A 288,358-nucleotide genomic window follows, 5' to 3' on the forward strand; every position below is an offset into this window, starting at 1 on the left:
CCTTTTTTTTTTTTTGTGTGTCGGTGTTGGGATGGGTTTTTTTTGTTTTTGGTTGTGTATGTGTGGGGGGTGGTGGTGTGGGTGGGGGGGGGTGGTGGTGTGGGTGGGGGGATGGGGGAAACCTTTCTCTTTTAGGTCTCTTCCTCACGGCGCGGGGTGCGGCTCGGCCGCGGGACCTAACATCGCCCGGTGCGGCTCGGCCGCTGGACTTAACAGTGCCTGATGCGGCTTGGCCGCGGGGCCTTCCATCGCCCGGTGCGGCTCGGCCGCGGGGCCTTCCATCGCCCGGTGCGGCTCGGCCGTGGGACCTAACATTGCCCGGTGCGGCTCGGCCGCTGGACTTAACAGTACCCGGTGCGGCTCGGCCGCGGGACTTTTCATCGCTGGTGCGGCTCGGCCGCGGGACTTTTCATCGCTGGTGCGGCTCGGCCGCTGGACTTAACATCGCCCGGTGTGGCTCGGCCGCGGGGCCTTCCATCGCCCGGTGCGGCTCGGCCGCGGGCCATCCCCTTGCGGGGACTGTGCGGGTCGGTCGGGGACGAGCTGTCTGTCCGTGGGTGTGGGGAAGAGAGTGGAAGTTTTGTTGCCTCCATCACAGTGAGGGGGTGTTTGGAGTCACTGTGATGGATGTTTGTGTTGGGGTCATGTGTCTTGTGTTCTTTTTCTTTTTTGTGTGACTGCTATGTAGTTTCGTTCGGTACCTTGGTACCGAATGACAAATAAAGCTCTGTTGACTGTTGACTGGTCCGATCACTCCCTACCTATGTCCAAGACACTTCACATGCTCTCCGTCTCCTCAATAACTTCAGTTTTCCAGGCCCCCACTCCCTCATCTTTACTATGGATATCCAGTCACTCTACACCTCCATCCCCCACCAGGATGGTCTTGAAGCCCTCCGTTTCTTCCTCGAGCATAGAACCAGCCAATTTCCATCTACTAGTACTCTCCTCCGCCGAGCAGAGCTGGTCCTTACCCTGAACAAATTCTCCTTTGACCTCTCCCACTTCCTCCAAATCCAAGGCGTAGCTATGGGCACTCGCATGGGCCCTAGCTATGCCTGCCTCTTTATAGGGTACGTCGAACAATCCCTGTTCCAGGCATACACTGGCCCTATCCTCGAACTCTACCTCCACTACATTGACGACTGCATTGGTGCTACCTCTTGTACCCATGCAGAACTAACTGACTTCATCAATTTCACCACTAATTTCCATCCTGCTCTTAAATATACTTGGACCATCTCCGACATCTCCCTACCGTTTCTGGATTTCACCATCTCCATCACAGGAGATGGAGACAGACTAGTGACCGACATCTACTACAAATCCAGACTCCCATAGCTATCTTGACTACACTTCTTCCCACTGTGTTTCCCATAAAAACTCTATCCCCTACTTCCACTTCCTCCGTCTACGCCGCATCTGCACCCAGGATGAGGAGTTCCATACTAGGGCATCGGAGATGTCCTCATTCTTTAGGAAACGGAGGTTCCCCTCTTCCATTATAGATGAGGCTCTCACTAGGGTCTCCTCTATATCCCGCATTCCCCCTCCCCCCATTCGTAACAAGGATAGAGTCCCCCTTGTTCTGACCTTCCACCCCATCAGCCAGCGTATCCAACAAATCATCCTCCCACATTTCCGCCACCTCCAACGGGATCCCACTACTGGCCACAACTTCCCACCTCCACCCCTTTCTGCTTTCCGCAGAGACCATTCCCTCCGTAACACCCTGGTCCACTCGTCCCTTCCCACCCAAACCACCCCCTCCCCAGGTACTTTCACCTGCAACCGCAGGAGATGCAACACCTGTCCCTTTGCCTTCCCCCTCGACTCCATCCAAGGACCCAAATAGTCTTTCCAGGTGAGGCAGAGGTTCACCTGCACCTTCTCCAACCTCATCTATTGTATCCGCTGTTCCAGATGTCAACTTCTCTACATCGGCGAGACCAAGTGCACGCTCGGCGATCATTTCGCTGAACACCCGACTCAACCAACTTGATCTCCCGGTGGCTCAGCACTTCAACTCCCCCTCCCATTCCCAATCTGACCTTTCTGTCCTGGGCCTCCTCCATTGTCAGAGTGAGGCCCAGCGCAAATTGGAGGAACAGCACCTCATATTTCGCTTGGGCAATTTACACCCCAGCGGTATGAACTTAGACTTCTCCCACTTCAGGTAGTCCCTGCTTCCCCTCTCTATCCTCTCCCCCTTCCCAGTTCTCCCACCATTTTTCCTGCCTCCGACTACATCCTATCTTTGTCCCGCCCCTCCCCTGACATCAGTCTGAAGAAGGGTCTCGACCTGAAACATCACCCATTCCTTGTCTCCCGAGATGCTGCCTGACCCGCTGAGTTACTCCAGCATTTCGTGTCTACATTGGAGTACTGTTTGCTGGTTCTACAGCTATAGGAAGGATGTCCTCAATTTGGAAAGGATCCAGAGAAGATTCATCAGAATGTTACCTGAGCTTGCGGGCTTGAATTCTAGGGAGAGGCCAGATAGGCTGGGACTGTAGGAAGCTGAGGGATGGCCTTACTGAAGTGTACAAAATCCTAAGGAGCATGGTTAAGGTGAATTATCACAGATTTTTCCCCAGAGTATAGACTTAAACCGAGAGGGGAGAGATTTAAGAGGGACTTCAGGGCCAACCTCATCACTCAAAGGGTAGCCTGTAACTGAAATGAGGTGATACAGGATGCTGTAGAAGTGGATACAATTATGATTTTTGAAAGATATTTGGATAGATATATGGAAAGAAAGGTTGAAAGGGCTATGGCGAAATACTAGCCCAGAATAATAATGTGGTTGGCATGGTCAAGATGGGCCTAAAGGTCTGCTTCCATTCTGTAGTTCCTTGATTCTATCTCCATTTTTGCTATGATTAGAGTGATATTATATGCAGCCGTTGCAACCATTATCAAATGTGGAAGAGTTGTAATATTTCAAGAGTAAGTTCAAAAACTTGCCATATCATTTTTGCCATTTTTCCCAATGCCTGAATGTTGACCCATCCAGCATGGGTCTTCAGTTATACTGCTGAGATATTGGCTGGCCCCATAGCCTTTGCGATAACTCATGCCACTTGCAATGTGCAGAGCACAAAAACATTGAAAGGTACTGGAGATGTTAGGGACTTCCCTGGGTGGTCGAGTTTTCAGAGACTCTGCTTCAACACTGCTGCAGGATGATATATAATGATCTGTGCATTTCCCTCCTGTGTCAATCACATCAATATGATGGAGATGAATGACTCATTTTATAACATGTTAAGATAGAGCACCTACTTACATTTCTGTGGCACACATCCCAGGTTTTACCAAATGGAAATGGATAGTTGGGAGAGTAGAAATTTCCTTTTAATGATATTTATTTCAGGCAACTTACATTTTTAAAGATATGGCAATATGAGCTACTGAGTGATAGTGTTTCATGGACTGTTGGCAAAGTAGATGAAGGAGTGGCTACCGCTGCTGGAACCAGAACAGCGAAGTAGGAATGGAGAGTATTCAAAGATGTAAGCCTTAAGGAGAGAATGGAGATAGAAGTGGCTTGAAGCTGTGGAAGGCTTTGAAGTTGAGGTTGAAAATTCTGTGGAAGATTGGAAACCAGTGGAGCCTTTCAAAGACAATGGCGATGGGAAAGAAAGACTTGGAGTGGCAAAGTAGTTGGTGTATAGGATCCTGGATGACTCTCCAGTCATGGATGAGGGATGGACAGTTTGGAATCTAATCTCAAGGTAATAAAACAGGAATTAGATTGTGGCTTCAGATCATGATATATAGGGACAAAGGTGCAAGACGTTGAGGTAAAAGAGTGCACTATTGATGAAGGTGGGGGAACTAGAGATTGAGATTGAAATTGAGATTGAGATTGAACAATAAACCAAGAATTACATTTAAATGGGAAAAAGATAAATGGATGGTTTTTCTCATAACTTACTAGATAAGACCTTTTGATTATGGCAATGTGGGATCAATGAAGGGGATCGTAAGTTCGATGTGAGCGTTAGCAGCATCTTTGTGAACAATGAGCCATAACAAGACAAAATCTCAGCAAGAAACTTTATAGAGTGTTTTGGTAAGTTAATTAAAATTGGAGAATTCAATGTTCATGCCATTGGGTTGTAAGAGGTGTTGTGCTTCCAGGAGACAGAAACGTCAGTGTGGGAGTGGGTAGGGGACTTAAAAAGGTCAGCAATCGAGCAATACAGTAGGCCATGGAGAGCTGATAGCAAGTATTTGGCAAAACGGTCACCAAGTCTATGCTTAGTCTTGCTGATGTAAAGGAGGCCACTTCAGGAACCCCGAATGCAGTAGATAAGGTTAGGGGAGTGGCATGTGAACCTCTGTCTCACCTAGAAAGACTGCTGGGGTCCCTGGACGGATGTGAGGGAGGAGGTTTTGGCACAGATGATACATCTCCTGCAACTGCAGAGGAAAGTAATAATTGTTTATTTACTTCAATCTGATTGAAAAAGTTGAAAATGTTCAATACCTGGTTTGTGATCCTGCCAACAAATTTAGATTCATATATTCATAGTTTTAAATCTCAGAAACAGGCTCTTTGGCCCCGATTTATCCATGCCAACCAAGAGGTCTATCAATCTAATCATATTTACCTATGTTTGGCCCAGGCTAATCTCTCTCAGCCTTCCTTATCCATGTACTTGTCCAAATGTTTTTTTTATCGTATTTGGCTCCATCACCTCTTCTGGCAGCATTCAACCACCATCCTCTAAGTGAAAAAACCTTTTCATCGATTCTCTTTGAATCCTTCTTCTCTTACCATAAATCTATGCCCTCTAGTTCTAGAACTCCTTCCCAGGAAAAAAGGCTGCAATCTATGTTCCTTGTGATTTTATAAACCTCTGTAAAGTTACACCTCATTCTACTTCACTCCAGGAAAAACAGTCTAAGTTTATCCAATCTTTCCTGAAAACTCGGGCCCTCTGGTCCAGGCAACATTTCTGTGTTTGGCATCAAAAGAAACCATCTTGTTAATATTACACATTTGTTTATATGAGCAGCCAACTCAACATTAAGAGAATTGTGGGCATGGTAGTTTGCAAAGGCAGTATTTTGGAACAGCTAAGCAACTTATAATTACAGGTTTGGAGTCGCCAGCTTCTCTAAACGTTGAGAAATGTCTGCAAAGCCTGCGGCAATAAAAACACCCTCTTATTGTGGAATGGTTTTGAAGATTTCAAACATCAATCTGCCTGGAGGTAAAATAAAGCATCTTTGGTTCCAATTATATTATTATTGAATTAATATTGCCTTTGGAAGCATGATTCAAAACCACCTTTGGTGGTTTCAAAACGGCACAGACAATGCCTTGTTAACCACAGAGACAGAAGAGACTCCCGATGGTGGAATCCTGAGCACAAAAAAAACTGCTTGAAGAACTCAGCTGATCAGGCAGCATCTGATGAAATGTGGTCTGTCCATTTCCCTCCACAGTTGCTGTTTGATCTGCTGACTTTGTGCAACAGTTTATTTTTTGCCTTGTTTACCTTGAGAGGTTGGCATCGATTCAGACTAGAGTGTGCTGCCCTGTGCTTATGCACCCACTTCACAGCAGGTCTGTCCCCGGCATTAAGCTGTGATAACAAGAGGCTGCAGATGATAACGATGGATAACGCAGCAATCATTTGCAAGAAGACAAGTGGACGATTTTCAGTCTCAGTCATGTTTGGCCTGCAGATTAAATGATTAGAATGAGTTAGGATAGCAGATTGGCAGGGATTGCTTTGTGTATTTGTGCAAAGGGCTGACATTTTATTTTTGTCTAGTTAGTTCTGAGATGCTCTTGGTTGATGAATTATTACTGAACTTTTTAAACAAAAAAGCAGAAAATTCTTCATAGGGTTTAGTCATTAGGCTGGAATAGCAGCTAATGATAACAATAATAATAGAATTTTGGTGTCACACAGGGTGTAGTGGAGCCTGAAATGAATATTTGGGATCACTAAGCTTCAATAACAGCAGGCAACTCATCAACAGAAATATGCCTTACCTTTGAAATAAAAATCAGTGTGTCTAAGATATGCCAGTGGGAATTCAATGATACGTCTCTGTAGGGTTCAGTGAATTATAATTTTTTTAAGTTAATTGCAAACTTAGATTCAATTAGATAGCATTTTACTTTAGACTTTAGAGATACAGTGTGGAAACAGGGCCTTCAGCCCACTGAGTCCACACCGACCAGCTATCACCCCATACACCAGCACTATCCTACACACCTGGGAGCAATTTACAATTTCACTGAAGCCAATTAACCTGCAAACCTGTACGTCTTTGGAGTGTGAGGGAAAACCGGAGCACCGGGAGAAAACACTTGCAGCACAGAGAGAATGTATAAACTCCGTACAGACAGCATCCATAGTCAGGATCGAACCTGGGTCACTGGTGTTGTAAGGCAGCAACTCTACCGCTGCACCATTGTGTTGTCCACTGCGTCACTATGCCACCCAAAATTTGTATGGTTTCTGGAATTATCTATAAACGTTGTGGTGTTGTGGTGAGATTCTAATATTTGGAAGCAGCACAACTAATGAACGATGGCACTGCAAGGTCCCAAAGTTTCTTGCACACTTCTCCAATGTTGCCATGGTGTTTCTTTCCCTGTATTTCAGCCTTGATTCGGTCTGGATAGGCTGCAGGAATGATGATATAGTGGGGGTGGGGGTTGTCCAAATTGACAATCGGGTAATAGCCTCTGTTTTCACACCCCAACCCCAACTTCATCCAGTTTTTGAATCTGCTCTTTATAAGTGGGTGGAGCCTCATTAATACAAATGCGTTGCATCCAATAATGATGGCCACCATGGATAAGTTTCAACAGAGAATTATTAACACTAGAAGGTGTTATTATGGATATGTTCACCTTCATTAGTCGGGGCATTGAGTATCAGAGTCAGGAAGTCGCGATGCAGCTCTATAAGACTTTGGTTGGGCTGTATTTGTAGTATCGCGTGCAGTTCTAGTTGCTCCATTAAAGGAAAGATGTGGAGGCATTGGAGAGGGTGCAGAAGAGATTTATCAGAGTGTGGCCTGGATCAGGTGGTATTTTCCAAAGGGAGAGGTAGGACATATTGGACTGTATTTTCTAGAACAGCAGAGGTTGAGGGGAAAACTGATTGAGGTATCTAAAATTATGAAAGGCATAGATAGGGTAGACCATCTGAATCTTTATCCCAGGGTAGCAAAGTCAAAGACTAGAGGGTACAGCTTTCAGGTGAGAGAGACAAAGTTTAAAAGAAAATTGCAGCGTAAGTTTTTTACCCAGAGGGTGGCGAGTGCCTGGAGTGATGATGAAGGCAGATATGACAGAGGCATTTAAGGGACTTTTAGATAGGCACATGGATCGGCAGGGAATGAAGGGATATGGATCATGTACAGGCAGATGAAATGATTTTATCTTTGCAGCATGTTCGGAACAGACCTTGTTGGCCACAGGGTCTGTTTGTGTTTTGTACTGTTCTTTGTTCTATATCATATCATATCATATATATACAGCCGGAAACAGGCCTTTTCGGCCCTCCAAGTCCGTGCCGCCCAGCGATCCCCATACATTAACACTATCCTACACACACTAGGGACAATTTTTACATTTACCCAGCCAATTAACCTACATACCTGTACGTCTTTGGAGTGTGGGAGGAAACCGAAGATCTCGGAGAAAACCCACGCAGGTCACGGGGAGAACGTACAAACTCCTTACAGTACAGCACCCGTAGTCAGGATCGAACCTGAGTCTCCGGCGCTGCATTCGCTGCATTCGCTGTAAAGCAGCAACTCTACCGCTGCGCTACCGTGCCGTATATGTTAGTGTTGCAGGCAGACAGACAGAATCTCTGCCAGGAAAGAATGAGCTAAGCGTGTTTTGAAGATGCCCTTATGCAGCAGAAGGAATAGGGTTGTTTTATGAGGCTCCAAATAATTCCTTATCCTTCCCTGTATCAGGCTTTCCTCTCTTCGCTCATTGCCAAGTCTTTAGAACTTGAAGACTAACTGGAGGTTCTTACTCCAAGGATCTTGTGTCTGGCTAGGTTGTCAAATTAGGACTCAGTATTCTAACTGTAGATGAATGAATGATGAGCATAAGTTTGATTTTTCACTCTGGTTGTCAATACAACTGATCATTTAATTTTTACCAAAGATAGACACAAAATGCTGAAGTAACTCAATGGGACAGGCAGCATCTCTGGAGAGAAGGAATGGGTGACGTTTCGGGTTGAGACCCTTCTTTAGTTAGGGATAAGGGAAACGAGAGATATAGATGGTGATGTGGAGAAATAAAGAACAATGAATGAAAGATATGCAAAAGTCAGAGAGCAGGACGAATCACAGAGAGAGAGGATGTTGCAGAACTCTCATCGGAGAGAGGAGGAGAATTTCTTCAAAGTAGAAATACCTTGAGGAGATTTTGCAGTGGAGCAGACGAAATGTGTAAGAAGGAACTGCAGATGCTGTTTTACCCACAGTTTCATCAATTTTTCCTGCCACTTTACTGTCGACAGCTTTACCTATCTGGGTAGTACACTCTCGCGAGTGGTGAACATTGACGCTGAGGCCATCAACAGGATTGCCAAGGCCAGCGCTGCCTTTGGGCGACTCCGTGAGAATGTTTGGGAGCGGAGAGGACTCAACCTTACCACCAAGCTGAAGGTCTACCATGCAGTGGTACTCACCACTCTTCTCTATGCCTGTGAGACCTGGACTGTCTACAGCAGACATGCCAAACAGCTCAACCACTTTCACTTGAGCTGCCTACGCAGACTCCTTCACATCAGGTGGCAGGACAAAATTCCCGAGACAGAGGTCTTGGAACGGGCCGGAATCTCCAGTGTCCACACCTTCCTATGGAAAGCCCAAGCCAGATGGGCAGGCCATGTCGTTAGAATGCCCGAGAGTCGACTGCCAAAACAGCTTCTGTATGGAGAACTGTGTCAGGGCAAGCGCTCAGTAGGAGGACAGAAGAAACAGTTTAAGGACTGCCTCAAAGTGTCCCTCAAAGACTTGGACATCAACCTCAGCACTTGGGAGTCTCTTGCTCTGGCCCATCCAACCTGGCATAGCAAGCTCACCACAGGAGCCTGTGCAGCAGAGAACAGACGCACTGCAGAGGCCCAGAGGAAACGCACCGCGCGCAAGGCCCGGGCTACCTCCACTTCCACTGCAGCACCCATCCACTTGTGTCCTACGTGTGGGCATGCCTTCCGGGCCCGGATTGGCCTCACCAGTCACTTCCGGACCCACAGTCACCAATCCTCCAACTGAAAGTGAAGTCATGGTCATCTTCGAACCCGAAGGATGAACAACAACAACACCAACTCCACTAAAGATTCGAGCATTAAATGAGACTGGGTTTGGAAATAAAGGCTCAATTTTTGTGAAAAGTGGAGATTGGCATCGATGTAATCATCCTTCATGCCTGTTTGACGAGTCAGACCTGTTTCTGGATTGCCCATTTGCATTGCACCACTGAAATAATGGCAGGGAACCGGAAGTGACATTGCCCATAATAAATACATTGATCTTATCAATTGACAATATGTTGTGTGTTGCAAACATTAAACTCTGGAATATGTAATACGGTCAATGTGGCTACAATATATTCAACACTAGCTTGGTTTTTGAGGACTGCGCTGGGTTTCAGGAGAGACAATGATGGACGGTGCATCGAGGTAACAGAAACAATGGGGTTGAACGACAAACAAATGAGACTCACTGTTGCAAAGGGTCTCGACCCGAAACGTCACCCATTCCTTCTCCCCAGAGATGCTGCCTGCCCCGCTGAGTTACTCCAGCATTGTGTGTCTACCTTCGAGACTTACTGTTGTTGTACCAATATCACGAGACACCAATCTCCAGCAGGAATGCGGGCAGCTCTGGGACATTGCTCACTGTTATCTGTGATTATCGTGTCAATGCCAAACATACCAATTTATGGCAGTAATTTTGACACATCCAGTTGAATGCACCTTTCAGGAAACTGCCTCGTGGCCATAAAACCAGAAACATGTCCTTTTTGTTGTTAATCTCGTCTGTTTTTGGCAGAGTGGTGCACAAAGGCATGGCAATTTTGTGGCGACTTAAAAGCAAGTACAACTCACTCTCAAGCTGATTTCCTTGCGCTTCAATGCAGCAATGATGGGTGAGAAATCAGTGGCAATCTACATCGTGAGGATAGAGACATCACCAAGGATTCGACTCAGGAAGCATTTGTTTCCTGAAAAGCAACGGTAACCAGGGAAGCGCAGTTTGTCCCAATGGCTGACAGACAGAAGCCCATCTGGCACCAGCCGGTGGCTGAGAAATTAATTGGAGCGCAGATGCTGGGTAGGTCACCTTGAAATACAGCAGCACAGCAGGCTTCACCTTTGCAATAGTAACTAATAATTGCTGACGGAAGCCACTCACTGTTGGAAAGCCTATTTTCAGTGTGTTTTTTTTCAAACATCTCTGCTGCGCTAATGAGAACGGGGGATTTTAAAATGTGTCCGTGCTACACATCGAAAGGCATAATAGGACATTTAAAATTTGTCTTAGATGGGTGCCCAGGTTGTTAACCTGTGGAGACTCTCTGCCCATTATCCTGTCAATACTCCCTATATGGGAACACTGACAACGTAAGCTGTGAGTATTTAATGAGACTTAACCCTAATAATTGAATAGCAAACTGTTTTTCCCACCCTGTAGGATGGTGCATCAAGAACATTGCTTAATCTAAACAATATATTAAATTGTTGGGACTAAGTTCCAGGCTGCCGGCATGCCTTCAGCAGAATAATTTACTTCAGTGATTCCAATGCGGGTGAATGACATGTCTGAGTTAAAATATGCACTCTGGCTCCTAAATTGATTGAGAAGTTTAGCAATTGAAGTGATTGTCAGTATAAACTATAACAAATCGCAGTTCAGAAACAGGTACTGGAAGCACCACCAATGGAATGATTAGCAAATATAATAGGGCATCTTTCACAAAAAAATAGCAGCAGACAAGAAAATATCCCAGCTTCCATTGTGCATGCTGGTAAAGTGCTTTTTTGCCTTCTCTCTGTTGTATGAGTATGGAACAGTAATTATTTGAAGTATTTTGATGAATTTAAGGGTGGTTCCCTGTAGTATTAGGAGCTGATTTTGACGCACTCTCAACTTTGCCACAATAATTGAATTAATATCTGGTTCACTAGTAACAGTCTGCAAATCAAGGGGAATCCGTGGACTCCAAGGATTGGTATAAGGCTTTGATTTGGAAATAGCATTAAAAAGGTCTGCAGCTTTGTAGGTCTCTCGCTACTGACTCCACAGCCATTATTAGGTGACAAGGAGGCAACATTTATGGATCTGAGTTGACTATTGTAGGTCGTAGCAGAGCCCACTCGCAGCAATTCCGTCACTGTTAATTTCATTTTGATACAACAAACTCCCTCATTCTGAAATTAATCTCCCTAATTCCCATCTGTTGTTCCAGCTTCTAGTGTTCTGGATGTCTTGCTAGATGTTCTCCCACTAAGAAACCTTCACCTGTTGATAGTGAGGAGAGGAATCCCTAACTTTAGGGAGGTGACAGATGTAATGTGTGCAACCCTAAACCCAAAGAGGGATCATATATCCAGCAGATCTCTTCCGGTGAAGCAAGGCCAACCAAAGTAACCTGCTGCAATGAGTTCTGAATCTGGTGCAGCCTGAATGAGGCCCACCACTGACATACATTCATACCCATAGGTTCTCATGCAGGACAAGAAGGTATCACACATTCAAATAATCAGATACTTGAAATACTCTCATGCATATGATGCAGAGCCGAATAATGAGTGAACAAAAGAAGCTACTAATGCTGAATTCAGGGGAAACTCTTTACTCTCTGTCATCCATTGGCTTCTAAGGCCAAATGTTCAGTGAACTCTTTAAATCTTTCCATGGGCTACCTTTACTGTCCCATTGTTGCTTCTTGTTGTGGTATAAATTTGAAGATTGTGGTCAGTTCTGGGCACCATTTTATAGGAAAGATGTTGTCAAGCTGGAAAGGGTACAGAGAAGATTTATGAGGATGTTGCCAGGACTAGAGGATCTGAGCTAGAGGGAGAGGTTGACTAGGCTGGAACTCTAGCCCTTGGAGTGCAGGAGGATGAGTGGTGATCTTATAGTGGAGTATAAAATCATGAGAGAAATAGACCGGGTAGATGTATAGAGTCTCTTGCCCAGAGTAGGTGAACTGAGGACCAGAGGACATAGGTTTAAGGTGAAGGGGAAAATATTTCATAGGAATCTGAGTGGTAACTTTTTCACATAAAGGTGGTGGGTGTATGGAACAAGCTGCCAGAGGAGGTAGTTGAGGCTGGGACTATCCCAACATTAAAGAAATAATTTGACGGATACATGGATAGGACAGGTTTGGAGGGATATGGACCAAATACAGGCAGATGGGACTTGTGTTGCTGGGACATGTTGGCATGCTGTATGACTCTATGACTCCATGTTGAAGGTTGAGGACAGACATCTCAATGACCACTGTCATCCAAACTCATGTGAGTCTAGTCAGAATCTTACAGCGTGGAAACAGGCCATTTGGCCCAACTTGCCCACTCCAGCCAATATGTCCCAGCTACACTAATCCCACCTGCCTGCATTCGGTCCGTGGGAATCAATGCAAATATATAAAGGAGGCACTTCAGTTGGAAGCTCATTTGATTGGAACATCTCAAACCCTAGTACTGCTCTGTATTTATTTCCATGGTGGATACAAAGCTTCCTCTGTACAATATGGGTATGGATGTACATCTGTCCGTGATGGAGCAAGTTTTGGTTTGACTCAGGTTGCACCTGACCAAGAACTCATGATGCACTTTTTATGAGCAAAGATCCATTTTTCAGGAGGCTAGAAAATATTTCACCCACTTGCTCAGAAGTGCTCTTTCACATTCGATTATGTGCAAGATGCCATTGATCATTTTTGCTATGATCTCCCACTTCAAAACCAATTTAAATACTAAATCTGCTTTCCTCTATCAGCAGACCGATGGCTCTGAAATGGTAGCAAAAAACATCAAAAACTCTTTAAATAACAATTACAGCCATTCAGCAATGGTTGTTGTCCAGGGTAACTCAGCACTAGATTTATATACTCCAGTTGCAAAAGGAACTCCTTTCTGCATCTGGATGGGAAGATCAGCTCCAATATTTTATGCCTATATATAACACAGAATAAATTCCAAGGTCAAATAATAATACTTAAAGTAAATAAATACTGCTTATGGAAAAGACAGCATCTGTGGAGGCAGAGGGGCAGTTAATGTTTTAGGTCGCGATCCTGCCACAGGACTGAAGTGTAGATGTAAGTCAGCCGGGATAAAAAGGTGAGGGAAGTTTCCTCCAATCAATTTATGTTTGCTCCAGATTCCAGGATCAGCAGTCTCTTGTGTCTCCGACTAACATTTAAAACTGTGTTTAAAAGTCCCATTTGGGTTTTTGTGATATGGTTTATACAACTTACGGAAGTATAGATTCCTATGTTATTTGCTGATTTGACAAATAATTTCAGTGTGAACACGAGCTCACTGTACTGAGTGAGCCCTTTCATTCGAAAATTGAATCTGTAAACATTCAGTATCTTTGCTTCCTCTTCCCTCAATACCAAGGGGTATTGTCCAATCTCCAGTATTATTTGATCGTGCACCCTATACGTTGCTTCTACTGCAGGTGACCGTCACCTGTTTGATTTTCATGAATCTCACCAGGACCGTGCTGTTCTGCTTGATTTCACTGGACTCCAGCCAGTGCCACTCAACATAAATTTCCAAGTTGCAGTCAATGGCTGCCAAACAGTGTGCTTGCCAATCCTCCCACTGTTCAGCCCTTGGCCCAGATGATGGGGGGGGGACTTTCATTCCACCCACCTACTGCACTGCTTTGTTGTGGCAATTCAGCTGCTCAGCTTGACTTCATAAAAGTCCAGCAGGTTTGACTCTGCTCTGTGAATGCACTGACCATCTGCTTCTAAAATGTAACCTTAAAACAGAAGTTGGAGTTGCATTCTGAATGATTGTGACTGTGACGTGCTGCTGCCGACTCTGACGCATCTGTGGGTTTAATGGTTACAGGATCCTAATTTAAATGGCAAGAGCCCTTTTCTTCCTCACCAGAGCATCCTTGCACCACAATATATTAAAGGTCTTCAGACTGAAAGTAGGGGGTGGGGGGGAGGGGATGGTGAAGAGCTGCAGGCGAGAAAAGACCAAGATCAATCAGGGACGGCCACCATTGACCTCAGGTAGGTGCCTGGTAGGCCTGTTGTTGGCTGGGGAAGGTGTGATCTCAAGAGGGAGACAATGTGGTGAACTAAGGAACTGGTTAAACGAATAGGGTGGAGGAAGGGGTAAAAGAGGGAGGGGGGAAGGGGAGGCAATTGGAGGTAGAAGCTACTTAAAAGTTACAAAATTAGAAAATTCAACATTCATATCACTGCCTATGACTGGAGATTTGTTCACTTTCTTTAATGGATACACTCGTCAGTTTAAATGGATGAATTCTTTTAAAGGACAGAAAAAAATCAATCTACAAAAACAAATTGGAACTATAATTTTTAAAATAATTTCTTCACTCTAATAATGTCTTTAGATTAATTTGGTGTTTATTTTTAATCAACGAACTGCAATTAACCTTTTGACATGAATATCTGTGTTCAAATTGCAAGTTGAGTAAATCTGGTTAAATAGAGTTGAAGGAAAATAGTGAAAGGATTCACCTCACTATTCCACATGGACATGTGTTAACAACTTCTGATTGCATGATATTTTACCTTTGCAATCTAATTATCTAAGGAGAAAAAATGTTAGTTGTATGACTCTTGATACTGATCTAAATGCTAACTTCCATGCATTGAATGGAAGGATACAGTACAGTACAGAAATACTGCTTTAAAAATTATAATGGCTTCAATTTTACATGTTCAGCTGGTAACATATCTGAAGGTCTGCATGAACTTTACCTCGGTGATTTCTTCTAAAATGTTTATGAAATGACTCTGAGCTTCAAGAACAACCAATAGTGTTCATTTGATATTTTTATTTCCACACTTATTATATCTTACAGAAAGAGACGCAATTGAAACAGATTGTCTTTAGGTGGAGAAACCTTACGGACACAGCGAGGACGATAACAATAGTGCAAGAACAAATTTCTCGTCAGAAAGCCATTAATATATACTTTAAATAGATTATGTACAAATATTTTTGTTACTATATACAATTGTGCACTACTGTTAATGAGCTTGGTAATGAGGATTACATCAATACACATTACAGTACATTTGATTTCTAGCCTATGTTTTTGTCAGAATTTTGAAATTATGCATGTCACATCCCATTTTTCGTAATCAATATTTGAATATTAACTCAAGTTGCATTGGTTACTGCAAAGCCAATGTGCAGAGCTTTCATAATTAATATTAGGGAAGATTACAGTGTGCCAAGACAGAATCAAAGGGGTTATGAATTTTTGAGAAAATACATTGCAAGACAATTTGTCAGGCAAGTAAACAGAGAGAGTGCACATGTTGCTGAAATATTTGTGAAAAAAAACAAAAATGCTAAAGTTGGGTTGTAGCAGATGCAAACTTTCCTATGGTTAAATAAAATCAGGTAGGTAACAAGTGTGAAAAGGGGGTTTCATACTATGTTGTTTTTGGCATTGCTAGGAACTCTGGCCTGTTTGTAAAACTTCCCAATGAGGTAAATATACACTTGTGACAAAAAAGCATAAAACACAACACAATCAGCAATTGAGAAAACGACAAATTAATGTTTAGATTGGAGACCCTTTATTAATATTGATGGAGATCATCCACTTGTAACATGAACCTGTCTTTTCAGATGCTGCATATTTTATTTCAGCATTTGCAGATTGTTCTTTATCATTGTTAAAGGAGAAATCTTCCTTCAATATGACTAGATTTAAACAGAAAAATAAAATCTGAAGACTAAAGATTAGCAATAATCTCCAGGCATATTGGCATATATTCACTGATGTATTGACTATTTGAGAACAGACAGTTACCATTAAAATATTGCAGTCAAATATTGCTTTGCTTCTGATATAGGAGAAGCAAAATTGAAATATTTTTCAATGATTCACAGCACTGATGAGTTTTCCCAATGAAACATTATAATGTGTTAATTCCCCAAACTGATGTAGGCATCATTAAAAAGACATGCACATTTCAGCCCAACTTATCTTTTTACATAAGTGCTCTACAGTGCTTAATAAAGGTTATTTATGTGCCTCTATAAGTATTAATTAGCTTTAAAACACATTTGTAAGGTCTTCCACCAGACATTGGATCACAGCATTTTCAAATCTCTATCCATTTATTATATTTCAAAACAGATTTAAAGTGGTGATGACTGTCCCGAGGGTCTGTTGCTTACCTGTCTTATACCTAGCAGCCACGCAGAATGCAAATTCTAATGACTGTTCTTTTACAGCATGGCAATATCTGACATATTTCTACCTACTGAATTTGGAACTGATCTTCTACAACTCAGACTGTACCCACTGATGCCCTGGAGAGTATAATAAATCCAGACATTATATATTTAACCGTTTGTTAGATGAAATTTGCATCGCATATTCTTTGCTTAGAAACATTCTGTGCAGAAATGGTTTTGTTAAAAGTCACCATTTAATTTTCATGCAGTACATTCAGAAATACAAGTGAGTGGTCACGGGGAGAGGCTGATCTATCCGGAATCATTAACAAGTAGCTTATATAATTACTGCTCTGCCCAAACTCACTATGGGATGGTGTAAGTGATTTGAAGTAATTACTATGTCATTACTATGTTTATTCTTGTTCTGTTAATTTACTGCTGTCAATAAAAAAATAAATTGAATATTGTCAACCCAAGAAATGCAATTTTTAAAAGAATCGGTAATTTACTGAAACAAGGCCAAGCTCATCTTTAACATAGTAGTTTCTATTATTTGCTGATGCAAAGGAGGAAATTATCACAACGTTGCAATTAGCTCAGACCGAGTGCATCTTGTTTATAACTAATGAGGGCATCTGCAAACAATAGTTGCAATAATATTATTGGAGATTGTCCTCAACTGTAGTGGTATTAAAATATTGACCTAATTTAAGTTTGACCAAGAGTACGTCGTTTCTTATTCATGTATTGTGACTTTCAGTAATTGATTTTTGTGCGTACAAGTTTCTGAAGTAATTACTAATTTTAAAAAAGGACCGTGCAGTTGAACTACATAGAGTCAGAAGCACGTTTGCTCCCATGATCCTTATACTGATGAGCTTCCAACCTTGGGCTTATTAGACAGTAGCCTGGTGCATGGAACAATAGTTGAGCCATTTCTCCAGTCTCGTACTAACTAATTTCATACTGCATTTAAATGGTAGTTACATCAACACTTCTGCCTATTCCTATGGTCACAGATTTTCATGGAGACTGAAATAAATAATGACTGGATTGGAGGATTTAAATGTGGAGGTGGGATAGCGTCAGTGATGTTCAGTGAGGAAGAGATATATTAGAAAAAAATTATGCATGCACCATATAATTTGATCCAAACTTCCTTTAGCGTATTATTCAGATAATCATTCATCTTTTGAATAATTTAAAATCCTTTAAAAATTTAATTACACGTTAAAACTCTAAGTAATGAAAGGCTCCAGCGATAAAGTGCAAGCAGCGCACATGCATTATCTTAAGGGAGAGGTTGGCCTGCAATGCAGCAATTTTAAGAGGTATAACATTTGTCACAGTGCCACAGTGTCAATTTGAGGGACATTTAGACAGGACTTTGTTTTTCAGCACCCACCTATCACACACATTATTCCTTAATATGCAAATAAAGAGAGCTGTTCCCCATTTACTGATGATGGTGATAAGCCAGACCAGTTGTAACTAGGATTTTTCTTTTATTGATAGCAAATGTTTCTGATATAAACATTTAAATATTGGAATTTCTTGTCTGAGGGCAGACATAAGATTGTCTTCTGCCCATTCCCACTCTTCTGAACCTTGGAATTTACCATTGCTTATTAGACAAGTGAATAATATTCTTTCTTGTTTTAAAAGTAGATTAGCTGCCTTTACAGGACTGAGATTCAAATCTAATTGAGCTTGGTTGAAATGCACACACTATGACCCCCAACAAGTCTGAAGAAATTGCTGCCCTTGCTTTCTTACAGCACAAACTTAAAAGCTCTTTCCACTACAGTGCAACTAAAGAGGAACTACTAGAAAGTGTAATCTAGATTTAACAGTATGGGATTGTAATCACTGGTGTGATGCTGAGATGTCTTCACGATAAGAAAATTCAGGTTGAGCACCACAATATTTTGTATGCATTACAACACCCAAAGATGAACTCAGCAAAGTTCATTAGAACATTGTGGAAGGACAAGTACATAAAAAAAATAAGGACAAAAGTTGTAGAACTGGTATTCATGTCCAAAATACATGCTCCCAATCACATCAGATAATTTTAAGAACATTATTCTATCAAATTAGATTGATTCATTTGATCCCATTTTGCATCTTGTGGTGAAAATATTGAAGTGCTTTACTCAACAATAAATTTTAGTGAAATTACCATGTGAAAATGTTTTTTAAATGATTTTTAATAGCAAAGATATTGAAAAATAGTGCCATAGCTGAATCCTATTTTTGTCATATTGCTGGCAGTTAATACCAATGACAGGACAAAAGAGAGCACGAGTCACTGTAATTTGAAATAGGTATCAGAAGCTATTGCATTAAGAGTTAAAGTTAGAGATTGAAAAATATAATCAATGGGAAGGTGAGTGCATATTTGTTTTGTCTCTTACGTTTCAGATCCTACGTTCATCATGTAAAAACAATCACTGACTTGATAAATGTTTTTGATAAGTACACACAGCTTCTTTTGCACTTCAAACACACAATGCTTGCAAGAACATCACACAAACATCACATTGCACATGTTGTCCCGAGATTGACAATAATCCTAAGTCATTTCATTACGTACATTATGGCCATCATCAGCCCAAAATGGACTTCAAGGTGAGGTTATTGCTGTTTTAATTTTTATTGACAGCTGTAAATGAACCCATTGAATCCTAACTATTTGAATATCTGCTGAACATTAACATTATAAAGCCCTAGTTTATGTATTATATATATATATATTTGTATGTATTTATATTTATATATTTATTTAATTAAAAACACACTTTTATAATATCTCCCAATTTACTGAATCTGGTGTGTTGACCAAATAACATAAAGCTCGTAACAGTAGCATGAAGAGTAAAGACCTATATTCGAAGTAATGTCAAGAGAGCACAATGTGGACTTGCATGCCACACCTTATGCCAGTGTTAGAATTTCCCTGGAAATACTGCACAAAGCTTATCTTGTGAGAGGAAAATTAATGTGGTTTGTGCAAAAGTGTTATACATTCTTAATTCGTTTTCAATGGATTAGCAATTGCATTTTGAGGGTGCATATGTAATCTAATCAAAAGTACAGAGGAATGTAGACTTTAAAAAATATAGTTACATTCAAGAATTAAGTTAACAGTATCTTCAACTGGAAATCAACAAAATACTATTTTAACCTATTACAGATCAGGTTTACTTTGAAAATATATTATGGTCTTAAAAAAAGTGTAAAAAGAAAACATACAACAATGTTCATCTGTAATTGACTAAGTAAAGTGCAGAAATAATCTATAGGCCCTAAGGTGTTGATTCCACAATGTGGCAGAATGTCAGCGACAGATTTTGTTCTGTGCTAGGCAGCGAAGCAATAATGTTATATACAATAGATAAATAGCTACGACCTCAGCAAATGATTAATAGCTCTGTAATCTTAATCTTGCCACTCTCACCTGTTTCTGGTACTTTCAATCTATAGCAGCTTAATTGTTTTATTCATGAATTGTACTGGTGATTAAAATTGCTGCGCTAAGCAGAAAAAAATTATGTTAATAATTAAAACATAAAATTGTATAATGATTTAATAGATGTGCAAAAAAATACAATCTAATACTTATAGATATAACTGTACCAAACATTACAACTCCAGCACTAATCTGATTTGCGGTACCTGAAGAACAGGCAAGTTTTGGCTAACTGTCTAGTAGAACCCAAAAATGTTAATACCCCATTCCCAAACCCAGAAGATGCCCTCAAAATCGGTTTAATGCACCGTTTTATCTTCAAAAATAAATTACCACACCAGCCATTTTGAAATATAATGTGATATTATTTCAATATCTGAAAATCTGGCAGAAAAAGTCTGCCACTGAAGTATCATCTAGCAACAAAAAAGAACATTGAAATGAACCTTCTTAAGGGGTCTTTAACCAACTTGGGCAGTGCTCTTTCCACAGATATCGGAATAATCCCGTGAAATCCCAGAAAGAGTACATCTCTCCAAGACACAAACACCAACTTTATTAATTTGCTTGAAATGAGATCAGAAAGTCAACCAATCAAGCAAAACAAAAAAAAACAGTTGTTATTGTTTAGTATTACTTTCTCATTCACCATTAAATTGCATGTGCTGGCTGAGTCAATTCGGGGAAAAAAAACAAAGCTGCAGCAAGCAGGATGAGTTCTTATTTTCCCATCTTTACCTCAAAGTGAGAAAAAGCGTGCAGTCGCAAAGCTCACACTGTAATAGGGCATTGAATGACTTTCTCTTCCAACAGAACACTGGTAATCAGAAACACTATATAGAGTATAAACATTATCAAACCGAGAATTTTGTTCATTTTCCATCTGCAGGCTCCAATTGAAAGGATGACGAAGATGAGCATAATGAACAGCAGGACAATAGCGCAGAACAGGCCATTACTGCTGACTTTGATAGGGCTAAAGTTGTTGGAAAAAGCTTTCAGGAGCCATGGCAGAGGCAACCTGTGAAAAGATGAAGGAAAACAGATTTCTGAAGCAGCATGTCAAACCCTCACTTCTTCTGTCAATAAATCAGAGTTACATTCTTAGTACTAAAGTTTAGTTTGGTTTAGTTTAGAGATACAGCATGGAAGCAAGCCCTTCAGCCCACCGAGTCTGCACTGACCAGTGATCCCCGCACATTAACATTAGTGGTTTGTAAGTCTAAGTTTGCAGCACAGAACACCGCAGGCGATCCTTTTTCCCCGTGTCTCTCAAACTGTACAACTCTTCCCCTTTCTGTCATGGGGTAGAATTATTCCCCTCCTCCCCCCCCCCCGCCCCCCGCCCCCCTAATCTTTGCACATCCCAATCCTGGACTTTCCACTCGTCACTTTAATTTTATGTTTCATGTATCTTGTTGTGTTTTATGACTGTTGGCAGACCAAATTCCTACCTGGGATAAAGTTCTATCGTATCGTATCATGCCGTGTCATGTCGTATCGTGTTATAATGGACAAGATAGACATGAGTTGATCTGGCACAAGAGGGAAAATTACAGGGGTGGTAGCTCAGGGGATGGGATGGTGTCATAGAGAATTGTTTTTGGAAAAGTTGATGTTCGTTGAGAACAAGTATAGAAGTCAGCTTTCGTGCCTCTGTTAATGAATATCATTTTTTCTTCATTCAGTGAATGGTGTCGGTCGGTGTCAATGGCTGAGCTATCATTTTTGGTGCATCACTAATAACCTCTGAAGGTGGTGGTGGTAAATCACCTCCTTTTATTGCTGCGGAACACTCACTTTGCATTTGTTATTTGGGCTCATAAATATAATAGCTACCTAAGTAGGATGGAGAGGGGAGAACTTAAATCGAAATGTGCTTAAGTATATCCAAGTGAGTAGAGGATTCATAGAGTTGATTCAGCTGGAACCTATGGAGGCGATGGAAAAGGCAGAGATGCACCAATTGACAGAAAATTACATATAATTAGGAAAACTCCCTATACAGAAATCAAAGAAGCCATAAATATAAAGGTCAAAATTATTTTTCATGAACTTACCCAACCGTAATGTCAAATATATTGCTTCCAACTGAGCTGGACACTGCCATATCACCAAGCCCCTTCCGTGCAACGATTACACTTGTGATTAGGTCAGGAATTGAAGTGCCTGCTGCTAAGATTGTCAATCCCATAATCTCTTCGGTGATCCCAATAGTCTCCCCAACCTGCAGAATGAAAAGAGAACGTATTATTTTGCGTGACACCAATAAGAAGAAAAGCTTGCAGCTACATCAGAATTCAAACACAAAGGTCACCACTTGAAAGCATCATTCCATTTATTCTACTTAAACAATTCCTGGAGAAAAGGATTTGCTCAGTGGATGAGAGATATTAAGAGGGATGAATCATCATCAGGGTACAATATTGTACAGAGATTCAATGATAAGCAGAGAATAAGAAGTCTGTTGATGATGAAACAATCATAGTTTGAGAAAATTACTTTTGAAGACAAAGGATCATGGTTTGCCTTGGTCATTAGATTTTTTTTTCATATGTACAACTTGTAACAAAGCAACGCCAAATATTTTGCAACTTAATTCTCTGATATTTGAAATCAAATAGTGATGATTTGAAGGAAGAGAAGAAAATTGGATGAATGTTTGTTATCAGAGGTTTTCTTTGGGGAGTGACTCACCTGTGCCTTTCCCCGAGGTATCAAAGAGTTATACTGGATGGAAACAGGCCCTTTGACCCACTGAGTTTACACACGCAATCAAGCAGCTATTTACACTAATCATTTGGTTCTCCTCCCATTAACAACAAATTCTCTTCAAATTCAATTACTTATCTGTACACCAGTATACCAATAGATTCATATATAAATAATAAACTTGCCAGCATAGACCTGTGGAAGGAGGTAACTAACACACTCAGTGGAAACCAATATGGTCACAGGGAGAACATGTAAACTCCACACAGGCAGCACCTGAGATCAGGATTGAACACGGGTTGCTGGAGCTGTGAGACTGCAGTTCTACTAACTATGCCACTGTGTTGTGGATTACTGTCAATATGCTTGGGTGGGTGTGGCGATTTGGGACAGTGTAACTCCTTAACGGGCATCCCATCAATCATGTAAAGCATTCAGTTACTCCCCAAAAGTAGAAGTGTGGTTGTACTGTGGTCAATCTACAAGATGCATTGCAGCAACTCATCAAGGTTTGTAAGGCCAGAGTTACCAAACCTGCAAAGGCTATCATAGGCAATAGACAATAGGTGCAGGAGTAGGCCATTCGGCCCTTTGAGCCAGCACCACCATTCAATGTTATCATGGCTGATCATTCTCAATCAGTACCCCGTTCCTGCCCTCTCCCCATACCCCCTGACTCCACTATCCTTAAGGGCTTTATCTAGCTCTCTTTTGAATGCATTCAGAGAATTGGCCTTCTGAGGCAGAGAATTCCACAGATTTACAACTCTCTGACTGAAAAAGTTTTTCCTCATCTCCGTTCTAAATGACCTACCCCTTATTCTTAAACTGTGGCCCCTGGTTCTGGACTCCCCCAACATTTGGAACATGTTTCCTGCCTCTAACGTGTCCAACCCCTTAATAATCTTATATGTTTCGATAAGATCCCCTCTCATCCTAAATTCCAGTGTATACAAGCTTAGTCACTCCAGTCGTTCAACATACGACAGTCCCGCCATTCCGGGAATTAACCTAGTAAACCTACGCTGCACGCCCTCAATAGCAAGAATATCATTCCTCAAATTTGGAGACCAAAACGGCACACAGTACTCCAGGTGCGGTCTCACTAGAGCTCTGTACAACTGCAGAAGGACCTCTTTGCTCCTATACTAAACTCCTCTTGTAAAGAAGGCCAACGTTCCATTGGCTTTCTTCATTGCCTGCTGTACCTGCATGCTTCCTTTCAGTGACTGATGCACTAGGACACCCAGATCTCGTTGTACGTCCCCTTTTCCTAACTTGACACCATTCAGATAATAATCTGCCTTACTATTCTTACCACCAAAGTGGATAACCTCACACTTATCCACATTAAACTGCATCTGCCATGCATCCGCCCACTCACACAACCTGTCTAAGTCACCCTGCAACCTCATAGCATCTTCCTCACAGTTCACACTGCCACCTAGCTTTGTATCATCTGCAAATTTGCTAATCATCTGGCAGAATACGAGCAGCAGGTTCATTGGAAACCCACTACCACAATGTTTCCATTCTTGCTGCATACCATTCTGGCTTGGTAATATAATTTCAGTTCCATCATTGTCACTGGGTCAACTTCTTTGAACTCCCTGCCTGGCTGTGCTGTGTCGACATCTGTGCAAGGATTGCAGCAATTCAAGGACTATATAGCCACCTCCTTGAAGGTTGGTAGGGATGGGAAATAAAAACTGAACTTGTCTGCAGTGCTATGACCTTTAAATTGGACTTTAGATTGCACAAAATAGTCTGAACACATAAAAATTATAGTTTACAATATTTCTCTGGACCAGTTTCTGTGGTCCAGAGTCGAGAGAACATTGGAAAATGATCACCAATGCCACCTCCTTGAGTACTCTGGGATACAGACCATCAGGTCCTGGGGATTTATCTGCCTTCAGTTCCAACAATTTACCTAACACCATTTCCTGACTTATGTGGATTCCCTTCAGTTCCTCCCTCTCACTAGATCCTTCCTTAGTTAAGACAGAACCAAAGTACTCGGTTAACTGTTCTGCCATTTCTTTGTTTCCCATTATAAATTCACATGTCTCTGATTGTAAAGGACCTACATTTGTCTTCAGTCATCTTTTCCTTTTTACATATCTAAAGAAGCTTTTAGAGTCCGTTTTTATATTCCCCACATACTTTATTTTGTGCACTTTTATCCCCCTCTCAATTAACCCCTTTGTCCTCCTCTGTTGAGTTCTAAATTTCTCTCAGTCCTCCGGTTTGCTGCTTCCTCTGGCCAATTGATATGCCTCTTCCTTGGATTTAATACTATCCTTGATTTCCCTCGTTAGCCACTGTTGAGCCGCCTTCCCATTTTATTATGTTTCTTCATTATGCATTTAATGCTTATAACAGGGAAGTGACCTTTATCCTTTTCTCTTTAGGTTAATGATGTTGATGCTCGATGTCAGATCACCACTTAATAAAACAAGGAATAGTAACTGCAAAACAAAAATCTTCCAGTTTCTGGTTGAAACTTACAGGAGATCAAAGTGCTTACCTGGTGAGCCCACCAGACCATCAAGTAGGAAAATCCACCAATCCAGCCTATTGATCCCAAGAAAGAAAAGACAAAATATTTCTGCATCCTCTGCAAAAAAAAAAAGTGTGAGTCAATTTTGAGTGTGTTTGTCGAAACGAGAACATCACGAGAATATATTTGGGCATCAACTTATATGATTAACTGTAATCTTTAAAGTTCGAGGATCTTTCCATAATAGTAAACAATTTCCTGTAAACAAAATCCAGCAAAGTATTCCTGTGTTAGATGGTGCTTGTGAGCTCCCTCCACACCTGGCTAAATCCCATGACAGATTCCAGTGGGAGGTGGGATGACAATGAACACCCAGGCATACCTGCATTGCCAATCATTCTTGGGTACAGCAGTCAAATATAACAGCTCACATTTTGAGTGTTATTTATACCTCTGGAGTGGAAACAGACTTTTTAAAATGTAGTTCCCACTTTCCTTTGATCACTTCATGTGGCCATTATCTTAACTGACCATACAGTCTTCAGTAGGATCAAGTTAAGTATACTGCAAATTCTCTTTGATTTGTCACACATACCCTAAGAATCCTATTTTATAGCCTTCAATCCTAATTTCTCCCTTAAACTCTTCTAATACTGAGGTAACTACATTGGTTCCTTTTGTTTTAACACATGTCGAATTCCCCCCCTCCCCCCCCCCCACTTAGAGATCATAGGCAATGAGGACCAATATGTACTCATATTTGGACCATTATGCAAGTTAATAAATAATCAGTTTTACAATGAATGACAGAATCACATTTTCCCTCATAAGGAGTCGTAGAATCAAACATCATGGAAAAAGGCCCTTCAGCCCAACAAGCTGGTGAAGCTGCACTTGGAGCACTGTGTTCAGTTTTGGTCATCCTGCATTTGGAAGGATGTCACTGAGCGGCAAAGTGTGCAGAGAAGATTTACGAGGATGTTGCCAGAGCTTGAGGAACTACGCTATAGGGAGAGGTTGGGCAGGCGAGGACTTTATTATTTGGAGCACAGGAGGCTAAGGGGTGATCTTATAGATGTGTATAAAATCATGAGGGAATAGGTAGAATCATTTACCCAGAGTAGAGAAATAATAAACAAGAGGACATATGTTAAAGTGAGAGGGACAAGATTGAATACAAACCCAAAGGGCAACTTTTTCACTCAGAGGTGGTGGGTATGTGGAACAAGTTCCCAGAGGAGATAGTTGAGGAAGATACTATAATAGCATTTAAAAGACACTTGGACAAGTACAGAGACAAAAAAGGTTTAGAGGAACATGGGCCAAACATGGACACATGGGACTAGTTTATATAAGGCATCGTGGTCGGTATGGAAGAGTTGGGTCAAAGGGTCTGTTTCCAGGCTCTATGACTAAGTCCATGTGACCAAGTACCCATATAAAGTGGTCTCATTTTCATACGTTTGACCCAATATACTTTTCCTACCCATTTAAAAATGAATTTCAGGATTTTCAATTTTATCTATTTGTCCCATGAGGTCAATAATCGTGCACACGATAAAACTTCCTACCAATTATTTCTGAAGCCATCTTTGGGGTAGAAATTCATTTTATGTACCGAAATAATTCATGCACCTGAGCTTCTATTCCATCGATGTGTTTAAAATAAATGAAATTAGTTCTATTGCACCAATGCTAGGTATTGGTGATTTATTCACTTTTTCTTTTCCTGCGTTTCATTCTTGGTCTCCACGATTTCATTTGTTTCTCCAAGGTAGATGCAGTTGCCCAATGCCATGCACATGTTAAAACATTGAGAAAATAAAATCTGCACGCATGCTTACCTTCTTCCTGACATCAGGCAAGCAAATCCACAATGGGAGAATAATAGGAAGTATTACTAGATAGATCATCCGTTTGCGTGCTGTATCTGGCCAGGCCAAGCTAAGTGGCTGGTCCTCATCGTCATTCTGTGTGGTGACTTCAGCCTAACAAAAAGGGAGGGAAACACAGTTAGGAATTGCATTCAATATTTACCACCGGTGTAATGCACTACATGTTCTGGCAAAATTGATTTTTGTTGTCATTATTCACCAAAATGGAGCAATTGTTCTGCTGGCAAGACAACAATGGCTGTGCATTTGTGTGGAAAAGCAAAGGTTACAGGTTAAAATAGTAAGCACTGACTGAGGAATGGAAATAAAAATCTGTTCTCTTGTGATTAATCTGGAATGTCAATTCATTTTGATAGAGCACTCAGATATTTCTGATGTTGAAATGCTCACAGAGTCCTGGGTTTTTTTATGAAAAATTCAAACCTAGTGTGTAAGTCCAATGTATTTGAAATAATGAGTACTCCAGCAGTCCATATTCACAAGGACAATCTGATTAATTCAAATATTGATTCTAATTTGAATTATCAGTAATTTTGCTTATTCCAATGATGGTCTATGTATGGTTCAATCATTTATTTTCCTACTTTCAAGCCCATGTATAATTAATTATGAATTATGAAAAGTCTTAAAACCCTCTTATGGAAAGTTATAGTATTGCAGTAGTTTATTGCATTTGTTTAACTTTAGAGCTTGTCGCTCATCATTGTCAGGGATTGTGTAGGAAGGAACTGCAGATGCTGGTTTAAACCGAAGATAGACACAAAAAGCTGGAGTAACTCAGTGGGACAGGCAGCATCTCTGGAGAGAAGGAATGGGTGATGTTTCGGGTCGAGACCCTTCTTCAGACTGGTTAGTGATAAGGGAAATGAGAGATATAGACGACGATGTAGAGCGATAAAGAACAACGATTGAAAGATATGCAAAAAAGAAACGATGATCAAGGGATCAGGCCATTGTTAGCTGTTTGTTGGGTGAAAATTAGAAGTTAGTGCAACTTGGGTGGGGGAGAGATAGAGCGCGAGGGAACCAAAGGGATTCTATGTTCAAGGTTTCATTGACAAAATGGAGTGAAACCTCTGATGTGATACAGCAGCTTTTTTTTCTACATTGTTTTGAGTAGCTCCAGGTTTTCCAAAGTAATTAATCCAAGATGTCCATTTCAATTACGTGAAACTAAGACACCCTTGGGCTGATTTTCCAATTTCAGAGAGTGCTGTTATTAAAATAGCAGGGTGAAATTACTACTTGTGCCAGACTCACCAGCACTCACTTTCTTTAAGTGAGTGTTTTTCAGTGAAAGGAACGGATTTCAGTGAAGGGGACTGCTGAAGAACCAGGTGAGGCTAATAATGGCAGAGCACTAAGAAAAAGTCAATTTGGTTGGCTCTCGTCACATTAGCTTCAGTGGTAGTGGCAAGCCCAGTCAATGGGAGGATGACTCAATCCTCTGGCAGATGTGCCAGACACAGAGGATCATGGTGGTCAACTCTTGATAGGTGAGGAGCAGCCATAATGCTTTCATCTTGCAGCAAGTCTTCATCTTTGAGGAACCATATTAGACCAAAGGGAGCCAGAAGTCAAGGCAAGCAGAATGCTCTGAAGTCTATGCAATGGAGAACATTGCTGACATTGCCACCTGCAACCTGATGGCAGCAGGGTGGTGTTCTGGCAAACCTCTGCTGCTACTGCCTAGGCTATTTTGCAGATACTGTTCAGTTTGCTCTCCAAACAGTCACAGCCACAAACATTTTTCCTTTAAGAGGTGCAGGATAGTTAGTTTAATTCATGTAACCAAGCACTCTAGTGATGTGCTAAGGTCACTGAATCATTTGGTGAACTCTTGGCATGTATTTTGTATTTAACTCCCATGAGTGAGTTGGACAAAGGTTAACATACTTGTTTACCAGGAATGTCCAACATAGTCTTGCAGGTGGCTTCAGGTAGCAAGTCCGCACTGGTTGTGCGCTAGGCGGAAATGATAGACCAGGTGCAAACCAGTGGTAAGGGGACAGGAATGAGTTAATAAGATGTTGGTCACCTTCTTATGCTTTTGGAGCAATTCACACGACAGTAGGTCGGCTTATAACTGTGGAATTAATCCTGGAATGAATCCCCGGGTCGCAGAGAACTCCATGTTCAGGAGTCACTCATATTTCCGAAAGAATAATGAGGCCAAGAAATTAACATCAGAATCTGAGTTTCTTAACAATGCCAAACATGATGACCTTAGAGTTGTTCAGTAGAGTTGAGGGGGTCACGGCCCTGTTTCCACCAATCTTTCCACCACTACACACAAGAAGCACAAGACGCCATTGTATGCAGATGCTGGGAAGAGTTTTCAGCTCCGGCTGAACAATTTCTAATCTTCTGATGTGGACTCAATAAGAAGAAGAGAAGAGTTGAGAGGAATAATTTAATGTATTTAATGAACCAGAGAATTGCACAGTTATGTTTTACTTTGGAAGTTATTGCAGTAACTTTAATTTACTTTTAAATTTGTTATTGCTCTACGATACCAGTACCACATTTGTACGGCCAAAATATTATTAGGATAAATCTTGTGCAACATTAGAGGGTGACTTATTCCTCTGCGCTCGCCACCCATTTCATTGCTCAGATCCAGAATTAAAAGTAGTATTTGCAGCTACCAACATCGTGATTGGCATATTAATCTGACATACAAAAGTTATAGCACTATTTTGGCAGGTCCCTTATTGTTCAGAGTACAAATGTACATTTCTGCACAGATTCTTTAAACTTTGTGATTCTTCCATTGATGTCGATCTTGCTCCCCTGTTGTGGGGGAAGCTCCAGGTTTCAGACCAAACAATGCTGATGGTGCAACAACATGCTTCCAATTCATAATAGTGTATAAATTGGAGGGGACATGCAGGGGATGTTGTCATGCGTCTATTGCCCTCTTCCTTCTGGGCGGTGGAGGCCATTGATGTGGGAGACACAGACTGAATAGTCCTGGAGAGCAACTGCAATTTCCATAGTAGATGACATACACTGCAACTGCTGTGTGAAGCTGGTGAAGCAAATTCATGAGTAGGGATGTGGATGAGGTAATAATCGTGCTGGCTGCTTTTTTTTGGATTGTCTTCGCTTCTTAGGTGTTGTTGAATATTTAGCAACGATCAATGAACATCCCCATATCTGACCTTAAATCATTGATGAAGCAATGAGTAGGCCTAGGGCACTCTCCAGAGAAGTTCCCACAGTGAACCTGGATTTGAAAGACTAACCTCCAACAATCACAATGTCTGCAAAGTCTGATTGCAAGCACTATCTCTCACTACTGTTGTTTTCAGTTTTACTAGGCTTGTTGATGCCACACCTATCCCAATATTACCTTTTCTGGGACATAGCTCTGGTCTGCATCTTGAGCAAGTCTGGTAGCTAAGTCTGGTGATGAAACAAACTACAGAGCGGAGGTGCAGAACCTGGCGGACTGGTGCTCTGATAACAACCTGTCCCTAAATACCACCAAGACCAAGGAGCTGATCATCAACATCCATAGGTCACACAACGGGGAATACGCCCTGATCTTTATCAATGGGGACAGTGTGGAGAGAGTGTCCAGCTTCAAGTTTCTGGGCACTCACATTTCGGAGGACCTAACATGGTCCACTAATACTGCTGCGCTAGTCAAGAAGGCACAGCAATGACTGTTCTACCTAAGACACTGCAAAAGTCTGGTCTACCCCAACAGCTGCTGACGACCTTCTACTGCTGCACCATAGAGGGCATCCTAACACATGGCATCCCTGTGTGGTATCTCAGCTGCACGGACGCAGAGAGGAAAGCTCTTCAGTGGGTAGTCCATAGAGCTCAGAGGACCATCGGAACACAGCTACTAGCCTTGGAGAGCATTTACAACACATGATGCCTCAGAAAAGCCACCAGCATCCACAAAGACTCTTCATACCCCTTCAACAGTCTGTTCGAACTTCTACCATTGGGCAGATGATACAAGGCCACCTACGCCCGCACCTCCAGACTCAGGAACAACTTCATCCCCAGGGCCATAGCAGCTATGAACTGGTCCTGCTGAGTCGGATGGTCACATCGCACAGTGAACCGGCACAGATCTACTTGCACTTTATTCTGTTTTAAAACTGTTCTAATTTGTTTAAATTAATACTGACTAGCTAATTAATTTATTGCATCATATGGGAGGCGCATTCCCAATCTCGTTGTACCCCTGTACAATGACAATAAAGATATATTGTTTTGTATTGTAATGCTTCTGTTGAATAAGGGACTTGCTGGGCCATGAGGTTACAGACCATGGTGATGTACTATTCTGCTGCAGCTGATGGTTCACGGCACCTGAAGGATGTCCAGTTTTGAGCTGTCAGATATGTTCGGATTTACATCCATTTAGCATGATTGTACATGATGCAGGGTGCCCTTGGGGTATAGTAGAACTTTGGGTTAACAGTGATTGTGTGGTTTTCAGTTTTATCACTGCTCTCACAGAGAGATGCATCCACGACTCGTGGATCAGAGAGGACAATGTGCAGGTCACTTTCTACCTGTCACACACTGGATCTGGCAGCAATGTCCTTCAGGACTCATCTAGTCTTGGCAGTGGACATTGAAGTCACCCCACTCAGAGTACATTCTTGCTACTTTCAGTACTTCTTAAAAGTATTGATTAACATGGATGAGCACTGATTCATCAGCTTCGACAGAAAGAAAGGTGACAATCAGGAGGAGAGTTCAGCTGATACCGTGAGAAGTCAAGAAGCAAAAATCAATGTGAAGGACTTCCAGGGCCTTGTCCACCTTCCTACTGCCATATCACCACAGTGGAGGGTGAACACGAGGCTCACAGAAATACAGGAGGTTGCAGAGACAGAGAGGGACATTGAAGAATTCTTTTTATCCAAGTATGAAAATTTTAAATTGGAGAGATTGGTGGACTGGAAGCCAATGTAAGCCGGCAAGTACACAGCTGAAGGGGTATCACTTACAACATAAACAAAGACCAATGTTTTGTTTCACCATTGGATGGATAACTCATCTACAAATATGCAACATAATTAGTCCAGCTTAATGAAACAGGGTCCTTAGGATATTTCAAAATTGGATGTTCGATCAAGGTGGGGAATAAAGCTAGAAAATCCAACGCAGCAGTAATTGTGGCATATCTTGGATTACCGCCAGTGTGAAGTTGGCACAGTTAGAGGCAACTACGTAAACATGTGTCGTCATGGCAGCAATAAAGAACTTTCAAGTGTACACCATAATTACAAATCAGCAGATCTGGAACTGAATAGCACTTGAATACTATGACTACTGCTGCAAATACATTAACCTGCAGTTCTACATGCAAATTGAGCAATTGCTTGGAGATAATATAAAAGGGCATTACACTGCAGACAAAATTATTTCTATGAAGCTTAGAAAGCTGAACAGAATCATCCAAAGCTATTTTTTCCTCAAATTTTAGTTAAAGTGATCTTTTGTAATCTTTAACAGAGCCTTTAGAGTTGTTGGGCTGAAGCTCACCTTAAGTGGTGATAACAAGCTCACAAGATGCTCTTGTATGTCAGCATGTTCTTTCAGACTCCAGCGTGTGCAAGGAGTCCATTTCCAGTGCCGTTGCTCACCCTCCACTAGTGGGCTAAGTATAGATATCCTGAGCTGAGGGGCTGGATATAACATTGTATCGAGCCTTTCAGCTTTAAGCCACCATCCAGTGCAGCCCCAGTCATTTGAATGGGGGCTACCAAGGTAACTGGCTTGTTTGTTTCTTTATTTTATTTTATTTTATTTTACAATACTGTTCTTCAGTTTGAGATGGAATGAGTTGTGCTAACGAGGCCAAAGTAAATTTCATCTGCGTGGAGGTATAAGAATACTTGATGCTAATGTTTGGTGAAGAAGTGGTAAGGACTTTCAGTCCTACAATCCCATTGCAGCTTGCCAAACCAGTACTTTTCCTGTAGACATATAGGTCTTGGCACAGACCTTTAATAAATGTACATGTCACGTGGCCGGAAAATAAAATAATGACGTTTAACCTTTTGGAGGTGCTGGTATGCTGTACTGCTGTGTACAGTCACAAAAAAAGCCCAAGGTCAAGCTGTTCTAGTGCAACTGCAACTGCAGCATTGTGGAAAATTGCACAGACCTTGCCCTGTCTGTGAAAGGTGATACATATTCCACCCAAACCAGCCTTCTATCAATCATCAGCACATCGCTATCAAGCTATCACTTAAAAATAGCTAGCTTATGATACTCAGAGTATGACCTTCACTGGAACGACTTGACTCTAGATCTCATCCTGGACAAAGCCGTTGAATTCCTGAGATGATGCAAGTGTGAGTGCCCATGGTCTCAGGCGACATCCAAATGAGTGTAGTCCCAAGAACCCAAGTGAAAATGGAGTAGGAAGCAAGAGGAAAACTCTTGCACAAAGGAAAGTAGTCAACAATCTCAGCCCCAGAATATTGCTTCAGGAGTTCCTTCAGGGAAGGGGGAGGGGAAGGGTGTTTTTGGCTCAGCCATCTTCAACTGATTTATAACGTGGAACTATCAGTCCAAATACAAGTAGATAAAGAGAGAAATAAAAGTTAGATAAAAGTTCTCAATGTATGTAAAATGTTGAAAATTGCTGGACAAGAAACTTGGTTTGTTTTGGTGCTGTGCGGTATCAAGAACAGTAATTTCGGACTGAAGTCCACGATGCCTAATAGAAGAATAGACTAAAAATCTTTAGACCCATAAATTTAGCAAAGTTGAGGCTTTTCACATTAGAGCCAACAACCTGGGGTGAAGTGACGAGAAAACAGCAAAGAAAAATAGTGCAGAAGATATATCCAGTAATTAATGTATCAGTACCGCATAGCCTAGGTGTCCGTTCAGGAACCAATGCTGCAACTGATCACATGCCCACAGCTGTGGACAACAAGGATAAAGAACAGGAAGTATGAATGTCAGTATGGCCACGGCTCGTGGGAAAAAGAGTTATTGTTGATATGGACAGTCAATTGGAGAAATATGTGTCCCAGATAGATGATCTGAGAAAATCATGGAGTCAGTACTATCAGTCAACATTGGGGGTGGGGGGTAGAAAAATCTCAGTGGATTAGTTTAAGTGATTCTAATAGCTTAAATGAGTTGAATGATGAGTAATGTAAAATAATGCAAATTAGTTTTGATCTTCTGAATATTTGTAGTTGATCAGTGTGCCACATTGATAAAGCTGAATGGTTACAGGAGTTCAGTGTCTGTTTTGCCGTAAATGGTCAAATAAAACTTCTTTAAAAGGCATAAGAATTGCTGTTTTTTTTGTAATGACAATAGTAAGGTTATAAGAAGGTCAAAAGTTTGCTGATTACAGGATTGTTTGGTTCCATTCACAATCCACATGTCTGCACTTGGCAGCATTTGAACTGAAAAATCAAAAAATAGCATTTGCATCAGCATGACCATCTGGCAGTGTGGAGAGAGAAGCTGCCTCCCCCTGACAATCAGCAGTATTAATTACTCTTGCTGATATCTCCTTCATCAACACCCTGGCAATCTTTCTAACTGGAAGATCATTTGGACCAGCACAAAAATATAATTTCAACCCATGGTGCTCTTAAATCTGGGTATTCTGTAGGTAGTGATTTATCTCTTCACAGTCTCTCTGTTATCTATAAAGTCACCAATCATGATAAAAACTCTCCATCCAGCTGCATCAACAACAGCATAGGTTTCTCAGGATATATGAAATCAACCTGATCGACAGCCCATTCATCTATCACCGTAAACACCTGCTCCACTGGCAGCTGTTTACACATCTACCGGGTGCACTGTCAAAAGTTTAGACAGCACTTCTCATAGGCATGACGTCTACTACCAAAGGCAAGGCAGCCAAGGACAGGACCAGATGGCATAAGTGAACAGCATCACTTCTAAGCTTTTTTCCAAATTGTCTACCATTGTCTTTGGATATCTATCACTGTTCCTATCACGGGCCAAAACCTGCAACTGTAGTGATCGATGGGGATGGGTCACTTGTGAAGGACAGCTAACTCTGAGGGGCAAATGCTAATCTTACCTGAGATATCATAATCCTAAGAATTCATCAAACATAATTTCCACTTTCAGTACAATGCTAAGGGTACATTTCAGCACTTTTATTATGGTGTGACCCACATTCACCTGTTCTCTGAATGTGAAGATCCCACATTATTTAGTGGCTAGTCTTGTCCCAATGCCTTTGAAACAGATGACCCAACTATTCATGCAGCTGGCTGTTTGAGAAGCTTTGCCCTCTGAAATCTGCCTGCCAAACCTGCTCAGTGAACAATGACTACACCCATTCAAACTCACTGTTCTCAGGACATCAAAACTGTTGCTGTTAAAAGAGTCATTTGAAAGGAAAAATTAAGATAGCATGCATTTAAAGCAGAGCAAGATTTGATTCTTCACCAAGTGGCAGTTTCTGAATTAACAAAAACTGTTAAATAACACCAAATGATAAGACTTCAATAAATTATAATTTAACAAGCAACAAGATGACACAAAATGATGAGAGATTCTTCATAACAGAATTGAACAAATGTTGGTCAATTCAACCAGTTAAAATGTGGTTTATTATTGTCCCCAACTGGATGGTTGGGATACAAGAACTTTATTTGTAACTCCATGTTTAGCATGCGTGAGGTGTTGTGGACATCAATATAGGCTTTGTCTTATGTGGACGCATAGTCAAAGTCTTGATTTTCTAAATCCAAAACATATTTTAGACAAATATTTGGGCTTTTTTCAGGATAATACAGAATTTGTCTACATTTATTTAATGTCAACAGAATTTGACATTAAGAATAAGTTTGAATATCGGACTGGAAAGCTGGTTATTTCCTATTAGCATAAAATATTTATTCCGCATCACCAAGGGATTAGATTCCGGAAAATATTTTAATCCCCAGAGAATCTAAACTAAAGAGAAATATTTTTATGACATCAAGCTGGCATATTTATGCAGTGCAACTAAGATGGATGTATTAACCCTTTCACTGGCCAGTGTCCGTCATACATTTGCTTCATTATTGTATGGTAATATCATTTTACAAACTATTAGCTTGCTAAATATTGGCAACATTTAAAAAAAAATCTTTTCTTAATAAACAATCAAGCAAAGGTATCAATTCAATCATAACTTTGGGATTATTCTACCAACAGTTCTAATCTCTGATGGTGGATGGACTAACATAACATTTGTCTTTCCGCCAGTAGCTTTTATTTCTGCGTGGACACACATACACAAACCTGGCTGATTGCAACCTCTGCTCCATTGGGCAAGCTTCCGTTCTGCACTGGTGGGAGAGGATCCTTTGGTGATGTTACTTCAACTTCCACGTTTGCTGTATTTGGCAGCTCTACTTTGTCTGGAATACACGACACATTAGAAAATGACATTGGCAAACCCCAACTATGGAATAGAAGCAAGCTTATCAAAACAATAACAATGCATTTTCTGTTGCAAAATACATTATTGGAAACAATAAAATGAGTTCTAATTTAATAATAACTTAATTTCACATAATACAACTTTCAAGTAGTGTTTATGGTAGACAAAGAATCGGCCAGAAATCACTTATTTTCATATGCCAGCTGCAACAGTGATTCAGTAATTCAGTATTCGCCTTTCCCCCAAAAGTGGGTAGGCTGCATTTGTAGGTTAAAACGGTGCCTTTGTGGAAATTGGCGAGACAAGCATTGGGGATGGGTGAGTGGGATCCAAGCAAAGATAAACTGTTCGCATTAAATATATTCAAATAGTTCTTGATTAAAATAGTTCTTGATTATGTTAAGATGTGTCTCTGTAACAATAGCAGCAAGAATACAGGTGACAGTCTGAGGAGAAACATTCAATATGTCAGATGTCTTAAAAGACATACAGTAAGTGAAGCAGATGGACTTTTATGTCAATCAATTTGCTTCTCATCACCGTTGCTGATACTAGCGCTTTCCAGATTTTTATTTAATCAACTAAACTTAAAAATCCAGATGTTACAGTGGGATATGTAATTGCATCTCTAGAAGGTAATTCAATCCTCTGCATTGCTAACCCAATAATATATTTTACCATATCCATCTGTAACAGATAACACCTTCACTGCATAATGCCCATCACAAATAATAATTCCTCTGCACATTTAGAAGGAAGAAAGTTAATGTCAATGGAAGAGGATGTAGGTTGGTAATGAAACAAAAGTATTTCATTCACTCAAAGTATTTTAGTGGGACTTTCCCACCAACATTTTTTTTTGAGGGGAAAAGACCTCATCTTTAGCTGATACTCTGTATTTAGAACCTAGCTATTTAATATGTCAATGTACCTTTGGATGCATGCCTCAAAACAAATTGCACCTCTTCGTCAATATATGTAGAAATTTAATATTACATTGATTTGTAGCATTTAAACATAATTTGTTGATTTCCAAGAATTAATTATTTATTTCCATAAAAATAACCCACTGATGACTAGGGTGGCACAGTGGTGCAGCGGTAGAGTTGCTGCCTTACAGCGCTTGCAGTACCAGAGGCCCAGGTTTGATCCTGACTACAGGTGCTGTCTGTATGGAGTTTGTACGGTCTCCCCGTGATCGCGTGGGTTTTCTCCGGGATCTTCGGTTTCCTCCCACACTCAAAAGGCGTACAGGTTTGTACAGGTTTGTAGGTTAATTGGCTTGGTATAAGTGTAAATTGTCCCTAGTGTGTGTAGGATAGTGTTAGCGTGCTGGTCGGTGTAGACTCTGTGGGCCGAAGGACCCTTTCCACGCTGTATTTCTAAAACAAAAAAAACCTTAAAAGACCAGTTTGTGTCTATTGCTACCGTTATGAAATGTAACTGATTTCTACCCTGCTTCTTGTCAAGATTTGAATCATAAATTCCTACACTAATCTATTCACCCCTCTCGAAGAGGCATCATAAAACTCAAAAACATATCCTTTGTCTCACCAGGCACAAGCTAATCTTCAAGCATTCATCTACACTATTTTTCCCACATTCCCAACAACTCCCCTAGATTCTACGACTCACCTACACACTTGGGGCAATTTACAGTGGCTACTGTAATTAACATCAATCTGTACATCTTTAGGATATGGAACAAGATCAAGGTACCCATTGTCAACCATAGACACAAGAAGAAAGACTGGAGCGACTAGGCTTGTATACACTGGAATTTAGAAGGATGAGAGGGGATCTTATCGAAACGTATAAGATTATTAAGGGGTTGGACACATTAGAGGCAGGAAACATGTTCCCAATGATGGGGGAGTCCAGAACCAGGAGCCACAGTTTGAGAATAAGGGGTAGGCCATTTAGAACAGAGATGAGGAAAATCTTTTTCAGTCAGAGAGTTGTGAATCTGTGGAATTCTCTGCCTCAGAGGGCAGTGGAGGCCAATTCTCTGAATACATTCAAGAGAGAGCTAGATAGAGCTCTTAAGGATAGCGGAGTCAGGGGGTATGGGGAGAAAGCGGGAACGGGATACTGATTGAGAATGATCAGCCATGATCACATTGAATGGCGGTGCTGGCTCGAAGGGCTGAATGGCCTACTCCTGCACCTATTGTCTATTGTCTATAAGAACGTGCACATCCTGGACAAAACAGCACTGGGGGGGGGGGGGGGGGGGGGGGTGAGGATTGAACCGGGGTAACTAGATCGTGAGGTAGCAGTTCTACCAGATGCACCACTGTGACTCCCCACTGAGACTCCCCAGTCTATTCTTTCCTCATAATCCATTTTTCTGTTTCAAGTATATGTCCAGATCCCTTTTTGTTAGTTGTAAAAGAATAACAATTACTGAAAAAGAATAGCAATGATGGGAAGCAACCGATTAATGATATACTTAAAATCTGTTTAAACATGCTACAAGTGAGCATGCAGTAAACATTTCCTCTCCTCCACTAAAAATTAATGAAAGATTTTAGGTTCTCAGACTTTATACCCAAGGAAAGTGATTTATAAAAATTAAAGAATTCATTTGACAGGAACCATATTAGTTTTTAAGTTGTTAAGTAAGCAATTATAAGCAATTAAATGATAAACAAACAATGGATTCAATCTGCATTAAATTAGAAAACCAAATTGCCTTGATGTTTTACTAATCCTGTAATTTTATATTATTTCATTAAAATGTTCTCGCATTTGAGCTGAATGAAATAGAAAATAATTTGGCTATCTTAATCATAATATTGGGTAGCCATTGAGTACAGTAGTTGACTGTAGCACAACTTCACAACTTATACAGAGTTTTCTGTCAATTTTTATTTATGGTATTTAGAGCAGAGCCAAGACCTGAATTTAATTATACTATTAATAAAATTCTTCCCCATTGATGTCAGGGTACCGAATGGTCCTCCCATAACCTAGGATCTTCCAATCTACCTCATTGCGGACCTTGGACATTTTCTCTGCAATTGTAATACTATAATTCGGTGACACTATATTCTGCACTCTTGTATTTTTCTCTCTGCATTCTCAGTTGTACTTATGAATGGCCTGATTGTTTTCTGTACGGTATGATTTGGGCTGGATGGCACCCAGACCTTTTCACTGTGTCCCAGTACACGTGACAATAATAAACCAATACCAGTAAAATACCGATGTGATCTGACCCATTGTTGAATCTACAATGGAATAGTTGACATGGGAGATAATACGTTCCTCATTGTCTCTGACTCTTACCCTTAACCTTCTTCAGGCATTGATTATAACGAGGCTGAAATTTCTGACTGTGTTTACTTGCAGTAAATGGAATGTCTTTCAGTATCCTTTCAGGCTGAGTAACCACTTTTAACAAATGGATGCGTCAGGATCTTAAGAATGGGAATTATATCAGACTTGAAAAGGAATATTACACCATTCCTATGCTTCATGTCTCTCTTGACAGCTTCCAAAACAGACACAGCAAAGAGCAGGGAGCAGAGTGGCTGCCTGTCAATAGACAATAGACAATAGGTGCAGGAGGAGGCCATTCAGCCCTTTGAGCCAGCACCACCATTCAATGTGATCATGGCTGATCATTCACAATCAGTACCCCGTTCCTGCCTTCGCCCCATACCCCCTGATGCCGCTATCATTACGAGCTCTATCTAACTCTCTCTTGAAAGCATCCAGAGAATTGGCCTCCACTGCCTTCCGAGGCAGAGAATTCCACAGATTTACAACTCTCTGACTGAAAAAGTTTTTCCTCATCTCCGTTCTAAATGGCCTACCCTTTATTCTTAAACTGTGGCCCCTGGTTCTGGACTCCCCCAATATTGGGAACATGTTTCCTGCCTCTAGCATGTCCAATCCCGTAATAATCTTATATGTTTCAATAAGATCCCCTCTCATCCTTCTAATTTCCTGTGTACAAGCCTAGTCGCTCCAGTCTTTCAACATACGACAGTCCCGCCATTCCGGGAATTTACCTAGTGAACCTACGCTGCACTCCCTCAATGGCAAGAATGTCCTTCCTCAAATTTGGAGACCAAAACTGCACACAGTACTCCAGGTGCAGTCTCACTAGGACCCTGTACAACTGCAGAAGGACCTCTTTGCTCCTATACTCAACTCCTCTTGTCATAAAGGCCAACATGTCATTAGCTTTCTTCACTGCCTGCTGTACCTGCATGCTAACTTTAAGTGCCTGATGAACAAGGACACCCCGATCTCTTTGTACTTCCCCATTTCCTACCTTAACACCATTCAGATAATCTGCCTTCCTTTTCTAACCACCAAAGTGTATAACCTCACATTTATCCACATTAAACTGCATCTGCCATGCATCTGCCCACTCACACAACCTGTCCAAGTCACCCTGCATCCTCATAGCATCCTCCTCAGAGTTCACACTGCCACCCAGCTTTGTGTCATCCGCAAATTTGTTAATGTTACTTTCAATCCCTTCATCTAAGTCATTAATGTATATTGTAAATAGCTGTGGTCCCAGCACCGAACCTTGCGGTACCCCACTAGTCACTGCCTGCCATTCTGAAAGGGACCCGTTAATCCCTACTGTTTGTTTCCTGTCTGCCAACCAATTTTCTATCCATGTCAGCACCTTACCCCCAATACCATGTGCTCTAATCTTGCCCACTAATCTCCTATGTGGGACCATATCAAAGGCTTTCTGAAAGTCAAGGTACACTACATCCACCGGCTCACCCCTGTCCATTTTCCTAGTTACATCCTCAAAAAATTCCAGAAGATTAGTCAGACATGATTTCCCTTTCGTAAATCCATGCTGACTCGGAACGATCCTGTTACTGCTATCCAAATGTTCCGCAATTACTTGTTTTATAATTGACTGCAGCATCTTCCCCTCCACTGATGTCAGGCTAACTGGTCTATAATTTCCCGTTTTCTCTCTCCCTCCTTTCTTAAAAAGTGGGATAACATTAACTACCCTTCAATCCATGGGAACTGATCCTGAATCTATAGAACATTGGAAAATGATCACCAATGCGTCCACGATTTCTAGAGCCACTTCCTTAAGTACCCTGGCACGCAGACCATCAGGCCCTGGGGATTTATGAGCCTTCAGGACCATCAGTCTACCCAACACCATTTCCCCGCCTAATGTGAATTTCCTTCAGTTCCTCCGTTACCCTAGGACTTCTGTGCACTAGTACATCTGGGGGATTGTTTGTGTCTTCCTTAGTGAAGACAGATCCAAAGTACCTGTTCAACTTGTCTGCCATTTCCTTGTTCCCCATAATAAATTCACCTGCTTCTGTCTTCTAGGGACCCACATTTGTCTTAACTATTTTCATCCTCTTCACGTACCTAAAGAAGCTTTTACTATCCTCCTTTATATTCTTGGCTAGCTTACCTTCGTACCTCACCTTTTCTCCCCGTATTGCCTTTTTAGTTATCTTCTGTTGCTCTTTAAAAGAGTCCCAATCCTCTGGCTTCCTGCTCATCTTTGCTATGTTATACTTATTCTCTTTTATTTTTATACTGTCCTTGACCTACCTTGTCAGCCACGGTCGCCTCTTACTCCCCTAAGAATCTTTCTTCCTCTTTGGAATGAACTGATCCTGCACCTTCTGTATTATTCCCAGAAATATCTGCCATTGTTGTTTCACCATCTTCCCTGCTAGGGTCTCTTTCCAGTCAACTCTGGCCAGCTCCTCTCTCATGCCTCCATAGTCCCCCTTGTTCAACTGCAATACTGACACTTCCTATTTCCCCTTCTCCCAGTCAATTTGTTGATTAAAACTTATCATATTATGATCACTACCTCCTAATGGCTCTTTTACCTTGAGTTCCCTTATCAAATCCAGTTCATTACACAACACTAAATCCAGAATGGCCTTCTCCCTGGTAGGCTCCAGTCCAAGCTGCTCGAAGTATCCATCGTGGAGGCACTCCACAAACTCCCTTTCTTGGGGTCCATTACCAAGCTGCTTTTCCCAGTCTACCTGCATGTTGAAATCTCCCATAACCACTGTAACATTACCTTTGCGACATGCCAATTATTACTCTTGATTCAACTTGAACCCTTTATCCAGGCTGCTGTTTGGGGGCCTGTAGGTAACTCCCATCTCTGAATACATTCAAGAAAGAGCTAGATAGAGCTCTTAAGGATAGCGGAGTCAGGGGGTATGGGAAGAAAGCAGGAACGGGGTACTGATTGAGAATGATCAGCCATGATCACATTGAATGGCGGTGCTGGCTCGAAGGGCCGAATGGCCTACTCCTGCACCTATTGTCTATTGTCTATTGTCTATTGGGTCTTTTTACCCTTACAATTCCTCAGTTCTGCCTATACTGATTCTACATCTCTGATTCTATGTCACCCCTTGCAAGGGACTGAATATCATTCCTTACCAACAGAGCGACCCCACCCCCTCTGCCCACCTGTCTATCTTTTCAATAGGTCGTACACCTCTGAATATTCAGCTCCCAGCCCTGGTCCTCTTGTAGCCATGTCTCTGTAATTCCCACAACATCATACTTGCCAATATCTAACTGAGCCTCAAGCTCATCCACTTTATTTTTTATACTTCGCGCATTCAAATACAACACTTTAACCTCGGTATTCACCTCCCCTCTCACACCGGTCACTATTGACCCTGACCTTATCCCTTCTCGAACTTTCCTTCCCCTTAATTTGGGAGTATTTTGCAACTTTTCCTGTAATCACTTCCCCTTTAACTCCATCTTTATATTCCCAATTTGTCAACCCCTCCCCCCCACTATTTAATTTAAACTCCACACGTGTAGCATTAGCAAACCTGCCTGCCAGAATGCTGGTCCCCCTCCAGTTAAGGTGTAACCCGTCCCTTTTGTACAGGTCACCCCAACCCCAGAAGAGATCCCAATGGTCTATAAATCTAAATCCCTGCTCCCTGCACCAGCCTCTCAGCCATACATTCATATCCCCTATCTCCATGTTCCTGCCCTCACCAGCACAAGGTACAGGAAGCGGTACAGAGATAATCACCCTGGAAGTCCTTCTCTTCAGTCTTCTTCCTAACTCAAACATGCGATGCAGAACCTCCTTCCTCTTCCTCCCGACGTTGTATGTCCCACATGCACAACTACTTCTGGCTGTTCACCTTCCCTCTCAAGGATGTTCTGAAGTCGGTCCATGACATCTTTAACCCTGGCACCAGGGAGGCAACAGACCATCCTCGAGTCTCGCCTGCCACCACAGAATCTCCTGTTCGCACCTCGGACAATGGAGTCACCCACCACAGTGGCTCTTGCCTGACGTCGGTCTCACCGATCGAGTCTCATCGTTGGTATTGGAGCCACTAACCTGTCCTCCGTTCGGACTGGAAGCATCTTCTGCCCCGACAGCTCACAAGAGGGTGTACCTGTATTCATTCGGCACAGCCACCAGGGTCTCCTACACTCCACATGTGCTGCCCTTTTTCACAGTCAACCACCTTTGCACTTCCTGTATCCTTGGCGTGACAACCTCACTGTAGGTCCTGTCCAGGAATCTCTTGTCTTCCCAGATGGCTCTGAGGCCAACCAACTGCTTCTCCAGTTCCTCAACACGTTCACTCAGGAGCTGCACCTGGACACAATTCCTGCAGGTGTAGTTCCCAGAAGCTCCAGCGGTGTCCCTGCCTTCCCACATCCTACAGGAAGCACACTGCACCAACATGCCTGCCAGTTGTTCAGTGACAAAAATCACAAGTCAAAGTCCAAACAAGCAGAGCCTCTTTGGTCTCAGGTTTCTCGCCGAAGACTCTCGAGCCAAAGACTCACACTTTACCTCCCAAGGCACTTCACCTCCAAGGCCGCTCCCAACCTCAAATGGCTTACACTGCAGGCTTACAGTATGATCTTTCATTGGAACCTTCTTGACTAGAACCAGAGTTCAAGAAAGTGTCAGGTAAAATGCCTGCAACTTTCAGCTTGAATTTATTTTGTGTCATAGATAGTTTGAAAGTAGGGCTGATAATGGAGCAATGTACTATCAGGACGTTGATGAGCAATGGGACCATCTTCTTCTTAACTCGTGAGATTAAAGGGCTTTGAAAGCAAAAATAAAGTCTGAAATTTGCATTCAGGTGTCCAATGCATGAATGCATAATAGAAACCGGAAAGGTGGAGTGGGCAACTTACACCTGGATGCCATATCTGGGATTTTCATTCTCACTGGTGTGGTTTGCACCTTTCATCTGCTACAGAACACACTGCCTTTGTCCCCTACTTCTGTGTGGCTAAAGGAAGTCTCTGCAAACAGGCACCAGACTCGTGCTGGGAACAATTTCTAATCCAGCAATGTTTTAAATCCAGTTTCAAATAAATACCCTTTGAAGATACTGACAAAGCCTAGCTTTAAGGAAAATCAGAGAATGAATTGGGAAAAAAAGGATAGAAAATAACTGCAGTTCCACTATGTGAAAATACTGGTGCATTATTTTTCATACTAATCAGAGGGATTAACAGATTAAGGCACTTAAAGTGGAAGTTACCTCGAGTGCTGGTTTAAAAAAAATCAATTTTTCAAGAGAAGTCTCCATCTTGCCAGTATATTTTGCTCATTCCTATTTCCCCTTGAGATTGCAGTGGTGAACTACCTTTTTGAACTGCTGCAGTCTGCATAAACTCCCCAAATACTGCTGGTAGCGGGATACAGAATAACTCAGCTACAATGAAAGACCAACAGTAGGCTTCCTGCTCACTAAAACTATAGGGGGGGGGGGGGGGGTGTGTGCGTGTGCGTGTGCGCGTGCGTGTAAAACATTCAAACAAAGCTTTATGATCACACTGATTCAAAGGCTCCAGATAGAAGATCAATTGAAAACTTTAAAAGGGAAACAGATCCTTGGGAAACATGGATGTTAACAACAATGAAGAAATTAATATGTATTTTAATTTTTTTAAATAGTGAGCTTCCAAATCTAACAGAATGTAGGAGCAGGTTGGATTAGTATAATTATCTCTCTGCTTCATCAGCAAGTAAAATAAATTGTTGATGCTGGAAACCTGAAATAAAAACATTAACTTCCAGAATACTAAACAAATCAGTGAGCAAAGGTAGAAAGAGGGAGGAAAGGCTTACATTTCAGGCAAACCATATTGCTAAGACAAAATACATTACTGCACAAAATAAAATTCTGGAGTTAAATTCAAATCACGTGGCAGTAAAATCTGTACTTCACATTGGGCCATATTGCAGCACTTTGAAGGGCATTACAGTGCAAATGACAATTGTGGATTTATAAAACAACATTTACTTTACATTTGCATTCTGCTTTAGTAGAGCTGGTTAAGTAAAAGACTGGAAATAAAAGTTGTATTAAAATCAGTTTTTGTCACACATTGTGGAACAGAATTGCAACAGCACTTGGTTTGGAAAGCCTTACCCATGTGATTAGGAGTGCTATTGGGTTTCTCACCGTCATCTACATTACATTTGTTTTTGGCCAGTTTGTGAAGTATTGAAGCTCTGTGACGGAATTTACCTGCAACAAAGAGAGGGATGAGTGTTACTTGCTTCATGTTTGAAAAATCACCGCAATTAAGTGAGCCATGAATACCTCAATTTCTAATAATCTCTCCACATTTTGTACAACTGGAGAAATTTTACGAGACATTTTAACTTATACCCACAGAGACAGGAACAGAGAGTAGTTAAAACAGGACAGCTCCAATTTCCAATCCTAATTTTCCAATTGAACACAGTAGATTTCTTTGCATGCTGTCAGGACTTGGTAATAAATGCAAAATTGGGTCATATTCATACAAAGGATCTTGATTTCCCTACTTACTCACTCTGAAATGTATAGCCTCCACACTCCCCATTTCTCTAATCACAAGACCCTTACAAAAGCCTCTCCCAGCCAACTCCCAAGCAAGGGCTTGCAATTTACAGATACCACAGGTAGAATCTGTTGCTCTGAAGTCACATCCCTGCTGTCTACTGCAGTTCTCACTATATCTGCCCAAAATGGCCACACAGATGTTTGCCAAATAGGGCCAGCACTTAAAATATGCCAGTTCAGTCCTGTTAGTTTCCTGCCAGATGCAAGAATATTGTTAATTGTTCAAAACAATTATATCCCTGGAACCATACTGATTTTAATGAATAATCCAAAGAACTGATAACATTGTAATGCATTAGAAATAAATCAAAATAATCGGCCTTAATTATTTAAAAAACCCATTTTGGATTGCAGATATAATTTCCAAATCACTTGTAATATTTTAAATATTTACGCATTACTGTGGAATTGACGCATACAAATGATGAGTTTGATGGCATGAATGATGAAAGACAATTTACTTGATTTACATGGGTGAAATCTCATCACCTAGAAATTACCATTATTTCCATATTTGTTATTGAGTTTTCAAAGGTTAAATCATGATGAACGAACAATGTTTACAAAATATTATGTTCCCCTCCACCCTGTGCTGAGGGGATTCTAACAACTTGATGTCAAAGGGCTAAAATCAGTTGCAGTCGTAAAATAAACTCACCAGTTTCCCACTGCCATTCAAGAATAAATGCCAGGGGGTTAACATAGAAACTTAGAAAATAGGTGCAGGAGGAGGCTATTCGGCCCTTCGAGCCAGCACCGCCATTCATCGTGATCATGGCTGATCATCTACAATCAGTAACCCGTGCCTGCCTTCTCCCCATATCCCTTGATTCCACTAGCCCCAAGAGCTCCATCTAATTCTCTTTTAAATTCATCCAGTGAATTGGCCTCCACTGCCTTCCGTGGTGGAGAATTCCACAAATTCACAACTCTCTGGGTGAAAAAGTTTTTTCTCATCTCAGTTTTAAATGGCCTCCCCTTTATTCTTAGACTGTGGCCCCTGGTACTGGACTCCCCCTACATTGGGAACATTTTTCCTGCATCTAGTTAAGTTTTTAAGGTCTACTTAACCTCTTAAACAATTGAGCAACTGGGCTGCAGCCATTTGTAATTCTGTCTTGCTAGCTGATAAGTTTGAGGAAAGGACAAATCATTCTTGAGATCGAAGGATAATAAGTTCCACAAGACTTGGGACAGGCTTGAATCACCTGCAGCAGTCTTACCCGAGGGTTGTCGGCCTTATTTTCAAACCTCATTCCAAGACTTGAGCATATCACATGGGCCTTCGTACATGCTGAAAGAGTGCTTTGATATTTTAAGAGCCATCATTGATATTAAACTAGAATGTAATTTCCAGCTTCATTAAATGCACAAGATTACATAGAACCTTTTGAAGGAAGAAATTATCTTAATATGTTAAGAAACAGTCATGCTTCAAGAAAATTTGATGTCATGTATCTTTTGTCTGCAATGTGGCCTTGCAGTGTATTTTCCTTCATAATACAGAGTGTAAAATCAATTCTCCTTAAATTTAAGCTCCGCTCTTCCTGCAGTTGTAAAAGGTACCAAAGACACGGGGACATTTATGGATGCCCATTAATATTCCTGTAGGATGTACACAGAAACAATGCAACACAGGGAATGATATTAACATGAACAAACCTCCAAACAGAAACCATGTAGTGGTTAGATATAGAGCTCCAGGTGCTGCTCTGTGCCATTTCTGCTTTGATCCTTTTGTTCACAATAAAACCCTGACCACCATTGTGGAAGGAGGTTCAATGCCATTGGAGATACAAGGAACTGTATATGCTGGTTTACAAAACAAGGCACAAAGTGCTGGAGTAACTCAGCAGGTCAGGCAGCATCTCTGGAAAGCATGGATAGGTGACATTTCAGGTCAGGACTCATCTACAGAAAGGGTCCTGACCCAAAACATCACCTATCCATGCTCTCCAGAGATGCTGCCTGACTTGTTGAGTTAACATATAACATATAACAACTACAGCATGGAAACAGGCCTGTCCGGCCCTACCAGTCCACGCCGACCATTCTCCCTGACCTAGTCTCATCTACCTGCACTCAGACCATAACCCTCCAATCCCCTCCTATCCATATACCTATCCAATTTACTCTTAAATAATAAAATCGAGCCAGCCTCCACCACTTCCACCGGAAGCCCATTAAATACAGCCACAACCCTCTGAGTAAAGAAGTTCCCCCTCATGTTACCCCTAAACCTTTGTCCCTCAATTCTGAAGCTATGTCCCCTTGTTGGAATCTTCCCCACTCTCAAAGGGAAAAGCCTACCCACGTCAACTCTGTCCGTCCCTCTCAAAATTTAAAAAACCTCTATCAAGTCCCCCCTCAACCTTCTACGCTCCAAAGAATAAAGACCCAACCTGTTCAACCTCTCTCTGTAGCCTAAGTGCTGAAACCCAGGCAACATTCTAGTAAATCTCCTTTGTACCCTCTCCATTTTGTCGACATCCTTCCTATAATTTGGCGACCAGAACTGCACACCATACTCCAGATTCGGCCTCACCAATGCCCTATACAATTTCAACATTACATCCCAACTTCTATACTCGATGCTCTGATTTATAAAGGCAAGCATACCAAACGCCTTCTTCACCACCCTATCCACATGAGATTCCACCTTCAGGGAACAATGCACAGTTATTCCCAGATCCCTCTGTTCCACTGCATTCCTCAATTCCCTACCATTTACCCTGTACGTCCTATTTTGATTTGTCCTACCAAAATGCAGCACCTCACACTTATCAGCATTAAACTCCATCTGCCATCTTTCAGCCCACCCTTCCAAAAGGCCCAAGTCTCTCTGTAGACTTTGAAAATCTACCTCACTATCAACTACTCCACCTATCTTAGTATCATCTGCATATTTACTAATCCAATTTGCCACACCATCATCCAGATCATTAATGTAAATGACAAACAACAGTGGACCCAACACAGATCCTTGGGGCACTCCACTAGACACTCGCCTCCAACCTGACATACAATTGTCAACCGTTACCCTCTGGTATCTCCCATTCAGCCATTGTTGAATCCATCTTGCAACCTCACTATTAATACCCAACGATTTAACCTTCTTAATCAACCTTCCATGTGGAACCTTGTCAAATGCCTTACTGAAGTCCATATAGACAACATCCACAGCCTTGCCCTTATCAATTTCCCTGGTAACCTCTTCAAAAAATTCAAGAAGATTAGTCAAACATGACCTTCCAGGCACAAATCCATGTTGACTGTTTCTAATCAGGCCTTGATTATCCAAATAATTATATATATTGTCCCTAAGTATCTTTTCCATTAATTTTCCCACCACAGACGTCAAACTAATAGGTCTATAATTGCTAGGTTTACTTTTAGAACCTTTTTTAAACAAAGGCACAACATGCGCAATGTGCCAATCTTCCGGCACCATCCCTGTTTCTAATGACGTTTGAAATATTTCCGTCATAGCCCCTGCTATTTCTGCACTAACTTCCCTCAATGTCCTAGGGAATATCCTATCAGGACCTGGAGACTTATCCACTTTTATATTCTTCAAAAGTGTCCGTACCTCCTCTTCTTTAATCCTCCTAATTTCCATCACTACTCTACTTGTTTCGCTTACCTCACATAATTCAATATCCTTCTCCTCGGTAAATACCGAAGAAAAGAAATTGTTTAATATCTCCCCCATTTCTTCCGGCTCAGCACATAGCTGTCCACTCTGACTCTCTAATGGACCAATTTTATCCCTCACTATCCTTTTGCTATTGACATATCTGTAGAACCCCTTGGGGTTTACTTTTACATTACTTGCCAAAGCAGCCTCATATCTTTTTTTCGCTTTTCTAATTTCCTTTTTAAGATTCCTTTTACATTCTTTATATTCCTCAAGAACCTCATTTACTCCCTGCCGCTTATATTTATTGTATATCTCCCTCTTTTTCCGAACCAAGTGTCCAATTTCCCTGGAAAGCCACGGCTCTTTCAAATTATTATTCTTTCCTTTCCACCGAACAGGGACATAAAGACTCTGTACTCTCAAAATTTCACCTTTAAATATCCTCCATTTCTCTATTATATCCTTTTCATAAAACAACAATTTCCATCTCACTCCTTTTAAATCCTTTCTCATCTCCTCAAAATTAGCCTTTCTCCAATCCAAAATCTCAACCCTTGGTCCAGATTTGACCTTCTCCATAATGATATTGAAACTAATGGCATTATGATCACTAGACCCAAAGTGCTCCTCAACACATACCTCCATCACCTGACCCATCTCATTTCCTAACAGGAGGTCCAACACTGCCCCTTCTCTGGTAGGCACCTCTACGTATTGCTGCAAAAAACTATCCTGCACACATTTTACAAACTCCAAACCATCCAGCCCTTTAACAGAATGTGATTCCCAGTCTATATACGGAAAATTGAAATCACCCACAATCACCACTCTGTGCTTACTACTAATATCTGCTATCTCCTTACATATTTGCTCTTCCAATTCTCGTTCCCTATTTGGCGGTCTATAATAGACAATAGACAATAGACAATAGACAATAGGTGCAGGAGTAGGCCATTCAGCCCTTCGAGCCAGCACCGCCATTCAATGCGATCATGGCTGATCACTATCAATCAGTACCCCGTTCCTGCTTTCTCCCCATACCCCCTCACTCCGCTATCCTTAAGAGCTCTATCCAGCTCTCTCTTGAAAGCATCCAACGAACTGGCCTCCACTGCCTTCTGAGGCAGAGAATTCCACACCTTCACCACCCTCTGACTGAAAAAGTTCTTCCTCATCTCCGTTCTAAATGGCCTACCCCTTATTCTCAAACTGTGGCCCCTTGTTCTGGACTCCCCCAACATTGGGAACATGTTATCTGCCTCTAATGTGTCCAATCCCCTAATTATCTTATATGTTTCAATAAGATCCCCCCTCATCCTTCTAAATTCCAGTGTATACAAGCCCAATCGCTCCAGCCTTTCAACATACGACAGTCCCGCCATTCCGGGAATTAATCTAGTGAACCTACGCTGCACGCCCTCCATAGCAAGAATATCCTTCCTCAAATTTGGAGACCAAAACTGCACACAGTACTCCAGGTGCGGTCTCACCAGGGCCCGGTACAACTGTAGAAGGACCTCTTTGCTCCTATACTCAACTCCTCTTGTTACGAAGGCCAACATTCCATTGGCTTTCTTCACTGCCTGCTGAACCTGCATGCTTCCTTTCATTGACTGATGCACTAGGACACCCAGATCTCGTTGAACTCCCCCTCCTCCTAACTTGACACCATTCAGATAATAATCTGCCTTTCTATTCTTACTTCCAAAGTGAATAACCTCACACTTATCTACATTAAACTGCATCTGCCATGTATCCGCCCACTCACACAACCTGTCCAGGTCACCCTGCAGCCTTATTGCATCTTCCTCACAATTCACACTACCCCCCAACTTAGTATCATCTGCAAATTTGCTAATGGTACTTTTAATCCCTTCGTCTAAGTCATTAATGTATATCGTAAATAGCTGGGGTCCCAGCACCGAACCTTGCGGTACCCCACTGGTCACTGCCTGCCATTCCGAAAGGGACCCATTTATCCCCACTCTTTGCTTTCTGTCTGTTAACCAATTTTCTATCCATGTCAGTACCCTACCCCCAATACCATGTGCCCTAATTTTGCCCACTAATCTCCTATGTGGGACCTTGTCGAAGGCTTTCTGAAAGTCGAGGTACACCACATCCACTGACTCTCCCTTGTCAATTTTCCTAGTTACATCCTCAAAAAATTCCAGTAGATTTGTCAAGCATGATTTCCCCTTCGTAAATCCATGCTGACTCGGAACGATCCCGTTACTGCTATCCAAATGCTCAGCAATTTCGTCTTTTATAATTGACTCCAGCATTTTCCCCACCACTGATGTCAGACTAACTGGTCTATAATTACCCGTTTTCTCTCTCCCTCCTTTCTTAAAAAGTGGGATAACATTTGCTATTCTCCAATCCACAGGAACTGATCCTGAATCTATAGAACATTGAAAAATGATCTCCAATGCTTCCACTATTTCTAGAGCCACCTCCTTAAGTACTCTGGGATGCAGACCATCAGGCCCTGGGGATTTATCAGCCTTCAGTCCCATCAGTCTACCCAAAACCATTTCCTGCCTAATGTGGATTTCCTTCAGTTCCTCCATCACCCTAGGTTCTCCAGCCCCTAGAACATTTGGGAGATTGTGTGTATCTTCCTCAGTGAAGACAGATCCAAAGTAACGGTTTAACTCTTCTGCCATTTCTTTGTTCCCCATAATAAATTCCCCTGCTTCTGTCTTCAAGGGACCCACATTTGCCTTGACTATTTTTTTCCTCTTCACGTACCTAAAAAAACTTTTGCTATCCTCCTTTATATTATTGGCTAGTTTACCCTCGTACCTCATCTTTTCTCCCCGTATTGCCTTTTTAGTTAACTTTTGTTGCTCTTTAAAAGAGTCCCAATCCTCTGTCTTCCCACTCTTCTTTGCTATGTTATACTTCCTCTCCTTAATTTTTATGCTGTCCCTGACTTCCCTTGTCAGCCACAGGTGTCTCTTACTCCCCTTAGAGTCTTTCCACCTCTTTGGAATAAATTGATCCTGCAACCTCTGCATTATTCCCAGGAATACCTGCCATTGCTGTTCTACCGTCTTCCCTGCTAGGGCCTCCTTCCAATCAATTTTGGCCAGCTCCCGCCTCATGCCTCTGTAATCCCCTTTGCTATACTGCAATACCGACACTTCCGATTTTCCCTTCTGCCTTTCCATTTGCAGAGTAAAACTTATCATGTTGTGATCACTGCCTCCTAATGGCTCTTTTACCTCTAGTCCCCTTACCAGATCAGGATCATTACACAACACTAAATCCAGAATTGCCTTCTCCCTGGTAGGCTCCAGTACAAGCTGTTCTAAGAATCCATCTCGAAGGCACTCTACAAGCTCTCTTTCCTGGGGTCCATTTCCAACCTGATTTTCCCAGTCTACCTGCATGTTGAAATCTCCCATAACCACCGTAGCATTACATTTTTGACACGCCAATTTTATCTCCTGATTTAACTTGCACCCTAAGTCGAGGCTACTGTTTGGGGGCCTATAGATAACTCCCATTAGGGTCTTTTTACCCTTACAATTTCTCATTTCTATCCATACTGATTCAACATCTCCTGATTCTATGTCACCCCTTGCAAGGGAATGAATATCATTCCTTACCATCAGAGCAACCCCACCCCCTCTGCCCACCTGTCTGTCTTTTCTATACGTTGTGTACCCCTGAATATTCAGTTCCCAGCCCTGGTCCTATATACACCCCTATAAGTGTTGCTAAACCTTTCTCATTTCTGAGTTCCACCCAAACAGCCTCCTTAATCGAGCCTTCTAGTCTGTCCTGCCAAAGCACTGCTGTGATATCCTCCCTGACAAGCAATGCAACACCCCCACCTCTTGCCCCTCCGATTCTATCACATCTGAAACAATGAAATCTTGGAATATTTAATTGCCAATCGCAACCCTCCTGCAACCATGTTTCACTGATCGCCACAACATCATACTTCCAGATGTCAATCCAGGCTCTAAGCTCATCCACCTTTCTTACAATGCTCCTAGCATTAAAATATACACATTTAAGGGACCCATCATTTCTTATTCTCAGTTTATTTCTTTTCCCTTCTTTCTCTCCTACATATTGGGTCTGAGTGTTTCCCTTTTCTGCCTCCTGCCTCACACACTGCCTATTAGCTATCTGTGTTTGAGTCCCTCCCCCCAACCGTACTCTTGCACATTGTGTATATTATTCAGTGCCATTGCACCTCAATGCACTTGAAAGAGGAAAGACAGTGACAAGTCAGGCAATGTGATGACTCTTATACTAATACTTGTCCTAAAGGTAGCAGAGGCCACAAATTAACCTTCTCAGAGACCAATAACCATTTCAGGGCCTACTCATGTTATGCATTAACTATACATCACCAAGGATGACCCTGAAGTACTGCAATCAATGAAAAAAATGTGTGCCATTGCAATTATACATTCAATAACCACAGATAAATTCATTACAAGTGAACTTCAAAACCACTTCAGCCTCAACAACTCTGTTATATTGTTCCTTTCTGAATTGCAACTCAAAATTTATCTTTTATGCCTTTTCACTGCTGCTTAGGTTTCCTTCTAGTGTTTTTACCTTAGTCTTTGAGTATGAATAAATATTTATTTCCCACAAACTAGTGCCAACTACTGGCATTCATAATGCCAAACTATCTTTTCTTTTCAGCAGAGCAGTTCAATTAAACCTGTACCATCGATTTCTCTGTCAGCTGGTAATTAAAACCAGCCACAATTGGACCAATTACATATTGCAGCCAGTAACACATTTTGCTCGTTTTGCCACTGTGTACTGATTTAATTGCTGTTTTCACTTCTTTGCTGGCAAGAGTCCATTGAGGAGCTGGGCAAGAAGTGAACAAATATGAGAACTGACTTGTGCCAAATGTCATACATTTATAGCTTCACCAAGCAGCACTGGATTGTTCAGTATTGAAATCATGGGGATATAACTTTAGTAAACAATAAATCTAATTTTAACTCGTTATTTATAATAAATACTTTCCTATGTTGCTGTTACATATCATGTAATACGTCATGAAGTATTCCATAATTATATTGTAATCAATTAGAATGACATCAATTCATACTGCATTGGCTATGTTATTACTACCATAAAAATCCAATAAAATCAAATTTAATCAGATGAAGCCATTTTTGTACTCAGATTCCTGACACCCCCAACCTTTAAATTTTGTTTACTCAGATTTACTGCTTCACCAGATTTTTCTTTTCAGCCATCTATTCAGCCTAACTTTCCATTAGGAAAGGATATTTTGTGTTATTTTGTGTTATTTTGCCGAGAATCACCGTTCCTCAAGAATACGTGAAAATGTACACCACGGAGCAGACAAAGATTATGGTTAAGAAAGATGAGAGAGAAACTTTCCTTGTTTCAGATGTTTTTAAATGACCAAAGAAACATCACTAATGTGCAGGAAGAAACTGCAGATGCTGGTTTAAACTGAAGATAGGCACAAAATGCAGGAGTAACTCAGCGGGTCAGGCAGCATCTCTGGAGAGAAGGAATGGGTGGCGTTTCGGGTCAAGTCCCTTCTTCAGACTCCAGTCTATCTGTTTAAACATCACTAGTTTTTTGGCCAAGTGCTCTGGAAGACTTTGCTGCATTGCACTGGCATGCAAAGATAATAGAGGAGCAAGGTAGGCCACTCAACCCTAAAAACTGTAGTAGGTCATGGGTAAATTTCAGCGCCATTTTAGTAAGCAGATTCTGTGTGCTAGACTGGGTAGTGTTTACAACTCTAGAAACATAGAAACATAGAAACTCTCTGCGATTTCTTCGTATATAAAATGTTTGCAAACAATTATTTTTGTTCAACTTCTTGGATAAGTTGACAGTTGACATTTATAACTATTTCTTGAAGAGTTGCTGCTTCGTGATCTTTAAACTTTGGATGTTACTGATTGAATATTTGCACTAGAGATCCACTCAATCAGGCCAATTGATCATATTTAATGAACTGTTCTTCTTTGCTTTCTCTGTTAATTTTAATTTCACTCCCACGAGCTGTATCTCTTTTTGTTTCATTTTAAAAAGTCATGGAATTTAGAGATTAGGCATTTGCAAACAATAGAACTCTTACTGTATCCACAATATAATTGAAAACACATTTAACTTTATACTCAGAGCCAAGAAAATTTGAATTGGTGAATAGATTAGTTAAAAACCCTTGACAGCCACTAAAATGACCAATGCTGCCTGACGTGGTACAGAAGCATGAATCCAATTCAAATAGACACAGTGGTGGAGTAAATCACCGGGTCAGGCAGCATCTCTGCAGAAAAAGGATGGGTGACGTTTCAGGTTAGGACCCTTCTTCAGACAAGGGGGGGGGGGGGGAGGTGAAGAGCTGGAAAAATCAGGACCTGATCTTTTCATTGGTTAGCTGATATGTGAAACAGTGCAACCCTGTATATCTCGCACACAAAATGATGTAAATCTTACCATGAATGACAGAAATAAAAAGTGCTATCCTTGTTTATGAAGTTCATTTTTGAATGATTTAAAATTGAAGGGGGTTGGTGCAATATATTGCTAACCCACAAATGTGTCGTTATGAGATATTCACATTTGAAAAATCAATAAATCACAAAAAAAACAAGAAGGTGTTATTTGTTATTTGACCAACTTATCGGTTGAATATAAATATGAAATTTTTACACGTTGTAGAGTAGTGGATTAGGATCGTGTTAATGCATTTAACTAATTTTTCACAAAAGTGAGGGTTAGCACTATATTGCACCGACCCCCTCAATTATATGTTAAATTCAAAACTAAACAATGGCAGCAATGTACATTATTCATGTCTAAAGCTGGCACTTCTGTATCAGTGTAGGTATGTATGCATCACATTTTATTACACTGATATAGAATGAAAAGAATGAAAAAATATCTTGACATGTGTTCATAGTTATTTTATTCACAATATTAGGATTTCTGGAAATAAGTTTGATGTCACTGATTGCAAATGTGCATGGGTAGGCCCTAATGAAATGTATGTGAGAGAACAGTGATCATGATAGGGAGAACCATGTGCTGAGAAGTGTGTGCATGACTGATATATATATATATATATCACTGTGAGAGGCATAACGAACGGCGGGTTTTGCCTACTAAAATGGCAGACGTTCCGCTCCATTGTGTACTACATTTCAGTATACGCGATTTCGACGGAGTGGTCCAGCTCCGCTCTAAAATCTATTATCTATACCAGCATGGTCCTGTGGTCTGCCATTGTCGTTTACCCATACACCCCTGGTCTGATACGAGGGCACATTAGTGGTGGCACTGAGTGGTGGCAGGGTCTCAAACATAGTCATGGCATTATGCGGGATTGGTTGGAACAAGCCCAACCCTCAAAACTCTTTTCAAGGTATTTAAAGGCTGGCAAAGCTCCACCCCTTACTGCTGAAGCTATTGGGGTTTTCAAATGTCAAGCATTTTTAAACTATTTAAAATAAAACAAAATGGACATTACTTAAAATATAATAATCTAATATCATCAGCAAATACAAATTAGAAACATTGATTAAAGCATTAAACAAATCACCAACCATTAAACGGGAACTTCTCCAAACTAAACTAAACTAAATATCTAAACTAAACCAACCTAAACTAAATTTTTCATCAAACTTCCAAACCACATAAAAATCAACGAGGTTGCAGTTTCTGCACCAGTTCTAACCCAGGGTTGTAAATGCGAGGGAGTTTCAGCCAGTTTCACTGCTGGATTCTATGGGGGGGGGGGGGGGGGAGTGCAGTGGTGAAGGTGCTCAAATCTAACAGGTACCTACTCCAAGAAATGATAATAGTTTGATGAAGAATTGCCACCGTTTTTCAGCAAAATCCTCAGCCTCAATTTTGTTTTGCAGTGACATTAATCTTTCATGGAAACATAGAAAAATAGGTGCAGGAGTAGGCCATTCGGCCCTTTGAGCCAGCACCACCATTCAATATGATCATGGCTGATCATCTAAAATCAGTACCCCGTTCCTGCTTTCTTCCCATATCCCTTGATTCCTTTAGCCCGAAGAGCTAAATCTAGCTCTCTCTTGAAAACCCAGTGAATTGGCCTCCACTGCCTTCTGTGGCAGAGAATTCCACAGATTCATAACACTCTGGGTGAAAATGTTTTTCTTCATCTCAGTCCTAAATGGCCTGCCCCTTATTCTTAAACTGTGACCCATGGTTCTGGACTCCCCCAACATTGCGAACATTTTTGCTGCATCCAGCCTGTCCAATCCTTTAAGAATTTTATATGTTTCCATGAGATCTCCTCTCATCCTTCTAAATTCCAGTGAATACAAGCCCAGCCGACCCATTCTTTCATCATATGCCAGTCCCGCCATCCCGTTAATTCCTACTCTTTGCTTCTTGTCTGCCAACCAATTCTCTATCCATGTCAATACCCTACCCCCAATACCATGTGCTCTAATTTTGCACACTAATCTCTTGTGTGGGATCTTATCAAAGAAACATAGAAAATAGGTGCAGGAGGAGGCCTTTTGAAAGTCCAGATACACCACATCCACTGGCTCTCCTTTATCCGTTCTACTCATTACATCCTCAAAAAATTCTATAAGGTTAGTCAAGCATGATTTCCTCTTCATAAATCCATGCTGACTTTGACCTCTCCTGTCACTGCTTTCCAAATGCGCTGCTATAACATCTTTAATAATTAACTCAAGCATCTCCCCCACTACCGATGTTAGGCTAACTGGTCTACAGTTCCCCGTTTTCTCTCTCACTCCTTTCTTAAAAAGTGGAGTTACATTGGATCAGTTCCTATGGATTGGAAGACAATAGACAATATACAATAGGTGCAGGAGTAGACCATTTGGCCCTTCGAGCCAGCATCGCCATTCAATGTGATCATGGCTGATCATTCACCATCAGTACCCCTGCCCTCTCTCCATACCCCCTGACTCCGCTATCATTAAGAGCTCTATCTAACTCTCTCTTGAAAGCATCCAGAGAATTGGCCTCCACTGCCTTCTGAGGCAGAGAATTCCACAGATTTACAACTCTCTGACTGAATTTTTTTTCCTCATCTCCGTTCTAAATGGCTTACCCCTTATTCTTAAACTGTGGCCCCTGGTTCTAGACTCCCCCAACATTGGGAACATGTTTTCTGCCTCTGGCGTGTCCAATCCCTTAATAATCTTATTTGTTTTAATAAGATCCACTCTCATCCTTCTAAATTCCAGTGTATACAAGCCTAGTCGCACCAGTCCTTCAACATATGACAGTCCCGCCATTCCGGGTGGGAGGGTGGGGGAGGAGGGGTAAGGGAGGAGGAGGGGAGGAGGGGGGTGGGAGGGAGGTGGAGGGCGGAGGGAGGGGGGGGTGGGATGGGGAGGGAGGGAAGGGGGGGAGGAGGGGAGGGGAGGAGGGGAGGGGAGGAGGGGAGGGGAGGAGGGGAGGGGGGGAAGGCGAGGGTGCTGCACCAATGCAGGAGAGGCTTGGACCCGATGGGTCCACTTGGTCTAGCAGTTTATCAAGTTTTCAATTGGTGATCATTTTTAAACAGATGTTCCAGGAATATCTTTAGAGCCAAAGCAGAAACCATCACTCAACTATTCATTTTGTGGACAATCTATGGCTGCTGTGGAACACTCATAACTAAAGATGGAAAATATAAATCACAAACTGAAGGCTGTGGAAAATACTTGAAAGAAACTAAAGGAATTGCAAACGTTACTACAATAAATCAACCACAATCTGGTGGAAAAAAATTACAACATTTGAAAGGTTCAGGGAATACGTTGAAATAACTCAAGAAAATCCAAGTTCTATTTACACTCTGGGTCTGAAGAAGGGTCTCGACCCGAAACATCACCCACTCCTTCTCTCTAGAGATGCTACCTGAGTTACTCCAGCATTTTGTGTCTATCTTCTATTTGCACTCAGCAATTAACAAGTCATGGAACAGACTGCCACCATCAAAGTGAGTGCTGAACGACTGAAGGATTTAAATAAAAACCTGTAGGAGTGATGTCTGATTCACCCATGATTAAAAAGGTTCAGGCTTGAAATAAAAAACAATAGGAGAAAACTGACATCTGTAAAGCTCAGTGGGATGATTATCCTATTATTCTTAATGCAGTGATATTAAGTAATAAATGATCCCCTTTCATGCCCTTTCACTGCAAAAATATTCTTAAACATATATATATATATTAGTCACATCAGAGAGGATTAATGGAAAGATCCATTCCTAAGAACAACCAAATTAATTTTTATATTTTTCTGCATGATGAACATTGAGTGGTAAATTACCAGCGTCTAAAATTTGTTATTCCTTGGGGTGCAAAATAGATGGCAAAATGACCATCAATCACAAAATCATGCACTGTTGCCTTAAAAACCCTCTTGTTTTGGAGACACAGCACGTTAACTTCACTTCACCGTACGTAGTTGTTCTTTCTCCGAGTTGTTCTTCCTCAACAGACACTTAATTCCTTTTGCAACAAGTGGATTCAGCCCAGAAATGCCAGCAAGACATTGGCTTCCCATTCCTTAAACACCTTTCAATACTGGAAAAAGTGAGAAGGACAATTATTTTTCTTCCTGCAGTGTGATCAAGGTGCTTCCTGGGTCATCCATTGTGATTGACTATGTCTTATTTTGCTCTGGTTTCATGGATTCTGAAGCGACTGTGCAAACATTTCCACACAGGAGGTTTCTTTAGGGTGGCGGGATGGTTGGGTAGTTTGTTAGATTGTGCGCTCCATTAGATTGTGCGTTTCCATTTATGTATGGCTTCTGTATGCTCCCAAGCATGGATTTGGGAATTTCAATACTATCCAGAATGCTCCTTCACTACTTTGAGTGGTCCTGAGCCATGGATTCCAAAAAACAGTGGGGATGTTACATTTTTGCTCCAAGGAAGCTTTGAGCACATCCTTGAATCTTGTCCTCCTCATAATTGGTAATCTTTTCCCGTGACAGAACTTGAAACAGGGTGTTCATCTATGGAGCCTGGCATTGGGCGTGCAAATGTTGTAGATGCCAACGTGGTAGACTGAATGGAAGAGGTGGGCCTTTGGGCTGGAAAGAACTTTGATATTGGCTCATTTATCCTTTCAGTGAAGCGGAGGATTTTGTAGTAACAAAGTTGTTGCTATCTTACAAGGGTCTAGATGCACCTTCCATAGGTCATGAAGGTGCCAGAAGCATTTTAAGGAGCATGGATCACTGTAGCCTGGTACACCATGAGATTTGTACCACATCTGTGGTCTTGACCTTCAAATATATTTTTCCTCAGTACACCAAAAACTGTGCCAGTGCTTTTAAAATGCAGACAAATTTCTTTGTCTGCAGGAAACTTAATAGACTAAAAAGAAGCACTACCTGCAGCAGGAGTAACTCACTTCAATCCATTCCCTTGTTAAATCCAATGCCAGTGACTGGTTCATCAATACCACTGCACATCCCAAAGATGACAGGAGCAGACTCTTCTAATTTATTCACATTGAATTTAATTTCTAACTGTGTTTCTCTTATCTATCACTCTACAATACAATACGGTCCACTTTAGATTTCATGCTTTCAGAAATTGCATTGTCAGCAAAAGCAGCCAGCATTGTTTTTAAACATTCATTCATCGGATGTGGATGCCACAGGCAATGTTGGCCTTTATTGCCCACCACCAAATGCCCCTGAACTGAGGCAACAGTTAAGAGTAAACCATGTTGATGGGTCTGGATTTGCATGATGTTCACACACACAGAGTCATGCAGCCCAAAAACAGGCCATTCAGCCCACCAAACCCACACTGAACAAGCACTCATCCACACAGCTCCTACACAAATCCCATTTTGTTGGCACTTGACACTCCGATCTCGACCCTCTCATCAACCCCCTTTAGATTCCATTCAACTGGCCAGATTTGGTACGATCAGAAGATTTCAGAACGGTCCTGACCTGAAATGTCACTTAACCATGTTCTCCAGTGATGCTGCCTGATCCGGTGAGATACTTCAGCACTTTGCGTCTTTTTCAGAAGATTTCTTGCCTTGAAGGATGTTAGTGAACTGAAAGTATTCATACGATACACCAGTGATTTTAAGGCCACTGTCATTGGGACTAGCTTTTTTCTTCTAAATTCCACTGTTAATTACTTAAATTTAAACTCTGTTGTGCCATGGTGGAATTTGAAATTACATTTCTGAAACAATCGTTCAGAATTCTGACAGCTGGTTCAGCAGTGTAGCCACTATGTTCCTGCATTGTACCAGGCCACTGTTTCATGTCTTGATGGACTGGGTGCTGGAACCATTGTCGAATGCAGAGACTGGGGAGATTCTGCTGCATTTCTCTGGCCTTGGCAGAAACAAGAAAGCTGGAAGTTTCAAGCATGTGAATAACTGCCGAGCTGCAGGACGTTCTCTCCAAACCATCCTTCAGTTTTTCCTCTGCAGTGCACCATGGAAGAACTGGACGGATGCCACAAACAAAAGCACTGACCTCTGAACAACTATGCTGCAAAATGCAAAGGCACTATTGATGTGAAATGAGGCAGATGGCCATTCGGTGGATTATATCCAACAGATGATTTTCTACTCCTGGATAGAACCAGAGTACTTGACAGGAAGGACATAAATGCACGTCAGATTTGGTTTGTGATCAAAACATTTGAAGTCCATGGCTCAGTTCGGAAACTGATAGATCATGGTCAGGCTGCTGTTATATTTACACCGAGCTGATCTATCTAGCCAGCAGGCTAAAGTCTCCTTCATGAATTGTAACAACCCTCAACACTCCAGACTGCAAATAGAAAGAAGAGTGTGTAACTTATGAGGTTTCAATTCCGCAAGTCCACTCACAGCATCCACCATGTTCAGAGTACCAGCAGCAACATTTCCCAACAGGGAGAGCACAGTGAGTGAGTCCGAGAGGCAACCATGAATATTTTGCAGAGAATGAGATAAAGCATATACCATGTAAAAGGTTGAACTACAAAAGGAATCCTGGAGCCTTATTGGATTTAAATGCTCAAAATATCAAAGCATTGCACACCAGGCGTTAGAAAAGCCAAAGGAACATCAGTCTCCATTAACAAACTAAAAGACAGCACCTCTAGTACAGTACCCATTTTTGATAGCTATGAAACAACAGCCATTTAGTGCCAGTTGCAATACAAAGAAAAGCTACAGTGCTAGTACTCAGTTTTGCAGTCCGGATTATGCGGAATAACTTGGGAAAACTAAGCAGGATTAGGAAGCAGGAGAAATTGGTGAGCATTTGCCCTTTAACTGAATGTTAAAACATACTAATTAAATAGAGGAAAACGTCCACCCAAACCGTGCCAGCTTTAGTTCTCCTCTAAATTTATAAGGCTGAATGTTTAAGCAACATATTGAATGTATTAATTAAGGAGTTAACATCCACTGGAGAGCCCTTCCTGAAATTGGGATGACCTAACCAAGTTGTCATGGGGCAGGAAGTGTTGCGAATTGGCTCCATGGCAGGTCTGAAGACCATTAAATGTCTGCAGTGCTCACAGCAAATTACTTCTCTCCCCGAGGTCCACCAGGGAACTATTGCCAGCTGCAGATCTTCATAATGTGATGTTGATAGGCATCAGCGAGATGGGTATTAAGGGGCTACTGGGGCTCAGCATGAGTAAAGGATAGTTTCTACTCAGCAGGGCATAAGAGAGCCCGTGAAAGCAACACATGTCCTCTTTCACCTTTTTGATAACTGTGGGCTATCAATTCAGCAGATGGATTTGATTGTGGTTCTAACATCAAAATTAATTGTTAAAGTTTAATTTCTAATAGGTTTTCCATTTTGGTTGCGAATGGAAATTAATTTCAATTTTGTTGTAGTATGACGGGAGAAAAACTGTACACCTGAAAAGTCTCGATGCTTTGAAAAATGATCTCTGTGCACAAGTAAACTCAGCTGCAGTTACAGAATAACTGTAACACCAATGGGAGAGAAACCGCACTGATGCAAACCCAGGGTTTCTGCAGTGGCAATAGAGTCATAGAGTCATAAAGTGATACAGTGTGGAAACAGGCCCTTCGGCCCAACTTGCCGACACCGGCCAACATGTCCCAGCTACACTAGTCCCACCTGCCTGCGCTTGATCCATATCCTTCCAAACCTATCCTATCCATGTATCCGTCTAACTGTTTCTTAAACGTTGGAATAGTCCCAGCCTCAACTACCTCACAGTTTGTTCCATACACCCACCAACCTTTGTGTGAAAAAGTTACCCCTCAGAATCCTATTAAATCTTCTCCCCTTCATCTTGAACCTATGCCCTCTGGTCCTCGATTCCCCTACTCTGGGCAAGAGACTATCTGCATCTACCCGATCTATTCCTATCATGATTTTATACACCTATAAGATCACCCCCATCTTCCTGCACTGCAAAGAATAGAGACCCAGCCTACTCAACCTCTCTCTGTAGCTCACACCCTCTAGTCCTGGCAACATCCTCGTATAGTTGTGAAAGTAAAGAAATAAAGATATGAAAAGCACAAACACCAAAGAGAAGAAAATCTCTGCTTTAAGTATTTTTAAACGTTTCTACATTATATTAAATATGTTACTTAAAATTAATAGGATTAAGATCATAAGACATAGTGGCAGAATTAGGCCGTTCAGCCCATCAAGTCTGCTTCAGCTTAGAGATACAGCGTGAAAACAGGCCTTTCAGCCCACTGAGTGTGCACAGAGCAGTGTTCACCTGTATACTAGTTCTATCCTACACCCTAGAATTTCCCCCTCATCCTTCTAAACTCCAGCAAATACAGGCCCACGGGTATGAAAAGCTCCTCATACATTAACTCAATCATCCCCAGGATTATTCTTATAAATCCTCTCTGGACCCTCTCCAACACCAGCATATCCATCCCCAGATATGGATCCCAAAACTGCTCACAACATTCCAAATGTGGTCTGACCAGCACCTTAGCATTACTGACCAGCACCTTAGCCTCAGCATTACATCTTTGCTTCTATATTCCAGTCCTCTTGAAATGAATGCCAGCTCATTAAACCATCCTTTGTATTGGTTTTCTTTCCTGAGTTAGATTGTTCACTTTCCTTACTTGCAAATGGTCTTGAATTTTTTTTGGGGCTTCTCTAATGGACAGTAATAATGTTAATAATTGAGGATTTTTAAATTGTAAATTTAATCCAAAAGTATGAGACTCCATGCAAAGCAATCTTTCAGTACCTGAGAGGTTATGTGGTAATAATTAAGATTTGTTGTGTCATTAAAAATTCACTTATAATGCATCAGAACTGGGTAGTTAAAAAAAAAAGAGAACTGTTTCTCTCTCCACAAATGCTGCCCATCTGCCATATTTCCTGTATTTGGTTTTAGGTTTAGCTTTCATCCGATGTCGCATTTTGTTTTCAGAAATTGTTATGGTTGGTGCACTTATAGTTAATAGTCAATTTATGAAAAATCTTAGATATTTGCCAAGCAACTTTTGTGGTACTGAAATTGGTTGGTTGGCAAGGGAAGATATTGTTTTGTAATTGAATTATTGTTCCGACTTAATAAAAAAGAAAATATTTCTTCAATTCCTATCTTCAACCACACACCTCTCAATTCCTTTTTAAAAACTTTCTGCATGTGATTTTGCAATGAATGAAGTATTCCTTTGAAGGTAGCAAACCTAATTTGAAAGCAGAACATAAGGCGCATATACCTCCAGGTATATTGTGTCTGTGGCAGAGAACAAATTTCCAACTGTGCCTCAGTGAGGATTCTTCGATCTGACTGTTTGAGTTGCCTTGCTGTTGATTACCCCAGGTACATTCTCCAGCAATTGCCTGTACACCCGCTGTGCCCCGAAGGATCTCTAAATATTTCAAGCTGCAACTCAAATTCCTACAAATAATCTGTGGGATGCTGCAAATGTGACAGAAGGCAAGAAACAAAGTCCATTTACACAAAGTCCAGCACACCACTTACCCATCAGCAAATTTGTCCAGTCTCTAAGGATATGACTGAAAGTGTATGCTACAGAATCATTCCCCAAAATAATTCAGGCAAGGTTTCTAAATGTATGACTTCAACCCCAACAACTCAGTTGGCTCCACTACCATTGTGACTCAGTAATGTCTCCAGTTGCTTGACATTTGTACCTGTTTTTTAGTTACTGTGTATACTCAAATGTCAAAGCACCTATATCTCAGCAATACCTATTCTGTACTCTGAGAGGTGGATGCAGAAACCAAACTTTGATATTTTAGTAGTTCAGTTACCACCATCAGCAGTTTATATTCATACAATTATATCCAAATAACGTGGCAAATATCACAATGGACAATAGGTGCAGGAGTAGGCCATTCGGCCCTTCGAGCCAGCACCACCATTCAATTGATCATGGCTGATCATTCTCAGTCAGTACCCCATTCCTGCCTTCTCCCCATACCCCCTGACTCCGCTATCCTTAAGAGCTCTATCTAGCTCTCTCTTGAATGTATTCGGTGAAATGGCCCCCACTGCCTTCTGAGGCAGAGAATTCCACAGATTTACAACTCCCTGACTGAAAAAGTTTTTCCTCATCTCCGTTCTAAATGGCCTACCCCTTATTCTTAAACTATGGCCATGGTTCTGGACTCCCCCAACATTGGGAACATATTTTCTGCCTCTAACGTGTCCAAACCCTTAATAATCTTATATGTTTCGATAAGATCCCCTCTCATCCTTCGAAATTCCAGTGTATACAAGCCTAGTCGCTCCAGTCTTTCAACATATGGCAGTCCCGCCATTCCGGGAATTAACCTAGTAAACCTACGCTGCACGCCCTCAATGGCAAGAATATCCTTCCTCAAATTTGGAGACCAAAATTGCACACAGTACTCCAGGTGCCGTCTCACTAAGGCCCTGTACAACTGCAGAAGGACCTATTTGCTCCTATACTCAATTCCTCTTGTTATGAAGGCCAATATTCCATTGGCTTTCTTCACTGCCTGCTGTACCTGCATGCTTCCTTTCAGTGACTGATGCACTAGGACACCCAGATCTCGTTGTACGTCCCCTTTTCCTAACTTGACACCATTCAGATAATAATCTGCCTTCCTATTCTTACCACCAAAGTGGATAACCTCACACTTATCCACATTAAACTGCATCTGCCATGCATCCGCCCACTCACACAACCTGTCCAAGTCACCCTGAAACCTCATAGCATCTTCCTCACAGTTCACACTACCACCCAGCTTTGTATCATCTGCAAATTTACTAATCACAGACTAAATCATTTTCTATATTATAACAGGCCTTGCATAGGTGCTACAAGAAAGCTGGACCGGACAAAATTGAACGTTTACTGTTCCACAATCCTTATCTATGCACAAGGAATGAACTTACAATGTGGAAAATCAATTAGTTTGTGAGATTTAACAAGTAATCAGGATATAACTCCTTTTCTACCATTACCAGCAAGGCTGACTATGCAATTAAATTGTTAGTATCCAGGTAGTCAATTTAGCAGTTGTAATAAACTTGGTGAAAAGCAATGAACATTTGGTTTTATTAGGTATTGCATTTCCTAGTCTTGTTGCTTATTTCTCCACAAATTGACTGTATATTAGTGGAGTGAATAAAAGGCAACTTGCGTGACATCAAGGGAATTACTCAAAGTATCCTTTATTTCAATAAAACTAATAAAGTAAGTATTAAATTATCTGCAGTGTACATTAAATATTACTAAGCATATGGCAAGAAACAATATTTGAATGTATTTACACTTGTGCAGTCACTTAGGATTCATACAATAAATTTGCCTCAAGTGTTTTCAGAGCAGCTTGCTTGTACAAAAGAGGTTATTTTGGAACCACATCTTCCAAATGCTTAAGTTTCAGAACAGGAAACTAGATGAACTGAAAACCAGCATGAAATGGGCAGCACATTGCAATGTACACCTGAGGATAAAAGTCTCCTGTAAATTGGGTCTTCCCACAGCAGTTTTGGTAAAGTCAATGGATTAATGTAGAAATTGTTGTTGCCGAGCACCAAAAGTCGCAAAACACATTGCTATGGAATGGATATGAATAACACAATTGCCAATTTTGAATCAAACTGTGGAAGATTTTACTGTAAGAGCACTAAACAGAAAGACCAACTGACAATTAAATAGAAAAATGTTAATGTTTGTCATCACAGTTAAACAGGAAATCTAGGCAAAAAGCATGATATACTCATTAAAATTAGAATGCACAAATAATGTAATTGTATACATAGAATGCAATCTATTCTTTTCCTATCCTGGAAGTACCAAATTTGTCATATTAATGCTTATGAAAATAGATTCTCTATATTTGTATAACATACATTCATAATATACTACACCCCTCAAGGTAGTGTAATGTATCCCTTGAGTAAACATTAATATATTAATTTCTGGCTATGGCTCATCACTAATGGTTTCCATTTACCATGCAGAAGCTTCATTATGTCCCAAACCTTCAGTTTTCAATCCCTATGAGCAAAGACTGCTAATTTGAAGTCAGCTAGTACCAAATTAGGAGCAAATGTTTCTTAGAATTGGATTAAGCTCTCTGTGGATTGGACCTTGATAGCCAGTTAATACAGAACACTTTCATCTTACTGAAGAATGCAATATGTAACACATAGATGTGGCAGATCTCTTCATAGAAGGGGATCAAATGGAATCAAACCAAACTGCAATCGAACCTAATCAGTTAATGAGATACAAATGGCAAATCAGCATTATCAAAAAGCCAAACGTTGTTTCTAGTTTATCCACAATTAATTTGGTTACAGGTGAGAAATATGACATTGTAGAGCCCAACCTCACAAACACATATACACGCACGGATGAATATACGCCGGGGTATGCCCTTATGCCCACATAGACACATTCGCACTCACACCCGCATATACACATAACACTCACACTCTCACATTCACTTTCATACCCACTCTTGCTGTAAAATTACCTAATCAGAGGTAGAAAGGTATAGGTTATCTTTTTTATTGAAAAATGGAGTTCACTTGAAAACACAGAAGTGAGGCAAACAAAGTGATTGAAATACTTTTAAACAAGAACAACAGTTCAATATTGTATAAAAATATTTTTTAGCGATATTGCATTCACAATTTCTATATCAGTACAATGTTCAACAGCACAAAAACAAACAAAACAACGTGTACAGAAAGATGTAGTGACGATCTGGAAAAATGTTAGATGAAATAATGAGACAAAACATTATTATAATGATTTTTTTTATTGTAATAAAGAATGTGTATGATCATGACTATACAGATAATGTAACAGAGAGATGAAGTTCTTACCTTCTTCAGTCATTGAGTCATAATATTTTAGTTTTCCATATGCTCCAAGTTCTACAACATCACAGTAAAAAAAAGACAAATGAGCAAAATGCAAAAAAAGAGATTAAAAAATCAGGAAGCAGCAGAATGCAATTTAAGGTGGCACACACATGTGCTTTAAATATCAGGCCACCAGGGGATTGAGATTCAGCGGTGAATGGTAAAATATGAAATTTAGAATATTGTTGCAGCAGATTCATCAATATTCAAATTAGGAAAGCAGATGATCATCTTAAACAAAAGCAAATTTCACACTGTTGAAAGGGCACAGTTTTATCATTGTGCATAAACTTCTGTAGCAGGCAGAAAATGATATCCAATGATTCCCTATAATATGCCGATTTTTGTCTTTTCTCAGTGGTAATTCCCCAGGGCCAGCCTTCCAAAAGAACAAGTTACTTTAGTTTGTTCATTTCACAGAATGATTTTAAAGTACCTGATATTTGGAGGCTTTTATGCTAATCAAATTATATTTTATAAAATTCTGTAGACTTTGTTACAATTAAGTTATATAAAAAAGTTAAATCAAACCTCTCTGAAGTCAAGCCCCCTATGTAATAAATGAACTGTTTACATTCATCACATAGAGCTCCCAGATTAGGCGGTGAACCAAGCATTAATGAAAAATCAGCCGCAGAAAAAAAATGATGTTGGAAGTCCTGTCTTTCTTATAGTGTATGAACCCTCCATAGCCTTGTTATTTCTATCGTGGAAAACAGGTCTCACCATTTCCAGTTGTTTTCTACAATTAATAGCTTGGAATTTTATGTCTTGCCATTAACAACGAGGATAATAATTTTTATTTTACACAAGGCGGTACAAAGTACCAGGACACACATTCAAAACATTGCATAACAATCTCAATTAAATAAAATTGTCTACATTTTATGTTTATGTAATTGCCTGAAGTTTTTTTTTCACTGTTAAAGCCAATACCTTGCAAAAATGCATTTGAAACAAATATGACCTATTCATATTATGTACAAAAAAGCCAATCCATTTCCAAGATTTATGGTTTTAACTTGTTTTAGTTGGTATATACTTCACTCCAAATTGGATTATTCTAAGATTAAAAGCAGTCCATGATAAAAGCATTAATTACTTTAAGTTTGAAAAAATAATTTGTGAAATGTTCAAAAATCATACCACTGGAGCAGAATTGGCTTAGCAAAATAACTTAAAAATTCTGAATGCACTTTGGTTTTTTTGAGGCTTTTTGTCAACATATGATAGTAAGTTAGTTTCACTCATGAATTTAGCTTCTTTATTTTGTAGTTATTACATAGAAAAAAGACTGTCAAACCAGACTAGATAGACAATAGACAATTGTAGGCCATTCGGCCCTTCGAGCCAGCACCGCCATTCAATGTGATCATGGCTGATCATTCTCAATCAGTACCCCGTTCCTGCCTTCTCCCCATACCCCCTGACTCCGCTATCCTTAAGAGCTCTATCTAGCTCTCTCTTGAATGCATTCAGAGAATCGGCCTACTGCCTTCCGAGGCAGAGAATTCCACAGATTCACAACTCTCTGACTGAAAATGTTTTTCCTCATCTCCGTTCTAAATGGCCTACCACTTATTCTTAAACTGTGGCCCCTGGTTCTGGACTCCCCCAACATTGGGAACATGTTTCCTGCCTCTAACGTGTCCAACCCCTTAATAATCATATGTTTCGATAAGATCCCCTCTCATCCTTCTAAATTCCAGTGTATACAAGCCTAGTCACTCCAGTTGTATACAAGCCTAGTTGCTACATAAAATAAAAAGGTGTTTAGAATCTACATTTTGCTTTTAAATTGTGCAGGGCCGGAATAGAAAATGGAACAGCTTCTTCTAAGACTCACGCTTTGCAACAATTTGAGAGAGTTTCATAAGTAATCAATCATTAAAATGGCATTTAACGAGACACAAGGATTAAACACCATGATTGAAGTTCATGAAAATGTTAGCATTCCATTTGATTTAACACTACATTGTGATATATTGCCCAGTGTTTAGAAAACAATGAATCCTAATATGGATTGCCTTTGGGAGGAAGAAATGCAATGCCCACAAGGAACTGGGAGTCTTATGGAATTTAATAGTGTTAAATAATGCACTGTGGTGGAATATTTACATAAGCCAAAATAGATTGACTGGGGAGGAGGACTGTGACTGACTAAAGCTTTTGAAGTGAAAAGGTGTACTAACTGATGAATTTAATGATGCGTTCATTCTTTCTGGTCTACACACTTCAGCAAGAATTCCTAATTAACCTTTCAGTGATATCTGTTACCAGGGCCCATGAAGTTGTCCCTTTTCAATGCCGTTTAGTGGCTTCCTTGTTACCCCTGCACTAGACAATGATGCTTTAAATGTTGGTTCACATCTGGAACAGCCTTCTAACCTGAGTTTAATATATTTTGGTCAGAGCTACATGTGTTAAAAATGATGCTGCAAAAGATTTCTATTTGGAAATGGAAAACATATCCTAACTTAATTGTTAATGTTTTCAAAATAATTTGATGCCTTCATCTTGGCTTAATAAAGTTCAAAATTTGTGCTTTGTTTAGAGTAAAATCTGTCCAAGTTAGTCACTATAACATAAAGAATAAGGCATTAGCTTCATATTCTAATCAATGCTAATCAGCAGATTAGTGAAACTAATTTGTACACAAAGTAAAAAAGCAGTTACAACCATTCAAGAACATCATCTAAATGAGATAACTCTCGTAAATGTCAATATAATGGAGTACAAAGCAATGATTGGTATTGAATCCTGATAATGCATTATGCATGTTAAATATTACGTTTGAAATAGAATTTCAATAAAATTGGAGGAAATGGGATTGGCACCTTTGCTTATTTTAAAATTTCCTTTTTTTTTTCTGAAAATGCTTATTCACTGTAGCATTTGCCAAAACATATTGAATGCTCTACCTCATTTAGGTGTCAATTCAGCTGGTGCAATACTCAAATATTCGTAATGGGTTTATTATTGGTTTATTATTGTCACATTAATTGAAAAAGAGAAACGAAAGAGTAAATGCTGATTTTTAAAAAAGTTTAAGAGCCAAAACGAGATTGATTGGGAGATCAGGAATTAATCTTTAGAATATGAGAGGCCCATTCAAGATTCTGACAATAGTGGGTAAGATGCTGTTTTTGAATCTGATAATTCTGGATTTGAATCTAGTTTCATGTTTTTTTTAAGCTTCTGCTCAATGGGTGAGGGTAGAAGAGGGAATGATGTGGATGAGTCTGGTCCTTGATTATGTTGGCTACTTTCCCATGACAGTGTGAAGTATAGGTGAAGTTAATGGGTTGGGAGAAGCAAGTTTGTGTGGCGGATTGGGTTGCGTTCACAAATCTCTGCAATTTTTTGAGATCTTGGTCAAAGCAGTTGCCACAACCTGTGGTGCATCCAGATAGGATGTTTTTTATGGAGCATCAGAGAATGAGAGGGTACTTTAAGAGACAACTTTCAGAGGGGAAACCTGAAGGTATGGGTTGCCTGCACTGACCTCCAGTTTCAATAGTAGATGTATTTTAATTTGTTCATGATTTTCCCTCCCGATAGCCAGTCAGTATTACAGTCTGTTTTTTCTAAAATAGTCCCTGATTAAAAAGGCTGGGAGTTTTTGATGTGAATCCAAAGTGCAAAAATGATGTGAATCAAAGGTGCAAAAGTGATGTGAACCCTGATCCATATAAGAACCAAAATGTGCTGAAAAACTAATATTATTCCTGTGCTAAGATCAGATAAATCTGCACAAACCAGAAGTGGCAGCTAGAACCAGGCTTCTTCACATTCTAAATTACTGGATCAGGCATTTTACTTCAATCAAATGTGCATCAATTAATATTTCATGTTACAGCATTTTTAGCACTTAAATGTAAAAGCAAAACCGAGTAATTTTCAATCCATGCATGGGGAATGCATTTAGATTATTCAGAGATACAGCTGCGTAGATTACACAGGTTAAACATCAGGTTTGGAATTCCCGCTTGTCAATATATAATGCAAAAATTGACCTTTTTTTCTTCAGTTGTTTTTTAAAAATCCTCAATTATCCATGGTATGGAAAAATACTCCAAAACATATCCACTAATACAGTCAGTTTAGACATGGTTTAGACCACTGTTCAGAATACTGAGTAAACATACCACATATTTACGGCATGTTGTGTTGTATAGAACACAGGTATTCATTAAATAATGATAGAATTTTTTGTGGCGTCAGTTAGTTACTTTCAGGAAAATTGACTCGGAAACAAATAGAACGTAACCATCTGAGAGTGAGATAACTCAGGGATAAATTAATTCAATAGCCCATAACTATAAGTGCTTAATTATACTGGAGCAATTAATGTCTTGCATTTATGAGTCACATTCACAACTTTGGCTCAATGTTATAATTAAGTCACTGCTTGCAATTGTTTACAAATAGTAGCTTTCATCGAAATTCATTTTTGTGTTACAAATACACGTGCATGTAGGGTATAGGAGCCATTTTGCATATTTTTATATTACTTTGTATCCTGCTGTATTTTTGGACACTAAGAGGTTAATGCTATGCTTACGTATGGGCTGGGCGGGGCCAGAGAGCCTCCAGCTTCGACATTGGTAGGCAGTTCAAGTCAAGAAGCGGATGATAGAATTTTAGCCAAAGTAAGTAGCTGATGTAAATCGGCTAAACAGCCTACTGACAAGAGATCAGTAAGAAATCTGAGCAGAAGATAAGATCTGGCAGTTTGTGTAAGTTACGTGGATTATGGTAGGATAATAGATTTTTACCAAGCTAATCGATAACAAGTCGATGACAAAAGATGACAAAAGATATGACAATATGTTATATTGCAACTTCAAATAAACGACTAACTGATTTAAACGCCGTGGAGATCTCTGTTGTTGTGTTGCTTGCGTCAAGAAAATATCGTTCCAACTAACCTACGTCAAAACGGCAGCTTGGAGCTAGATAAGATAGACGGGAAGCTGGCTGTAATGTAGGGTGAAAGTTACTTAAGTTTCTTTGTGTACAGTTGTATTGTTAACGTTGCTGATTTAACCCACTTGTACTGATTATGACGGCCACCATTTCACCTGTACACTGTGTTGGACAGCAAAGGCCTACTTTCACATAGAAACGTAGATAGAAACATAGAAAATAGGTGCAGGAGGAGGCCATTTGGGCCTTCGAGCCAGCACCACCATTCATTGTGATCATGGCTGATCATCTACATTCAGTAATCTGTGCCTGCCTTTGCCCCATATCCCTTGATTCCACTAGCCATCTCCCCATATTTACATAGCATCTTTCACTTTTCCTTCAGAACTTCCATAAAGACCTGAAAGCCAATCAACTGCAGAATCCATTTTTCACACATCAGGTTCATGTCATAATGATCTCTTTTTTTAATGATATGATGTTGGAAAAGGAATAGATGTTAGCCAGGACACTATGGATATCTCTTTTGCACTTCCAGATATACCCACAGTTCTTTCATGTTCACTTGAGAGGCCAAACAGGACAGTTCAGTTTCCTCTTTCAATGGGGTTTTGAAGTCATTTGTATTCCGATGTAGGGACATTGGATTGTCTGTCATCGATGTCACAAATCATATGTCTTGAGTCCAAAAGTATTGATAAAATGTTCACAATAATCTCCAACCAGCTACTCTTTTATTTCTTCCTCTGGCAAGCATTTTTCTTTTGAGTGTAAGCTTGGCAACACTTGCCAATCACTGTTCGAAACAGAAGGATGTTTTTCATTAAAACTCATGAAATTTGCAAAAGACATTGAAACAAGTCATTTCTTCATATTCTCTGGATCTGTATTTTCTTGAAGCTGCTCACACTTTGCTGTTGTAACTCGCCTAGTGTATCAATAGTCTTGAATATATTGTGGAGATGACGTTTCTGCCACAGTTTGGGTAAAGTGAGAGGAGATGCAAGGGATTTTCTGGCTGGGCTTTTTTGCTGTGATTACAAATATCCATGCTACAGAACTGACTTACCTCCCCAGAGTCTTTTGAGGCCTTTGAGTGAAGAAGATGAGAGGCTTCTGCTATTAGAAACTAGGATCCTCCATACTATTTATTTGTGTGACACCATTATTTATTAATGGTGCTGGAAATGGTTACAAGAATGGTTACAAGAATCCCCACCCTGGTTTACTTTAATTGTTGATCACCTTTAAGTCTTATAAATGTGTTCACAGCTCACCAAATTCAATGAACCCATGAATTTTCTTATTAAAATTTGGTACATTCAATCACTTCTTGATGATTTTCTGAATGATTTTCTGGTTTTTTTCCATTTCAAATAGCTATTTGGAAGGATGTCAGCCTTCGAATTCATGACGTTCCTCTTTGGGTCAATCAAGTTGGGGTGTTTTAAAGATAGCTTAGTTAATAGTTAATTGCTTAGTTAGTGTTTTTTACATCAAAACAGTGAATTCTCACACTGTAGGAAAATTTGTTCCCTGGTATCTGGATTTTAAAAAGGAAAGCATTAGAAGCGGTGAAGGTTCCCATTTTGTGATGGGGATAACTCTCTAAAACTGATCGCCAATGATCCTAGATATCCTCATGAGGCTGAAACTGTTGTTCCCAACAATGATCCTGGTTTGCCAGTGAAGAGACATATCCCATGCCTGATGGATACAAGCCTGCATGGAAAGGATTTTACGGTGTCAAAAATTTCAGCTTATATATTGGACACAGAACATCAAATCAATTAAACCAAGGTACTGTATTTATAATATTTTTGTTATTAAATTGTTGGCTAACTATGATGCACTTTACTGGATAAAACAAGTGTTATTAATTTGTTTAGATAAAGTGTGTTAAATGTCAAATAATATATGCAAGATATTTCAGATAAAACCCACAATTTTGCACTTACCTATTTCCAATTAATATCCTCCAACTTCATCTGTAACTGTGATAAATTCAGATGAAACCAGCTGAGGTGTAGCTTAAGCAGGTGTGAGGATCATCTTCTGAACTGATTCTTCTTCTGTGGTATAGTTGGCCTTCCCGATTGCAACAAATTGTTCTTCACAATTTTTTTAATAGCATTAAAATGGTTCTGCAAATTCATTTCATGCCCTTCAGTCAGCAGGACTGCCACTTTTGCAGACAACAAGCGACCTTGTCTGAAGAATCATTCTGATATTCCATTGTATTGCATTAATCCATCTGTGTACCCCTTCTCAGAAGTTTGAAAATACTAATTTAGGTAGCTTGTATCATTGGCATATAGTCTACAAGATATGCCATCTCGCTTTCATTTGCTTTGAATAGTTGTATTGCTTTTTCATGAAAGCAACAAATGGAAACAAATGTTATATCATCAACATTCAGTATTTCAAGGAACATAGAAAAACTAAGATATTTTTGGTGTACATTATTTCCAAGTGTCTGTTAAATGTTCTCCATAAATATCATCTTACATTTCATATAGTATCTATAAAAGTTTCTTAATAATGCATATGGGAGATTCATTCACAAATTAATTCTCCCAAGACATTTTCAATGCAGAGTATATCTATGTATTACATTTCCTTGAAGGATGAAAACATTACACATATGATTGATATATTGGAGCTTCTAATATAGCTAGGTTAGATATGATTTAGGGTTGGCCACCTATTTTGGACCCTTGGGGCTTTATTTTGTATTAAAGTCAGTGAAGAATAAAATTAAGTTGAGTGTAAAATGGGAAGTCAACTCAAATTTGCCACTATCTTGCTCAGTGAGAACTGAAAAAAATTACCCCTCGCCCTTAAAGAAACATTCAAATTTATCCCACGCGTAATTATCTTTCTTGTGACTGGCTATCAGCTAGAAACTTATAACTACTTTTCTTTCAAAAAAATTGTTATAAACTACATTTTTCAGGTTTGAGTAAACTAGGGAAGTTAATTATTGTTTTTCCTCTTAACTGTTCATAATTCAATTAAATCAATTAGGAATTTACTTGGTACTGATCCAAGTCACCTCTAACAATAGTTTTATCCTGGAACTTTTACAACCTCAATTAATTATCCTGTTAGGAAGCAGAATTAGTTAGCACAATTATTTATACCACTAACTGGTAAAAACTGGGTTCTAGTTCAAGTTAATGGAGTGAGTGAAACCTTTTGCTCCTTCAAGCCAGCTAAACTTTTAAACTATTCACTGGAATCTATTTTCAGATGGGCTCATGACGGTAGCACAAATTTACCTCACGATTTTCTTCTACTAAGTAGTATCATTTGGTAAAAACATGAGGGCCCTTGTAAGAAATATAAAATACTACAATGGTATAATACAAATACTTTCATACTGCTGGGATTAATGAACATGTTTGGATTGGTACAGAGACACTGACCACAATAAAGGCTATTCTAACCAATAATTGCTCAGTACTGAGCACAAATAAAGTCAAAATACCATCATCACCATTTGCCTCCAGGACAATAACCTTCACAATAATGACCTGAAAGCACACTTGGCCAATTAAAGCGACATTTTTGGAAACGCTCTTAATTGCATTGTTTTTATAAAGACAATTCAAGAAATTGCAACAAGACATTACAGAGGCATTGAGTAACTTCCCCAAACTTACCCATCAAATTTGAATAGTTTTTGTATTTCTTAATGAGATTTAATGTTATAGAGAAAATCTAAAGTAGCTGGCTGCCATAAAAACAAGGTCTAATTGAGATTGCAGGAAGCTCTTGAATAAAAAACAGATTTAAACCTTTTAAACATTGGATCTTACAATTGCAACAAAGAAACATTACCCTACCCCTACCAACTTGTTGTTCAAAGCAACCATAAACTGTGGGAAAATCTTCATCACTGAAGAATTCAACTAATCCTTCTTGAAAGTAACATTGTAGAGAATGCAAGTTGGTCTATTATTGGGACATATATAATATTAGCCATTTAAGAAGACCAATCGTTATACAGGAGAAAATTCAATATGCATTTCTTTACTTTGGTCATTTGCCCAAAAGTGCACAAAACAGTTAAAATACAAAAGAAAATGGGTTAAGGCTAGGACACTTCCAAATGGGTTGCAAGTCATTCACATTCATTTTGTAAAGCTGTCCTGGAAGTATTAATATCCTAAAATGCTTTGAAACATCAATACCTACAATTTTTCCATCAAATAATATTTTGGGCAAGGTGAAGATATCACAGCATTTACTCCATAATTCATGCTCATTAATGCTTTAGTATAATTTCACATCATGCAGGAATAGATTAAGAAAAGTGAGTGCATACAAGCTAACTGTTGAAAACAGTTTGTAAGAATCCAAACTCTAGTAGGGATAATTCTTTATGTACACTTTCACATCCCCGTGTAGTGGATTACCTTCAGCCAGTGGATCCAGGGTGTTGATCATTAGCTGAAAGATGCTGTTTCTCATGAGGGTGTTGTGCAGGGAAGCTGAGCTCCCTCCCCGCTGCATACGTGGCTTGGGCTGAAAAATAACAAAGATTAATAAGCACCATCTCTCTTTATTCTTTGGTATTTTGGAAGTACTTGGTACTTGTAAATGTTAAATATAACGAAATAAAAATGTTGAGTGCCCTAGTACCCTAGTCAGTATATTTTAGGGTCAGTATGTCTTAATCATTTAATTCCTAGTTTATATACTTATTTATGGAACTTCGCACATTATCGACAATTTGCTGCAAAAATGCCATTAAAATCTGCTAGCACGGTTCGAAAACACACACCCTCGGAGAAGGCAGCAGTGAAATTAGTGAGTTTACATTTTTTTGTTTCTAAAGCAGGTAGATTTAAATATCATGTGAACTAGGCTAGAATGTGTCCTGTGAACAGATTAAAGTGGCCAGTTATCCTACTTCGATTGGATCCTACTACTTTACAACATGACTTAATTCAATACAATATCATATTCCTAGAAGCTGTATTATTTAACGTATGAGCTTGAATGAAGATTTCATTCCAAGTAAGTTCCTGTAAAATATCAGCTGTAAGGAAAGTGTTAAGGAAATATTAGCAAGCAATTGCTACAAGCATGTTTAAAAAAAGGGTCAACAATCTCCTAATTGACAGTGTTTTCCACATTCTACCTTGATTTTCGTCCATCTTTTAAAGGGAGGTAACATTGAGGGGTCTTTGATCTCAATGATAGTTGAAGACTCGATGTGTATATATATAATTAGCACACTTCAGAAACTGTGTGCAGATTTGTGAAAGGGCATCTTCTTCAGACACACACAGATTTATCCTTCCTACCAATTTGTTCACTGGTGATGTTTGGCCAAAAATTTACAAACAAATCATTATAAATTAGGACTATTATCCATTCTGAAATATATTAACAATTTCTACCTGGGCAGAATATTCTAGAAATCTGCAGTGACAGAATGGATAAATGTAGACAGAACATAAAATTCATTCTATGAAGAATGAGCTGAGGTGATGTAAGGTGTGTGTGGACTATTACTCTATTTGCATGTAATGTCAGGAAAATTGTGAACCATTGATAGACATTATAAAGTCCCAAAATACCTGCATCCTCTTTATTCTACTTTCTTCAACTACACTGAGAACATGTGTGTATTTGTCATCCACTGATACAACTTTATATTCATGACACTGCCTTGCCTTGTTTATGCACACACAAACATACACATTAGGAGCAGAGTCATAGAGTGATACAGTGCGGAAACAGGCCCTTCGGCCCACCTTGCCCACACCGGCCAACATGTCCCAGCTACACTAGTCCCACCTGCCTGTGTTTGGTCCATATCCCTCCAAACCTGTTCTATCCATGTATGGGTGCTCCTGACTTACGACGCTTTGACTTACAATATTCCGACTTTGCAATGACAGCAGCGACCCCTAGCGAGCCGCAACTCGCTTCCGGCCACGTGATCAGGTGTATTAAATGCATTTCGACTTACGATATTTTCGGTTTGCGATGGGTTTCTCGGAATGTAACCCCATCGTAAGTTGAGGAGCACCTATACCTGTCTAATTGTTTCTTAAACATTGGGATAGTCCCAGCCTCAACTATCTCATCTGGCAGCTTGTTCCATACATTCACCACCCTTTGTGTGACAAAGTTACCCCTATTAAATAATTTCCCCTTCACCTTAAACCTATGTCCTCTGGTCCTCAATTACCCCACTCTGGGCAAGGGACTCTGCGCAGAGGTAGGCTGCTCAGTCCCTGGAGCTTACTCCACCGTTCAACAAGATCATGACTGATCTGGCTGTAACCTCAACAGGGCACAAATCTCCCCAGTAATCTTTCACTTCAAAGAAAGTTATTCACTTATTATTGCAGAGTTAGAGCCTCGCCAGGTTTTCTAACTATCTTTGTTCTGCATAAAAGATATTTGTGACATTGACTTCTCATTTCTTCTCATTTCTTCCATGCTCTATTGAAGAGAATATCACTTCAATATTCTCTATTATATCTTGGAGAAGTTAAGCAATTTACATGTACTTGTTGATTCATCTACAACTTGCATAAGCTCTTGATACTACATACTGTACTTCCACTATAATGCCAATATTCAAATATCATCAGATTTGTCAAATGTGTGAAGGCCGAAAGTCTACATTGTTTAAACTGCCTCTTCCCAAGGCTTGAATCATAATAGTTTTTGTTTCGGTTTTGTCTCTCCCACTCTCCCTGCTGGCTGAGATGCACTCATCTATGTTCCATATCTTCTACTTGGAGCTCAGCAGGAGTATAATCAGTTGTGGAATCTTCTATTGCTGGGTGACTAGTTTGCTCACAATGTTGTCATTGTGAAACCTCAGAATCCTTGCAGTACTAATTTATTCAGTGTTTTTTGTCAATTCTCCCTAATCTCTCTGCGAACTATTTGATGCCAGTGAAACAACAACATGTGCTTAATATCATCCTGTTTCATAAAGGAGTCATAGGAATGAATGAAATGGAGGACCATTATCCCTTTCTAGATCTTCTGGCAAGCCTTAAAATGAGAAAGTGGATATCAATTCTTCGACAATATCCCAAACATATTTTACTTTGAACTATTTTGAATGGCCATCTACTAGTGCTAAACTATCAATCCTTTTCTCGCAGTGTTCAACATACAATCTTTGAAAAGATATCAGCAGCCATTTCCAACTCTACAATAGTGCCTTGGTGAGTAACTTCCAACAAATGTAACTCAGTAAATGCTCACACCACCAGAATATTAACGGAGAAGTTCTTCCTTAACTTGTCATCTTAAAACCGTTGGAATGGCAGGTTGTTATCTGCTCATAACATCAGTAAATGATTTAACTGATTCAGGCAGCCTCATGTTTTCATCTGGACATTTGCCTGGTTCATACCAGCTGCTCATTTTTTTTTAATAGTATACTTCAGAACAGCATGTTTGTTTGCCATTTCTAATGGTATAACTGGAAAAATAATCTGCAATTTTCAGTGTGAACATCATGATTTCACAGTGCCTGAATTTGCGTGTGGCAAACTTGAAAGCGTGTCTTCAATTCCATGCTGCCTTGAAGTTCTCCGTTTGATCATATAGTCGTGCAGGGGTGGATGGTCTAGTTTGGAATCTTGATGTTTCCACGGTGAGTATTGTCAACTCTGAACCAGGAATTGCTATGGTCTGAGACCCAAGTTAAATACAGTACTTGCCCCATAGGAATTGATGAAATACTTGCATGCTTTTGTCTTGGCTTAAGCAAGGCTTTTCATTTTCTTTATAAATGTATCCTGCAGCTGTTTTTCTCCCTGACCATAATTGACTGATTCCAAATCCTTCTCTGAAATGTGAAACATCACTTACAAATTTTGCGGTATGTGCTTTGCGAGAATGAACAAGTAAAGTTCACCTTTAATATTATTCTCGTGCAAGTCATATACTTTGTTTGCTTTTCTCTGTCCCATTTTTCCAGATGTCATAATTTTGCACACGTTAAAATGGAAGATCCTCCGTGGTTAATAACTTTGCTCGAATTCACATTGATTAAATCACAAATTCGATATACAGTGTATGGCCTCAGAAAGTTCCTGGGTTACAGTGCTTCATCAAAATGACATATTCACTAATAGTCTTGCCTGTTTTCTGATTGCAAGTTCCCCATTTTGCAGCTCTCCACAACTTGGGAGGTTTGGAGTAAAGTGATTCCATATCTTTTGCACTTTCTCACTCAGTGAAACATTTTTTGCTGTTCATGATCTTGGGAGAATTGTTAACATATTTGTTAACATATTGTACATCTCAAAGCTCAGTTCTTAAGATTTGCTTCCTGGCATTGGGGGCTTAGCATCATCTTACTCAGCAGCATTCCTACCTTCAATTTCTGCTATGTTGGTTTGAATTTCCCTATGTCTTATGTGTGTCTGAAGGTTCATGCTCCTAATGATATATAAAAAGTGCCAATATTATTTGCTTGAATCTGAGTAAACATAATCTATTTGATACTGCACTCGTCAATGGCAGCACCCTCTGACTCATTAATTGAATCACTGTCATTAATGCAATTTCTATACTGTTGGATTCATTGAGCAGTTTCTAATCTCAAGAGCGTAGCTGCACTGCGTCTGTAACTCTTCTCCGCAACAATCATGCTGATCCTTGGAGGAAGTGCTTGCCCCACAGTATCAGAAGCAGCGCCATTCCCACATCTCATGCAGACGTTCACTTTGTTAGTTGATATCAGGCTCCGTGGCCTCAATCTGAGCCTGTGGTCACCAATGCTATCAAATCATTGGTGGGATTTTTAGTCTATTCCCCTCTATGTGAGGTCCATCCTTTATATCCTTGTTGACAATTTGTAATGGATGTGTAGTTTCTTCTTCTAACTGCATTTAAAGCGTGGAATATAAATTACTAGGCAAACTGGATAAGACCTCAAACACAAGCAAACTATTTACTTCCACTTTCTTCAACTGTACTGTGCATACATCCATGTCATGCTTACTTCAAGCCTACGTCCTTCAGCTACATATAAAAGCCCATACAAACTAAATTGTGGGTTTTGAAAGAGGATGCAGGAATAGTTGTCAAGTCTATGAACAAAGCATATGGAATTATTGGCATTGTTAACATTTGCATTGAGAAAAATGCAAGTGGCGGCAGCAGGTAAATTGTGTTTATTTCTACACAAACTTTAGCGAGGATAAAAATGTCCAGAACAGTTTAGAAGAACAATATCAGGGAGAAGGACCTAATCTGGGGAGACTGGAGAAAATGGAATTTGGTTAAGAAATGATTCCCTGGAGAACTGGTACATGATCGAAATTGTAAAGGGTTCTTGACAAATAAACATCTTTAATGGGGGAAAAAAGGTTAGTCAATCAGAGATAATGGTAATGAAGCTGAAGCAATGTGAGAAAATATTTCATTTTTGGGTGAGTTATTTCAATATAGGGATAAAGTGCTTGACTGACTTAATTGTAAACTTTTGAAAAGGGAATTGGTTAAATATTACAAAGAGGGCAAGATTATAAAGCTATATGGGACGGGGTGAAGATTTAATTGGAGAAAAGACTCTCATAGCTGACCAAATTACTTCTTCTCTGCTCTAAGATCTTAATGTCAGGTTTAAAATATATAACATTCTCACGAGTTAGCTGTACTGACAATCATAGAAATGAATTGAAAAAAGACCCAATCTGTCCAGTCTTAAATATGGCTTGCACTCTGAAGCAACATTCGCCAAATTTGAAAGAGATCTGCAGTGTCCATTAAGCGATAGTGTGGTTCCAACCAGATTCAAATCAGGAACTAGGATCTTGAGCTGATTCAGATATTAACTACTCATTTTTAATTAGTTCCGTGACCACTGCTCATTCTATGCAGTTGGAAGCTGCACCATCAGTCAATGCACTCAGTCATTCTCAGCACATAACAATACACGTTTATCAACAAATTTCATGCAAGCGTGTGTTCAATATTCAGATTTCTTGCAACCAGCAAAAATTTAAGACAATTGGAACAATTACACCACATGACACAGGGTGGACAGCCAAGACACATGAATGACTAGAAACCACCACAACATCACCACGAATAACTAGTTACAATTGCTCCTACCGTGAGCATGTTGGGATTCTTCTGATGAGCAATAGCTTTCCGTTGCTTACCCACCTTTATATGTAGTGAAGGGCGGGGGCAAGTGAATAAAACAATAAATCATAAATTAAAGGAAAGGAACATAAAATTTAGACAATCAGCAAAGCAATCTTAAAATAACTCATTTCAGAGAAGAGGAACAAAAGCTATATTCTACAAAAAAATGTGAAAACATTTCAAAGAAAATGTCAGCATTAAAGAGTTTGGAAATGCTCCAGAGGTGATATAGCAAGCAGCCCAAGAAATACACAAGGATTTCAGTGAGAAACATGTCTGTCTGTATCAGAAATTTATGCAGGTTTAAGAAGTTGTTCAGATGTAGGGCAGTTGAAATATTTATTCATTTGATATTTACAGGGTTGACAGAAACTGACAGAAACTGATAGTCAATTTCACCTTGCTCAGCCACTAACACTACTTAAATTGTAGTTTTATTAACTTTATCATTACAGCTATTACATGATGCAACCTTTTTGGAAAATTTATGATTTGATTTCAGGGCACTGTCACACAATGAAATACTTATCTGTCAGCCTCAGTCTGCTCAGTCCTGATTATGAAACCTTTGTAAATTGCAAATGGGATCTTATGAAAATTAGTTGCTGATAGAAAGGTTCCAAGTGACAGACATATCATGGAAACAATTCCACCATTCCTGCAGCAACAGGCCAAAGTTAAATAAACGACATCAAGACTGACTTATTTCCTTGTAATCAGTGGTGGAATATGATTGCAATAACTTGAAATTACCATTAATGATCATTAATACTTCACAAACATCAATCATCAGCAACTCAAAGCTGTCAGTTGCAATTTTGCTGCTCGTCTCCGATCCTGAAAACATTACCAAACAGTGAAGGAGATATGCCCACTGAATTCTTTGACACCAGGCCTCCTGTTTGTTATGTTCAATTTTGTCTTATTAGGAATAGTTACTGATTTATTTTACCTTTGGTGAAAGATTAAAGATAAAACATTACTGAATTTCATACGGATGAACTAAATATCCTTGCAAATCTCAACAATAGCAACCTAAACAATTAAGCGATGAATGCTTCTTCCCCAAACACTCTCATGGTCCCTTTAGCAAGGTCGCAGTGGGCTCCCGCATGTTTGATCATCCATATTTGTACATGGTTTTGGTATTTAGTTTTGATTAAACCCAATTCCTTCCTCAAAACCTCACAAAAACCTCCCTATCCCGTTTCTTTAAAATTATATGTGCTACCATAAATTATTTTAATGGGATTTTGTTTCCAGGATCTCATTAAATTCTTCTAAAAAAAATTCTGTGCCTAACCATCAAAAAAACCCGAGAAAAGATGAGGCAGCCCAATTGCCATAAAACAGAACTGAACATAGGCTGGACATGTAAGGGGGCTTGCAATTACGATGCAATGCATGTCTGGGTGTGGTTATCCGACCTGAATTGAGCAAAATACAGAAGAATAACTTGTGGCAGCAATGGATGTTAAGGTTAATGATGGTAAGTGGTAAGGGTAGAAGGGTAAGGATCTCCTTCTTCTGAACGAGAAAAGAGTCAAAATGTTGCTCCCCACTATTTATGTTTGATTTTTATTCTGATGTAACCATTAAACTCAACATTATTTTCTCCCGGAAGTGACAGAAATGCATTGCAATTGGAAACACAAGGAAGTGGTGGGAGTTGTATTTTTATCTTCGCTACTTATGTTTTGGTACAGAGAAATGCCTCTTCATTGTGCAACATGCCAGAATTTTCTTTCATGAAAGACAATAATCAGTTGAATTTTAAAATCAAATTTCTCTTTCTAATAGTCTGTCACCAAAGAGGAACTCATCACCCTTCCCCATTATTTATTTCCCTTTGAGTATGCAGCGATTCCCAAAAACTTTCCATACTAATCCATCCCAGAGTCAATGGGGTAAATCCGAAATACAAGTTTGATTGAAGAAACTCCATAATCTTTATGCAATAGATCCATGGATGATCTTACCACATTAATGCAAATTCTTTCTTATGCACAGTTTAAAATTTTAGGAAACAAAAGTTGAATTTGTGTCAATTACAGTCCTCTCTAAGGGTATTTCTTCAGCCCACTGCCAGAGTTCCACACCATCATTTTGTCTCTTGTGAATAGTTTTTAGCTAGGTTGCCTAAGTAAAATTTTCTAAATACTGTTTGAGAAGCAATCTGAACTAATATCACCTTGTGCCTTTTTATTGAGGACAGACACAACTTCAAAGTTATCAAGTATAAAATAACAACTTCTTGTCAGGAAAAAAATAAAAGGTCATCAGTACCAGATGCATCTTAATTTGAATGTAATCCCACTCAATTAATGACTCAGGCACAATAATCCCCACGTTTAGATCCCATTTGTCTATTGTCATTTCTATTGGGAAGAAATTAAATTCCCTGTTTTCATGAAGTTCATAGAGTATACGGTAATGATAGATACAAAAATAAATATAGATAATGAAGGCAAATCAGTAGAATGGTACAAAGATTGTTGTGCAAACTGAAATGTGAAAATAAATGCTATACTGTAATAACAGAATAACCAAAGGATTAGTATCACCTGATAGGTAGATTGTTTGCATATACGTAGATAAGAAACTATTTGAGACAATTGATGAAATGTTTTAGATATACTGAATATTCTGGTCAGTGTTTCTGATGTATTTGCTAAAATATTGTCCGTAGGTTTGTACCCTAACCACTCACATCTGTACCCTGAACATCCACTGCTGTTACAGGCTACACTTCTGCCTTTTGCTTAATTCAGATTCACACTGCAGGAAGGAACAGTCATACCCCACAGAAACAAGCTCTGCAGCCCACAACATCCATTCCGACCATCAATTTACCATATATAGTATTTCCATTTATCATCACATACTCCCTAGCCTTCTACGCTTTGTCTAGATATTTCTTAAAAGCTATGAGTTTCCCTGTTTCCACCACCCAATCAGGCTTTGCATTTCAGTTTTCAATCGCCCTGTGACTGAAAAACCTCCAACTCAGAACCTCTTACTGTTTACCTGAAACATAAACCCTCTAGTTTTAGACATGATTGCCATGGGGCAAAGTTTCCCATTATATATCCTAGAATGAATCTAAATTGCGTAGAAGTGTGCTCCTAAGACATAATAATCTCAACATCATGATTCTAATCAAACTCATCTCCAATCCCCTGGACCTAGGCATCACCCCCTTGTGACTGGATCCTTGGCTTTTTGCCTCATAGACCACAACCAGTGAGGAAGGGCAACAAAACAAGATCCTTCACAATAATCCGCAAAGATGTGTTCTTAGCCCTTTACCATTCTCCCGATACACTCATGCCTGTTCAGCTAAATTCTGCTCTAGCTCCATTTACAAGTTTGCAGATGATACCATTGTATTGGGCTGGATCTCGAACAACAATAAGATGAAGCACAAAAAAAATCGAGCAAAGTGGCATGGTGACAAGGCAACAACCTCTCCCTCAATGTCAGCATGACGACAGAGCTAGTTATTGATTTCAGGAAACAAATGAATGGATACGCCTCTGTCAACAACTAAAGAGCTGAAGAGGAGATGGATGGGAGCTTCAAGTTCCTTGGTGTAAATATCACCAAAAATGTGTCCTGGACCAACCACACTGAAGCTATAGCGGAGAAAGCACTCCAATGCCTCTACTTCCTCAGAGGACTAAGAAACCTTGGCATGTCTCCAATGATTCTTACCAGTTTCTACAGATTCACCATACAGTATGTGGACACCTCTGCCTCAGACTGCAAGAAATTGCAGACAGTTGTGGATGATGCTCAGCCCACCAAACCAGCCTCCCCCTATCAACTCCGTCCACACCACATTTCCTTGGGAAAGCAGCCAATCTAATCAACGACAATTTTCACCCCAGTCATTCCCTCTTCTCCTCCATTGGGCAGAAGATACAAAATCTTGAAACCATGTACCACCTGATACCGGACCAGCATCATTCTCAGACTACTAAATTGTCCTCTCATAAACTAAGGGTGTAGTCCCTATCTTGTCCCTCAATGTGGATTTTGTACTTTTTAAATTTGCACTTTCTCTGTAACTGTAATGCTATAATACTAACAGAATATTCCGCATGCTGGTATTTTTCACATTGCACCATCTGTTGTATTTGTAGATGGTTTGAGTGTACTCAATGTATACTACAATTTGATTGAATTGCGCACAAAGTTTTTCCACTGTATCTCAGTACATGTGCCAATAATAAACCAACAGAAATAAGACAAACACATGGAGGCAGCCATCATAGAAATGGAAAATGTTCTCAATTTATAAAAAAAATTACAGCAAAGTAAACAATCTAGTAAGTCTGTTCTATCCATTTAAACATATCAATGGGAAAGCATTTTTAGAATCAAACTACTGCTTATTGGACATACATAGTTCCAATTAGATTCTAAAAAAAAAACCCAAACGCATCAAAAATTGAAAAGATTCAATCTCTCTTTTGGTTTGAAGCCAAGAACAAATTTAAAATTCTATTTGGAGATAATTGTGGTACATGGTTATTGACTTTACAAATACTTCAAAGAAATGTACTTAATCATTGTCTTCTGCAGTGATTTAGGCCTCTTGGGCACATTTAAACTGTTTCTTTGGAAGGGGACTGGAGAATGAGAGCAATATTTTAACGTGTCTTTATCATGTCAGTGATATGGGCTGGGAGATTCACCAGTGGGCTGGGCATTGGTCTAAATGAAGAAATAAAACAGAACGGTGATTTTGTGCGCCATTAATTTGATCATGTCATAAATTTAAAAGTGCTCCCTTTACATCATTGTTTTACGCAGACATTTGGTCTCAAATGGAGAAACAAGAGATTGCAAAGACTGGGATTTGGAGCTAAAAAACAAACTGCTGGAAGAACTCAGCAGGGTAGACAGTATTGGTAAAGAAAAGGGAATATCTTAACAATATCTTAATTAGGAATATCCTTAATTAAGGATGTTCTTTTAGGAAGGAGACGAGGGGAAACTTCTTTAGTCAGAGGGTGGTGAATCTGTGGCATTCTTTGCCACAGAAGGCTGTGGAGGCTAAGTCAGTGGATATTTTTAAGGCAGAGATAGATAGATTCTTGATTAGTACAGGTGTCAGAGCTTATGGGGACAAGGCAGAAGAATGGGATTGGGAAGGAAAGATAGATCAGTCATGATTGAATAATGGAGTAGACTTGATGGGCCAAATGGCCTAATTCTATTCCTATCACTTTTGAACTTAATAGTCAGTATTTTTGGCCAAGACCCTGCAAGAGGACCGAGTGTATAAAGGGGAGATAGCCAGTAGGAGGCAGGGCTGGCAAGTGATGTGGACGAGGTGAGGAGTAGTTGAAAGACTAATGGAACCAGGTGGAGGAGGGAGGTGTGAAGACAGCGACAGAGGCTGGGACGTGATTAGTGAAGAAAGGATTGCAGATAATGGAATCAGAGGGAGACATCAACGTTGTGTAGAAGGGAAAAGGGAAAGAACCTCAGGAAAAGGGAAAGAACCTCAGGAAAAGGAGCCAAATAGGTTTTCAGGATTTCAGAGGGACGCAGATTTGAAAGTTCAACATATGTGAATCTTTAACAGGCTGAAGTCTGTGATCAAGAGAGGGAGATAGTAGAAAATTACAAAAAGGTTTTCTTGTTTTAAGATCGGTTGGGGTACTTTCTCTCTTTACCCAAGATGGAAGGTTTACCAGGAGTACCCACATGCATAAACCCACATGCATAAGAAATGATTGATTTGATGGGTTAAGATGTCAAAGGCTACTTTAAGTAAATCACCACACCATAAATTAGCTTCTGCTACTGAAATTAAAAACAGCTGAGGAAAACTCAGTTTTATGCAAATCAGGTTGGTTTTAACAACTAATCTTGCACTTTCTGATCGTCCTTCAGTAGAAGGAAGATGGTGGGATGAGAAAAGACAAGGGGAAAATCTCTGCAGCTCACCATTACTGCAGCATAATGATGAGGCAGATTCTGACTGGTGTTTGCTGCCTGACTCATGGCAATGGAACATTTCCACATTGTGGAGTCTGACACCTAGTGGTCTATTTGGGAACCAACTAAATGAAGAATGGAGTTCAACTTTGGTGATGAATCAAATACTAATTAATAATATCTCACCTCAAATTAAAAGTCAGATTGTTCTGCATCCTAAAACAAATCAGTGCAGCAGAAGAGCCAAAAAAATTGGCCTTAAATACTGATTTCAGGTTCAGGTAATTATGACCACAATGGCCTGCCGTGTCCCAACCTGCTCGGTGTTGACAATGTTTTGAATCCTGAATCTATTATAAAATCACTGGGTACATGCAGCAGTAACCTGGGCAAGAGGGTTTGAAATAATTAAAAATGACAGACACACTAGCCTGATTCGGGAAGGAAGGAAGTTGCAGAAAGTTATGAATGGTCCATCATGAGTACTGACCTCCTTACTATTGAAGGGATCTACAAGAAACATTTTCTCACGAAAGCAGTTAATGTCATGCAAGACCCACACCCTGGCCATGTTCTCTGCTATCAGTTGGAGGAAGGTACAGGAACCTGAGAATGATTACCTGTCGGTTCAAGATAAGAAGGAAGCCGCCAAGCCAGCAGACCGTGACTGAACGTAACATCGTTGGACATGGCGGCAAGGGGTAGCTGCCAAGCTGGCTCATGCTTGACTATTCGTGACCTGAGAGTGGAGCCCGCTGAGCTGCCATCACACATCCCCCGAAGACTAGAGACCAGGAGGATGGAGCCGACGATAACGACGGAGGGGACAGGAGAGGAATGAGGCCGGTAGGAGAGCAGAGGGAACCAGGGTCTGGCCTATCATGCCTTCAAGGTCGGCTGCGGGAGGAACCCTGGAGAACAAAGGTGGACAGGCAAGGAGAGGACATCTGTTGCAAAGCGACCAAGGACGGTGATGGCTGAAGGTCCGCAGCAGCCTGGGGCTAGCCTGAATAACAACTGGAGCATGGACTGGACTTGGAAAATGGCGTCAAAACATGGCACCTCTTGCACATGGGCTCAGTAGGCTATTTCTGCATAATTGCTAATCGAAGATGAGCTAAGGTATGGCAATACTCTACAGGACTGTTTGTAAGAAAATAATTTCACTGTGAGTGTGCACATCACACATGTGACAATAAAGCACCATTGAATGATTGAGCTTCTTCTCATCAACCATCAGGTTCTTGAACCGCCCTGCACAACCCTAACTGCAACCACACCATACTACGACTTTGCACTACTAAGATTGATTTAAGTACTTTAGTATTTGCGCAGTCTAGTTTACTTAGAATAACTGATAATTTATTCTATATTTGTTGTTGTTGCATCTAATTGCCTTTAAAGCTGCAACATTAAGAATTTAATTGTTCCGGTTCATTTCTGGTGCATATAACAAATGAACATTCTCAAATCTCTTGATACTCTTAAAGAATGTCTTGTATAAATTCTTCATAAGCTCTTTCTGGTAAAATAATTCTGAAGTGACTTCTCCTGGACTGCAACCTGGACGTGGTGGAGAGGCTTGCGTACTCCAGTGATCCTTTGAGCTATGTCGGGTGGGGTTTTATATCCCTGACAGGTTCAACCAAACCGGACAGGTCATGGGTGAGGAGACAGACAAAGCAGTCCCAGGTCCTCCAGGTTGGGGGTTGGGCGTGGGGTTAACTACCCCACCCTGGAAAAAAGTGGGAGTTACAGAAACATTGACGAATGAAAACCAAATTACACACTTGGCTGAAGAAGGTGCCCCAGTGACGGGAAACATGACGCTTCCCAGCCAAACCCGCAAGGGCGCTGGGAAACTGACACACCTTCTGACGCCAAAGAAATCCATCCTTGTGGGGACATGGAACATCCGAACCATGTTCCAGGTTGGCAAGGCTGCCACTGTTGGCAACAAAATGGTGCGCTACAATCTCTCAGTCCTGGGCTTGGCAGAAACAAGATGGGCACAGTCAGGGGAGATCAAATTGGCCAGTGGGCAGTCCATTATCTACTCCGGAAAGGAAGAGAGAGCGAAACATACAGAGGGAGTGGACTAAACATCTGGAGGAGAGGCAAAGTAAGCAATGTGGACCTGTGGAAAAGAATAAGCCAGGATCCCATTGACTTACAAATTTGAAAGAGAAAATGGAGTTGGATTGGACACACTCTCAGAAAACCTGCCACAACAGATAATATGTTGCAGGGAAATAGGTGAAGAATGGGATTGATGGGATTGCTTTGAGAGCCAATATAGACTTGATGGGCTGAATATGCCACATAAGGGAGGCGGCAAATTTGATAACATCTCGGATACCTACTCTTCTTAGTGATGCAAGATTCATTGCGTAACCTGATATCCTATTTAAAATAACCCGACAGGACCTCTATTGAATCTCTTGTCCAAAATGAAGAACAATGTAATTTTCCTTCAAAATTGGACTGGAATGTCAGAGCAGCACAGCACAGAAACAGGCCCTTTGGCCCAACGATTCTGTGCCAACTGATAACCATCCATTTGCACTAGACCTACATTAATCCCATTTTTTTTCATTCACCTTACAATTCAATTAATTTCCCTGGAGATTCTATCACTCGCCCACATGCTAGCAACCAATTAACCTACCGACCCACACACCGTTGGGACGTAGCAGTAAACTGGAGCACCCGAAGGAAACCCTTGCGGTCACAGGGAAAATGTGCAAATTCCACAAAGACCTGAGGTTAGGATTGAACCCAGGTATTTGAAACTGCGAGGCAGCGGTTCTGCCGCTGTACCACTGTCATCCCACCAAAATAAGAGAGAAAATTCAAAATCCTCAAAGTGACAATCCAACTTAAAAGCCGTTAATTCTAGAAAAAAAAGTGCTGGTGAATCATAGGAATCTTGGGATCAACAACAATTCAGATTCATTGAAGGCTCCCACTTGATGCTTTTTTTTGTTGTCTCTTAGTAACTGACTATGGATTTTGGTGTTTTGTCTAAATTGTGACTGAAGGAAGCTGTTAGGAACACAATAAAATAATGTATTTAAAGCACCACCCCAAGTCAGGTTTTATTAACTGGTGGAATTATCCCTAATTATAAAAAGACAAATAATGTGGAATCTTTTCAGGAATATTTGGAAAGTACCGATTGTTTTTCAATATCAAAATGACAAAGTATGCTGTGTATTTCATTGATAACCCAGAAAATTCCTACGTGAGTGATTCATATTTTCAAAGAAAAGATCAATTCCATGAACAATTATATGTAGATGTCTATCTCGGGTTTTATAGTCATCTCGTGACATTCAGCTTGAATTTATTCTGCAAGATCAGCATGATGCCTTGGCAGCATTGTAGGCAAGACAGTCAAGAAACTATTCTGTATCCCTTGCGTCCATTGCTGCCAACCGGCCTCAAAGCAACTGATTACATTACGGAAACCAGCCCATGTTTTTGAAAAGGAGCCTTGCCTTTCATAATTGATTTTCTAAGATCTTAGAGTGAATGAAGATTCAACATACAATTGAGGACTGAGGTTCCTGACGCAAACTAAAGGCCAGGACTCTGCTGCAAATGGAAGCAATGCTCACGTTAAATCTTCCAACCTTGGGAATTGAGATGGGGGTTGAGGAACAAATCTGGGAAACCAGCTTTCTTTTGGTGCCCAAGGAAATTCATGGGAAGAATTCACACAATGCTGCCACTTTAGATACTAAAATTAAAGCAGAAACATAGACCAATATTCTACTGCGGTAACTTATAGATTTTAATCCTTTGCTTTAGCTTTGGCAGTAGCAGGCTCTTTAAATTAGATAAAGGGCACATTTAAGCAACTTGTGCGAAGAAAAGTAGGCCACTTAAGACCCAGGGTCAGTCAGTCAAGGTGACCAGAATTACAAGTTTCATTGTACAGCAGGACCCAAATTTAGCTGCATCAAGCATTAGCCAATAAGTGTCATGCTTGCATTTCCAAACAGAGGTCACCGACTGTACTGCAATGGCGCATAAAGGAAACGTGCACTTATTGTTTAAGGGTGAACTCAGAATGCATTCTTGATTCAAATCCCATGAAAACACTGACAAATATCACTCTTGGGTTGCAGTTCTGGGCCAGCATTGACCTGGTGAGCCCTTGGGGGTTGGTGCCACAGCAGTTATTACATTGAAAGTTACATTTCCACTCCCACATTGCAGCAAGACCACTCTGCGTAATGCATATCTCTTACCATGTGTTCAAACCTCTACTCCTTTTAGATTTATTATTGTCACGTTTACCTAGGTTCAGTGAAAAACTTTTGTTTGTGTGCTATCAAATCAAATCAGATAATATTATACATGAATACAATCAAGCTACACACAAGTATAAAGGGCAGAGCAAAGAAAAAGACACGAGAGTACAGAATATAGTTCTCATCATGTAGTGTAATAGTTTCACAGAAAAAGGTCTTATGTCCATAATGAGGTAGGTTGGAGAAAGGGGACTGCACCCTGCCTTATGGAAGGACCATTCAGAAGTATGCATTCAAAGGAGAAGAAAGTGTTTCTGATATTGGTGGTATGCACTTTCAAACTTTTGTATCTTCTGCCCAATGGTAGCGGGGAGTAAAATAAAAGACCGGGTGAGAAAGCTCCTTCATTATGTTGGCTACTTATGTCCTTGATTATAGACACAAAATGTTGGAGTAACTCAGCGGGTCAGGCAGCATCTCTGGAGAAAAGGAATATGTGACGTTTCGGGGCAAGACCCTTCAGACTGAGAGTCAGGGGAGAGGGAAACTAGAGACACGAAAAGGTATAAAGAACAAATGAATGAGAGCAGGAGGAATCACAGAGGGGGAGCAGTGAGAGAGGGTGTTGCAGAACTCTCGTTGGAGAGAGGAGAACTTCTTCAAAGTAGGCATACATTGAGGAGATTTAACAGTGGAGCAGCCAAATGTGTTGGAAGGAACTGCAGATGCTGGTTTACACTGAAGATAGACATAAAATATGTTCTTATGTTGGCTAATGTTTGGATGTTTCTTTAGCCAGAAAGAAGCATTCTTGCTGATTACACAAAGCATTGCAAAGTTATTTTCAAATTTGATGAACAGATTTCCTCTTCTTATGTGCAAATAGATGAGAATCCAGGCATGCCCTGGCATTGTTGGCACTGGACTCAATCATGTTTTTCCAACCAGTGAACTTTCCATCAATGCTAGAAGCAAATTCATTGTAAGTCTATCCCACATGGATGTCTGTTTACTAATGTCATGCAACCTAATTAAGTGCAACACATTTCCCATCATTAGCAACCTAGCATCGCTGGGAAGAAGGAACAGCTGTGTGTTTTGGGCAAGTAGCTTTACCTTAGCTCTCATAAAGGGCTTAAATTTTTAATCCATTGTTGTAACTACCAAGGTTGGCAGGGTAAAATAATGTTCAATATTGCCCCAAGGCCATCTAATTTCCCTCGCACATTGGCACCCAGCAACAGCAATTAAACTCTTACCCTTCCACTATCCATGTAAAGCAGGTGCTCCAAAAGCACAGCAAGTTAACGATGAAGAAAGTTTAAAGCTTCCTTCACTGGAGCAGAGATAGTGAAGGTAATCTCAGGTTCCCAACATTTCTTTAAGATATTAACTGCACAAGAAACTAAAGATTGTTTTCAAAAGTTGGTAAATTGACACAAATATACATCCTGATATTATATGAAAAAGGGAAGGAAATCTTTACAGCAAATGTTGTAAGTTTGTGGAAAGCTTTGGTATCGTAGCTTTTGAGTCAAATAACAAAATTTAAATGGAAATGGAATTGTACTTCTATCTGGAAAAAGATAGAGGTAATATGAAAGAGGACAGAGAAAGGATGTGTAAATCCTGTAACCCTAGCATTATGGCCAAATTCACAGGCCTGACGTAAAGAAATGAGGACAAGCCCAAATCCTAGCAAAGCAGGGTCATGAAATTGAGTTTATTAAATAATTTGAAACAATGAAAAGAAAATTAATATGAATTAACAGTAATCAAAATCAAATGTGTAAATGCCAGTCAAGCAGCACCCGGGAGAAGAAAAAAACGTATTAATGGTTTAAGTCAAGGACCCTTCATCAAAACCCTACATCGCACAGATTCAGATTTGGATTCTGATTAGTTTATTCTCATATACACCAGGGTGCAATGAAATTCCTTGGTCACATGAAGCTCATAGAGTAAACAGGATATGCTATGCGGTAATGATAGATACCAAAATAGAAAGAACAACAAATGCTCAACAACAGAATGGTGCAAAGATTGTGGTGCATTCTGAAGTAGAGCAAAATAACTGTAGTGCAATAACAATGAGGTAGAGTTAAGAATAAGAATACATGGCAGCACTTCTGAGAAGAGCATATGAAGGGGGTCACAAAATGCTGGAGTAACTCAGCAGGTCAGGCAGCATCCAGGAGAGAGGAAATGGGTGATTGGTTCAGGAGTCCAATAGCTCTGAGAAGAAGTTGTCCTTAAGTCTAAATGTCCAGGCTTCCAAGCTCCTGTAGCTTGTTCCAGAAAAGGGAATGGCCAGGGGAGAAGACATCCTTAACAATACTTCCAGCCTACCTAATGTGAAGATAGACAAGATGGAAGGAAGTGATGGACTGGGTTGTTTTCACCACTCTCTGTGGATTCAGATGGTCAAGAGCAGAGCAGTTGCCAAACCAGACTGAGATGCACCCCATCAGAATGGTTTCTATAGCGCATCGGTAGGAGTTCTAATGAATCCTCATGGACATGCCAAATCTTCTCAGACATCAAGGAAGTAAATTCACTAATGCCCTTTCCTGATCACCACAGTGTGAAGGATCCAAGTTAGATTGTTGGTAATATGGATGCCTAAGTACCTGAAGCTGTCACCCATCTGTACAGCAGCTTCATTGTTCAGGACAGGTTTGTATTCACCCACTCGCTTCCTTGGGTCAGCAACCAACTCTTTCATCCTGCTAGCATTAAGGGTTAGGTTGTTGCTCTGATGCCATGGCACAAGGTTTTCGATCTCTTTTCTCTTTTCTGTACTTTGTTTCACTGTTGTTGTAGATTTGGCCAACAGCAGTGGTATTGGTAAAGAAACATATAAAATGCTGAAAGGATTGGACAGGCTCGATGCAGGAAACATGTTCCTGATGTTGAGGGAGTCCAGAACCAGGGGTCAAGTTCAAGAATAAGGGGTAGGCCATTTAGGACTGAGGTGAGGAAAAACTTTTTCACCCAGAGAGTTGTGGATCTGTGGAATTCTCTGCCACAGAAGGCAGTGGAGGCCAATTCATTGGATGTATTCAAGAGAGAGTTAGATATAGCTCTTCGGGCTAACGGAATTAAGGAAGTAGTCTCTCCCAAGCAAAAGCCTGCATGATTAATATCAATTCATTAAAAGGTACATTTCCAAAGCAATTACATTGGCCAGTCTAGTTGACTGGATGAATAATAAGAGAGAAAATAAAACATTTTCATTAGAGAAAGTGAAACTAAATTCTCGAGCATCTGCCTTGTCACTTGTTTAAGCAATAGGAAGATTCCAGAAATAGAGTTACTGAACACACATACTTGTAAAACATAATCTATTCCTAATTAATTCTTTCAAAATTTTAATCTTTTACTGGCATCAATGTTCAAAATTATGAAGGCTTTTGTTTGCAGGAGAAACCACTTCCAATGGCAGGGGATTTATGAGGAAAGTTGAAAATAACTGACAAAAAAGTCCATCATAACACACTATTTCTCGAATGTTTTGTCAAATGTATGCTGCAAACAAATTCAATTGTACCGATCAAGAGGGAAATTGGTAAACACAAGAATAAATGATTGCAGAGCTGTGGGCAGACAGCAGAATAATGTGACGGTGTATCGCCATTTCCAAAGTACAGAGAGATGCAGTGGGATGAATGACCTCTTTTTCCATGATGTACAGTGTCAGTTTTATTCTGGCATAAATTGATCTTGCTGTATGTAGTAGGTCTGGGAATGCCACTAGAGCTATTGTACATCATTTTTCAAAGGAGGTGACATATCTTGGGGCGGTAGAGGTTCAAGCCACTGGATTCAGTATTGCTACAAGGCAAGAACTCTTGTCTCCTGGTTTTCTAAACCACTGTCATTGCCAGTGGCAGTATCGAGGATTTCAGAAATACCACAGATTGTCCTCTGTTCTTACTTTCCTCCTTCTTACTGTTCCAACTCCATTGGAGGATGGAGAGAAATGTGTTTTGTTTGTATGTATCCTTGTACAATTTCAATAATCTGAATTCATTATCTGCTCTATGCAGCTAGATAATCTCTACCTTTCAAAATCCATCTGCGCTTGCTAGATAAATTCATCCTGCTGATGATTCACGTGATCTTGTTGTTCAATTTACTTTAACATTTACCATAGGAATTGTATGGGAAATACCTAAGAGTTAACAGATTCTCGTATCAGCTTGGTAATGTCTTGAACGACTCGTATAAATTTTGACAGTTGCACCACAGAAAGCACACTGTTGGGTTGCATCACAGCTTGGTTTGGGAATAGCTCTATCCAAGACTGCAATTGCGGAGAGTTGTGGACGTGGTCTGGTCCATCACACAGACCAGACACCCCAGCATTGACTCCATCTATACTTCACGTTGCCATGGGAACTCTCCCAACTGAAGTGATAGTAATAATCAGCCAGTTCCTTCTGAAACACATCCCTCTCAAATATAACCTGCTTTTTTCAGAAAGCATGCAAACTGAGGAATATAGGCAAAGACATAGAGGTGCATGATCAGCATAATATTTTTGAATAGTGAAGTGGCTCAAAGGACAGGTGGTCTGACCGATTTCTGTATCTCCACATACGAGGCTGCACTGAATCTCATCGAGGATGAAATTTACACTCCCATCCCATTTTGTAGTATCATTTTTTTATCCTCACACTATTGACTATCTGCCCAGAACACAACAGCTCATCTTTCAACCTTCTTGCTGAGACCTCTTAAGCATTTCCACTGTACCGCCAAAGGACAAGAGCGAAGAGATGGGGTACAACACAACTTAACTTTTTCTCTCAAAATAATAACCACAAATCTCCAGGGTTTGTGGAGGTGCACAGTTTTGAGCCATGACTTGCACTTTCACCATCAAAATAAATAATTTTGTGTTATGAGGTGTGCTGTTTGCATTGCAGGTTATTTTTGAAAGATGGGGGATGGTATTAACATTGGAATCCAGTGTACAGTGCAACTGGACGCTGGCCTATAAATGAATAATAATTCACAAAATTGATTAAACGGTTGTAGAAGTAGTATCTGGCGCTGCTTAGGAGCAACTATTGACTGGATAAATTGTGGTAATCCTTTGAATGGAAGCTGCAAATTTGTTTAAAATCCCATTTGTCAAACAAAACAAAATCAATGAAATGCCCCTGCTCTATTTGATTAAAGGTCCTGATGAGTTAGAAATGTTTCCATCCAGTGCAATGTTAATACATGCTTTAGAATTTCTTCGGAATTGTGTGATTTACAAAGTGGACAATTTTCCTTGGACCGATGGATGTGAGCATCCAAATATTTGCAGTTACATCCATGTGTGCAGCTGGTTGCTCACTCTGTAAGATTCATATATGTGGGTCTGTGATATGGGGCATTCACAGAATGCAAAGCTTGCTGCAGCACAATATTAAAACAGGCCCTAGTTCATGGTCTGAGTGTTCAAATTTGGTTCCCAGTTGGTACATTTAGTTAAAAACATTATATTTATTCCACGGGCCCAAGAGCCCTCACTCTCTGAACCCCACGCCACCCCAAGTTCTAGGCCTTGTCACTCCCTATAAGACAACAGCTGATGTGAAAATAAGGTGTTGGAGAAGCAAGGAGAAAGAAATGCAGGTAGAAACAAAGAAGCAATATAACTGGTATAAGAAGATAACTGCAGATGCTGGTACAAATCGAAGGGTTTTATTCACAAAATGCTGGAGTAACTCAGCAGGTCAGGCAGCATCTCGGGAGAGAAGGAATGGGTGACGTTTCGGGTCGAGACCCTTCTTCGGACTTCTTCAATATAACTGTATTTCTGCCAGGGCAGTCCACAGAGCATTCAACTGAATGCAGTCCCCATCAACACAATTGCCCCCATTCACCACTGGTCCCAAGCTTTCTTTCTCATTACTGCTGACGATCACTATTTACATGGATATCCTGCAAAATTAAAAGCCAATGCAAACTAAACTCAGAATAACCTCAGCATCTTTCCCCATGGTGTCATTCATCACCATCTGGCCAAGCTCCAGAATGCGTGTTAATGTCCCTCCTATTAAGTGCAGACGAGTTGCAAATGAAGGTCAGGTTGAGAGGATCAACACAGCTGAAGATTTTCTGACTCCCATTCAATTATCTGTTTATTTTCTGTTCATTCAATGCGCGCTGAATACTGAAAGCCTTCTGTTTGGTTTTTTTAAACATATTCTATCATATATAAATACTATTGAAGTAGGAACAAGTTCAGTCAAAAGTATACAAAACACAACAATATTGTGGTAAATAATCACGATGGCACAACACTAGCAATATTAATTGCCTGAGCAGTACAAGGAGTTGGAAAACCTTTTTGTTTAGAATTATATTCTCAGGTGACGTGTTACCTTTAACAACTCCACATACAACAATCATTAATAAAACACTTCAGGACTAAGCCGGATTAATGAATGCCTTCATTTCTTGGAAGCAGTGTCTGGAGCTGTTGGAATTGGCTTTGGGGCATATATCTTGACCTCTCCCTAACCCACGATTCAGATATCCATGCTTCTCTATCTCTGACGCTTGAGTATCTGAATGTCCTGCCATTGGTAGTCAGTATTAGAAATCCCTCTATTTCCTCCTCTTTAAATATTTCACAAACCTGTCTTTAGGACCTAGTTTTTGGACATCTGTCATAATGTCTTATAACTCGATAAAGTTGATTTAATTATGCTTCCGTGAAGTATTAAGAAACATTTTACTATATCAAAAGTGCTACAAAAATACGTTATTGTTTGACACATTTTACTTGGGAAATAAACAAAACCTATATGGATGCCTTTATTTATTCTTTTTTTGAGATGAATCACTGATATTTAGGGTCATTTCCCAAAGGATTTTGAGGTCTGGTGAACTGCTATAATCTTTACAATGCTCCCTCAATGTCATTGGATTGAAACTCCAAGATCTTAGAAAAGATAAAGGAATTCATCAAAGATACATTTCCAAATCAAGATAGCATGCAACATCTTGAGGGAAACCTGCAGGCGATGTTGCTCACATAGTCTTGCTTTTCTTGGTGGAAGAGATAAAAGGTTTGAGATACACCCTTGGAAGGGCACAAGGAAATAACAACATTACATTTTGTCGATGGTGTACACTGCAACTACAGTTTGCTGATGAAGGAGGGAATAAATATGTAGGGTGGTGGTTGGGTGCCAATAAATTAGACCACTTGTCCTGGCAAGTGGAGAATACTTCAACACAACCCTAGCATGAAAAACCCTTGGAGGTGTCAGGAGGCAGATTATTTGCTGCCTAGCTTCTGATGTGCTCCAACAGGCCCAGTATTTGCCTGACTGATCCAGCTGTTTTTCTGGTCCTTGATACTGATTGTGGGAACTCAGCAATGGTAATGCCATTGAACATCAAGAGTAGGTGGTTAGATTGTCTCCTGTCCTGGTCTGGAATTTGTGGCACAAAAAGGATATGGCAATCAGTCCATGTCTAAATGTTCTTCAGGTATCGCTGCTTGCTGAAATGGACTTCTTCTAATGAGCTGAAAATGGAATCCAACACTGTGCCATCAGCGGCAAATATTCCCACCTTACGTTACAATGGAAGGGAAGGTCACTAATGAAGAATTGAAAATGATTGGGTCTGGGACATTACACTGAGAAACTCCTGCACTGCCCTGAGGCTGGAATTAATGATCTCTAACAATCACGCCACCTTCCTTTGTGTAACATACAACTCCAATCATTTGTGCAGTTTTCCCTGATGCTCATAGGGTTTCTTTTTACCAGACCTCCTTTACATCAGACTAAGTCAAACTTAAGATGTATAGGAAAGAACTGCATATGCTGGTTTAAATCAAAGGTAGGCTCAAAATGCTGGAGTATTTTATCTCTGTACTGCCCACTCCCCTAACAGCTAACAATGGCCTGATCCCTTGATCATCGTTTCTTTTTTTGCATATCTTTCAATCATTGTTCTTTATCTCTCTACATCATCGTCTATATCTCTCGTTTCCCTTATCACTAACCAGTCTGAAGAAGGGTCTCGACCCGAAACGTTACCCTTTCCTTCTCTCCAGAGATGCTGCCTGTCCCACTGAGTTACTCCAGCATTTTCTGTCTATCTTCAGTCAAATACTTCTTTGATGTCAAGGACAGTCACTCTCATTTCATTTGTGGACTTCAGCTCTCTGATCCCACTTTGGGCAAAGGTTGTGTTGAGATCTGAAGATGAGTGGTTCCATTAAAACTCAATTGAGACATCAATGCGTATATTATTGACACGTACATACTACTTCATAGCACCATTAATGGCATCTTGGTATATGGCCCTTCCAGCTTAAAGAAGGCAAATGTAAAATAGGCGGACAGAAGAAGAGGTTCAAAGACGCCTTAACAGCCAGCATCAAGAAATGTGAAATCGACATCGACAATTGGGAAACCAATACCAAGGACTGGAAACCCTGGGGCACCATCGTCCAAAAGGGAACAGCGACCTTCAAAGCCAACAGATGCACACAATTAGAAGAAAAGAGAAGTAAACGGAAAGAGAGGCAGCAACAACCAAAGCCCGATCTGACTCTGGAATTACCTGCCCTGAATGCCGAAGAACATTCAAAGCCAGGATTGGATTCATAAGCCACCTGAGAGTTCATAAAAACAACGCAACATAGACCATCATCCTCGACCTCAAGGGATAGCCACGATGACAGTATATGGGCATCATTGGCAAAGCCAGTATCTATTACCCTTCTTGAATAAGTCCTTATTGTAGAGGTCAGGTAGTTAAAATCCCATGTGTCCTCATCCTTTTTACATAGGACAGAGCAGTACAGCACAGGAATGGGCCCTTCGGTCCAAAACAATTGTGCCGAATATGATGCAAAGTTAAACTGATCTTATCTGCCTGTATCCCTCTATTCCCTGCATTTCCACTTGCCCATCTAAAAGCCTCTTGAACGCCACTATTGTACCTTCTTCCAGCACCACCGCTGGCAGTAAAGGTCGCAGGATGGTTGATGCCTTTGGCATTTCATTTCAGTGTATTTCATTTCATTTCATTTCACTGCATTCTGTAGGTAGTTTATGTTGTAGACATGGTGTATTAGTGGTGGAAGGAAGGAATATTCAGGGAGGTTGATAGGGTGCCAATCAAGAGATTTATTTGTCTTTGTGACAAGCCTCTTGAAAGTTATGGGTATTGCGGGCATCCAGGCAAATGGGAAGAATGCCATCATGGTCTTGATTTGTGTCCTGTAGACAGTAATTGTGTGGCTGATCCAGTGTGCTTGTGGACAACGATGATTCATAGGGTATTGATCATGGCGAAATCAGTCATAGTAGTTACACTGAACAGCAAGATAGGTGGTTAGCCTCAGGGCCGTTTTTACAGCATTATGGGCCCCCGGGCAAAGCAGTGTACTGGGGCCCCTACCATTACTCTCCCCCACCCCCCTTTCCCTACCAGCCCCCCCCTGTCGTGCCGGCGAAAAGCACTTACCGAAAAGCACTTAGCGATGGACTTAGGGTGCTACATTGTTGCGAAAAGCACTTACAGATCACTGTGAGAAGCACTTAGTGACCGAAAATGTTGCGAAAAAAGCACTTATTGAACCTACATTTTAAAAGTAGTATTTATTTATTGCAAGATACTTAACATACACAGATCAGCATGGGGCCCCTATGCTCGTGGGCCCCCGGGCAAGTGCCCATCAGGCCCATGCATTAAGACGGCCCTGGTTAGCCTCCCTCATGTTGGAGGTGCTCATTGCCCAACACTTTTGTGGTGTGAATGTTACCTACCACTTGTCTAAATGTTGTCCAGATCTTGCCACATGCAGGCTGATTGCTTCATAAGGAGTTGCAAATGGGATTGACCATTCTGTAATCATGGGTTAACATTGCCATTTTTGGCCTCTAGATGGATGGATTGAATTTGTGCTGCTTGAACAGGACACAGATATGCAATCTTCCACAGAGTCAGGTTGATAATAGTGTACTGGAACAGCTCATTTAGAGGTATACGTAGGTCTGGAGCACCTTGTGTTTTAGATGGGGAATTTTAAATGTCTGGTTCCAATGAGTATTCAGTACTCTCAGCCACTTCTTGATATTACATGGAATGAATTGAATTGACAGAAGACTGTTTTCTACGATGGTGTGCATCTCTTGAGAAACTGGGAGTGAATTATCCAACTGCCTTTTGAACTCAGTTATGACATTCATATTGAGTCTGAAGGCTGAAGACTCTAGTTTTGCCCCATAGTCTCAAGCTCATAATCTAGGTTGACACAAATATGTAGCACTTTTGGATAAAGTAATAAACTAGAATCCGAATTATCCTCTCTGGTGAACATAAAAGATCAAATTCTGCTATTTATTATTGAGCGACAACAGTATGGCATGGGAGGAGGCAGTGAGAGAAGAACATTGCTAGTGTGTTCAGGTGCTTCCATCATTTTAGCTTTCTTGAATTTAGGCTAAGAGAAGCTACTTCCACAGAAGAATGTGTCTAATGGTTAACAGCAAAGTTATGTGTCAATGGAATCAACAAAGGAAGTAAAGACTGTTTGGGTTGTAAATCCAAACTATACTCGGACTGCTTTATGTTACCAGGGTTGGCTAATTTCACTCCCTTTCCATTTCTTTTTTAAATTGCAATATTTGCAATAGCCGAGAGTGAAACTGTGAATTAATTGCTTCTTTTAATACTTCCCTTAACTAGTGATTACTAGTGCAGGATTGTTGCTGAACCTCCAGAAAGTTGAAGATGGCATTTTATGGGTGAAAAGAAATTTTAGTTGAGAGGGGGGAGCACCTACAGATGTATGATCATATCAGCTTTTACGAGTGTAATTATTGTCGCTTATGGTAAGGAAATTGTCTAATTTATTTGAGAAGATTCAAGTTGTCGAAGACAAAATTATTTATTTGTGCAGAGCTTTTGGAGGTGTTAATTTACCAGTGCAATTTGTGAACAAATCAATCAAGGTTTATTTGCCATTTACTGAGCAGAGCCAGAGACATTTATCAGGATGAATTGATTAGTTTGTAAAGTACAGCTCAAAGTAATTTATTGACTGTAGCTCCTTGGTCTAACTTTGTGCCTCAGATTGTCTCTGAAAGACTCCTTACCTTTCCCAGTGATACATTTTGATGATTCACATATTCTTTATTCCACTTGAATCCAATTTCATTGTAAAACTAGTCTCTCCAAAATAGAACAAATTCTTGCTATGAATGTAATAAGATGAAAGATTAAACAAGATTACGAGTCCAGATGATTAAAGGAAATTGGATGGTTTAACAAAAAGTGGTAGAAAAGGTGCAGGAAAGAACTGCAGATGCTGGTTTAAATCGAAGGTAGACACAAAATGCTGGAGTAACTCAGCGGGACAAGCAGCATCTCTGGAGAGAAGGAATGGGTGATGTTTCGGGTCTGAAGAAGGGTCTCAAACCGAAACGTCACCCATTCTTTCTCTCCAGTGGTAGTAAAGGCCATCTTTAAGATATGATTGTTAGAAACACCATGAAACCGTTATGTTTGAAACGAATGTTTGCTAAGTTCTTTGAAAAAGTAGCAGATTACATTTTTTAGAGGAGTAATTGCAGTTGTAAATTGCTGCAAATTGAAATACTGTTATATATTGCTCTGCAAATAAGACGCTATCTTTCACACATTTCAGTTTTCTTTCCCAACCTGAGAAGGCAGCAGCACATACAGAGAAAGCACGAACGAGACTCTCTATTTTATTGTCGTCCTATTTAAAAATCAATATTTTGGGGGATTACAGTGGTGCTTATTCATACTTTAAAAAATATATACACACTGATCCACTCGGGTCCCTGAATGTCTGAAGTAGTTGACTATCGACAAACATTCAATGATCCACCTGCAGTAGCACATTTTTGCAGCTGTCAGCTGATTGGAAAAGAAACAGATGGAAAAATCAACTGCATTGTCAATGACGTGACTCCCACGGGTAGAAAATCTGTTCCACCTGCACTCACATTATGTCAAAAATAAAATATATACACAGGGATACACGGAACGATGTGTTTATGCATCAGTACATGCATTCTGTTTACATTTGGTTTAGTAGTTATTTACTGCACCAGTAACCTCGGGGCATTGGCTATGAACATGAAAATAAGCAAGAACTCATATTCACCTTGCAAGTTTAAGAATGTGATTTCAACATATCTTTAAACACCAGGGAAAGTTGCATTTTTGCAAAAGTCGAACCCACAACATGCCAATGTGGCTGATTCTTATTGTCCCCCTGTCAAACTGCTATCCGGCATTAGAATCCAAGGTCCATTTCTCTGTGAACTAGGCATCAATTTTTAAAGCAAAAGTCAAAAACTGCAATGCGATATTTTCTTCTAGTCTTGGTCACTTAAGTGTGCCCGAGTGGAATTTCTGATTAAGTCACAGAGGACGTGTGGATTTGTTTGTTTTTTGCACAAAACCTTTTGCAAAGGTGAAGAAATTATGGTGTAAATAAACTTCGATAAATCAAAGAAGTGCTGTAGATAAGCTTTCTTTCTTACAACATGTCCAGTTTTCTTGTCAATTGATTCTACAGAAAGAGACAGAATAGCCAGCCAGCCAGTCCACCTCAGTCTGTTGTGCTCCTGCTAAAGCAGAAGATCATTTTCCTCGTGAGGTAGTCCCTCAATTTTGGAACACATAGTTAATATTGATTGGATTGATCACAGAATTTTAGAGCAATGGAGATCATTTAATCAATTCTCTCAGTTGCAGCTTCTAGAAACAACTATCCATTTGGATCCTCGCAGCTAACATTTTCATCTGTGGTCCTACAATCAAGTCTGTATCTAATTCCCTCTCGAAAATTGTTTTTAAACTTGCTTCCATCATATCTTTGAGTAGTGCATTCCTGGTCATAATGGGCTGTGGATAAATGAATCACCTTTTCACCACGTTTCGTCCCCTGTGATGAACTAAGCCTTTCATGTGCTGGATGCATAATCTATTCTGAAATTTGTTTTGTCATTTTACAAACCAATTCCAAATGCACGTTTCTAAGGCATAAGATTAATCATACAGTTCTATTTAAAGGTGATGCACATTTATATACAAGCAGAGTCGCCATAAGAGTAGCTGATGTAACAACTGAAAAATGCTTTTGTGTTCCAAGACAGATATTGGGGGACCTTTTTCACGAGAGGAATACCTCCTACAAATCTGATGGAAGGCCCCAGAAAACAAAAATCACGTGAATTAACATGGTGCATGGAACTGTGGCATAGTGATTTGTATTACAAGGCCAGTAATCCAAGTATACCTTGACTAATTATCAAGGAAAGTTACAATGGCAACTAGGGAACTCAACTATTAAATCCCTATTTAAATAACTAACTATGTCAGAAATAGTGATCATGTAACCACTGGATTGGCCAAATCCTGTTTAATTAATAGACGTTTTACGTTCATAAATGTCCTTCAGATGAAGGAAATTGGCCTAACTCGAGATCCTGCCTGAAGAATCTGCCCTCTGAAGTTGTGTTGCAAGGCAATCAGTTAGATTTAGTTACCTCTACAAAGTACAACAAAATTAACAGTGGATAGGTCATTTGATATCAAATTCAGCATGGTGATTACAAAATCAAAAGACCAGTTTACTTTGCAAAGTCTTTCTTTCAAACATCTGGGAATTTGTCCCTCAACAAATAAAGTTGGCAGAAGAGTGAAGAGAATGTGACAGAGTGAACCACACCATTGAGCTAACATGCAGCACTTCTGAATCGCTATCCTTGCATACTTCCTGGCTCACTGCCAATGCAGATCTGCCAGACGTAAGAGTTCGGAACAAAATAGGAAGGTAATGGATTTCAGAGTCCAAGTAAAAAAAGCAATAAATATTAAGAGCCAAAAACATAAGACAACAGTGCATCCCTGTGCTACAGTGGGATTGCGTTCTTAGGAAAACAGATGCATTGTCATTTTAGGTAACACAAACAATTTTTTTCCTTATTGAATTTCCATGTTACAACTGGAGGTGCATTCGAACAGGAAGTTTTTCTGTCAACAGTAATGTCCCTCAAAGTGTATAGTCTTTGGCAAGTGAATTTTGACTTGTTTGTAGGCAGAGGAAAAAGAGTTGTTCTTTTAATTAACTGGAAATGGATATTACATTGTTTTATAAAGCATTGTGTTACGTATCAATGGAGGTGATTGCCTTGAGCAAAAAACAGTGTGCTGATGAATCTCAGCACGTTAAGTAGCATCTGTGGAGGGAATGAACAGGGAATTAAGAGATTGTTTTATCAGTTTCCAAAACAAATGCCTTAAGTGGCATTCTACTGTGATTTGTTAGCCTGTGCACATTGTCTTTGGTAATCTAGTTCAGTTTTGTGTGTACATTTAACTATTTATTTCACATAAATTCTGTAACAGTAAATTTAAAATCTTTGATTTAGGTGATTTATGATTCGTTAAGGACAAATTTCCATAACCCACACAGCCACATCATGGGGGCACATTGTGTTCCCTCTTGATCTTTTAAAATCAACCTTATCCTCATATACTTCCAACTTATTTTGCAAGTTCGGCCATATTTATTCCCGTGGATAATGGTGATGACTGCCGCAGCCAATTCCCTCTGCTTGCTGGAGAAGGTCACTACCATCTCCTTGGTCTTGTTTGCATTTAGTTCAAGACAGGAGTTGTCGCACCACTCCACAAACTCATGAAGAGCTGAGCTGTGGTGCTGTGAAGGGCCTGAGAGCAGAGATAGGAGAACTGTGTCATCAGCGTACTTGACCAAATGACAGTTTGGCTGGGTGGACCTGCAGTCATCAGTGTACAGAATAAAGAGCTGGGGTGATAGGACACAGCCCTGCGGGGAGCCAGTTGATGTGTGAAGGAGGTTGGAGAAGGTGTTAATGACCAGCACTCTCTATGACCAGTTGGTGAGAAAGTCCATTATCCACTGGATTAGTCGGTCATCTAGATGGAAACAGGTGGTGAGTTTCTCTGCAAGAATGTGTGGCTTAGGGAGTTCCAGATGTTTATGTATAGTGTCCATAATGAATGCTTTCGCGTCGTCAATCCCTCTACCCTATCCGCCACTCCTCCACCTATTTCTGTAGTTGTTCTATATCCCGGTATATACCCATTGACAGCTTTCGTCATTGTCCGCAATGCCAGCAATCTTGGTGTTATCTGCAAACTTACTAACTAACCCATCTAGAATTTACATCCAAGTCACATCACAAACAACAGAGGTCCCAGCACAGATCCCTTTGGAACTCCACTAGACACAGACCTCCAGCCTTTCCATCACAACCTTTGTCTTCTCTGAATTAACCAGTTCTGAATCAATGAAATCAACGTTAATCCTGTGCATCTTAATGTTCAGGATCAGCCTATTAAGCGGGAATTTCTGAAGTGCCTTACTGAAATTCATATATAAAATATCCACCACACTACCCTTACGTCGCCTTTTGTCACCTCAAAAACTTGGTCAAGTTAGTAAGACATGAACTGCCGCGTACGAAGAATAGTGAGTGGCAGCAATGTATGGCTGATGGAGAACACATTTGGGTGTGTGAAGTACTCACCCCATCCCAGCACTACACCCACTTCCCCACCAAGTACCTATTCAATTACAAAAGGAGAGTCATAAGAGAATGGGAAATAAAATTGGGGAAGAAAAGCAGGCAAAATCAGCATATTGTTGGACATTATGGGATTTTAGGGAATGCCAGGAACTAGGTTCAGACATGTCATGAGAATTGCATCAGGATTTATTTGGCTCCTTCATATGTAAATTCTTATAAATTAGTACTTTTCAATTCCTACAACTCTCAAAAGTGATTCATAACCAAGAAACTACTTTTAAATTATACACACTGCCTGCGGCCAATTTCAACAAACTGCACAAATGATTTGTCAGCTAGCATTGGTGGCAACTATTGAGAAATGACTTTGGGTGAGGCACTGCTTATCAATTTTACTTTAAAAGCACTTTTTAAGAAAGCAAAGCAGGTTCTCACCTTAACATTGCATCCAACAGTCTCACAATACAAAACAGGATTCTTTCAGTTCTACACCAGGCATCCACATGGATTATGCCAAGATTCCCCAGTGAATTTGGAAACACAGCCCATCTCAAAATTGAGGATGCTACAAACTATGGCATATGTGAAGTGTCTGCAAGTGATTAATTATTATACTCGTTTTATCATGTTTCAAATAACTATCTCATTAATATTGTACAGGAGTATATCCGTCTCAAGTATAAAAATAAATGATGATCATATAGTTAATTTCCTGTCAGTAACCAAATTTGGATTTGTACAGATTTGCCAAAAGGTAAATTACAATATTTGCTATCAGATGCCAACCATTGCCATTCTTTTAATTAAGTGACATTAGCACATATTCAATAAAGTATTGAGAACATTTACGACATATTGAAAACTTGTAGCTGTAGAATAATGCTTGATGTTGATGCTCTATCCTTATTCACAAAAAACATTTCCACATCCCCCACTCCCACATATCAAAACAGCAACATGCAGAACAAGCTTAATGCTGACACCTCAACATTCATTTACCAAGGATATTTAGAATCACTTTTAATTTCCCTATAGTATAGAGAGAAAATGATATCGGCCACATTATCTTTGCTACACTATTCCACAGTAAAGTCACTATGAATAAAGATACCAATTTAAGTCTTCCAGTTCATTTGTTGCCATGTTGTTTTCTCAGTGTGGCTCAAAACATTGTTAGATATATCATAAATAACAGGACATAGGAACACAAAAACAGGAACTGGCCATTTAGACCCACTTATTTTTATGCTTTTTCCCTTTATCCTAGGTTGCCTAACCAGTATAAGTGATGATAAAAGATTGGAAAAGAAAGCTAGCAATAATGAAATTGGGCATATGATCACAGTCAGGTGGCAACTTCTGTTTGACTGCACTGAATGTTATAACTATGGTTTCTCTGGATATACTAAGAATAGAATTAAAGCTAAGGTGCAAAATCGAGAATCTATCATCTGGATAATCCTCTTACTGTCAAGAACAATTATTAAACGGGGAATGTTTCTGGATTACCTTGCCAGGAAAGGCTGCTGACTAAGGTTCCTTTAATGCACAAATCAAATTTTAAATCAATCTACCAACATGTCACATTGATAGACTGAATCACACAACTTACATTGGTACGGTTTATAGGTAATTACTTAACCTTTCCTCCTTTTATTGCTGAAGAGCACAATTTGTTTCATTTACGCATCCTTTAGAGACAGGTGATTGTAAATATATTCAAAAGCTGGATTTGTTCATCACTGCCTAGATCTGACGTGACTTTCTAATCTTTAGCTCTAACCCTTCAGCAATTGGCAGCATCTGAGTCAAGAGCAAAGCTTTCACATTTCCAAGGAAGCAATAAATGAGGATGGTGTCAAACATGCTTTCGCTTGGGGCAAACCACTCGAGCTGGAAAATCCTTGGGGCTTGGCAGGCTCTTGGAATGCAAGGGCAATATGTGCCACTATGCTAATGCCTTCAAGTCACAGCCTACACTTCAATAATTCCAAACCTGCTGAAGTAATCTGGAACGTCAGTGATAGACACAGGTTTTACACCTCAACCCCACAATATACACTGCCACCACAAAATGATGTGTTCATTTGTAAATACTGAAAACTGTTCTGAAACACTTAGATGTAGAGGAGACCCATTTTAATTGATTTGACCCAACAAGAATTGGTTAGAATTAGATCAAATGCCTGTTTTACAACCTGCTAAACCTTACATTTCAGGAAAGTCAATTAGTGGTGTGTAACTGTATTTAATCTGTTGCATCTCCTGCGGTGGCAGGGGAAGGTATACCTCCTCCCTCAACTCTGTCCAAGGACCCTGACAGTCCTTTCAGGTTAGGCAGAGGTTCACTTGCACCTCCTCCAACCTCATCTACTGTATCCATTGTTCAAGGTGTGCACTCTTATATATCAGTGAGACCAAAGGTAGACTGGGTGATCGTTTCGCTGAACACCTTCGCTCAGTCCGCCTGAACCTACCTGATCTCCCATCTGCCAAATACTTTAATTCCCCTTCCCATTCCCACTGACCTTTCTGTCCTAGGCCTTCCCCATTGTCAGAGCAAGGCCAAATGCAAATTGGAGGAACAGCATCTTATTTTTCGGTTGGGCAGCTTACAACCCAGTGGTATGAATATTGATTTCTCTAACCTCAAGTAACCATTACATCCCCTCTCTCTCCATCTCTCTCCCACCCAAGTTGTATCAGCTTCAAAGTCGTCTTGTTGAGTCTCATTGTCTGTATTTGTTTTCACCTAGCACACAGCTAAGGTCCTGTTTCCTTTATCATCTTTATTTTTATGCATATATTTAATTCATTTGTTCTATATCTCTCTACTTCACAGTATATATCTCTCATTTCTGTTTCCCCTGGCTCTCAGTCTGAAGAAAGGTCTCAACCCAAAACGTTATCCATTTCTTTTCTCCAGAGAAACTATCAGACCCGCTGAATTATTGCAGCTTTTTGTGTCTATCTTCAGTTTAAACCAGTATCTGCATTTCCTTCCTACACATACAGCACGGAAACAGGTCCTTCGGCCCAGCTTGTCCAAGCTGACCAAGATCCCCCATCTAAGCTAGACCCATTTGCCTGTGTTAGGCACACATCCTTCTAGACCTTTCCTATCCATGTACATGTCCAATTGTCTTTTAAATGCTGTTATAGTAACTGTCTCAACCTCCGCTGGTCTTGTCAAGCTTGCTCAATCTTTCCCCCTCAGGCTTGAGTATTGGCAACCGTTTTGTAAATATTCTATGCACTCTTTCTAGTTTAATGACATTCTTCCTATAGAAGGATGATCAAAGCTGAACACAATACTCCAAATGCACCAATGTCATATACAACTGTAACATAACGTCCCAACTTCTATACTCAATATCCTGACTGAGATTAAGGCCAATTTACTAAAACAATTATTTACCATCCTATCTACATGTGATGCCACTTTCAAGGAACTATGTACCTGTACTCCAAGATCCTTCTGCTCTACAACACTCCCCAGGGCCCTTCCATTAGCTGAGAAGGCCCGGTCCTGGTTTGACTTCCCACAATGCAACAACTCACACTTATCAGCATTAAACTCCATGAGCCATTCCTTAGCCCACTTGCTCTGCTGATCAAGATCCTGCTGTATTTTTTTATAACCATCTTCACTCTCTATGACACCATCTACTTTTGTGTCATTTGATAAAGTACTAATCATGCCTTATACATTCTCACCCAAATCGTTGATAACAAACAGCAATGGGCCCAGCACTGATCCCGGAACAGACCACTAGACACAGGCCGCCAGTCTGAAAAATAACCTTCCACCATCACCCTCTGCTCTTTCCATGAAGACAATTCTGTATCCAGCTTGCTAACTCTCCCTGAATGCCGTGTAACCTAACTTTCCAGAGCAGCCTACCATGCGGAACCTTATAAAAGACCTTGCTGGTCCATATGGACAACATCCACAGCCTTGCCCTACCTTCTTAATTACTTCTTCAAAAAAAAACTCAATCAAATTCATGAGACACAATCTCCTATGTACAAAACCATGCTGACTATCCTCAATCACCCCTTATCTTTCCAAATGCATTCGTCAAATTGAACAAAATCAACTATATATTGCATTGTGACATGATTGCATTTATTAATTGTCCTTTTACGGTTTTAACAATACTTTTTTGGATGCTAAGATCCCATGATCACCCCCCACAGCAACCTTTGCGCCACACTACTAGCAGTGACTTCAACTGAAGCCATCCTAAATCATGGAATTCTACCTGTAACTCTTTCCATTTCACCTTCTCCATCATGGTCTGGTTTGGCTCAGCCCCAAGCATGACATCCGGAGGCTGCAACGGATCGTTCGCACAGCTGAGAAGGTTGTTGGCTGCAACCTTCCCCACCATTGACGAACTGTACACTGCAAGGGCCAGGAAGCGAGCGGGCAAGATCATCTCTGACCCCTCTCACCCTGGCCACAAACTCTTCGAAGCACTTCCCTCTGGAAAGCAACTCCGGGCTGTCAAAGCAGCCACAGCCAGACATAAAAACAGCTTTTTTCCCCACGAGTGATAGTTCTACTCAATAACCAAAGTCTGTAGTCTCTTTTTTGCTCTGATTTATTTTCACCCACATGTTTAGACCGTAATAGTATATCCTTATTGTTTATGCTTTATTCTTAATTGTTAACTGTATGTTTGTGTTGTCATTTGTGAGCAGAGCACCAAAGGACATTCCTTGTATATGCATACTTGGCCAATAAACTTATTCATTCATTCATTCATCAGATTTATAGCCACAATTCCTAATATCTCACTTTAGGCAAAATAACCTGTCTCCCCAAGATTACAGAGCTTTTTAGAAAACTTAAACATGGTACACTAAACCTACTACTAGTAATTTGTTGTTGTGCAAGACTGCTGAATGTGACTGAATTTACGAGTCAGTGTAAAATCCCTGTACATTTGCCTCGTTCGTGACATATAAAAGCAGCAATCAACCAAGTCTGAACCCATAAAAGAATCCACCAGTTACTTCTCACAATCATATCCAATACAAGTTTTATTAACTTTAAATATTCTCATTTTGCCTACTCAATTATTGATATGTTTCAAATCTTTGCTTAATCATTAACAGAAGGCATTACCGAGACTGACATTGGGTGCAAGCCAAACTGACCTCCCCAGTTGAAATGATACACAGGCACTGAAGCAGCTAGGGTTAATGACTGTACATCCACATTGTTGGGGCTGTTTGTTTTTAATTGAATAATTGTCCAAGCACAACCAGTGTCAGTTCGCAAAGATGGACAATTTGGTGGCATACGTCTATGAATTTTTAGATGAAAAGCAAAATGCATCTGGCGGCTTCTGAAGGTATCAATAACAGACCTTATTAAAATTTTAATTCTTTCCTAATCATTTTCATACAGTAAAGCTGCTGTCTTGTGTTAATTCATAATATTTGCCCTTTGCCAAGTTACAATGTGCCATTTTGGAGCAGGTCAAATAAAAACAGCCATTTACTGCCCTTCAGAACTTTCCATTCATGAAATGATCCCTTTATTAGTTTTTTACTGAAAAATCCATTCCACTCTGTCTTTCTCATAGGAACGAAAAAGATTAATTCTCGAAATTACAGTCCCAGGAATTATATTCACCATTTACTTTCCTGTATGGTTAGTGTCTACGACTATGTACGAGAATAAATGCAAATTTCTGTTAATCTTTGACACAGGAAACTGCCAACCTTTAGAACACATTATTGTTGCTGATATTTCTAAATATTAATGCACAAACGGGCAAGATCTGAATATTGTCCAATATTAGGACAAAAATCTTTTATAAATAGTACAGTGAACATCCTAGCCCTGAAGACCATTGATTTGCTTCTTTCTACAGAAATAAACAATTCAAGGCCAAATGGTTGCAGTGTTTCAGGCTGTTAGGCTGCTATCAGGCAACTGAATAATCCTACCACAACTAGAGAGCTGTACTGAACTGCTATCTACCTCAATGGCGACTCTTGGACTATCTCTGATCGGACTTTACATGACTATAAACTAAACTGAAACTGAAATTGTTTCCACCTGGGAAATCCAAGCACATAAACTCTCCAATATTTTGAAATACAGAAGTACCTTTAAACCTTAGTAACAATAAAAAAGTTAAGAGTTGTGGGCTTGACAATGAAGCCATGTAGACAACACTATTTTAAACGACCATTGGCCAAAAGAGTAAGATCTTAAGAGATTACAGAAATCTATTCAAATACAGTACATCACCTCATGAAATAAGGCATTTGTTTTTATTTGTTCAAGGGATGTGGATGTCACTTGTAATTAACATCCCTATTTATCCCTGGACTGAATAGGTATTAAAGAGAACTAAAGAAAGACACAAAATGCTGGAGTAACTCAGCGGGACAAGCAGCATCTCTGGAGAAAGGGAATGGATGACGTTTCAGGTCGAGACCCTTCTTCAGACTGGAGACAGTCTGAAGAAGGGTCTCGACCCGAAATGTTACCCATTCCTTCTCTCCAGGGATGCTGCTTGTCCCACTGAGTTTCTCCAGCATTTTGTGTCTATCTTCAGTTTAAACCAACATCTGCAGATCCTTCCTACATATTAAAGAGAACTACACTGGTGGCCTGTAGCCAGATAGGACAGATTGGGTAAGACTTACAGATTTTCTTCGAGAGAGATAATCACATGGACTTCCAGGACAATCCAGTAGTGCTGATGTTACTCAGACTTGATTTTATCACACTACAGTTTGGCTCCACTGGGTGGCACTCCAGCTAGGTTCAGTTGCTTGCAAATCTGGGTTGTTAAAAATGAGCAGCAGTTCAGTGGATTCCCACAATATATTCAAATTAATGGAAAGGATGCATTACAGGGATGTCCATATGTTGGAGAGCCTAACCTTGTTCCTCCATGTACATTAATTGAAAAGGTATAGAGAACATCGAACAGTACAGCATAGGAACATGCTCTTTGTACAGTGTCCATGCCAAACATGATGTCAAGTTAAACTAATCTCCTCTGGCGACATGTGAACCATATCCCTCCATATCCATGTGCTTATCCAAAAGCCTCCTAAATGCTACTATTGTATCTGCCTCTACCACCACCCCTGGCAGCATATTCCAGCTACAGCGCCCTCCATAATGTTTGGGACAAAGACCCATCATTTATTTATTTGCCTCTGTACTCCACAATTTGAGATTTGTAATAGAAAAAAACCCCGCATGTGGTTAAAGTGCACATTGTCAGATTTTAATAAAGGGTATTTTTATACATTTTGGTTTCACCATGTAGAAATTACAGAAGTGTTTATACATAGTCCCCCCCATTTCAGAGCACCATAATGTTTGGTTATAATGTCATGCAAATGAAAGTAATCATGTTTAGTATTTTGTTGCATATCCTTTGCATGCAATGACTGCTTGAAGTCTACGATTCATGGACATCACCAGTTGCTGGGTGTCTTCTCTGTTGATGCTCTGCCAGGTCTGTATTGCAGCCATCTTTAGCTTATGCTTGTTTTGGGGGCTAGTCCCCTTCAGTTTTCTCTTCAGCATATAAAAGGCATGCTCAATCGGGTGATTTACTTGGCCACTCAAGAATTGACAATTTTTTAGTTTTTAAAAACTCCTTTGTTGTTTCAGCAGTATGTTTGGGTTCATTGTCTTGCTGTAGAATGAACCGCCAGCCAATGAGTTTTGAGGCATTTGTTTGAACAGATAGGATGTGTCTATAGGATGTGTCTATACACTTCAGAATTCATTATCCTACTACTATCAGCAGTTGTATCATCAATGAAGATAAGTGAGCCAGTACCTTCAGTAGCCGTACATGCCCAGGCCATAACACCCCCACCACCGTGTTTCACAGGTGAGGTGGTATGCTTTGGATCTTGGGCAGTTCCTTCTCTCCTCCATACTTTGCTCTTGCTATCACTCTGACATAAGTTAATCTTTGTCTCATTTGTCCACAAGACCTTTTTCCACAACTGTGGTTGGTCTTTTAACTACTTCTTGGCAAATTGTAACCCGGCCATCCTATTTTTGCAGCTAACGGGTGGTTTGCATCTTGCAGTGCAGCCTCTGTATTTCCGTTCATGAAGTCTTCTGCGGATGTTAGTTATTGACAAATCCACACCTGACTCCTGAAGAGTGTTTCTGATCTGTCGGACAGGTGTTTTTTCTTTATTATAGAGATAATTCTTCTATCAGCTGTGGAGGTCTTCCTTGGCCTGCCAGTTCCTTTGTGATTAGTAAGCTCACCAGTGCTCTCTTTCTTCGTAATGATGTTCCAAACAGTTGATTTTGGTAACCCTAAGGTTTGGCTGATGTCTCTAACAGTTTTATTCTTGTTTCTCAGTCTCATAATGGCTTCTTTGACTTTCGTTGGCACAACTTTGGTCCTCATGTTCATAAACAAAACAATAAAAATTTCCAACGGTGATGAAAAGAATGGAGGAAAGACTAGGTGCTGGGAGCTCACTTATACCTGCATGAAGGCAGCATTTAAACACAGCTGAGCAATTACAAAAACCTGTGAAGCCATGTGTCCCATACATTACGGTGCCCTGAAATAGGGAGACTATGTATAAACACGGCTGTAATTTCTACATGGTGAAACCAAAATGTATAAAAATTGCCTTTATTAAAATCTGACAATGTGCACTTTAACCACATGTGATTTTTTCTATTACAAATCTAAAATTATGGGGTACAGAGGCAAATAAATAAACGATGAGTCTTTGTCCCAAAATTATGGAGGGCACTGTAGGTACTGACGATTGGCAAGTGGGGCGCGGAATAGAAGACGTCGTTCACAACCTCCCGCCTTACACCGACCACCACTCCTGCCACTCTTCAGCCAGCAACTGCCATTGGCAGCTTCAGCAAACTGTCAGGGGCAAAGAAATCCCTCAAATCATCCAATGTCCATTGTGAGAATGTCCCTCCACCTAATCATCCCCCAGGCTCCAGTCTCTGCAGAGCATGTAGCAACAAATAATGCTGCAAAATTTCCAGGAAACCTTATTTAGTAAGGTAGGCTTGTTTTTTATCCAATTTATAATTAAATTGTGTTGTTATCTTAGGGATGAAGAAGCCCTCATCTGGCGTGATTTACCAGCTGCCTGCAGTCTTTCCAGTTCAGAGCTATTAAGATGTGGAAAACCGGTTATAATTATAAAAATTCAGACAAGAGCCAAATAAGACGAAGGCATTACTATGCATATTTTCCCTTCCTGCTTTCCTTCCTATTATGAAGTCATTTTTTAAAAGAAATTGCTGACTCAAAGTACATAAAGCTGAGAATGATAGCATCCTTATCATCTTTGGATTTAGTATTACTTCTTATTCACTCAGCCAATCAATCCAATGTGAGAACTTCAGAATGAATCAGTGGAGTTGGCCACATGGTCCCTCAAACTTGTTCCATCATTCAAAATTATGAGACTTGATCTCAGCTTCACTCCACTTTCCCAACTTTTCCAATAACACTCTGCTTCCCAATACACCAAAAGTCTGCTTATCTTGATTTAGAAAATATTTCAAATGCCTCAAGATCACCTGATCCTTACCCATGTCTACAAGGCAACCAGCTACTGCATTTATCCCTATTTCATCAATAGATGTTCCATTATTTGTGTTAGTATAACACATAGTGAAGGCTGGGGTGCGCAAATATTGATGAGCCATCCAACGGCACTTTGAAAATGGAGACAATTGCATAAATACACATGGAGACAGGTCAAGTACAACACTTGTCCCCAGCAAAATAGTTTGAATCAAGGTCAAGTATATATCATGACGAGAAAAAAATCAATCCGAAGCTCTGCTGAAAATGTGCTGAAATCTAATCCATGGATTTGTATAGAAAACAGATCAGATGCTTCATTTTCAAACTGTATTTATAAACTGCTTTCAAGCTAACAAAGGGTAAGCAGATTGGAAATGTCATAAAAGTGAGTGGAAGGACAGTTCCTTTGAAATGTTCCCTCTGTAACCTGGACTACAAGAAATAGAAAAGATGCTTTATGGTACGTTTGTGGAGGTGTTATTGCTTCCACGGACAGACATTTTCATTACTCCCTTAAAAGCTTTCATAATTATAAAGAATCTTCTTAAGTCATCCTTTAGATTTAATGTTTCCGAGGGTAAAATGGCCTGGCTTTTCAAACTTCTACTTAAAGAATTTCATTGTAGGTCTAATTTTAAACCTCTGTTTTTCTATACAACTTTAATTGTTTCTACATTCTACAGTAATATTTTACACCACACTACACCTGAAATCTGATCACAGTTCAAGTTTAACTTAGCCGTAATACTTCATTTACTTTTGCTTATATCTCAACTCATGTCATTACCTTTAGAGATATGTGCACTGAGATCTCCTTTACCCACACAATTTCAATATCAATCTAACATTAGTAACACCAAAATACTGGAGGAACTCAATGGGCCAGGCAGTATCTGTAGAGAATGGGCAGGCAGTGTGTCAGGACCTGAAACGTGACCTGTCCATTTCCTCCACAGATGCTGCTTGACCCATGGAGTTCCTCGAGCACCTTGTGTTTTGCTCAAATTCCAGCATTTGCAGTTCCTAGTATCTAACATTAGTATCATATTTATTTGTCTCAGACTTTTTGTGCTTTTTGGCCTTGGTGTGAATGAACGAAGGAGGGAGAGTCAAATTAACATCCAGCTTGCTCATGCTGCCTTGTTGGAGATGTGTATGGGCTTGTGATGTGCGTGCTAGCTACATGGTGATCTAGTGATCTAGCTACATGGCTATGTTCAGCTGTGATCTACTTATGATCAGCTGCACGGAGGCAGAAAGGAAAGCTCTACAGCGGGTAGTCCATAGAGCTCAGAGGGCCATCGGAACACAGCTACCAGACTTAGAGGGCATCTACAACACACGATACCTCAAAAAAGCCACCAGCATCCACAAAGACTCTTCACACCCCTGCAACAGTCTGTTCGAACTCCTTCCATCGGGCAGACGATACAAGGCCTTCTACGCCCGCACCTCCAGACTCAGGAACAGCTTCATCCCCAGGGCCATAGCTGCTATGAACCGGTCCTGCTGAGCCGGATGGCCACAACGCATAGATAGCGCATTCCCAATCTCGTTGTACCCCTGGGTACAATGACAATAAAGATATATTGTATTGTATTGTACATGGCGATGTTCAGCTGTTAAAGCTGGCTTGAAATGTATAACTTGATCTTGCTAGGAGTTTGCTTTTCATATGCACCTCTGAGGAAAGAGAAGAAATCATCTAATGTTTTTAATCACTGAAGTCTATTGATGCTAATTGCAGATTTCTAGTGATTGCAGTGGTGTATGGTGAATCAAATTGCACATTCTTTATTTAGAGATAACATCGTTTTTTTGAAGAATGCGTGGCCAAACACAGTAACAAAAATAAATCCACGCGTTGCAGGATGTTCTCTGATTTCAAATCCAACCCCGAAGTACACAATAAGTGTGCTAATGCTCTAATTGTTTTGCATACAATGTTGCAAATGCTTTCATCAGCAGTTGTTTACATAGCATCTCCAATGGACCAAAAATGTCCCAATGTGTTTCATTGTTAGTTTCCAAACAAAAGTAACATCAACACGGAGCTGTACAGGGATATAATAAGATCAAATGGTCAAGCTTGGTCAATAAGGCTGATGTCAACCTGCAAGTCAGAGAAAGGTAGGGAAGCGGAGAGATTTAGGGAAGCATTTCCAAGATCTTAAAGCAATGTTGTCATCATCAATAGTCTAGTTTGGAGATACAGAGCGGAAACAGGCCCTTTGGCCCACCAAGTCCGCACTGACCAGTGATCCCCGCACATTAACACTATCCGACATACACTAGGGACAATTTTACCTTCATACCAAACCAATTAACCTACAAACCCATGTGTCTTTGGAGTGTGGGAGGAAACCGAAGATCTCAGAGGAAACTCACGTGGTCACGGGGAGAATGTACAAACTCTGTACAGACAGCACCCGTAGTTGGGATTGAACTCGGGACTGTGGTGCTATAAGGCAGTAACTCTACTGCTGTGCCACCATGCCACCCGAGCAGTGAAATTAAATCTGAATATGCTCAAGGAAATTGCAATTAGAGAAGTGAAGATATGTTTGAAGATTTTGAGGCTAGCAGTATTGACAAGCATTTTTCCAAGTCAACATATTTTAGAGCCTAAAGCTAGATGTGAAAATGAAATGAGGGAACAGAAAGTACATTTAAAAAAATTCTTGCATCAAAATGAATGAGATGGTACCCCAGGAAAATGCAGTGGGAGAAAAGCAACAGCAGAAAGTAATCTCAAGCTTATTTAATAATGGATCTGGTTAAAAATAGTTCATGTAAATATGCCTGTGTGTTTTATTCATCAAGCCTAATCATTGCTTGCTTTTCATACTGACAAGCTCGTTAGAAGATTTAAAGGAATATTATTCAGTTATCAATTATACTTCTCGTATTATTCAGGTGCAGAAAGTGGAATAATATTGGACTTTCATCATGAGCAGTAATCTCTCCCAGTTTAGCAATAGCACAGTTAGAAGTGGCGTAAAGCTGTTCCATAATTCCATCCTCAAATGACCAATCATTGTCTCCTCAAAGGACAATTTGCTCTGCTTCCCCTAACCAATATGTCCACAAAATTATTCACAGTTGAAGTGGGCGCAAAACTGACAATAGACTTTAGACTTTAGAGTTTAAAGATACAGCAAAGAAACAGGCCCTGTTGGCCCACCAAGTCTGCACCCACCAGCGATCACCCCATACACTAACAAGATCCTACACACTAAGGACAATATTACAACTTACCCAAGCCAAGTAATCTACAGACCTGTACGTCTTTGGAGTGTGGGAGGAAACAGGAGCAGCTGGAGAACACCCCACGCAGTCACTGGGAGAATGTACAAACTCCATACAGATGGCACCCATAGTCAGGATTGAACCCAGATCTCTGGCGCTGCAAGGCAGCAACTCTACCCCTGCACCGCTGTGCCATCCCTGTGCATCTATTTGTTTTAATAGCTATGCGGAGCCCAGACAAATCACTTCATAAACTGCTCTTACAACCTGGATTTTCAGAAGACCTTTGATGAGGTGCGCACGTGAGGCTGCTAAGGAAGATGAGAGCCCATGGTATCAGAGGGAAGATATTAACAAGGATAGCAGGTTGGCTGGCAATTTGCAGATGATACGAAGATAGGTGGAGGGGCAGGTAGTGTAGAGAAAGCAGGGACTCTGCAGAAGGACTTGGATAGGTTGGGAAAGTGGGAAAAGAAGTGGCAGATGTAATGCAGTGTAGCAAAGTGTGGAGTCATGCATTTCGGTAGTAGGAATAAAGGCGTAGACTATTTTCTAAATGGGGAGAGAATTCCGAAATCGGAGGTGTAAAGGGACTTGGGAGTGCTGGTATAGGATTCCCCAAAAGTTAATTTGCAAGTCGAATCGGTAGTAAGACAGGCAAACACAATGCTAGCATTTATTTCGAGAGGATGGGAATATAAAAACATGGATATAATGCTGAGGCTTTACAAGGCACTGGATAGACCCCTGTCTATTATCTATGTACTGTCTCCAAAAGCTCTCCTGGATGAACTTGTGTAAGCCTTTCATACTAAATATGATCCCAGTTAATATTGGGGAAGTGATTTGTCTACATATCTGCTCTTCCCTCATGTGGGGACTGCTAGGAGGCTTGTGGTACACCCTTCGTAAATTGAGCATCCTTTTTTTTCTTAAATTTACAAAATATGGCCTCATCTGAAGAACGTTCTTGGACATCCTCCCTTCTTACTGCAGTAATGAACTCCTTAATCAATATTGCAATGCCCCTGTGTCTTTTACATCTCCCTTGTCAATTCTGTATTTTTTGTAGCCTGGGGTGCCAAGTTGCTATCATCTGTCTAATTTTTTCCACAGAGCATTTTCAGCATTCTCTGCTTTTATTTCAGATGTGCAGTATCTGCATTATTCTATATCTCTCAGTTCCTGCACTTCCTCTATTTTCATTCATTTCTTATTTATATTTCTTCCGGACAGATCAGCCATTCATGATTAATGAGCCTTCTCTACCTTTTCGCAGTTGGCCCCGTTCAGTCTCAGATGGTCTATCACTGGCACGCTCTTGAATCTCTCCACCCTTCTCTGCACCTTAAAATATATTCTAACTTTTTTACAGTCATACAGAAAGCCTATTGAACAGAAATGCAAATTTTCTGTCATCACAGATACTACCTGTCCTGATCCAGCATTTCCAGCATCTTGTGTTTCTATTTCTGGTTGCAAGCATCTGCAGTTGTTTAGGAAAATAACTGCAGACGCTGGTACAAATCGAAGCTATCACAAAATGGTGCAGTTGTTTGCTTTTCTAAAGTTATTTCTGCCACTGATTGCGATTAGAGATGTATCTGCCTTTCAAGCCTTTCATCCAATGACTTGAACGTGAAAGGCCACTGCGAAATCCATTGAGCTGTCTATCCCTTCATCATTCGAAAATACCGGGAGGGCAATCAACGGGATAATGATAGTCATTAAAATAAACTAGGGAGAAAAACCAGAAGACAAGATTAGAATCAGAATTGCACAAATTTAATTCAAAAGAATAAATATTTTATGGTCAACTTTCTTTCTTCTTGGGATAGTTTATGCATATGGAATCTAATATAGTTGATAATGATTGACAAAACTATAAGGTGAAGCAATAAATAATTCAAGGATAAGGGATTTTTACATAAACAATGTTTAGATTAAGTCTCGAAACAGAATTTGCTTAAGACAGCTCTTACCTTTTTAAGCGTGAGGTAGAAAATGTAAGAACAATTATCTTTAGAAAATGGAAGATATTTAATATTGATATTCAGAGGTTTATAGGAGTCTCTCACAAATCTCAGAAAATCAACAGACACACAATTAGCAACACTAATGGTACCTTGAGCCTTATTTCAAGGGGGTTAAAATGTCAGGCATGAAACTACACGATTGTCCAGCTCTTTGGTGAATCCACTCCTGGAGCATCGTGTGGATTTTTTATCCTTTTATCCAAGGACAGCTGTCCTTGGTCTGTGTTTCATAGAAACATAGAAACATAGAAAATAGGTGCAGGAGTAGGTCATTCGGCCCTTCGAGCCTGCACCGCCATTCAATATGATCATGGCTGATCATCGAACTCAGTATCCCGTATCTGCCTTATCTCCATACCCTCTGATCCCTTTAGCCACAAGGGCCACATCTAACTCCCTCTTAAATATAGCCAATGAACTGGCCTCAACTACCTTCTGTGGCAGAGAATTCCACAGATTCACCACTCTGTGTGAAAAAAACCGTTCTCATCTCGGTCCTAAAAGACTTCCCCCTTATCCTTAAACTGTGACCCCTTGTTCTGGACTTCCCCAACATCTGGAACAATCTTCCTGCATCTAGCCTGTCCAACCCCTTAAGAATTTTGTAAGTTTCTATAAGATCCCCCCTCAATCTTCTAAATTCCAGCGAGTACAAGCCGAGTCTATCCAGTCTTTCTTCATATGAAAGTCCTGCCATCCCAGGAATCAATCTGGTGAACCTTCTCTGTACTCCCTCTATGGCAAGAATGTCTTTCCTCAGATGGTTCAGGATGGTTCACTGGACAAACTACAATTTTAGGATTCAATCTAGTGAAAAGTATTTGAACAAAGCATGTTTATTTATACTCTCTGAAATTCTGAAGGATGATAGTTGATTTAACTGAAACCTATGAAATTCTGAAAGGATTTGGCAGGACTTATGCTGAGAAGATGATTCCTCTCTTTGGATGGCTTATCATTTGGGTGAGAGGTTCATGGTCTACCTGGTGTGCTGACCAATATTTATCCCTCATTTATGTCAATAAAGAACATTTGATTAGTCAGTGGAACTTGCTTTGCTGGCAATCAACTGATTCGGTGGCCCTAGTGTGATGCAAATGTTACTTGTCACTTAACAACACAACCCGCTGAGTTACTACAGCATTTTGTGTCTATCTTCAATGTCAACCAGCATCTACAGTTCCTTCCTCCACACAAGCCGTAACCTTGTCCAGATCTTTCTGCATGTCGGCATGGTTTGTTTCATTATTTGAGGAGCTGCAAATGGGATTGAACACTGCAGTCATCAGTACACATTTCCACTTCTGACCGGGTGTCGATAAATTGCAGATGTGGCTGTGCCTAGAATAATAACCTGAAGATCTCCTGCAGTGATGTCGCAGAGCTTGATCTATGAGCCTCTAACAACACCAGTCCTTTGTGTGAAGTATGATGATTACCAATGAAGAGTTTCCCTGACTCTCGTTGCCTTAAGTTTACAAAGACACATTGAAGCCACATTGGATGCCATCAAGATAACAAGGACGGGCACTCTCACATGCTTACAAACATTCAACTCTTTGCCCATATTTGCGCAGTGAGCTTAGTGATCCGGAAAGATGCCAAAATGTGCATCAGCATCCGCCGTTGAGAGTATGCTGTCTAATTATAGTGCTGGCGCCAGGTTCCTCCACTTTGTGAAGTAGTGATTGGGGGGTTGCATTTGTTTGCTTTTTTGGATAGTCATAAGTTCCAGAATCAGGGGTCACAGTCCAGAACCAGGGGTCACAGTTTAAAAATAAGGGTTAGGCCATTTAGGACTGAGATGAGGAAAAACTTTTGCACACAGAGAGTTATGAATCTGTGGAATTCTCTGTCACAGAAGGCAGTGGAGGTCAATTCACTGGATGTTTTCAAGAGAGAGTTAGATTTACCTCTTTGGGCTAATGGAATCAATGGATATGGGGAAAAAGCAGGAACGGGGTACTCATTTCGGATGATGGGCCATGATCATGTTGAATGGCGGTGCTGGCTCGAAGGGCCGAATGGCCGACTCCTGCACCTATTTTCTATGTTTCTATGTAAGTTAACAGATACTTACCTGTGAGAATCAGTTACGAAAAGTCTTTGAGCAGATAAAGATATTAAAATTATTGGTTATTACCAAGTTGCACACGAACACTGAATAGATAACACTTCAATGATGCTGTCTTCAAAATATCACTTAATGTACAAAAGGCAATTATAATTCCCTTGCTAGTGAGTTGTAAATCTTTCACATCAAAGCAGCAGTGTTCCAGTTTACTAGTGTTTGGTTATTTGAAGCTGAAAAATAACTGAGCGGGCATTGCTTTGCAATTTCATTCTCTATATCGTTCCATTGCTCACTAGCAGATGGTTTATGCACCACCCTGTGCTGCATATCCTGACTGATGGGTCACATCACTTGGTATGGGAGATCTCACTCAATCCGTCTTTGTGCCAACTAAATGACTGCAGAAGGATTACTGCCTCTGTTCAAAATCAGCAACTAATATAAATAATACCTTAACGGGTGCTTTTAGAAATGAAATAGCAAATCTATGTAATCTTGTTACACATCCATAACAGTATTTTGATAAATTAGCTTCCCCTTCTTCTCACCTTTAACGTTACACTAATGTATTACCACCAAAAGTTAATATTACTATTTCCTACCTTTATTAAATTTAAACTTGAAAAGCTTCAGCTAGCTCTTCCAAAAACACACATTGTTGCACAACAAGCCATTTCTAACCAAATTAGCCTATAAATAGCCAGCTGAGGATAACAGACATTGATCTTTTGGAAATTTAATCTGCATTTTTAAAAATCCTCACCAGCTGCAGATATTATTCTGAAATATTGGTGAGAAGATAATCGGATTGAGACAGTAATACCAGCCTCCACATGCGCCCCAGTATTGAATCCATTTCAATTGCCTATTTTAAACACATTAATTTAATTTCTCTAATTTATGGTTCCATGGGTATAAAATTCATTCAAACACCACACTTCAGTGATTCAAAGAATACAAATAATCTAATAACTTCTAGCATTGTTTTTGCAGATGTAGAAAAAAAAGCAGTCAAGAAAGCTGGAAGAGAAATAAGCACACATTAAAAATGCTGCGCAAATTTTAAATGGTGATTAAGAATATTAAGGGAAGATACAATTTAAGGTTGCCAACTCAGTGGTGAAGCACACCACGATGTGGGGTAGAGACTAGTACAAACCAGAGTACTGTAAACTTGGCTGACAATTCCTGAGACAAATCTTAGAAGCACAGCAAACTGTGTACCTGGGTTTCGTGAGAGTAGCTACTTCTAAATGTTCCCTGGTAAATCTATTTCCAAATGCCTGTCCATTTTGGGAACTGGATGTGTCCTTTATATTATGTGCATAAAGGCTCTGCTATTTTGATTCTTGTGACAAAGAATTGTTAACATTTTTTGCCTGTGCCAACATGAAAATTGGCCAGTTAAAAAGGGAATAAGGAGGTTTATAAATGATGCAACTTTAAATGTTTTCATATTCTACCTACTTGTATAGAACAAGCATTTTTATAAATCAGTTTTTGTTTCTACTGACACAGATCCATCAGGAAGCAAAATTTGGAAGAGGGGGTGGAACTGACTGCAGTGCTGGAGCAAGTTTAAGATTTCATGCACTTGGTCAAGGTCAGTGAACACATTAGCAGATCTCATCTCTTAGCAACTGCACCACCAGACAGCACACTGCTCTGTGCACCACACCATCATTTTTCTAATTAATCTCCATCACCCATGCCTCCCACCCAGCCCTCATATCACAATCTGGCACCTTTGCAGGGAGGATAGTTCTCCTGGCTGGGGTATCTAGAATCAGGGGTCATGATCTCAGGATAAGGCATTCAGAGTTGAAATGAGGAGAAATCTCTTAACTCAGAAGGTGGTGAACCGGTGGAATTCTCCATTGCAGAAGGTGGTGGAGGCCAAACCGCTGAATGTATTAAGGTGATAGATTTCTAGACCAAATAACATCAAAGGCTCTGGGGAAAGCAGATATACGTCATTGAAACAGAAGATCAGGTTTGATCCTACTGAATGGCAGAGCAGGCTAGAAAGGTCAGACGACTTACTCCAGCTCATTATGTTTCAATGTTATACACAGCTATTCAACCAATGCAGGCTCAACACACACATTGCAATACATTCCTAAAATTCTTGTACTCTTTCCTCAACCTTGCAGGATGAAATATCAAAACGTCTGCCAGCAGCATCAGACTTGGACAGGAATGGTTCAATGGGGTCTGCAGCCTGGTGCTGGTGGTGCTACTCTCCATTAGCTGAGCAGCCACATTTAGCAATATTAGGTCAGACAGGTGACTTAGGGTTGCTAACTATCTCACTCCCATATACGGGGCAAGGTGATGTCATCGCCCCACGCCCCACGTGACCTCACCCAGCCAGTGGCCACGTGCTCCTGCTCCACCAATGGCGGCCGCCCGGGCCGGGAGGCGGGTTGCTACGCAACCTCCGTCAGGCAGCACCGGGGCCTCCGGACCTACACTGTCCGGAAGGTAGACACAGATTTTAACCAGCATCTGCAGTTTTTTCCTACTCACTGTCTGGACGGACCTACACTGGCTGGACCTACAGCGTCCGGGCCTACAGCACCCCCCCTGGGCCCAATATGGAACATGGGCGGTCCCGTACGGGGCAAATCAATTAGCCCAAAATACAGGATGTCCCAGCTAATACGGGACATTTGGCAACCCTAAAGTAACTCTACAACTAATTTCCCATATAACATTCTACTTCCCCATCAGGTCACAATGTCTTCTGATTTAAAAGATGCTGATGGTTTAAATATGGACCTCATTTTATTCCTCCCCTCAACAGTTGATCTGACAACTACAGCCAAAGACCAGGATACCAGGTACATAGTTCAGATGGGGATCCATTTCCACTCTGCAGCCAGGGCACAGGAGAAGGGTAAGGTTACACATAAGTTCGTCTCTCAATGGGGCTGGTGGGTAGCTTGCAGACGTTTGATGTGAATAGAAATGTTGGGGGCATTGTCAGGCCTGCTGAAAATTTGCATGGGCTGTGAAGATGCACATATGGAGACCTGCTGCAATAACCCACAGGGCTTGGCCTAGAGCTAGGAGTCAGTCACTTCCATTAAAGTCATGGCCATCTCAACATTTGATGTCGAGTTTGTATGTCCATTGCAGCACAAGCAGTAGAAACACAAAGTTTGGCCCTATCTATGGAGGTTCAAACTCTGTTACCCTGATTAGAAGGATCAAAAGGCCTACTCCTATGCTACACACACTTCCAGCTACTCTGCCACAAGGTAAGATCAGAGTACTATAGTTTAGTTTAGTTCAGCTTGGTTTTTTGGAGACTAGTATTTAAAGAGGCATTTAGAGCAACTTTGTCTCCAGCAATCTTTCAACTAAGCAAGATTGCTAAATCACTGCCCTTAGAGAGTGGTAGTGGAACTGTGAAGCACAAACCTGCAGTTCACTGTTATGATGAAACCATTTGTAAGCCACCACTGTCACTCTATCAGTGCATGGCATCCAGGCCTCTTCAGAACTAATGATGTTCCAGACTGCCTTCCATGTTGTCTGCTAGTTCAATCTCTGCAATGAACTAACTTTCCAGTGACTTGACTACAGACAGCTGCTTTGAAATATTGTGAAAGGCAAAGGCAAGATGCGTCTGGGTAATTTATTAATTTGCTTTTGACTTCAAAATGAATGTACACATGTTTTTGAACGATTGACTCTGCTTGAACATAACTAATGAATAAAAGACACAACAGAGGCTGAGATGTTCAGAAGCTAAGATGAAAGCTGTGGTGCAGTGTAAAATTGCTTCTACTATTTTTATTTAGGCAAGGTACGTAGCCCTTGCTGGAAGGTCAGCAATGAATATTTATCGCTAATAGCTCTTTGGACGATGATATGAAGCTGCCTTCATGAGCAGCATGGCAAATGTTCGAGAAGATTCTTCTGCACTGCTCCTCGGTACAACCTTGCAGGATTTGAATCTAGTGATGACTAAGAACGGCAACGCATACTTCCAAGTCAGGATGGTGCCTGACATGGATGAAACCTTAACAAATGGTGGTTCAACTTTGCATTTAGGGTTTCCAGGTGATAAATTGTACGGGTTTGCTGTGCATTTATGAGAAAGTGGTGAGTGGCTGCCAAGAACATTGTCAACAACACACCCTGTCGCCATTGCATTAGTGGTGCACTGCAGTGAATAATAAGCGTGGTTGATAGGCACAAGTATTCAACTAGATGGCTTTGTTTCACATTATGCCAAGCTTCTTCAATGTGCTTGGAGCAGCACAGTCAAATGGAGTAATCCCCTTTGCACACTTGCTTCACCTTGCAGATGATGGAAAGGCTTAGGTAAATGAAGAGTCCAATATGTTGCTGACAATGGCAAATCCTCTGATACACTATTACAGTCACAAGGAAAGGTTCAGATTTATTACTTGATCCCTAGGATATTGATGGTGAGGGGGCTGGTCAATAGCACTGCTGTTGATGACAAGAAGAAATATTTAAAACCATTTTGGAGATGGTTACTACTGCATACTTATATGGATCAAATATAACTTACCACTTATCATTCCATTCAGAATATTATGCAGTTGCACACCACAAACGGTCATACGGTCATACATGGAATGGGATCCTCTGCTAAACCTCCATTATCTGAAGACCTTGTATGTCCATGGCGTTACTTGTAACTCCATGAATTTCACTAAATTAATGCTGCTAATAGCATAGCAACTTGTTTTCTTACCAAGTGCAATATATTACACTGGACCATGCCAAATTTCCTCTGTCAGTGATCCACATACTTTCACACTTTACAGAACAATTTCAAACAACAAAGTTAGAATTATGCAAAATGTAAAAGATTGCACGTCATTCGTACAAAAAGGAGATTAGAACAGCTATTGATATCAAGGTGTTACACAACAAATCTGCTCATCATTTGTGGTAGACTGGTTTGAAAAATAATAGAGGCGTGTGCATTGATGGGGGTGGTAGATTGGAACAAATTTCAGAACGGAAATAAATTAGTCATTATTTTCCCATGATGAGATCCATATTGGGGATATTTATTCCAATCATTATTTCAGAATGATGCCATTCTTTCCATGTTTGTCATAGTCATAGAGTGATACAGCGTGAAAACAGGCCCCTCAACTTACCCAGACCGACCAACATGTCCCATCTACACTAGTCCCACCTGCCTGCATTTGGCCCATATCACTCTGAACCTGTCCTATCCATGTACCAGTCTAAATGTTTCTTAAACCTTGTGATAGTACCTGTTTGGCTATAATGAAATAGTTTTGTGACTGATTTATTAAATGATGAACCTGGTTTTCCTCTGCATGACTTTAGACAAACATTAAAAATATATAAAGGTGCAGTACAATGTGAAAATCCCCACTACAGACTTAGAAATAGATGAAGTAATTGTCTTCAAAAACGCGTTAATCAATGATGCTTTCTCTGGTCTTATTTGCCACAAGTACCATCCTGCATGCAATGGCCTAGCAACATTGATTGAATCACGTTTTCAGCCAACCTGTCTCTTCAAATGCTGTTCATTAGCAGCAGCAGCAGCATTAGCTAAAAGCTGAAAAGCTTTCTTTAGGTGTAATCGACAAAACAAAGAAATGACGAACAACGATGAAACCTCTTGCCAATAAAGTGCCTCAGGTTGTCAGTGCTGGCAGGTGGCGGATGGTCGTGTTTACCACAAAATAAAATGCTCTTTGTTTGCATGGAACAAATCACAGTACATGCCACACTGGGGCCAATCTTTGAAAACAGCTGGCATCCTGTGAGAAACGTATACAAGCAAACACAGGGCTTCCTGTTTGTTCATGCAATCATCACACAACTATTTTCTATATTTATGAGCAGTTCTTGAAGCAGCATAAATTAACACCTGACCATTGTCCCTTGTGCAATACATGGCTGAATTGAATAACTTAACAAAGTTAAGGTACGTAATTTAGCAATAATCAAACCATCCCAAGGGGCATGGTAGTCTTGGTATTGAATTAGCATTGGATTTATCAACATCTGAAGAAAACAATGGTGAACCTTACCCTGAAACTGCTCAGGAAAAGTTGCATAACTACGTTAAATAATCAATGGTTAAATTATTGAATACCTTGCAACATTCAAATTAAAATTAAATCTCAGATTCTGAGCATAAGCATATTGAAAAAAACGTTGTCACAGGAAATTAGACATTTAGGGGAGGGCAGACATTTCTCCAATAGCGGATGTGACTTGAGGATGGTGTGTTGCCTCCGGAGGGTATCACTGAGTCACTGCAGAACATTTTGGGAGGGGGGGGGGAGTGTGAATGGCCAGATGTTGAGGTCTATAGAGCAAGCGATGATGTTGGTGGAAAATGGAATAAAGTCCTGAAGACATTTCAGCGAGCCAGGGAAGAAGCAGGATCTCAAAATGTATTGCTTACCATATTAATCTGGTGAGCATGGTAGTCTTGGTATTGAATTAGCATTGGATTTATCAACAATCCGAAGAAGGTGGGATTGTATTGTTTGATCAGTTTGTACCACAACAAGACCAGGAGCAATATTGTCATGGGTAGGTTTCCTAGTGAGGGAAGGTTTAAACTGACTTGACAAGTTGGTAAAAACCTGAGCAGAGATTCAAACAAGGCTGGAAACAGAAAATTAGTGAGAATTTGAAAAACATAGCGACCAGTGGTTGGGAAACAGACACGAATAAAATAATGCCTAAACACAAGGAATTTAGGGATCAAGGCAGATGGGCATTGAAAGACATGTAAAAATATTTTCAGACAAGATGGGGGGAGATAACAGAGTGGAGTGGCAATATTGTTTAAAGAAAATAACAGCTGCACATGTGAATATTAGGAAGATTGTTAAACAAGGCTCTTTGAAATGAATTAATGAATGCAAGAGTTGACAATGCTTTGGCAGCTGAAATAGATGGTGTGTTTGGTGGGGCAGAAAAGGTAGAAATGGAATTTATACCAGAGAAGTAGAAGGTAATGCATTAGAGGAGGTGCACTGGCAAGGAAATATACAACAAATGGGAGCTCACTGAAAAATGTGGACAATCACAGAACCTAGTTCTGCAAATCTATAAACTCGGCAGGACAGGGTCTATCCGAGTCACAGACTCCTACCACCCAGCAAGTATTTTTCCCCTTTTCCTCTCTAATCATTTTACTTATTATGTCTTTCCTTTGGCTTTGGACCTCTACTACTAAACATTGAAGTAGAGGCCCGTTGTAGGGCTTTCCTATTTCATATTTAGGCCCCCAAAATTTTGTGCACATTAATTAATTTTCTCCTCACCCTATATGAAACAATCTGTGACATACCCTCTCAATGGGATAGAGACAGAAAAGTATTTAAAAGTACTGTTGAAAGAAGAGCTGTAATCTGCAGACATGTGGACCAAGTCAGAAAGGCATGATTTAACCGGTTAGTCCTTTTGCAAAGGACATAATGGATCAAATTTCCTTATGTTGTAAATTTCCTGATTTCTAAGAATAATACACATTTCCAATGATTTCTTGGTCACATCTCTAATGATTTCTTGGTCAGGGTTTACAAGAACCAGTGGAGCACGAAAAATATTTTCTAGAAATCATATTGATGTCAGGATACAGACACCTCCAATGTATCCTGTGACCTTGTTAGAACAATTTGATGTGGCCAAAGATTTTCCTTTAATAATAATTTAATGATATGTTTATTTTAGAAACATGCCACATAGCCAATATAATTCACACCAATGTTATTCATAATTCTGTACAAATCTACTTCTGCGAAGAACACTAATTACAGCAGAATATAAGGAAGGAAAATTATCAAATTAATTGGGAGAGACTTGGTAGTTGCATAACATCAGGAATTGTAAAAGCTACATGTTTTCAGATGAGCATGTATTACCATTAAGTTCCAAGAACAATACTTTCTGTATTCCTGAGACATAATTCCAAGAAAAATTAATAAATTAAATGATACATTTACCACCTTCACAATTACAAGCAGACAAATTCACTCAGTGCACCTAAAAGAATCTGTAAGACCCCCCCCCCCCCCAATCCATTCCTATTTTCTGTCAATGCCAGCAACTTTATTTGAATGATCATTACTTCTTGAAAGACTGTGGCATCTGGAATCTAATAAATGTCTCTACAAAAAAAATCCCTTTGGGATAATGCACACAGCATGTATTGCATATTTCCATTTATTCTACAAGGCCAGATTACAAATGGCTGAGGTCATCCAAAGGAGCTACTTATAATGCAGATAAATCATCTATAGCCATCAGGGGCTCTCTCCAACATTTCCTGCCTCGCTTATCTCCCTTACATTCACAAATGTGTATTGTTACCTCTCCATACACAGTCTCAGCATCCAAGAGTAATTAGATTTACTTTGAGGAATCAATGCAATGCAGCTGCTATAGACCTTCAGTAGCTGCATGGTGACATTACATCCTTGCAGCAGAGAATGAAAGTAGAGTGCAAATAGTTAGCTGAGCTAGTTGCCTCTGTAGTTAATCTGCTGACCGCAATGCTCTGCAACCAGACACCATCTGCCAGCATCATTTTATTTGGGGCCGACCTTGGAGGTTTCTGTGAGTGAACCTTAATCATCACATTTGCTTGTACAGATCACCTGGAGTATTGTTTATATCTGTAAATTAGTGAAATTAGCTTGTTCTCCTATTATTTTCCTGTGCAGCACTACATCCAATTTGTTCAAAATATGCTTGATATATTTCCACATTAAATTCAAATAATAAATGAATAAATAAACAAACTAATATTGTGTCCAAGAGCATCATATCAATTCACTAAACACTGCACAAATATTTGGACATCACGTCAATTAAACTCCTTTGTCCTTTTCTTTAAAATGGTGATATTCCACATTCTACCACAATTACAACATTCTACTCTCAATTTTTCTACCTTTCAGTATATCCTAAATTGACCTCTTCCCCTATCGCTAATGCTGGAGAAACAATTAATCAAATCAATTATAGAACAATAGAAAAATACAGCATGGGAACAGATACTCTAGACAACTGAGTCTGCATTAACAATCAAACACACATCTTTGCACTAATCTTAATTCATTTTATTCTTATTTCATTTCAATCAATTGGCCTCTCCTCCCAGATACTACCATACACCTGCATACAAGAGGCAATTTACAGTGGCCAATTATGCTACCAACTTCCTCCTCTTTGCATGTGAGAGGAAACCCACAAAATCACAGGGATAATTGTACACAGAGAGCACCCAGGGGTCAGGATCAAACCTGGGTCGCTGCAGCCCTGAGGCAGAGCTACTGTATACTAGCTGAGCCATTACGCTGCCTTTTATTTAAACTTACATTGCATAACATGATTTATTTTAAAATAATCCACTCTTTAGGCACTGTATCCTGCAGTGTACACTGTATTCTTGCTCCTTACTTGAAATAAATAAGAAACTGGTTTGCTGTCTGCCAATTAGTCAAAAGATTTTGTACACAGTAGATTTTTAATTATGTTAAACATTAATTCTCGATTTAGTCCAAAAAGCCTCAAAAATTAACATATGCTCATTTTAACACTCATAGCAGTTATTTTAATATTAATTTTAAAAGAACTCATGGACCATTTATCGCCCCATGCATTTGAGTAGCAAATTTAAAATAAGTAAAGGTAACCCGTTACGGCGTAAAATATTATTTATTTAATTCGATGATACATCTGTTAAACACAAGTAAGCAATTTCATACAAAGGTATTCAGTGCTTAGATGCTAATGTTCCCAGTTTCCAAAATCAGGAGGGTTATTTGAAGATTCGATTCAAAATTCCAAGACAGTATTTATATCCTACAGTTGTAACATTTAAACTTTGCAGAAAAATTAAATGACTTGTTTAAAAGCTTCATTAAACTTGTTTAAAATACAGGGAAGGGGACACTAATGACTACCTTCTACAGACTGGCATAACGTATTAGGAAGAATCTGCAAATGATGGGCAGTGTTGCAGTAGCTACCAAAGTCATGCACGCATTGGGTGCACATGTAAAACAAAAATCATGTTTAAACTTGGTGTACTGTGGCTTGCATTAGCAACAACGTGCTAACAGGACAAAGAATAATAGCAGGGATGATTGCAGCTGATCCAGTCAGAAATCTGCTTTACCAAACAAGATCAATTTTCAGTCATAATGCAGGATTCTGTGGCTAAAATCTCTTACCCTTACAATTTAAATATAGTGAGATTGGGATCATCTGTCCCAAAAGCACAAAGCGTTATGAAAAGCTCCTTTTCTAAATTAGACCTTTGTTGTTAGCACGGATAACTCATCTTTATATTGAATAGTATGTTTGACATAGTGTGGAATCTGATAATTACAAAACCCATTAAACACTAATCAGGGAGATCCTTGAGCTTACTAGGCACTTTTAAAATTTATTTAGACGTATAAATATTTGAAGATATGTCATTTCAGTCATATCCATTATTTCAATTAATTCCCGTCAACAATGCCCTGCCAGCTGCCATCACCTTCTTTTGAGTGGCTGAACTCATTCTTGGATTTAACAACTTCCTCTTTAACTCCATTCACTTTCTCTAAATGAGAGGGGGAGCTATGAAAATGTCATGGGGTACGTGGAACAGCCCTCATATCAGTCTTACTCAAGCATCATATCTCAATACTTTTTCCAGTACAATGATCACAGAAAATGAATAGGCCCTGGAGTGTTGTAGAACAGAGAGAACTGCGTGCACAGGAATACATTGGAGACATGGGCAGAGAGTGGTAGAGAAAGGATTTGGCATGCTTGTCTTCATTGGTCAGGGCATTGAGTACACGGGTTAGGAGATACACCGTTGGGATATTGTGTGTAGTACTGGTTGCCCAGCTAAAGGAAGGATGGCATTTAGGAGAAAACGATATAGAAAAGATCCACAAGGATGTTATTTGGACTGGAGAGCTTGAATTATAAGGAAAGTCTGGATAGGCTGGGACTTTTTACCTTGAAGTGCAGGCGCCTGAGGAGTAACATGAGTAACATGATAAAATCATGAGGGGCATGGATAAGATTAATGGTCACAGTCTTTTTCCCAGGTTGGGGAGCCTAAAACTAAAAGGCATAGATTTAAGGTAGACACAAAATGCTGGAGTAACTCAACGGGACAGGCAGCATCTCTGGAGAGAAGGAATGGGTGAGACCCTTCAGGTCGAGACCCTTCTTTATACTGATGTCAGGCGAGGGGACGGGACAAAGATAGAATGTAGTCAGAGACAGTAAGACTAATGGAAGAACTGGGAAGGGGGAGGGGATAGAGAGGGAAAGCAAGGGGTATTTGAATTTAGAGAAGTCAATGTTCATTCCGCTGGGGTGTAAACTACCCAAGCAAAATATGAGGTGCTGTTCCTCCAATTTGCACTGGGCCTCACTCTGACAATGGAGGAGGCCCAGGACAGAAAGGACAGATTGAGAATGGGAGGGGGAGTTGAAGTGCTGAGCCACCGGGAAATCAGGTAGGTTAGGACGGACTGAGCGGAGGTATCCAGTGATATGATCGCTGAGCCTGCGCTTGGTCTCGCAGATACAGAGAAGTTGATACCTGGAATAGCAGATACAGTAGATGAGGTTGGAGGAGGTGCAAAGTTTCCTACATAGGCATAGATTTAAGGTGAGAGGGGAAAGATTTGAAAGGGTTCCGAGGGTCCTTTTTTCACACAGACGGTGGTGGGTATATGAAATGAGCCATTAGAAGGAGCTGTGAGATGGCTACAATTACAATCATATCATATCATCATATCATATATATACAGCCGGAAACAGGCCTTTTCGGCCCTCCAAGTCCGTGCCGCCCAGCGATCCCCGTACATTAACACCATCCTACACCCACTAGGGACAATTTTTTTACATTTACCCAGCCAATTAACCTACACACCTGTACGTCTTTGGAGTGTGGGAGGAAACCGAAGATCTCGGAGAAAACCCACGCAGGTCACGGGGAGAATGTACAAACTCCTTACAGTGCAGCACCCGTAGTCAGGATCGAACCTGAGTCTCCGGCGCTGCATTCGCTGTAAAGCAGCAACTCTACCGCTGCGCTACCGTGCCGCCCAATGTTTTATAGGTATTCAGTCAGGTATAAGGGTGGGAATGGTTGTGAGGGATATGGGCCAAATGCAGGCAAATGAGACTTACTCAGATAGACAACTTGGTCAGGATGGGCAGGTTGGTCCGAAGAACTTGTTTTTGTGCTACATAACTTCATAATTGTATTTGGTGCTGCTTCCTACACTGATGCACTGAGATTTTGTTACCTTTGCTGCCAATTTCATTCTGCGCCTGCATTGAAATGGTCAGATCTGGACACTTCCTTGATGTCCCTATTGAAATCTCAGAAGATAGATTGGTGACCAATGTTCATTATAAGGACAGACTTCCACATCAATCTTGATTCACCTTCTGCCATGCTACTTCCTTCGGGACTCTATTACTTTCTCCTATTTTCTTTATCTCAGTCATTTCTGTACTGAATTTCCATGACTGTGCTTCTGAGAAATCTTCTTTGTTAAACAATGGCTACTCCTCATCCAGAGTTGCCTGGGTTCTCAACCATGCCACCATTATTTCTTGCATTTATTTTCTCACTCTTTGCCCAACTACAGCAAGGACATGTCCTTGTCCTCACCATTTTCCACAACCAATGGTTCATCGTCCATAATATATGCCACTTTCAATGTGATCCAGAAACATTTTCCTCTCCCTTTTCAGTATTCTTGAAACCTTTCCCTCCACAACTTCCTGGTTTCCACCATCATCTCCACCAACTACTCCCTTTCTCATGTAAACCCTGTTTCAACAAGGCTCCTTGCGAGCTCAAGGAACATCACCTCATCATCTGTCTGGGCATGTTCCATCCCCTGGGACTCATTAATGAATTCAACAATTGCAGATAATCATCCTTTCCTGTTTGTGTCAGTTCCGATGCCTGGGAATACACCTGCAACGAGAAATCAGGTTTTTTTTCTCTGTTGATGCTACCCAAGCTACTGAGTATTTCCAGAATTCCCCTTTACTTCAGCTTTCCAGAAAATTGTGTGCTCCAAAGCACACAGTTGTAGCATTCTTTGCCCTTTTCTCTAACTACTTTAATTCATCTTCCTCTGTTTACTCTCCGCCAGACAGGTCAGCTGTTTTTATATTACGTGGCAGTGCATTGTAGTTGACAGAACAACGACGAATCCCAGCACATCTAATGGAGAGCAGAAACTATTTTTAGATTTAAAATCAGTCGCTAAATACTCTAATTTATGCAAAGCGCATTGTTTGCTAATTGACAAATATGTTGGATTAAATTAATTCTAGGCAAATGTGCAAATCTTAGAAGACAAGGTACTGAATGGAATCTAAGCCTGATGACATGAAACAATTTCTTATCTCTCACAACGTGCTGAGCTATATAGAAAATTATGGTGAAACATTCCTTGCACAACATGAAATCAACTTTTCAGCGCAAATTAGAATTCTGGGAAGATTTACCTCTGAAACTCCAAATCTTTGCAAAAAAAAATTACAATAATTTATATGTACAAGTGGATATAAACTCAGCTGCAGTTGCAGTCTTGTAACAATTTCAACAGTCTTGTAACAACTGGCACCAATCTGCACAGACATTTTCAACCAGTCCCTGCAAACCTGCACCGTCCCTGCCTGCTTCAAGGTCTCCACTATTGTCCCTGTACCCAAAAAGACAAGGATCACTGGTCTTAATGACTACAGGCCTATCGCACTTACCTCTGTAGTCATGAAGACCTTTGAAAGACTTGTGCTGGCCCAGCTGAAAAACATCACAAACCCCCTGCTGGACCCCCTGCAGTTTGCATACAGGGCCAATAGATCAGTGGATGACGCAGTCAATCTAGGCCTGCACTTCATCCTCCAGCACCTAGACCGCAAGGGAATGCCAGGATTCTGTTTGTGGACTTTAGCTCTGCTTTTAACACCATTGTGCCAGAGCTACTACACTACAAACTCTCCCAGCTGACTGTGCCTGAACCCCTCTGTCAGTGGATCATCAACTTCCTGATGGGCAGAAAGCAGCATGTGAGGCTGGGAAAGCACATCTCAGACCCGCAGACCCTCAGCATAGGAGCTCTGCAAGGCTGCGTACTCTCCCCTCTCCTTTACTCTCTCTCCAACAACGACTGCACCTCCACAGACTACTCTGTCAAGCTCCTCAAGTTTGCAGATGACACTACCCTAATTGGACTGATCCAGGATGGGGAGGAATCTGCCAACATAGGGGAAGTGACACAGCTGGCGTCCTGGTGCCATCGCAACAACCTGGAGCTCAATGCTCTCAAGACAGTGGAACTAATTGTAGACTTTCAAAGAAATCCCCTCCCCTCCCCCCACTCACCATCAACAACATCTGTGGAGTCATTTAAGTTCCTTGGAACCATCATCTCCAGGGACCTTAAATGGGGGGCCACCATCGACTCCACAGTCAAAAAGGCCCAACAGAGGATGTACTTCCTGCGGCAACTGAAGAAACACAATCTGCCACAGGCAATTCTACACTGTCCAATTCTACACTGCTATCATTGAGTGTCCTCACCTTCTCCATCATGGTCTTTGGCTCAGCCACCAAGCATGACATCTGGAGGCTGCAACGGATTGTTCGCACAGCTGAGAAGGTTGTTGGCTGCAACCTTCCCCCCATTGACGAATTGTGCACTGCAAGGGCCAGGAAGTGAGCGGGCAAGATCATCTCTGACCCCTCTCACCCTGGCCACAAACTCTTCGAAGCACTTCCCTCTGGAAGGTGACTCTGGACTGTCAAAGCAGCCACAGCCAGACATAAAAACAGCTTTTTTTCAACGAGTGATAGTCAATAACCAAAGTCTGTAGTCTCTTTTTTGCTCTGGTTTATTTTCACCCACATGTTTAGACCGTAATGGTGTATCCGTATTGTTTTGATGTGTTTATGCATTATTCTTAATTGTTAACTGTATGTTTGAGTTGTCATTTGTGAGCAGAGCACCAAGGCACATTCCTTGTATATGCATACTTGGCCAATAAACATTAATTCATTCATTCGTTCATTTTTTTATCCATCTTGTAATGACTTTCATCCAATAGCAACTAAATTAGGTTACTAATAAAATTTCTTGCTTATAACGAAATATGATAGTCACCTTCAGGGCTTTATGTACAGTAATGATGGATTAGTGATTGGTTCAAGGGGAGCTATGCAATGTTCAAGATAGACAGAAACTTTAGATTTAATTATGAGAATGATTTTTATCATTTACAATCTGATTGACCTTCCATTTCTAACTGTTCAGAACAGTTTTGGACTTAAAGGTTATTTATTAGGACCACAGGAAGCTGATCAGAATGATATTAATGAAATGATGCTTTGTGATTGCCACCATGATCGTGCCTTACTTTCTGTACAGTCAATACTTGAAGTTCCAGCAGAAAAAAAACACTAATCATAAAGCATATTGCTACTGGTTTTTATTAGGTCATAGAAAACTATTTCCTCATTGTTAATCACCCATTATTCTTTGGGCAAATTTCCACTCCCAGACAAAACAGAGTAATACGATTTGAGGTCCATCAAATTGTCGCTTACATCTATTCCTGCTCCTGGAGTACAATCACATTAGATTTGCCTCAGCATAAAGAATTAGCAATTCCAAATATTAGCTGACATTTATTGTGATGGCTAAACATGAGTTCCTATCATTGACATATCACTTTTCCAGTTGCTAGATAACGACCTTAAAATTTAAATTCAAAATTCAAAGTTAATAGATTTTAAATATTAACTTTCTTTCTCCACAGCTGATTAATGACATGCTAAGATTTTTTTGTCTTTATATCAAAACCATTGCAAGTATACATCTTCTGTGATTTTATGATCCTCCAGAAATCACTAACCAGTTACTTTGCTTCAATCCTGGTTTTTTTCTGTCCAACTTTAGACATGTCCTATTTTTCCCAAACAAAAGGCCTAACTTTGAAGAGCAGCAAAAATATGCAAAAGAATCACTGACTCATTCTTATATGGGGGCTGTACACCAATTCCACACATTAAATAACCATCATTTAACCAACCACTTTTATTTTATATATTTTTTCACATTTCTCTTTCTTATGCGCAGGAGGTAATCATGCTTGAAAGTGGGAGGAAAAAGAGAAAAACAATAAAGAAAATGGATGCAAGGAATCAATGCAGCTGGCCACATGTCGGTATCAGCAGCAGCTTCAGTTGCTTTTGACAGACAACTTATTGGGTCACCGTCAAATTGTGTTACTTGACTGTTTGACTCTTCCTCAGCTTGCTTGTGACATAATTCTCGGGCCATCAGAGGAGTCCCATATATTGAGCGAGTGTTTATTAATGCAGAACGACCAAATTAATTTCCTATTCAATGAGACAGACTCTTCCAGTAACTCAATAGAATGCATTACTTATGTTTCATGCTTCTTTTCTAGTGATCTTAACCCTCATGAGAATTGCTTTCAGAACAAAGCTTTCTGAATGTTGTCCATTAGTGCAGTCACCAAGGGCCATGCTAAGCACAAGGTGGAAGTGGAACCTCCATGTTAGTGCCCACAAACCATTTGTGGATTCCCTTGCTCGTCAGCCTCTCAAGACTGCAGATCATGCAATGGATATAATTTGAGAGACATCTGCCAGAGATAAAGCTTCCAGGCTGGAGATTCCAGAGAAGTTAAATCTCCCATGGATAAAATGGAATGGGCACCTCTTCTGCCTAGCCATACCATTAGTTCTGCTGCCTTGTTGGTGAAGCACATAGAAAGATATAAAATAGGTGCAGGAGTAGGCCATTCGGCCATTCGAGGGCCGAATGGCCTCCTCCTGCACCTATTTTATATGTTTCTATGTTTCTATGAAAACATCCAGTGAATTGGCCTCCACTGCCTTCTGTGGCAGAGAATTCCACAGACTTCCAACTCTGGGTGAAAAAGATTTTCCTCATCTCAATCCTATGACGATGAGATTGTACATAATGGCTGAAAATTGAGAGAACTGATATCCTGTGGATAACGACAACAAGACACCAAACCTTCCCCTAATTGTGTACGGCCAGGTTGCCCATGCAGCTATGGGAGGACAAAAATGACACAATTTCTCCCAGGACTTGGGTGCAGGGCACAAGAAATACATCAGACTCAAAGGATTAAACACACCTATTCTGCCACCTGACCCCCATTGAATTTCTGGTAGGTTGCTGGTATCTTTCACTGTGAACACTGCTGCAAAAATTGTATTCAGTTTGTCTGCCATTTCTTTGTTGCCCTTTACATAATTGATACATAAGAACATAAGATGTGTGAGTGAGCCAATTGACCCCACAAGACTGCTCTGCCTTCAAGATTTTTAGGGTATAGAACAACTCAGTCAACCATTTTTGGGAATCACAACCTAAATGAGCCCTCTTCCTAAAGTCAGCACATTGCAGCCTGTTTGCAACAGCTCACAATCTGCTGGATAGTGCAGACTGCTGCTGTGTTTTTACATGTCTTTGAAACCTCAGTTACCCGTGTTTTCTCTCCTTCAGAAATACACAAAAATGGAGAAGTTCACAAGAGGAGTTCACCATGGAACAATTAACAGGCTTGACCAAAAGCCGTTTTGCTCTGAAATTGCCATTATGGTGCCTGACCAGATCAGAAAGAAACACAATGTACCAAATCCCTTTGCAGATTCAGGCTGAGATCTTTAAAAGCTCCATGACAGGCCAACATATGAACAGATTGATGCAATGGCGATATCTTCAGTCAACCTTGCCCATTTTAAAGCTACAAATCAATTATCGAAGTAGAAACAGCGGTTCAGTTCAAATCACACGCTCAACCATGTTACAGTCCAAAATAACCTGCTACCTGCAAAAACAAACTAAAAAACCTGATGGAACTGACCGTCCCATTGTTACATTTTATGGAGAAACACATCTGGAAATGCTTTTTGTGAATGTCACAGCAACAGATAATTTGACCAATACCCCCCTTCCCACCTTCCCTCTTCAACCACAAAGGCTAAAAACAGAGTACAACAATCGGCAGATCAGATACAAATGAGTTCACTTTGGACCTTCTGAGTTGGCCGCAGATAATGAGCATTTTGTTAGCTGCCTTGGTGATTGATCAGCAGTTTGCATCCATTTCGATGGGCTATCATTACCACATGGAGCACTGGACGTAATTAGCATGTAAAAGGAAGGCAGAAAAAACAGAAGGAAGGCTCCTGGATGTTTTCAAGAGAGGGTTAGATTTAGCTCTTAGGGCTAAAGGAATCAAGGGATATGGGGGAAAAGCAGGAACAGGATATTGATTTTAGATGATCAGCCATGATCATATTGAATGGCGGTGCTGACTCAAAGGGCCGAATGGCCTATTCCTGCACCTATTTTTCTATGTTTCTAAGGCGAGAGTAGGTTAGTTTGCAGGGTGAGGTGAAGCAATATGTGAGGAGGTTTACACAGAACATGAACTGCAATTGCACTGTATGACCTGCTCCTCTACTGTATAATTCTTTGGTAAACAGCACTGATCTCAGGTCGAAAGCATATTTGTTGTTTTAATATTAGTGCAATATGTTATTGCACTGAGGAACCAAAGGAATCTCACCTTGGACAATCAAATGCTTAGCCCACCTTGGAGAGATTGCAGTTGCAGACATCAATGTGTCTAAGCAGATAATATTTTCCTATCAATTTAGCTTATTGTTGAATGAAATATGGAGAAATCTCAGGAAACACAGAGAGGTGGTGCGTACATGGACTGAGCTGCCAGTGGAAGTGATAGAAGTGGGTACAATTACATTTAAAGACGCTTATACAGGTTCATGGATGGGAAGGGTTTGGAGGGATATGGGGATATGGGAGAGGTACAGGCAAGTGGGACTAACTCAGTAGGTAACAATCGACATGGATGAGTTGGGCTGGAGAGCTTGTTTCTGTCCTGTTTCGCTCGATGACTAACTCCGAAAGGGAAGACTCTCCTTCTCCTTCTGGTTCCAAATTTGGGCAATTTTTACTGAACTTATTGTATTCCTCCAGATGGGCTATGGAAGAGAGATGGGTGGAATCTATCTCATTTCAACTTCGCAAATCAGGAATTTTCCTGACGCAAGGTCTCACTCAGCCTGAAATATCCTATCACCCAAAGATGCTACTCGGCCCACTGAATTCCTCCAGCAGCTTGCTTTTTGCTCCAATGATTGAATATACCCTGGTTTAGCCAAGTGTTTCACCGGGTATGAGACATTTAGACAGGTACATGGATAGGATAGGTTTTGAGGGATATGAGCCAAACACAGGCAGGTGGACCAGTGTAAATGGGACATTTTGGTTGGTATGGTTAAGTAGCCGAAGGGCCTGTTTCCACACAGTATAACTCTATGCCTTTAGGTATAGGGCATGATCACAGGGGTAGATTAAACAACATGGCCGTTCTCACTATGTCCCATCCACATCGGATCCTTCAGCAGTTCCTCGATCTTTGAATCAAGATCTTTATTCTTGTCTTAATAAGAAATTAAATCATATCTGCACGAAGCTGTTTTGTCAAACAGCAACTCGATTTGTTTTTCTCTCTCCCTCTGAGTGCACACAGACACAGAGACACACCTGCCTCCTCTAATTTCTCTGCAATACGTCGTGGCACACAGCCTGCTGAATTAGAAACAAATCATCAGCAACCCCCTGGAGGAAACCCTGATGACCAAATCCTTCCAGGAGCATACTACAGGAGGAATGATAAATGATAAATGAAACACTAAGTTAGCACAAAAGTAGCATCTTGTGTTAAACTCACAACATCTTCATTGCTCATAAACATGCACTGAGGCACCAAAACGTGCAGTAATTGTGCTATCTTAAAGGCTAATGGAGGAAGAGGAAGAAACCCTGGGTGCCCTTCTGCTGCTGCAGTGCTCCCAGTGCTGAATTTAATGCAGTCAGCAGCACTTTGAAATAGAACATCTGTGACCTTGGATATGCTGCAGGGAGATGCAAGCTGGATGATCCTTGCCAACTCCTGCTGTTGCCTGAAAGCAGCCTGTGGATGAAGTTGAATGTTGTCACTTTTATTCGTACTATCAGCATTGTGTTGCTATTGCTTTGTGGTTTCCCGTTTGGATATTCTAATTCATCAAGGGAATTTTCAGCTGCGCAAACACCTTCTGCTGCCCAGTCTGCTCTCCATCTCTGCTTCTCAGTTTACAGCCATTTCCTTCACCACCCTGTCTAATCTGCTCACCTTGCCATGCTCCAGTCCATTGATATAATCTTCTTTACTTTGGCCTTCTTCATGTCCCTCAGAACATCTTTCCTGACAGCTTATTTTTATACATTTTATTGAACTCTGGAATACTAGACCAAATCTAATCCAATTCACCCTGCTGCCTGGGTTCACTGTCCGCCCACACTGACCTTGACCAGATGTAGCCAACCTACTGCATCGAGGAGAGAACCAGTGAGGTGGGCTAAGCTTCAGCAGTAAACCACTAATGCCCAGCCCTTGGATGGCCAGAGGGGGCTGAAAAAAAGGAAGCAAATGCAGGATTTAGGATGTTGAAATCAGACAGGGCTATTGAGGAAAATATAGAAAACAGCAAAGAACTCAAGCAGGGAATTAGCATGGCCAGAAAGGCCCATGAAATGTTATTGGTGAATCAGATTAAAGAGATCTCAAGGCTTTTTTATATGTACATTAAAAGCAAAAGGGTAACAAAGGAGATCAGGAGACCATAGGATCACACAAGGATAAAGGAGGGAGCTTATGCTTGGACAGAGGATAGAAAATAGAAAATAGGTGCAGGAGGAGGCCATTTGGCCCTTCAAGCCAACCATTGATTATTAATATATCACCGCATGCAGGGGGCATACTAAAGGGGTTTTTTACATCTCTATTCGCTAAGGAGAAGTAAATGGAGGATAGTCGGAACATTAAGGGATATATTAATATGTCAGGGCAGTTCGAAGCCAAGAAGGAAACGGTGTTGGGTCTCTTGAGAGGCATTAAGGTGGATAAATCCCCAGGGTCTGGTGTGATCTATTCCAGGTTATTGAGAGGAGATTGCAGAGGCCTTGACAAATACTATTGTATCCTCACCAGCCACAGTTGAGATCCCAGAAAAATGGGAATTCCTTTGTTTAATAACGGAAGTAGAGATAATCCAGGAAATTATAGCCTGGTGAGCAATCACAGGTCAGGAAGCTCTTGGGGAGGATTCGTAGGGATAGGATTTATTCACATTTGGAAGAGATTCAGCTAACTCGGGTCAGTCACCATGACTTTGTCTGCAGCAAGTTACAATTTACAAAATCGATTGAGTTGTTTGAGGGGGTGATGAAGATGATTAATGAAGGTGAATGTTTGCTGCATGGATTTTAGAAAAGCATTTAACAAAGTCCCTCATGGTAGGCTAATCCAGAAGATTATGATATATGGGATCCATGTTGCTTTGGTAGTTTAGATTCAGAATTGGCTTACCCCTAGAAATCAGAAGTCAGAGGGCAATGGTGGAAGGGTATTATTCTGGCAGAAGGTGTGTGACCAGTGGTGTTCCACATGGATCAGTGCTTGGATCTCCATTGTTTGTGACATATATAATGAGTTGCATGAAAATATAGATGGGTTGGTTGGTACATTTGCAGATTATACAGAAATTGGTGGAATTGCAAACAGTAAACAAGGCTGGCAAGGGATCCAGCATGGTATAGATCAGTTACAGATATGGGTGGAGAAATGGCAATTGGAGTTTAATCCAGGCAAGTGTGAGGTGTTGCACTTTGGAAAGTCAAAAGTAAATGGAATGTATACTGTTAATGGCAGGACCTTTAATAGCATTGATATAGTGAGGGGTCTTGGGGTCAATGCCATTAGCTCTCTGAAAGTAGCAACACAAAGAGTGGTGACAAAGGTGTAAGGTATGCTCACCTTCAGCAGTGGTGGCATTGAGTTAAGAGTTAGGAAGTCATGTTGCAGCTTTATAGACTTTGCCTAGGCTGCATTTGGAGTTTTGATTGGCGTTCTAGTTGCCCCAATACAAGAAAGATGTGGAAGGTTTTGAGGGGAAGAGGTTTACCAGGATGTTGTCTAGATTAGAGGATATTAGTTATAAGGAGACAAACTTAGAGGATTAGTTTTGATGGAGCATTGGAAATTGAGGGGAAATCTGACAGAAGTTCATAAAATAATGAAAGGTATAGATAGCATAGTCAGTCAGAACCTAGTCCCAGGATGGAAAATACTAGAGGGCATAGCTTTAAGGTCTGAGGGACAAGGTTTAAAGGAGATGTGTGGGACAACTTGTTTAGGCAGAGTGGAAGGTATCTGGAAAGTGCTGCTAGAGGTTGTGATGGAAGGGGATACAATATCGAAAAAGGGGATTTTAGATAGACGTATGCAAGGAATGGAAGGATATGGATCACTTGCAGGCAGAAGAGATTAGTTTAATTTGGCATTATGTTTGACAATAGACAATAGACAATAGGTGCAGGAGTAGGCCATTCAGCCCTTCGAGCCAGCACCGCCATTCAATGTGATCATGGCTGATCACTCTCAATCAGTACCCCGTTCCTGCCTTCTCCCCATACCCCTTCACTCCGCTATCCTTAAGAGCTCTATCCAGCTCTCTCTTCAAAGCATCCAACGAACTGGCCTCCACTGCCTTCTGAGGCAGAGAATTCCTCACCTTCACCACCCTGACTGAAAAAGTTCTTCCTCATCTCCGTTCTAAATGGCCTACCCCTTATTCTTAAACTGTGGCCCCTTGTTCTGGACTCCCCCAACATTGGGAACATGTTATCTGCCTCTAATGTGTCCAGTCCCCTAATTATCTTATATGTTTCAATAAGATCCCCCCTCATCCTTCTAAATTCCAGTGTATACAAGCCCAATCGCTCCAGCATTTCAACATACGACAGTCCCGCCATTCCGGGAATTAACATTGTGGGTGAAGGGCCAATACCCGTGCTGTATTGTTCTGTTATATGTTCTATGCAAATGAAAGTGGAAACCAATCCTATGCCACAACTGACTGGGAGGACAGCAGTGTGGTGGATTCTACAGTGTAATGCTAGGAGACCCAACATGATCAGGCTCCCTTGTTCAATTTGTTGAGTTTAACAGAAGACATCAAAGTGACAGGTAAATTTGTACCTTGATCATAGAGAGAGTCTACAGAAACCCTAATGGAAACAGCATGATTCAGCTTATACTCCATGTGTCATGTATTTCAAATGCAAGTTGCTGTTAAGCATCACTCGTATAGTGGTCCTGAAAAGGGGTCTTCCAATTGGTTGGACTATGATTTAAATAACAAAAGATAGACACAAAATGCTGGAGTAACTCAGCAGGTCAGGCAGCATCTCTAGAGAAAAGTAATTGGTGACGTTTCGGGTCGATTCCCGTCCTCAGACTGAGGAAGGTCTTCGGTCTGAAGAAGGGTCTCGACCCAAAACATCACCTATTCCTTTTCTCCAGAAATGCTGCCTGACTTGCTGGGTTACTCCAGCATTTTGTGTCTATCTTTGGTGTAAACCAACATCTGCAGTTCCTTCTTACACATTTAAGTAACCAAATTAGCTTGTCACCTGTAATGAGCATACTTCAATTTTCTGCAAAATGAACTTCTAGGGTCCTCTGTGTGCAGAAGTTGCAATGTGGCTTTGAATCATTACAACTAAATAATATCACACCCAAATTAACAGCAGCATCAAGGAATCTCTTTTGGGGAAAGACTTTTGACTACCAGCTGTACATTTCTCTGATTATTTTGAATAATTGTGGTGCTGGATGGGACGTTAGTGTCACAGGGAAATACACATCCTCAAGGCATGCCTGACATAAACTGTCAGATAGGTCTGTCCTCCAGAAACTGCTTGGGTTCACAAAATAATCTCCTATCCTGGCTGTATATTAGCATAGGGTATGCAGAAAATATTCTTCCTATTTGTATCAGGCAGAGGCAGTAGCACCAATGATTAGGAAAAGAAACCGCTAAATACACCTCAGAAAATTGCCTGGGAAGATCTTAACAGTCTTAGTTTATGTGGACCAAAGATGAGCTGGAATGCAGTGTCAGGGCATTTCCCACGGTCATACTGCAGGTTAATTTGGGGACTGTGCTGAATCAAATTTTCCTTCCTCGACCATCCACAGGTCCAGAAGTTGGCTGATTCCACACCTCAGAAGTGAGTATCCACACTGAGCAGTGATGTGTTGCTAACCTCATGCTCAACTGCGTGAGGAAGAAAAATCACCAAACGATTTGCAATAGAACATTATCCCAAATAAAATGTTACAATCACCTTTAATTGGTTTCTTAGTAAGACTAAAATATTTAAGTGTAGAGTTGTACACTAATGTTAATACTCCTCATGAGCAATTCCAGGAATACCTCTATTAGTGTTAATGTATTCATTGACACATAGTAATCAATAGCTGGCATGTGTGTTAGCTCAGGGAGCAATTTGACTCTCCAGCCAGCGACATATTACAGAAGAATTTTTCTGCCTCTATTCTAATACATTTCTACCATTCTCTCATGCTACTACCTGGAAAAATGAGGCCATTCAGAACTGGTATCCATGTCCCAACCTCTCTAAAGACATCTTTACTCATCACTTTTGTAGTTGCTGACAAATCCTGGTTATGCAACACCTCAGTATGTTTTCATCTCTCTCTCCCTCTCCCTCTCCCTCTCATCTCCTGCCCCACTACCCAACGATATCTGCTACCTCTAATTTTACTTTCTTGAACTTCTGGAATTTAATTTATCCACCACTGATAGCTCTGCTTTTAGTTCCCAATTTTGAAAAGTTCATCTCATGGCTGCTCAATGTATCTTACCTCCAATACATTCCTTGTATCTTAACAGTGACCAAATGTTTGCCCAACTGCCCAAATGTCTTAAATAGTTTGGGACCTTGAGACATTTTCCTACGTTAACTATATGAACACAAACTTTTGTTGTTGCTAACCACTTTATCACAAACCCATTTAAAAATAAGGGGTTTACAATTCCGCCTGGTGTTCACAGGAAAATGTTGAAATATCAACACAAACTCCATGGTGACTATTTCTCCGGTGTGGTTATGGATCATCTACTCAGCTACTATGAATACTCAGAGAGTCTTCATTGAAACTAACAGCTAATGTTTCTGTGATATCACAGCCGTTCCTCCTGGTCCTACCCAATTTATGACATTTATTTAGTATGCCAAAAATATTGAGGTAAAGATCACCAGTGCACCAACTGTTGCTCTCAGAATTTGAAATAGAATTACTGAAAAAATTAATTATTTGGTTTATAAAGATTGCACGATAAATCTAGGGAGAGCTTGAATTTTAGAGAATGCACTCTTTTCTCCCTTCAATCTCTTACTAACTCTTCATTAGAACTAAAAGTGAGAGAAACACGTAGCCCCATTCCTGAATTGTAAAACACACTGTTTGGTGCAATGACATCACATAGGCTGCCACCTTGATGCTGCAGTAGTCACATGACAGAGCTCAGAGAATTTTGTTTTCATTTCGCTGAAACCCATGAAGCAGTTGTCACAGTGAGTGAGAACATGCATTTCCCAGTGAATGCAGTATTGACCCTTTTAAAAGGGTGCACATTTATAATTAATAACAGCCTTAACTGAACTCTTACAGCAGATCAGAAATATTCCTGTGAAATAATATATGAATCTCTGCTCAATGATAACAGAAGGGTGGGGAAAAAGACTATTAGCATTTCATTTCCGTGATAAGGATAAAGATTTACTGCAATGCCATATAAATATATTATTTCAGTACAAAGAGCTTAGATCATTGAAAACCCGGACACATAACAACTCGTTTGCTATCCATCCATTTCTGACATTTCATGTATATATTTCATGTTCTACATTCTGCACAAACATACAAGTATGACATTGTTTCCAGGGGAAAGTGGCAGCCTTGATCTATAACTTTTTCCTTCCCATAAATATGCTACTATTGCTATCAAGGTCAAGCAAAACATTCTTATGACAGGTTAATGCCGCAGATGAAAGATAGCCTCTGCTGCACTAGCTGGTGCCACATCGCATTACATTGTGCAGCAGTATGCACCACAGCTTAGCTTCCCACTCATTGTTAATTTTCAATACTAAAAGGTAGAGGTGTTTCTCAAAGTAAATTTATTTCAGGAGCCAGATTAAGACTTATTTTATTAAAAGTACAATTCAATCTGTAATAAAATGTTAAGAAATTAGATGATGACCGAACCTCTGAGGTTCAATCATCTATTTTTTTAAATTTGCATTACATGTACTAAAAGTTTTGTGTAAACTATTCTCATAACTAGTTCCAGCAATCCTGACTTAATGAGCTGCAGAATTATTCAATTTCTAGCTATACAACTGCAGAAGCTGAGGAATAATGATGTAAATGGCCACTTATGATTTTGCCATGTTTGCACATATGTTATCCTGTCTTCTGCAAAAACAGTGATGTGCATGTTACCAAGGTGAGAATAATAGCCTTCATGCAAATAAACAGAAAACAAACTTCCAATGAAATAAAATGAGTGCAGAGAATCCCAAAGTTTGAATTCCTGGTGGCCACAACAGGCCTGGAACCAACCTTGCTCATCAGTAGTGGCCTGATGGGGAAGGCAGGGAAAGTGTGTGCATGCCATATTTGTGCACCATGAAAATGAACAGTGTGTAACTGTAATGTAATATTGAAGGATTACATAAATTCTAATACAAAACCAAAATCCCTTTGCTGCCAAACAGGAAATATCTTGAAATGCAAACTGCTGGAATATTCTACATTTTAGGCCTCAGTTCCTCTATCTGATCAAGATTCCAACCTGAAGAAATATAATTCTAGTTTTCCTTCAATGTTGACAATACAGGCCAAAAGGTTCAATGTTGATGGGCAGAAAGGGTGGTGAGGAGGACAGAAGACATAGAATCTGAATTGTGCCAGGAAAGAACTGTAACTTTTGGTCACAAAAGGGTTCTCCTGCACATATTCAGAAAGATTCTCTGGGTACACAGATAGGTCCGACCCTTTTATAATCCTCCAACATCGGTGTCTCTTTGTAAAAATGCACCTGCGATAATACCATGGAACCTCCAAAACACTTCCAGATAAGTAACACAATGCTAATGGATCATTCAGCATTTTTACCACTGCGAATTTCATGCTTTCAAAAATGGATAACATGAGCATTAATCGAAGAGATGAATAAAACACGAGTCAATTTTGTTGGTAAGGTCATTAATAAGGAATTTGAACATCTGTTCTCAGCACCTCCCAATCGTGTGGTTTTGGAATTTCTAGCGCAGCAAATGGTTAGTGAGGAGGACAGAAGCAATTTATTTTTCCAGCCCCAATCAGCTGTTCATTATGACTGTGAGCTGCTTATTATTCATTTATTTTCTCTATAATAAAAAAGATTAAAAGCTTTCTGTAGGAAAATAATTGCTCCACAACCTCAAAACCAAGTGTATATGCACAAACATTAAAGATGGTTGTTAAAGAATGATATGGACCATTACTATTGGTATGGATGGAAAATAATCACAGTTCCCTCCTTATTTAAAGCAAAAAATCAAAGTGCTGGAGGAACTCAATGGTTCAGGCTGCATCTTGGGAGAGAATAGGAAGGTGATATTTCTGGTCGGGACCTTTCTACAGACCATTCTTGAGACTGAAGAAGTGTCCCACCTTAAACGACACCTCTCCATTCCCTCCATAGATGCTGCTTGACCTGCTAAGTTCCCCCAGCATTTTCTCTGGAGGGTTTCTCGTGTCTCGGTTCCCTCATTATTGTTGAGGGGGGTCTAAATTCTAGAACTTCCTACCCAGACATTGCAAGAGTATTTTCATGCGAGGGACTGCAGTGGCTTGAGGTGCTGGCCAATGATATCAGAGGAGCTAAGGCCAGGGAATAAATGCTGTCCTTGCAGGCAGCAGTCACGTCCTGTCAACAGATAAATTTAAAAATAAATAAATCGTAAAAAGCTGAAAATATTTATCAGGTCAGGAAACATTAGTGGAGAGAACAAGTTATTCTGATAAAGCGTCCTCAAATTGAAATGTTAACTCTTTTCTCTGACCAATGAAGCTGCCTGACCTGCTGAGTGTTTCTGACATTTTCTGTTAATTTTTGAAAAGTTCTGACTAACTGTGAGATAGTTGACTGAACATTCGATTGAACCTATTTTGGGCTCTCTAAAGTATGGTTTCATTCAGCATTAATACCCAATTAGGCATCCTCATTGGACAAAATCCAATTGGAAACAATGTTAGGATGGTTTACACCCAGAAATAATTAATACCTAGACCGGCATCATTCCTTAAGGGGCCTCACTCAGCTTTGTACATTCCCTAACACTTGACTGTGCAGTTTTGAGAGAAGGGAAAGGCATGCTGCATATGGCAACATTGTTGACTTTGGCTGCTGTGGAGGCAACAATGGAATGGCAGGCAATTCTCAAAGCCATCCAGCGGGACTTGATATGTAACAAGGGGAAGTTCGTTTAGAGGGAGGAGGGGAGGGGCAGGACACATCAAGCCCATTTTAAGTGTCTGACAGGTGGTAATTGCAGACTGGGCAGGAACCAAACTGACCAGCTAGGAGCTAAAGTGCCAGGAGGTTAAAAGTAATGGAAGTCTGAAAGGTCTGAGGTCAGATTGAGGACAACAGGTTTGAGGCTGCACAGGTGCAGTAAGTGCTGCACTGAGGTCTGAAATGTGAATATACTACCCATCCACATAGTGGAAAAAATGGCTTAGTCTTCAAAAATGTGTGAGGTGTAAACTATCATATGTGGAAATTATAATCCCAGACAAAAATAAATTACTAGTAGGATGACAAGTACATTTATTCATGGTAAGTTTTCCTCATAAACCAATAGCATCCTTTGAGAAGTACAGCAATAATCCAAGGTTTAATAGTGAAGTGATTGATCACCTAGATTACAATAACCACCCAGGCAAGTCCAAGGAAGGTCTATTCATTGAATTTTGAAAGATTTGCTAGGGTTCAGTACCAAACAGTTCTCTGGATTGTCACAAATTGACCAATGAAAATTACAGATTTACTGTAGCAGAATCAATACCTGGGAAGTTCAGATATTTAAACCTTTTGTGACTTTGGGTCAAATTGCTCAAAGGTTTGATGTGTAGAATTTACTAAAATTCTGAAGAAGAGTTTTTGACACAAATATTAATTCTGATTTTCCTTCCTCACATGTCTGACCTTGCAGTATTTTTTGCTTTCATTCCTCCATGGTAGGCTGATCCAGAAGATTAAGATGCTTGAGAGGTATGTAGGTTAATTGGCTGGGTAAATGTAAAAATTGTCCCTAGTGGGTGTAGGATAGTGTTAATGTATGGGGATCGCTGGGCGGCACGGACTTGGTGGGCCGAAAAGGCCTGTTTCCGGCTGTATATATATGATATGATATGATATGATATGAGATAACAGTGACTCGATTGTATGGATTATGAACTATTTTATAAAAGACAGAGTGTTGTGTTGAAAGGATAATATGATACGCTTGGCTTCATAGGTCGGGGCATTGAGTGTAAGAGTCAGGAACTCATGATGCAATTTTATAGGACTTTGGTTAGGCCACATTTGGAGTAGTGCATGCACTTCCAGTCTCCTCATTACAGGAAGGTTTTGGAAAGGGTGCAGAGGAGGTTTACCAGAATGATGCCTGGATTAGAGGGTATTAGTTGCACGGAGAGGTTGGACAGATATGGATTGTTCTCTCTGGAACGCTGGAGGTTGCAGGGAGACCTGATGGAAGTATATAAAATTAGATCATAAGATCATGTGATAGGAGTAGAATTAAGCCATTGGCCCCATCAAGTCTACTCCGCCAATCAATTATGGCTGATCTTTCTCTCCCTCCTAACCCCATTCTCCTGCCTTCTCTCCATCACATCTGAAAAAAATTATGAGAGAGCAAGATAGGGTAGACAATCAGAACCTTTTTTTCCCAGGAAGGAAAAATCAAATACCCGAGGGCATAGCTTTAAAAGGTGGGAGGGTCAAAGTTTAAAGGAGGAGTGCAATGCAAGTTATTTTTTTACACAGAGGGTGAAGAATGCCTGGAATGCACTGCCAGGGGTGATGGTTGAAGCAGATATAATGGAGGCATTTAAGAGACGTTTGGATAGGCATCTAGATAGGTAGGGAATGGAGGGAGATGGATTATGTGCAGACAGATGAGAGTTGGTCTTGGTGTCATGTTCAGCACAAGACATTGAGGGCCAAAGGGGCTGCTCTTGTGCTGTGCTGTTCTATGTTCTGTTTCAGATTACCAGCATCTGCAATGTTTTAATGATTGTCACTTACTAATAATGTTGGTTCCTATTTGCCAGTGAGGGCATTAGATAACGTAAAAATTCCTTGCCTCATACCTAATATGATGGCTAAATAATGTGCTTCATAGTGACAATGCACACCCTCCCTCTGGAGAGCATTTGCCATGGAGAAGCTTAAAAAATAAATGAGCAAAGCTTGCGTCATTTTGACGTGTCAGCAGTTTCCTGTGTGCACGTTGGAGCAAGAGAATTTGACTGGATTGTTTTCGTTCTTTTGCATATTCAGTATCAATATGCTGAAAGGTAGTAGATTCCCACACCAAGATCAATGCTTCTTCAGACATTTCATCTGTAACAGGCGAGCTATGAGAGTGCAGTATTATATGCACTTCTGGCATGAATGCAACCAAATTAGAGTGAACAAAGTGATATTTTCCAACCACCACACACCATCATTACCAATAGACTGGGCACATTCCAGCTTATACAAATGATTTTTGCATAACAAAAGCTAGGTTTAGACCACAAAGCAGATTTCAGCAGCTGGTTGCAATCAACATGATTAGTCATCTTGAAAATAATTCTTTAAAACAACAGTAACAGAACAAGCAGCACAGCTGATAATCGCGGAAAGCAAGAAAAATAATGTCCCACAGGTTTCCAGCGATCCACCATCATGTGAACCCTATAATGGTGGGAAAAGTTGATGAATGAATCAGAAAATTTAACTGGAAATATCTGCAGCAGAGCCATGTACAATATGAAGCAGGCTCAACCTTAATGCTGTGTCTTGGAGAGAAACATATAATTGTTGCAATGGCTGCACGAGGAAAAACCTTTTCAAGTTAATGCTTCCAGCATTATGTTAAGGTAGCCATTAGGGAATTGGTAAAAGACTAACACGAAGATGTTGTGCAGTGTACTAACCTTAAGAGGAAAAGGAGTGTAAAACCCCCCAGAAAAATGGAGCAAGTGTAGGCCACCAGGCCCCTCAAACCTGCCTCAGCAATCAATATGATCATGGCCGATCTATATTGGCCTCAACTCCTCTCCCATACCAGATCTCAACAAACCTCAATTCCTGAGTCTTTTAAATATTTATGTCTCACCATTTTAACTACGTCTAATGATCTCACTGCCACCATCTTTGGGGACAGAGAATTCCAGAGATTCACTAATTGCAGAGATGAAATTTCTCCGCACCTCTGTTTTAAATGACAAGCCTCTTATTTTGTAGGTTACATGTTTGAACAAGGCCTCCGATCATTCGTCACACCTTCAAGAAATATATCACCAAAACTGTCTAGCTTCTTTTGAAAAAGAGGAATAAGGAAAAGAAACAATGAAAAAAATAAGGGTTTAACTATTTGGCTGGCTTTAATTTCGAAGTAAAAAAATATTTATTCCCGGATTCTTAAAAGTTCACATTATTTTCAAAAACATTTGTTCTTCTTAACTTCAACAGTCTGTGGCTACAACTAATTTAATACATTACACTACACCATTCCCCATTTGGCATTATGTCAAAGAACATTGATTCTCTGAAGTGTTCTTGATACATACTCCACTGTACTTGGAAAAAAAAGCAGTTTGGGGTGCACTGAGAACCTAGAGGAACCTCTGCTCTCCACTGGTACTTTCTCCAGCATTGAATCTTCCAATGGTTCAGTGTGGAGAAACTACCCATAAGGACTGGTGATGGCAGGGCTAGGGTGAGCTATGCAGCTGCTCAGTACTGCCTTGTAAGGCCCAGCAAGGTCAGCATGTTGACTGTGTGGGCCATTGCTGTGGACCTGCACCATATGCTCTACGTATTGACTGGCTGCCTGATTCAATGTTCTCCTTCATCCTATCCTGTTGGAAGTATAGAAGATGCTGTCTTCCTCTCTCTGTGTTTGGCTGCTCAACACCATGCCACACTAACATACACAACAGACAGAGGCCCTTCAACCCAACTCGTCAATGGCAAGCATCAAGCATTAATCCAATTGTAATCCCACTTTCTATTTCTCTCCATGTCCCCATTAACTCCTCCACCATATTTTATTATTTACCTACCCATCCAGAATAATTATATATTGAATAACTAACCTACCAATCTGCATGCCTTTTGGAATGTATGGGGAAAACCTGAGCAGCCAAGGAAGTCCACATAATTCCACTGAGGCAGATCAAAGGTCAGGATACACCTGGGTCACTGGAGCTGTGGTAGTACATCCATTAGAACAAACTCAAAAGTGGTGCTCTGGAAAAATCTTGGCCAGGAGAGCTGAAGCTAAACAAATTGAGATGAAATGTGTAGGAAAGAACTGCAGATGCTGGTTTAAATCGAAGGTAGACACAAAATGCTAAGGTAACTCAGCGGGACAGGCAGCATTTCTGGAGAGAAGGAATGGGAGACATTTCGGGTCGAGACCCAGTCTGAAGAAGGGTCTCTACCCAAAACATCACCCATTCCTTCTCTCCAGAGATGCTGCCTGTCCTGCTGAGTTACTCCAGCATTTTGTGCCTACCGTCAAATTGGGATGAAGACAGCAGCTTCCATCACACCTGCAGGAGGCAATGAGAGTGACCATTGTATCCAGGTGGTCGATCAACACATGCAGCAGGTGCTACTGGTCCCCAGGAACAGCCCACACTCACCATAAAATAGGATTGTGGTCCAGAGCCTCACATCTCAATGTTGAGTGGTGGCTCTGCTTGCCCCAGCCACTTTGGACGATGCTCCACATCAGGTTGTGGGGCAATTTTTAAACTGGATTTGCTTCAGGTTCTCAGCATAGCAAGGCACAGCAGTTATTACTAGTGTTTGTTTGGTGTTGCTCCTTTAAAATCCTTTGGAAGTTTCATGACCAAAAAATATACTGCACAAATGGAAGTTGTTGATGTTCCTGCGGAGTCCCCACCACTTAGAGTGTTCTTTTATGTACATTTGGTATGTCTACTCCAGTTAATTGTCAAAATAATATGGTACCATTAGTAAAATTAAAATGCTTTAAATTCTACTCAGTTGGCTTTGTATGGCTAATGAGCAAAATTATGTAACATCTTATCCACAGTAACCTGGAATATTTATGGTGATGATTTTAGTCAATACATTAGCTTGGTAGACAAATATAATTACTTGTGCGTGTTAATTATCAAATAATGCTGTTTTTAGCATCTACATTAGACTTGGCATATACAAAATGGGGCTAAATTAGTGAAGACCTTCACCTCTGCCAATTCAGCACCTATTCCTTGAGACATAGGCAAATAATATTATTCATCATCCACTGGCCACTTTATAACCACTGGAGAACTAGGCAGTCTCATCTGCCCTTGGTAGCACTACAATGGGTATGATCCAATCTCAGTATTAATTTTATTGCTATCTTATATTTGTCCAGTTTAACTTTTATTCCATCATATTCAGCACATATGGTACCAGTCTGTGTTTTTGGTAGATTAGCTTTACATTTGTTTTCCTGCATGAGATTAATGCCTTTTAATGGTCCAGTATGAATTAGTAAAGCTACTTTACTCATGGTTTTTAGATAAAGCATATTAAAAGAAAATGTTTTTTCCAATTCATCCTTGTCAGTCACTCTCTCCGTAGCAAGTTACTTTGTGTGTTTTTTACATTCTTAAATAGGAAACCTGAAAATGCTGATTAAGTACCTATCCTTATTCTCATTATGGGATCATCTTGTAATTGATGTTTGTCCCAATTCTGAGCAAATTTGCTTCCATTCCCTGCTTTGATGTCATGCTCTCTAACTGTCATCTATTGAACAATCAAATGGAAAGGGCACCATACCTTGTTGCGACCATCAAAGAGGGCGTGCAGCGTAGGTTTACTAGGTTAATTCCCGGAATGGCGGGACTATCATATGTTGAAAGACTGGAGCGACTAGGCTTGTATACACTGGAATTTAGAAGGATGAGAGGAGATCTTATCGAAAAGTACAAGATTATTAAGGGGTTGGACACCTTAGAGGCAGGAAACATGTTCCCAATGTTGGGGGAGTCCAGAACAAGGGGCCACAGTTTAAGAATAAGGGGTAGGCAATTTAGAACTGAGATGAGGAAAAACTTTTTCAGTCAGAGAGTTGTGCATCTGTGGAATTCTCTGCCTCAGAAGGCAGTGGAGGCCAATTCTCTGAATGCATTCAAGAGAGCTCGATTGAACTCTGAAGGATAGCAGAATCAGGGGGTATGGGGAGAAGGCAGGAACGGGGTACTGATTGATAATGATCAGCCATGATCACATTGAATGGCGGTGCTGGCTCGAAGGGCCGAATGGCCTCCTCCTGCACCTATTGTCTATTGTCTATTTGATTGAGGAACTGGGCTGCCATTTAGCACCAACTTCCATTCCAGGCTTGACTTTTAGCTCACAACAAAATTTCAGACTCTACTATTATTCACATATGTACTTCAGATTGTCATGATTAATCTCAGGCTTCCAACACTTGCCCTCCCAATACAGTGACAAAACTCATTCAACATCCTCAAGGACATGTTTTCGATAGCTGTGTTTCTGCTCCAACCTACGCGGAAAGCAGGTGCACTCAGTAGATCAGAACCTCTCAAAATACCCATTGCAGAAAGTACAGACCAGTATACATGAGATTTTAAACAACTCAGAGTGTGCATTGCTTACTTAATCGCACTTCACATATTGCCAGAGGAATTTTCTAAAAAAACAATATTGCAGCAGAATGTCACATGACAGTTCTTTAAGGCGTCTAAAAGAAACAATTATTCTTCACACCCAATATTGCTATACTCCATACTAGAATGTTATTTCCCTCGGTTCGCCAATCATTTGGGGAGAACCTTGGTTGACTCATACTTTATTTTGGCAAGAAGAACTCAATGGAAGCATAGACTCTTCAGTAATTGAAGTGTGTCACGCATAGACAATAGACAATAGGTGCAGGAGTAGGCCATTCGGCCCTTAGAGCCAGCACCACCATTCAATGTGATCATGGCTGATCATGCCCAATCAGTACCCCATTCCTGCATTCTCCCCATACCCCCTGACTCCGCTATCCTTAAGAGCTCTATCCAGCTCTCTCTTGAATGCATTCAGAGAATTGGCCTTCACCGCCTTCTGAGGCAGAGAATTCCACAGATTTACAACTCTCTGACTGAAAAGGTTTTTCCTCATCTCCGTTCTAAATGGCCTACCCCTTATTCTTAAATTGTGGCCCATGGTTCTGGACTCCCCCAACATTGGGAACATGTTTCCTGCCTCTAACGTGTCCAACCCCTTAATAATCTTATATGTTTCAATAAGATCCCCTCTCATCCTTCTAAATTCCAGTGTATACAACTAGCCTAGTGGTTCCAGTCTTTCAACATACGACAGTCCAGCCATTCCGGGAATTAACCCAGTAAACCTACGCTGCACGCCCTCAATAGCAAAAATATCCTTCCTCAAATTTGGAGACAAAAACTGCACACAGTACTCCAGGTGCGGTCTCACTAGGGCCCTGTACAACTGCAGAAGAACCTCTTTGCTCCTATACTCAACTCCTCTTGTTATGAAGGCCAACATTCCATTGGCTTTCTTCACTGCCTGCTGTACCTGCATGCTTCCTTTCAGTGACTGATGCACTAGGGCACCCAGATCTCGTTGTACATCCCCTTTTCCTAACTTGACACCATTTAAATAATAATCTGCCTTCCTATTCTTATCGCCAAAGTGGATAACCTCACACTTATCCACATTAAACTGAATCTGCCATCCATCCGCCCACTCATACTACCTGTCCAAGTCACCCTGCAACCTCATAGCATCTTCCTCACAGTTCACACTGCCACCCAGCTTTGTGTCATCTGCAAATTTGCTAATGTTACTTTTAATCCCTTCATCCAAGTCATTAATGAATATTGTAAATAGCTGCGGTCCCAGCACCGAGCCTTGCGGTACCCCACTAGTCACTGCTTGCCATTCTGAAAGGGACCCATTTATCCCCACTCTTTGCTTTCTGTCTGCCAACCAATTTTCTATCCATGTCAGTACCCTACCCCCAATACCATGTGCTTTAATTTTGCCCACTAATCTCCTATGTGGGACCTTGTCGAAGACTTTCTGAAAGTCGAGGTACACCACATCCACTGTACACTACAGGCTCTCCCCTGTCCATTTTCCTAGTTACATCCTCAAAAAATTCCAGAAGATTAGTCAAGCATGATTTCCCCTTCGTAAATCCATACTGACTCGGAACAATCCTGTTACTGCTATCCAAATGCTCCGCCATTTTGTCTTTTATAATTGACTCCAGCATCTTCTCCACCACCGATGTCAGACTAACTGGTCTATAATTTCCTGTTTTCTCTCTCCCTCCTTTCTTAAAAAGTGGGATAATATTAGCTACCCTCCAATTCACAGGAACTGATCCTGAATCTATAGAACATTGGAAAATGATCACCAATGCATCCACTATTTCTAGAGCCACCTCCTTAAGTACCCTGGGATGCAGACCATCAGGCCCTAGAGATTTATCAGTCTTCAGTCCCATCAGTCTACCCAACACCATTTCCTGCCTAATGTGAATTTCTTTCAGTTCCTCCGTCACCCTAGGATCTCTGGATACTAGAACATCTGGGAGATTGTTTGTATCTTCTTTAGTGAAGACAGATCCAAAGTACTGGTTCAACTCGTCTGCCATTTCCTTGTTCCCCATAATAAATTCCCCAGCTTTTGTCTTCAAGGGGCCCACATTTGCCTTAACTATTTTTTTCCTCTTCACATACCTAAAGAAACTTTTACTATCTTCCTTTATATAATTGGCTAGCTTACCTTCGTACCTCATCTTTTCTCCCCGTATTGCCTTTTTAGTTTTCTTCTGTTGCTCTTTAAAAGAGTCCCAGTCCTCTGGTTTCCCGTTCTTCTTTGCTATGTTACACTTCTTCTCTTTTATTTTTATGCTGTCCTTGACTTCCCTTGTCAGCCACGGGTGCATCTTACTCCCCTTAGAATCTTTCCTCCTCTTTGGGATGAATTGATCCTGCAACTTCTGCATTATTCCCAGGAATACCTGCCATTGCTGTTCCACCGTTTTCCCTGCTAGGGTCTCCTTCCAGTCAAGTCTGGCCAGCTCCTGCCTCTGTAATCCCCTTTGCTATACTGTAATACTGACACTTCCGATTTTCCCTTCTCCCTCTCAATTTGTAGATTAAAACTTATCATATTATGATTACTGCCTCCTAATGGGTCTTTTACCTCTAGTTCCCTTATCAAATCAGGTTCATTACACAACATTAAATCCAGAATTGCCTTCTCCTGGTAGGCTCCATTGCAAGCTGTTCTAAGAATCCATCTCGGAGGCACTCCACAAACTCCCATTCCTGGGGTCCAGTACCAACCTGATTTTCCCAGTCTACCTGCATGTTGAAATCTCCCATAACCACCGTAGCATTACATTTGCATTAGCTCTTGATTCAACTTGCACCCTATGTCAAGGCTACTGTTTGGGGGCCTAAAGATAACTCCCATTAGGGTCTTTTTACCCTTACAATTCCTTATTTCTATCCATACTGATTCTACATCTCCTGATTCTATGCCCCCCCCCCCTTGCAAGGGAGTGAATATCATTCCTTACCAACAGAGCGACCCCACCCCCTCTGCCCATCTGTCTGTCTGTCTTTTCTATACGTTGTGTACCCCTGAATATTCAGTTCCCAGCCGTGGTCCTCTTGTAGCCATGTCTCTGTAATTCCCACAACATCATACTTGCCAATGTCTAACTGAGCCTCAAGCTCATCTACTTTATTTTTTATACTTCGCGCATTTAAATACAACACTTTAACTTCGGTATTCACCTCCCCTCTCACACCAGTCACCATTGGTCCTGGCCTTACTCTCTTATCCCATCTAGAACTTTCCTTCCCATTTATTTGAGAGTCCTTTGCAATTTCTCCTGTATTCGCTTCCCCTTTAACTCCATCTTCATATTCCCAATTTGTCAACCTCTCCCCCCACTACTTAGTTTAAACCCACACGTGTAGCACTAGCAAACCTGCCTGCCAGAATATTGACCCGCCTGCTGTTAAGGTGTAACCCGTCCCTTTTGTTCAGGTCACACCTACCCCAGGAGAGATCCCAGTGGTCTAGAAATCTAAATCCCTGCTCCCTGCACCAACCCCACAGCCACACATTCATATCCCCAATCTCTCTGTTCCTGCCCTCACCAGCACGAGGTACAGGAAGCAATCCAGAGATAACCACCCTCGACTTCATACTTCTCAGTCTTCTTCCTAACTATCTAAACTCACGTTGCAGCACCTCCTTCCTCTTCCTCCCGACGTCGTTCATGCAACAGACCATCCTCAAGTCCCGCCTGCGGCCACAGAATCTACTGTCCGTACGTTAGACAATGGAGTCACCCACTACTATGGCTCTTCCCGACTTCGGTCTCCCCGGTCGAGTCTCCTTGCCTGGATTAGAGCCACCGACCTGTCCGTCGCTCAGACTGGAAGCGTCTTCTGCCCCGAAAGCTCCCAAGCAGGTGTACCTGTTTGCAATAAGCACAGCCACCTGGGCAGAGGGGGTGGGGTTGCTCTGATGGTAAGGAATGATATTCACTCCCTTGCAAGGGGTGACATAGAATCAGGAGATGTTGAATCAGTATGGATAGAAATGAGAAATTGTAAGGGTAAAAAGACCCTAATGGGAGTTATCTATAGGCCCCCAAACAGTAGCCTCGACATAGGGTGCAAGTTGAATCAGGAGATAAAATTGGCGTGTCAAAAATGTAATGCTACGGTGGTTATGGGAGATTTCAACATGCAGGTAGACTGGGAAAATCAGGTTGGAAATGGACCCCAGGAAAGAGAGTTTGTAGAGTGCCTTCGAGATGGATTCTTAGAACAGCTTGTACTGGAGCCTACCAGGGAGAAGGCAATTCTGGATTTAGTGTTGTGTAATGATCCTGATCTGATAAGGGGACTAGAGGTAAAAGAGCCATTAGGAGGCAGTGATCACAACATGATAAGTTTTACTCTGCAAATGGAAAGGCAGAAGGGAAAATCGGAAGTGTCGGTATTACAGTATAGCAAAGGGGATTACAGAGGCATGAGGCAGGAGCTGGCCAAAATTGATTGGAAGGAGGCCCTAGCAGGGAAGACGGTAGAACAGCAATGGCAGGTATTCCTGGGAATAATGCAGAGGTTGCAGGATCAATTTATTCCAAAGAGGTGGAAAGACTCTAAGGGGAGTAAGAGACACCTGTGGCTGACAAGGGAAGTCAGGGACAGCATAAAAATTAAGGAGAGGAAGTATAACATAGCAAAGAAGAGTGGGAAGACAGAGGATTGGGACTCTTTTAAAGAGCAACAAAAGTTAACTAAAAAGGCAATACGGGGAGAAAAGATGAGGTACGAGGGTAAACTAGCCAATAATAGCAAAAGTTTTTTTAGGTACGTGAAGAGGAAAAAAATAGTCAAGGCAAATGTGGGTCCCTTGAAGACAGAAGCAGGGGAATTTATTATGGGGAACAAAGAAATGGCAGACGAGTTAAACCATTACTTTGGATCTGTCTTCACTGAGGAAGATACACACAATCTCCCAAATGTTCTAGGGGCCGGAGAACCTAGGGTGATGGAGGAACTGAAGGAAATCCACATTAGGCAGGAAATGGTTTTGGGTAGACTGATGGGACTGAAGGCTGATAAATCCCCAGGGCCTGATGGTCTGCATCCCAGAGTACTTAAGGAGGTGGCTCTAGAAATAGTGGAAGCATTGGAGATCATTTTTCAATGTTCTATAGATTCAGGATCAGTTCCTGTGGATTGGAGGATAGCAAATGTTATCCCACTTTTTAAGAAAGGAGGGAGAGAGAAAACGGGTAATTATAGACCAATTAGTCTGACATCAGTGGTGGGGAAGATGCTGGAGTCAATTATAAAAGACGAAATTGCTGAGCATTTGGATAGCAGTAACGGGATCGTTCCGAGTCAGCATGGATTTACGAAGGGGAAATCATGCTTGACAAATCTACTGGAATTTTTTGAGGATGTAACTAGGAAAATTGACAAGGGAGAGTCAGTGGATGTGGTGTACCTCGACTTTCAGAAAGCCTTCGACAAGGTCCCACATAGGAGATTAGTGGGCAAAATTAGGGCACATGGTATTGGGGGTAGGGTACTGACATGGATAGAAAATTGGTTGACAGACAGAAAGCAAAGAGTGGGGATAAATGGGTCCCTTTCGGAATGGGAGGCAGTGACCAGTGGGGTACCGCAAGGTTCGGTGCTGGGACCCCAGCTATTTACGATATACATCAATGACTTAGACGAAGGGATTAAAAGTACCATTAGCAAATTTGCAGATGATACTAAGCTGGGGGGTAGTGTGAATTGTGAGGAAGATGCAATAAGGCTGCAGGGTGACTTGGACAGGTTGTGTGAGTGGGCGGATACATGGCAGATGCAGTTTAATGTAGATAAGTGTGAGGTTATTCACTTTGGAAGTAAGAATAGAAAGGCAGATTATTATCTGAATGGTGTCAAGTTAGGAGGAGGGGGAGTTCAATGAGATCTGGGTGTCCTAGTGCATCAGTCAATGAAAGGAAGCATGCAGGTACAGCAGGCAGTGAAGAAAGCCAATGGAATGTTGGCCTTCGTAACAAGAGGAGTTGAGTATAGGAGCAAAGAGGTCCTTCTACAGTTGTACCGGGCCCTGGTGAGACCGCACCTGGAGTACTGTGTGCAGTTTTGGTCTCCAAATTTGAGGAAGGATATTCTTGCTATGGAGGGCGTGCAGCGTAGGTTCACTAGGTTAATTCCCGGAATGGCGGGACTGTCGTATGTTGAAAGGCTGGAGCGATTGGGCTTGTATACACTGGAATTTAGAAGGATGAGGGGGGATCTTATTGAAACATATAAGATAAATAGGGGATTGGACACATTAGAGGCAGGAAACATGTTCCCAATGTTGGGGGAGTCCAGAACAAGGGGCCACAGTTTAAGAATAAGAGGTAGGCCATTTAGAACGGAGATGAGGAAGAACTTTTTCAGTCAGAGAGTGGTGAAGGTGTGGAATTCTCTGCCTCAGAAGGCAGTGGAGGACAGTTCGTTGGATGCTTTCAAGAGAGAGCTGGATAGAGCTCTTAAGGATAGCGGAGTGAGGGGGTATGGGGAGAAGGCAGGAATGGGGTACTGATTGAGAGTGATCAGCCATGATCGCATTGAATGGCGGTGCTGGCTCGAAGGGCTGAATGGCCTACTCCTGCACCTATTGTCTATTGTCTATTGTCTATTGTCTCCTGTAGCCCAGGTTTACTCCCCTTTGAAATGGTCTCCCACCTTCGCTCAACCTGGACCCTTGGCGTGGCAGTCTCACAGTAGGTCCTGTCCAGGAAACCCTCGTGATCCCGGATGGCCCTGAGGCCATCCAGCTGCTTTTCCAACTCCGACACACGCCCACTCAGGAGCTGCACCTGGACACAATTCTTGCAGGTGTAGCTCCCAGAAGCTCCAGCTGTGTCCCTACCTTCCCACATCCTGCAGGAAACACACTGCACCAACTTATCTGCCATTACTTTAGTGTCAAAAAACAATTCAGGCTCAAAAACAAGTGTAGCCTCCTCACTTCAGCCTCCTCGCCGAAGACTCGCAGCCAAAGAATCGCACTTTTCTCACAGGGCACTTCCCTCGACATGGCCACACCCCTTGTGCAAGCCTTGTTTATATCAGTCACTAAATTGACTAATTGGCCAATCTACCAAACTTCTAATTTAATTGCTCAGCCAATCCCCGCACTCACTCCTATCCTGCCTTCCTCCGACGAGCTTGGAGGTATGCGCTTTACTGAATGCCTGCTAGCGTCCCTTTGGCGCTCTTTTTTAAACGGACTTTTACCTGCAATTCACACTTACTTAATTTCAGCCATGAAATCAGTCCTTGCGGTTAGCAAGTAATCAAGGTTCTTGTACTCCCAATGGATGCACATGTTCAAAGATGCGATAGTTACATTTTCCTTGCACAATACACAGCATGTAATTTCATATGTGGATAAGGGGATGTGCATCGAGGATAAATCACCACTACCATCTCTGCAGCCCTTTACATGGAAAAGATGGTTGTGGATCAAATAAAAATAGTACTTTGTTTATGTAGTTTAAACAATTCATAACTCTTAGAGATTTTGCAACAAATAGCCAATGGCACAACAGTAATAAATTAACTGGCTCTAGTTACAGTATCTCTTAAGTTAATTTCAAAATATTAGAGATTGATTTTGTTGGAATTATAAAATTACCTTTGAAGAGACATTGGAAAGCACTGATGTATGCACACAGAAAATAATCATTGAATGAGGAAATCTATTTAAAAATCCATTGTAACATTCATGAAAACATTTAATTTCCAAATGACTTTAAAAGTTCACAGCGCAAGGTGTAAACCAGAAAAACATCAAAGATGAATCTAACTTGAAAAATGCCCTTCAAAATATGCATAGCTAACAAACTGATGAAAAATGTTAAATGCTATTATGTCACAAAAACCTTATTATAAATGGTGAATACTTTATTCAAAAACACATCCATTGCAGATTATGCCTAGAACATATTCTCTAGCCTTTCATTATCCATAAATAACACAATAATTGAGATGGAGCTGACAAAAGTATGTGTGATTAAATCGGTCATCCATGTTACCTCAAATATCTGCTGATCAAACGTTACTCAAGAACAGAGCTCCAGCTACAACAGGCAATGAATTGATATTCTCAATATCCAAGTTTATGTCTACACCTTGGATTATTAGAAAATCTTTCACTCAATAAATCCTTGATGTGATTTGCAGATATCCAATCAGTACCTTGGCATCAGAGAAAAAACCCCTGCAGATGCTGGAATCTTTAGCAATAAACAAAGTGCTGGAGGATCTCAGTGGGTCAGGCATCTTCTGTGGAGGGAATGGTCAGATGATGTTTCAAGTCGGAACTGATCAGCCTGAAGAGGGATCCCGATCCAAAATATTGTCTGTCCGTTCTTCCATACATGCTACCTGACCCATTGAGTTCGTCCAGCATTTTGTTTCTTGCTCAGTTTATTGGCATTTTGAGAATTCAAACTACAGGAACTAAACCATTGTTTGGAGGTCATTGAAATATTGCATTATGTAGCGGCAATTGTTAGTTAACCAAGACTAACATGAGTCAACAGTGTTGTAAAAACTGTTTTCATATATATATTTATATAAAATCTAGACCAAGTGGACCTGTTGGGCACAAACCTCTCCTGCATTGGTGCAGGACCCTCTCCCCCCATCCCCTATCCCCCCTCCCCTCTCCCCCTCCCCCATCCTCCCTCCCCATCCCCTCCCCCATCTCCCCTCCTTCCGCCTCCCCATCCCCTCCCCTCCCCCATCTCCCCTCCTCCCCATCCCCCTCCCCATCCCTCCTCCACCCTCCTCCCCTCCACCCTCCTCCCCTCCACCCTCCTCCTCCCCCTCCCTTCCACCCTCCTTCCCCTTCCTCCCTCCCTCGCGAGGAGATAGATTTAAACTTTAAAATGTGAATAACTTAAAAGATATAACACCAATTTCAATGAAACTTCTTCCATTAGCACCAATGGGACGACGGTGAGTAAGGTGGGCCTAAAATTGTTGCGCTATCGTGTATCGTTTTGGCTATAGTTCAGGAACAAACAAACAAACGAGAGTTTTAGTATATAGATAACAAAGGACTGGGAAATAAATAGCTAAGAATTGCTAATGCCATTATAACTTTGTGATTATATTGTCATTAATGGAGTTTATCTTAATTTTCAAAACAAGATCAGGTGACAAATTAAAACTGATGTGTTAAGGATTCTTTCATGAAAGTGACTTTTAAAACTAAAACATGACAGGACGAGGACCATGATATTAGGCCTTTCTGGCAGAAATATGTGGCTCTCGCCTCAATCTTTCCACCTTTTCACCTGTGAACTTGCGTGATACCCACCTAACCACCCGCAGGGAAGTGTGGAAGCACAATGTTGGTGCAATTATACCACGTCAAAAGTGTTCGCACTGGTGAAAAGATCATTCCTCAAATTAGTCAACCCAAGTGGTGCAGTCTCTGGCCAGTACACATTCATGTCATCCCATGGATCAACCTACCTTCCAGATTACTCTGTGCTCTTAGTGAGAGTTTATATTAATTACAGAAGACTCCCTGACAATCAGGGAGGGCTGGAAACTACCCATGTGTGCTTCAGAATTCAACCATCTTTAACATAGCCAAGGCATTTAACATAGCCATGGTGTTTATTCAAGTTACCTCAAAATTAGATGTACCAGAACCAATATAAGACCTTGCATAAGTTGATAAATAATTGGTTTTAGAACATGGAGAACATATTTTGGGCATACAGAAACTTTGTTCAATATGGTTAAAATTTAAAGTGCCATTTATCATTTTCACAGCAGGTCCAACACACACAAATGGCAAAATCTTGCAACTTGCATCTTTAAGTCTTCATTTCTATCTGTACACAAGTTGTTTCTGAGTTTGTTGTTCAAGAAACAAAATATCAAATTAACAAAAAAAAAAAAAAGCCAAAATATATAACGAAATATTATGGAGTGACTTTACACAAGCCAGCGTGTAAATCTTCCATTTCATGATTAAGGAAAACTACACTAAATAATGGGAAGGATTTTTTCATTTACTTTGAATCTCAAGCCTTCAAAATAATAGATACACTAAGATTTGGAAACTGACGTTTCTTCTGAAATATTATAAATAGGTATCAGACAACGAAGATGAAATAGTGACTGTCAAAACGACTAAATTAAATTGTGACTGGTTTGATGTGTCAATAAAGCTCTTTAGTTATTCATTTGTGGGGATCTGCATGTTGATGACATTTATTGCCCATCCCCAATTGCCTTTGAGAAGGTTTTTGGGAGAAACCTTCTTTAACTCCTGGAGTCCTTCTGACAAGGACAAACCAACAAAAATGTTGAGCAGGGAATTCCATGATTTAGACCATCACACAAATCATCTGCAAATTTGCTAATGGTACTTTTAATCCCTTCATCCAAGTCATGAATGTATATTGTAAATAGCTGCGGTCTCCCATGGACTCTCCAATTAATTAATCTCGTGGGAGGGAGGTACATGGTCATTGGAGATTGCAATCATCTCGGTGAGGCTCAGTGGGCCAAACCTGCTCTTCCTAACTGAACATAAAAGAAGAATTGGAAGAATTAGACTTGCCCGCAGGGTAGGTTATGTATTCTACCAGCTGCAGACCTCTACCGTTTATCGGGAAAGCCATACCAGTGTCATTCCTGTGAGAACTATTCTGCTTCAGTGGACAGAGCAGACAACAGCCTTCCTCAGCTAGATTAAATTCCACATTTTGCTGTATATCCCTGCAACTTAATGAAGTAAACGGTGAACACCTAAATAGGTAGCCCGTTTTTTTTCAACTGTGACTGGCATGATCAATCCTATTAGGTACCATTGAATGGAGAAAATTAGCATATTTCTTAGAACCTTACTCCTTTGCCAGTCCGCAAGTTGACAGAATGAAGTGTTTGCACCTGGCAAGGTTAATGAGGGCCCATCCTGAATAAGCCATTCACAATAGATATAGATCAAAACAAACTCAATTAAAAACGCAGTCCATGATTGCCCAAGGACGCTGCCAATAATGACCCAATTACTTCAACAAAAGCAGTTCCATCAGTTACAGTCAAAATGACCGTGTTTTAGGTCCCTCAGAGTGAATGCATGGGTTATTGCCCAGTTTTCCTAAGCAACAGTGTAAAGTTGTCTTGGGGAGATAAGTTACTTAATTAACTGAAAACACAATAGAAAAGCGGCACAAAGAGCTGTTTGGCTAGATTCCTTGCGCCAGATCGTGCATAGTGGGATTGGGTATTCATGCAGGTCATTCCATCCCCGCAACACACCATGTGAGGTGTAGGGTTACTGAGATTGGATGGATGCGATGAATAGCAAGTTAATAACATGCATGTTGCTACTAGCATTCTGACTAGGTACACTCACTACATGTATCCTTAAAACCGATCCATGGTCAGTGGAACTAATAAAGTCCCACAGCATGGTACAGTAAACTGTGAGACCTTTGTCCCTTTGAAAAGATCTACAATACAACCAGCTTCAGAAGGTACGTAGGGGTGAAATTCAGTTTTAGGAGAACACAAATGAAACAGTAATGGATTAGCCACCCACGCTCCTATGATGTGAAGGATGCCAGTTAGCACTGGATATTCAATTCACTGGTGTGCTTTTGTGCTGGATATGTGTTCATCCAGGAGAGCTTTCCCTTTGCTTTCCATTAACACCAATTTACTAACATATCTTGATGCCACTGTGAAATGTTGACTTTATCTTGAGGGCAAACACTCTGGGATTTCAACTCATGTCTATGTTTAAGTCAAGACTGTGATGAGTCTGGATCTAAGTCGTCATGAAAGAACCCAACCTGTCCACTAGAGCTTTGTTTATCAGTGAGCGAGTGCTGCATGATATAACATTGCTGCTGAATGAGAGGAGACTGAATGAGTGGGAGTCAGCCAGGCTGCAGGTATCCTGCATCTCAAGGAGTGGAAATACCTGGGTAATTTTCTACACATTTTGATGTATGGCATTGCTACAGTTAATCCATCATGGCTGGTTCTGGAATACAATTCTTTTGCACCACAACCAGGAATTTCTTGATGCCATGCAAAGTGAGCCAAATTGGCTGAACACAGTTGTGTGAGACTATGGGAACATCAAGAAAAGGCCATCCACACGGAGTTAAACCATCCACACGGAGCTTCTGACTGACAGAAATTCTTCAACCATACTTGTACAGGACTCTGCCATCTTTGAAGATACACATGCTCTTGGATGCTTTGCTACCTGTTAACTGTTTGCACGTCCACCATCATTCGTGACAAGCTAGTGTCAGGACCAGGTCCATTCCTAGTTTTGCCAGGGAGTAATAAAATATACATAGGACATTTTAAAGAATAAATCATGCCAGGTTTGAGGAGAATTTGTTGACATTCATGTTTGTTGAACTGCACGATGATAAACCGTGTCAACTGTTTTGATTTAATTTATTTTTATTGTAGCTCATGGAGTACCTGCATATATCACCCTTTCAGGCAGTGTGAATTCCAAACCCTCACCAACCTTGGGGTGAAAAGGTATTTCCGCAGCTCACCTCTCTTCCTTCTACTAATTACTACCAATCTATGGCCCCTGATATTTTGACCCCTCCACGAAGAGGAAAAGGATTATTCCTCTTTATCCAGCTCCCCCAATTAAATCTCTCCTTTAATTCCTCCGCTTAAAAGAAAACAATTATGGCTTAAACAGTTTTCATCATCGCTACAATTTTCCCAGCTGCAGAGATCTGCATATCGAAAGAAAAGCAGAAGCAGATAAGGGCAGCAGACATGCCAAGGTAAGCAACAGTGTTCTCTAATGGCTTAATTGACTATCCACCACTTGCACAAGCCTGGCAAGCCTATCTAATAATATCGCAGATAAACCTTATTCTCATAGTCTGAATCTTGTGGGACAGATGTTGAGTAGTGTTATTTGAGGATAAAATGCAGTGCAAGGATTTGTACTTCGCACCAATACTGTGTCATAAGCTATCGTACAATAGACAAAATACTGGATTGCCTTTACTTTTTTCTCAACTTTGCCATGCTTAATCACCTGCCCTTTCAACGTGGAACTGCTTGGGGTTAAGAAGTATTCTGAATCTTTGCTTCATTCCCATACTGTGATGAAACACTTCAGTCACCTAAATCTAACTTGCATGCAATTGATTTTTTTCCTAAAATTAGTTTATTCCCCTGGTCCAAGTTAGCTCATTGATGTACAATTTGTAAATATCTATTCCTAGACAGACAAATTGAATTTTTATTTGAGATTCTGTTGTACACATAACCATAGACTTATTGTCCCAAATGTTCTCATTTTGCATGCACTGATCTCTTCTGAAAGTGTATTGCTACATCATTGCAATAATTTCCCCAGAGGAAATTTTCCCCGTAGTAATCTGGATTGTGAGCAAAAACAGGCAATTTAATTGAACAGAGGTTCATATTTATAAGCACACTTATTGACATGAATTTTGGAAAACAATCAGACACACACTGCTCCTTTTGCAACATCTCAACCAAGAACAAGTACAGAGAAGAGCACGAGAAGCATCAAATGTGGGCCTTCCACATTTATTTGCTCACTTTTATCCACTAGACTACCAGCCCTCACAAATTGTTCTTTTCTTACAAATGGTTTCAGCACCAGTCGGTGCTATGTTAAAATGCTGTTTTAGTAACATGAGAAGCTAGATGAAGTCTTTTCATGAACAAAATAAGAATGGGGATCAAAGCTAAAATAAAATTTGTTTTCAAATCCTGTGTCATTCCCATAAATCAGCTCATCACAAACAATGTCAAGAGAAATTTTACTTTGACCATGAACATGAAATGTTTGCAGTGGGTACACTCATTGCTAAATAATTTATTCCATTAACATCAGCTTCTGGGCATATTCATACAAAAACCAGGACAAATTTCAAGAATGGAGAGGAAAGGACTAAAGAATAACGTGACAAACTGCTGTAGGAACTCAGTGGATCAGACAGCACTTGTGGAGGAAAATGAACAGTCTATTGTGCAGGTGAGGGTTTCCTCCAGCAGTTTACCTTTTGTTTCCAGCATGGGCAGTCTCATGTGTCTCCAAAGAACAAGGTGATTAGTGGATGAGGGAACAATTTTTTAAAAAAGGATTTGAAAGCCTTAAGGGCCTGTCCCACTTAGGCGATTTTTTTGACGACTGCCGGCGACTGTCAAAGTCGAAGCAGATCGCCAAAATTTTCTTTTACCCGACGACAATGACCACGACAATGCCGAGTCAGGTCGAGATTACACCGTCTTCGGAAACATCGTGAAATTCCCACGCTGTCAATGCTTCTCTGGCGTCCTAATTGTTGCTGAAATTACTGACAAGTCGGTAAGTACTTGAGAGTTTTGAACTATAATATCGTATGGGTTACTTAAAAACTAAGCTTCACTGTAACAAGGCATAAACTGGATTTACTTCCAGTTTACTAATAGCTGTCTTAAAAAAAAAAATTTCAATGTGGTTAAGTGGATTTTTGTGAAAAGTGTGTGAGCATTCTTTGAAAATGTATGGGAGATGCATATCTGGTTTCTGGGTTGCGTGCCCACTTTAAATGTAATGGCTGATGGCCATAAACATCGTGAAAATCCCCACGCTTACCTGACCGTCAAACTGTCGCCTCCAATCTACCTGTCAAATGTCCTGACGGTAAATAAATTGGTTAAAAACAAGCATTTTATGGTATTTTGAAATGACTTTACTTATTTTAATATTATGTGCTTCTAAATGCATCTAAGAGAACCTATCAAACCTGGGGACAGCATGCGACGGCGCCTGCAATAAGCAACGATACCTGGCGACAAGCCAGCTGTCGCCGAGAAATTTCACTCCGGATGATTTCTCAGCGACGCGCTGAGATCCACTACGATTTTTGGAAAACTCCTCACGATCATGCCCGCGACACCCCGGCGAACTGTTGGCGACAGCCTAGTCGCGGGCAGTCGCCTTAAAATCGCCTAAGTGGGACAGGCCCTTAATGGTGTTCCACAGTCCCAACCATAGAAAACCTTCCCCTTCCGTATCATCAAGATATAACTGGTAGAGAATGCGAAAGCTCCAAATCAACATAGTGGCCTAGCTATTGTCAACTACATGAGTAACACTCAAAACAGTTTTAAAATAGCTTAAAAATAGTTGTTGTTTTTTTTACTTGATGATGGATTTTTCTGCAAATGTTCTGTTTCTTGTGATTCACTGAGAACAAAGGATTGCAGTGATATCACTGTGAAGGAAAACATCTAACGGACAGCATCAACCAAGAACTATTGATTGTTACTATCATATTGAAAAGCTTTCTCAACAATAGAATTTGATTACCAAGAGCATCCATTGACTTGCATACAATCAACATTGAGACAAGTAATTCAGAAAAACCACTCAGCTGTGATCTAGATTTACTAATTAAGACTCAGGCAAACATGACTCCATCACATTTGAATGGCAGAGGAGGATCAAGAGGTCATATGGCCTCAGTTCTATTTCGTTTAACCTCATGGTTCAGATTCAGATTACTTTATTGTCAGGGTGCAAAGAAATTCCTTGTTGGCATGAAGCTCTCAGTAAACAATATGCATGGTATTGACAAATACAATTGATAATACAATTAATAATAAATGAAGATAGATACAAAATGCTGGAGTAACTCAGCGAGATAGGCAGCATCTCTGGAGAGAAGGAGTGGGTGACGTTTCAGGTCGAGACCCTTCTGTCTCCTTTTTCTGTTCGTTTACTTATTTATCTATTTATTTTCTTCTCTATGTTCTAGTAATCCCTGTAAAGCATCTTTGAGTGTTTGAAAAACGCTATATAAATGTAATGCATTATTATTATTATTATTATTAATATAGGGAGAGAGGATCTATCAGGGGTTAGTAGTGCGGAACCTGCACTGTCAATAGCAGATTCCAAAAGCCTTCATTTTATTCATCTTTCTGAGCATCCAAAACTGAAATGGCCCCTCTTTAAATATGGAGAAAGGTATCAATAACACTATTTAAAAATGTAGCCTGGCTGCTTAACTGTTTGCCATTTCTCTAGCAATGTTCTATTGAGCAGAATATTTGAAGCAACTTGAGGTTTTGAAGGATATGTCAGGGGTTAATGGGAATTCAACTTTGGTTGCTTATGGTATACACACAGGGTATATTGCCTGCCCAATGTGCTGTTCCTAGTTAAAATCAATAGAACCAATATGGATTTCTGATAACCAATGATAAATTCTATCACAACCAATAACTGCTATACCCAGCCCCTTCACAAAGTCTTCATTTGTGGAACCAGGAACGCCTTTGTCAATGATCGGCACAAGTAACTATACAATATTATTATGATAACATTTAAAACACATTTGGGCAGGTACATTACATGGATAGGAAAGGTTTAGAGGGATATGAAAGGTTTAAAGGGATGTAGGTCAAACACAGACAGGTGGACAAGAGTAGATGGGCATATTGGTTGGCATGTGCAAGTCAGGCCGAAGGGCCTGTTTCCATGCTATTTGATGTTATGATTCCAAACTAGCAGCAAAAATGGGAGGATTGAAGGTAATCACATGATATGGATCCAGAACTGATTGGGAGGCAGGCAATAAAACGTGTAAAAGAGAACTTCTAAGATTGGCAGAATGTGGTGAAAGGTGCTCAGAGTTCAGCACAGGAATATCAGCCTTCCACTACATGCATTAATATCTAGCTGAACTTCCAAGTTTGCAGATGTCATAATGTTATAGAACTGTAATGTAGAAAGAAAGGAGATACAAAAAGAACACAAGTGTACAAAGTGACAGAGCAAAATTATGTCAACATGTGAGATAAAGATTTCTGAAGCCTATTTTGGATAAAATAAAGACAAATCAGAATACTTTCCTAATTTGCAGAGATTAGGCGCTACAGAGGATTATTCAGTCAGGAGATGATATACAGTACTTATTTAATTTTCATATCCATCAGGAGGTAAAATAAACAAAAGTTTGAATGCATATTGTTCTTCATTTCGAGCAGAATGATGTTCACGTGTTTTGCAACATGTGAGAGCCCAGACCAGTAGAATTAGGCACTAAATCTCAAACCAATTCTGATACTTGGTTATAAAGAGGTAGGAGAGTCAGGGTTCACAAACTTGCTTTGCATTTATCAATGTTTATAAAGCTTTAGGAATGATCTATTTTACCAATTTTATATCAGAGAGGTGCAGTAGAGAATAGGACAATATAATTTTCTGGACAGAATTTGAAGAACAAAAAAATATAAATAAATGAGTGAAACCAGATAATACTTTTGAAACAAAAAGGGAAAATAAATCTAGAACTTGATCAAATTATTTTTTTTTTACCAGATGTAATGGTAACCAGATTTATCAAATTATATGGAGCAAAAGATGGCTGTGTGGATTTTAGTCATTGCTTTCCCTGATCCAAATGCACCCAATATTCCAGCCACGTCTGACCATACATTGTATGTTGGTGTCTCCAGTTTCAGCTTTCTGCTCTACATCACGGTTCATAACCGTCAGTAAGCTGAGCTTGCTGCTGAGTTCCGGCAGGCAGAGGAGTAGGGCATGAAGAAGAGGCCTTAAAGTCTCCCAGGCCCCTTGTTGTTTCTTGTTGGTTGTTAATCTCTGTCTGTTGCTCACAGGTAAACAGTAAACAAATTATTTGACACTTTAGGAGAATAATAAATAAATCAATTATTGTTTAATCCATTATATCTCTAGGAACTCAAATGCATCAAAGTAACAATTGGTTAGGATCTAATTTAATATCAATTTCCCTTTAATGTCTTTAGAATAATAAGAATTTAGTATAATTATTCCTCAATAACCTCAATAACCTGATTGTGCATCTCTCCAGATGTTCTCTCTTTTCCAAACATTTGCTTGGTAAATGCTATCTAGAGTGAATGCCAGGTTACTAAACTCAACTCAACCTGATTGATTAGAGTAACCTTGAAGGTTCAGCAGTGATATCCTCTCAGTTGATCCTCCCCGCCAATGTTTCTGGGTGTTTATACCTGGGATGTATCACTGACAGGTGAGCTGTTTCTTAATTGCCCGAGGTGTTGTTGGTGGGGGAAATCTTTAAATACACTCAACGCGTTTCTCCCATTCCCAGCTTTTTGTTGCCCATCACAGTTCTCAGTTATGATCCTGCTTCAGGGAAGGAATAACAATTCCTTTCCAAGTCATGTTGCACGTTTTGGAACTACTGTTGCTTTTGGTTGACAGGTAGAAATAGTCCTGAGCAGTGATTGTAATGTCAAAGGAAGTTTAGCGAGTTGCTGCCGTGCATGTGACAGGGGTAAAAAGTGCAAAGCCTTAAGGCGAGCTACCCAAAAGGCTGATTTATCCTCCTTGGTTTTCAAATGCTCCCATTGAGGATGGTAAATGGTTTTCAACTGTTCCGTTGACTCATGGCTTGTAGATGGTGGAAAGTTAGAGTTTGTTATTTGGTGCCAAATACCCAACCTCAAATTGTATGTCCATTAGAGATGATCTACTTGGCTGGTCCAATTATGCTCTTGGCCGTTCATGGGCACCAAGACATTGATGGGAATTCAATGTTGGGAGTGCCAGTGACTATCAAGGGCAGTTGAATGGTCCCTCTTGCAGTGGAGGTGGCTGTTCACTGGTAATTGTGCGGCGTAAATGATTTTTATCCACATCAGTCCAAACCAAATTACCGTTTCGATCTCATGGACTATATTATCTGAGGGGATTCCAATAAAACTGCAATCATCAGTGACCATTCTGTTTTTGACCTTCAGCATGCTACCCTAAGGTACACGTATAGCAATGGGACACTTCAGCTTCCAACAATCATAACCACATTCCTTGGTGTGAGGTACATGGAATTCCAGTGTGATTCCCATTGCCCTTGGTTGTACTGCAGCTCCTTAATGCCACAACTAATTGTGGAAAAGGCTGGAAACACTCAGTGGGTCAGGCAACGCATATGGAAAGTGAAACAGTTAACTTTTCAGATCTGGAATCCTTCATCAAAACCAAACCTGAAATGTTAACTATTTTTATTTCAGATTCCCAGGTGATTCTCACCTGGCTTTATGTCAAGGTCAGTTACTTGTACCTCACCTCAGGAATTCAATTTTCTTTTATCCATGTTTGAACCAAATCCAGCATAGTTATAAACTTCCTGGTCATGACAGATCATAAACTAAGTGGTGCTTAGAAAGTTATTAGTAAGTACTTTTTTATTGCTGATAAATGAGAGCGGATTGATCGGTGGTAATTGGCCAGACTGGATTTGAACTGTTTTGTGTAGGTAGGACATGTGGGGACAATGACTTCAGCAACCTGTACTATTCAGCCCAGCCTACTTATGACCCTGGTTACAATCTTACTTCATCAATCTGTGCGATACCACCCACATCTCATTAGTTTGAAGACAATATTAGAGCATGATTCAAAAAGCAAACAATCTAAAAGTATCCAAAACTAAACATTTGGAAATAATGCACTGGTATTCATGAGACATTTTCATGTGCTTTTCTAAGGAGAATATATGTATTTTACAAAATGTAATTCCCATTATCAGGTGTTAATAAAGAGAAATGGTATCAAGTGGTGCTTTAAATCACAATAATGAATGAAAGATATTTTACCTTTACTTCCCGAATTTATGAAATTTAGTTTAGATACAGCGCGGAAACAGGCCCTTTGGCCCACCGAGTCTGCGCCGACCAGCGATCCCCACACACTAACATTATCCTACACACACTAGGGACAATTTACAATTATATCAAGCCAATTAGCCTTCAAACCTGTACGTCTTTGGAGTGTGGGAGGAAACCAGAGAAAATGCCACGGTGGCACCATGGTAGAATTGCTGCCTTACAACACTTGCCGTGCCGGAGACCCGGGTTCAATCCCGACTACGGGTGCTGTCTGTATGGAGTTTGTACGTTCTCCCCGTGACCGCGCAGGTTTTCTCCAAGATCTTCGGTTTCCTCCCACACTCCAAAGATGTCCAGGTTTGTAGGTTAATTGGCTTGGTGTATGTGTAAATTGTCCCTAGTGTGTGTAGGATAGTCTTAATGTGCGGGGATCGGTCTTGGTGGGCCGAAAAGCCTGTTTCCTTGCTGTATCTCTAAACTAAAACTAACACTAAAACCCATGCAGGTCACGGACAAAGTGTACAACGTCCTTACAGACAGCACCCATAGTCAGGATCAAACCCGGGTCTCTGGGTCTGTAAGGCAGCAACTCTACCGTTGCCCCACTGTGCTGCCCCCATGGTGTGTCTCCTTTATGGTATATAATGTGTGGGGGATGATTTATGAAGTATGTGTGCGGGGGGGAGAAAACTGGAAAAAAATAACGACCACCTTTCTCAATAATCCTGTGAAAAACATAATGAGGAATCAAGTGGAGGGCCCAAAGCTACAACATGATGGTCGTGGGAGGTCAGGACTGTGACAGGCCAGATTTAATCCCAGGGATGTTTGCATGGCGATCATTGTTTTAAATTGGATTTTTTTGTGTGTTATGAAATGCTGGGTGTTGAGGGAGTGCTGGTGTCAGGACGAAAGTTGGAAGGCAATGTCCAATATCTTCATTCCTGAATTGAAACAATTTAGGCATTAATCATTTTTAAATAATCAATTTGTATTCTGCATTGCAGGAGTCAATTCTTTACCTCAATTAATAGGACAGTAGAAAACAGAAATGTTACACCATTGGAAAGAGCCATTTGACCCATCAGATTTATATTGGCTTTTTACAGCAATATGCCAGTTAGTTTCAGCTCTTTTCAATGCACCTGCAACCCCCCCCCCCCCCCCATCACCTCCCATGCATTTATCCAATTCATTTTTTAAAGCCATAAGTGAATCTGTTTCCATCATTCTTTCAGGCAGAGCAGACCAGATCATAACTGCTTAAAGCATGGAAAGAGTTGTTCCCTCATCTACATTATGCTAACCTGTATAAGTCCTATTTACCAATCACACAAAATGTGAGCTCTCAGTGTCTTGACCCTGGCATCAATTAGAACAGTTTTCTTCATTAACCTTGCCTATTTCCCTCCTGATTTTTAACTGTCAAATCTTTTTATAACCACTATTACTCCAAGCAGAAAAAGCCTAGTTTCCCCAGACAAGTCCTCATGCCTGGAATCACTCCAGCAATTTACTTTCTGCAACAACTAAGGACTTCTTGCTAAATTGCTTTCCCCAATGCCGTATCCGTACTACTCTGTGGCAGGTTTGACAAATCAAAGACCATCCATTCTAATGGATAGATAGTATTAGGAACCCTCCGTATTATTTTGCATTGTCAAACCTTCTTTCATCACTGAATCTAGTGGCTCTGAGGTGCACGGATCATGGTTCTTGAGTCCTTTACAGCTCTGGTTGCCAAGCTGAGAAAGCTTCTTGTGGCATCTGCACTGCTCTCACTGGGCCATACACATACCTGTCCGGCTGCCTTCACCTGTTGATTTGGCAGAAGGGGCAGTTCATTCTATGGTGGATAAATCATAAATGTAATGATGAGAGAACTGCGAACACAAGTCTACAAACCAAAGCATTAGAAATAAGATAAATAGAACATATGAAGCAGAAACACCAATGAGCATGAGCAGAATTGTAAAATCCACACCTCCATGGAACCTCCCTTACTAATCTAAATTTTGGGAACTAAAGTTTGGTGATATCCTTGAATTCCCATAACATATGTCTTGTCAGATGGTGGCTTAAAATTACACAAAATTAATTTTTAATTTGTCTATGTTAGTTTGACAAGGGGGAGCTTCTATGTGTTTTTAATTACACAAAATGAATTTTTAATTTAAGACTGTAACCTACCTATAGGGCAGTTATTTTGCACGCACCTGTATTTAATTACACCAAATTAATTTTTAATGTGGCAGAGTTGGTCAGTGGGTTATACAATGAAAATCAATAAGTATCTCATTTTAAATCAGAATGAGGAATATTTTTGTGATGAATTATGGTGCATTGCCATTACAACTGATATGTAAATTTGGTGCTTATGTGCTAAAATGTATAAGCTTTGCATAATCCTAAGAAACATTGCACAAAAGGCAGAACTAATTTACCGTCAAAACTAATCGCAAATTGAAAAGAGTGACTGCTTTTTTAAGAAAAGGACACAAAGTAAAATGTTTTGAGTTAATTTACCCCAGCAAGGAACCTTGCTTGACTGAAATGTATATTCTAGCTTCAGGCAAACAAGGCATCACACTCACCTCCCGAGGCAAAGAATGAGATTAATGGATTTGGGTGAAGGGTGGGAATTAAACAACTAAAAGCTGTGTCCTGGGAGGAAAGGGTCAAATATCTTGGAAACAAAAGAGAAAGATTGAGGGGTTTAAGAGAAGTTCCAGCCCCAAGGGTTTACCTAGCCAGTTGAAATACAACTGCAAAAAGTGCTAGTAGTTAAATGGAAAGAGACGTCAGAATTGAGGGAATGAGGCATTAGATCAGAAACAGAAAGGGATCAGTGTTTCGGATGAGCTGAATTTCAAAGTGTGGAGAAGTGGAGGTTAGACAGGGGGACATTGGAAGAGTGAAATCTGGAAATTAATTTCAAGTGGTGTGGACGTTCCAAAGGTGAATCTTAAATATTGTAACCAAGCCATCTGCAAGCCATGAACGGGATGATTGGGTGGGGTGCCAAGCTCTAGTAATGTCTCTCCCGCACCACCAAACTACTATCTAGATTCTCCAAGTAAACCCAGCTGCTGGTTGCTTCAAGTACTCCCCTGTACTGACACCATGACACCCTGCGATGCACCAATTCCCTCACCAAGATGTACCTCAAAACCTAATAAATCTGGAAACACTCATTATGTCAGGCAGCATCTGTGGAAAGGTCAAAGACCTTCCATTAAAAGATTCTGCTGATTCCAAAACAAGGTCTTTGACTTGAGATATTCACACTGCCTCTCTCTCCGTGACACTGCCTGTCCTGCTGTGTGTCTCTAGTATTTTTAGTCACATATCCCTCTTTCGATCAAATATATTGTCACTCACCACAATTTCTTGCAATGCTCTGTGTCAATTTGATAACTACTCCTGAAAGGCATCTTAGAGCATTTCTCTGGGTCAAAGCTGCTAATATAAATGGACTTTGTTGCTGGTAATTACAACTCAAGATATCTGCAATAGAGTTCCATGATTTCTGTATTGCATTTATATTTATCCATAGCTCCAGGGTCATGATGCAAAATTAAAATATACCCCTAGGCGCATTAATAATTTTAGAGTGATGGCAAATGTAAAAACACTCAACGTTAATAGGAAGATAATGGTGATAAGTATACATTCACTAACTGCATTAGTAAAAGATTCACGAAAAACATATATATGTAAAACACAGCCATTTTGGGCCCTCCTTAGCTAGCAGAAACTACAATAGCAAACAACCTTGTAGAAATAACTGACCCCTCCCCCTCCCTTCCCTGGCGATCCTGCTAGCATAGTTCCTACTCAGTGGAACGAACGTCAGGCCAACAATTATTTTTATTTTAGATCCAAAATGTTATTTTCATCCTTTTGCTGGCTATTATTGTTATGATTTCTGAACTGGGTAATTAATGTAATTTGCAGATGTCAACAAACCTGATACACATGAATGAATGTTGCAGGTAGTGTACACTACACCACACTGTCACACGACAGGTTTAATGCTGCTGACCAGGAATACATTTCCAGGCAATGCCCCCTCACCTCATCTGCATATGTTAATAATTTGTTTCAGATGTGATCAGCTGTTTTTTGATACAAAGCTTTCATACTTGAGCAATTTCATTTTTTTGAAATTCTTTTGTTCCTGCAGAATCTAATTAAATAGGAATTTTCTTACCTTCAATAGGTGTAGGAAAATTAAAGTACCAAGTTTCTTTATTCGACCCATTTCCTTTATTTACTGCTGTACATACACTGTACAATACATTTCTTTTCCCAGGTACCATGTTCACCTTATATATATATATATAGATAGATGTGTCTTTGTCCAACATTATGCCATGAACCTGGCATTTTGATCATCTCACTCAATTGTTGGCATTGTCCCAAGGAAAATATCCACTCTGGCTGAAATGTTCTATGTTCCTTCTGCAAGAAGGAATGCAGCTCTTAAATTAACCTGCTTTTTAAAAAAAGAGGCTTCGTTTTCAGCAACCTATTAGTGTTGTAATCCTAAAAGACTGATCACAACAACAATTGAAAAAAACAAGTAGAGATAATAGAAAAAGGCCAAAGATAGACACAAAAAGCTGGAGTAACTCAGCATCTCTGCAGGGAAGGAATTAATGATGTTTCAGGTCGAGACAGTCTGAAGAAGGGCCTCGACCCGAAACATCACCCATTCCTCCTCTCCAGAGATGCTGCCTGTCCCGCTGAGTTACTCCAGCATTTTGTGTCTATCTTCGGTTTAAACCAGCTAATGCAGTTCCTTCCTACATAGAACAAAGCCAGTTAGTAATGAGAACCCATCTATCTCAGAACTATGTAGAGCTATGCCTAATTCAGACTTGGATAGAAGATCATCTGGGCATCGTAGACTTCACAAACAGAGCTGGTATGTGCTACTTGGTCAAGGCACACCCAGTGATGCAGAATATGTTGGAGAAATGCTCCAATGATGGGTATGGGTAGAAGGATGGGAGGGTTGACAAAGTCTCCATTTAAAGTCCTATCTGAAAGATGATCCACTAGTGCAGAACTCCCGCATTACTGCAATGACATTGGAACTAAGTTTAACAAGATTCAAAATTACCTTTTCTTTGTCTTGATGCAACAAATTTTCAAATTGTTCTCTGGCACATGTTATCTGCCTCTTTCCTCCACATTAGACCAGATGTTCTTCTATCCAAGCCCGCATTGGGCATAGTGCTGAGATAGACAAGTTCTCATTCTAGCACTAACTGGCTTTATTCTATTATTCTAAGTCTTATTTCCAAAACTGAGGTCCAAAACTAACCTTACATTTGATCATCCTTACAAAAAATTGGATGTGATACTGATGAGAAATGGCAATGAAATGCAATAGACAATAGACAATAGACAATAGGTGCAGGAGTAGGCCATTCAGCCCTTCGAGCCAGCACCGCCATTCAATGCGATCATGGCTGATCACTATCAATCAGTACCCCGTTCCTGCCTTCTCCCCATACCCCCTCACTCCGCTATCCTTAAGAGCTCTATCCAGCTCTCTCTTGAAAGCATCCAACGAACTGGCCTCCACTGCCTTCTGAGGCAGAGAATTCCACACCTTCACCACCCTCTGACTGAAAAAGTTCTTCCTCATCTCCGTTCTAAATGGCCTACCCCTTATTCTCAAACTGTGGCCCCTTGTTCTGGACTCCCCCAACATTGGGAACATGTTATCTGCCTCTAATGTGTCCAATCCCCTAATTATCTTATATGTTTCAATAAGATCCCCCCTCATCCTTCTAAATTCCAGTGTATACAAGCCCAATCGCTCCAGCCTTTCAACATACGACAGTCCCGCCATTCCGGGAATTAATCTAGTGAACCTACGCTGCACGCCCTCCATAGCAAGAATATCCTTCCTCAAATTTGGAGACCAAAACTGCACACAGTACTCCAGGTGCGGTCTCACCAGGGCCCGGTACAACTGTAGAAGGACCTCTTTGCTCCTATACTCAACTCCTCTTGTTACGAAGGCCAACATTCCATTGGCTTTCTTCACTGCCTGCTGAACCTGCATGCTTCCTTTCATTGACTGATGCACTAGGACACCCAGATCTCGTTGAACTCCCCCTCCTCCTAACTTGACACCATTCAGATAATAATCTGCCTTTCTATTCTTACTTCCAAAGTGAATAACCTCACACTTATCTACATTAAACTGCATCTGCCATGTATCCGCCCACTCACACAACCTGTCCAGGTCACCCTGCAGCCTTATTGCATCTTCCTCACAATTCACACTACCCCCCAACTTAGTATCATCTGCAAATTTGCTAATGGTACTTTTAATCCCTTCGTCTAAGTCATTAATGTATATCGTAAATAGCTGGGGTCCCAGCACCGAACCTTGCGGTACCCCACTGGTCACTGCCTGCCATTCCGAAAGGGACCCATTTATCCCCACTCTTTGCTTTCTGTCTGTTAACCAATTTTCTATCCATGTCAGTACCCTACCCCCAATACCATGTGCCCTAATTTTGCCCACTAATCTCCTATGTGGGACCTTGTCGAAGGCTTTCTGAAAGTCGAGGTACACCACATCCACTGACTCTCCCTTGTCAATTTTCCTAGTTACATCCTCAAAAAATTCCAGTAGATTTGTCAAGCATGATTTCCCCTTCGTAAATCCATGCTGACTCGGAACGATCCCGTTACTGCTATCCAAATGCTCAGCAATTTCGTCTTTTATAATTGACTCCAGCATTTTCCCCACCACTGATGTCAGACTAACTGGTCTATAATTACCAGTTTTCTCTCTCCCTCCTTTCTTAAAAAGTGGGATAACATTTGCTATTCTCCAATCCACAGGAACTGATCCTGAATCTATAGAACATTGAAAAATGATCTCCAATGCTTCCACTATTTCTAGAGCCACCTCCTTAAGTACTCTGGGATGCAGACCATCAGGCCCTGGGGATTTATCAGCCTTCAGTCCCATCAGTCTACCCAAAACCATTTCCTGCCTAATGTGGATTTCCTTCAGTTCCTCCATCACCCTAGGTTCTCCAGCCCCTAGAACATTTGGGAGATTGTGTGTATCTTCCTCAGTGAAGACAGATCCAAAGTAACGGTTTAAATCGTCTGCCATTTCTTTGTTCCCCATAATAAATTCCCCTGCTTCTGTCTTCAAGGGACCCACATTTGCCTTGACTATTTTTTTCCTCTTCACGTACCTAAAAAAACTTTTGCTATCCTCCTTTATATTATTGGCTAGTTTACCCTCGTACCTCATCTTTTCTCCTCGTATTGCCTTTTTAGTTAACTTTTGTTGCTCTTTAAAAGAGTCCCAATCCTCTGTCTTCCCACTCTTCTTTGCTATGTTATACTTCCTCTCCTTAATTTTTATGCTGTCCCTGACTTCCCTTGTCAGCCACAGGTGTCTCTTACTCCCCTTAGAGTCTTTCCACCTCTTTGGAATAAATTGATCCTGCAACCTCTGCATTATTCCCAGGAATACCTGCCATTGCTGTTCTACCGTCTTCCCTGCTAGGGCCTCCTTCCAATCAATTTTGGCCAGCTCCCGCCTCATGCCTCTGTAATCCCCTTTGCTATACTGTAATACCGACACTTCCGATTTTCCCTTCTGCCTTTCCATTTGCAGAGTAAAACTTATCATGTTGTGATCACTGCCTCCTAATGGCTCTTTTACCTCTAGTCCCCTTATTAGATCAGGATCATTACACAACACTAAATCCAGAATTGCCTTCTCCCTGGTAGGCTCCAGTACAAGCTGTTCTAAGAATCCATCTCGAAGGCACTCTACAAACTCTCTTTCCTGGGGTCCATTTCCAACCTGATTTTCCCAGTCAAGAGTCTGAACTAGTTCCAGTAAACCAAAAGTTTTTGGCAATGACTTTTCACAATCTGGAGGGTGTGGTGTACCCTGTTCAAAAATGTAATATTGCTTTAAAATGTGCATTTCTTCTGCTTAGAATGGAAATAATACATATTCCTCAAGTACTTTGGAATTTTTGGGATTGTGCTTAATTTCTGTAAACATAAAACAAGAAAAAAATTATCCTTTGTTTGTGCAGCAATTCCTCCTTTTGCTGTGTCGTTCATTTCCATCCTACCCTCACAAATCAGGATTAGCAGTTAAACAGATAAAGTTCTTTCTCAGAACAAAGGTCAAAGGAATCAAAGGATCTTACACTCCAAACTCACCCAGCTTCTTCATATCTACCAACTCTTATACTCTAAGTCATTCTAAATTCTTTTCCCCACATGAAAGAGGAATGACACTTATCACTAAACTATTCAATTACACCCACTCCCTCTTACACACACATTTCAAAAACCTTTAAAAAGAATCAAGTCCTTTTCCAGCCAACTTTAAGAATGATTTCAGTTACCATTACTTTTATTCACAAAATGCTGGAGTAACTCAGCAGGTCAGGCAGCATCTCGGGAGAGAAGGAATGGGTGACGTTTCGGGTCGAGACCCTTCTTCATTACTTTTAATTGGGTCCATACATCTGCTGGGAATTTAGCATTTACATATGGGAATAACATTTAGTGCAAGGTAAAGCCAGTAAAGCAAAGTCGTGCCAGTGATGTTCACATCCCATGAAATATATATATGTATATACATACAAATATACTTATACACATGCACACATCTATTTATATATATACACACACATATATGTATATATATATATATATATATATATATATATACATACAAACAGGCACACAAATATATACATAAAAATTATATATATATATATATATTTCATGGGAAATCACTGGCACGACTTTGCTTTGCTGGCTTTACTTTGCATGAAACGTTATTCCCTTATCACATATCTATACACTGTAAATGGCTCGATTGTAATCAAGTATTGTCTTTCCTCTGACAGGTTAGCACGCAACAAAAGCTTTTCACTGTACCTCTGTGCACATGACAATAAACAAAACTAACTAAAGACCAGCAGTTATTGCTTATCTCTCATTGCTCTGGACTAAAGGGCTTGCAGGCCCATTTCAGAGATCAGTTAAGAGTCACTGACACTGTTATGGCTTTGGAGTCTCATTCAAGTTAGACTGGGTTAAAGTTCGGTTTTGCAAGACAGCAAATATATAATCTGTGGAAATTGCTTCAAAATGAAACCAATTTGGTGAACAAAACAGATCAATGATGGCTTCCATGGCCCAGCAAAAACAGGAGAACATTGGCGTTGCAGTCGGAAGATAGTCAAACAATTCCTAAACTACACATTTCCCAGCAAAAAAACTACTTGCATGCTACAAGAACATCTATCAATGGTTTTAGCACAAAGAGATATTTACCAGCAGTATGCAATGGTTCTGGTTTTTTAAATAATTATCAAAAGTGTCATGTAATTGCAAGTAAAGTGGGGACTTCTGGAGTGCCCTTGCAGTATAAAGCGCTGCAAGACAAGTTCCAGCCAATGTGGGTGGGCTTTCCTCACATTTTGATGAGATCTTCCTCTTATTTATTTGAGATACATGAATAAAATTGGTTCTCCGTTAAATATGTGTATAAAGGCAAAGAGGGTAAGCAGAGAGAGAACAGTTCCCCTCAGGAATCAAAGCGGTCATCTCTGTGTGGGCAAGGTCCTCAATAAGTATTTCTTCGCTGTTTTTACCATGGAGAAAGTCATGAGAATCGGGAAACTTGGGGCAGTCAATGGAAGTGAACTGATGGCAGTTAGTATTACGGTCAAGGAGGTGTTGAATGTCCTAACGTGTATGAAGGTTGAAAATCACAATTATTCAAGGGTGCTGAGACTTCGAAAAGAAGGAAAACCTTGGTGTCCCTATATGGCCTTTTGCCCTATATTCATGACTACTCTTGTCCAATGACCTAGCCCATATACCTCAGTACTTCCATTAGAAATTTCATAATTCATGTCAATGACACATGTTTCAATTCTTCAATCTTCTCCTGGAATGTTTTTCCCAGCCCTTAGTGCATTTCAAAACCCATCGCAAAATACATAGAAAATAGGTGCAGGAGTAGGCCATTCGGCCCTTCAAACCAGCACCGCCATTCAATGTGATCATGGCTGAACATCCACAATCAGTATCCCGTTCCTGCCTTCTCCCCATATCCCTTGATTCCACTAGCCCTAAGAGCTCTATCTAACTCTCTTTTGAATGCATCCAGTGAATCGGCCTCCACTGCCTTCTGAGGCAGAGAATTCCACAAATTCACAACTCTCTGGGTGTAAAAGGTATTCCTCATCACAGTTCTAAATGGCCTACCCCTTATTCTTAAACTGTGGCCCCTGGTTCTGGTCTCCCCCAACATCGGGAACATGTTTCCTGCATCTAACATGTCCAATCCCTTAATAATTTTATGTTTCTACTAAACCAAGTGGACCCATTGGGTCCAAATCTCCCCTGCAGCGGGCGAGGGGAAAAAGGGAAGGGGAGAGGGAGCCACTCACCTCGGCCTTGTGCCGTCAGCGCTTCAGCCAGAGTGAGCCCTGGACCCAAAGCCTATCTTGCATTGGTCTAGCACTCTCCCCTTTCCCACTCCTCCCCCCACTGACACACTCACCCACTCCATCCCCCCTCGCTGTTTCCAGGGCACGAAAATATTAATATACACACAAACAAACAGAGAGTTTTAGTAATATATACTTGACCAAGTGGACTCGTTGGGCCCATTCCTCGTAGGGTTTCCACTGTGACCTGGGAAAATCCCGTTTGTTCTTTGAAAAAAATTGTGTTTTTTTCATTAAAATAAAATAAATCCTATCTGGAATTTTTTTGCTTTTTATGGTTAAAATCCGCTCTTGGAGATCCTCGAGACTGTGCAGCATCAGCTCGACTGCGACGGCAGTTGCTTTGAGCGGGAAGAAACCGCTCCCCCCACGTGGGACCATGACTGGCACTCCTCCTACTCACCCACTCCATCCCCTCCCCCCACTCAAACACTCCATCCCCCCCTCCTCCCCCCACTCAAACACTCCATCCCCCCATACCCACTCCATCCCCCCCCCCTCCTCCCCCCACTCACCCACTTCATCCCCTCCCCCCCCACTCAAACACTGCACCCCCTCCTCACCTACTCCATCCCCCCCTCCCTCACCCTCACCCACTCCATCCCCCTCACCCACTCCATCCCTCCTCCCTCCCCACCCTGCCTCCCTCCACACCCCATTCACCCTCCCTCACCCACCACCCCCCCTCCCCCACTCCAACCCCTCTCCCTCCACTCACCCACTCCTGCCCCCCTCCCCTCCCTTCCATCCCCCCACTCACCCACCCCTCCCTCACCTCCCACTCACCCACTCCACCCCCCCCACTCACCCACTCACCCACTCCATCCCCCCCACTCCATCCCCCACTCTATCCCCCCCACTCCATCCCCCTTCCACACTCCATCCCCCCTTCCCCCACCATCCCCCCTCCCCCCCCAACTCACCCACTCCATCCCCCCTCCTGCGCCACCCCCTACTCTCCCCTCCCCCCACCCCTACTCCCCCCCCCCACCCCTACTCCCCCCACTGTAGTTCAGTCACCAAATCTGAGATGTGTATATATACATATACAAGATCAAAGTTTTGGTGATATATATATAGATATAGATAGATAAGATCCCCTCTCATCCTTCTAAATTCCAGTGAGTACAAGCCCAGTCGCTCCATTGTTTCAACATATGGCAGTCCCGCCATCCCGGGAATTAACCTGGTGAACCTACGCTGCACTCCCTCAACAGAATGAATGTCCTTCCTGAAATTAGGAGACCAAAACAGCACACAATACTCCAGGTGTGGTCTCACCAGGGCCCTGTGCAACTGCAGATGGATTTCTTCGCTCCTCTACTCAAATCCTTGCGTTATGAAGTCCAACATGCCATTAGCTTTTTTCACTGCCTGCTGTACCTGCAGGCTTATTTTCTGTGACTGATGTACAAGGACACCCAGATCACGTTGTACTTCCCCTTTTCCTAATCTGACACCATTCAGATAATAATCTGCCTTCTTGTTTGTGCCACCAGTGGATAACCTCACATTTATCCATATTATGCTGCATCTGCCATGCATCTGCCCACTCGCCCAAGCTATCCAAGTGACACTGTCTCCTCATAACATCCTCCACAGTTCACGCTGCCACCCAGCTTTGTGTCATCTGCAAATTTGCTAATGTTACTTTTAATTCCTTCATCTAAATCATTGATGTTTTTTGTAAATAGCTGCGGTCCCAGCACCGAGCCTTGCGGCACCCCACTAGTCACTGCAAGAATATATTCCTTCCTTATCTTGAATTTTTAAACATTTTTGAGGGCTCTAATAAAAACATTTTGGTTGATGATGGCAATTTTCTATTTATTCTTAACATCAGTTTCAGCATATCCAAGTAAAATCTACTTAGCACCGATCCTTTGAAACTCTGAACTAAAGTAGCAGGTGATACAGCAAAAGTCACAGCTGAAGTGATTTGCTTGGGGCAAATGTAACTCTGAAATTGTAAATAGGATCGGATTAGGTGGGATTTAAAACTAGAGTATTACATTCTATGATCAGACCTTGGCTGCTTTAGAAACGTTTGCAAGATTATAAATAAGTAACTATTGTTAACTCTGGCTTTACTGGAGTTATGAATTTAAACTGTTATTCTGCCTTTTCATGATAACTGTTAAGAGGCATAACCTACATACAGTTCTCTTAATTGGATGAGATTCTTGATGACTTGGTGAACATTAAAGCCTCACAAAAATAGCATGCAATACAATTAGGAAGAACGGACAGGAAAAGACACCCCATGTATTCAAGAAATTGACCACCTGATTCCCCAGAGAATGTTGTTGTTGCGCATTAATAAACGGGCCAGATGAGAGAGGAGGCAGTAACGGTCAGGGAAAAGTCCTACTTCCAACCAGTGGCACACAACTGAAATGATTTAATTTACTGTTCAATTTACTCGTGGAACTGCTATACTTTAAGTCAAAATAACCCTGCATGCTTGAACTTACATTCTTCTGTTGCATTGGCTTCTTAATTAATACACAATCTATTATTTCAATATATTATCAATAGGCCCAGATCTTATTCTTCCCTCAGCATTTGGAGGTCAAGAAACTAATCACACTCAAACAAATACCCAGTTCCAGAAACTAACAGCCAGCATTAGAACAGGTATAACAAAAAGGGCAATAGTCCAGTTGCTCAGTTAATAAAATCACCAGCTATATACATTAGAGTGGAAGATCCAATTCTATATTACAAGCCAGGATATTTATCAATGGTAATTTAGTATATCCTTTATTTTTCAAAGTTTGTGCATTAACTCAAGATGCAAGCTTGAAGACTGCAACATCAAAAAATTGAAAATATATCCTCTTATCAATAGGGCCATCTGACAATCCCTCCCAACGTACTACAGACTGGTTCCACCAAGATGCTGCACAGAATGCCACAGGAGATCCTTTTTCCCTGCAGCTATAAAACTATACAACTCCTCTCCCTTCTGTCGTGGGGTAGACTGACTCCTATTCTTCCCCAACCCCCCCTCCCCAATCTTTGCACATCCCCAATGCTGGACTTTCCACTCGCCACTTTCATGTTTCATGTACTGTATCTTGTTGTGTTTTATGACCAATTTCCCTCCTGGGATAAATAAAGTTCTATCGTATCGCATCGTATTCTATGGTCAACAATGATAGCGACAAAATGCAATTAAGATGAAATCCTTTCAGTTGGTTTTAAAACAGTATCATCAAGTCCTGTACAGAGAAGTGGGCTTCAAACTTAGCCTACTTTGCACATCAACGAACATGGTCAATGACTGCAGAGTCCAAGACCATTTGTGACAGAAAAGCCAGATTATGATTATTTGATCCAATGCAAAAACAATAATAAATATTCAATAAGTTCTATCGCTGTCAAGAGAGTGTCAAGAGAGTCACAAGTGTTTTATGTACCAAAAGGAACAATGATATTCTTACTTGCAGCTGCACAACAGTTTTGTAAAAACAGTACTCAATAGATAACACAATGAACTAACAAAAACAAAGTTCAACAAATGAAAAACCCAAAACAAAGCTCGTAGTGCAACCGAGGCATTTCGTAGTTTGGAGTTTAGTTGAGGCTCGTAATGTTCAATAGTCTGATGATAAACACAAAATGTGGAAGTAACTCAGCGGGACAGGCAGCATCTCTGGAGGGCAGGAATGGATGACGTTTTGGGTCGAGACCCTTTTTCAGACTGAAAGTCACGGGAAAGGGAAACGAGAGATATAGACTATGATGTAGAGAAACAATATATCAATAGCCTGATAGTTGTTAAGAAGTTGTTGGTGAACCCAGATGTTACAGATTTCAGACTCCTATACCTTCTTCCTGATGGCAGGATGAAATGAGAATGTGGAAGGGTGGTGTGTTTCCTTGATGCCTTTTTGTTATAGCAAGAATAATCTATACCTGGAAAATAGCACGAGGACCAAGCAAAGGCAAACCCCGAAAAGCACAGCTTGGACTGGATAAGGCCTAACTGTGGCCGGAGATTGTTTGGAAAATGGCTAGCTACATCAAATTTGCAGAACATGAAAAACTGGAATGAGATGGAGATCAGAGCTGATCTTCTGCTCTTCTCACTTCATATCCTGCCTATTAGCTTTCTGCCAGGTTGGTATAAGCAGCTTAGTCCTCATTTATCGAATGGGGTAACCAGCCTTGATTACAGAGAAAAAGTTTTTTATTTTCTCTTTTACAGTTTTTAATTGTTGAACTATATTTTCTAATCTTAAGAATAATGCTTTTCATAAAAATTAAAACCCATTTAAATGGGTTTAAATGACTGTCAGAAGCATTTAAAAAAACCTTATTTACCTTTGAGAGCAGCGAACTGTTAAAAAGGCATTATTAAGTTCCAGTGGTAAGATATGCCATCCAATGCTTAGCGACCTCTTGCAGCCAGCTCCCATTCATGGGATGGACCATAACTACCAACCCTCAAGGTTATTTGCTACTGTAGACACACAAAACATTAGTGCCATCATGGTAAAGGCATTGGAGGGGATGGGGATAGGGATGGGGGGGAAACTGAGCACATTGGCACAAGAGCGATCTAGCCAACTCACTAGAAATTATTTTAGTGTAGGAAGATCTTTCTCTTGCACAATACTTTAACAAGTAATACCTACAAAACGTGAAGAATGGATAGATCTAAATGTAGATAAGAAGTGAGAAAAGGTACAAGGACTAGCTGAAATACTGGAACAATCCAGGATAATGTTAGGCTGGTGGGTAAATTCTCAAAGTCATCAACGTTGGCTCGAAATGGAAAGCAGAAACCATTCTTCATAACAAGTACTAAAGTTATCAAAAATGGTAATATAAGAGGGAAATAGGAACTGATTCAAATTTTGTTGAGGTAGTAAATTCCAAATACTTCAAGGTTAGACGAGCTATAAATAGATGAATTCACTGAAGTGAAGGAGAGATATTTTTACCTACAGGAGATCGAAGTGAAGAGCTAAAGATATCAGTGGGTACATCAGAATAAACATGTGCATGCTGCAGAGAAAGGCAAAATCCAGAAGGTGAGTCAACACATTCAGCTTATTTTATAGCCCTTTGCTACGTTAGAGAACAACACAGAAAATGCTAAATATCGCTAAACTTGATTATGCTAACACTCTGCTGGCCAAATTCCCATCTTTCACTTTTTGTTAATTTGAATGATCCCTGACATCTGTGAGGATTTCCTAACTCCTATCACACCATGCTTGCTGACCTTCACTGCCTCCAGGAGCAGCGATTCTGCAGACACCTCCCGCACCAGAAAATCTGAGCATGCTGAAGGTCGGAAAGGAAAATATGAAATGCTGAGATACCCAGCAGATCTGGCAGCATCCCTGGACTGAGCAGCGTTCATGTTTCAGGTCGGCAACCTTTGATCTTTCATAAGGTGAAAGGTCATTGACTGAAACATATTCTCTGATTCTACTTTCACAGATGCTGCTTGACCTATTGACTATTTCAACCATGTTCTGTTTCTGTTTTTTATTTTCATATGATTGTTTGGCATTGACAAATTAATATACTTAATGTATTGCATAACTTTTAACTGAACAAAAAGACATTGAGGGAAATAATGGACTATTCAGCTCCTGAATTTTGGTAAATCAATTTGATCTTTGCTCCACATTTCCATGTACAGTTACTGATTAGAGTATTGAAACTTCCAAATGCCCCAGATTAGGGAGATGTTTTTTGTGGGAGTGAATTATAGAAACACCACTTAGCCCTTCATTAACAAAATGTCCAAATAAACTCACTCTACTTCTCTCACCAAAGCGCAACAGTGCTTTGCTTTCTTCAGAATGCTTTTTGATCCCCATTGGAAAGTTACTATTAAATTTACTTCCACTGCCCATTCAGACGGTGTGTTTCAGCTAAAAAAAAACCTCATCTAGTCTTTGGCTCTTATTCCAATTACCTTAAATTTGTATCCTTATTATTGCTACTAACCATGTCAGTGAAACAAGCTACATTTTTACCAAAGCCCCTAACTTTTAAATAATCAGTCCTTATCTTACCCTTCTTTGCTGTGATTAAATATGACAATAGACAATAGGTGTAGGAGTAGGCCATTCGGCCCTTCGAGCCAGCACCGTCATTCAATGTGATCATGGCTGGTCATCCACAATCAGTACCCCATTCCTGCCCTCTCCCCATACTCCCTGACGATTACAGGCAACCCTAACCCAGGCTGGAAATCTGTGTCATAGCAAACTGCTAGAATTATATTGGAGGACATCTACTGGAGATATCATATCTGTCTTTTCTCCTCCTTCCTATTGTCCAGTGCCCCAAACACTTTCTAGCACAATGAGTGAGCAACTTGTACTTCATCAATTTAATGCATCGTATTCACAGCTCACAATGTGGTCCTCTCTTTACAGATTGAACAAATGCTTTGCATAACACCTCCATTTAGTTCCGAAATGGTGGCAGAGTGACACAGCCAGTAGAACTGCTGCTTCACACCACAAGAGACCCAAGTTATATTCTAGCCTCGGGTGCTGTCTATGTAGGGTTTGCACATTATCCCTGTGAGCTTGTGGATTTCCTCTGGGTGCTCCCGTTTCCTCCTGCATCCCAAAGATGCGCCGGTTTGCAGGCTAAATAGCCCTTAATGTACACGGAGTGGATGAAAAGTGGAATAAACCTAAAACAAGTATGAATGGGGATCAATGGTTGGTGTAGACTCGATGGACAGAAGGGCCTGTTTCCACACTGCATCTTTATATCTATCAATCAATCATTCAAATCCTGGGCCTGAAGTCCTGAATGTAACTTCCACTGTCAAGCTGATCTCTATCTTTGGCTCTTTCAATAAAGCCTAAGGGAAGCCTGAGGAACAGTATCTGATCTTCCCATCTGGCACATCACAGCTAATTACACTTAAAACAGTTAACAACTTCAGAAAATTATCAATTCCAGACTTTCAATTTTAAATTTCTAGCTTAGTTACTCGCTTCTTGTTGCTCCCACTGTACCCTCTCCAGATCCAACTTTAATTATTCAGACATCCTATTCCTTCATCCTTTTTCATTTAATCTCTCACCACAAACATGGATATGACAGGTTTGGAGGGATATGGACCAAATGCTGGCAGGTGGGACTAGTGTAGCTGGGACATGTTGGTCAGTGTGGGCAATTTGGGCCTGTTTCCACACTGTATCACTCTATGACTCTATGACAAACCAGTCTATTAGTTGTCTCCGCCCTCGCTGCATCTTAAAACTGGATTCACCTTCAGTAATTCCCAGTCCTGAAGGAGGGTCTTTGACTTGAACAGTCCACAGAAGGACTGCAGCAGGTCAAGGGGATTACTTACCACCACCATCTTTGAGGCTATTAGGAATTGACAATAAATACTCATCTTTCCCACATCCTGGAAAATGAATAAAAGTAGGAACATTTGAATAGCTCTTCTTCATCTGTGCCTACAATGTAGCAACAACTCTGAATGCACTTCAGATAAGCATTAACAGAATTCAAACAAGAACCGATGATGAAGTTGGACTTGCAGCAGGGAGGCATAACATATTCAGGGAGTATACATGAAGGTTCCAGTTTACAAGGACAGTGGGATCGAGGAAGTTACGAATACATACAGTATAGACTATTTAGCTCCTTCTATTTTACAAAGAGATCTTTGCTAATCTGTCTCCTAACTTCATACACTTTGATTGAGACTTCTTAATATCTTCAGTTAACAAACGTACCGGAAATCAGTTAAAACTAAATTAAATACCATTTTGAGTAGGGAATTGCAAACCTTTAAGTGTTGGTTTTGCACCTTTTGTGCTTTTTCATGTTGGCCATTTTCCTCTGTAATTATTTGTGGCATGTTTACTTATGGGTGATCAGAGCTCTTTACTCCTGGAGCATAAACTGACTCTGCACCACAATTATTTTATTATTGAACACCTCCCATTCAAAATGTTCTCTTTTACCTAACTTACCACATTCAAGCATTTTATCACAATGTGCGCCATTTCCAATTTAACCTTGGCTCTTTTACTTTCCTCCTTTCCAATGCACCACTAATTCATAATACAATCACATTCAGATAAATATTCATGTATCGTTAGCCTTTTAATTAAATCTGAGTCATGACGAGGTCAGTGGCACATTGCCAACACCAGGTTAAGTGACTGTTCCCTGCCAGACATCTCTAAAAAGATACACTACACTGCTTGTCTTTCCCGCATCTAGGAAAATGAATCAAAGTAGGATTGAATAACTCATCTTCATCAGTGCTAATTATATTACAACAACCCAGACACAAATTTCCCTTTTCTCCACTTTATCCTAAAGTTTTGCTCTCCCCTTCTGTTGACAAAGAAACATAAATACCTAAGATAAGACAATGGGGATGGGAAGGAAAAACAGATGGCAATTGTTTGCAACTCATGAGAGCAAGAGGAACTCAGATCTACACAGATCCACAAGATCCTGTACAACCTCTTGCTTAGTGTTCTCCAGCTCCCATCTCAATGAGCTCGCTCCCTCACTCTAGCCCAGAATATATTTAATAGCTCGCTAAAGGATGTGAATGTATTTGAATATGGCAACGGACAAATCACAGTAAACAATGAAGCCAGAAGGAAGAAAACTTACACGATGAAAGGTATGCCACTTTTCCAGCTCTGAGTTTGGAATATGGAACACAGTCCATCAACACGTGGCTAAAAGGACCATTTAACCCACTTGTCTTCCTAAGCCCCAATTGTGGTAGAGATTTTGGAAGTAGCATGCACACTAACCCTGGCAAAGAAAGCTAGAGGAAAATATATACAAGCTGACCAATAAGATGAATAATCTCCAGGCTTCAGAAGTCATGGATCAAATATTCCATTCTCACCACGCTGGGAAATCCCCCATTTTAGTTTAGTTTTGTTTATTATTGTCACGTATACTGAGGTACAGTGAAAAACTTGTTTTTTGCTTGCTATACAGTCAGCGAAAAGAATACACGTGATTTTTTGCGACTCCTAGTAGAAGTTATCATGATATAAAGCAGTAAAGTGAAGGAAAGGTAACTCTGGGTGACTAAAGCACTCATACTTGAGAACCCATTCATCCAAAATACTGGCAGGCTCAATGAGGGATTGTCACTAGCTTGGTGTTGCCTTGACTTCTTGGTATAGATAATCCTCAAATGCTCATAATTCTACATATATAGATAACAACCTTATTGTTAAAATCTGTCAAAATGTGAAGAGCTGGCCACATTAGCTTAAATTTAGAAGGATGAGAGGGGATCTTGTAGAAACATATTAAATTATTAAGGGATTAGACACGCTAGATACAGGAAACATGTTCCCGATGTTGGGGGAGTCCAGAATCAGGGGCCACAGTTTAAGAATAAGGGGTAGGCCATTTAGAACTGAGATGAGGAAAAACTTTTTCACACAGAGTTGTGAATTTGTGGAATTCTCTGCCTCAGGAGGCCGATTCACTGGATGCATTCAAAAGAGTTAGATAGAGCTCTGAGGGCTAGCAGAATCAATGGTATGGGGAGAGGGCAGGAATGGGGTACTGAGTGTGGATGATCAGCTATGATCACATTAAATAGCAGTGCTGGTTCGAAGGGCCGAATGGCCTACTCCTGCACCTATTGTCTATGTATCTATGTATCTCCCTTTTAGGTTCTGAAGACGAAAGGGTTCAAAGTATTTTTAAAGTTCTCGTTGGCATTTCTAAATAGCTTACAATCCAAGGAGGTGCAAATAAACAGACTAAAATTAGGGTCCCATCCCCACTACACTGCTAATACCAAAACCTTTCATGCCTGCACAGTCTGCAGTGATTGATAAACGCCAGTAGCATTGTTAAATTTGAATTAAAAAACAAAGCATGATGCTGCCAGTAATCTATATTGGTCCAGATTTGGGCTACTTATTACGGCTGATGGTCTACAGCCACCAATCCACTGGAAGCATGTTGTATGTGTCAGTCTCTAAGGGGAGGAATCCTTCTCCACAGAAATCCACGTTCAGGAGGAGGATTGTCATCTAAAAATATATTACCTTGGTTTCAATAAAATTATTTTCCCATACTCCTTGTGTGGCAAAAATATATATTATTTATCTGTTTTCATTCAATGCATCTTCAAAACTCACATGGGGTTAAAGTGCACATTGTTAGATTTTAATAAAAGCTATTTTTATACATTTTGGTTTCACCATGTAGAAATTACAGAAGTGTTTATACATAGGTCCCCCCCCGTCCCCCCCCATCATTTCAGGGCACCATAATGTTTGGTACATGGCAATGTCATGTAAATGAAAGTAGTCATGTTTAGAATTTTGTTGCATATCCTTTGCATACAATGACTGCTTGATGTCTGCGATTCATGGACATCACCAGTTGCTGGGTGCCTTCTCTGGTTTTGCTCTGCCAGGCCTGTATTGCAGCCATCTTTAGGTTATGCTTGTTTTGGGGACTAGTCCCCTTCAGTTTGCTCTTCAGCATATAAAAGGCATGCTCAATTGGGTTCAGATTGGGTGATTCATAAAGTCTTCTGCGGACAGTGGTCATTGACAAATCCACACTTGACTCCTGAAGAGTGTTTCTGATCTGTCAGACAGATGTCTGGGGATTTTTCTTTATTGTAGAGAGAATTCTTCTGCCATCAGTTGTGGAGGTCTTCCTTGGTCTGCCAGTCCCTTTACGATTAGTAATCTCACCAGTGCTCTCTTTCTTCGTAATGATGTTCCAAACAGTTGATTTTGGTAAGCCTAAGGTTTGGACGTTGTCTCCAGCAGTTTTATTCTTGTTTCTCAGTCTCATAATGGCTTCTTTGACTTTCATTGACACAACTTTGGTCTTCATGTTGATAAACAGCAATAAAAGTTTCCAAAGTTGATGGAAAGACTGGAAGAAAGACTAGGTGCTGAGAGCTCTCTTATACCTGCATTAAGGAGGCAATTAAACACACCCGAGCAATTACAAACACATGTGAAGCCATGTGACCAAAACATTATGGTGCCCTGAAATGGGGGGTATATGTATAAACACAGCTGTAATTTCTACATGGTGAAACCAAAATGTATAAAAATGGCCTTTATTAAAATCTGACAATATGCACTTTAACCACATGTGATTTTTTTCTATTACAAATCTCAAAGTGTGGGGTACAGAGGCAAATAATTAAAAGATGGGTCTTTGTCCCAACCATTATGGAGAGCACTGTAAATGGTCTAATCAGGTAACATGTTCTTTGTCTAAATGTATAGAAAGGGACTACAGATGGTGGTATATACTGAAGATAGATACAAAGTGCTGGAGTAACTCAGCAGGTCAGGCAGCATTTCTGGAGAAAAAGGATGGGTGACGTTTTGGATCAACACCCTTCTTCAGACTTACAGAGCCTTCTTCAAGATATACAGGTTTGTAGGTTAATTAGCGTCAGTAACATTACAAATTATACCTAGTGTGTAGGATGGTGCTAATGTACGGGGTGATCGCTGATTGGCGTAGACTCGATGGGTCGAAGGGCTTGTTTCGGTGCTGTATCTCTAATGTCTAGTCTAAATTCAGCAGTGAAGAAAAGGAAACAATAGATAAAACATCAATGTCTGAAGATAGATATTTTTTCTTTCTTTGCATACTGTATATCTTAAGTACTTTTATCAAATTATTTTATTTGATAATGCTAGCTGTGTCTTAACTGCCATGACCTTTTTCAATAATGGACATCCAAAGATCACACTGGATAAGACAAAATTCAAGATTGTAATGTTGATAAATATTCTGATCTTAAATATTTTGGTTTACAATATTTCCACATCTCAATATCTTTTCTATGTAATTTAAACCATCCATTACTCTATATTTCATAAAGATAATCAAGGCATTCATACACAATTTCAGTTCCAATAACTGAATTTAAATCTTGAACCATACACAGTCAGGCTATTTGGAAAAGCCTAGCAATGCCATAATAGAATGACAGGACGTTTTTAAACATCAATGTAAAAATCCAAAGACAAAAGCTATAAAGAAATTAGTAAATTTTGAAATATGCAATAAACTGATAGCAATTTTGACGTTAAATTTGCTTAGTCGCTAGATTTAAGCTGGTAGCTCTAAGATTCACACCATCCATTCTCTGCTTGTTCCCCATGTTAATCACTTAGCAACAGCAGCAACCTGAACCTTTTCTGAACAGATGCTGTAAAATTGTCACTCACATCTTCCAACACTCAGGAGAACAGTTTAGTGATTTGTCACAACCTTTAAAAAGCAGCAATTCTATATATGCACAGAAAGAGTTTAACGTGGACAAATCTAAACCTATATCATTCAAAACTCACTTGATTAGATCATGGACATGGCACAATGCTTCACAAATGCCTACAGTAAACAGGAAGCCCTCTATAATACACAAACATTAAACAGCCTCAGTTTGTTGCCTTGGCAAAGCTATAAATTTCAAAATCCATTTCTCAAATTTAAACTTCATCTCTGACTTTTATTCTCCAATTCTCAAATTTAAACTTCATCTCTGACTTTTATTCTCACACCTTCGATCGCTGCTGCCATGAACATCTCACGAATGTTACATGAAAGCTCATGCTTAATGCAATAAAAGTAGCATCTGGCTACTGAGCAGCATGCACGCCGAAAGATTGTTAGCATACATCCGAGGTGCATTATTTGCAAAAGCTTACTGCATATATAGATTGTTCAAAGTTATGGCGATTATGCCTCCAGCCTCACCAGATATCTTGTCGTACTTTCAACAATGAGTGTCTGACTGTTAATATGTATGTCCAGGAAACACCAATTACAAGGCATATATCAAATTCTTAGAAAGTGGGATAAGGTCATATTGATTCACGTTATTAGATCGTGAGAGCTCTGCAATGATTCCAATCAACTTGCTAGTTCCTTCCTTAACAAATTATGTGCAAATCAGTGGAATAAAAAAAAATTGGTGTCTCAAGGCTCATTATAAGCAGAACAGTTTAAACAAGAGCTAAATATTTACAGAAGATCATACGATCATAAAACACATGAGCAGAATTAGGCCATTTGGATAATTGAATCTGCTCTGCTATTCGATCATAGCTCATCTATTTTTCCCTCTCAACCCCATTCTTCTGCTTTCAGCCCGTAAACATTGACCCCTTACTAACCAATAACCTATTAATCTCTACTTTAAAAATACCCAATGAATTGGTCTCCACAACTGTATGTGGCAATGAATTCCACAGATTCACCACCCTTTAGCTAAATAAATTCCTCCTCAACTCCTTTCTAGAGGTACGTCCTTTTATTCTGAGGCTGTGCCCTCTGGTTCTAAGCTCTCCCACTACTGAATACATCCTCTCCACATCCACTCTATCTAAGCCATTCATTATTTGGTAGGTTTCAATAAGATCCCACCTCATCCTTCCAGTGAGTATAGGCCCAAAGCCACCTAACACTCCTCATACGATAACCCAATTATCCCTGGGATCATTTTTGTAAATCTCCTCTGGACTCTCTCCAAGACCAGCATATCCTTCCTCTGATAGGGCCCCAAAACTGCTTACAATATTCCAACTGTGGTGTGACCAGCAGTTTATAAAGCCTCAGCATTTAATCCTTGCTTTTATATTCTAGTCCTCTCAAAATGAATGCTAACATTGCATTTTCCTTCCTTACTACCAACTCAACCTGAAAATTAACCTCTTGGGAATCCTGCACCACTACTCCAAAGTCCCTTTGCACCTCGAATTTCTGAAACTTCTTCCCATTTCGCAATCAATCTACGCCTTTATTCCTTCTGCCAAAATGCATGACTCCACATTTTGCTAAGCTGTTTTCCATTTGATACTTCTTATCCCACTCTCTCAACCTATTGAAGACCTTCTGCAGACTCACTGTTTCCTCAACACTACCTGATCCTCCACCTATCCTCATATCATCCGCAAACTTGGACACAAAGCCATTAATCCATCATTCAGACCATACAACGTGAAAAGTAGCAACCCCACACTGTCCCCTGTCGAACACCATAGTCACTGGCAGCCAACCAGAAAAGGCCCCCTTTATTCCCACTCTTTACCTTCTGCCAGTTAGCCAACCTTCTATTCATGCTAGTATCTTCCCTATGATACCATGGGTTCCTATCTTGTTTAGCAGCTCACGTGCGGCACCTTATCAAAGGCCTTCTAATAATTCAGGCAAACAACATTCACTGACTCTCTTTTTTCTATCCTGCTTCTATCCTCAAAGAATTCCAACAAAGATGTTAAATCAGAAATGTTAGACTTTGCTAGACTACCAGATTAAAGAAAAATTGTCATATTTGCTCATATATTGGCATGAGAGCTGCAATGCAATCCCTAATAATAAATGACTAACAATAATATTTTGCAATTGTTCACTTGGAGGTCCAATTTTGAATGTAGCATAGATAATTGCACCTTCATTGGTGGATCAGCAGTGCAGAAAGTTAAAAGCTTCAAATTCCTGGCCCTTTACATTTCTGACCTGTCCTATGTCAGCACATAGACTCAATCATGAAGAAGGCACACCAGCACCTCTACTTTCTTGGAAGTTTAAAGAAATTCAGCATGTCACCGAACACTCTCACAAACCTCTACAGATGTACGTTAGAAAGTGTCTGACACATTACCAACACACAGGAACAGAAGAAGCTGCAGAGTTGTGGAATCAGCATGGTCCATCACGGGCACAGCCTTTCCACCATCAAAACCATCTACATGAGGTGCTGCCGCAAGAAGGCAGCATCTACCATCAAGAATCTGCATGCCCCCTTCACACTGCTACCATTGGGCAGGAAGTAGAGAAGCCTGAGGTGCCGAACCAACAGGTCAACAGTTACTTTTCTACAACCATCAGATTCTTAAAAAGACCTGCACATCGTAACCCTACCTCAGCAATGGAACACTGCAGAGTACCTCTTGCACTACCAGAGACTCATTTTCCAATTGTGTGTTTTTACTATCTTATTTTACACAGTCTCTTTCTTTTCACTGAATTGAATAATTTATGAATAATATGTTTTGTGTGTTGTCCAATTCTACGTGCCTATAATGCTACTGAAAGCAAAATTTTAATTGTATCTGTACCTCACTGTGCATGTGCACATGACAATAAACTCGACTTGACTTGAATTAAATTCAACTTCTATCCAATGCAAGGTTTGCGGATTAGCAAAAGAAAACAATAATGATCAGTGAATTACTAATTTGCTTCGTTGAACCCAGTTTCTATGTGATGTCATAACATAGCTGCAGTTGTACCAGGGACAGACAGTGCATGAACGCGTCAGGATGAGAGCTTCTATTATGATTCCTCAGAGTGAGCTGTTCACCTCAGCTGTATAATCAAGGGAAGAGATGCGGCATGTATTTCTCTATAAGAAAAAAAATCTCTCCTTTCAATACTGCAAATACAGCATTCGCAACCTCCAAGGAAGACAAGACATAACTTTAAGCAATTATTCCCATACCCCAAGTAAGACGCTATAGTGAAAAAACTATATTCCCAGCCAACCATAGTATCTATCTGCTCCACTATTTATCCATTCTCATATTCCACATTTAACACCAGTACCAATATGATACCAAAGTACTAAACTATATTGTTGCGTGCAAAAATATTAATATCACAGAATGTGTGATTTCCAGAAGGCAAAAAGCACTATAGTGTTTTTGTTGCTGTCATAATGTAATAAATATGGCAAAAAACTTAATAAGCCGCCAAAACAGCATTCTATGTTAACCTGAAATTTGCATATCTGCAAAAGTCCCAGGGTTGTAACAGGCCATCATTCAAAAATGTTCCAGTTTACATCCAGAGATGCAAATTGTACACTGATCTACAGGTAAATGACAATTTTCATTTTAATGATGGAGATTAGATGCTAGCACAGAATACTAATGACATCTTAGAAGATCATATTGGAATGAGAGAGAAAAAATCTGCATTTTGAGGTACATATACCACACAATCAACAAACTAGTTATCACTGCACCAACGGCAAAGTTAGAATATCAATCATTTAATAATTAGCAATGATCAAAAAGACTCTAACTGCATTTATTTTGTGCCGTGCAGGAGTACCATAGGAAGCACGGCAATAAAATTATTGGCACATACTATTATTTGTCACAAAGAACTGCATCTATCATAAGGATCCCACAGATTTAAGCATTACTAATCTCCAACTACCAAAGAGAGTTCATTCTTCACATGGTATTACAGGATTGTGCCACCACTTGCTCTGTATCTTTGGAAAATAGAAGAATTAGGAAAGGTGTAGAAGCTTGGTTCTGCATTCTGGCAAGACATGGGTTTATTTCTATGATTCCAGTTAGTAATCACAATCTTATTAGTTAGATGAAAGCTGCAAGCAGAGAACAATAGCTTTATTTCAATGTATCATCATATTGATAGAAAGCTGACCGCAGTCAAAAGCTGGAGAAAGGAAAGATTAGAACAGGATAGAAATAGCCATTAACAATGGTATGCTTAAAACAAAACAAAACTCATGCAGTAATAAAGTAAAATAGTGAAAGATTCAAGAGTTTAATTTTTCATATGTGCCGGATATGAACCAGAACAATGAAAGTCGTATTGATGCAACAAGAAAACAAATAAACAACAAAGCATTAGTAATTCTGACCATGATAGTGCAAAAACAAAAGCACAGAGCAACCACTGTAGTGCAAAGTCTGTAGTGGTTTGGTGCTGAGGAAGGGTTGTAGTTAGGGTTGTGCAGTCTGGTTCAAGAACCTGATATTTAATGGCACGAAGCTGTTCTAGAATCTGGAGCTAAAGATTCTCAGGCTCCTGTACCCTCATCCCAATGAGGACAGCAATGAAAAGAGAGGAGGGTGGTGTGGGTCTTTAATGATATTAGCTGCCTGCTTGAGGCATTGCTTCATGTATCATATCATATCATATACATACAGCCGGAAACAGGCCTTTTCGGCCCTCCAAGTCCGTGCCGCCCAGCGATCCCCGCACATTAACACCATCCTACACCCACTAGGGACAATTTTTTACATTTACCCAGCCAATTAACCTACATACCTGTACGTCTTTGGAGTGTGGGAGGAAACCGAAGATCTCGGAGAAAACCCACGCAGGATACGGGGAGAACGTACAAACTCCTTACAGTGCAGCACCCGTAGTCAGGATCGAACCCGAGTCTCCGACGCTGCATTCGCTGTAAATCAGCAACTCTACCGCTGTGCTACCGTGCCGCCCTAGAGGTGAGGAGGTTAGTAATGTGATGGATCAGACAATGTTCATCACATTCTGCAGCCTCCTTCATCCTTGAGCTTTCAAATTAGTGAAGCAGGCTCTGATGCAACCGGTCAGTATGCCCTTCCCCTGCAGAAGTTCAATAGAATATTTGGCTAGATGCCATATCTGCTCAACTTCTGATGAAAGAGTCCTTGGTGAGCTTGTTTAGTGATTGCATAAATGTGCTGGGCACAATGGAGAGGCACACTGATGTATTTTTGCAGACTATGGTGACTATTATATGCCTAGTGCATCTGATGGTTCCAAAAAAGACATTTTGTACATCTCGTGAGGCATTATTTAATACACCTTTTTGACAGGAACATCTGGTGTACAATGAGAATTTCGATAGATGCACCCTCTTAAAAAGGGGTTTTAAGCTTTATTTTGAAGTTAGAGAAATTTAAAGCTGAAAGAACTAGACCTAGTGAATTGCTGTGAATTGTACACTCGGAAATATTAGCTCCAAAAATTGATGATATTTTGCAGACAGATAATATCACAGTCTTCAAATGTAGTGCGATGGATTGAACAGATCATATTCCATCTGTTTTAACTTTTATTGGAAACTAATCACCATCTACCATTACCACTGTCACATTATGTTTAACTTTCCATAAAAATCAAAACTGCGGACATCGATGGGGTCAATTAGTCCTGTGTAGTAACACCCATCCCCCCTTATTCAGATCTGATTTCATAAATATATTGCATAAAGATTCTTAAAGAATTAAACTAATTCAATTACAGTCAATCTATTGTATTGAGTGCATCACTTTAGATTCCTGGAATTGTATTGAAATATTCAGAGCAGACCCCATTTTTGGACCCACCCCAAATATGTAAAGTAACTGGTTAAAACTGCAGCAACTCTTATGGATTGACAATTTGATGCGACATTTTTAATTTCAGTTATGTTCTATTACAAAATTATCTTTGTTTTTATTTAAGAAAATGTACAAACCAATGCACCAGAATCAAAACAATTTAAAGCAATATGAAATGACATAGGAGGTGAGCTGCCAGGTCAGTATTGCATAGGTTGAACATCAGCTTATCTATATCAGCCTTCAAAATCTTTACCTGCATCTATCATTTAATTCATCAATGGACGAAGAGGACATGTTTCAAAAAGCCCCTTCATATAATATAATGTATATATGAGATGCTTGTGGTAACGTCCACTGTTCATTGATTGCAGAACGTTTTAACTCAATGACCAGTCTTTCTCTCTCCCATATCCAAATAATTATTAGTCACCAGTATTTCACAATACTTCCTCATGTTTGATAAAAGGAACTTCAATCTTAAACATAAATACTATTTCTCGTTCTGCAGATGCTGGGAGTTCCGGGCATGTTCTGTTTTTATTTCAGATTTCCAACATGTACAGTTTTTTCTCCCTGGCACAAATGATCTTTGGGATAATTCCTTAATACTTTTGTCCAAAATCAATTTCTGAAATAAGACCACAAATACCTTGTCATCGCCATCTGTTGCCGTTGCCTCCACCACTTTGTTCCTGTTTACTTTCTTTTTCACCCATTTTTCGATCTGAATGTTGAACTTCATGAAGGTCACGTAGAATCCATATCCTGACAACAAAATCACACTTTCCCACCAAAGGATGACATTATCCAGGAAGAAAGCTATAAGCAAAATCAGGTCAAGAATATAAAAGGACACATCTCTGAACAGTGGCCACCAGGTAAGGTGCAGAATTTCTTTGGAGAATACAGCGCACATCCCGATTACAAACAGGATATTGAACACTGCAGAACCCACTATGGTCCCAATCCCAACGTTGCTGCGAGATATAAAAACTCCTATTAAAGAAGTAAAGAGCTCTGGGGCTGAACCGCCAGCTGCCATAAATGTGGCCCCCGCCACATCATCCGATATTTTCAGTTTATCAATGATAACTGTCAATGACGGTACAAAAAACTCATCGCACACAATGGCTAAGGCTATGAACATGTAAATCATGCCTAAGACGTGGAGTATGATAGCTCCTTTCTTTCGGTCCTCCAGTGAAAAAATATCCGGGGGATAATCTCCAGAATTGCTGTTATTATTGTCAGGGATGGTGGCTGCCGGCCCTTCGTACCTCAGAGCAAGTTCAGATTTGGGCGTATAATTTTGACTCTTGGAAAATTTCTGCTTTTCTTCGAAACCCAGTAGAGTTCTGCGTTGGCCTTGTGGTTTTGCTGAGTTGGTTGACGTCCAGGCGAAGGCACTGAGTAGGATGGAGAACGTGCTGAGAGCCATTAAACCGATGCAAAAGCCCACCACTCGCGACGGTCTCAGCTTCCTCATGGCCTGGTACCTGTGCTTGCGGAGAAAGCGCGGATCCGGAGAAAGTTGCTGCCCTCCGCAGCACAGACCCGACTCCGCAGCGCCAGCACTTAAGCTCTTCGAATTCATGGCTAGTCGCTTCTTGACTTAACAGGAAATATCTATGTTCTTAGTTTGTTTAAGTTGAGCGATTGTAGAAGAATTCTTCATGCACTACCCGTCTTCATGGCTTTAAGAAGAAAGTCCTGTGAAAGCCAACTCATAGTTTAAAATGAAGCTTGTATTTTGCTGGTGGCGAGTTTCAACGTCCTGCAAAACACAGAGAGACACTTAAACATCGGTATATCTGAATTTTAGTGTGGGGGGGGGGGGGTTATAACATTAGTTGTTTTTAAAGAAAATAATACACAAAATTGAATTAAATCCAGTGACTAATGTCCTTCAACATTCAGCAAGACTTGTCTTTGTGCTACATTACCAGGTACTGTGAGGACTGCAGTCTTCCTTCCTCCCTTACGTTCTGGATGAGTCTGCCTCTCGTGTGCTGACAGAAAGGGAGGGGAGAGAGGACAATACTAACCAGCCCGGACTCCAGCTTTTAATCGCAGTCCAGTGACCCCTGCTGGCAAATACAGCAAGGGGATCTGGGTTCACTGCAATGGCCTTCGTGTATTTCTCGCTACCATGACCCTTCTCTCTCGATGGCACAGTGGGACAGCAGGTCCCATGCACTCAATTTATCACAGGGGCTTTTCCACACTTTTAAAGCCAGATACACTGCTGCCCCTCCCCGGAAAGGGATTTGGAAAGATTGTCATCGCTAAACGGGGACCGTTGGGTGGGTGTTGGTTTCTCTGCAGGTGCAGATGGCACTGTCCTTGATCTTCCTGAAGGTTGGAGTTGAGGGAGGGGGGAGGGGAGAGGAGGGGGGAGGGGAGAGGAGGGGGGAGGGGAGAGGGGGGGGGGGGGGGGTTGCATGAAGGGGTTGGGGGAGGTATTTTGCACCTGGGTTAGCTGGAACTGCCCAGTCTCCGTCCTCCTTTGGGGCACGTACACAAATGCCACGGGCTGCCGGCTCAGTCCTGCTTCCCAGAACGTCGACTTGGAACTGCCGCATGTCAACCCCTACTCTACCCTGTCCTATCCTACTCAACCCAACCCCAACAACAAGTTCACGGGGTCTTTGGAGAAGAAGCGATGAAAGCAGCCGCAGTCCGCAATTTTAATTCACGTTCTACCGAAGCTCTCGGTAGATAGCAAGTCGTTTCCTGACCAGTGTCAATGAGCAGAGGGTAGAAGGGAGAATGTAACCGCCGACAAATACAATGAGCTCTTTTAGCTTGCGCTCAATTAAGATTTGGTCGTACCCGGCAATGGCAATCTGATTATAGTCTTACATTACGACTGGTTAAAGGGATCCTTGCTTGCCCTTTTGTCTTTGACGAAAGATCAGAAGCGCAGGAGAGATACAAATCAAACAGCGGATTTCAGATATATTGCTCCGACTCACTGCGGGACGGTTATTCAAGACACAGTTTGATGTCAAAGGCCAAAGCCCGCAGCCTTAAATCTCTTGATAGAATGGAACGATTATCATATTATTCGTTTATAAAACGAATCAGATAAGCAGGCAGCGAACAGCGTACGTTTCATCTAACATTTCACAATAACGCTATCAAGCTTTTGCTAAAATGCGCGAGACACGACACATATGAAAATATCTTCTGCAGTGCAATCCGTACCTACTCCAAGGCTCTGGTCAGTAGTGGCAATCGCCACCTCTAAACGCGATGTTAACACGTACAAGTGTTGTTTTTAATGTTCTCCAATCTGCACCTGTGCACGGATAAACCACTGGTGAAAACAATCTTTGTAAATCTCGATTTGACTCGGAAATTTCATTTTGAAACGGCGCGAATCCCATTGCATCAAGCATTGTTTTTCTTTTTATATACACTTGTAAATCGGTACGATTTCAGAGTTTCCACGAGGGGGGGGGGAAAAAACCCCCAAGGCTTACCGGGGTTCAGCGGCAGCAGTTTGAGTTGGAAGGCTGAGTGGCTTCCCTGTCCTCTTCGCTGCGGTGCGGCCATCAGGAGGAGCTCCGGGACACTGGCGGCAGGCAGCGTTCACACACACACACACACTATAAGTCAGCAGCAGATATCATCCTCGGGGGACCACACACACAGGGAGAGGGAGAAAGACATAATCTTAATTTAAGACGCCGGTGTGTCACGTGAACAACATTTTAAACGTGTCTGCGTTTATATATATTAAAATATATCATTTATTTTCCGCCGTTTGGCTTTACATCTTCCGTCAATCTAAGCATAAAGCATCAGAGGCAGGTCTTTTACACAGACACCGTAGTCATGGTTACCAACGCGGTATATTTGAATGCACAACGCAAAATAGATGAATGGGGTTTTTTAAGCGCTTTTTTCCAAAGGGGAATGGATTCTGTGAATCTGAAATAAAGCTCTGGAGTGAGTTTCACCTGCGCAAATTCATCTGCGGTCGAGGATGCAGCCGCAGAGGAATCTCAGTGGAAGGTTTCACCGGGAGATGCTTGGCGTACATTGCGTCAAATCCTCTGGAAAACGCTTCTCAATGGATTGCATAGATCTTTCGGTGGATGTTGACATAATTCTGCAAATTATAAATCAGCTGTTAAAAAAAATGCTGTTTACTTAATGTGTGATGTAGTTGGTTGGAAGAGACTTGGGGTTCATAAAAGTTTTATATCTGCTGTAATCGCATGCTATCGTTTATGCCACGATTTGCGCATTCCTGCGATGTTTACCGACCATCCAGCAGTATTGCAGGCAAAACTTAACGTGATCAAACTCGTTCTGTTCGCTGACTACACTGCATCAACTGTGACCAGCGATCTATTATTCTGCAGCGATAGATCTGCTGCTGATTAGATAACTTGTCCAAGTCAGCTTATTTTATTCATAGATAATTGTTTCTCTCTGATTGCGGGATGAGATGGTCATGGGATGTAAAATGTTAGGTCCAATGTTTCACACGCATTTCTACAGCTCGATTAATCCGAGGTTTTTTTTTCTTGTATTTTTGTTGCTGAAAGCATTTTGTCAATTGGTATTAGGCGTATGGAAAGAGACAGACCAGTGCCAGTAAATTGTACATCCAGAAGAAATCTGCTCGCGGGTTTGAAATAAATTGTACTTGACAATGTATCAATTACATTGGTTACGCACTGTTTAGAATGCAGATACTTCACAGACCACCAATGCTGCTTTATACTTATGAAGAATACCATAAAATTCGGTGTGCTTTTTAAAAACTGTACCTAAACCATGTACTTTAATGTATTTACATTTATCAATGGAACAAAAATACCCCTTGAATGCTGAATTGTAACAAGATATTAAATCTGCAATATTTAAATTAAGGGAAACTATTTTCACATGATTTTAGACTTCGATTAAATAGGTTGCAGAATATACCATTTGCTTGTAAAGTAGGCTATTTAAAATGTAATGTTTAATATGGAAAAATTCAGCAGATTGACTTTTAGTTGATGAATAGATTTTCTTCTCTCATGTCAGTAGGTTTTAACTCTTTCCTGATCTCAGTAGGATATTCAGGATGGGTATTGCAACCTGTTTCTACTCACATCTGCATTTTAATTAAGATCACAAGACTTGAAAATTGTACAAGCTGCCAGAAATACTTTGAGGGCTGGGTGAGTTCAACGTGGGGTACAAGAAGCATTAAAGTCCCTTTACTGATAATTAGGTCCTTGAGCAGGGATATCAAACAAGGAGACCAGAGAGGCTTCCTTGAAGCAGACTGGCAACATTTACTGAGCACTTCTTCCATCATGTCCTAAAATGGTAAGGAGGGAATGTCTGTATTTTCTTTATTTTGTTTAAATTCCCAATAGATTGTAATTTGTCAAAACTAGTAGCCACATCACATATTGAGTAAAAAAACCTTAAAATAATTCACATTCTTGTGCCAAGAATAGAAATGCATTCCAGTCGCTCCAATGTTCACTGGTGACAGCTGGACTTGTATATGCAGGTGGACATGTTGTACTTCATCATGGAACCCTAGGCACAACCATAGCTGCAGATGAAGGTAAGCAGGCTTGTTGATGGATAACTGCTCAGATCTGCTGGCTTGGCCAGCCCCAGGAGCAGGTCACTCCACCTGTCTGAATGTGTTTATAGATCTGGAGAGCAACATGAGGTAGAAGTAGAGAGCAGTAAAATAAGGGTTTCAATCTCTTTTGCTCCAAGTAGAAGGGACATTTCTTGGCTTCCAATCATGTGACCTGGAATTCTGTGAATCTGCTTAAGTAAAAGGTTGCCCTCCACCAGGGTACCTCCATATTCTGGAAGGCAGATAGTACATTGGGGCACACTCCTGTGATAGACCTGGACAATGAAATGGAGGGTGTGCGGTGGATGTCAATATAAGGAACAATAATTCAACATAGAGCAACATATCTCTGGAATTGGACTCCATCATCAGATTCCCTAGATCCATTACATTCCTCCAATTGGTTCTGTCTACTCTTCAGTCATCCACCTACCAACTGGATTTCTATTCCTTTGTCTTATTTTTTCTCTCCCCTCCTCCACCTATCTACCTATCATCCCGCCCTTATCTCTTTCCACTTATCACCTCCCAGTCTCTTTCTCTACCTTCACCCTCCCTTCCCTGCACTTGGATCAATATGCCCCACCTCACCTAATTCCACATCACTTACCAGCCCCTGTCTCTTACTTCGCACTTACCTCTTTATAGTGACTATCTTCCCTCTATGCTCTGTCCTGCTGACCTGAAACATTGACTATTCCTTTGCCTTCTCATATAGAGATACACCTGCTGAGTTCCTTCAGAAGTTTTTCTTTGTAACAGTTACCAGTATCTGTTGCCAGCTGGTGCAACAGAGTACAATGTCTTTATTTCTGGCTCTTTGCATGAACCTGGTGAATAACTGGTAATACCTGGAATCATCTGTTCTTGTGCCAAAAATTCAAGATCCAATATTTCCGATGTCATCTTCCATGAGCCATGAAGCAATGGGATGGAAGTGAGGCTTTGGCTCGAAGTCGTGGTAATACTTCACGAGCTTGATATGCGATTTATCTGCAAGAGATAACGGAAACTCGAGATGACAACAAAAAAACAGTTCTGGAGAAAATGGAAATGTCAAGAGTACCTATTGACTCTTGATCATACTTCCTAAACTCTAAATGTAACCTCAAGCCTCAATTATTGACATTTGTTTTTTCATCGATAATTTATGGTGCAGTGTAACTTAGTGATGGACATTCTTTCCTCGTTTTGGGTTATGAGGGAAAACCAATGATTTGAGGTTTTTTTTTAAACTTGTCTTTTGCTTGTGCATTAGTGATGGAGTGTTGCACTAATGAAGTTTGGATGAAATGTTAAATGAGAGTCCAACTACCCTTCCAGGCAGATGTTAAAAATTCTATGATACTGTTTGCAACCAAAACAAGCAAGGCTAGAGTTCTGGTTAATGCAACCAATGTCAAATAAACTGATAATCTGGTTATTTCTATATTGCTGCTGTAGAACTTTCTGCCCACAAATTGGCTGCTATTACAACAATAACTACACTTCAAAAGTAGCTCATTGCCTGTAAAGTATTGTAGGGCGAACAGAGACCACGAGGGCTCTATACAACTGCAAGACCAATTGGGACAACATGATTTCATGTGTTGATCAGTGACATTGTCAATAGCCCCTTGAAGGAAAAAGTCGGTCAAAGAAACAATGGAGAAAAACTTGGAAGAGACCTTTTGTTTTTAACAATGTGTTGTAGAATAATGAATACTGATTATATGGAAAGAAAGCAGTCCCCCCTTTTCCTCCTGCAACTTTGCATTCTAAAGCACAGCTGCTGCTTATGATGCTTGTTCAACAAAGAGAGATAAAAGCTTCGGGTTTACATTTAATAATCACCGAGTCAGGTAGTTGTGGATATGTTGTGCATTGAGTACACAGGCAATCAAACAAAGAAGCTGGATTCCTGATAAAAAGGAAAGGTGGCTCAGTCTTGGGACCTCTCTGACCTTGTGTTAAGGACCATTCTTACATTTAACCTGCTGTGAGGCAATAATAACATTTCAATAGACAATAGGTGCAGGAGGAGGCCATTCGACCCTTCGAGCCAGCACCGCCATTCAATGTGATCATGGCTGATCATTCTCAATCAGTACCCCGTTCCTGCCTTCTCCCCATAGCCCCTGACTCCACTATCCTTAAGAGCTCTATCTAGCTCTCTCCTGAATGCATTCAGAGAATTGACCTCCACTGCCTTCTGAGGCAGAGAATTCCACAGATTCACAACTCTCTGACTGAAAAAGTTTTTCCTCATCTCAGTTCTAAAAAACGTTTTTCCTCATCTCAGTTCTAAAAAAGTTTTAAATAATGAAGTTTCAAATAATGAAAAGTTTCAAATAATGAAGGATGGGCTGCTTCCCATGGTCAAGGGACCGAGATGTGACTCATTTTATATATATTATAGTTGTAAGCAATTCAGAAGGATGGTGAGAAATCCTTTTTTAAACACAGATTTGTGAGGACCATGGTATTTACTCCCAGTGTTTATGGCTTCATTGGATGTATCACAGCATGAATCAAGAAATTGCAGTGTTGATCGCAGCCTAGTCTCCCCTATTGAATCCATCTCTACTTCACACTGCCACAGGAAAACATCCAACATAATCAAGGACTACTCGTAGCCTGTGCAGCATCTCTGGCAATTTAAACACCTCAGATGTTAGCAAGGATGATTTTGTAGGGTGTAATTTTGCTGACTAGTGCTACATTGATGCCAGATTGACTGACTATGCTTGTGATCAATTTCTGCAGAGAATTATTACAATTGAGTACCTTAACAATGCATTTCAGAGGTAAAAATAAACCATGTTGCTGCATGTCTGAATTCACATAAACACCAAATAACATAAATGGCAATTCCCCCCAAAAGGAACCAGATGGTTATAACTTTAGGAAATTCAATGGTGACTTTTATCAATTATGTATATTTTTTTATTTCAGGGTTAATTACTAAATTTAAATTTCCTAGCTGCCAAGGTAGAATTTTTATTCATGTCACCAAAAGGTTAGACTGTCTAACTGTTCCATTAATTTATACCAAGCCAATATACGCAGCAGTATAGGCTGGCCATGCCCAGTACATCTCCTTCTGGTTTTCAGTTCATTGATATAACTTTCCTCAGATTTATTTAGGTTTTGGTGTCACCAGGTAGGCCAACAAGAAGATTCCTCCAAAATAAAATTACATGTGCATATTGGACAGTCTGCTCTTAACAATTTTACGAATTAAAGTGAAAATAAAACATTATTTATCTGCTGCTTATGAATTTCTGTATAATGGAACAACCTTCCTCAGTCAGGGTTTTGCAGACAGTCAATGATATGTAAAAGTGCAGATGTGGCAAGAGGATCAATTGGCAGGCACAACCACAAAAACATTAGCTTGAGGTAATTAGATCAATAGAGGTAGGCAATTCTGCCTGCTCTGCCAATCAGTAAGATCATGAATATACTTTCACTACAGCACCACTTTCCTGTACTGGCTCATTATTTCTTATATCCTAAAATCTATTGATCTCTGTCTATCATTCAGCGATCTTGTCTTCACAATCTTCTTGGTTAAAAATTCTAGAGATTTACTAACCTCTAGCGGAAGAAATTTCTTCTCCTCTCATTCATGAATGGCCAATTTATTTTTGTTTCGAGCCTGTTGTTTTGATCTAAATCTAATTTCAACTCCTCTTGTTAACCATGGCTACATCATGTTTCCTGTTGTGTTTTTCTAGTTTAAAAATATAAATAGTTAAATTCTGTATTCATTTTTTAAAAATGTAAGCCGTTGCTTGCTTATTGTCATACATTTTAATGCCGTCTCTTAATATACCACAGCCAACTTGCATCTCATGCCTTCATACTTTGTTTTATTCAATTTTAAGCCTCACACTAAACAAAATCACTTTCAATTTCAATATAATGTTCTATCATGAATGGTAGAATGAGATTAGATGAGATAAATATTGGTTTCACCCAAAGGTTGGTGGGTCTGGAACTTACTGCCTGTCAGGTTGGCAGAAGCACAAACCTTAAACACATTTGAAGAGGTGAGAAATTTGTAGCTCCCAACCTATCCAAGCTTCCGCTACCCAAGCGGGACATGAGATGCTGTTCTTCCAGTGTGCAGGTGGCACCACACTGGTAATGGAGAAAGCAAGGGACAGATGGGTCGGTGTGAGAATTAGAGCAGGAGTTAAATTGATTAGCAACTGGGAGATCGAGTAGGTCTTGGTGGAAGTGTGCAAGTGTTCAACAAAATAGTCGCCTAGTCTACCCTTAGTTTCTTGGGTGTAAAGGAGCCATATCACAAGCACCAAATGCAAGAGATGAGATTGGGTGCACGGGAATGTCGGTCTTACCTGGAGGGGCAGCTGGGATCCCTGGATGGAAGTGAAAGAGGAGCTGGAGTTGCATCTCCTGCTGTAACAGGGGAAAGTAACTGGAGTGGGGGTGGATAGGGTGTGAAGGATTTAATGAACCAAAGAGTTAGGGGAGAGTAGTCCAAGTGAATTTGAGTGCAGCGTGGAAATAATTAATAAAGTTGATGAAATCAATGAGTTGGAGCTGTTCAACATAACCAACAAAATGACAGACATAGCTGGGGCCAAGCGAATGTCCATGACTACACTTTTGACTTGAAGGTCCGTGTAGGAATGGGAAGGGGAATTAAAGTGTCCTGCAACCGGGAGATTGGGTAGGTCCAGAAGGACTGAGCGAAGGTATTCAGCGAAATGATCGTCCAATCTACGTTTGGTCTCGCCGATGTATAAGAGTCCACATCTTGAATAATGGATACTGTAGACGAGGTTGGAGGACGTGCAAGTGAACCTCTGCCTAACCTGGAAGGACTGACTAGGGGGCTCTATCCTTGTTGTGACTAGGGAGAGGGGGAGCAAGGGCGGAGCAAGGAGACACATGTGAGGGCCTCATCTATGATGGAAGTATTATAGTATTGCATCCTCATAGAAGCAAAAAATGTCAAATGAAATCTGCTAACGATTGCTACAAGATAAACATTTGCAGCCATGCGTCATACAGCATGGAAACAGGCCCCTTTGGCCCAACTTCTCCATGCTAAGCAGGTTTTATAACTGAGCCGTCCCATTTGCCCATATTTGGTCCATATCCCTCTAACCCTCTCCTTTCCATGCACCTATCTAAATGTTGTTTAAACATCCCCATTGTACCCACTTTTGCTGCTTCCTCTGGCAGCTTATTTCACAATGGTAACACTCTTGGTGAATAAAATTGCTCTCAGGTCTCTTTTAAATCTTTCCCCTCTGATCTTAAACCTGTGCCCTCTAGTTCTGGACTCCTCTATCCTGTGAAAGACACTGAGGTGCAACATGTTGCATAACTTTAATATTTATCTTCACCTGAGAGAAATGTTCGAGTGTAGTTAGTTTTGTACAATATTATTTCAGTAAATAAACTGTACTGAACACCTTGAATGATAGTAAATCATTTCAAGTAAATTAAAATAGCATTATAACCCATAACAACAAATCTCAGAGAAGGAGGGGGGTGGAGGATTTGGGGAGTTATGTGTAGAACAAAGCCTCTAGATAATAAATGTGAGAAAATGCCAGAAAATTGATGTGATGACTAATTATAAAGTCATTGCTGGATATCTGCCAAGTTGTATTTGGCGGTCGATAACCAGAAAACTACAATCACTATAGGTTCATACAGTAGTTATTAGATGAAAGAGTGTTAAGAAGCTGCTTTAATAATCCTGTAGAATCCTTAGCATTAATGTGACTAATTCCCTTACTTTGAAAAATTAGATTCCAATGTCTCTGTTTGTAAGTCACTGTTTAATATTAAATTAAAACATACAGATTTCATAATCAGAGAAAATATAGTTATGCTTTTTAAACTAACCTCTTGCAGTGTGCACAGTGCTGGTATCAGATCTGGTGACTACGTGAATGAGTGCCTCATCATCACCTTCTCTCAGCTAGATGAGAGGATGGGCAAGACAAAGCCTGGCAACAAATAGGTGGAGACAGGTGAGAGGGATTTTTGATCGGAGCATGGTTGGACAAAGGCCAGAGAACACATTAAACAAAAGGATAGAAGAGTTGCAAATTGTGAAGCTGGATGAAGGAATGTAGAGGGAAGGGGAAGGGGAATGGGAAGGGGAGGAGGGAAATAAATGCATCCTGGCAGAGCACAGGGGAGAAGGGGTAAGAAAGGGGAGGATGGGGGAAGAAGGGGCAGGGGTTTTCATTTCCTAACATTGGAGAATTCAATATTTATACCATTGGACTTTCTAGCTCACTGTGAAAGAGGATATTTCTTCTATCTTACCTATGACACCAAAGCCCAGAGAACTGCGTTCCAAAATCTGGGAGCCCGTTCTTACTTCTATTCTATCACTGCTTCCAGCAGTGCTAGCATGACTGTTAGAATAACTTTCATCACCGTCACAGCTAAACGCTCCTCCTTTTTCAGAACTGTAGATATGGCTTAATGCAGCACTACCAGCCATCTACAAATTTGGCCCTGTGATAATGTGCCAAGTCCAGCAACACCATGGTAAATGCTGGCTAAAAGGAGTTGAAGCACAAATATTGAAGCAGAGCCTATTTGAATTTCTTCCAAAAAGCTGACTGCTTCTTTAAATGACTTCCTAATTGGAAGTCAGACTACAAATCAATTAGTGTAATCAACCTAACGCATTATATCAAATGGAATTGTGCAGCATATCATTTGAATACTTCAATTCATTTCCATAAATCTATAATTTGCTTCAAACAATTTAGTCATATCTGTTGTAACATTTTACATTTAGTAAAATTCTTCTTATGCATCAGAATCTCCATTAAAGATATTCTAATCTCTTTCTCTCCTTCCCCACACCAGGGTGGGTTTAAAAAAAAGATATATATATTCTTGATTCACATTATCGCATTTAGGGAATGCAAATTATCTCCACTAATTGTTTGCTTCCTGTGCATTGTCCCATCACCTCTGAGGAGATTTCAAGTGGGTGGTCCCAAACCTATAAATGCAGTAACATCTCAATATAGGGTCAGAAGCCCATCCGTGGCCACTTAGTAGAGTGGTGTCAATTTATTGGCCAAAGGTCTGGTGGTGGGTTTGTGCTAGGTCTTCTCATTGATCAAAAACTTTGTTTGGAAAGCTCTGTTTGGGAATATTGAAAATATAAAAACCAAAATGGGTTGGAGATTACTTAGTATCTCTTACACCTTGAGCATTATCTTTGGCCAGCTAGTGCAATCAGGAGGCCTGAAGCCTACACTCCTGTTTTCATTTCCCTTTGCATTGGCCAGATGAGCAACGAGCCATTTGTTTCTTTCTGTCCCACTTGTGTAGTCATCAATTATCAGCTCAAGCTGAAGTTATTTACTTCTGGATGTGCAACTGTTGCACAGCTCCCACTTCAATATCTGTCAGCAACTCTCTGATGGATCTCTGGGGAAATCTCAACTGCTCAAAGTTCTTCTAAAGTAAAAGGGAATAGGTGATAAGCAGGAGAAAAAGACTATGAAAGAACTGGCCAAAATGCAATCTCTTGCTTGGGCTTGGAGTTCGGTAAACTTCACACTAGAAATGTTAGATATACTTAGAATGTCAGGCAGTATGAGTGGAGAGAGAAATCATTCATGTTTCAGTTTGTGAACCTTTCATTATTTGGTTAAATTTAAGACCACGCACTGAATGAAATGCAGTATGAAGTTTGTGAGTTAAACGTTGCTTTCAGGTAACTGTCTATGTAGGAAAGTTAAATGTTACCTCATGAGCCTTCTGTCATTTCACTAAATTATGCCTTTAACAGTTTATTTTGATTCTTCAATAAGAACATATTTATTCCAAAATGTAAAACAGCAAATTCGTGCAAGGCAAAATAGCCACAATATACCATAAAACTACCTGGATCACTGCTGGAAATTGACTGAGGATTTTGACAAGTGATGTGATGGAGTCATGTAGTTACTTACTCTGAGATGAGCCTGGGCAGGTGTTCACACAAGTTCAACAGGGAAGTGCAGGAGTGTATAGAGCTACAGTACATCACCCACTATAACTGGAGAGATGCACCCACCTAATTTTGCATCTCCCAGCTCAAATAGAACTTCTGAAGGCATTGCATCTCATTGAAGAACAGATAGTTGAAGTTGTATATATTTTATGGTTGGAATAATGGCAGGTGGGATCGTTGAATAGTTCTTTTGGAATAGTAACTTACAAACATACTTGTCCTCACCAGCAGTTCTGATTCTAAGTGCTGGCTATTTCCTTCAAGACCTCATTCAGAGTTCTGCCCAAAAACTCAGATTGTAGAATTTGTTTGATTGTTGTTCATACCTGTTTGCATGTTTGGTATTAGTACATTATTTTCACTTTATGGGACTCCCATCTTTTAAGTTTGGGTTTGCTATACACCTGTCTATTTAACTACAGGCAATGTCCAAAAGAACCAAACCCCAACATGATATGCCAGTGCTCCATTTCTCCATTTATAATACCTCATCAGTACCAAAAGGCAAATACACCGACCTTACCTTGCCCCTGCTCTTCTTGAGAGGATTCATTTAAGCCCAGGTCTACATTTGCTTTTTTTTCTCCATCTCCCTGTCAAACAGATTTGCACTATTATTCATTGGGTAAAGATACCCTTTGTAAAGTTTTAGAAAAAAAGGTCAACTTTGTTTAATAATCAAATCAAATTTCACAGTAAACATATCTAAAACCTATCATCAACCTATGAATGCATTTTTAAAAGCTTTTCTTCTGAATCAAGAGAATCAAGTGAAATCACAGCATAATATTGTTAATGTATTTGTATGGAACTCCTATCATACAATTTGATCTCTTGTAACTTGCAATAAATTAAGAACAATGGCAAACATCTATTTATTTTATTAATACAATTTATATTTAATTTAATACAATATTTTATATTCATACTACTAAGTAAGAGATTAGCTATTAACTAAATAATGGCATTATTTAGTTTAAATAGACGGATTTACTTTTCTACAGTTCAAAGGTATTGATTGAAGAGAGAATAGAATTTAAAATGAACAATCCAATGAATTGTGTGCATTATACTGTTGAACATTACAAGACATTTTTCATTCTGTTACCTATGCAGTTGTATGACTTCATTTAAAATAAATGGATTAGTACCTTTAATAGGTTGGTGGAGAAAGAATTTTGATATGTTTTAATCATTAATAAGATAACATTTTCAATGCACTTTTCAGTAAAATCATTTGGAGAAGTTCCTTTCTCAATTGATTTGCCAAGAACAAAAGTAATTTTCTCCAATTTAAACTCTTTCCTTGTAAGTTAAGGCTGGTATATTGTCTTCCCTCTTCCAGCAGTTTGTTTTATTTGGTGATTAGTGTTCGATACAATATTCATTTTTTAAATGTACTGCAAATTACATTAACAGCCTCATTAAGAGACCAAAGAGATCTTAAATACATCACTTGCACTTTTATCATTTTGGCAGTGATGCTAGACCTTTTTTGTTTGCAAGGAAGTGTGCTTTTACTGCCATCTTGTGGTGACATTTATAAACTGCATTTATTCACTAAATGCTGGAGTAACTCAGCAGGTCAGGCGGCAGCATCTCAGGAGAGAAGGAATGGGCGACGTTTCGGGTCGAGACCCTTCTTCAGACTGATGTCAGGGGGCGGGACAAAGGAAGGATATAGGTGGAGACAGGAAGACAGTGGGAGATCTGGGAAGGGCGAAATATGAGGTGCTGTTCCTCCAATTTCCGGGGGGACAATGCACCGGAAATTGGAGGAACAGCACCTCATATTTCGCCCTGGGCAGCTTGCAGACCAGTGGTATGAACATCGACTTCTCCAACTTTAGATAGTTCCTCTGTCCTGCTGAGTTACTCCAGAATTTTGTGAATAAATACCTTCGATTTGTACCAGCATCTGCAGTTATTTTCTTACACTTTATAAAGTGCATCATCTTTCACACACTATACATTATACTGGTCATAGAGTATACTGGACATAGTGGAAACAGGCCCTTTGGCCCAACTTGCCCACACTGGCCAACATGTCCCAGCTACACTAGTCCCACCTGCATGCGCTTGGTCCATACCCCTCCAAACCTGCCCTATCCTTGTATCTGTTTAACTGTTTCTTAAACGGTGGGATAGTCCCAGCCTCAACTACCTCATCTGGCAGCTTGCTCCATACACCCATCATCCTTTGTGTGAAAAAGTTACCCCTCAGATTCCTATTAAATCTTTTTCCCTTCACCTTGAACCTATGTCCGCTGGTCCTCGATTTCCCTACTCTGGGCAAGAGACTCGGTTTCCCTACTCTGGGCAAGGTCCTCGGTGGTGGACCAGAGGATAGATGCAAGTGGTGTTGTGTAGGATGGAACTGCAGATGCTGGTTTAAACCAAAGATAAACACAAAATGCTGGGGGGGAGGGAGGGAGGAGGGAGGTGTGGAGGGAGGTGTGGAGGGAGGTGTGGAGGGAGGTGTGGAGGGAGGGGGAGGGAGGGAGAGAGAGAGAGAGAGAGAGAGAGAGAGAGAGAGAGAGAGAGAGAGAGAGAGAGAGAGAGAGAGAGAGAGAGAGAGAGAGAGAGAGAGAGAGAGAGAGAGAGAGAGAGAGAGAGAGAGAGAGAGAGAGAGAGAGAGAGAGAGAGAGAGAGAGAGAGAGAGAGAGAGAGAGAGAGAGAGAGAGAGAGAGAGAGAGAGAGAGAGAGAGAGAGAGAGAGAGAGAGAGAGAGAGAGAGAGAGAGAGAGAGAGAGAGAGAGAGCTATTTACGATATACATTAATGACTTAGACGAAGGGATTAAAAGTACCATTAGCAAATTTGCAGATGATACTAAGTTGGGGGGTAGTGTGAATTGTGAGGAAGATGCAATAAGGCTGCAGGGTGACTTGGACAGGTTGTGTGAGTGGGCGGATACATGGCAGATGCAGTTTAATGTAGATAGTGTGAGGTTATTCACTTTGGAAGTAAGAATAGAAAGGCAGATTATTATCTGAATGGTGTCAAGTTAGGAGGAGGGGGAGTTCAACGAGATCTGGGTGTCCTAGTGCATCAGTCAATGAAAGGAAGCATGCAGGTACAGCAGGCAGTGAAGAAAGCCAATGGAATGTTGGCCTTCGTAACAAGAGGAGTTGAGTATAGGAGCAAAGAGGTCCTTCTACAGTTGTACCGGGCCCTGGTGAGACCGCACCTGGAGTACTGTGTGCAGTTTTGGTCTCCAAATTTGAGGAAGGATATTCTTGCTATGGAGGGCGTGCAGCGTAGGTTCACTAGGTTAATTCCCGGAATGGCGGGACTGTCGTATGTTGAAAGGCTGGAGCGATTGGGCTTGTATACACTGGAATTTAGAAGGATGAGGGGGGATCTTATTGAAACATATAAGATAATTAGGGGATTGGACACATTAGAGGCAGATAACATGTTCCCAATGTTGGGGGAGTCCAGAACAAGGGGCCACAGTTTGAGAATAAGGGGTAGGCCATTTAGAACGGAGATGAGGAAGAACTTTTTCAGTCAGAGGGTGGTGAAGGTGTGGAATTCTCTGCCTCAGAAGGCAGTGGAGGCCAGTTCGTTGGATGCTTTCAAGAGAGAGCTGGATAGAGCGCTTAAGGATAGCGGAGTGAGGGGGGTATGGGGAGAAGGCAGGAACGGGGTACTGATTGAGAGTGATCAGCCATGATCACATTGAATGGCGGTGCTGGCTCGAAGGGCTGAATGGCCTACTCCTGCACCTATTGTCTATTGTCTATTGTCTATTGTAACTCAGGGGGACAGGCAGCATCTCTGGAGAGAAGGAATGGGTGATGTTTCGGGTCGAGACCCTTCTTCAGACTGATGTCAGGGGAGAGGGAGATACATAGATAACGGAAATGAAAGGTGTGAAAGCAGAAAGGGGATGCAGATCAAGGAAAATGTAGAATAGATCATTGTTAGCTGGGAGAAGGTAACGACAAAGCAAACAGAGATAAAATGTATCACAAAATGTTGGAGTAACTCAGCAGGTCAGGCAGCATGTCTGGAGTGAAGGAATGGGTGACATTTCGGGTCGAGACCTTTCTTCAGACTGATGTCAGGGGGGCGGGACAAAGAAAGGATATAGGTGGAGACAGGAAGACAGTGGGAGAACTGGGAAGGGGGAGGGGAAGAGAAGGGCAGAGGAGCTATCTAAAGTTAGAGGTCAATGTTCATACCTCTGGGCCGTAAGCTGCCCAAGTGAAATATGAGGTGCTGTTCCTCCAATTTGCGGTGGGCCTCACTATGACACTGGAGGAGGCCCATGACAGAAAGGTCAGAGTGGGAGGGGGAGTTGAAGTGCTCAGCCACTGGGAGATAAAATGTAGTCGCAGACAGTAAGACTGGTCAGAGAACTGGGAAGGGTGAAGGATGGAAAGAGAATAAAAGCAAGGGTTACTTGAACTTAGAGAAGTCAATGTTCATACCACTGGGGGGTGAGCTGCCCAAGTGAAATATGAGGTGCTGTTCCTCTAATTTGCGCTGGGCCTCACTATACTGGTGTTTATGTGGTCAACTCTCCAAAGGTAAATGTCTCCACATTGGCATATATTCAGAAAAGATCTGTTTATTCGTTACAGGCCCAGGATGAAAAGCATAATTGCAATATACCTTGTGAACAAAATACCGTGTATAGAATGAATGTCCATGTTTTGGATATTACAAAATGTTTCTGTTATATCATCACAGAACATAATGCAAAGCAAGCATTTTATAAGACACAGGTACATGTTTTCAAATTGTACTGATTAAAAATATGTCTAGTGAATATGCAATGGTATTTGGAAAATATCAGAATTTAAAACTATTTAACCAAGATGATATTTCAGTTTTAACCAGCCTTTTAAGCCCATTTAAAATAAAATCCTTTTCAATAAGCTTTTCTCCTCTGCTGAAGGGATATGGCTCCAACAGTGTTAGTGCTGTCCCCAAGTGACCATTGTAAATTGTGTCACTGAGCCAGGAGGCTCTTTCAACATATGGGTATGAACACTAAGCCTAATCCAGCCATCAGTCAACATCTGCACACGTGCACTTCCCAACAAGAGTCACTGTATAATAGGTAACAGCAGGAACACAAGCTGATTTTATCCTCTTCACTTTCCTAGGCAAGCTGAGATCAGTTAACCTATTTTTGATGATGAATTTTCCATTAGTTATGATTGTATAGTTGAAGAAAAATTCAAAAGATTAAAACCAAGAGCCGCTGTAAAGCAATAAGTGAGTTCATAGGTTCATTGTTGATAGGAGTAGAATTAAGCCATTCAGCCTATCAAGTCTACTCTTTCTATCTTTCCCTCTCAACCCCATTCTCCTGCCTTCTCCCTAAAATAATCAATGCAGGGAATGGTCCAAGAATGGACCCAATATTAGTTTTGATTGAATTTTCCTTCACTCAAACACTGCAATGCATATGCTCCAGTATTTGTCCTGGTTGAGATCAGCTAACCTTGACACAGATCAGAAAACAAACCTGTTCTTTCTGGGCCTATTTCATATAGGGATCAGTGATTCTTAACCAGATAGGGATCAAAATGGATTTAGTTTTTAATTTTAATTATTTTTCATGATTTTAGGGTCATAGAGTCATAGAGTGATACAGTGTGGAAACAGGCCCTTCGGCCCAACTTGCCCACACCGGCCAACATGTCCCAGCTACACTAGTCCCACCTGCCCGCATTAGGTCCATATCCCTCCAAACCTGTCCTATCCATGTACCTGTCTAACTGTTTCTTAAATGTTGGTATAGTCTCTGCCTCAACTACCTCCTCTGGCAGCTTGTTCCATACACCTTGTGTGAAAAAGTTACCGCCCAGATTCCAATTAAATCTTTTCCCCTTCACCTTAAACCTACGTCCTCTACTCCTTGATTCAACTACTCTGGGCAAGAAACTGTGCATCTACCCGATCTATTCCTCTCATGAGCATATACATCTCTATAAGAACACCCCTCATCCTCCTGTGCTCCAAGGAATAGAGTCTCAGTAATAGTCCCAGCTTGACAATATCTTTCCTGTAACACAGTGTCCAGAACTGAACACAATACTCTAAATACAGCCTCACCAACGTCTTATACAATTGTAACATGACCTCCCAACTTCTATACTCAATACTCTGGCTGATGAAGGCCACTGTGCCAAAAGCCTTTTTGACCACCCAATCCACCTGTGACTCCACCTTCAAGGAACCATGCACCTGCACTCCTCGATCCCTCTGCTCTACAACACTGCCCAGATCCCTGCCATCCACTGTGTAGGTCCTGTCCATGTTAGACTTCCCAAATGCAACACCTCACATTTCTCTGCATTAAATTCCATCAACTATTCCTCAGCCCACCTGGCCAAACGGTCAAGATCCTGCTGCAATTTTTCACAATCATTTTCACTATCTACAATACCACCCACTTTTGTATCATGTGCAAAAGTACTGATCTTGCCGTGTATGTTCTCATCCAAATCATTGATGTAGATGATAAACAGTGACGGGCCCAGCACCCCTGAGGCACACCACTAGTCACACATTTTAATATTTGCAGCAATTTAATGATAGATGAGCTTCTTTGCAAAACTGATAATATCTGATCATGTGTTTGTCTTTGGTATTGAGCATAACCTTGTGGGAGGGGAAAAAATTATCCCAACAATATGCTCTTGAAAATATTTTTTTCCAGATGCTAGAAATCTGAAATGAAAGCAGAATATGCTGGAAATGTTTGGCTGGTTGGTCAGCACTTCTGGAAAGAAACAGAGTTAACGTTTCAGGTTGAAGACCAGTCGTCAGAACTGGGAAAGTGAGAAGACAAGTTGGTTTTGGTAGGGTGGGATAGATATTGCAAAAGGTAATATCTCTGATAGGGTGAGGTCATGGTTTCCATGATGATAAGATGCTGAAGTCATCTGGTTGACAGGTTAATGAGGGGAGTGAGAGAAGTCACATATTTAAGGTGCAAGCCCCAACAATCTTCCCATCTTGATGACATTAGTTTCAAAGGCTCTAAACTTATGAAAAAGATGTGCCACACATGAAATCTGTGAAAGTTTTTCCAGAGTGAACTGAGATACCAATTGCAATAAAAATGCCTTTACAGCAAAGGCATATTTAAATAATTATCTAAATCACTAATCAATCATACTTCTATTTTGTCTTCATTTCCCAAGCCATGGGACCCTTATGCTGGGGACATTGAATTTAATTTTCAATGCACAAAGATCTCTCTCATGTCTCTTAAGGATATTAACAATTATGCTAAATACCCATCTACTCGTAGAAATTGCAGTCCTGACACACTCCATTAAATACAGAACCAGGCAAGTCGGAGCCACACTGCAACTGTTGTCTAAAAATATCTGCCTCACTATTCCTGAGGGTTAAAACCACCCCCTACAGTTTCTCTAGAACTCGAGTATGCTTGTCGACACCTGTCAATAGACTCAGTGACTGATCACTGGGATGTCCAAGGACCGCACAGATGCAATTTATTGCGATCAGCACCAGGACTAAGCTGATGCGCCCATCGAGAATAAAAGATCTACAGAAATTCAGCAAATGCCACCAGACAGACAGGCTCAGTAACTGCTCAATAACAGCAGGATAAGGTTGCAAATCAATGAGCTGGGAGCAAGCTCTTGGGAAAAAGAGAATGAGAAGGCAGGGAAAAGTTGATTTCCTCAGTGCGTCCTTTTGTTTTTCCAGCAAAACAACACGTGGGCCCCTGATTGTGCATTGTGTCATGTGCATTGTCATAACCAATGAGCCATGATCTGCTGGATGGCTTTATCTGTCAGAGAAGCTCAAATTGTATGTTAACTCCAGTAGTTACCTGATCGTTGAGGAAAGACGGTGAATGCAGAGGTATCCTATCAGTGGGGAAAAAAACATTGCGATCTGCTGGGAAAGCCCAAGTTACTTGAAAATTATCCAATTGTTCCATTAGTTCATCTAATGCGCGTACTCCTTGAGGGTTATTTTCTGGATTTCTGTAGGATACAAGGGTAGATTTAACAAAGTAACAATTTATGTAAAGAAAGTTTGTGTGCATTGTAAATTTGGACAGTATTTCCAAGAGGCCATGCATTACTATTATTGGTTGAAATCCATTACTATTATTGGATGAAAATAGAGGGATGGCATGAACATCTAAGCCCGAACTCCCAGAGTGTGATTTCATCTAACAATGCTCTACACCATGAGAGCTCATTTATAACATTTATTCCACAGTGTTTATCCGAAGTGACCATATCCTTTCAAATGAGTTTGCCTCAATAGATCAGTATATTGTTAGGTGCTATCTGAAAACTGATTATGTAAATCTTTGGACTCCTCGGTGCTAAAAGTGCAAATCACTATCTTTGACTTATAGGTAGCACTGTTGTTATATCCAAAGCATCACGATAATGTAAAGTGAACCTCCAAATGCCCATCAATGCAGCAGTCTTTCAAAACATGTAATTGTGGTCAATGTTTCAACTACTGGACACAATCAGTGAGTGAGTTCCAAATATTTTGGGGGGGACTGCAATGATGGATGTTTTCTTGAAGTAGATGGGAAGCTTGACTATTGAACTGAGAGCTTGAAGATTCTGGCGAAGACTATGGCCTGTTGATTGGCGGACAATCTCAGACCCTGTCCATCTGGCCCAGCCTCTTCCCAGCAGTTTATGGTCATGGCCAGAGATCGCCCCTGATATTGGCTTGTAGCCCATGTTGGTATTCAGACGTTGCCACAGTTGCCTGGCATCCATTTGAGTTGAGCCTCCAGCTTGTTTTGGAATCCTCACTTTGCATCCCATATAGCCTCGTGGAGATCACACTTGGTCTTGTACAGTACAGGATCATCTTGCTTGAAAGTCCTGGATTTGGACCTACGCAGAGAGTGATTCTACCTGTTCAGCCATGGTTTCTGATTAGGATAGATCCTAATTGATTTTGTCAGAACACAGTCCTCAAGGCATTTCAATGCAGAAAGGGGCATGGCTGCGTTCTGCAGCTGTGGCTCACTGGCAGTCTCTCTGTCTTTTTTTTGTTTTTGTCTTTGTTATCGTTTAAATGTTTCTTTTGATTTATTTTTAACTCTGTATATGTGGGGGGTGGTGGGGCGGTGGGGGAAACCTTTTTTTCTAATCTCCTCCTCAACGGAGATGCGACCTTTACCGTGTTGTGTCTCCGTTCGCGCTACGGCCTAACACCGTGGAGTCGGCGGCCTCCAGCTGGGATCGACCTTGAAGATTCCGGTTGCAGGGCCTGGACTTACCATCTCGGAGGCTTCGGCCGTGGGCCCTGCAGACTGCAACATCGGGAGTTCGCAGGTCCCTGGCTGGCGACCGGCTTTTGGGAGCTCCAGCCGTAGCAGCTTCGACCGCCCCGGAGCGCGAGGTTTGATCGACCCGCTCGCAGGCCCCTCATCGCCCTGCGTGGCCTGGCCGCGGCACTTTCCATCGTCCGGTGGGGGCTCAGGACCTTCATCGGCCTGCTCGGCTCGGCCCTGGGACTTTCCATCGCCCGGTGGGGGCTTCAAAAGTCAGGAGCCTCGATCACCTCGTGGCACCACGGGAGAAGAATGAGGAGGAGATAAGACTTTTCTTTGCCTTCCATCACAGTGAGGGTGTGCCTGGAGCAATCACTGTGATGGCTGTTTGTGTTAAAATTGTAATTGTGTGTCTTGTGTTCTTTATTGTCTACTGCCGGACCCTGACGTGAGAGGACGCTGGCGCTATTTGTTCGCCGCTTCTCCGTCAGGATAGTTTGTCTGTTTGTTTTTATGTCTTGACTGTTTTTGTAAAGCGTCTTTGAGCATTTGGAAAAGCGCTATAAAAAATAAATGTTTATTATATTATTATTATTATTTCTTGCTGAAATCAGTGACAACTGGGGTGCGCTAATTATAGAAGTGAATTCAGGCCAGAGCAATTTGGTTGATCTTTACAATTGTTCTTATTGAGTTCAGGGGCAATCAGGAGTGGACATTAACAGTTACCAGTGATAACAGCAAATAAGTTTTTGTAAAAAGTCGCAAATAAAATCAATATCCAGTTTAGGATAATTTTACCTGGAATGTTAGAACATGAAACTCACATTTATATTGAGCAGTTGAGGTGAAATGCAGCCCTCCACTAACTTCTCAAGGGATGGGAGGTAAATGCTGGCTTTGTGACACTCAGATCCCATAAATGAATAAAACATTTTTTTTTAAATGTTCTTATTGAAGTACACAGTATTATATTTTACATTCACATCCTCAAGATGGTACTACTTTAACCTGAATGTTTTTCAGACCCTTCCTCCAACCTGATGACTTTATCTACCCCACACCAATCTTTTGGCTCGTCATTTTAGTAAAGATTTTAGTAAATCTTAGTAAAGTCTTTATTTATTGTCCTTCACCTTTCTGAGGATTTTAACCTTTGGCTCATCTAGTGACCACTCATCAAAGCAGTCCCCTGTTGTTTTGCTGTTGTTAGCAGATACATAATAAATGAACTCTTCTCCCCTTCACCTTCCAGCCCCATCCACAGCAATTCATTCTTAATCCAACTATGAACTAGTTTGAACTGTGCGTCACAGAGTAGCAACCACAAAATCCTATTTTCTAATATTTTGATGTAATTCCTATAACCTGTTACAATTCCTACTACTTGTTCTTCCCTAAACATTGCTTCTGAAATGGGGTACAGCACAATTGCTGCTGCTCCTCTTCTTGGTTCTTTTCCAGATGATTCAAAAGTTACATATTCTGGAAAGGGGCAAGGAACCCCTTCCTCCAGATTCTTTAATCCAACTACGTAAGATATCCTATTTCTAATTACTGTGTTTTCCTTATAGCTCTTTTTCCACACCCACTAGTCAAACCTAACCTATTTCTGTATCTCTGACCATTCCTCCATTACAGAAACTATATTTTACTATGCTGCGTACGTCATACAATCCATATCTGGAAGCCCGTTCTATCCTGGCCTCTTGGTATCTCTGATTCTACTTGCTTTCGCACTAGTGCCCTTGCCTTCTGCTGCAAAACCCTGGGGTCTAGAATACCCATTCTTAATCGTTCTACTTCTCATTGCCTCTACCCTCTAATTCACTTTTCAAAAAGCCACCACTATCTCAACTTTCTCTCTATTGTATTTGACAATGTTCCCTGGAAGTGACAATTTACAATCTTTACAGAAGCCAATTAACCTACATACCTGTACGTCTTTGGAGCGTGGGAGGAAACCGGAGCACTCGGGGAAAACCCACGCGGTCACAGGGAGAACGTACAAACGTCCTACGGACAGCACCTAAAGTCAGGATCAAACCCACGTCTCTAGTGATGTAAGGCAGCAACTCTACCACTGTGCCACTGTGCTGCTGGCATTCAATATGATCATGGCTGATCTGCCCCAGGCCTCATCTCCTCATCAGTGCCTGGTCTCCATATCCCTCAAATCTCTCCCTGATAGAACATAGAACAGTACAGCAGAGGAACATGCCTATCAGCCCACGAAGTTCCTGCCGAAAATGATGCCAAGTTAAATTGATTTCCACTCCCTTCATGTGATCCTTATCGCTCCATTCCTTGGATATCCATGTTCCTACCCAAAAGCCTCTTTAATGCCATTATCTTATCTACTTTCACCGCCACTCTGACTGTGCTTTCCAGGCACCCACCACTCCCTGTGTAAAAATCTTGTTCCGCACAACTCCTTTAAGCTTTGCCTCTCTCACCTTAAAGCTATGCCCTCTAGTGTCTGACATTTCCACCCGGGAAAAGAGTTCTGACTGTCTACCCTATCTAGGCCTTTCATAATTTTACATACTTCTATTAGATCTCTCCTCAGCCTCCGACAGTCCAGGGAAAACAAATCAACTTTGTTTAAACTCTCCATTTAGCTCATACGTTGTACTGTAACTCCAGACTGCATTCTGGTGAACCTCTGCTGCATCCTCTCTAAAGGCTCCACATCCTTCCTGTAATGTGCAACCAGAGCTGCACATAATACTCAAAATGCAGCCAAACCAAGGTCCTATAAGGCTGCAACATGCCTTCCTGACTTTTATATTCAATGGCCCGAACAATGAAGGCAAGCATACCAGAAGCCTTCTTTCCAACTCTATCTACTTTGGCTTGTCATTTCCAGGGAGCTATAGATTTGGACCATAAGATCACTCTTTATGGGTCTTTATGCTATTAAGGGTCTTACCATTAACTATATATTTCCCCTTAGTTCATCCTCTTGAAGTGCAACACCTCACACTTGCTCGGAATAAACGCCATCTGCCATTTTTGTAGCTGAGCTATATTCCGCTGTACACTTTGACAACCATCATCAATGTCCACAACTCCACTCAATTTTGGTGTAGTCTGCAAGCTTACCAGCCCATCTACGTTTACATTTAAGCCATTAATGTGTTTTTGCAAACAACAGAGGTCCCAGCACAGAACACTGTTCCACCACAACCCTGAGACGAAAGACCCTGAGCTTCCAGTTGCCGTCCATTTTAATTCACCGTCTCATGTTGACCTCTCTCTCTCTCTCTCTCTCTCTCTCTCTGGCCTGCTTCAATGTTGCAAAGAAACACAATATAAATTTGAAGACAAGACCTCACCTTCCCTCTGGGCATGCTGTAGTTTGCAGGACTCAGTGCTGAATTCAATAACTTCAGGTACTTTGCTCTATCCGTCTGTTTGTATCAAAATTGGCTATTTTTTGTTGTAATTGCTCTCTTTTTCTTTCATTTGTTAACTTGGCTTGCAGGGGACATTCAATAGGCCAGACTATACAACATCAGTCAGATGTCACACCATTAGCAAATATAACACATACAAATGGGCTTAATTGTCAATTTAATGGCTGTATTAAAATGCCCTCCCTTATTTTCTCTCTTTCTTAGTCCTGGTGAAGGGTCTTCAATCTGAAATGATAATTGTTTCTTATTCCACAGATGCTGCTGGACCTGCTGTATTTCAGTTTTTATTTTTTATTTTCAGTATTTGCAGTTTGTTTAGATTTTCATGTTGCAATATAAAACGCCTTTGAAATTCATATTAATACTCCGACTATTTCTACATTCTTTTTTAATTGCATTCTTTATCTGCAATTTGCCCAGTACTTGAGTCACCAGCAGTTATTTAAAGCCTATTAACATATTGATTTTTGTGATAAATGACAGTTTATAATCAATCCTTGAATTTCCTGGGAATACTAACTGATTTACCCGAGCACTTTGTAACAGATTGCCTTTAGTTTGCGGCAGGAACAATCAGCAAATGGGTGGTTCCATGATCTGCCATTCTCAGTGAGATGTGCCATTCAATAGAAAATTGTCTGGAAGAAACCTGCATAAGCAGCTTGTTTTTCTCCATCTACCATTGCGCATTTGATTTCCTGATATGTTTGATGCAGATCGAGCAGATCAAATTATAACAGAATCATACGGCACAGAAACTGTCCCCTTTGGCCTACCTCGTACATGCTGACTATGATTCCTATCTACGCTAAATCCTATTTGCATGCATTAGGCTCATATTACTCTGTGCCTATCCTCTCTGTACCCATCCACATTCCTTTTAAACACTGTAATTGTATCTGAATCCACCACCATCTCTGGAAGTTCATTTTAGATAACCACCAGTTTATGCGAGACACTTAACTTTCAGATTTCCTTTACGTTTCTCCCGTAAACCTGTGCCCTCTAGTTGTAGTCTCACCTACCCTGGCAAAAGGACTATCTATTGATCAAATCTAAACCCACCAAAATATTATAAACATTGTAAGGTTTATAAAAACCCCTGAGTCTCCTGCATTCCAGTGAGAATACACTCAGTCTATCCAATCTTTCTTTATAATTATATCCCTCCATTCCAGACCACAATCTGATGAATCTCTTCTGCACTCTCTCTATTGTCACCTCGTCCTTCCTATAGTGTAAAGGCCAGAACTGCACATCAATTCACATCCAATTCATTAATTTCAATACTTTGCAAGTATTCAACTTATTGGAATGGTGTGCCTCCTCATTTAAAATAGAATTCCTCATAGTTTTTTTAAATTGCCAATTAATTATTTTCCCTCGATTTATAATTCTCATTCTTATACCCTATTATATAATTTCTTCTCTAATTATAGCTAGGAGCAGAATTTAATTTCTGCTCTATTCTCTGAGATTACCATCTAATTTACATTTTTAAGTATTCAATTTACTTATAGTAAAATATAACTGCATTCCTCAGTTTCCACCACAGAAGATAAAGCAACCGTGTTAAAAATTCTAGACCCTCCATTGCCTCATCTTTACAATGGATGTCCAGTTCCTCTGCACTTCCATTCCCCCTCAGGACGGTTTCAGAGCCCTCTGATTATACCTCGAACAGAGACCCAAACAGTTCCACGTAACTAAAACTCTTCACTGCCAGGCATACATTCATGGAACATATCCTCACCCTTAACAACTTCTCCATTCACTCTCCCCACTTTCTTCAAGTCAAGGGTGCAGCCATGGGTACTCACATGGGCTCTAGCCACACGCCTTTTCGGAGCTTACATTGAAAATTCGTTTTTCTCAATGTACCCTGGCACTATTCCCCAACACTTTTGGGGCTGCTTCCTGCACCAGTGCAGAACTTGTGAATTTGTTATCTTTATACTAACTTTCAACTTGCTTTCCAATTCACTAGGACCATATCTGACATTTCTCTTTCGTTTCTCGATCTCTCTGTCTCCATTACAGTGGACATATTATGGACTGATGTCTACTACCAACCCATTGACTTCCACAGCTATTTGGACTACACCTCCTCCTTTCCTGCCTCTTGGAAGAATACCATCCCCTACTCTCAATGTCTCCGCCCTATCTGCTCCCAAGATGAGGCTTTCCACTCTTGGGCATCTGAGATGTCCCCATTCTTTAGTAAACATGGCTTCCCCCCTGCAATTGCAGATAGATTCTTCACCTGCATCTCTTCCATGTCTCGCAGTTCTGCTCTTCCTCCCTCTCCCCTCAGACGGAACAAGGATAAAGTTCTCCCGGTCCTCTACCATTTCACCCCACAAACATTTGCAACCCACACATCATTCTCTGACATTTCTGCTATCTTCAATGTGATCTCACCACAGATCACATTTTCCCATCCCCACCCCTTTCTGCTTTCCGTAGAAATCACTCCTCCTGCAACCCCTTGGTTGGCTCATCCCTTCCCATCCAATCTGCCTCTTCCCCAGGCGCGTTCCCCTGCAACCGCAAGAAATGCAACACCCGTTTCCACTATCTCTTAAATCACTTCCATTCAGGGACCCCAACAGTCCATCCCAGATGAGAATGTGTACAAAAGGTTAGATATCAGGCAAATGTAAATGGACACAAACATAGATGGGTTAGTTAATAAGTTTACAGATGACACCAAAATTGTTGGGGTCATAGACTGTGAGGTAGGGTATCAAAGCATACCGTGGGATCTAGACTAGCTATGCAAATTGGTGGAGAAAAGGCAAATGGAGTTTTACCCAAGTAAATGGGAGGTGTTACTCATTGGGAGGTCGAACACAAGGCAAAATATACAATTAATGGAAAGATCCTTAACAGCATTGATGTACAGAGGGAGCTTGGTGTCCAAGTCTATAATTCCCGGAAAGTGGCAACACAAGTAGATTAAGTGGTAATGAAGGCATATGGTATGCTTACCTTCATCAGTCGAGACATTGAGTAGAAGAGTCAGAAAGTCATGATGCAGCTTTATAGGACTATGGTTAGGCCGCATTTGCAGTATTGCATGCACTTCTGGTCAACCCAACACAGCAAGGATGTGGAGGCTTTGGAAAAGATGCAGGAGAGTTTTACCAGAATGATGCCTGGATTAGGGGCTAGTGGAATTAAGGGATATGGGGAGAAGGCAGGCACTGGTTACTGATTGTGGATGATCAGCCATGATCACAATGAATGGCAGTGCTGGCTTGAAGGGCCAAGTGGTCTTCTCCTGCACCTATCTATGTTTCTATTAGGGGGTATTAGCTACAAGAAGAAGTTGGATGGACTTGGATTGTTTTCTTCAGAACACTGGAGATTGAGGGGAGACCTGATAGACATATGTAAAATTATGAGAGGCATTGATAGGGTAGACAGTCAGAACCATTTTCCTTTGGTGGAAATATCAAATACTAGAGTGGGTAGCTTTAAGATGGGAGGGGCAAAGTTTAAAGGACATTTGTGGGTCAGGTTTGTTACACAGATTGGTGAGTGCCTGGAACACACTATCCAGGGCGCCCAGGCAGATATGATAGAGGCATTTAGGAGACATTTGGATAGGCACATGGATATGTAGGGAATGTATGTATATGGATTATGTGCTGGCCGGTAGTTGGTCTTGGCATCATGTTCGGCACGAACATTGTGGGCCAAAGGGCCTGTTCCTGAGCTGTATTGTTCTACATTCCTACATAAAGTGTATAATAAGGCAGGAAGTCCAGGACAGATTTGAGTAAAAGAGGAATCTTAGACATTTTCATGTTTAACAGCTTTCTACGGCGGAACAAGGAAAGGCAAGGCTCACAGAATGAAAACATGAACTTGATCATCAAGTTCATATTCTTAAGGAACAAAATACCTCTCAAAGGGAATGAAAGAATTAACATAAAGTCTAGAGATTTTAAAGATTTTTTTTAGATTTAGAGATACAGCGCGGAAACAGGCCCTTCGGCCCACCGAGTCCGCGCCGCCCAGTGAACCCCGCACATTAACACTATCCTACACACACTAGGGACAATTTTTACATTTACCCAGTCAATTAACCTACATACCTGTATGTCTTTGGAGTGTGGGAGGAAACCGAAGATCTCGGAGAAAACCCACGCAGGTCACGGGGAAACGTACGAACTCCGTACAGACGGCGCCCGTAGTCAGGATTGAACCCGAGTCTCCGGTGCTGCATTCGCTGTAAGGCAGCAACTCTACGCTGCGCCACCGTGGAAACATAAGAAGCCCATTCAGCTCCTTGAACCTGTTCCTGCATTTTACTACTGATCTATATTCCAACTCTATTTCCCTGCTCTAGCTCCAATTTCTATTCTTCACCTTTCAACACCTTTCCAGGTGTTCAGAAGCAAAATGTCAGTGTCAGCTTCTCCTGGCTATGAGGGGGCTTCAGGAGAAGATGGTGTTGTTAAGCTATTCTTCCATTGATGGAGCACATAGTTAGAGAAAGAGAGTCATAAAACATGGAAACAGAACCTACAGCCTACTGTGGGCATGCAGCATCTATTTTCCAGTAATCTTACACTAATCCCATTTTATTCTCTCCCCAAATTCTAACCGGATCTCCAACAACGATGAGAAGGCCTACCGGGAGGAGGTGGCTGATCTGGCACTCTGGTGTCAGGACAATAGCCTCCTCTTGAATGTCACTAAAACAAAGGAGCTGATTGTGGACTTCAGGAGGGCTAAACATCCAAGGACGTACACGCCACTGGAGATAGATGGGTCTACTGTGGATAGGGTGAACAGTTTTAAATACTTGGGAGTCCGCATCACAGAGGATCTGACATGGGCAACGCACATTGCCGCACTGGTGGGTAAGGCTAAGCAGCGCCTTTACCACCTTAGACAATTGAGGAAATTCAGAGTGTCTCTGAGGATCCTTCATTGCTTCTACTCTGGGGCTGTAGAGAGCATCCTGTCCGGCAACATTACAGTCTGGTTTGGGAACAGCTCTGCCCAGGACAGGATGGCCCTGCAGAGAGTAGTGCGTTTAGTAGAACGCACCATGGGAACTACACTCATCCCCCTGCAGGACCTATACATCAGGAGGTGCAGATCCAGAGCAAGCAAGATCATGAGGGACCCCTGCCACCCCAGTAACGGACTGTTCCAGATGCTACGATCAGGCAAACGCCTCCGCTGTCACGCTGCGAAAACGGAGAGGATGAGACGGAGCTTCTTCCCACAGGCCATCAGGACTGTCAACTTTTATAACCCCAGAGACTAAATTTTTGTCGACACTAATAGTAACTTATTAACTTTATTTATATGCTGTAACTGTAATTCTTTTTTGTGCACAACCCGCAGGCATTGCCACTTTCATTTCACTGCACATCGTGTATGTGTATGTGACAAATAAATTTGACTTGACTTGACTTGACTTGAGATATTAGGGACAATTTACACTGGCCATTAGTCTACCAAATCATACATTTTTTTGGATGTGGGAGGAAACTGGTGCATCTGAAAAATATTCAAATAGTCACAGAGAGAACGTGCAAACTCCACATCGACAACACGTAAGGTCAGGATTGAATCCGAATCATAGGAGCCATGAGGCAGCAGCTGTAATAACTGCACCACTCTGCCACAAACCTTTGATGTTTGCTCTCGGGTCCATAATTTTGCTTCCATGGTTGTTATTGCATTGTGACATGGTGAATTTTCTTTTTATGGAGGAAGTGTGGAATGTGGCTTTGATGGATTAAGCCATTGATGCTCTGATGCAATTGAAGGCAACGTGCCTTTGAGGGTCTTAAATTGTGTGTTCATTCGGAACATTCATTGTGGTCCATTTGGTGTCACAAGTTCCTAAATAGCGTTTGAAAACATTATCAAAACTGAACCACACAGCTGAAGTCTTGATTAATGCATAGCTTGTTCTTGGAAAGAAAACGTAACCTCGTAGCCACTGACCCTTAAAAAACACCTACCCGTCTCAATCTTGAACATGCTAATTGTTCCAGTATTCATAGATATTTGAGGAGGGAGAATTCCAGATTTTTTTCTACCATCACTGTTTCAAAGTGGATGAAAGTATTAACAATTTTCACGTGAAAGATTGAATAAGCAATTCAGTACCTAATAATGACAAGCTTTGAGATAATGACAAAATCTCGATGAGCCCAAACGATCTCCTATATTTTAAGGAAATATTTTACTTATGGGAAATAGTTACTAAGATTCAGCCTTAAAAATTGCTATAAAAACAAATGGTTTTGTCATAATTTTAGAAATTCATATGAAATATCAACAGGAGCAGTCAATTTGGCATCAAGGAAATCCAAAGGCACATAACATACCTTTCACAAAATGCTGTAGCGGAAATAAAGATGTTTATATGCTTTCCTGCCACAGGGTGTCAGTAATGCATTGTGTATGTGAAGTTTATATTGGCAACGTCCAATGGCAGTCACAAGGGTTGCTGTAACTATTGTACAGAGCTTTCCAGCCAACACATTTCCATATTGTACCAACACAATCTTAAACAAGTTGTCTTACTTATATTTAAGCAATGCCAAGAGATTTTTTGGGCAGGTTGAAAGTTTGGCTTCTAAAGTAATAGTATTGCAAGAATAACTTCACATAGAAACATAGAAACATAGAAACATAGAAACATAGAAACATAGAAAATAGGTGCAGGAGTAGGCCATTCGGCCCTTCGAGCCTGCACCGCCATTCAATATGATCATGGCTGATCATCCAACTCAGTATCCCGTACCTGCCTTCTCTCCATACCCCCTGATCCCTTTAGCCACAAGGGCCACATCTAACTCCCTCTTAAATATAGCCAATGAACTGGCCTCAACTACCTTCTGTGGCAGAGAATTCCACAGATTCACCACTCTCTGTGTGAAAAAAACCTTTCTCAAAGTTGTTCATGGAAATGTCTATCTCCACCCTTTTAGAGCAATGGTGAAGGATATTAAATGTCATCCTTACAGCAATGTCCATATCCCAAAAAGTTAGTCAACAAAATGGATCTCCCAGTATATTCAGAGGCTCGTTGAGAAGGTGCAGTACACCAGTATGTAGATGTACCAAGTAATTAAAACATTTAGCAATGTAATGTTTTATTGCTGGTGGATTGAATACAAAAGTAGGGAGATTACACTTCAGTTACATAAGGAATTGGTGAGACTTTATCTGGTGTACAAGCACAATATTAGAAACATAGAAACATAGAAAATAGGTGCAGGAGGAGGTCATTCGGCCCTTCGAGCCAGCACCGCATTTCATTATGATCATGGCTGATCATCCACAATCAGTAACTTGTGCCCAACTTCTCCCCATATCCTTTGATTCCACTAGCCCCCAGAACTCTATCTAACTCTCTCTTAAATTCATCCAGTGATTAGGCCTCCACTGCCCTCTGTGGCAGAGAATTCCACAAATTCACAACTCTCTGGGTGAGAAAGTTCCTTCTCACCTCAGTTTTAAATGGCCTCCCCTTTATTCTAAGACTGTGGCCTCTGGTTCTGGACTCCCCCCAACATTGGGAACATTTTTCCTGCATCTAGCTTGTCCAGTCCTTTTATAATTTTATATGTCTCTATAAGATCCCCTCTCATCCTTCTAAACTCCAGTGAATACAAGCCTAGTCTTTTCAATCTTTCCTCATATGACAGTCCCGTCATCCCAGGGATCAATCTCGTGAACCTACACTGCACTACCTCAATTACAAGGATACAACAAAATATTAGTCTCCTTATTTAAGGAAGGATGTTTGTGGTTTGAAAGCAGTTCAGAGAAAGTTTACTACACATACCTGCAAAGGGCAATTTTTTACATGAAAAGGTTGGACAACTTTGCATACCAGCTAGACTTTGGAAGAACAAAAGAGGTCTTGATTGAAACATGGTACCCGGAAGACTCTTGACAGGGTGAAGGTCCCTCATGTGGGAGAATCTTGAAAATATAGGTTGCTGATTAAAAAATAAGTGATAACCCATTGAATACAGGTACGAGGCAAAAACTGTTGCCCCAGAGGGTTTTTGTAACATTTCCTTGAAAGGAAGTGGAAGCAGGGTCTTAGACTATGGATAAGGGAGCAGTAGATAGATTCTTGATAAGCAAGCGTGAAAGGTCAGATGAGGCTCGTCAGCCTGGGAAAGCAGAAACATCTAGGAGAGGGAAAACTCTGATCTAAAACCTCCACTGCCTTGTGGCCATATCCAGTCATGGAAAAGGCTCCAGGAGTAAACCTCAAGAAAAATCCGAAGTCGGAGTCCCTAAGGCAGTTTGTCATTGTCTACAACCTCATTCTGGCAGCTCCTGCGATGGCGCTGGTGCCAAACTGTAATGGCCTGCTGTTCCTTTGGATCGATCAGCGACGTGGAGAGGGGGGACGTGCTGCATGGGCAACAGCCTGTCCTTCATATGATATCGCCCAGGCTTGCATCCGACCACACATCGACGCTGCTCTAGCCGAGGTGTGGAGCAAGCAGCCAACAACCAGGATGCATCACCCATGGTCAGCCTTAGGCTAGAAAGGTCTCTGCAGATAATGGGAATGCAGAGTTCAGATGTAATTTAATTGAATGATGGCGCAAGCTCGAGTGGCCAAAGAGCCTACTTTCACTCCTAAACCAAAGATTCATATATAATAAAAATAATGTTAGCCATAGGTATAGAAAAATGGCTAAGTAATAAGACACTGAGTTGATGTGATACTTAACAGAACAAAATATAGAGTTCCACTGTGGTCAGTACAATCCCGTAGTCAGGATTGAACCCGAGTCTCCGGCGCTGCATTTGCTGTAAGGCAGCAACTCTACCGCTGTGCCACCGTGCCGCTCTTTAGTAACTTAGTAAGGGCTCAGCAGTAGATTTGCTGCCTTACAGCGTTGGCAGCACCAGAAACCCGGGTTCGACCCCAACTACGGGTGCTGTCTGTACGGAGTTTGTACATTCTCCCCGTGACCTGCGTGGATTTTCTCCGAGAACCTCTATGATTTCCTCCCACACTCCAAAAGACGTACAGGTATGTAGGTAAATTGGCTTGGTAAATGTAAAAATTGTCCCTAATGTGTGTAGGATAGTGTTAATGTGCGGGGATCCCTGATCGACGTGGAATCGATTGGGTCGAGGGGCCTGTTTCTGCGCTGTACCTCCAAACTAAACTAAGCTAAACTAAACTTGGACTTCAGTGTGCAGAGCAGAATTTCCAACTTTGCAAATGGCACAAATCATGGAGACATCATGAACTGTAAAGTTAGTAATATTAGGAGATATAGGTAGATGGGTCAGTGGATTGGCAGATGATATTTAACGCTGAAAATATAAAGTGTTAAAAATTATTAGGACAAATCGATGTTATAGAAAGGGAGGGCACAATTTTAAAATAGGTTACAATAGGTACAAGAGGTAAAATAGGTACAAGAGCAGAGAAATTGAGGGGTAAATGTTAATACAGAGAAAGTTAAAAGTAATAAAACTGCTTTATTTGATGGGAAAATGAGAAGCTTGGTTTTGCAAGAGTTAGGAATACCTGACAACAACTTTGGAAGTAGACCTGAAAACTATTTAAACATTAGGTTTTAAAACTATGATAAGCACTGAATCAAAAACAATATGTCATAAATAGGGAAAGACAGTTTAACAAGTTTATAATGTGGCTGTCACATCTGTAATCCAGTGTCAAACTGTATTTACATGACACAGTGTTACCTGGAGTGGGCAGGTTATTGATTGAAAGATACAGCATGGAAACAGGTTCAAGGTGAGAGCGGCAATGTTTAAAAGGGGTGTGTGGGGTGTGTGGAGCAAGTTGTTTTTTTACACGTTGTCTGGAATGTGCTGCCGGAGGTGGTGTTTGAGGCAGATATAGTCAAGTCAAGTCAAGTCAATTTTATTTGTATAGCACATTTAAAAACAACCCACGTTGACCAAAGTGCTGTACATCTGATTAGGTTCCAATGGAAAAAAAAAGAAACATACAGTAGCACGCAAACAGTTCACAGCGCCTCCTCAATGAGCCTCAAACGCTAGGGAGTAGAAATAGGTTTTGAGCCTGGACTTAAAGGAGTCGATGGAGGGGGCAGTTCTGATGGGGAGAGGGATGCTGTTCCACAGTCTAGGAGCTGCAACCGCAAAAGCGCGGTCACCCCTGAGCTTAAGCCTAGACCGCGGGATAGTGAGTAGCCCCAAGTCAGCCGACCTGAGGGACCTGGAGTTAGAGAGGGGGGTTAGAAGATTTTTGATGTAGGGGGGGAGTGTCCATTTAGGGCTTTATACGTGAATAGGAGGAGCTTGAAGTTGATTCTGTACCGTACAGGGAGCCAGTGGAGAGAGGCCAGAATCGGGGTGATGTGGTCCCTTTTACGGGTACCCGTCAGGAGTCTCGCTGAGGCGTTTTGGATCAGTTGCAGGCGGGACAGGGAAGATTGGCTGATCCCAGTGTATAGGGAGTTGCAGTAGTCTAGGCGGGAGGAAATGAAAGCGTGAATGATTTTTTCTGTGTCGTCGAATTGGAGGAAAGGTTTGATTTTAGCTATGGTTCGAAGTTGGAAGAAGCTGGCTTTCACCACAGCGTTGACTTGCTTATCAAATTTTAATGCAGAGTCAAATATCATGCCGAGGTTTTTGACATGCGGTTTGACTAGGCAGGATAGACTTCCAAGACTGCCTGTTATCAATTTGATGGAGTCGGGGGGGCCAAATAGGATGACCTCAGACTTGCTCTCATTTAATTGGAGGAAGTTCTGTGCCATCCAACATTTTATGTCCTCAAGGCAGTGTAAGAGGCTGTTTAAATTTGACTGGTTGTTGGGTTTCAGGGGGAGGTAAAGCTGAGTGTCATCGGCATAGCAGTGGAAAGAAATGCCGTGCCTTTGAATGATTTGGCCAAGGGGGAGCATGTATAGAGAGAAGAGAATGGGGCCTAGGATGGAGCCTTGTGGAACTCCGCAGGAGAGGCTAGCTGGAGCAGAGGAATAACTGCCTATGTTGATGGCGAAACTCCTATCTTTGAGGTACGAAACGAACCAGCTCAGGGCAGTGGCATCAATGCCAACCGCGTACCGGAGACGGTCAATAAGGATGGTGTGGTCCACTGTATCGAACGCTGCGCTGAGGTCGAGAAGGAGCAGGATTGCACAGTCACCGGTGTCGATGGTGAGAAGCAGGTCGTTGTGTACCTTCAACAAGGCAGACTCTGTGCTGTGGTGGGCTCTGAAACCTGACTGGAAACTTTCCAGGATGGTGTTTTGGTGCAGGTAGGGCACTAATTGGTTTAGAATTGCCTTTTCAAGGACTTTTGACAGGAATGGCAGTTTGGAAATGGGTCTGTAGTTGCTAGGCAAGGTGGGGTCTAGGTTAGGTTTTTTCAGTAGGGGCTGGACCACCGCCTGCTTGAAACTGGTTGGAACAGTGCCAGTGGCCAGAGAACTGTTGATAATAGAGAGGATGCTGGGGCCGGCTATTGCAATGACATCCTTCAGAAGGGCAGTGGGGGCAGGATCAAGGGGGCAGGTTGCAGGTTTCATAGCGGAGACAAGCTTTGCAAGGGAGGATAGAGTGACGGGTTGGAAGCAGTCCAATTTAGATGAACAGACTAGTGAGACAGCTAGGTCACGGGTGGGAGGGGAAATGTTCATTCTAATGTTCTCAACTTTGTTGGTGAAAAATTTAGCGAATTCTTCGCACTTAGCAGGGGACCCAACTAAGCTGGTACTGGGGGCGGGACATATGACAGAGGTAATTGTTCTAAATAGGACCTTGGAGTTATGAGATATAGTGGCAATTAAGAGCCTTTTGGATAGGCATATGGATATGCAGGGAATGGAGGGACGGATTATGTGCAGGTAGATAAGAGATGGTCTTGGCATGTTGTTAAGCACAGACATTGTGGGCTGAAGGGCCCGTTCTTAGCTGTACTGCTCTATGTTCTAGGTTCTATGGGTATAGAATTCAGAATCAATAGTTGAGTGGCTATTGCAGGAAATCACAGAGAGTGATGTGAGAAATGAGGAGGGTTGTTGCATCAATGTAGGAGAGGAGAGGGTGAACAAAAGTGTGATGGTGGGTGGCGGGTGGGTGGTAAATTTTATTTTCTAAAATTTATTATTAAAGAGGGAATGATGGATTTAAATTGGAGCCTATAAACTTACATTATCTCAACTATCTTTCACTACAAATCACAAAAAGGCCATAAATTACTGTATTTTAGGATAAAGTTCAGAAGATCACACTTTAAGGTGTATTCCTAGGCAATATTCATAGCAAACAGAATTGATGTCATCATTAAATATAGGTTTATTACAATGTGTCATGCTTTGATGTGCTGTACTGCCAGATAATATGCACCAGACTATATGTAACATGACAGTGTTTCTCGGTCTTTTATTATTGTAACCCTTCGTGTCTCTTAAGACAATTTATTTTGTAAAATGGAAAGCATTAATCTCTGTCACTGAAAGGACACCTGCAACCCTTTGAACTTTACCCAGAGGAAATGAGTTTCACAAATGAGTAATAGACGTTTCTGGTATTGAATAGAGGGGTGTAGAGAAAGGCAAGTTGGGAAAGTCCTCAAAAATTGTTCTAAATTTCATACTGATGAAATAGTAAAATTCACTAACATATTTTAACATAAAATTGTTGGTGAAAGACAGGTTACGACCTTTCTTTGACAATTTGACATAGTTTCTTACATAATATTTCTAGCAATATAGTATTTAACGGAAATAGTTAAATATATTGTTGCTTCCCAATTATTCCTGCACTATAATTATATTTCTCAATGTTAATTTTGATGATTTAGATGAGAACATACAAGGAATGGTTGGTAAGTTTGCAGAAGTTTTACAAAACTGTTGCCAGACTGTTGAGGGTCTGAGCTGTAGGGAGAGGTTGGGCAAGTTAGGATTGCACTCCTTGGAGCATAGGAGGATGATAGGTGATCTTATAGAGGTATGTAAGATCATGAGGGGAATAGATAGGGTAGAAATACAGAGTCTTTTATCCAGAATGGGGGAATCAAGATCCAGAGAACAGAGAGGGGAAAGATTTAACTAGAATCTGAGGGGTAACTTTTTCATATGGAGGGTGGTGGATATATGGAATGAGCTGCCGAAGGAGGTATTTGAGGCAGAAATTATGACAACATTTAAAAGACATTTGGACATGTACGTGGATAGGAAAGGTTCAGAGGGATATGGGCCAAATGTGGGCAGGAGGGACGTGTGGACGGGGCACCTTGGTTGGCATAGGCAAGCTGGGCCAAAGGGCCTATTTCCATTCTGCATGACTCCATGACACTAAAGTGGGTGGTATTATAGTTGGTGAAGATGGTTATCAAAAATTATAGCAGGATCTTGATCAGTTGAACAAGTGGGCTAAGGAATGATTAATGAACATTAATGCAGATAAGTGCAAGGTGTTGCATTTTGGGAAGGCAAACTTAGGGCAAGAACTTCACAGTGAATGGCATGGTCTTTTAAAATGTTGTAGAGCAGAGGGATCCAGGAGTGCAGGTATATAGTTCCTTGAAAGTGGTGTCACACTTGGTTGGTCAAGAAGGTATTTGGTATGTTGGCCTTCATCAGTCAGGGTATTGAGTATAGAAGTTGTGATGCTATATTATAGTTGTACAAGATGTTGATGGGGCCACATGAGGAGTATTGTGTTCAGTTTTGGTCACTGCTGAAGGAAGGATGTTGTTAAGCTGAAAAGAGTGCAGAGAAGATTTATGAAGAAGTTGTCAAGACTTGAGGTTGGGCAGGCTAGGACTTTATTCCTTGGAGTACAGAAGGCTGAGGGATGATCTTGTAGAGGTGGGTAAAATGACGGGGATAGACAGGGTGAATGCACAGAGATTTTTACCCAGAGTTGGGGTATCAAGAGCCAAAGGACATCATTGCAAAGTGAGAGGGGAAAGATTTAATATGAACCTGAGAGGCAACTTTTTCACATAGAGGGTGGCGAGCTGCCAGAGGATGTGGTTGTGGCAGGTACAATAACAACATTTAAACTATCTGGACAGGTACATAGGAGATTTTTAGAGAGATGTAGGCCAAACGCAGGCAGGTGGGACTATCTTGGAAGGTATGGGCAAGTTGGGCAGAAGGGCCTGTTTCCAAGTTGTATGACTCTCTCCTCCCTCTCCTCAAGATTTTCTCCCTGAGAAGAAACCAGGCAATCAGCTTTCAGATCTCAGCCAATGCAACCTTAGTCTTGTCACTGGATTACAGATGTGCCAGCTGCAACATAAGAGCTGGACGTCAGGTAACTCCTCACAAACCAGTGATGATTATTGATGATCAATGATGATCAATGACTGCATATTTATTACAAATATACAAGTTAATATTGGTCTTATTAGAATTTGGTATTCCATTCATTGCAATTAATTGCAATTTCCAATCCCGATATCTCAAAATGCTTTCTTGGCAGGTGATGATTTTCCTAAATTAATAGAGGAATAGATCGGGTAGATGCACAGTCTCTTGCCCAGAGTAGGTGAATCAACAACCAGAAGGCATACAGTAGGTTCAAGGTGAAGCGGAAGAGATTTAATAGGAATCTGATGGGTAACCTTTTCACACAAACGGTGGTGGGTATATGGAACAAGCTGCCAGAGGAGGTAGTTGAGGCAGGGACTATCCCAACATTTAAGAATCAGTTGGACAGGTACATGGATAGGACAGGTTTGGAGGGATATGGACCAAAAGCAGGCAGTTGGGACTAGAGTAGCTGGGACATGTTGGCTGGTGTGGGCAAGTTGGGCTGAAGGGCCTGTTTCCACACTGTATCACTCTATGACTTTATGACTCTAACATTATAAATTTACCTTTAGCTTCCCTCATACCTAGGGCCTTGAGCAGACTTGCAAACAATCATTGTAATTATTCAATCAACATTTACATGGCTAGATTTCAGAAAACTGTAAAGTAGACGGTGTTTTGATGACATCTTTCAGTATGTTTTGTGACCCCATTCTGCTTGCTACAAAATGTAATGACTAAAAAAACTTAACAAAGAAAACGCTGGAATTTGTATTCGCTCGATGCAGCATAAGATTTTTCATGACAAAATATTTTTGGATGTAATCAAATATTTGACCTGCTCTCTGACCTTCCCTGCTCTATTTTATTAGCTACAAATATTATTTTTTTCCAGATCAACTTTGAGTAATTTAATATATTTTTTCTCAGAGACTTGCATAATGCCATTTTTGGGACAACTTCGCAATAACGTACCTCAAAAAAACTACAGATGATAGAGATCTGAAAGATCCAACTATCTTCAGCTACTTGTTCCTTCCATCATAGCATAAGAGGTGGGAATGTTCACTGATGATTGCACAAATTACAAATTGATTTGAACATCTTCAGCAAATGAAGCAGCCCATTTCTATACGCAGGAAGACCTGGACAACATTCTAGGTAGGTGCAAGCAACATTTGTGCCATGGAAAATTCTTGGCAAAGACCAGTTCCAATAACAGAGGATCTGACGATTGATGTTCAATGTTATTATTTAGTTTATGACTTTTGGAAATACACAGGAAGCAGTGCTGTATCCGATATAGAGGCTGTGAAGTGTTATTAGCCTGTGTTAGATTCAGCTTTATGTTTGGTGTTACAGTTGAACGTGCAGAAAAATGCACAGAGCGCCATTAACTACTTTACGTGACCTTTATGAATTTTGGCTACCCTCAGAAATGTGTCTATTTTACCCATTGTATGATTGCATGTAAACTGTAATTCTAGCCAAGTTATCCACCACAGAGCTAATTGAAGCATGGATTAACCCCACCCCATCTTTATCATCTCAATGCAAATCTTTCTTGCCGTTATGTTGCTCTCACCTCCTAAGCTTCCCAGTGAAATATGAAACACTTTATTCTCTGTCATCTTCATTCCAGATCCGCGGTCACTCCAACCTCAATCATTGAGGTGCAAGTTTGCAGACAACAATTGCATATGTTACAAGACCAAGCTCTTCACCATTGGTGACTCATTCACTAGAGCATATGAGAGAATGGGCATACACTAAATATCAGCAAAATAAAGATTCTCCATCAACCTGCCTCTGCTGCGCTACTCCGCTTCTCAACAACAAAGGTCCATAACAATCATGAGAAAATCGGAGCATGAGTATGCCACGTGACCCCTCAAGCCCACACTACCATTCAATATGATCATAACTGATCTGCCACAGGCCTCATCTCTTCTTCTGTGCTAGTTCCTCATAACCCTCCATTGTCTGATCTTGCAAAACGTTATCTACTTTGCTTTTGAATACCTAGCTTCCAGAACTCTGTAGAATAGAGAATTCCAGAGATTCACAACTCTCTCCGAGATGAAGTTCCTGTGCATTTCAGTTTTAAATGACAGCCTTATTTTGCCACTATAGATGCTGGATAAAGTGAACCACTTCCCCCATTTGGAAGCCTCCTTTCAGTGAAGAAAGATAGCAGTGAAGACAGCCACCAGCCTCGCTTTTGGCCACTTGAGAATAAGTATGTTCAAAAATCAAGATCTTAAACTCATCATGTCTACTGGCACCACCATCCCCACCCTCCTCAGTGTTTCTAAGACATGGACTACCTACAAAGCAATGGAGTGGAACCACAGCAAAATCATTCAACTGTATTGGGGGGGGGGGAAGTTAAATAATATCAGGATTGCTCTCTCCCCAACATCCTCAACATCAAAATTCGAATTCTACTCATTCAGCTCCAAAAAGCCGGCCATATTGTTTGATTGCCTGATATCAGATTCCTGAAAAGGGCACTCTAGTCCTAACTTCATCGTGGCAAAAGAACTCTGGCACAGAGAAAATGCTTGAAGGATGTTCTCAAAACCTCTTGAACAATTGGAACATTCTCATCAACAAATGGGAATCCCTAACCTGTGATCGATCAAAATGAAGGAACATCCAACAAGGTTGTGAGAACCTCCAATCTCAACAGGAGCAGACAGATGCTTGGAGGGAAAAAAAGGAAAGAAGGAAAGAGTGCGCACCTTGCCTTCTACCCATTCATGTCTACCATGAAACACCTCCTGCCTCACCTGTGGTCGGCTGAAAATCCCATTTAGGACTCCTCAGCCATCTCAGTGCTCACAGAAATAAAAAGTGAAAGAAAGTCATCCTCAATGCTAAGCAACAGCTCAAGAAGAAATTATTACAGTTGATCTTCAGAAAATGTGTTACAAAAATATATTTATAGTTATGTGTTGTGATGCAACAATAGTATAGGATGCAAGATATTTAAAGCTTATTTGTAAATCAATTCATGAGAATTGTCAGTACCTGGAATCCATACTGAAGAGGTATTGTTTATCTTATTAGAGGTATAAAAATGATTACGGAAAAAAGGCAAAAAAGGGAATTTAAGAGATAAACTTCAGCTGCAGAATCAGCTATAAACATCTGGAAAGATAGCATGAGAGTGTGGGCTTGAGGGGTCACATGGCCAATTCCAGGTTCTATTTTTGACATTTATTTTATGGGTGCATAGGATTTCTTTGTCCACTTCTCTCTAACTGAGATTTCCATAGTGTAGAGTGTATGCTCATGTCACTGAATTAATTGGGTGACCAGCATTACTTCTTTACTTGCCACTCTTTCAATACTAATATTAAACTAACATGACCCGGCACACTCAGAAAAATTCACATTCTTTGTCATCACCATTCAATGACTGCACAAACACCAAAGCCAAAAGGCTTCTTTGGAATTGTAGAAAAAGTCAACAAGTTCCAGGAAACTGACTAACAATTCTCTCTTTTTTCTCTCCTCCTGCCTTATCATTGTCAGCCATCTGAAAGGCAGGTCATGTTGAATTTTTCTCCTGGAGGTCAACAGTGATCAGATAATTACACTGCACAGCCTTGTTTAAACAGATGCTCACATTTAATAGAAAGGATGACCAACTCCTGCTTCTCAATGCTGACTGATTGCACAAGAGGGAATAGACACCCAGTGAATGCTGCTTTGTGATTTTTGTTTTCCAAAACACACAACAAAATGGATCAGTTACAAGAATTCAAAAAATTGTTTTTAAACTCAAATTATTTATATTGGTATTAACTTCTCCTCCCTCATCTTTACTAGATAACAGGAGCGAACAACTGGAGTTGAAAATCAGAGAATATAAAATACCTTTTTAACCCAGCAAAACAACGCTGCCTTAATTTCTTCTCTCAGGCAAGCACTGACTTGTATAAGGATTTACTAGCATCCTTTCACCTCCTTTACCAAACAACTATTCTTCTTTCGAGTTGTCACAGTGAGCATTTTCAGGCTATTTAATGTAGGACATGTTTAAACAATCCTGTACTTTATTTACATTCCAAAAGCATTTGCTGAACCCTACTTGGAGAAGAAAGCTTGTCCTTCCTTTCTCTAAGAACTCATAGCTTTCACCATCATTCCAATTTTTTCTTTGTATTCGGGGGTCATGGGATGTGTATAATGCTGGCGATCCTGGTATTTACTGCCCATTCCTAATGGTCTCTATGCTAAGTAGTTTGTTGGGCCATTTCATAGGACATTTAGCAGTTAACCAAATGATAGGACTGTAGCACAACTAGGCTAGACTGAGTTGGGTTGGTAGATTTTTTCCTTTGAAAAGCATTACAGAATCAGAGTTTTTTAAAGGCCAATCTAGTAGTTACTGAAACCAGTCTTTCATTCCAGCTTTAAATTCCCTAGCTGGATTGGAAACCATGTCCCAGATCAATGGTCCAGCTGAGTGGCTTAAACACCAACTGGCACATTCAACAATCCAATGTCCCCAGTATGAGCCCGGGATTAAATCTAGAGCCACTTTGGTCTCTGATGCCTGCTTAATATTACAGTTAACCTCTCAGTTACAAAATAAGTTCACACCGCAATGTTTATTAGAAACCCAAAATGATACCAAATGAAGACAATCGTGCACCACTGACTTCTCTGGTGTACAAGCAGTATTCAATAAATAATAACTTTGCTTGTCTAAATGTTCCTTATCACAGATCTAATGCTCATAACCATCCATTTTTAAGCAGATATTCTGCAATATATTGTGAGTAATTGTAACGTTCATTACCAGCATTGCTGATTACTTAAGAGACATTTAAAATTTAAAGCATCAATCAATGTAATTACACGAACTTCTAAACTTTGCGCATTGATATAGAATTTACAATCTGCCTTCTTGTGGTTGGATTCTAATGCGCATTATAAATTTAAGCAAAATGCAAACTTCAACAGGTCAGGCAGCATCTGTGGAGAGAATGGATAGGTGTTGTTTTGGGTTGGGATCCTTCTTCAGACTGATAATTCATAATGTGTCTCCATATTATAAATTTGTTAGCAGGTTCATAGCTATGAGCAAAAATGCCAACCTGAGAGGGCACTTTGAATGAGCAGTGTGATGCTCAGAACATCAGACAGACACTGAACAAATGGAGAGTATTTCATTTCAAGACTATCATGTGTCCATGCTTTTTAAAAATCTTACTGATCAAGTTCCTCACAGTTATTTGTTTTGCTTTCATGTGTCATCTTGTGATTACATAAATTATAATTCTGTGAATAAATCACAAGCTCAATGGTGCAAAGTCATATGTAAACGTAATAATAACACTTGACATTATTTTTCACAATTGAAAAGATCGATGTGCACTGCAAGTTCAAATGAGCTTTAGGAAGTCTTAAAGTTACTAATGAAGGTAATGCCTTCAAGCTTTTCCCTAACATCCTAATTCACTATTCATTATCTTAGTCTGACAGTTCAGACAGGCAGACCAGCAGGCTGAATCTAGCTTTTGAATGCATTAGCAATGTGTTTTGTTTCTGTTTCTCCTTTACAATTGTTTTTAGGGAACCATTCACATCATGCCCTGTAACTAAAAGCCTCGGATGTTAGCATCTACTGACACTTTCAGTTATAAATTTCACCTCTAAAGTTACATATAAAAATGTGAATGATTACAGCCCTCATTGCATTTTCTCACAGTAATAATACCCTCGGAACTAGTGATAGAAACAATCCACCAACACAAACCAGAGATTGGAAAGCATAGCCTCGCCAGTCATCAGGCATAAAATTGAGTGTGATGAGTCAAAAATGGCTGTACACATCTGTATGCCAAGCTGGGATACACTATATGGCATGTTGGTGTTGGATGACGGAAAAGACTGCCAAAGGTTGTGAACACTGCCCAGTCCATCATCGGCTCTGACCTCCTCGCCACCAAAGGGATTTATCAGAGTCGCTGCTTCAAAAAGGCAGCCAACATCATCAGAGACCCACACCATCCTGGCCACACACTTATTTCACCCCTGCCATTCGGAAGAAGGTACAGGAGCCTGAAAACTGTCACGTCCAGGTTCAGGGACAGCATCTTTCTACAGTCATCAGACTATTAAACACTACAACCTCAATTAAGCTCTGAACTAGACATTATTATTATTGCTCTACTATTATATGTTTTTTGAGGTTGTGTGTATACATACATACATTTATATATATAAATCATGTACCATTTTCCCTGTAGTTCAAGAACAAACAAACAAATGAGTTTTAGTGTGTGTGTATATATATGTGTGTGTGTGTGTGTGTGTGTGTGTGTGTGTGTGTGTGTGTGTGTGTGTGTGTGTGTATATATACCCACCAAACTTTTTTTCTCTCTCGTTTATCATATTGTTTACAGAGTAATATGTTTACATATTCCATTGTGCTGCAGCAAGTACAAATTTCATTGTTCTATCTGGGACACGACAATAAAACACTCTTGACTCTTGACCTGTGCAAATCACTCCTAATATAGTTCTCACACCTGTTTTAGGCACCATGCCAAGATAAACTGCAGCCTTGCCAGTGTGGGGTTTGCATGTTCTCCCTGTGACCACATGGATTTCTCCAGATACTCTGGTTTCCTCCTGTGTTCCAAAGGCACATGGGTAGGTTAATTGGCTACAGTATATTACCCCTGCGTGTAGGTCAGTGGTAAAGAACCAAGACGCAGTTTAGGGTGCGACAGAGTCTAAGTTGAAGGGGTACAGAGAAATACAGAGTGGTCCTAATGAAGGTGAAACATAGAAACATAGAAAATAGGTGCAGGAGTAGGCCATTCGGTCCTTCGAGCCAGCACCGCCATTCAATATGATCGTGGCTAATCATCCAAAATCAGTAGCCCGTTCCGGCTTTTTACCCATATTCCTTGATTACCTTAGGCCTAAGAGCTAAGTTTAAGCCTCTCTTGAAAAAATCCAGTGAATTGGCCTCCACTGCCTTCTGTGGCAGAGAATTCCACAGATTCACAACTCTCTGGGTGAAAAAGTTTTTCCTCATCTCAGTCCTAAATGGGCTACCCCTTATTCTTAAACTGTCACCCCTGGTTCTGGACTCCCCCAACATCGGGAACAGTTTTCCTGCAGCCACCCTGTCCAATCCTCAAGAATGTTACATGTTTCTGTAAGATCCCCTCTCATCCTTCTAAATTCCAGCGAATACAAGCTCAGTTGACCCATATTTTCATCTTACGTCAGTCCCACCATCCCGGGAATTAACCTGGTGCACCTATGCTGCACTCCCTCAATAGCAATAATGTTCTTCCTCAAATTAGGAGACCAAAATTGCACACAATACTCCAGGTATGGTCTCACTAGGGCCCTGTACAACTGTAGTAGGACCTCTTTGCCCCTAAACTCAAATCCTCTCACAATGAAGGCCAATATGCCATTGGCTTTCTTCACTGCCTGCTGTACCTGCATGCTTACTTTCAGTGACTGATGTACAAGCACACCCATGTCTCGTTGCACATCCTAATCTGACACCAAACAAAGGCCAAACAAAGTAGAGATTTCTAAAGGCCTCTATATCTTCCAAGCAACGAGTTTTTCTATAAGAAAGGTTGCTTAATTAGTAACCCATGGAAGAAAGTCCTCAGGTTTTCTTGAAAACCAATCAAAAAAGATTCAGGAGGCAATGGGGAGAATTTTTTAGGATGCATCCAATAATGCTCTGGATTACACTTCTTCAGAGAAAACAGATTCATAGCAATTTTCAAAATGGTATAAAATAGCTTTTTCACACATGCAGTTGCAAGGAAAATAAGCTGACCCATGGTCAGGATTGAACCCAAGTCCAAGGAGTTATGAGTCAACAGCGCAAATTGCTACAACATTTTGTGCCAAATGTTCCTCCTCCAGCAGTATTCAGAGTTGACCGTGACCAAAGTGGAAAATCCTGCAGTTGTGAGGTCCATGAATGTGACCAAAGGGGCAGCAATGTTTCTTCTTTCTTCACAGACAAAGGCACAGACCTGGGTTCAATCCCGACCATGGGTGCTGTCTGTATGGTGTTTGTATGTTCTCCCCATGATCACGTGGGTTTTCTTTGAGATCGGCGGTTTCCTCCCACGCTCCAAAGACGTAGGTTAATTGCCTTGGCATAAATGTCAATTGTCTGTAGGATAGTATTAATGTGCGGGGATCGCTGGTCGGTGCGGACACGGCGGGCCGAACAGCTTGTTTCCGCGCTGTATCTCTAAACTAAACTAAACAAAACAATAAAAGCTTGGGCTGCATCATTCTTGACCCGCCCCTGCCTTTCCATTTCCCCTAGGGTGATCCCCATGTCTGCATTAGATATTAGTGACCCCACCACATTAGCTGTGGTGAGGTGGTGGCAGTGCCAGCTGAGAGTGTGGTTCAGGATTGTTGAGCTGATATGTCTGGCTAGAGTGTGAAATATGAGATAAATGAGGATAAAGAAGGAAAAAACTGAACCAGATTGGTGAAACACAAACAATGGAGAAGCAAACAACTGCAGATGCTGAAAACCTGAAATAAAAACTGTTCAGGCAACAACCACAAGTAGAGAAGCAAAGTGAACATTCCAGGTTAATGATCATTCATAAAACTGGCTGGTTCTGTGAAATTGTTGAAATTCATATTTAGCTCCAAAGGCTGTAAAGTGTCTCATAAAAGATGAGATGTTGTTCCTCAAGCTTACATTTGGCTTGGTTGGAACAGCGCAATATGCCAAACAGTAAAAGGTCTGAGTAGAAGTGGATTGAGATTTATAATGTGTAATTGGAAGCCTATAATCACCTCAGTGAACTGAATAGCGGTGGCTGGCCGTAGTCACCCACACCCAATCTGCATTTGGTTTCTACAATGTCGAACAATTAAATAAGTTATATGCATCAGACTGTGCTTTAAAACACTGGATTGCTGCCTCACCAGACATTAGTTGTCTCCCATGTAGAAATACCAGTTTTTCTGGTACATGACCACGCAAATCGTATAATTATATTAATTAGACTGGAACTGCCCTTCAAGAAACTGCACATTCGATGTCCGATCGTTGTGAATGTAAAATCGAGAATGGTTGGCAAGTACTGGCGTTGTTACCAACGCTTTCAGAATTGCTGACCTTACCATGTCAAAGTGGTTAGGTCGCTGATTAGGGGAAAGAAATGATGCATGTGGCTATCTGTCAGTGAACAAACCTACACACCAACCGTGGTGCAACAGACAACCATTTAATTGTATTTCACAGCCTTCACTGACACTTGCTATCTCAGTTTTACTGCCTGGCTTCCCTGTGTGGATGTGAATGAGTCTTCAGCGTCATGAAAAAAAAATGTTATTAGAGGAAAGCTGGCAGAGACGCACATTAATTTGCAAGAGACAATTTGACTGAATAACATGCGATAGTTTCGCTTCTATTTACAACCTTCACAGTAATCATGGATAGCCACCTGTACAGGGCAAATGCAACAATGATTTGACAATGAGATTAAATTCAGTTGCAAAGTATCGCATAATATGTTGTGCACAGAGCCTCACTCAGACAATTCAGCAGTTTCATTAATGAGTTTCCCTTTAATGGTTAATTCTCTTCGAGAAATTAACTATCTATCCTGATAAATGGACCCTTGACGGCAGAAGAAATGGAGGGAAAAACATAACCGTGTATACATAGATTGCCTTTAACTCTTTCCCACCAGTCTGCAGTGTTTCAATATTTCCAGAATATGCTGGATAGCTTTAGGACAACAAAGATTTAAACTATAGACATTTAATGAGACATTGCGGCAGGGAGAAAAATTGCATGACAATCAATATATAGTAAACCCCCATTACAACGGACCACGAGAGGGGAATGGTATCTGTCATGACCGATTGTCCGCTATAAATTGGTAAGGGATTATCATTGTTTATGTAGTATAAACAAGCACCTGCTGGTGAATACACAAAAGGACACAGAATGCTGGATAACTCAGCAGGTCAGGCAGCATCTCTGGTGAACATGGATAGGTGAAGTCTTGATCGACACCCTCCTTCAGACTCTCAGTCCGAAACTGGGCCTGGAATTCAGGTGAATTGATGGCTCTGGCCTGCTGGTGGCCAGGGGAGAGGCGAGGATCGGCGGAGTCAATGGTTGTGGCCCGCAGGTGGCTGGAGTGCAGGTAAGGGTCAGCGGTGGCGGTGGCGGTGGCGGCAGCAGGCATGGCTTGGAAGCGGCCAAGGAAGCTGTGTGGGCTGGTAGCGGTGGCAGAAGGTCCGGCCTGGAAGCATCATGAGGGCAGCCAGTACTGCAAGCATCCGGGGAGATGGCACAAGCCGGGGGCAGAGTTGGCATTCGTCGGTAGGTCCATCCACTGTAACCAATAACTAATCAAAACTAAAGAGGTCTGTTACAACAAGGGTTTACTGCACCATGTACCTGGAACTGGAACAGATTGGTGAGCAGGAAGGGAGGGAGGTGTGTAACATGGACTGCTCCCATTTCTGCTAATTATGAATCTTGAGCTTTTTGCCCATGTTTGAGGACTCACATGAAAGCCAAATAAATGTTAGTAATATTCCTATGATGTCATCAGGTAAATAACTGGTGCAAAGAATGAGGAAGTTTTATAGCTGAATTGAATAATTTATTTTATACCCAAATGCTACTCAAGGCTACACAAGTAAAGTTAAGCTTCCCAAGACACCCCTGTTGTCTATCATAATACTCTCCTGAAATCACTTCAACCTCTTTTCACCTAATGTCATCCAATTAAACTACAAAACCTCACACTTGCCAACTCCGTCTGCCATTTCTCTGCCCATATCTGTAATTGGTCTATATCCCACTGTAAACAACTCCACCTATGTTGGTGTCATCTGTGAACTTACTAACCAACCCATCTTCATTTACATCCAAGTCATTTTTCTCACTTGAGAAGTCATTTTTCTCACTAAACACATCACCAAGACAGCCTTCTTCCACCTCAAAAACATTGCCCGTCTCCGTCCATCCCTTTCCTCCACAGCTGCAGAAACCCTCATCCACGCCTTCATCACCTCCCGTCTGGACTACTGTAACAGTCTCCTCTATGGTTCACCCTCAAAAATCATCAATAAACTCCAATACATCCAGAATTCCGCTGCCCGTCTACTCACCCACTCCCCGACCCGTGACCATATCACCCCCATCCTCTACAAGCTCCACTGGCTCCCCATCCCCCAGAGAATCCAGTACAAAATCCTCCTCATGACCTACAAAGCCCTCCATAACCTGGCCCCATCCTACCTGACTGACCTCCTCCACAGACACACTCCCACCCGCACCCTCCGTCCGCTCTGCTGCTGCTAACCTCCTGTCCCCCCCCCATCCGGACCAAACTCAGATCCTGGGGGGACAGGGCTTTCTCCATCGCTGCTCCCACCCTCTGGAACTCACTACCCCAAACCGTCAGAGACTCCTCCTCACTCACCACATTTAAAACATCATTGAAGTCTCACCTGTTCAGCATTGCCTTCAATCATTGACCGTCGCTCCACCTTATTCATCCTTTTCTGTTCGTTTATTTATTTATCTTTATGTTAGATCTAATATGTAAAGCGTCTTTGGGTTTCTAGAAAAGCGCTATATAAATGTAATGCATTATTATTATTATTATTATTGAAGTTCAGAGGTTCCAGCACAGTTCCCTGCGCAACACCTCTGGTCACAAACCTCCAGCCAGCTCTCTGTTTTCTGTCTAAGCCAGTTCGAAATCCAAACTACTAAGTCACCATGAATCCCATGCATCTCATTCTTTTAGAACAACTTACCATTGATTGCCTACATACATTTTAGTAAGGCTATGTCCCCTCATCAATCACCTTCATCACCTCCTCAAAAAGCTCAATTAAGTTAGTAAGATATGAACTGCCATGGACAAAGCCATGCTGACAGTCCCTATTTAGTCTATTCTCTTCCAAATGAACACAAATCCTATCCTGAAGAATCCTTTCCAATTGCTCCCTGATGCAAGGCTCACCGGCCTTTAATTTCCTGGTTTATCTCTACTTCCTTTCTTAAACAAGGGAATGATATTGGCTGATCTCCAGTCTTCCGAGACCTAGCCAGGACCTGGCTAGAAATCCTTCGTCAAGGCCTCTGCAATCTCCTCTCATTGATATGGGATAGATTCCCGCAGGCCCAGGAGTTTCATTCACCTCAATAGTGGAAGCCCCTTGAATGCCCAATCTCACGACCACAGACACAATAAAAGACACTGATAGACTCACAGCCACACGCAGTCTGCAGTTTCCCAGGTTAATATTAAAAGATTTTAAGAAAAACCATGTACCTTTATTGTATTTTATCCACCTACGTCTAAAATAACTTGAAGTGGTAGTAGATTTGGAAATTCTTTAATCAGGCAGGATTATAACTAGGTCCATAGAATGGTGAACTAAACTCTATTATATCTCAGTACTTGAGGAGATCAATTATCCCCTTATCCTCTTTCCTGGTGCCATCAATAAGTCATTGATAGGAAATGTTCAAGCTGTTTGATGGGACAGCTGTAAGAAATGTGCTATCACATCAAATCTGACTCAATCCCTCTGGTCGGATGCAGAGAACAGTCAGGTACATATTGACTTTGTGCGCAGAAATGGGTTACATGGCAATAAAAATCAATTGCTCATTTATTATTTCTGAAAGAGCAACCCCAAGTATTTGTCACTTAATCAAAATGGGCATAATAAATATAATTTCTGCTGCTGGAACTACTAAGCATTACTAACATTTAGTATTTTTGTTATAAATCATTTTGGCTGCTAAAACACATTAAATTAAATCTTCACCCATCTATCCAGCCATTATCTCTTGATTGGGAATTTAACAGTTGCTTCCTATTGAAGATATAATATTGATTGAATAGAGACAAAGAGGTTCGTGGCTTTGAAATCTGTTACTAGAAAGATAGTTTCCTGAGGTTTCTCTGTCCTTCTGACCTCAAAAGATTTGGTGACATTTTAACATTAAAAATTTGTGCAAAGTTTGCACTTAAATTCCCAATATATTCCCCACAGACAATTCTCAGTGATACAAAATAAAAATTTATAAAGGACACTGTAAATATCAAGAGCAAAATTAACAAACTTTAACAAGTTTAAACTTATTATTTTGATCCTGTAACTCGAATTAAACTGTAAGATTTTAAGCAGATTTACTTTAGTTTCTTGTAATGATACGATATGATACGATATGGTAGAATATTTATCCCAGGAGGGAAATTGATCTGCCAACAGTCATAAAAACACAAATACATGAAACTTGAAATTAAAGTGACGAGTGGAAAGGTTTGGGCGATGTGCAAAGATCGAGGAGGGGTGGGGGGGAGATGGTGGTGGGGGGTGGGGGGTGGGGGGGGGGGGGGAAGTCAGTCGCAGTCTCAGTCTACCCCACGACAGAAGGGGAAGGAGTTGTAAAGTTTGATAGTCACAGGGAAGAAGGATCTCCTGTGGCATTCTGTCTGGCATCTTGGTGGAACCAGGCTGTTGCTGAAGCTACTCCTCAGGTTGACCAGTGTGTCATGGAGGGGGTGAGCTGTATTGTCCAGGATCCTCCGCAGTTTGAGGAGCATCTCCCCCTCCAAGACCACCTGCCATGAATCCAACTCCGCCCCCAGGACGGAGCCAGGCTTCCAGATGAGTTTGATGAATAGGAATAAACGGGTCCTTTTCGTAATGGCAGGCAGTGACTAGTGGGGTACCGCAAGGCTCAGTGCTGGGACCCCAGTTATTTACAATATATATTAATGATTTGGACGAGGGAATTGAATGCAATATCTCTAAGTTTGCGGATGACACGAAGCTGGGGGGCAGTGTTAGCTGCGAGGAGGATGCTAGGAGGCTGCAGAGTGACTTGGATAGATTAGGAGAGTGGGCAAATGCATGGCAGATGCAATATAATGTGGATAAATGTGAGGTTATCCACTTTGGCGGCAAGAACAGGAAAGCAGAGTATTACCTGAATGGTGGCCAATTAGGAAAAGGGGAGATGCAACGGGACCTGGGTGTCATGGTGCACCAGTCATTGAAAGCAAGCGTGCAGGTGCATCAGGCAGTGAAGAAAGCGAATGGTATGTTGGCATTCATAGCAAGAGGATTTGAGTTTAGGAGCAGGGAGGTTCTGCTGCAGTTGTACAGGGCCTTGGTGAGACTGCACCTGGAGTATTGTGTACAGTTTTGGTCTCCTAATCTGAGGAAATACATTCTAGCCTTAGAAGGAGTACAGAGAAGGTTCACCAGATTGATCCCTGGGATGGCAGGACTTTCATATGAAGAAAGATTGTATAGACTAGGTTTATACTCGCTGGAATTTAGAAGACTGAGGGGGGATCTTATTCAAACATATAAAATTCTTAAGGGGTTGGACAGGCTAGATGCGGGAAGAATGTTCCCGATGTTGGGGAAGTCCAGAACCAGGGGTCACAGCTTAAGGATAAGGGGGAAGTCTTTTAGGACCGAGATGAGAAAACATTTCTTCACACAGAGAGTGGTGAGTCTGTGGAATTCTCTGCCACAGAAGGTAGTTGAGGCCAGTTCATTGGCTATATTTAAGAGGGAGTTAGATGTGGCCCTTGTGGCTAAAGGGATCAGGGGGTATGGAGAGAAGGCAGGTACAGGTTACTGAGCTGGATGATCAGCCATGATCATATTGAATGGCAGTGCAGGCTCGAAAGGCCGAATGACCTACTCCTGCACCTATTTTCTATGTTTCTATGTTTCTATGATCCTATTGGCGTCCCCGGCCTTCGCCCTGCTGCCCCAGCACACGGCAGCGAAGAAGATGTCACTTGCTAAGGGTCTATAATCTAGCTTTAAACCACAGTTTAAGGAATTCGCTTTGAGTTTGTGCAAGAAAACGGTTGGATTATGCTCAACATCAAAGTGTGTCTGCTTCTTTAGTCTCCTTGCTAGGGCAGTTTATCATTCAAACTCGGATTCACAATGTACTGGGGGGAGTAGCAGACATTGGGGGAGAAATTAGATTTTGATTCAACCAATTTTTTTCAGCATTTAACAGGCTAATGAGACCCAGTTTTAGGAAGCAACATTCTTTCTTCCAAGGACAGGAAAAGATATCCAACCCAAAGCTGGACCAGGCTATTTTTCAAGTCCTCTCAATGCCAATCTACACCAACTGTTGAGTAATTTACATTGACAAATTGAGACATCTTCAGCAGTCATTAAGACCTAAGAAATGACCACCAACAAATGGCTACAAATATTTATAAACATGCCAAGAGGAGCAGTAGCTTCAAATTCTCAACTTTTAACAGGGTTGGGCTTATGTGTAAAAGATACAAAAATCTATTCTGAATTATTTTGTTGCATGCGCGATTGCAGTATTGGAATTCTGATATTAGACACCCCAAAACACAAGACAATCAAATTATTGACCAACATCATGTTATCCCAAAATACATCTTTGGTAAGATTTTCACTTTTATGTGTTGGTGTCAGTGGGATACCATTCTACCTGCTACAGGCAACATTGGCATATCAGAGCACTGGGCCAGAATTTCAACTAAGATATTACCATGTTCTGCTGTTCCTAGGCTCGCACTACTGGGTGAATTAAGCTGTTTTTTAGGCAGGCTACCTTGGACCAGTTGCAGGGGTCTGGAATAAATGGAATAAATGTTCCAATGGGACACCATGGGTTGCATCGCCCACTTCTCTGATACTCGTCTCTATGATTCCATGGCTAAAATAGAAACATGCAGTCTACAATCACAACCACTTGCAGTGGCTGCTCTAGCTACTTTCCCAGATCCTATTGCTTCAAGGGATCTGGGTGCCTTTCCATAATGGGAATTGATGTACATTGTCTTAAATGCATGAACGTATGATAGAGGATCCAGAGTTTTTTAAATGGTATCAATTCCAAGCAGAGGCATGAATTGGTGGCTTCCAGCCCAGTAATCGCTCTAAATGCTAATGACATGGTAGGGCATATTTTGACATAAATCATTAACCTGTGCTTAATTAAAAAGGTGAATGTACAAAACAACCAGAAAGATGAGACTAAGTTAATTCAATCCTCAATTTATGTGTAATATGTAAAATCTGCACACTTCACGAGTTTTCTCATTTGACTTAAACAAATAAAATACAGTAAACCCTTGATTTAGCAGATCTCTTTATAACGGATTTCGGTTATAGCAGATGGACCTGCCAACTGCTGCCAATGCCACCACAGCTCACACCGCCTCCCTGGCCACTTCCAGGCTCAACTGCTCATGAAACTCTGGCTTACACCGCCTCCCCAGCTGCATACAGCCCCGGCTGCCCACCTCACCCCTGGCTCCCACCCCCACTCCGGCTGCTTCCAGGTCATGCCTGCTACCGCTACTGCCAACCCTTACCGCTGGTGGGCAGTGACCTTTGGCTGTGCCAATCCTCACCTCTTCCCCAGCTACCAGCAGGCCAGGGCCGTCAACTCACCTGAATTTCAGGCCCAGCTCCAGAATGAGAGTCTGAAGAAGGGTCTCGACCTAAAACGTCATCTATCCATGTCCTCCGGAGAGCTGCCTGACCGACTGAGTTACTCCAGCATTTCGTGTCCTTTTGTGCATCAACCAGCAACTATAGTTGTTTGCTTTTACTACTTATACAATGATAATATCTTATCCGGTCATAACGCACAATCTGCAATAACAGATACCATTCACCCCCAAGGGTTTACTGTAGTATCTATCCTTTTGCTCATTTAACATTGATATATCAGCAAAAATACAGGTTTCCCCATTAACAAAATCAGTTTTACTTTGTAGTCTTCCTCCAACAAAAAGCCTTTCCAGTCACAGAAACTGGCAACAAAAGGCATTCCAACACAATGAGTATGAGGTGTTTTCTGATTATCTACACAAGCTAACAAAGTACTTATTGTTTAATCAATGGAGCAGATGACTTCCATTTAACAATAATCTATTTTTTTTAAACATGCACTCAATTAATAAATGATATTCCAGTACTTTCTGCAGTGGAACGGCCAAAATGTTCTTCTTTTTGACATTCACTTTAACAGAACAGTTCTTCCAAAAGAACAGCTTATTTTAAGAACATCCTGATGTGCCACAATAAGGCTTGAGTTTGGTGCCTGCTTTCAAAAGACAAGCCTGCACAGATAATCTGCCCAGACTTTAATACTAAATTTTACAGGATTGTATACATGCGCTCAGTATTATTACCACCAGCAATCACTATGGGTGGGGGAAAAAGGGCAGTGTGCATTGTGCCATAATTTTCCAGTGTCCCAACTGTTACCACTGAGGGAATCATTTCCCTCCTGTGTTCAAAAAATTCTCTTTTAAACTCAATTGCAAAGGTCAGCATGAAAAAAAAAGCAATTTTCCAGTGCAATTCTTGTGATGAACTTTGCAGATGTGAATGCAATTTGATTTTTTAACTTTCAAATTTCTTTACTAAAATGTTAGCAACACTTTTGCATCCATGCTTTCTGCAAGAGAAATGTGCATACTAAAAGTGTGGAAACATTTCAAACTGAAAACTAAAATAGCTGAAAATTGCAAGTTAATTTGTGAACATATCGCACATGCATGTTAACTGTTTTTTGGAATATATTTTCTAATTATGTCTCTCTATAGAAGTGATTACTAAAATGCCAGCAGGCCAGCGTGCCATTCCAATCAATCAGTCTGCTTATGCTCTGTGATTCCAAAACACTAGAGTTATAAAGTGATGTATTCTAGTAGAACCAATTCCTTTGCCTTGTTGCCTCAACAACTAAACGTTACATCCAAGTGTGGTTCATTAATGCCCACAGGAAAATGCTATTCTGTAGTGATTTATGACTGGGGACATTCTGCTGAAGTGTTGTGCTTGTTTACTCTTCTCACTTCTCCCAGTGCACTTGACCTCAATCATAAACTCCAACATTGAGCTATAAAATAAACTAGTGTGCTCTTGTTCATTGGTCATCAATCTTGCCATGCAGTGGTACCTTAATCTTAATATTGCTCACCCACTCCTGGATTTCCTAACAGTGAGCTTTGATATTTTGATCCATTATGTACAAGTGCTGTATATAATGCATCAATTTCAATGAACATATACAAACTAAATAGTACTACAAGTACAAGTACTACTCTGATTAACATGATGGACAGATGGTTTATTTGAATAGAGTCACAAAATTCTGGAGGTGAAAACTGAGTGCCCATGTCACAAGTGATTTTTTTTAATACACAAGATACTGACAACACTGAATTTATTCCACATGACTGAAACTCTGAACAGTCCTGTCTGACAATTTAAGGAACTCCACTTGTACTTGGACCCAATCATTCTCAATAAATTTACAGAGGTATAATGTGAACAATAATGTGAGACAGTGTGTCTGTCTTGACTGGAAAAATAGAAAGGAAGCATATTATAAAATTAATGAGAAATTACAGAGCTGTGAGAAGCAGTGGGATCTGGGTGTCTGAGAACATGATTTGTGGAAGTTTAGCATGTGGGTGAGCAAGTAATTATGAAAGCTAACAAATTGTAACCATTTATTGCTCGGGGAATTGAATATAACCTGCTTCAGATCTGCAGTACCGGCAAGACTACATCTGGAATTCTGTGTTTAGTGTATTAGTCTCCTTATTTTAAAAAAGGATGTTAATGTGCTGAAAGAAGTTCAGAAGGAGTTTACTGGACCTGGAATTGACTTGTGATGAAAGATTGGATAAGTTATGCATGTTTCTGTGGAAGTTCAGATTAGTGAAAGGGTTGAAACATAATATCCTGAGGAATCTCATCAGGGTGGATGATGAGACAATATCTCTTCTTATGAGGGTATATTCGCGATATTATTATTTAAAATAAAGCATTGATTATTTAATACAGAGATTAGGTCATTTTTTTCTCTCAGGTGGACACGAGTTTTTTTAACTCTCTACCTCAAAGGGCGGTAGAAGCAGAAGTTTTGAATGTTTAAGGCAGAGGTTGATACATCCATGATAAGGTGAAAGGTTATTATGGATATTTGGGAATGCAAATAGGATAATGGGCGATCTGTTTGTGACCTCAACAAACAGATCGCCCATTATCCTATTAAATGGCAGAGTTGAATTGAGCGGCAAAATGATCTCTCCTGCCCCTACTTTGTATGTCACTCTCAGCTGATTGCTTTTGCTGATATTTCACGTTAAGTCTACCATCAATTGAGATGCACAAAAGATTTCCTTGTAACTTTTTTGATGAGTTTTATTGCACAGGGACTGCAAAAAAATTGTGAAATTATGTCAGATTCATCTTTTGGAATTTCCCATAGACACAAAGTAATCTGCAATTGCTCCATCAGTTCATTGAAATGTTGCTCTATGTTGTCTTTAGCACAATATCCTGCACCTGTAGTTCATTTAGTTAGGAACTATGCATCTTTGGGAAAATTTCCCTGTTTTCCTCCAAAAAGTGAGCACAACATTTCAATTATTTTACGCTGAAGACAGTTGCACTCAGCTATCTCCTAGATTCAGCTAATTCAGAGGAAATAATATATGTAGCCAGCCACGAGAACCAGGCTGTGCTTTTCAGTGAGAAACGAATAGGTCATCTATAAAAACAGACTCAACTTTGAACTGAAGTACCTATACCCCAATGATCATCACTGAGCTTGCATGTGCAGCAATGTATGGATGGCATGCTTGTTTGCCATCCTCTGATACAGAAGAGAAAATTCAATAATCAAGCTTTTATAATGTTTAAAGAGGAATTTCCAACATCTTCAAATTAATTCTTTTTAGAGGTCATTTCTAACTCTGTTTCTCTCTCCATAAATGATGTTTGACCAGTTGTCCATTTCTAGCACTTGTTTTATTTCACATTTCCAGTATCTGCAGTATTTTAGTTATGGAACATATTCTGTTGGCATATTCTGTTGGCAGTAAGTACAACTGTATTACTTTGGTCATAAATAATCTGACACATATATCACTGCCCTATTGTCAGTGATTTTGTTCCATTGCTGCAGAGGGCAATGCATTTGTGAACAGAATATTTTATTGATTAATGATGTTGTAAACCAAATGGAAAATCTCCTTGGTTGTCATCTTGGTTGGCACGTACTAACAAAAAATAATGCCAACATTGTACGTTAATAAATGTACCACAAAGATTCTGGCCTCTTATGTTCCACTTTCATAAATGCTTGTTACTGGGGCAACGATAACAATATCCTTTATGTGAAGAACATTGCGCAGAAGGTTTTAGAAATTTTCATGTAATCTGCCTAATTTAAGGATAGAACTACTGGAGAAAGTCAAAACTGGTCTGTGTCATATTTAACCTAATCACTCAAAATAGCCCAAATAAATCAATTCCAATCAAATTAACGGTAATCCAAAGTGAATTAAATGGTTGTTGAAGGGAATCGTTTCAGCATTTAAGATGAGGAGAGACTCAGCAAAATCAATCAATTGAGATTTGGCTCTAAATACAAACAAAGCTCCCTAAGTCTTCAGATACCACCAGTTTCTGGAACAACTTCTTCCCTTCTGTTATCAAGCCACTGAACAGTTCTCCCATAAGTGGGGGTGAAATCGGTGGTCCCGATTTTCCAACCTACCTCATTGCAGATGTTGGACTTTTTTTCTGTAACTGTAGCACAACAATGCTGTAAAACTATATACTGCACTCAGGTGCTTTTCTCCTTGTACTACCTGTTGTGCTTATGTGGGACTCAACTGTACTTATGTATAGTATTTGATCTGACAGGGTAGCACGCAAACAAAAGCTTTTCACTGTATGTCTGTACATGTGACAATAATAAACCAATACCAATTTTGATACCTTTTGTTGCAACTTACCTTTATTGACCAGTGGAATTTTAATCAGTGTTGTCAGTGCCTTTGTGTAGGATACAACCCGAGTTCCAATTAACAATGGAATTACAACCAGACGATAATCACTTATCCCCGAGTTCAACCACAAACTTGAGCACAGGACCCACTACTGTGCACTGCAGCACAGTACTGAAGGGCCATGGCACTGCTGAAGGAGATGGGGCATGGGAGGCAATGACTTCAGGGTGACACATAAACCTCATATGCTCTCCAAAGTGGAGAAAAAAGATTCCAGAGTGGCATTTTGAAAATGAGTGGTGACTTGGGGTTATTCCCTCCATTCTGATAAATATTTATTCCCCATTCAATTTTGGAAAAATAGAGTATACGATCATTATCACATTGCAGTTTGTGGCTGGTTGCTGTGCACAAAACGACTGCTGAATTTCCTGTATTGCCCCAGCAACCACACTTCAAAAGTACTTAATTGGCTGTAAAGCACTTCAGGATATTCTGGAAACTGCGACATAAATACAAGTCTTACTTCACTTTATTCAACTGACATATATTGTTAAAGAAAAACACTTGCAAGTCCTGGATGTCTCAGAGCAGCAGGAATTGTATAATAGGTCAGTTATATAATTATATAATAGATCAGTTCGTAATTGTGAAAGGAAAAGATAAATGATGGTTTCTCAGCCAAGTAGCCCTTCATCAAAACTGGCATGTAAGATAAATGAAAAATGTAGTAAATATGAAAGAATATGTCAATGAACATTGAATACACTGGAACAGACTGGAGGTTAAATATTTCATAATCAGTATATCATCAGTTATATCATCAGTTCCTTTATCGATTAACTGCGATTAAGTATTATGCTGGAGTTTACATTTCAGTCTTAGAGAATTCAATTTTCAAACAGGCATGCCTTCAGAAATAAACTACATAACTCCAGGTGTCACACAATCATTGTATTAAAATACTGGGTCTGACCTTTTTTATGGAAAAGGTCACTGCTATTTTTATATGCACTTGTAACGTATTAATTAACACTGGGAGCAGCGTAGAATCTGCACATCAGATAAAACAGCTTACTGTTGTCCACAATATTGCTTAATGACAGATGTCTGCATTTCTCCCATCTTCAATTTGTTCACTCTCACCAGTTCTCAAGTGACCCTGAACATTTCCCCGTGACATGACAGGGCAGTTCACTGAATATCTTGCACCTTGTCCTGCAATATTAAACTCGAACTCTTGCTATTAACAGGTCAAAGGAGAAGAACTGCCAAGGAGGAGTGAATTCATCAGCTTTGATTTGAGAACTGCTACCAAATATGTCCTTTGTTTCTTTCCCCCCCCCCAATGATTGTGTTTATTTCTGAGACATTGTCAGTTGCTGGGGGTAAGAATATTGTCTTTTCTGTTCTGTTTTGAAAAGTAACAGACTATTTGCACTTTATATGCATTTGTGAGCAACCATAGCACAGGCAGAGAAGCAAACAACAATGGTACCAAACTCTGTGTATGTAGAATACGATGAGCTAGTACCCTACCTCCTCGGCAGAAATTGTTAGTACTCTCTGCCTTAAATCTAGGCCATTCAGGCCAGCAGCAAACATGGGGATTTCAAAAGGCCAATCCAAGTTTTCATTGGAATTGTCAGTGCACCCTTAACGTATCTGATTAAAGTCCTTGGGAGTAGCCAAAGGTCAGATAAAAAAGTGATTACATTTCTATCTTGCATTTAGGTGCTGGTCTCTGCAAAGTGGTAGGCTTCTGCCTAAACTATGATCTGAATCTGAAATTCAGCCACGACCAGCAGGATGAATAAACAAATCAAGATTCTCAACATAAAATCAAATAAAGTGGCATTTTTAAGCAAACAAAATACACTAACTTGAAGAACAGTACATTGTATTCTGCTTGGGTAGTTTACAACGTCATAGTATGAACATTGAATTCTCCAATTTCAAGTAATACCCCTTCTACTCTCTTTACCCTGGCCCCCCAAACTGGGATGAACCCATTGCTCCACCACTCCAATCACTCTGCTATTCCCATTCCCTCCCCGCACCCCCATTTCACTCCTCCACTTCTTATCTGACATCACCTCTTGCCTTTGTCACCATTTCCACCCAACTGTCAATCACGCCCCTCACCTGTATCCACCCATCACTTGCCAGGCATTGTCCCACTCCCACTTCTTGTCCATTTCTCTCTCATCGACTCCACCAGTTTTAAGAAAGGTATCGACCCGAAACGCCATCTGTCTGTTCCCTCCACAGATGCTGCCTGACCCACTGAGTTCCTCCAGCACTTTGTGTTTTGTTCAAGATACCAGCACTTGCAGTTTCTCATGTTTCCAAAAGCAAAATCTAATTTACACATATATATATAATCATGAAAGGATCTAGTGAAGATTTTCTTGTTGAATATTCCCCACAATTATATTTTGGTCTTACAGACTGATAAAAAAAAATTTTTTTTAAATAATCTCTTTGTTGTGTTATCAGGTCGCAGCTTGATAATATTTCATATTTACAAATTACACCAAATTCAAATGCAGTTGTCTGAATGATAACAGGTAAGTTAAAATTCTTTCAACTAAGAGATGGTCTTCAAAGAAAGACTTCAAATAATTAACCGTGAAATATATAAGGGGCATCTTCATGACTGAAATCTTTTATGCCCATCAGCATGGCTAGTTGAATGTCGCCAAGAGATGGTATCACTCCAAAAGTTATTGTGGTAATTTACCTTCTGTTGCATGCACCAAGTATGCCTTATGATAATGCATACATATCAAACCACTTCTGAAGTTTGATGCATCAAAATAATATCTTGTGCTTTTAACTCAAACAACAAATTTCTACTCCACTCTAATTGATTGTGATCAGGTAGTTATTACCAGTGGCATTTCATCAAGGGTTCAACAATTCAAGGGAGGTGTGGAAGGATGATAGGAATGCAATTGCAATGTATGAAATCCTGGAATCCTGGAGGACCAGGTCTCATTATCATTTATCCACTGACTGCATTTGTGTTCTACTTTTGCCCAAAGATGGGGCAACTTGAGAAGCTGTCAGTGGATAGGAAAGCAAAGTGCAGAAGAACACAAGAAAATGGCAGCAGAAGAAAGCCAAGAGGTCCCTCAAGCCTGTCTAGCCATTCAGTAAGATCATGCCTGATCGATGCTGGCCTCATCTCCTCCTCTGTGCCAACAGCCGCAGACTATTATTGGGAGTCCCCAGAACCAAGGAAAAATTACAGGCTAGAAGTTGGAGGCAGTGGGGTTGGAGGGTTAGTTTCACCATATCACATGGAAGGCGGCTGGAAACCCAGAGTCTCGGGTGAGCAAAGCAGCGCACAGGATCAGCAACAAAAGGGCAAAACAATGGTAGATTTGTTTGAGAACATTCCTGACTTCTGAGCAAAGTTATAAATGTACTGACCTGTTTGAAGTAACTTCCCATTTCCATTTTGCTGTCACTTGCCCCAAAGTTTTCACTTAAATTCAAATCAGGCATCTGCCTGCATTAAAGTAGTCTGGTTTTAATATTGCAGTTAATGGCCCCATCCCGCTAGAGCAGGACATTGGAGTTCCAAGGCAGGCAGGCAGGTTTGCTAATGCTACAAGGGTGGGTTTTAACTAAACAATGGGGGGGTGGAGGCAACAACGTGGAAGCGTATGCGTGCAGTTCACGGGAAAGAGAGTGTTGGAAAGGTCATGTTCAAGCTAACAGGGCAGGGGGATGGGAACCAACGCAAGGAGGCAGAGGGACATAAAAGGAGGACAGAAGCAAAAGGTAGAAAGGAGATAAGAAAAACAAACCTGAAAGTTTTGTGCCTTAATGTGAGGAGCATTCATAATAAGGTGGATGAATTGAATGTGCAGTTAGTAGTTAAAGAATATGATATAGTTGGAATTAAGGAGACATGGCTCCAGGGTGACCAAGGCTGGGGGCTAAACATGCAGGGGTATTCAATATTCAGGAAGGATAGATAAAAGGGAAGAGGTGAGGTGGCATTGCTGGTTAAAGAGGAGATTAATGCAATAGCAAAGAGAGACATTAGCTTGGATGCTGTAGAATCAGTATGGGTAGAACGGCGAAATAGCCAAGGGCAAAAAACGCTTGTTGGAGTTGTATACAGGCCACCAAACAGCAGTAGGAAGGTTGGGGATAGCATCAAGCAAGAAATTAGGGATGCGTATAGCAAAGGTACAGCAGTTATCATGGGTGACTTTAATCTACATATTGGTTGGGCCAACAAAATTGGAAGCAGCGCTGAGGAGGATTTCCTGGAATGTATGCGGGATGGTTTTTTAAACCAATATGTAGAAGAACCGACTGGAGGACAGGGCATCCTAGACTGGGTATTGTGTAATGAGGATTAGTTAGCGATCTTGTTATGCAAAGCCCCTTGGGCAACAGGACCATACATGGTGGAATTCTGCATTAGGATGGAGAGTGACACAGTTGATTTAGAGACATGGGTCCTGAACTTAAAGGAAGGAGAATTTGAAGGTATGAGACAGGAATTGACTAGGATAGACTGCCAAATTATACTTAAGGGTTGATGGTGGAGATGCAATGGCAAAGATTTAAAGACCGCATGGATGAACTCCAAAAATTGTTCAATCCCTGTCTGGCAAAAAAAAAAGGGAAGGCGGCTCAACTGTGGCTAATGAGGAAAATCAAGGATAGTGTTTAATCCAAGTTAGAGGCATTTAAATTGGCCAGAGGAAGCAACAAACCGGAGGACTGGGAGAAATATAGAACTCAACAGAGGAGGACAAAGGGGTTAATTAAGAGGGGGGGAAAGCATGAAAGAAAGATTGTGGGGAATATAAAAACTGACTCTTAAAGGTTTTTTTAGATATGTAAAAAGGAAAAGATTAGTAAAGACAAATGTAGGTCCCTTACAATCAGAGACAGTTGAATTTATAATGGCAAACAAAGAAATGGCAGAACAGTTAAATGAGTACTTTGGTTCTGTCTTCACTAAGGTAGACACAAACAATCTCCCAGAAATACTAGGGAACCGAGGATCTAATGAGAGGGAGGAACTGAAGGGAATCCACATTAGTCAGGAAATGGTGTTAGGTAAACTGTTGGGACTGAAGGCAGATAAATCCCCAGGGCCTGATGGTCTGCATCTAAGAGTACTCAAGGAGGTGGCCTTAGAAATTGTGGATGCACTGGTGATCATTTTCCAATGTTCTCTCGACTCTGGATCAGTTCCTGTGGACTGGAGGATAGCCAATGTAACCCCATTTTTTAAGAAAGGAGAGAGAGAGAGAGACAATGGGGAATTCTAGTCCAATTAGCCTTACATCGGTAGTGGGGAAGATGCTTGAGTCGATTGTTAAAGATATTATAGCAACGCATTTGGAAAGCAGTGACAGCAACGGTCAAAGTCAGCATGGATTTATGAAGGGGAAATCATGCTTGACTAATCTTCCGGAATTTTATGAGGATGAAACAAATAGAGGGAGAGCCATTGGATGTGGTGTATGTGGACTTTCAAAAAGTCTTTGACAAGGTCCCACACAAGAGATGAATGTGCAAAATTAGAGTACATGCTATTGGGGGCAGGGTATTGACATGGATAGAGAATTGGTTGGCAGACAGGAAGCAAAGAATAGGAATTAACAGGTCCTTTTCATCATGGTAGGCAGTGACTAGTGGGGTGCTGCAAGACTCGGACCCCGGTTATTTACAATATATATATAAACGATTTAGACGAGGGAATTAAATGTGACATCCCCAAGTTTGCAGATGCCACAAAGCTGGGTGGCAGTGTGAGCTGCGAGGAGGATGCTATGAGGCTGCAGGGTGATTTGGATATGTAGGGTGAGTGGGCAGATGCATGGCAGGTGCAGTATAATGTGGATAAATGTGAGGTTATCCACTTTGGTGGCAAGAACAGGAAGGCAGATTATTTTCAGAATGGTGTCAGATTTAGGAAAAGGGGAGGTGCAACGAGACCTGGGTGTGCTTGTACATCAGTCACTGAAAGTAAGCATGCAGGTACAGCAGGCAATGAAGAAAGCTAATGGCATGTTGGCCTCTATTGCAAGAGGATTTGAGTTTAGGAGCAAGGAGGTCCTACTGCAGTGGTACAGGGCCCTGGAGAGACCACACCTGGAGTATTGTGTGCAATTTTTGTCTCCTAATTTGAGGAAGGACATTATTGCTATTGAGGAAGTGCAGCGTAGGTTCACCGGATTCACCGGGTTAATTCCCAGGATGGCGGGACTGACATATGATGAAAGAATGGGCAGGGCCGTTTTTACAGCATTATGGGCCCCCGGGCAAAGCAGTGTACTGGGGCCCCTACCGTTACTCTCCCCCACCCCCTTTCCCTACCAGCCCCCCCTGTCGTGCCGGCGAAAAGCACTTACCGAAAAGCACTTAGCGATGGACTTAGGGTGCTACATTGTTGCGAAAAGCACTTACAGATCGCTGTGAGAAGCACTTGGTGACCGAAAATGTTGCGAAAAAAGCACTTATTGAACCTACATTTTTAAAGTAGTATTTATTTATTGCAAGTCACTTAACATACACAGATCAGCATGGGGCCCCTATGCTCGTGGGGCCCCGGGCAAGTGCCCATCAGGCCCATGCGTTAAGACGGCCCTGAGAATGGGTCAACTGAGCTTGTATTCACTGGAATTTAGAAGGATGAGAGGGGATCTTATAGAAACATATAAAATTCTTAAAGGATTGGGCAGGAAAAATGTTCCAGATATAGGGGGAGTCCAGAATCAGGGTCACAGTTTAAGAATAAGGGGTAGGCCATTTAGGACTGAGATGAGGAAAAACATCTTCACCCAGAGAGTTGTGAACTGTGGAATTCTCTGCCACAGAAATCAGTGGAGGCCAATTCACTGGATGTTTTCAAGAGAAAGTTAGATCTAGCTATTAGGGCTAAAGGAATCAAGGGATATGGGGAAAAAGCAGGAATGGGGTACTGATTTTAGATGATCAGCCATGATCATATTGAATAGCGCTGCTGTTTTGAAGGGCCAAATGGCCTACTCCTGCACCCATTTTTCTATGTTTCTATGAAACTTACCAAATACTGACTTGGATAGAGTGGATGAAGATGAGGAGGAATTTCTTTGGTCAGAGGGTGGTGAATCTGTGGGATTCGTTGCTACAGGCAGCTGTGGAGGCCGTCAAGGATATATATTTTTTGACAGTGATAGATAAATTCCTGATTGGTATGGGTGTCAGGGGTTATGGAGAAAAGGCAGAAGAATGGGGTTAAGAGGGAAAGATAGATCAGCCATGATTAAATGGCAGAGTAGACTTGAAGGGCCAAATGGCCTAATTTTGCTCCTATCATTTATGAACTTATGAAGTGTGAGGTGTTGCACTTTGGGAGGTTGAATGTAAGGGGAAAATATACAATTAATGGCAAGACCCTTAAAAACATTGATGTACCTCTGGATTTTGGAGTCCAAGTCCATAACTGACTAAAAGTGATAACACATGTAGAAAGTGTGGTTAAGAAGGCATATGGTGTGCTTGCTTTCATGGGTCAAGACATTGAGTATCTGAGTCAAGAAGTTATTATGAAGCTTCATATGTCTTTGGTTTAGCCCTATTTTTAAGTACTGTGTGCCGTTCTACTTACCCAACTACAGGAAGGATTTGGAGGCTTTGGAAAGGCTGGGAATGGTGGTTGAAGCAGATACATTAGTATCTTTCATTTCAATAGTCATTTCAAAGATTTTTGAATAGGCATATGGATATGCAGCGAATGGGGGAATATGACAGGTGCAAGTAGATAAGTGATTGTCTTTGTCCCATGTTCGGCACAGATATTGTGCGCCATAGGGCTTGTTCTTGTGCTGTACTGTTCTAAGTTCTCTAAGGCATTGAGGGTTGAAATGGACATTAATATCAACTTGACAATTCTGAGGCCTTTTGATGCAAATTGCAACAAATTGTGCTGTATGTGACAAATTTACATAACTCCAGAAATAGAATGCAAGGTAATTCTGATTATTTCACAAGAATTCTGTAAGACACTGTAAATGCAGGGTATTTTGTGTTCACATGGCAAGAGATTGCATTTAGTGCAAGTGTTTGCACTAACTAGATTCACAGCATTCATGTTAACTCAGATAATTTATATTTGATAAACTAGCTGATCTAAAAATGCTCCACCTACCAGGAAATGTTTTAAGCAATGATCACAAAGATTCTGTAAGAGCCTGTTGTTTTCATGAATTTATTACTGGTTCTCAACCATTTAACATTTGTGAATTTTATTTCACAAGACACCTTTAAATGCTGAATGGCTCCATGCCGTGAACAGTTCCGCTGTATATAAAATATATTATATGTTTACAGTAATGTATTTTTTCCCCCTCTGGCCTCTGACCAGTGTGCCTTGCATGCTGTGCAGTTGGTGCTTATTTGTGCTAATCTCATTACCCATAACAGCTATGGAATAAATGTTCTTATGTGAATTGTACCATTTACTGTCATTTCCTGCCCAACAACAGCTGTGTTAATGAATGCACATGGAGTGCCTTGGGGTCATTGCCTGATTGATAAAAAACAGGCATAAAGTTCTCTTTGCTGGTATTAAATCTTTAATGGATCTTTTCATTATCTTCCATTGTCTCTCTCTCTCCCATGCCCACCAGGAAACAACATTAAGGTTCGCTTTATGGTTATTGTCCCGTGGATGCTGGCACTATTGGACTGAAGGTTAATAATGTGTTAATAGCTATACTATTTCCTCCAAATGCAAAATGGTGTAGTAAAACACTACCCCATACTTCAAGGAGAGTGGTTGCAATTTTCCCCCAAACCATACTTCAAAACAAAAATCAAAAGATCAAGGATCAAAAGAGTATGATTTTGTATTTTAGAACCAAATTGTTTACAGTTAAAAATATTTTAAGGGAAATTTTTCCTGTGAAACTATTAGATGCTTTCACCGCCAGAGGGCTCTATTAGTTTGGTTCAGCTTTCCAGATTACCAGAATCTTCAATGGATTATGTTTTTATTTGATCAGTATGAGCACTACAAAAAAATCTCCCTCAGTTACAAGCAGAGTGATTTTACTGGACAGATGATTTGTAAAATATTTTATGATGTTTGAATAAAATTTAATGTTCCTGTTGGCAATAAAATGTTTTAAAAAAGCAGACTACAAGGGACATTGGAAAAGAATAAATCCAGTATAAATGTGCCTACTTTAAAATAGAATTATTTATTTGAGATGAATTAGGTTTTCATCTGACACCTAAGATGAGTGGTTGCCTCTGGGGATTCAATCACTTAGCATTTATAAGCATTTTGTGCCATTGCCAAACTGTGTGGTATTAGGCATAGCTGAAGTAGTGGTGGGTTGAAGTTATTCCTTCTTTTACAAAACAAGGTCCTATAACCAGAATCTTGGGAGAGCAAGAGCAAAAATAAAGTGCTGGAGGAAGTAAGCAAACCTGACAGCATCTGTGGAGGGGAATAGACAGATGACATTTTGGGTCAGAACCCTTCTTCAGAGTGACGGAAGGTCACAAGTTCACAAGTTATAGGAGTAGAATTAGGCCATTTGGCCCATCCAGTCTACTCCGCCATTCAATCATGGTTGATCTCTGCCTCCCAATCCCATTTTCCTGCCTTCTCCCCATAACCCTTGACACCCGTTCTAATCAAGAATTTATCTATCTCTGCCTTAAAAATACTCCATTGAAGACAGGGAAATCTGGTAACGAGAGGCAAGGGTAAAGGAAGAGGCAAAACTGGCAGGTGATAGTTGGATACATGTGAAGAGAGTGGTCTCAGATAGGTGGAAATAATGACAAAGACTCAAGGTGGAATGGAGAAAAAAAGGATGCCAGATACGAAAGGAAGATGATGAGTGAAAAGTAAAACTTGAGGGATGGATAATGTGTGGAAGGGAATGAGTGGGGAATAAGAGGAAAATGGGCGGCCTGGAGTAGGGAAAGATGGGGGATAGGAGGAGGGGACAGGGGTCAGGACAGGGGTCAGTGGAGGACAAAACAGGATGGATGAGAAGTAGGGTTGTGGGGTTTACCTGATATTGTTCAATATTCATGCCGTTGAGTTGTAAGCCACCCAGATGGAATATGAGTTGCTGTTCTGTGTGTGGCCTTGTGCTGGCAACAGAGGAGGCCAACAGCAGAAAGGTCGGTATGGGGATGGGAAGGGGAGTTAACCTTTCTTGTACCTTGGAGCTCCAGCAGGTTTTTGCAAACAGAGCATAAGAGTTTCTTCACTTAGTCTCGCCAATGTAGAGGTGGCTACACTGGGAGCAATGAGTGCAGTAGACAGGTTGGAATAGATACAAGTAAACCTCTGCCTCAACTGGAAGAGTTGTGGTGGTCCCTGAATGGAAGTGACAGATGAGACGTGAAGACACATGTTGCATTACCTGCAATGCATGGGAAAGTGCCTGAGGAGTGGGAGGGATGAATGAACCAAGGGATTGTGGAGAGAGAAATCTCTGCAGAAAGCAGAATGGCATGGGGAGGGAAGATGTGACGTGGGGAAATCCTGTGATAAGTGACGACAATTATGCATATTTATGTGCTTTCATAGTTCAATAGTAGGGTAGACCTCAGGCAATAAACAGAATGGCATTATTTGGCTGGCATTGATACGTTGAATAGTCTTTATTTATTTTTATGATTTTATGAACATCACGGGACCACAAACACAACTTCAGGGAGGAATTCACTGGCAAACAGAAATTGGAGACCCTTTCACACACTATCAGATTACACCCAGCTTGTGAAAGGACTTCAGCCTTGTGAAAGATACTAAATTAGAGCTTTTTTTCTCTTCCAGGCATATTTTCAACATGTTTGCAGTTGGTTTTGGTCTTGCTAGCAAGGAATAAAATAGGAAGAGCCAGCAAGAAATACTGTAATATTGAGAGATTAGAATGAATTGTGGTGGACATTTTTGTTTACTTTGGACTTAAATATGTTCTCATTGCTGCAGCACCAATTTTCAGAAACTCCCAATGCACTGTCAAGTGATGATATATTTCAGATGCAAACAAAACACAAACAGAGCCAATTCACACACAGCAAGACCCACAGACAGAAATTTGCAAGAATTTTGAATATTTAAATGATCTCATTCTCTTGAACTCCAGACAATATGACCTAAATCAGTTAACAACCTCTGGGTATCAGCCTGGTGAATCTTCAGAAGAATGTGGGGGTCCTGATACATAAATCACTGAAAGTTAATGTGCTTGTGCGACGAGTAATTGAGAGGTCGACTATTAGCAATTATTGCAACAGGATTTGAGCATGCAAATAAAAATATTATGCTGCAATTATGCCAATTCTGTGTCACGCTAAGCTGAAGGATCGTAAAATATTGCTGAAATACAAGTCTAACTAATTCTTGAAACAAAGCTCACTTCATGAAAAAGGTTAAGGACTGTTCTCCCCCAGAATAACGTATAATACTGTCTTCGACACAAAAAGCTGGAGTAACTCAGCAGGACAGGCAGCATCTCTGGAGAGAAGGAATGGGTGACCTTTCGGGTTGAGACCCTTCTTCAGACTGTCTTCCTCTTTAAAATGGCAAGCTCTTGCCATTATTAATCACACTCATTAATGTCAAAGTGTCCATGTTCCTGAGCTCAATTGGCACAGCAGCATCTAGGTCTGCTATATAGGCATTGTTCACTTACAGTGCTGAAATTTCAGGTTGAAAAATTCATTCTGGGGACAGGAAATTGCCTGTACATTGGTTCTTTTAACGTGGAGTAGCGTTGACTCCAAGTATCACTGAAGTTTTACAGAGCAAGGTCTTGATGCAGTAGCAAAAGAGACCAAGATGACAGGATACCCGAATCTGTTGCTTTCACTGGCTAGCTCACAAACAAAAGCTTTTTACTGTATCTCGGTATATGTGTGAATAACAAAACCAACTCCAATATTAATTCTTATAATATTGTTTAGCATTGTGCAGACTAGCTTGCAAGTGCCACTGTTTCCTTCCTCACTTGTCACCTTCTTGCCTATGCTCTGGTCTTCACTGAAAAACACATCTAAGAAGATGCAAAGAGCAGCATAAATGATACATGGCTTTCCACTCCAATAGTCCGAAGGGTCTGTAGAAAATCCATCTTGAGGAAGAACTAATGGGCAACTGGAATAAAGATGGTGAGCAAGGATTTGAAAGCAGCAAGTACTCACCAATTGCACATACATGCCAGCTGGCAGAGATGGACCACCTGGAGAGTCCCTCATTGGACAAAGGTATCTCAGAGTTTCTCTGCATTTCAGCTTCTCTGCATCTAACTCTGCTGAAGCCACTAGATGTTATACCATATAAGAATGATAAGAATCAAGATGTAAAGAATCACTAAGGTGTTTTCGAAGATATCACAAAATGCTGGAGTAACTCAGCAGGTCAGGCAGCATCTAGGAGAGAAGGAATGGGTGACGTTTCGGGTCGAGACCCTTCTTCAGACTGAAGTGTTTTAATGCACTGTGAGATGAATAAACTTGCACGATAATATTTATTTCCATTACTTGCTGTTCTTGCACATTTTTGCTCAGTGTCTGGCATATTGCCTATTAAGATGTATGATGTAGTAAGATGTGAATTGGCACCAAGCAATGGGAAGTTGTGCTGGGCTTCCAAGGTTCTTGGTAGAGATCCTTATTTTTGGAGCAAGGATGGAAGTAGAAATGGACCTTGTATCTCTATACGGGAAGGCTGGACAGAAAGAGCCCACATGAATTTCCTGTCAGCAACTTGCATCAATCCATCATCTTCCCCCTTCATCTGAGGCTCTGTGTTTCATGCCTTCCATCTCTAGTGTCCGATCATACACACCAAGGCATATACACTCTGAAAATTACTTCCAGATGTTGAGAAGTAGGTTTTCAATAACCCATAGCATGCTCAATGATCCGACTCACTAGGTGGTTGTACACCTTGCATGTCATATTTCAAGGGAGTACCAGCCAGTAAATCCAATTGTTGAATACACCCAATGACCTGGGGTTCCTTCGATTATAGACAATAGACAATAGGTGCAGGAGGAGGCCATTCAGCCCTTCGAGCCAGCACTGCCATTCAATGTGATCATGGCTGATCATTCTCAATCAGTACCCCGTTCCTGCCTTCTCCCCATATCCCCTGACTCCGCTATCCTTAAGAGCTCTATCTAGCTCTCTCTTGAATGCATTCAGAGAATTGGCCTCCACTGCCTTCCGAGGCAGAGAATTCCACAGATTCACAACTCTCTGACTGAAAAAGTTTTTCCTCATCTCAGTTCTAAATGGCCTACCCCTTATTCTTAAACTGTGGCCCCTTGTTCTAGACTCCCCCAACATTGGGAACATGTTTCCTGCCTCTAATGTGTCCAACCCCTTAATAATCTTATACGTTTCGATAAGATCTCCTCTCATCCTTCTAAATTCCAGTGTATACAAGCCTAGTCGCTCCAGTCTTTCAACATATGACAGTCCCGCCATTCCGTGAATTAACCTGGTAAACCTACGCTGCACGCCCTCAATAGCAAGAATATCCTTCCTCAAATTTGGAGACCAAAACTGCACACAGTACTCCAGGTGCGGTCTCACTAGGGCCCTGTACAACTGCAGATATGGGCACTAGGAAAGGCATAAACCAAGAAAGGTTTTGGTGAAATCATTGCAAACACATGCAAAATGAAACAATTGTCCTGAATGAGAATGAAAGCATCAGCTAATATCTGACCCAAGTGAGATTATGATGGAGTTTATGGACTCCCATGCATTTCTGCACGCTTTAGAATTGTGGGCAAATTCCAAACTACTATCAATTCATCTTCATCTGAATCTCTCAAAAGGAAGTGCACTTTCTTGGGCTGCACAATATCAGCCAGAGATTCATGTAATAATAATGGTAAACCAAATGCTAGAGTGGGTAATATATCAAGTAACCTGGAACTCTTGCAGCAGCGGACAGTCCGTAGCCCTTTCTAAGAAAGTCCACTCATGAACAAAAAAGCAATCTACAGCAATCCAAGGATGACAAGGCCACTGTCAATGAAGTACTTTATGAGCAAAAGTAAAACAACCTGCAGAGGGAAATGGAGAGCCGTCATTTCAGGTCAAACCCCATCCAGAGGAGCGATCTCAATCCAAAACATTAGCAATCCATTTCCTCCACAGATGCTGCCTGACCCCACTGAGCTCTTCTAGCAGATTGTTTTTGTTCAAGATTCCTGTTGCAGTCTCGTGTTTCCAAGTACTTTTTGAAGTGCAGTCATAACTGATGCAATTGTTTAACTGGCTAGGTCACGTTAAGAAGGATGTTTAGCAGCTCAACAGCACAGACCTTGGATATCTCTGAATCAGTTGAACTTGACAGACTCCATCAAATAAAGTGTTGTAGATTATTTTCCCACAGAAAACTCCCTCAAAGTACAATATCATTATAACCAAACAATCTGTTCTTATGATGATAATTTGGGAATAAATATTGCCCAAAATAAAAAGGATAATGCTCTTCATCCTCTTGAGAAGAATTCCATGGACTAATTTATATCCACCCAAGAGAGCAGTTTTAACAAAACCTATACGAGAAAACAAGTCTAGATTTAACCCAGATCCTTTTTTGTCCAACTGAGCCACAAATATCAAACTCTCCCAAAGTACTCCATGAAATTTAAAAATTGTGTCTAGCCTAGTGGCTTCTGATCTTTATGTCCTATTATGGCACAAGACAGAAAAATGATCTATTTAACCATGTAATATTTGTGAGTGTTGCAGATAAATGTGGATGATGGAGAAATTAATGTCTTCTTTTCAGAGCAATGACTTGCACTCTACTTTAGACAAGCAACATCTCATTTAGCAAAACAAAACCACACACATTGAGTTGTGAAGTTATAGCACTATATGGCATTGAAACAAGACCTTCGGTTGACCTTTCCATGCCAACCAAGTTTCATTCTGGACTGCCATTTGCCAGAATTTAGTCCCAAAACCCTTCCGATATCTGCCCTTCTGAAACTCGTAAGTGTATCCAGTTCTATTGCCTCCTCTATTGCAGTTCATTCCAGATGCGGACTACCCTCTGAGTGAACAGATTGCTCCTGAGATCCCTCTTAAAACTCTCACTTTACGTCAGTCCTCTAGTTTTAGAATCCTTTACCAGAGATAAAAGGCTGTGACCATCCACGCCATGCCTCTTAAGATCTTCCACACCTAGTAAGGTTACCCCTCAGCCTACTATGCTCCAATGTTAAAAAAATCCCAGTCTATCCAGCCTCTGCTTATTACTCAAGCTCACAAATCCAGGTAACATCCTTTCCTGCACCCTTTCCAATGTAATGACATCCTTCCTAAAGCTGGGCTGACTGTTTTCTTATTTCCCTATTTATCACAGACCAGAAAAAAAGGTACTGAATGCCTTAGTTATATAGACAGCACTAATTCAATATTTGCTTTTTTGGGTTTGATGGGAAGTTATACCCCAAATACCATTATCCCAAATAAAGGAAACCTCAACCTAAAAAGCATTCTCCAATGTCTTTCACTGTTTATTCTCAAAACCCAGAGTGTTTGCTGTGCATGAAGAGTGAGAATGGAATCTCCAGTGTGCAGTTTGCTACCCGAGTCCATCAGCTCTGCTCCACAAAAGTAAAATGATGAAGTGAAAGATTTGTACCTTATGCACCATGTCCTTTGAACTCCTTCGCTTTGAACATAATTTATCCTTGACATGTCAGGTAATCAAATGAATGGGCAGACAACTGCTGCCCTTCTGACTCGCACTTGTTTAGCATGAAAGCCTTGACAGTCACTGATACAACACAAAGACCTACTGAAAAATTGGTCAGTTCTAGCGACATTATTAAACTCACTGGGAATTATAAGGGTACATCGAAATATTTGTTTTAATTAATCCTTCTTATTTTGAAGGATTAGGACTGAACTATTCTTCAGTAAAAATAATGTGCAGGAGTTTACTTGGACCCAATGGCAATTTTTTCAAGCCTCCCATTAGTTCTTGAAAATGGAGGGATGGGTGGTGCTGCTCTAACCCAAAGTGTGGCTGGTATTTTGGATTATTTTTGTCTCAACTCATTGGGCATAAAATTCACAGGATAGGGGGAAAAACATTTTTTTTGTCCCCATAAAAAGGTGGGTGAGAGACAAATTGTTCCCTTTGTTTACAAGGGTGGATCAGAAGACAGTGTGACATCCACCCAAGGTGTGTTGAAGATATCTTAAGGTTGGATCCACTGATGTATGTTTCTTAGAGAATTGCTGGGAAGTTAAACATTCTTTTCTCGTCTCTAATCACCAGAGAAGGTCTTTTGAGCTGCTTTCTTAAACTGCTGCAATCTTTCTGCTGAAGATATTCCTGCAATGCTGCTGAAGAGGGAACTTCAGATCTGGGCCCAGCAACAATAAAGGATCAACAATATATTTCCAGGTCAGTACGATGCCTAATTGGAAAGAAATCAACAAGGTTTGGCAATCCCATGAGCCTACTGCTTTTTG

General features: G+C 40.8%; 1 protein-coding gene across 8 annotated transcripts; it reads right to left on the minus strand.

The window, feature by feature from the left end:
* Positions 1-15,064: 15,064 nt before the first annotated feature.
* LOC144591959 (sodium/potassium/calcium exchanger 2-like) lies at positions 15,065-214,212 on the minus strand. Of its 8 annotated transcripts, none has more exons than XM_078396029.1 (11): positions 213,921-214,212; positions 211,085-212,209; positions 84,354-84,407; positions 78,665-78,773; positions 69,276-69,326; positions 45,859-45,957; positions 36,289-36,413; positions 26,968-27,111; positions 25,151-25,240; positions 21,969-22,135; positions 15,065-20,929 (listed from the first exon to the last, which is right to left on the minus strand). In XM_078396029.1, exons 2-11 carry the CDS (start codon positions 212,027-212,029, stop codon positions 20,680-20,682), a joined length of 2,034 nt encoding a protein of 677 aa, XP_078252155.1. In that variant the 5' UTR covers positions 212,030-212,209; positions 213,921-214,212; the 3' UTR covers positions 15,065-20,679. The 8 variants fall into 8 exon arrangements, with proteins under 8 accessions (XP_078252155.1, XP_078252158.1, XP_078252156.1 ...); XM_078396032.1 differs by having other exon boundaries at positions 36,295-36,413; positions 213,921-214,210; XM_078396030.1 differs by lacking the exon at positions 213,921-214,212 and adding an exon at positions 213,643-213,838.
* Positions 214,213-288,358: the final 74,146 nt, after the last annotated feature.

Source organism: Rhinoraja longicauda, chromosome 3 (assembly GCF_053455715.1).
Source record: "Rhinoraja longicauda isolate Sanriku21f chromosome 3, sRhiLon1.1, whole genome shotgun sequence".
NCBI lineage: Eukaryota > Metazoa > Chordata > Chondrichthyes > Rajiformes > Arhynchobatidae > Rhinoraja > Rhinoraja longicauda.

Bases quoted from the DNA above. Each gene is read 5' to 3' on its own strand.
- LOC144591959 (XM_078396029.1), bottom strand. From the start codon at position 212,029: ATGAATTCGAAGAGCTTAAGTGCTGGCGCTGCGGAGTCGGGTCTGTGC. The intron at 36,414-45,858 runs GTAAGGCTTTCC...CGTGTATTCCAG, and splicing joins TAGCACTCCTAATCACATGG to ACAAAGTAGAGCTGCCAAAT. The intron at 25,241-26,967 runs GTAAGCATGCGT...TTTTTTTTGCAG, and splicing joins TGCCTGATGTCAGGAAGAAG to AGGATGCAGAAATATTTTGT.